This window comes from Neovison vison, chromosome 7, assembly GCF_020171115.1.
Source record: "Neovison vison isolate M4711 chromosome 7, ASM_NN_V1, whole genome shotgun sequence".
NCBI lineage: Eukaryota > Metazoa > Chordata > Mammalia > Carnivora > Mustelidae > Neogale > Neogale vison.
The window spans coordinates 46,358,776-46,647,133 of record NC_058097.1 but is presented as its reverse complement, the minus strand read 5'-3'; the positions used below and the strand labels follow the sequence as shown (position 1 = coordinate 46,647,133).

The following is a 288,358-nucleotide window of genomic DNA, read 5'->3' as shown; positions in this document are numbered from 1 at the left end:
CTCCACAGGTTTTTCTTTAACTCCACACCATGTCAGAAGAAGGAAAAGTAGGATCTGGTTCTAGCTGGTGACATCAACTCCCACTTTCATCTTAGGAAACATCATGAACTGTGTCAGTGGACACTTGGTGACTGTGGTATTTATTACAGTGACAGCTGACCTTCAGAGATGTGGCCATAGAATTCTCTGAGGAGGAGTGGGGACGCCTGACCCACACTCAGTGGCAACAGTACAGAGATGTGATGTTGGAGAACTATGGACACCTCCTCTTCTTGGGTGAGGAAGACTCCTTCCAGATTTCCCAAACCCCACTCAGGGTTTTATTCCTTCCCGTGAAGACTGTCTTTTCGGAGATTTCTCTTGGAATGACTAGAATTCAGATCCAGGCAGAAAGAGAAATAAGTAGATGGAGAGAACAATCTTCATGGTGTTTCCTACTCAGCCTTAGCTTCTCCTTCCTCAAGGAAACATTGTTGCTTGTGTAAATGAGTGGCAGTTCTCAACCTTTAGTGACATAAATGGTGCTGCTCACATCTTAAACCGAAATTTCCCCTTCTTATTATCATGTCTACTTCTTGGAAGTGTAGTTCAGGATGTGAACGTTGGAAATTCCTCCTGTGTGTTCTTTTTTTTTTTTGAAGACCATTTACTTATTTGACAGAGAAAGATGATAAGTAGGCAGAGAGGCAGGCAGAGAGAGAGGGGGAAGCAGAGTCCCCATCAAGCAGAGAGCTTGATGTAAGGCTCGATCACAGGACCCTGAGATTATGATCTAAGCCAAAGGCTGAGGCCTATCCCCCTGAGCCACCCAGGTGCCCCACCTCCTGTGTGTTCTAAAGGGACTGTTGGAGAACCCTTTTGGGAAACCATTTTCTAGGATTGTACAATATCATCTCTTCTCTACTGAACACTAGACTCATGGAAAGTAGAATTGTCAGCAATAGTCAATTTTTTAAAAAGATTTTATATATTTATTTGACAGACAGAGATTACAAGTAAGCAGAGAAACAGTCAGAGAGAGGAGGAAGCAGGCTCCCTGCTGAGCAGAGAGCCTGATGTGGGGCTCAATTCCAGGACCCTGGGATCCTGACCTGAGCCAAATGTGGAGGCTTTAACCCACTGAGCCACCCAGGCACCCAAGCAATAGTCATTTTCAATTTTCCTCATAAACAGTCTCCTTCTGTCAAAGCTAGACCTGATTATATATTTGGAGCAAGAGAAGCAGCTCTGGGATGTGAAGAGAAAGGAGACCAGAGGCTTCCATCCAGCTAGGTGGGAGTGAATGAGGCAGATGACAGAGGGGAGGTCTAAGTCTGAAGGAGGAAGGTAGGCCTTACACAGTGGTTTGAGTAGCTCTCCTTGAATGAAAATCAGTTGGAGACTTGCCTAGTTTAATGTCTCTCTCTTTCTAAGAGGAATGTCTGCTATCCAACATTATCAAGCTCTTGCATTCTCTGGGGATTCTCCTTCAGCTCCAGTGATGGTCCATCACATCCATAGGGAGAGCGAGGAGACTCTCCTTTGAAGGGGAGGGCCCCCTAATCTGAGAGCTTTCTATTGTTGTGAGGGCCCTGGGGAAGGCATCCTATTTCTGAGGACCTGTCCACTATGGCCTTTGTCAGTTCTGGTTTTCATAATGGGACAAGTAGGTCAGGGTAGTTGTATGCACACTGAGGTTTGGTGGGGAAATTCCTGAACACTGGAGACCTATTTTTAGTGTTCTCTGGCTTATGCTTTCTAATGTTATGGAGGCGTTAGTCTTAGTCTTACAAAATTGAGTTTTGGTAACTTCATCATATAACAAAGCACTGCCCTAAAGTGAGAAATTGTACTGCTTTATTTCCCTCCAAATCGTTTTTTTTTTTTCTGTCTCTTTTTCTCTTTCTTTCTTTATTTCTTTTTTTTTTTTCCATATAGAAATTTCTGCTCTATGAGTTCCATTCCTCAGTGGTGAAATACTGTAATGTCTCCATTTGTTTACTAGAATTCTGACATAACAATTGTTCCTGGGGAGATAACACATTTAGAACTTGAACTTGTAGCCTTTAAGAAATTGTCATTTATTACCTTATTTTTTTAAATAATTGCATCATTGTATGATTCTTCTATGAACTTCTTATGACTTTGTCATGTGTGTTTTCACTTTCTAATTAGTTTTATATGAGATTTATCTTTGAATTTTTTTACATCAAATGTCCTGATACGACATGGGCATGTGCTTTGTAAGATGTGAGTTAGACAATTAGTAATATTCCCATATAGTTTGTTTAAAATTTTTATTTGTTCAAGGCAGAGAGAGAGAGAAAGAAAATGAGTACAGAACAGAAGGTCAAAAGGAGAGGGAGATGTCCAGTCCCTGCTGAGCAGGGAGCCCAGTGCGGGGCTGGATCCCAGAACCCTGAGATCATGACCTTAACTGAAGGAAGATGCTTAACTGACTGAGCCCCCAGGTACCCTAAACCTCCATCTTTGAAAAATCCTTGTGTTCAGTAATGCAGTGTTCCTTCAGGGAAATTAATCATGAGCATTTTCTTCTACTTTCCTCAGAATGCATCAGAATTTAACCCCAAATATTAATTTCATATACAGAGTCTCTCAGCATATTTTCAACATCTATGATGTTTATTTATTCAGAAATGAAGATGTTGTTTGTTTTCTCTGTCGTAACGGAATGGACTATAGGGTTACATTCTGTGGAGGAGAGTGAATATATTAATACCATAATACACCTCTTTCAAGCTTTTTAAGTGTTCATAAAATTTTCATTTATAGTTCTTTATGATTTATTTTATTTTATTTATTTATTTTTAAAGATTTCATTCATTCATTTGACTGACAGAGATCGCAAGTAGACAGAGAGGCAGGGAGAGACAGAGAGGGGAAAGCAGGCTCCCCATCGAGCAGAGAGCCTGATGCGGAGCTTGATCCCGGGACACTGGGATCATGACCTGAGCTGAAGACAGAGTCTTCAACCCACTGAGCCACCCAGGTGCCCCTGTATGATTGATTTTAATGAGAATTCTTTACGATATTATAGTCCATGAAGACATGCCAATCAATTGCTTGTTTTTCATGAGCACGTGGATACAGTTCAAAATTATCGTAATACAGAAGTTTTCCTTTTCTGTCATACATCAGAGTTTTATTTAGAATTTCGTGGGTTGATTTTTCTCTTATTCTGGTTTAGTAATTTCCTAAGAATGTGCTTCCTTGTCTGGCTCATTCCACGACATTAGCTTGGTGTAGGTTTTATCTGTTCAGGTTGTTAAAGGAAGAGAATTTTCAGCTCAGTATATTTCAGTATATTTCAAGACCATGTGAGGAGAACTCAAAAAATAATAAGCTTTATGCTTTTTGCTGGTAAATTCTGTGTGTTTTTGTCTTGTGTTTGTATGTCGCACATATATACTGTGTCACCCCTATTTTTTGTCTCCTTGGTGAGCGGTCAGTGAATGTTGTTCCATGTCTAGGTGAGTTGTCATCCACATAGAATTAATTTCATCATGTATGTGTGGGTGAATGTTTATTCTCTGCATGACAGAAAGATTCTTTTGAATTCAGAGGAATTTTCAAACATTTTATACTTCTGTATATACTTCTGTTTTGGTATGAAGTATAAAAGATATACTTTATCTAATTAATTGTAGGATTAATACTCATGATATGTCTTGGTACCTTTGTCATTGAGTTATGCGTCTTCTGTGAGTATTTTCATTGTGGCTACCTTAGAGATTCATTAAAACAACTTAGCTGTAAAATGAACCTTCTAATTTTGTTTTTATTTTTTAAAGATGTTATTTATCTATTTAACAGAGAGAGAGATCACAAATAGGCAGAGAAGTAGGCAGGGAGAGAGGGAGAAGCAGGCTCCCCACTGAGCAGAGAGCCTGAGGTGGGGTTAGATCCCAGTACCCTGAGATCCTGAACTGAACCAAAGGCAGAAGCTCAGCTGACTAAGCCACGCAGGCTCCTCTAAAACAAACCTTTTAAAACTCAGTGTCAATTATATAGAAAACTCTTCTTCCTGTCTCTACCCTGTACCCCCTCCCAACTTTGTTAATGGTATCAGAAATTCTTTTATGTTGGATCCTTTATTACCCACAAATGTGATTTTTGTTCTTCTTTTTTTTTTTTTTTCGAAAGTAGAAATAAATGTGACTGGTATCTCATTGCAACACAGCACGTTTGTGTAATTGTCTACATATTTAAGTTCAGCAGAGAGCTCTGTGTTCTCATGTGGTTGCAGTTTCTGGGTAGAATCCTTTTACTTCATCTAGAAAGAATTCCCATTAATGGTTCTTTAGGACAGATCTACTGGTAAGCTCAGAGGGGTTTTTACTTAAGAATGTCTTCGTTTCTGCCTCTGTGGAAAAGAATTTTGCTCGGTAAAGTATTGTTGGTGGCTATTTTTCAGTCTTCGAGTACCTGATTGCGTTATGCCAGCCCCCATTGCTGTTCTGACTGCTGAGAATCCTCCTCGTGATTTTCTAGGAGCTCTTGCACAAGATGAAATGGATTTGCCATTGTGTTTCTTTTTATTTTTATTTTTTTTTATTTTAAAGATTTTATTTATTTATTTGACAGAGAGAGATTACAAGTAGCCAGAGAGGCAGGCAGAGAGAGAGAGGAGGAAGCAGGCTCCCTGCTGAGCAGAGAGCCCGATGCGGGACTCGATCCCAGGACCCTGAGATCATGACCTGAGCCGAAGGCAGCGGCTTAACCCACTGAGCCACCCAGGCGCCCTGTTTCTTTTTAGATTTATTTACTCGTTTATTTATTTATTTATTTATTTATTTATTTGACAGAGAGAGAGATCACAAGTCTGCAAAGAGGCAGGTAGGGAGGGGGAAGCAGGCTCCCTGCTGAGCAGAGAGCCTGACATGGGGCTCAAACCAAGGACCCTGAGATCATGAGCCACAGGCAGAAGCCCAACCCTCTGAGTCTCCCAGACACCCCAGCAGTTGATATCAGATAGAGTTGCCTAGGGGTGCCTGGGTGGCACAGTTGGTTAAAGTCTCTACCTTCAGCTCAGGTCATGATCTCAGGGTCCTGAGATCAAGCCCAGCATCAGGTTCTCTACTCAGCAGGGAGCCTGCTTCCCTGTCTCTGCCTGTTGTGCCTGCTGCTCTGCATACTTGTGATCTCTCTCTCTCTGTCAAGTAAATAAACAAACAAACAAACAAACAAAAAACTTGCCTACCTAGAACAGACACATGAAAAAATGTTCATCATCATTAACCATCAGGGAGATTCAAAATTAAAACCACACTGGGGGGTGCCTGGGTGGCTCAGTGGGTTAAGCCTCTGCCTTCGGCTCAGGTCATGATCTCAGGGTCCTGGGATCGAGCCCCACATTGGGCTCTCTGCTCAGCAGGAAGCCTGCTTCCTCCTCTCTCTCTCTGCCTGCCTCTCTGCCTACTTGTGATCACTCTCTGTCAAGTAAATAAATAAAAACTTAAAAAAAAAAAAAAACACATTGGGATACTACCTTACACCAGTTAGAATGTCCAAAATTAACAAGACAGGAAACACCAAGTGTTGGAGAGGATTTGGAGAAAGGGGAAACTTCTTACACTATTGGTGGAATTGCAAGTTGGTGGAGGCACGTTGGAAAACAGTGTGGAGATTCCTTATGAAATTAAAAATAGAGTACACTAGGACCCTGCAATTGCACTCTTGGGTATTACCCCAAAGATACAGATGTAGTGAAAAAAAGGGCCATCTGTACCCCAATGTTCATAGCAGCCATGGCCACAGTCATCAAAGTGTGCAAAGAGCCAAGATGCCCTTTATTTATTTATTTATTTATTTATTTAAAAGATTTTATTTATTTATTTGACAGAGAGAGATCACAAGTAGGCAGAGAGGCAGGCAGAGAGAGAGGAGGAAGCAGGCTCCCCGCTGAGCAGAGAGCCCAATGCGGGGCTCGATCCCAGGACCCTGGGATCATGACCTGAGCCGAAAGCAGAGGCTTTAACCCACTGAGCCACCCAGGCACCCCCAAGATGCCCTTTAAAACACAAAAGGATAGGGGCGCCTGGGTGGCTCAGTGGGTTAAAGCCTCTGCCTTCAGCTCAGGTCATGATCCCAGGGTCCTGGGATCAAGCCCCACAAGCAGAGCAGAGAGCCTGCTTACTCCTCTCTCTCTCTCTGCCTGCCTCTCTGCCTGCTTGTGATCTCTGGCTGTCAAAAAAATAAATAAAATCTTTAAAAAAAAAAAACAAACATGAAAGGATAAAGAGATGTGGTCCATTTATACAATGGAGTATTATGCCTCCATCAGAAAGGATGAGTTTTGTATCAACATGGTCAGGACTGGAGGAGATTATGCTGAGTAAACTAAGTCAAGCAGAGAGAGTCAATGATCATACGATTTCACTTACTTGTGGAGCATAAGGAATAACACGGAGGACATTGCATGATGCAGAGGAGAAGTTAGTTGGGGGGCATCAGAAGGGGAGATGAAGCATAAGAGGCTGTGGTTTCTGAGGAACAAACTGAGGGTTTTGGAGGCGGTGGGTGGGAGGTTGGGTGAGCCTGCTGGCCGGTATTATGGAGGGCAGGTATTGCATGGAGCACTGAGTGTGGTGCAAAAACTATGAATCTTGGAACACTGAAAAAATAAATAATGAAAATAAAAAAGTAAAAGTTGACTACCTGGAGGGACAAATCATTCTTTGATAAATATTTCATCTTTCCTTTCTCTGAATATAATTTTCTCCTTGGAAATTCTAAATCCTACCTCCTCCTCCTTAAAGTCACCGTGACACAGAAGCATAACCTTCTTTTTGCCCCCTTATGTTTTTATTGTTCCCATAATTAAGAACTTAATTGTTTTCTCTTGTGAAATTGCCTGACATCATTGAGAACAGTGCAGGAAACACAAATTTTCCTCTCCTCACATTCATTGGGTTGTGTGAACTGACCTCCGTGCTTCAGATCCACCAGAACACAATGTGCAAACAGAGCTGGGGATCAAGGGCAGCTGGAGCTTCATTGCTTCACCTGCAAAGAGGACCTCATCGGGTTGGGGCTGTGAAACCTGCAGACCACCCAGAGGAAGGGGCCATGTGTATGTAGGGAGATGCTGAATAATGGCCGATTTCCAGAGAAATTGTGTCTGTGCCACCAGCCCTGTTCATCATGCTGTCAGGGTGGAACCAGGTTCCTGAAACAAAGGGCTGAGAAGTGAGAGGAAGAGGTCTGCGGAGAAGAGAAAAGTTAATTATTTGCAAATGGGAGTCTCACTGGAGCATTAATTACTTTTTGCTTTGTTCAACCTGAGGCCTTCCAAGTGGTTTCCATTTCAGTCACCAAGACAGCTGTTGTAAGAAGACTGCATACGTTACAGTGAGAAACCACTCACTATTTTCTGGAATGGCTAAGAGAAAGAAAAAGGATAACATCCAATTTTCCTGAGAAAGCTGAGAATTAGAATTCTCGTATATCCCCGATGGGAGGGTAAAAAGAACATGCAGTATGGAAAACTGTGTGGCAGATCCTTATGGACAGAAACACCTACTGAAGGGGAATATTTTGTCACCAAAATATCTTTTTGGCCTGAGCATTGTTTTTGTTTGGTTATTTTGAATCAAAGGCAGATAAAGGAAGAGCTCTGAAATCCCGTGTTTACTTTGAATGAGACTTCTGCATTTATAAGGGAAACTTCTGTCTGTCAGGTGTCCCCCTCTGTGTAGCAGAAAGAGGGAGAGGGTGTCAGTCTCCAGAATCTCTGATGGTGGAGAAGGCAGGGCTTGAACTCTGCTCCCAGCCCCAGCCTTGGTTCCCCTGTTGGCCTGGTCACCTCCCCAGTTCCCTCCCAGCAGGGTCACCTTGTGGAGTTTCAGAAAGGATCTACTCTGCTGACCTCCCCCTCAGATTCTGTCAGTTGGTTTGGGTGAAAACAACACTGTTGTGTTAATTAAGGGCTCCAGGAGATTCTTAGCAAGGCCAGGGGGAGCCCAAGGGCTTTTGGTGGTTTTCTGAGAGTGGATTTTCAGCTTTGGTCCAGGAGAGGTGACAGGGTCTCTGCTCCATGAGTCTGGGAGGGTCAGGTCCCTGCAGCCCAAGGTTCCGATGCTGATGCTGAAGTTGTGAGTGGCGGTGGCAGGGGACCCCTCCCTCCCCACAAAGCAGGTGAGGAAAATGCAGGGATGGGTGTCCTCATGGGAGATCACAGTTTCTGAGCAGCTCCAGACACAAAGGACTAGGAAATTGGGCCTTTTCTGCATCTCCAAGTCCTGCCCGCAGGCGAGCGGTGTGAGAAGGGCCTCGGTTGTTGGATATCAGGGCATTTTCTGGTTGTTGGATATCAGGGCATTTTCTCCGATGCAGCTGTGATTTCCCACAGATCCCTCGTGAGGACGAAATCTGGAGGTGGAGGTGAAGGCAGAAATGGCCGGTTCTCAGGTGAGCCTGGTGTCCCTGTGGAACCGTGTCCTCTGTTTCTCCACAGACCCGCGCGTTTTTAAGCTGCAGATGTGGATGCCTTGAATCCGGGTGCTTCTCACATCTGCGTTCACCTGTTTTTAAGACCTGGTCAGAAGTGATACTCATGGTTAGGTCTTAGCATAAAGAGTGCTTCTCTATGTCCCAGAGCTTTCTGTCCTGTCCCCAACCTGGCTTCGATAGGGCATCAGCCATTGTCACTTTGAATTAAAGTCCCTCGAGGAGTAACAATATTCCATTGGTGGCAGATCCGGGGGGGGCGGGAATGTGGTGAGTCCGAGATTCCTGTGGCTGATGAGATCTGGTCCCGGGATATTAGGGAGGGAAATCATTTCTCATTCGGTCTTTCTGGATTCTTGGTCAGCTGTGTGCAGCCGGGGAGTAAGGAAATGCAGACATAAATTTGATGGCTATGAGTCCAGAACAATTTGGAAAGTTCTCGTTCTAAAACGTGTGTGTGTGTGTGTCCATCTTTAGCAGGTGAAAGAGATATTGTCCTTAAAGTCCATGAGAGGAGGGTGCCTGGGGGTCTCAGTCGACTAAGCTTGGACTGTTGGTTGAAGCTCAGGTCTGGGACTCAGGGTCCTGGACTGGTATCCTTGCTTCTGGCTCTCTGCTCGGGGGGAGTCTGCTTGATATTCTCTTTCTCCCTCTTCTGCCAGTCTCCATCTCCTCTAAAGTATAAATAAATCTTGGGGACCAGGGTGGTTCAGTTGGTTAAGAGTCTGCTTTCTGCCTCCAGCTCAGGTCCTGAATTCAAGGACCTGGGATCCAGCCCCACAATGGGCTCCAAATTGGCCGGCATCCTCCTCTCCCACTGCTGCCCTGCCTCTTTGTGCTCTTTCTCTCTCGCTCTCTTTGAACGAAATACAATCTTTTAAATAAATTGTATTTATTTGTAGGAAAAGAGTGAAAGTATAAGTAGGGTGAACAGTGGGCAGAGATAGAAGGCTCCCTTCTGAGCAAGGAAACCCCCACCCCAATGTGAGACATTCTTGATCCAAAGGCTAATGCCCGACTTACTGAGCCACCCAGGCATTCCAATAAATAAAATCTTTAAAAAGAAGATTTTATAAATATTTAAGAGTTAAAATTAAAGAAGGACTAAACTAGCTATTTCTAGCACAGGGACACTGTGCTATCTCAGTGTAGTGTCTCTGTCAGTCGCCTGGGGCGCCAGAGGAGGGTCCATGATTGGTTGGAAGCCCATCCCGCAGCACTGTCAGAATTCCTCTGAGGCAGGACAAGGGCTGGAGAGGTTAATTGAGTACCTAAAAGACCAGCAGGCAGAAGGGCACAGGAGAGCTTGTCTGCAAGGAACAGTGAGTAGGGATATTTCTTAAAAGGGAGTTATGGGGAACATGTGGAACCTTCCCGGTTTTGGTCATCGTACTTGGTTTCAGTAGCCCATTGATTTTTTAGGGCCTTGGGAATTTTGAGGTGGGTCCCCCGCTGGGCCTGTCTGGACTCAGCCAAGGGGACACTGGGGCCCTTCCTCCACTCCTTTGCTCAAGCCTCCTTGCCTAAAAGCAGCCTCTACAGATCCTATAGTGATTGAATTGAGTATGTATATCCAGTGTATTTCCAAAATTAGGTTTATATTCTGAATTCCTGTTTTCAGTCTACAGAAAAGCACCAGCCTCAGTGGTGGTGTGTCCTTTGATGTGCATTAGGTGCTGAAAGCAACTTGTTTCCATTCAGCTGATGTGAACTTCTTTTATTGGCTTGGTGCTGTCAGCCAGATCCTCCCCTTTTAATGTTCCTATTTTCCTTCCTGTCATTTGTAAGAAAAATAGGATACTGAGGAATATGCAGAAACTATCCTATTTGAGGTGTAAACTTCACTCATCTCAGTTTCTCTTACTTGTAGGTTTCTCTTCCTTTCTTCTTTCTTTCTTTATTTTTATTTTTATTTTTTTGTTTTAACATTTTCTCAGTTGAGAGAGAGAGAGAGCACATGAGTGAGGAAAGGGGAAGAGGGAGAAGCAGATTCTTCACTGAGTGGGGAGCCCAACTCAGGGCTCCATCCCAGGAGTCTGGGATCATGACCTGAGCTGAAGGCAGACCCTTAACCAACTGAACTATCCAGGGACCCCTTGCTTAGGCTTATGGATGAGAACAAAGTCAAAAGATGTGTGGATAAAATTAAATTTCCATCAACTTCCAGTCTGGTTCTCTCTCTCTCTTTTTTTTTTTTTTATCTTTAAATATATATATATATATATATATTTTAAAAGATTTTATTTATTTATTTGACAGAGAGAGATCACAAGCAGGCAGAGAGGCAGGCAGAGAGAGAGGAGGAAGCAGGCTCCCTGCTGAGCAGAAAGCCTGATGCGGGGCTCGATCCCAGGACCCTGAGATCATGACCTGAGCCAAAGGCAGCGGCTTAACCACTGAGCCACCCAGGCGCCCCTATTTATTTATTTGACAGAGAGATCACAATTAGGCAAAACAGCAGACAGAGAGGGAAAGCAGGCTCCCTGCTGAGCAGAGAGTCTGATGTGGGGGGTCCTGATTCCAGAACGCAGTCATCATGTCCTGAGCTGAAGGCAGAGGCTTAACCTACTGAGTCACCCAGGCGCCCCTCCAGTCTGTTGATAAATACCTGAGAAAGACAGAGTAGGACATTTCTCAGGGAGCTTTCAACTGCCTCAAGGCTAATGTTTTGTTGGATGCAAAAAGCAGCCTTAACTTGACACTACCAGACCTCCAGGACCTTGTAATTCCTCTTTAACACATGAAAATTGCTTTGGAAACTTCCTTGAACTCTATTACCCAAATGTAGCTTGGCCATCATCCTTCAAGCTTGTGGCCCACTGATAGATATCTGGAGGGTCTCCTGACTAAAGTGTTACTGAACAGTGAGTGGCCTCATCAAAACACCAGCTGGGAGGTCCTGAGGACCTCGATCCCAGGTCCTTGATTTCAGGTCCTCGATCCCCCAGGTCCTCCATCCCAGGACCCTGAGATCATGACCCAAGCTGAAGGAAGAGGCTTATCCACCTGAGTCACCCAGGAGCCCCAGCTACTGTGTGTTCTAAAATGACTGTTGGGGAATAGCTTTGGGGAAACCATTTTCTAAGATTGTACAATATCATCTCTTCTCTACTGAACACAAGACTCATAGAAAGTTAGAATTGGCAGAAATAGTTATTTTTCCCTTTCCTCATAAACAGGTCTCCTTATATCAAAGGAAGACCTAATTATATATTAGGAGCAAGAGAAGCAGCTCTGAGATGTGAAAAGAAAAGAGACCGGAGGCTTCCTTCCAGGTAGGTGGGAAAGAATGAGGCAGATGACAGAGGGGAGGTCCAAGTCTGAAGGAGGAAGGTATACCTTAAGCAGTGGTTTGAGTAGCTCTCCTTGAATGAAAATCAGTTTGAGAATTGCCTAGTTTTATGTCTCTCTCTTTCTAAGAGGAATGTCTGCTCTCCAACATTATGAAACTCTTGCATTCTCTAGGGATTCTCCTTCAGCTCCAGTGATGGTCCATCACATCTATAGGGAAAGCCAGGAGACTCTTCTTTGAGGGGGAGGGCCCCCCTAATCTGGGAGCTTTCTATTGTTGTGAGGGCCCTGGAGAGGGCATCCTATTTCTGAGGACCTGTCCGCTATGGCCTTTGTCAATTCTGGTTTTCATTATGGGACAAGTAGGTCAGGGTAGTTGTATGCACACTGGGGTTTGGTGGGGAAATTCCCGAAACACTGGAGACAGATTTCTAATGTTCACTGGCTTATGCTTTCTAATGTGATGGAGGCGTTAGTCTTAGTCTTACAAAATTGAGTTTTAGTAATCTCATCAAATAAGAAAGCACTACACTAAAATGAGAAAATATACTGCTTTATTTCCCTTCAAATGGTCTTTTTTCTTTTTCTTTTTCTTTCTTTCTTTTTCCATGTAGAAATTTCTGCTCTATGAGTTCCATTCCCAGGTGGTGAAATACTGTAATGTCTCTATTTGTTTACTAAATTCTGACATAACAAATGCTATTGGGAAATTAGCACATTTATAACTTGAACTTGTAGCCTATAATAAATTGTCATTTATTACCTTATTTTTAAAAAATTGCATCATTGTATGATTCTTCTATGAACTTCTTATGACTTTGTCATGTGTGTTTTCACTTTCTAATTAGTTTTATATGAGATTTATCTTTGAATTTTTTACATCAAATGTCCTGATACGACATGGGCATGTGCTTTATAAGTGAGTTAGACAATTAGTAATATCCCCATATAGTTTGCTTAAAATTTTTATTTGTTTGAGACAGAGAGAGAGAGAGAAAGAGAGAGAGAAAATGAGTCTGGAGGGGAAGGACAAAAGGAGAGGGAGATGCCAAGTCCCTGCTGAGCAGAGAGCCCAGTGGGGGGATGGATCCCAGAACCCTGAGATCATGGCCTGAACTGAAGGAAGATGCTTTAACTGACTGAGTCCCCAGGTACCCTAAACCTCCATGTTTGAAACCCTTGTGTCCAGTAATGCAATGTTGCTTCATGGGAAATTAATCATGAACTTTTTCTTCTACTTTCCTCAGAATGTTTTAGAATTTAAACCCAAATATTAATTTCATATACAGAGTCTCTCCACATATTTTCAACATCTGTTATCTTTATTCATTCAGAAATGAAGATGTTTGTTTCCTCTGTCTTAATGGAATGGACTATAGTGTTTCATTTTGTGGAGGAGAACGAATATATTAATAACAATACATGTCTTTCAACCTTTTTAAGTGTTCATAAAATTTTCATTTACAGCTCTTTATGATTGATTATAATGAGAATTCTTTATGATATTATAGTCCATGAAGATATACCAATCAATTGCTTGTTCTCATGGGTACGTGGACACAGTTCAAAATTCTGGTGATATACAAGTTTTCCTTTTCTGTCATACATCAGTGTTTTATTTATAATTTCATGGGTTGAGTTTTCTCTTATTCTGATTTGGTAATTTCCTAAGAATGTGCTTCCTTGTCTGGCTCATTCCATGACATTAGCTAGGTGTCGGTTGGGTTTTATCTGTGCAGGTTGTTACAGGAAAAGAATTTTCAGCTCTGTATATTGCAGCATATTTTCAAGACTCTGTGAGTATAACTCAAAGCAGAATGAGGTTTATGCTTTTTACCGGTAAATTATGTGTGTTTTTGTCTTTAGTATGTATGTCGCACATATATACTATGTCACCCCTACTTTTTGTCTCCTTGGTGAGTGGTCAGTGAATGTTGTACCATGTCTAGGTGAGTTGTCATCCACATAGAATTAATTTCATCATGTATTTATGGGTGAATTTTTATTCTCTGCACAAGAGAAAGACTTTTTTGAATTCAGAGTAATTTTCAAACATTTTTTTTAAAAGATTTTATTTATTTATTTGACAGAGATCACAAGTGGGCAGAGAGGCAGGCAGAGACAGAGGAGGAAGCAGGCTCCCCACTGAGCAGAGAACCCGATGTGGGGCTCGATCCCAGGACTCCGGGATCATGACCCGAGTGAAGGCAGAGGCTTAACCCGCTGAGCCGCCTTACTTCTGTATCATGTTTTGGTATGAAATACAAAAGATATACTTTATCTAATTAATTGTAGGATTAATACCCATGATAGGGGCACCTGGGTGGCTCAGTGGATTAAGGCCTCTGTCTTTGGCTCAGGTCATGATCCCAGTGTCCTGGAATCATGCCCCACGTCGGGCTCTCTGCTCAGCGGGAAGCCTGCTTCCTCCTCTCTCTGCCTGCCTCTCTGAGTACTTGTAATCTCCATCTGTCAAATAAATAAATAAATAAAATATTAAAAAAAAATACCCATGATATGTCTTGGTACCTTTGTCATTGAGTTATGCATCTTCTATGAGTATTTTCATTGTGCTTACCTTAGAGATTTATTAAAACAACTTAGCTATAAGACGAATCTTTTATTTTTGTTTTTATTTTTTAAGGATTTTATTTATTTATCTGACACAGAGAGAGATCACAAGTAGGCAGAGAGGTAGGCAGGGAGAGAGGGAGAAGCAGGCTCCCCGCTGAGCAGAGAGCCTGGGGTGGGGTTAGATCCCAGTACCCTGAGATCCTGAACTGAACCAAAGACAGAGGCTCAGCTGACTGAGCCACCCAGGCACCCCTAAAACAAACCTTTTAAAACTCAGTGTCAATTATATAGAAAATTCTTCTTCCTGTCTCTACCCCTGCACCCCCTCCCAACTTTGTTACCGACATCACAAATTCTTTTATTTTGGATCCTTTATTACCCACAAATGTGATTTTTATTTTTATTTTTTTTTTCAAAAGCAAACTCTGTAGCAGAAATAAATGTGACTGGTATCTTATTGCAACACAGCACATTTGTATAATTGTCTACATATTTATGTTCAGCAGAGAGCTCTGTGTTCTTATGTGGTTGCAGTTTCTGGGTAGAATCCTTTTATTTCATCTAGAAAGTCTTCCTTTAATGGTTCTTGTAGGACAGATCTATTGGCAAGCTTAGAGGGGTTTTTACTTGGGAATGTCTTCTTTTCTGCTCCATGGAAAAGAATTTTGCTAGGTAAAGTATTGTTGGTGGCTATTTTTCAATCTTTGAGTACCTGAGTATGTTATGTCAGGCCCCACTGCTTTTTGGACTGCTGAGAATCCTCCTAGTGATCTTCTAGAAGCTCTTGCACAAGATGAAGTGGATTTTGTTTCTTTCTAGATTTATTTGTTTGTTTATTTATTTGACAGAATTCAAAAGTAGGCAAAGAGGCAGGTAGAGAGGGAAAAGCAGGCTCCCTGCTAAGCAGAGAGCTAGATGTGGGACTTGACCCCAGGGCCCTGAGATCATGACCTGATCTGAAGGCAGGGGCCTAACTCACTGAGCCACCCAGTTGCCCCTCTCATTGTGTTTCAAAAATCTCTCTTCATCTGTAGTGTTGGGTGGGTTAATTACAACATTTCATGAGTCATCCCATTCTTTGTATGTGGTCTACCTTATATACCATAGTTCCATAAGGAAGTAATTTGAAGAAATAAAATATGAATGTAATCATAATGAATAGACATTTGCTGTAGTGCACTGGATTTATCAAGCAGACTTCTCTGTGCGTAAGTGGACCATTATTGATGAAAAGCACATTATCCAATGGTTAACAGTATTAGGAGACCTGAAAGGATTCAGGGGCAGATGGATCTCTAGAGAGGGACAGTTATTTTCAGTGTGATTCGTTTTTTCTTTTGACTCTATTAGTACATGTAGATGGGTGTCCAAAGAAAGCCAGAGTAGCAGAAGATTCATGAGATAAAGCAGCCTTTTATCTTTTGTTTATACTGCTTTTGATATACTGCTTTGGTATCAGGGTACTGCTGACCTCACAGAATGGTTTTGAGTGTATTTCTCTATTTCAGTATGTATAAATTTCTTTTTAATTGCTAAGATTTTGATAAGGATTATTAGGAATGATTTTTGTAAATGTTAGTTTCTTTTTCTTGTCCTGAACCATGGCTCACCATCTAATGCCCAGGGGTTCTATCTAACAATCGCTAATTGAATAAAGTCACTACAAATATAATGATGAGCCATAGCTACACAATTCTCAAGGACTATAGATGAAATTTTATCCTGTATTTTTCTCCTGTTGTTTTGTAAGCATAGAGAACACAAGCAGAGTTTTAGGGTTTTGATCTGCACAGAATGCAGTGTGTCATATTAAGCTAAAGATAAATTTTGCAGTTCCAGAACTAAATAGGAAGAAGCATGTCTACATACATATGTGTGTGTACCTATACCTTCAGAAGGAAAAGGAATCTTGGTTCAAACCAGGTCATTTCCAAGTTCGAAAAGTGATGATTTCCTAGCAAGCAAAGAGATTCTAGATTCATAATAGAAATAGTTTTCTTCTCTGTATTGTATTGAATTTATGCTTACCACATCTGGTGTATCTTAGTTTGAGAATCTCCCCATGTGAATCGTCTCTTACATAACTGGGTTTTACTCCTGTAGGATCTACTGTTTTCCTTATCCTGTGCTGACCTGTTGCTTACCTACCTTGATAGAGATTTTAACTAGAGTTTCCATGGAATGACATGGTATTCAAAATTTAATTTAAATGTGAGAGTAATTCTCCAGGGGGCATTATAAATTTCATGTAGTTAAATTGATAGACATCACTCCTTCCTTTGCAATTGGAGAAGTAAGATTTCTTTAGTTATTCTTCTTTTAACTTCTAGGAAATGACATCATCCATGTTGGTCACTTCAGTGTCAGCATGTGATTAGGTAGAAACGTGCAGACATCATGAATCATGGTATTTGTTTTTCTTTGTTATTTTTTTTTAACACTTACTTAAAGGAAACAAAGATGGAACATGTCTGGGTGCTGAGTAGTTGTTCTAACTTAAACAGAACACAGTGCTCTGTTAGGAGTGATGGAGCAGCCCAACAGAAGAGATGAAACAGATCTTGATTGAAACATTGGCCTGAATTCTTCATCCAGGGAGAGGACCCCTGTCCAAGGCTACATTACTGACTCTGAATCTAGGAGGAAAAATTGTACTTCCTTTCTTCCCAAATCCTGTCCAGTTCTTCTGTCTCATCTCTATTTCAGTGATGGAAGCATCACAGGTGACTTGCCCTCCTGTGTTCTGGAAACCTCTTTGTCACTGCACTCCCCCTCCCACCTAAGCCAGGCAGGCCCCTGCCTAGCCTTAGGAGTAGCTTGGAGTTTTGTGATCCCGTTGTAAGTGGTTGGTAATAGGATTAAATGAGGCCATATGTGCTGTTTTAAATACAATGTTGTCACCACTACACTGGAAGAAAAGCAAAAAATCATCACTTGGCCACAGGATTAATTTAGGCATTTGGCACTAGAAGTTGTGAGGACAGATAAAATATGATGTTGTGACAGTTTTGGAGGAAAGTAAGTGCTATGGAAATGAAATACGGTGAACTCTTGAAATGTGAACAAAAACCTGGCAGAGAGGTCCCTTTGGTCACTGCAAGGCCTTGGGAAGCTACTTGTGATGAGTGAATGGGACAGAGATGCATTCCTGGGAAATGTGGCTGTCTGGGATGTCCGATGCTTTTCTCATGATGTAATGTATTCCCTGCTGGTCCTGAGGACCAGTTGTTATTGGATGCCAGAGATAATTGTACTCTCTGAGGCCCAGATGCATGGAGTGTGTGGAGAGGGAGTATTAGTTGATTTAAACATGGTGGGCATATCTTAAAGATGTCCCATGACAGAGTAGATGTTGAAGATGAAGAAGGCTGCCAGACACTACCAGTGAGAACCAGCCAAGTGTGTGTTGTGGTTCCACAAAGCATTGGTATCCTAGGAATATAAACGAACATAGGTCTGATTCAGGGTAGATGGGTGACTTGCAAGCATGATGACCTGTGGTTGGCAGGGCCCTCCCTCACTTCCACTCAGCCCTGGAATGAATCTATCCTGTTCTCTGATCCATGTGCAAGGCACTGATTCTTTGAGAAGTCAGTCACCAATTACCAGATGATTTCTGTTTCAAACAGTTTTCCCAACATTCGGGGTAGCTGTCCCTATGTTGTTTCAGAGCCCATGCTGTCCCTACACCCCTCTTGACCTGAGTGAAAAGAGGATTCGTATGAGTTGTAGAGACAGGTAACATTCAAGCTGGGTAGCATGGTACGCTCATATTGAACATGGGATCAGTTGAAGGATAATAGATTTTTCAGGTGCTGTTCTGCTGTGGTAAGCAATACCATGAAAGCCTGTTGTGTACATGCAGAAAAGAAGGTGAATATTTGGATATTTACATATCCAGTGTGTCGGTACATGCTCAGGTCTTCTGAAATAGCCCAGATAACCTCGAGTATAAACTGATTTTTACATGTCTTCTTTCTGGGATTGTCCACCCCAGGCCATAGTGCTTATACTTGAATTTTCTTTGCCCCAGGATAACTGCCCAGCACCATAGAGCAATCCATGTTTCTTGCAGCAAAGGAGACAGTGTAAATCTGATAGGACATAGGGAATTTGATTTGAACCATTTCTGTTCCCATTCAGGGAAACCATCCTTCCCAAGACACCACTCTCTATATGCCATTGACCAGAACTGTCACAAGGGCCAGTCTATGTGGAAACACATAACTGTAGCAGAGGTGCACGTGGAAGATGTTTGTGAATGTCTCTTCTTTGAATTCTTTCACAGTGTCTGGTGCAAAGGTGATGACACTTTGCCCTGAAATTGACTAGCTGTTTCAAAGAAGCCCTAAAATTGAGAGTGTTCTTAATTTTAGTGCATGCGGATTTTCTGCTACATGCATTGGCATGCTGATGAAGAATGGCTTAAGCCTGCAATTGTTTCTGATCATCCAATAAAAATAGTCAAATACAGATTTATTGTGAGAATGCTATATTCAGTACTATATAACCCGTAACATGTGTTAATGCCTTTCATGCATTTCTTAACTTAAAAAAGTATTTACTTAAGTTCCAGATCAGTTTAAAATAAGGAAAAGATGTATTCATTTATTTTACAGAAAGTTCAGGTGAGAGGCAGGGGCAGGGCAGAGGGAGAGAGAGAGAGAATCTCAAAGTGATTCCCTAGTGAGCTTGAAGCCTGACACAGGGTTGGATCTCAGGACCCTGAGACTGAGATCATGACCTGATCTGAAGTGAAGATTTGGAAGTTTAACCCACTAAGCACCCAGGAGCCCCATTTTTTTTTTAAGCATCATTTAATGTAGAGCACACTAGAGAGTAGAGTGAAGGCAGAGAGAGAGGGAATCCTGAAGCAGACTCGCTGCTGAGTGGAGAGCTGATGACGTGTTCAAACCCAGGACCCTGACATTATGAACGGAGCTGTAACGAAGAGTGGCCACTTAACCAACTGAGCCACCCCAGAATCCCTGTTCCCATTCACCTAAATTTGGATTGCTTTCATTCAGGAACATGAACTAAAGTGTATCTGGGGTGATCTCAGCAAGCTGAAGGAGGAGGGAGAGAAGAGAGAGATGGAAGAGGAGGAAGCCAAGATAGATTCTGTTAGAGTCAGATTTATTAACGAATGAAGGAAATGTGTGTTGTGTATGTTGTGTCTATGTGTGTGTGTCCCAACACGAACATGACCACAAGCAGGGAGGGATTCTGAGAGTGACCTCTGTGGGGATAACTCAGGATATAATTGTGACTTAGTTCCTGCAGTGGTTGTCAAGTTTTGTCTGGGTCAGAATCACTGGGAACACTTGTAAATTTGCATCCCTGTGCCCAGCCTTACATTACCATGTCAGTAGCTCTGGGGTGCAGCCCCCCACCTTTCCTTTTTTTCCCAGTCTCAGGTGGCTGTCTAGGGACTACACCTTGAGAGCCTACATCTGGGTACACATTCATAGTGGGGTTCCTCAGGAAAGGTAGTAGCCCGTGGGTAATGTAGTGAGATAATCAGATGTGTCGTCTTGGTTCTCCAGGTGTGAACCTGGACTCCTGTGTGTTGGGCCTTTCCTGTATTGCACCTTGGATGCCTGACCTTTCTTTCTAGTACTGAGGAGTCAACCAGGAAAGCACTCAGGCTACATATGTGTGGTGTGCACTGGAATGTTGATTTTGAAGTGTCTATTCATGGAAGCTGTTCTGTGTGAGGACGGGTGGGTGAACCATTGAGTGTCAAGGAGGAAAGAGAATCCAAACCCGGGCCACCTTGTAGAAGGGCCTCCTTCTCCTTTGTCCCGTGTGCCTCATGTTCCTATGTTGGGCAGCCAGATTCAAACCCTGACTCTACCAATAGTGAGAGGCTCACTATACCTTTCTTTATCTACATCATTTCTTTCAAAATCAATAAATGAAAAAACAAATCATTTCTTTCAGTACAAGGAGAATAGTATTAGCCCTAACCCATAGAATCCAGAGCATTGAATACATTAAGAGCAGATTCAGTAACCGTGGGACATACGTTGTATGCAGAGGAACGTGTCAGATGCTAGTGGATATTTTGGATTTTCTTTTTAATGATTAAAAAGGAGCCCAAAAGTCATGTTTCATACTGAATCCTCTGTGAATGGGAATAGTGCACCATGTAAAAAGAAAAAATACCCTGTATGCATTTGAAACTTGCAAATATCTGTCTGATACCAATTTTCATTGGAATCCTGTGGAATTTCTCACTCTTGTATCTGTGCCTTCTCCTTTTCTGAAATGGCAGGATGGCAAATTTGAGTGGTTTTATTCTCTATCATCTGAATGTAGCCAACTGTTCGTCATCCCTTCTAGAGGAATCCCATGGAACTCAGCAGCCTCTGGTGTAAAACACGTGCGATGATTTTGGATATAAACTTATTTTCTATGAGCACAGAGGGTAGACATCTGTCCATGGACACGTGTGGACTCCTGAGTGCCTTCAAAACCTATGCTGGCAACTCCATGATCACCTCCATGATCAGAGGTGATGCTGAACATGTGGCAGGATTGAAGGCCATTCTCTGTTGCTGGGCAGGACCATAGGCTGAGCTCTGAGGCTGCCCTGGTTCATTGAGGAGACTCCCTGCTCATGCAGAGCAAGATGTTATGTTCAGTGCTTGGTCCATGCTCCTGGCTTGGTTTTCTCCCCAGAGGCCTGTTGGAGAGGCTCTGAGGTTGTCTAGGGTCTCTGTCTAGGGCTTCTAGTGGCAGAGGAATGGAGGCTAGGGTCAGCCATGGGAAGTGACTTAGAACCTGCATAGCTACCCAGACAAGTAACAGAGAATGTTCTAGTTCAAAGCATTGGCTGGACACCCAAGTCAGTCACAGGTGCTGACAATTCCCCTTAGCCAGGTCGGTTCATCTACACAAGAGAATAGGCAATCATTGGACATTGTCTGTAATGGAGTCCCACCCACACTGACAGCTTTTGGGTAAAAGACTTCTGCCATGATGCTGGATGAACACTTTTTTATTAGATTCACAGAGTGGCCAGGGATGTGTCCCTGGTGGCACAGTGTGCATTTTGGGTATCTTCCAGAGCTTTGCGATTGGTCTTATGGCCGATGGTTGGCAGATCTTAAAGTCAAACCTTCCAGGTACATTGACTTTGGGATCTACCCTGCATGTGACTGTACAGCAGTGCCAGGTGAGCAGCAAAAGATCATGAAGGAAAATGTATCTGTACTGTGGTGGATATCTGAGCCAAATCATACATGTGCCTTATACAGTATTGTCACTCTTCCTTGAAGTCATGTGGTGACCTCATGATCTGCCTGAGCATTTCTTTTATTGACATTATAGTTATAATGGTCATTCCACTTATATTTGTGTATAAAAAATCTTGGTAGAATAGTGATAGCATCTTGACCTTGGGTCGAGGACAGATGAGTTTATTGTACAGGAAAACAGATGGTCTCTTCTCATGGATAAGAATCAGGCATATATGCTAGATGTTCCTTGAAGATACTGGGGTTTCCTATGCTCAGAGTCTCAACACAAACCCACCCCATGTGCAGTGTGTCTCTGTATGAGTTGGGGGTGGACGGCTGGCCAGCGGAATTAGTGTGATGAGGATGTTTATGATGTTTGCTGTGTCATGAGCCATAAGACACTTGGACTTTGACCTGAGAACCTTTTGCCTTCTGCCAGTATTGGAAAAGTGTTACAGACCAACAGGTTACAGTATAGAATGTGTGTCATCTTGGAATTTTTATATTTTTTGAGCTTATCCATGGACTTTATTCAAAACAAAATAGACATTCAAGTCTGTTTCTTATTTGTTCATTTACGTTGTTGTTTTGGTTGTACACATAAGTGAATATGTACAGTATTTGTATGTCACTTAGTTCACATCAAATAATACCTTCTGGGTCAAACCACATTATCACAAATTACAAGACACAATGAAAAAAGCTGAAAGAGACACAAATACAATGAATAGCCTGAATGCTACCAGTTTGGAATGGAGAAGGATGATGGGCAACATGAGGAAGTGGAAATGGGAAGTGCAGGCTTCCATGGAGTATAAACAATATAGGGAAGTCCTCCAATGGTTTTCCCATAGCATTTTATGGTGCCAGATATTAGCTACTTTGGTGAGTATAGTAGCACCTATAGAGTTGTTGAATCCACATGTTGTACACCTAATGTAATGGAATATTGTAAAGTATATATTAATAGAAAGGAAATCAAGATGGGTACCAAGAAGCATATACCTATGTAGATTAATGTCTTAAGAAGTTGCAGGTAAAAAAAAAAAAAAAAAAAAGAAGAAGCTGCAGGTAAAGAAAACTAAACCTACTCTTCTAAAGAAGATAATCCTAAGTATTCATAGTAGAATGAAGTCCTAGGAAAGCAAACTGATCTGTATCACAGTGGAGATCAACGTTCCTTAATATAGAAGGTAAGGGACAGGGAAAGAGAAGCATGTGCCCAGCAGAGCAAAGAAGGGAACTGGAAGACCAAGAAGAACCTGTGGTCCTCACAGGCAGCTGAGGAAGAGCAGCCCAGGGCATACATGAAGAACAGTCATTTCTGTGAGAGCTTCTTAACTCCATTTCCTTGAATTTGGTCTCTCTCCTCTCACCACTGAGGAGCATCAGGAAGGAAGGCTTTTCTTTGGAAGTGGATACTTTGGGGAAGACCAGAAAGTGCAACCAGCTTGTATAACTCTGCTCATTTTAGGCAAAGTCAGTTTTCAGAAGGCAGCCTAGGTTCAAAGAAGTGATCCTGTAGCCTGAAGCCATGGGTATTAGTAAAAATGCAGGGGAACCTTGAAATTGATAAAGGCCACGGATGCAGTGGGGTCTAAGCTACAAAATCCAGTGTTGCAGCCAGAAGCAGATTGCACCTGCATTTCTTGTGAAGGAGGGAGCTATTTCCATGAATATGGTGGCATGGAAAATTGAAAAAGGAAAAATAAGAGAAGGTGCAGAGAAGAGTGATTGGGTTAAGTTTGTTATGCAGGGTTGGCTTGAATGAAGAGTGAAGGGAAGCGAAGGACTCCATACTCACCTGTAAGGAACCTTTATTTTATTTTTTTTTAAAGATTTTATTTATTTATTTGACAGAAAGAGATCACAGTAGGCAGAGAGGCAGGCAGAGAGAGGGGAAGGGAAGCAGGCCCCTGCTGAGCAGAGAGCCTGATGTGGGACTCGATCCCAGGACCCTGAGATCATGACCTGAGCCGAAGGCAGAGGCTTAACCCACTGAGCCACCCAGGCGCCCTGTAAGGAACCTTTAAAAGTATCGTGATTCAGTCCTGAAATTTTGAGCGGAGCATGCATTGTCGATCAGTGGCACATTTGTGAAAAGTAGAAACTCAGACCCCACACAAACATTCAAATCAGACTATAAATTATAACAGGATCTTCAGTTCATTGTCATTCACATTAACATTGGTGACGTGCACATCTATTTCAGCCAGACTCTTCCATTATTCTATTGATGTCATGTCTGTAAGACATTAGTTTGATAACTGTGCCTTGTTTTAGGCCTTAAATCAGGATATATGCTCTTCATTTCCTAGGTTATTTTTGGTATGGGTTATCCCTTGACTTCCACATAACAAGAGGATGGATTTTGATCTTGGTGCAAAAATGACATTGGAGTTTTGGTAGAGATTGCATTTTCTGTAGATTGCTTCAAGATTTATTGTGTTTCAAGTATTCCAGTGAAGGAACATGGATGAGTTTTCTAGTTATTCATTTTTTGAATCCAGCACAGTATATTACACTTTTCATTGTTTCTGGTTTGACCTCTACCATTATGTTAAATTGGAAGCATTTTGGGGGGAGAAGGGCTTTGCTATAAATGTATGATGTCTCAGTTTGGGGAATTTTTCTTTGTTGTGTAGAAACAAAGCTAATTTTTATGTGTTGGTTTGTGTACCAGCTTTATAAAATCCATATGAGCTTTAACAGGATTAAAACAATAAGGATTCACAGGAGAAGCAACAGCAGTGGAGCAGGAGGATCCTAGACTCATGTGTCCTGTCATAAGCACCATTAGGTAACTGTCAGGTCTTCCTAAATGTCTCCAGACATTGGGCTGAGGAGTGACAGGTCAGACTCCCATGTGAAGGGAGAGAAGAGACCACATTGACGATGGCAGATAGTGTGGTGATCTGGTTTAGGGAGGAGAGGAGTATAGCATTGTGGAGGGCAGGGAGCCCAGGCTCTGCAGTAGGTTTCATGACAGAGGAGCACTGAGGGAATGCCTAAAGAGGTTTTCCCAAAACCATTGGCTTGGAAAGGGAGAAGGGCTGAATTTTCTGAGTTCTTGGAACCAGCACATCTTAAAGCCTGGAGGTTTAATGGTCAGGAGGTTTGGATGGGATAGAACCAGGAGGGCACGGGGGTGCTCCCGGACAGAAGGCTGGGAAACAACCTGGGGGCTCACAGCATGGAAACAGTCATCTGAAGAACACCTGGGGTGCACAGTAGGGAGAGTATTCAGTAGTCTAGAAATACATTTCTGAGAGGAAACATTCAGTGAGTTGTGGCTTCCAAAACATCAGAGCCCTCTTCCGTCCTGTAGCATAAAGCAGAGCCCCACTCAGTGAGGACACTGGCTGTCTACCTTGCTTGCACCAGGCCCCACCCCTGCGTTCTGAGTAGGCTTCCCTTCTCAGTGAGGCTTGCCTCAGGCTCAGCAAGGTCAGCCCCTGCCCACATCAGTCTCCTGAGCAGAGAGTTCTGCTCGGCTGCAGTCCTGGTGGAATTGATGTCAGGTCTCCTTTCACAATCAGAGCAGAGCTGACCTAGTTCAAACTGGCCACATTCAGGCCAGGGACAAAACACTGCCCATAGCAGGCAAGGAAAGCCCCCTGCAGACCATTGGTCTGAAGGATACAACAGGTCACATCACTGACTTTTCTAATGGACAGAGGAAAGTAGAGAGTTAGACAAATGGCAAGATGAAAGAATTTCTCCCAGGAAAACCAGCAGATAAGACCAAGGCCAGAGATCCAGTGGAAACAGTAGTAAGGAGCTTGATGGAGAATTTAAGGTCACAATCATAAAGATACTCAAGGAGTTGAGAAAGCAATTATGAGAACTTCACCACAGAGATGAGAGTTAAAAAAAAAAAATTGGGTGCTTGGTTGTTCACTTCAGTAAGTACTGACTCCTTATTTCTGCTCAGATCTTGATCTCAGGGTCCTGGGATGCAGGCTCAAGTCACACTGTGTATTCAGTGTGATACCTGCATGTGATTCCCTCTCTCTGTAGCTCCCACCTGAAATCTTGTGATTCCCCCCCTCAAATATATGTCTTTTTAAAAACCAAACATAGATGAACAATGCAGTAAGTGAGATTAGAAACAGGTTTGATGTAGAGGGCAGGCTGGAAGAAGCAGAAGAATGACTTTGTCATATAAAAGACAAATGAAGTAATACTGAATCTGAACAAGAGAGGGAGAAGAATCATGCAACACAGGATTGCATTTAGGGAACTCATTGACCCCATCAGTTGTAGTAAAATTCCTAGGTCTTGGGCTTTTTTGTCTGTGCTGCTTGAGTATTGATTCCAAATTCGATTTTCATCCTTACTGATCTCATGAGATGTCCCATTTTTTTGGTTCATGGTTAGGAAATCAGTCTTAATAACTTGTCCAATGTTAGGAATTCTCTGTTTTGTTTTGTTTTTGTTTTTTACATAAATTTCCCCAGTTGGGGGTGCTGGGTAGCTTAGTGGGTTAAAGCCTCTGCCTTCAGGTCAGGTCATGATTCCAGGGTCAAGCTCTGCATTGGGCTCTCTGCTCCATGGGGAGGTTGCTTCTCCCTTTCTCTCTGCCTGCCTCTCTGCCTACTTGTGATCTCTGTCTGTCAAATAAATAAGTTAAATCTTAAAAAAGCAAATTTCCCTATTTGTTATTATATAATGGTTTGTGGAGTTAAAGCATTGCCAGTTTTGTTTTATTGATTGAAACGGGTATTACTTTCTGTGTTCCGTTAGTGCTAATCTTCTACTTGGTTTATTTCAGACTTTTCTTTTTTTTCATTCCTCTAGTAAGTTTCATCCTAGTCTCTTCCTTTTTTAGTTTTTCTGGTGGAAATTAAACATTTTTCTTAAATCTGTATTGTATTGTATAACATGAAAAACTTGGGAAATGGGAAGTCTAGTAGGGAAAAACTGGCAGAAATAAACAATACAAACAATGACCAAAAACAGTAAAAAAATTAAAATGATGGGGTTGGGTCAAGATGGCGGAGAAGTTACAGGCTGAGACTACTTCAGCTAGCAGGAGATCAGCTAGAGAGCTTATCTAAAGATTGCAATCACCTGCAAATCCATCGGCAGATCGAAGAGAAGAAGAACAGCAATTCTAGAAACAGAAAAACAACCACTTTCTGAAAGGTAGGACTGGCGGAGAAGTAAATCCAAAGCGACGGGAAGATAGACCCCGGGGGGAGGGGCCGGCTCCCGGCAAGCGGCGGAGCAACGGAGCACATAATCGGGACTTTTAAAAGTCTGTGCCACTGAGGGACATCGCTCCAGAGGCTAAACCGGGGTGAAGCCCATGCGGGGTCGGCGTGGCCTTGGGTCTCGCAGGGTCACAGAAGGATCGGGGGTGTCTGAGTGTCGCAGAGCTTGCGGATATTGGAACGGGAAAGCCAGCTACAGATACAGAGCCGACAGTAAGCTCGCAGCTCAGTGTTGCCTTGAGCCACTCACGGGCTCGGTGAGCTCAGAGCGCGGCCGGAGGTTGGGCAGACGGGAGTTACTAGGAGCTGTTCGCTGAGGGCACACTGGGGAGCAGGCCCCGGGCTTTCAGCTCCTCCGGGCCGGAGACCAGGAGGCCGCCATTTGTGTTCCCGTCCTCTGGAACTCTACGGAAAGCGCTCAGGGAACAAAAGCTCCTGAAAGCAAAGCCAAGCGGATCACTCAGCCCGGCCCCTGGTAAGGGCGGTGTAATTCCGCCTGGGGCAAAGACACTTGAGAATCACTACAACAGGCCCCTCCCCCAGAAGATCAACAGGAAATCCAGGCAAGACCAAGTTCACCTACCAAGGAGTGCAGTTTCAATACCAAGGAGAGCAGCAGAATTCCAGAGGAGAAAACAAACCACGGAACTCATGGCTTTCTCCCTGTGATTTTTTAGTCTTGCAGTTAATTTAATTTTTTTTCTTTTTCATTTTTTTTCTCTTTTTCTGCTAAAATTTTTTTTAAACTTTTACCCTTTTCTTTTTTAACGTTTTTAACTAGTTTATATAATATATATACATATATTTTCTTTTTTTACTTTTTTTATCCTTTTTTTAATCCTTTTTTTTTTCTTTTTTTCTTTCTTTCTTTTTGAACCTCTTTTTATTCTCAAATCAGAAGAGACCGCAATCAGAAGAGATTGGGAGATCCCAATCAGAAGAGATCCCAATCAGAGGAGATCCCTCACCCAATCGTGAGGGGGGATTTCTCCCCCCTCACGATTTGGGATCTCTTCTGATTGGGTAAAAACATATTTTCCTGGGATTGTTGCCACCCTTTTAGTATATTACTTGCTTCTTCATATACTCTTAGCTGGACAAAATGACAAGGCGGAAAAATTCACAACAAAAAAAAGAACAAGAGGCAGTACCGAAGGCTAGGGACCTAATCAATACAGACATTGGTAATATGTCAGATCTAGAGTTCAAAATGACAATTCTCAAGGTTCTAGCTGGGCTTGAAAAAAGCATGGAAGATATTAGAGAAACCCTCTCCAGAGACATAAAAGCCCTTTCTGGAGAAATAAAAGAACTAAAATCTAACCAAGTTGAAATCAAAAAAGCTATTAATGAGGTGCAATCAAAAATGGAGGCTCTCACTGCTAGGATAAATGAGGCAGAAGAAAGAATTAGTGATATAGAAGACCAAATGACAGAGAATAAAGAAGCTGAGCAAAAGAGGGACAAACAGCTACTGGACCATGAGGGGAGAATTCGAGAGTTAAGTGACACCATAAGACGAAACAACATTAGAAAAATTGGGATTCCAGAAGAAGAAGAAAGAGAGAGGGGAGCAGAAGGTATACTGGAGAGAATTATTGGGGAGAATTTCCCCAATATGGCAAAGGGAACGAGCATCAAAATTCAGGAGGTTCAGAGAACGCCCCTCAAAATCAATAAGAATAGGCCCACACCCCGTCACCTAATAGTAAAATTTACAAGCCTTAGTGACAAAGAGCAAATCCTGAAAGCAGCCCGAGAAAAGAAGTCTGTAACATACAATGGTAAAAGTATTAGATTGGCAGCTGACTTATCCACAGAGACCTGGCAGGCCAGAAAGAGCTGGCATGATATTTTCAGAGCACTAAACGAGAAAAACATGCAGCCAAGAATACTATATCCAGCGAGGCTATCATTGAAAATAGAAGGAGAGATAAAAAGCTTCCAGGACAAACAAAAACTGAAAGAATTTGCAAACACCAAACCAGCTCTACAGGAAATACTGAAAGGGGTCCTCTAAGCAAAGAGAGAGCCTACAAGTGGTAGATCAGAAAGGAACAGAGACAATATACAGTAATAGTCACCTTACAGGCAATACAATGGCACTAAAATCATATCTCTCAATAGTTACCCTGAATGTTAATGGGCTAAATGCCCCAATCAAAAGACACAGGGTATCAGAATGGATAAAAAAACAAAACCCATCTATATGTTGCCTCCAAGAAACTCATTTTAAGCCCGAAGACACCTCCAGATTTAAAGTGAGGGGGTGGAAAAGAATTTACCATGTTAATGGACATCAGAAAAAAGCAGGAGTGGCAATTCTTATATCAGATCAATTAGATTTTAAGCCAAAGACTATAATAAGAGATGAGGAAGGACACTATATCATACTCAAAGGGTCTGTCCAACAAGATCTAACAATTTTAAATATCTATGCCCCCAACGTGGGAGCAGCCAACTATATAAACCAATTAATAACAAAATCAAAGAAACACATCAACAATAATACAATAATAGTAGGGGACTTTAACACTCCCCTCACTGAAATGGACAGATCATCCAAGCAAAAGATCAACAGGGAAATAAAGGCCTTAAATGATACACTGGATGAGATGGACATCACAGATATATTCAGAACATTTCATCCCAAAGCAACAGAATACACATTCTTCTCTAGTGCACATGGAACATTCTCCAGAATAGATCACATCCTCGGTCCTAAATCAGGACTCAACCGGTATCAAAAGATTGGGATCATTCCCTGCATATTTTCAGACCACTATGCTCTGAAGCTAGAACTCAACCACAAGAGGAAGTTTGGAAACAACCCAAATACATGGAGACTAAACAGCATGCTTCTAAAGAATGAATGGGTCAACCGGGAAATTAAAAAAGAATTGAAAAAATTCATGGAAACAAATGATAATGAAAATACAACGGTTCAAAATCTGTGCAACACAACAAAGGCAGTCCTGAGAGGAAAATATATAGCGGTACAAGCTTTTCTCAAGAAACAAGAAAGGTCTCAGGTACACAACCTAACCCTACACCTAAAGGAGCTGGAGAAAGAACAAGAAAGAAACCCTAAGCCCAGCAGGAGAAGAGAAATCATAAAGATCAGAGCAGAAATCAATGAAATAGAAACCAAAAAAACAATAGAACAAATCAACGAAACTAGGAGCTGGTTCTTTGAAAGAATTAATAAAATTGATAAACCCCTGGCCAGACTTATCAAAAAGAAAAGAGAAAGGACCCAAATAAATAAAATCATGAATGAAAGGGGAGAGATCACAACTAACACCAAAGAAATACAAACTATTATAAGAACATACTATGAGCAACTCTACACCAACAAATTTGACAATCTGGAAGAAATGGATGCATTCCTAGAAACATATAAACTACCAAAATTGAACCAGGAAGAAATAGAAAGCCTGAACAGACCCATAACCAGTAAGGAGATTGAAACAGTCATTAAAAATCTCCAAAAAAACAAAAGCCCAGGGCCAGACGGCTTCCCCGGTGAATTCTACCAAACATTTAAAGAAGAACTAATTCCTATTCTCCTGAAACTGTTCCAAAAAATAGAAATGGAAGGAAAACTTCCAAACTCATTTTATGAGGCCAACATCACCTTGATCCCAAAACCAGACAAGGATCCCATCAAAAAAGAGAGCTATAGACCAATATCCTTGATGAACACAATGCGAAAATTCTCACCAAAATACTAGCCAATAGGATTCAACAGTACATTAAAAGGATTATTCACCACGACCAAGTGGGATTTATCCCAGGGCTGCAAGGTTGGTTCAACATCCGCAAATCAATCAATGTGATACAACACATCAATAAAAGAAAGAACAAGAACCATATGATACTCTCAATAGATGCTGAAAAAGCATTTGACAAAGTACAGCATCCCTTCCTGATCAAAACCCTTCAAAGTGTAGGGATAGACGGCACATACCTCAATATCATCAAAGCCATCTATGAAAAACCCACCGCAAATATCATTCTCAATGGAGAAAAACTGAAAGCTTTTCCACTAAGGTCAGGAACACGGCAGGGATGTCCATTATCACCACTGCTATTCAACATAGTACTAGAAGTCCTAGCCTCAGCAATCAGACAACAAAAGGAAATTAAAGGCATCCAAATCGGCAAAGAAGAAGTCAAATTATCACTCTTCGCAGATGATATGATACTCTATGTGGAAAACCCAAAAGACTCCACTCCAAAACTGCTAGAACTTGTATAGGAATTCAGTAAAGTGTCAGGATATAAGATCAATGCACAGAAATCAGTTGCATTTCTCTACACCAACAACAAGACAGAAGAAAGAGAAATTAAGGAGTCACTCCCATTTACAATTGCACTCCAAACCATAAGATACCTAGGAATAAACCTAACCAAAGAGGCACAGAATCTATACTCAGAAAACTATAAAGTACTCATGAAAGAAATTGAGGAAGACACAAAGAAATGTAAAAATGTTCCATGCTCCTGGATTGGAAGGATAAATATTGTGAAAATGTCTATGCTACCTAAAGCAATCTACATATTTAATGCAATTCCTATCAAAGTACCATCCATCTTTTTCAAAGAAATGGAACAAATAATTCTAAAATTTATATGGAACCAGAAAAGACCTCGAATAGCCAAAGGGATATTGACAAAGAAAGCCAAAGTTGGTGGCATCACAATTCCAGACTTCAAGCTCTATTACAAAGCTGTCATCATCGAGACAGCATGGTACTGGCACAAAAACAGACATATAGATCAATGGAACAGAATAGAGAGCCCAGAAATAGACCCTCAACTCTATGGTCAACTAATCGTCAACAAAGCAGGAAAGAATGTCCAATGGAATAAAGACAGCCTCTTCAATAAATGGTGTTGGAAAAATTGGACAGCCACGTGCAGAAAAATGAAACTGGACCATTTCCTTACACCACACACAAAAATAAACTCAAAATGGACGAAGGACCTCAATGTGAGAAAGGAATCCATCAAAATCCTTGAGGAGAACACAGGCAGCAACCTCTTCGACCTCAGCCGCAGCAACATCTTCCTAGGAACATCGCCAAAAGCAAGGGAAGCAAAGGCAAAAATGAACTGTTGGGATTTCATCAAGATCAAAAGCTTTTGCACAGCAAAGGAAACAGTTAACAAAATCAAAAGACAACTGACAGAATGGGAGAAGATATTTGCAAACAACATATCAGATAAAGGACTAGTGTCCAAAATCTATAAAGAACTTAACAAACTCAACACCCAAAGAACAAATAATCCAATCAAGAAATGGGCAGAGGACATGAACAGACGTTTCTGCAAAGAAGACATCCAGATGGCCAACAGACACATGAAAAAGTGCTCCATATCACTCGGCATCAGGGAAATACAAATCAAAACCACAATGAGATATCACCTCACACCAGTCAGAATGGCTAAAATCAACAAGTCAGGAAATGACAGATGCTGGCGAGGATGCGGAGAAAGGGGAACCCTCCTACACTGTTGGTGGGAATGCAAGCTGGTGCAACCACTCTGGAAAACAGCATGGAGGTTCCTCAAAATGTTGAAAATAGAACTGCTCTATGACCCGGCAATTGCACTACTGGGTATTTACCCTAAAGATACAAACACAGTGATCCAAAGGGGCACGTGCACCCGAATGTTTATAGCTCAATGTCCACAATAGCCAAACTATGGAAAGAACCTAGATGTCCATCAACAGATGAATGGATAAAGAAGAAGTGGTATATATACACAATGGAATACTATGCAGCCATCAAAAGAAACGAAATCTTGCCATTTGCGACAACATGGATGGAATTAGAGCGTATCATGCTTAGCGAAATAAGTAAGCGGAGAAAGACAACTATCATATGATCTCCCTGATATGAGGAAGTAGTGATGCAACATGGGGGCTTAAGTGGGTAGGAGAAGAATCCATGAAACAAGATGGGATAGGGAGGGAGACAAACCATAAGTGACTCTTAATCTCACGAAACAAACTGTGGGTTGCTGGGGGGAGGGGGGTTGGGAGAAGGGGGGTAAGGATATGGACATTGGGGAGGGTATGTGCTTTTGGGTAAATTGGAAGGGGTGGTGAACCATGAGAGACTATGGACTCTGAAAAACAATCTGGGGGGAGTGAAGTGGCGGGGGGGTGGGAGGTTGGGGTACCAGGTGGTGGGTATTATAGAGGGCACGGCTTGCATGGAGCACTGGGTGTGGTGAAAAAATAATGAATACTGTTTTTCTGAAAATAAATAAATTGGAAAAAAAATTAAAATGATGATCTTTAGGGATTTCAGTAATCATGTTTCATGTGAACAATGGGTTTTACTGTTTCTTTTTCTGTTTAGATGCCTTTACTCTAGTTTTGGTTGTATAATTGTTCTGAATAGAGAATCTAGTACTATGCTCAAAGGTAGTGGCAGGCTCACTTCATTACCTGCTGATCATAGAGGAGAAGCTTGCAAACTGTCCCTGCTGAACAAGTTTCAGCCTTTCATGCATTTGTGGCATTCATTAGGTTGGGGTTTCCTTCTGTCTCTCCTTTGAGTATTTTTATCATGACATGGTGTTTGGTATGACCATAGTTGAATTCTGTCTCCCTTAATATGATCATGTCACTTTTGCCCTTCGTTCTGTTAATGTGGAGTCTTGAATTTATGGTTTTCCATATGTTGAAGTGCCCTTAATTCCAGGTCCGTTTCCCACTTGATCATCTTGTAAAAAGGGAAAATGTGCTTTTGATTCAGTTTCCTCTATTTTATTGTGGACTTTGAGTGAATATGTGTCACAGGTAGAGTTTTGCAAACTTCGTTCTTTGTAGTGTCTTCATCTGGCTTGCATGAGCTGGGAAAGCTGGTGCCACAGAGAGAGTGTTCTGCTAGTTTCTCTGATCATCTCTCCTTGGAAATGTTTGAGGAGATTTGCAGTCCTTTCTCCTTTGGTGTCTGTTTGAATATCCAGTGAACTCATCTGGCACACAGTTTTTTTTGTTGGGCTTTTAAATTTTATTCCCCTTTCATTTGGCTTCATGTTTGCAGATCAGCTGAGAATTTTTTTCTACTTTTCTGAGTGATGGAGTCTAAATTGGTTATACCTTTTTTGAAATGTATACTTGTCTTTTATTAATGATTGTGGACACTGATTATCCATTGTTGGCTCTTATAATTACTTTTATTCCTATAGTCAGTTACACTGTGTCTGCTTTCACTTCTTCACCTGTCATTTTAGTTGGTCTTTTTTGTGTTATTCTTAATTTAGTTAATGGGCTGTCAGTGTTGTTGATCTTTTCTACAAACAACTCTTCCTGTGCTTGATATGTTTCTATTTTTACTGTACCCTATTTGGTTCAGTTCAGTTTTCTGTTTCTATATCCTCTATTCTTCTGCTAACTTTGAGCTCATGTGACTCTTTTCTTGATTGTTAGAGATACAGGAAAGTGATTTGTGCTACACCATGACCATACCACAAAATTCTCTATTAGGCCATGTGCTCAGTACATTGTGTGCCAGCCAGTTGTGTGTCCATGGAGAAATGAAGTCCTGATGACTCCTTCTCAGCCATCTTTCTGACATTGTCTGATTGACTTGATGCTTCTGTATTAGAAGTCATTGGTATATTCTTCTGAATGTAGTAATTAAATGGTTTTACTCTTATTTGGTATCTTTCAGCTGTATCTTCATATGACACTCATATTTTCCTGCTAACGTGGAGCATAGAAGGTTCTTTCCAGAATGTATCAATGCACAAATACAAACATAGTGCTGTTGAGATTTTACACTTAAGCACAGACTGGGACAATGATGGGGAGAGAGAAGGGCATCAAAGAAATTCTGGGCGATACACACAAACCAAGGCAATTTCCCTTAATGAGAATCTCATGCCCCAAATGGTGAAGGATATAAACCGCTGTGGAAAATCTTCCTTTTCAAGTCAACTGTTTCTGCAGAGCAGTGGGTCTCTGTCAGCCCAAGCTCCAATCAGATATTCAAACATAGCTATTTGTGGACAAATCATTTGGAACATCTGGAAAGTAGCCTAGTCCATGCTGAGAATAATGATTTGAGCCATTTGGAAGATAGGACTAGCCTGACCTAATATCAGAGATTTAGAAATGAACAAAGTGCTCAGTGGGATCCATTTGAGAGGGGTTTCACTGAGGAGTCAACCCTCCAGAATGACCAGAGGCTTTCCACTGGAGACATAATTGCTCAATGTACTAAATCTCAGAAAACATTGAACCAAGGCTCCAGTGTTCACTGATGTGTCAGGGCTAGGTTTGCAGAGAGCCATTATGAATGTGATAAATGTGGGGAAGACTTTCATCCAAGCTCTAACCTCAGTATAGTCCCTTCAGGAGACAGTCTTCATAAAAATAATGAATGTGGGAAAACTTGTAACCAGTCCTCCAGTGTTGGTGATCATCAGAGAATTCATGAGGGAAAAAGCCCATTCAAATCCAGTAAACCAGGGACCATGTTTAGTCAGTCATCAAGCCTAAACATCAATGAGATAGTCCTTCATGGAGAGGAAACTTACCTCTTTAAGGAATGTGGTAAATCCTTTGACTGCCACTCAACACTATCTCAACATCAGCGAATGCATACTGGAGAAAAAGTATACAAATGTGAAGAAGGTGGTCAAACCTCTAAGAACTGTTCATCAATAAATGGTCATTTGCAGATCTATTCTGGAGAGAAACCTTACAAATCTCAAGAATGTGGCAAGGCTTTTAATGATCACTCAAGTCTTAATAGAGATAAATGAATTCATATTGCAGGGAAAAATTACAACTGTAATGAATGTGCCAAAGCCTTTAAATCATTCTCAGAACTTACTCAACAACACAGAATTCATTGTGGAAAAAACCCTTACCAGTGTCAAGAATATGGCAAGGCCTTTAAACACCCTTCACACCTGGGCACCTGGGTGGCTCAGTGGGTTAAACACCCTTCACACGTTACTCAACATCACAGAATTCATACTGGAGAGAAACCTTACCAATGTCAAGAATGTGAGAAGGATTTTAATATGCACTCTCACCTCACTCAACATTGCAAAATTCATAGTACAGAGAAACCCTATAAATACCAAGAATGTGGCAAGTCCTTTAATTTGAGCTCAGGGCTTACTGAACATCAGGGAATTCATAAGGCCAAAAAAACTTATGAATGTCAAGAATGTGGCAAGGCCTTTTGTGACAGGTCAACCCTTACTCAACATCATAGAATTCACACTGGCGAGAAACCTCACCAATGTCAAGAATGTGACAATACCTTAAAGGACAGCTCAACTCTTATTGAACATTACAGTATTCATACTGGAGAGACACCTTACCAATGTCAGAAATGTGGCAGGAGCTTTAACCAGAGCTCAAGCCTTATTCAACATCACAGAATTCATACTGGAGAGAAACCTTACCAATGTCAAGAATGTGGCAAGACCTTAAAGGAGAGCTCAACTTCTATTGAACATCACAGAATTCTTACTGGAGAGAAACCTTACCAATGTCAAGAATGTGGCAAGGCCTTTAACTGCCTTTCACACCTTACTCGACATCACAGAATTCATACTGGAGTGAAACCTTACTGACATCAGGAATGTGGCAAGGCCTTTAATGTACACTCACACCTCAGTCAACATAGCAGAACCCATAGCAGAATGAAACACTGTAAATACCAAGAATGTGGCAAGGCTGTTAACTGGTGCTCGAGGATTACTCAAAATCAGGGAATTCATAATGGAAAGAAATCTTACCAATGTCAAGAATGTGGCAAGGCCTTTAACCACAGCTCAGACCTTACTCGACATCACAGAATTCATACTGCAGAGAAACCTTACCAATGTCAATAATGTGGCAAGGCCTTTATCCACAGCTCAACCCTTATATGACATCACAGAATTCATACTGGAGAGAAACCTTACCAATGTAATGAATGTGGCAAGAGCTTTAACCAGAGCTCAGGCCTTATTCGACATCACAGAACTCATAGTGGAGAGAAACCTTAACAAGTCATGAATGTGGCAAGGCCTTTAAGGACAGCTTAGCCCTGATTCAGCATCACAGGATTCATCCTGGAGAGAAACCTTACCAACATCAAGAATGGTGTTAGGCCTTTACAGGCACTCCATCCTCATTAAACATCATAATATCCATATTAGATAGAAAGCTCACCAGTGTACAGAATGTAGTAAGAGGGGCACCTGTATGGCCCAGTCGGTTAGGGCGCTCCCTTAGGCTCAGGTTATGATCCCAGGGTCCTGGGATTGAGCTCTGCATCGGGCTCCCTGCTCAGCAGGCAGCATGCTTTTCCCTCTCCCACTGCCTGACCCTCCTCACCACTTGTGCTCTCTCTCCATCTTTCTGTCAAATAAGTAAATAAAATCTTTAAGAAAGAAATAAAAAAAGAATGTGAGAAAAATTAGTTAAGGAGTGCTTATCCATTCATGCCTATGAGAGAATTCATATTGGATGATAACTTCAAAAATACAACCAGTGTGGCAAGGCCTTTGTCCAGCATGCACACCTTCTAAACAGAGAATTCATACTGGAAAGACACCGGATGAATAAAGTGGCCAAAACTCTAGCAGACACACAACCCTTACTGCATGTCACAGAATTCACCTGGCAGAGAAAATTACAGATGTAATGAATGTGAGAGAGTGCCTAAGGACTGCTCCCTCCTTACTCCATATGAGAGATTTTAAAAAGGAGAGTAAGTGTAAAAATACTAAGAATGGGTCTGACCTCTCAGTGGGACTCCCAACTTTCTAAACATCTTGTTTTCATACAGGAATGAAAGTGTGAAATGTAAAGAATGTGGCCAAGCCTGTAACTGGAATTCAGTGCTTACTCAATATCTCAAAATGCATAGTAGATTCAAACCCTTGGAACATCGTGAATATGCAAAGATTTTCATTTTCTTATACATTGGAGCACACACCAGGGGGTGCATTAAGGAAAGTCAATAGAAAATTAGCAATGTTTAGAAAACTATTTAATTGAACATCAGATGCCAATGAATGTTAAAGAAATCAAGCCAATGAAATACATTATTCACTCTATTCAAACATTACTCTCTATGAAAATAGTGATTATAAGGAAAAATCAAATTTAAACACTTAGAAAATGTATGTGGTATTCTGTTTCAACAGATTTAGTGGATTGACTTTTTCATATATATGAGGATTTCAGTATTTTTAAATTTTTTACATTAACCCTATTTGAGATTTGTGACTAACAGTATTAATGTATTTCCTCTGAAATCACTCCAGAAAATTCCTCCTTTCCTTGTGATTGTGTAAGACCACGTGGTTGATCATTGCTACATCAAAGATATTAGATGTCCTCCTCCATTAAGTGGGACTCATGCATACCTAATTTTCCATGGAAGATGACTGTATGAAATAAAACATGAAGTACATCTCAGTGGAGATGGTTCTTACGGTTATAACATTGATGTAAGATCCACGGAATAGGTGTTCGGAGCACACACTTCTGCTTGTATTGAAACTAAAGAACTTTCTCAATATTAGAAATATGAGGCTTTCCTGATAGTTCTTTAAGGAAAAAAAGGTAGCCGTTCAGTAAACTATGAATGCATCTTCCTAATTGCAATCATTAGAGAGTATGACTTGATGTGGTTAAATGAGGAAACCCTGACAGATGACTGCAGGAGGGTAGCTAACTCTTCTTTACAATGCCATACCATTGAACATACACATTTCTGAGGAATGTACCTCAGCCCTGAAATTTTTGGAAATAGGTACTCCATATCCTTCTGAAAACACTTGAATGCTTTTGCACATGTGTGTTCTGTATTTTGAATGGAGACAAGAGAGTGGATTTGAAATGCATAACTTAGTGTTTGTGTGAACTTGATATATTTTCATTAATAAAACCTAGTGTGTTTTAACATCTAGGTATGGTGTGTCATGAATGATGTGTTATCCTACGTCTAGTGTTCATTTATCTCATTAAAGATTATAGGGAGCTAATTGAATCAATCACCTATATGATACTGGAGTAAAACAATATACCTAGGAATCCGTTTTCTCTGAAGATTTAAGTTGTCTGAAGGTTTAAGGGATATGTAATTATTTTTCCCTTAGTCTATGCTGTGATTTTCTCCTCTTTGTGAATACAATGATATTAACCATGGGCGTATTACCGAGGTATGTAACATAGAGGTATTGGTATTTTAGCTCACACACTCCATGATACTGCTACTTGGCATCGATTTTGTAGTCAAAAATTGTGTAGCCAACATTTTTGAAAGTCCTTGCACTGACAGGAGCCATTCTCAAGAGGACATTCCCCAGTCACCACACTGCAGAGTGTCAAGTGCAAGTGTCATTGTCAAGTGGAACATCTCATATGACATCTGCACTCCGTTCGTATGAGCCACCATCTCTCTTTCTCCCAATGCTTTCCCTCCCATGTCCCTTAGAGAAGACTCCCCCTCCTCCAGAGCTTCCCTAAATCTGTTTTAGTGGAAATGCATATTCTGGACTTAGACTTGGGACTCTCTAGCATGGCACCATGGATGCAAATGAAAGCCTATGCCCCATGTCCTACACTGAGTGGTATCTTGATGTGTCTATGAGGTACACATGCGCATATGACCATGCTATGTGTCTATGAGGTACACATGCACATATGACCATCCTATGTGTGTCATAGATATCCCATAAGAAAGAGAAATCTATCCCAATAGGAGTGATGTGGTAGCCCAGGGAAGAGACAGAAAATATTCAAGATGAAGAATTAGCATGTAGAGTATAAGAAGTGTCCATAGTTTCCCAAGGGACTCCCTAGATGTAGAAAAATAACTTCTACTTGTTTATGACCTACCTATCTCCAGATCTCCAGTTGTATTCACGCTCATTTTTCTTTCCAGCTACATAGGCACCACAACCATTCTTTTTTGCCTGTGTGTCCTCAGAAAATGCTTCATTGAGATTAGACAGATGGAAACCTGATGGGTATTAAGACATTTAGCATGGGGATGTGGGATGTGAATCTAAGTAAAATTTGAGGAAGGCACCATCCTTCAAGAGAAAGGCAAGACCTATTAAAAGGAAATATGAGGAACTCTTTCCCATGTGGGGAGTGACCCAGAGGTGACTCCCTTTAGTCACTGCAAAGACAAGGATCTCTTGCTGGTGTCATCTGATGAATACATGTAATGGGGGGAATGAACTGGCTAATGTGGGTTTCTCAGGAGTAGGGAAGTCCTGCTTTATCCTAATGATTTGATTGATCTACTGTGTCTTCCTGAGGACTAATGCTGCTGGATGTCAGTGATAACACTACTTTCCCTGCCTAGATCCGTGACAAGGGATGGAGGATGGTATTGGATGATGCAATCAGGTGGGCAGCTTTAAGATGTCACAGGGTAGAATAGATGTTTAAGATGAAGAAGCCTTCTGGACAGAGGAATAGGCAGGATCTGCAAGACACATGTTGTGGTTGCTCCCAAGTCCTTGTTTCCCAGGGAGATCACCCCAGTCAAGGTCAGATCCAGTGTGGTTGGGTGATCTTCAAAGAATTTGCTTCCCTGCTGTGCAGGACTTTCCTCCCTTTTCTCAGCACCATAATGAGTGTAGTTCTGTATTTTGGGTCTTTGCATGGCATGGATTTGTTGGTGAAGCAGTTCAACAGTGAGAGGCAGTGAGTATATGTGCTTGAGACAGTCCAGCCCAAGTGTTCATTGATTCCTCAATGAATAAAGAAGAAAGATAGAAATCTAAAGGCATATTTATAACCCTAAAAGGGATGAAATCTTGCCATTTGCCACAACATGGATAGAGCTAGGGTGTATTCTTCCAAGTGAAATAATTCAGAGAAAGACAAGTATTGTATCATTTCACTCATGTTTGGAATTCAGAAAACAAAACAAGTGAGCAATGGGAAAGAAAAGAGAAAGGGAGAGGCAATGCATGAAATAAACTTTTTTAAAACAATTTTATTATATTTACAGAGAGACAGTGAGAGAGGCAACGAAAGGAGTGGGAGTGGAGAGGGAGAAGTAGGCTCTCTGTTGACCATGGAGCAGGATTTGAGGCTTGATCCTGGAACCCTACAATCAGGACATGAGCTGAAGACAGATGCTCAATGATTGAGCCACCCAGGCATACCAAGAAACAAATTCTTAACTTGAGAAAACAACCTGATGGTTGCCAGAGTGGACGTGGGTTAGTGGATGCATTAAGTAAATGATGGGGATTAAGGACTGCCCCTGTGATAGGCATAGAATGTTATATGGAATTGTATAATCACTGTTGTACACCTAAATCAAATATTACTTCATATGTTAACTAAGCGGAATATAAGGAAGAATCTTAAAAGTATCTTTTTTTTTAAATATTTTTTGTTTATTTATTTGACAGACAGAGATCACAAGTAGTCAGAGAGGCAGGCAGAGAGAGAGAGGGGAGGAAGCAGGCCCCCCGCCAAACAGAGAGCCCGATGCGGGGCTCAATCCCAGAACCCTGGGACCATGACCTGAGCCGAAGGCAGAGGCTTTAACCCACTGAGCCACCCAGGTGCCCCTCTTAAAAGTATCTTATGGTTTGAACATTTAAGAAATTTTTTTGTTTTATATTGCCTGACTTGTAGCTGTTGCCCAAAATATACCTTTGCACACAAATAGAAATACTTATTTTTCTCCCTTCCTCATTCTTCCCAAGTTCAGAAAGTTTTGGTGACTATTCTTAATTTTTATGCCATTATATATTTTAGCTCTGAATGAATATGCTAATTAGAGTGATCTTACTATATTTCACGTCACGGTTTTCTCTGTAGTTATTCTGCCTAAATTCGAAGTGCTCGGTATGTTAAGTGGCTGATTCTTCTACACTTCCCCTGATGGAACACCTAAATTATTGGTGTCCTGAATGGGAATCCCTTTGGGATGGCTGCTGGATGCTGAAGCTGAATCTGCCGCTGTCTACTGAGTGGAACTAATGTCGTTTTGTGTTTGGATTCATTCAGAATCTTACTGCAAGAATGCATCATTTCAATGGGTTACATTGTGAAGGATTTAAAATTTTAGGGGTGCCTGGGTGGCTCAGTGGGTTAGGCCTCTGCCTTCAGCTCATGATCTCAGGATCCTGGGATTGAGCCCCGCATCAGGCTCTCTGCTCAGCGGGGAGCCCGCTTCCCCTTCCCCAACCGTGCCTGCCTCTCTGCCTACTTGTGATCTCTCTCTCTGTCAAATAAATAAATAAAATCTTAATTTTTTTTTTAATTTTAAAAGGCAGTTTCTTCTGTGCCATAGACTTGCAATTTGTGCTTCTCCTGACTCTAAAGTGCGTTGTGTCACGGCTAGCGTGACAAATCGACCAGGACCGTGAGGGTAAGAGGATGGTGAAAAGAAATTAAGAGACAAAGAGATGGGGGCAGGAGGAGCACCAATGTCCAATAGTGCCAATTTTATTCAAGGCTGTGAGGCATTCTACAGCTAACAGAAACAATCATAAGAAAAGTATCTATTTTTAGCTGATTACTAAAGAGTTTGCAACAAGCACAGAAAATCCTTCAAGCTTTCCCATTATCTATTTCCTAAACATCAATAGCAGATCTTCTAGCACCAGATGTGCTGACTTCAAGGCCACTCAAGACCTAGTTTGTGTAAGCACAGCACAGTCTTACAGTGGTGTAGTCTATAGCTTGTGCAAGGACAGCAAGGACCAGTCAAGAATTTCTGACCCCGACCAAATCATCTCCATCTGACTAACAAACATGTGGGAAGTCACGTAAGTGAGCGCCCAACACATAGCAGAGACCCTTTCCCAGAGCTACTCGACTTTATCGACCTAAGCCTTTTGTTTGGCTATTCAGCCTTTAAAGGAGGCACAAGTCAGGGCCTGGTTTGGTTCTCATCTCAAGCCTTACCGTGTCCTCCCACATCTCCCCCTTTTTTGCTTTAAGATCAATAAAATGCATCTTAGCTTGTATATTAAGGTGTTGCTGTTTTGCACGGACTGATAAAATGTACCACAGTATTAACAGTGTTATCAGGAGCCCAAAGATTGCAATGGAAATCCAAAATGAATGACGTAGTAGATGCCAGGATTAAATCCCTGCAATCCTTCAAGGAACTGGGAAATAACATTAGCAGGGTTATCCATATCAAATTGAGAATGACTGATGACTGTTATATGTCTCTGCAGATCCAAGAGATCCAAACTTACATTACTATGGTACCAAACTCCCTGTAAATGATGTTTTACCATATCCCAGGAATAATTTTGTGCCTGTAGGGAAGTTACACAAATATGTTGAAACCCTCCATGGCACATTAAAGACATTTGGGTCCTAAGAATAGACAGCTGTGATCCCAGAAATTCCACAGCTTCTAACCCATCAAGGAGGCTTAAAATATTTTGGTCTATATGGTCTTGGGTGGCTAAAGCATAAGAAACATTTTGAGCTAATGAATTAACGTGTTTAGCAGTATGAACGCTTTGTGATAAGGCAACAGAAGAGATATTAGCAGTAGCAATTAAGGCTACCATGGCAGAGATGCCTGCTATTAGTAATCCTAAAAAACGTTTAGTTCTATGCACTTGAGCTTGTAATTCTAAGGCTAACTGATATCCATAATTAGCATACCAAGGTCCTTCCACATCTATGGGTAAGAGTACATAAGGGGGTTGCATGACTAGAAATACCATTACCGGTCCTGTGCCTCTAGTAGGTAAAGTAACAGGTACACAGTTTGTTAATATACAGTCTTCACAATGAACATTATACATAACATGTTGTCCCTGAATTCCCCAATAAGAATGGGGCATCACAGTTCCTGATCCCACCACCAATTCAAATGGCCTAGGGACAAAGGCCTTTGTAGAGAAGTTAAACCAAATGACCTGAGCAAAACTGTTTTCTCCAATCACAACAGCTGTTTGTCCCATAGCAGCCGTAAGCTTCCACAGTTCAGCATGATACATTCCTTCAGTAGCAAAAAATCCTCCGGGAAGGGAGATGTTATGAAAATATATTCTGGGGGTGCCTGGGTGGCTCAGTGGGTTAAGCTGCTGCCTTCGGCTCAGGTCATGATCTCAGGGTCCTGGGATCGAGTCCTGTGTTGGGCTCTCTGCTCAGCAGGGAGCCTGCTTCCCTCTCTCTCTCTCTCTGCCTGCCTCTCCATCTATTTGTGATTTCTCTCTGTCAAATAAATAAATAAAATCTTTAAAAAAAAAAAAGAAAGAAAATATATTCTGGACATTCGACGATCAGGAGGGCATGTAAGATGCATCTCATGTTGATCTCGATCAGATTTAGACCAGTCAGTAATCAAAAAGCTTGGCACTCCATTTGGAGAGATAACCTGTGGCTTTTCTCAAATACATTCTTTCCAAATGGGTCCTGGAAGAGAGAAATTAAAGATCTCAGGACAGAGGGGGTGCCCTGGAGGGCGCGTGCCTAATTTAGGGAAGTCAGATACATCATCTTCTGTGACTTCATATATATCCCATTTTTCTAATTGCTGAATCATGGAGCCAGTATGATCAGCCTTTCTCATAAAGGACACAATATGGGGGGGTCTGTTTAACCAACATGCACCACTAAATAATGGTTTGTCATTAGTGGGAATTTGAAAGCATATGGGCACTTGAGCAGCTGTTCCTGTCCAGTTGATATAATGTTCTGCATCTTCAGTTCCTTCAGCATTGATATCTATGAAGTGATCGTAACATTAGTGTGGACTCTGGGAGTAGGGTTGTCCCAAGTCACAGGCTGCACAGTTGGCAGATCAGGCAAATAAGCCCAATATTGAGTAGCTTGAGCCACAAGCAAGTTAACTAAAGCTAATAAAGCATACAGGACAGCCAAGATAGCCTCATTTGGCTGAGCCTGCTTAGTCAGGTCTATAGCCTGATTAATGAGATCCCTCATCTGTCCCGCTCAAAGAGGGGGCAGACATCTCCTTTGTCTCCTCTGATTTCATCAGTTCAAGGCCAGCGTAGCAATTCTCCATCGTAGAGGCGAGGAGTCGGCACCATCTTTCTGGGAGCCACCGCGGGATATCCTCATCCTGTGGGAAGATACAAACAAACCTTCGCCCTTTACCAAGAACTGGATCCAGGCCACGCCATATGCCTGAAACTGGGTCTTTCCATCGGGCATAAGGAAGCGGGGAAAAATCAGGATACCAGAAACGCTCAGCAGCCGTGCGGCCAATGTCATCAACGTTTAAAAAATTTAAAACATAGGGACGCCTGGGTGGCTCAGTTGGTTAAGCAGCTGCCTTCGGCTCAGGTCATGATCCCAGCGTCCTGGGATCGAGTCCCACATCGGGCTCCTTGCTCGGCAGGGAGCCTGCTTCTCCCTCTGCCTCTGCCTGCCTCTCTGTCTGCCTGTGCTCGCTCTCTCTCCCTCTCTCTCTGACAAATAAATAAAGAAAATCTTTAAAAAAAAAATTTAAAACATAAAGTGTTAAATTTAGATGCATATGAGGAGAATATTTCACTTTTCCCTTTGGTATCTCCCCCTCTTTTAATTTTTTGAGATAAGATTTTAAAGTGCTATTAGCACGTTCAATAATGGCTTGTCCCTGAGAATTATAAGGAATGCCCATGGTGTGTTTGATTTGAAAAGTGAGTCAACATTGAGCAAATGCTTGTGATGCATATGCAGCTCCATTGTCGGTTTTGATGGCCTTAGGTGTGCCCATCTGAGAGAAAGCTGAAAAGAGATGATTTTGAACATCGGTGAATGCTTCCCCAGAATGGGTGTTGGCACAAAGACACCCAGAGAATATATCAATAGAAACATGAATATATTTGAGTCGCCCGAATGGGGGAAAAATAGTTACATCCATTTGCCATAAATGATTGGGCATTAAGCCTCTTGGATTAACTGCATATGTAATTTGAGGATGATGAATAGGGCAGGCAGGACATCGCTTAACAATCTGTCTTGCCTCTTCTCGAGTTATATGGAACTGTCATCGTAGTGCAGCAGCGTTTTGATGAAAAGAGGCGTAAATTTTTTCAGCTTTTTGTAAATTAGTAATGGACAACAAATAAACATGTGTGATTGAGTCTGCAATAGCATTGCCCTTAGCTAAAGGGCCTGGTAAGTTAGTGTGGGCTCGTATGTGGGATATAATAGTAGGATTTCTTCTAGTTCTTAAAAGCTGTTGAATACCTGTAAATAAATGATACAATTCTTCATCATTAGTAAGAATATAAGCATGAGATAGAAAAGGAGCAGCACGAGCTACATAATGACTATCTGTATAAAGGTTGCATGGTTCAGGAAACATTTGTAAAGCTATTTGTACAGCTTTTAGCTCAGCTCGCTGAATGGATTTGGTGGGGTAATAGTTTTGATAGGTTGTATCAGAAAAAGGGGAATCTTTATAAATGCCTATATGACCAGTTTTATCTGCATCAACAAAAATGCTTATAGCGTTTGCTAACGGTTCAGTAACAATGGCTTCAGTATTAAATACAGGTGTAGTAGATCAGAATTGAAGCAGTTTATCTGCTGGCAGATGGTATTTAATTTGTCCAGGAAAACAGGATAAGGCTATCTGCCAACTGAGGTTATTACTAAACAATGTTTGTACCTTGTCAGCACTTAACATTGGCAATAAAAGGAAATCAGGCTCTTTGCCAGTAATATGAATGATGCGTTGGTGGCTTCTGGATATTAATAAGGATAAAAGTTCAACATATTCATTAATAACATGTAATTGATGCAAAGCTAGGTGTATTCATTCCAGAGGTCCTTGAGGTTGCCAAATAACTGCTGTAGGCAGTGATGAAGGCATAAGCATTATTAAATAAATTGGTAAGGTTGGGTCATACTGATTAACATGAGCTTGGGACAATTTATCGTTTACAAGTTGTAAAGCCCTTTTTGCTTCTTCAGAAAGTACCTGTGCAGACAGTGGTGCACTATTTTCCTTCAGGGTGTCAAAAGGGATTTTAGGGGCGCCTGGGTGGCTCAGTGGGCTAAAGCCTCTGCCTTCGGCTCAGGTCATGATCCCAGGGTCCTGGGATCAAGCCCCACATTGGGCTCTCTGCTCAGCGGGGAGCCTACTTCCTCCTCTCTCTCTGCCTGCCTCTTAACCTACTTGTGATCTCTGCCTGTCAAATAAATAAATAAATCTTTTAAAAAGGGGGGGGTAATTCATTTGCCATGATGTGCAGAAAGGGTCTTATCCAATTAATATTTCCCATAAGTTTTTGATAATCATTTAAGGTTTTTAATGGCTGTGTTAGAATAGTTTTTTTTGAGGTCGAATTTTTTTATTGTCTATGATAAAACCTAGGTATTCAAATGGCGCCATCTTCTGCACTTTCTCTGGAACTACTACCAGATTATATTGTAGTTGCGCAATGAGAAATGAAAAGGCCTTTTGTAGGAGTTCCTCAGATTCTGGCGCCAAAAGGATATCGTCCATGTAATGAATACAGTACGCTGCAGACTCAAAGCATGCATGAAAATGAGTTCTGGCTCGTGCTACAAATTCTTGGCATAAGGTAGGACTATTAGCCATACCTTGAGGCAATACTCTCCATTGAAACCTTTTAGCAGGCTCCCTATGATTTATACTAGGAATAGAAAAAGCAAATCTTTCACAATCTTGTGGAGCTAATGGTATAGTGAAAAAGCAATCTTTTAAATCCAATATAATCATTTTATATTGTAAAGGAATGGCTGAGAGAGACAGAAGACCAGGTTGAAGGGCTCCCATCTGTTTCATAGTAGCATTAACAGCTCTTAAATCTTGTAATAATCTCCATTTTCCTGATTTCTTTTTTATGACAAAAATAGGAGTATCCCATGGACTATGTGACTCTGTTAAATGACCCAAAAGCAGCTGTTCATTTGTTAAAATTGCTGCTGCCTCTAACTTTTCCTTAGGCAAGGGCCACTGATCCACCCATACAGGGTCATTATGTTTCCGTACAATAGGCAGTGCATAGGGGTTCTTCAGTGGCCCTTAGGAAAACTCACCAGTCTTGCCCTAGAGGTTTGAACATTAATCGAGACAGGAAGGGGATTTCCTTGCAAATTTTTCCCCAATCCTTACCTGGGTTATATCCCATTTTTTGCATCAAAGCCATCACCACAGTGGATTGTTGGGGTATAGAAATAGGGGCCATATTAAGGACAACACCCATATCAGTCAAAACATCTCTTCCCCATAAACTGAAATCTGTGTCTAAAACAAAAGGCTGAAAAGTTCCTTCATGGCCTTCTGATGTGGACCAATTTAAAAACAGGAAATTGGGCCTGTCCCACTCCCTTAATTGGGACGTCTGAGTCAGTCAAGGGCCAATTATGAGGCCAATATTGTTTAGCAATAACTGAGATATCTGCTCCAGTATCAATAAGCCCTATGAAAGTATGACCCTGTATCATTAAAGTCATATAAGGCTTGTCAGAGGAAATCAATTGAGTCCAGCAAATGTCCGTTGAACCAAAGCCTTTAGTACCTCTTCTACCTTTAATAGCAGGATTATTTATCTCAGTTCGAGGCATAATAATCAACTATGCAATAGGCATATGGGACTGTAACTGTAAAATTCCTTCTTTTAAGGTGACTATAATCTTGATTTCTCCCATATAATCTTCATCTATGACTCCAGGATGAACAATCAAACCTTTCATGGTCCAGCTAGATCTTCCTAATAATAGACCCCAAGTTCCTTTAGGCAAGGGTCCCCATACCCCTGTAGTAATTGCCTTAGGGGGCTCACCTGCCTCCATATAAACAGGAGTATCGGGCCAAATCTAGTCCTGCGCTGGAGGGGGTACCGCGGTGTAACTTGTCGATGCCAGGGAGGTCAGAGGTGTTTGCTCTGATGCAAGCGACTGTGGAATCATGGCTGCTATTGTTTGTTGGGGTTGCAGCAAGCCCCGCTTCAAGTTTCCTGGAATTTTTTTTTTTTTTAAAGATTTTATTTATTTATTTGACAGAGAGAGATCACAAGTAGGCAGAGAGGCAGGCAGAGAGAGAAGGAAGCAGGCTCCCTGCTGAGCAGAGAGCCCGATGCGGGACTCGATCCCAGGACCCCGAGATCACGACCCGAGCCGAAGGCAGCGGCTTAACCCACTGAGCCACCCAGGCGCCCCAAGTTTCCTGGAATTATATTGCCAAATTTATCTCGTCGAGAACGGCATTCATTAGCCCAGTGAAATCCTCTCTGACACTTAGGACATAAGGAAGAAGGAAGGGATTTCTTTCCCATAGTTGTGGTGGCCCCTGTTAATTGTGGACATTGAACCTTAAAATGTCCTGGCTGGCCACATTGAAAGCATAATCACTTTTGTTTAATTTTTCCCCTCATCATCTGCTTTTGCTTCTCTTGTGGAGTGACTCCCTTTAAGGCAGCCGCTAAAGTGACTCCTTGAATATAGGAAGAGCCAATTTCAGCACATAAACGAATGTAATCTTTTAAGGTTCCTGTCTTTTTCCAAGGGCGGATGGCTGCTTGGCAGGTGGCATTAGCATTTTCAAAAGCTAACTGTTGGACTATTATAGTACCTACCTCACCGTCAATAACTATTCTTCCTACTGCTTTAAGTAACCTTGCCACAAAATCTTGATAAGTTTCATCAGGTCCCTGTCTGATTTTTGATAGTTCCTCAGTGCGTACTCCTGATGAAGGCAGCTGTTTCCAGGCTTTTAAAGCACACTGAGAAATCTGTTGATAGGCTATTTCAGAGTAATCAATCTGCATTTGTATTTCTTTTTTTTTTTTTTTTAAAGATTTTATTTATTTATTTGACAGACAGAGATCACAAGTAGGCAGAGAGGCAGGCAGAGAGAGAGAGAGGAGGAAGCAGGCTCCCTGCTGAGCAGAGAGCCTGATGTGGGACTCGATCCTGGGACCCCGAGATCATGACCTGAGCTGAAGGCCGCGGCTTAACCCACTGAGCCACCCAGGCGCCCTGCATTTGTATTTCTGCATATTCCCCGTTCCCTGATAACATTTCAGAAGAAATAGGAATGTTGGTGTGGCGATTACATACAGTCATCTCATCTGCCCTTTCGAAAAATTCAGTCTTCCAAAGGAGATAATTTCCTCCAGAAAGACAGGCCTGAGCTATAACCTTCCAATCTCCTGGGCAGAGAGCCTCTAATCCTACACTATCCAATAGGGATAGTGTATATGGAGTCGTAGGCCCATATTGTGAGGTGGCCATCTTAATCTCTTTTAATACCTTAAAATTAACACTATTATATGCCCTCTGACCATCAGCAAGTTGTGTCACCTGATAAGCTGAAAAGGCAGAGGTATCTTCACCAGCTTGCTGGGATTGTTGTAAAGATTGTTGGAGTGGAGTTATTTATCAAAGGCCTGGCTCCTTCAGGAAGTTGGTTAGAATATATATCTGGATAGTTATTAAGAGGAAACATGCTCTTAGGCATAGGTTCACCATCTTTATAAGGTAGCCCCGATTGCGGATGTTGCATAAGAGGGAAGCCACTTATGAAACCTCCTTCTCTCTTTTGAAGTTCAAATGAATCATAGGTTGAGTTTGCATATGATTAGCCACTAAGGTTTGTATACCTGTAGGAATTGCTTGTACTAAATTTTTCTCCTTAGGTCCCCTATCATATAAGCTACCCTGGGACATTGAGCGCAGAGGACCAGGAGGTGTCAAATTAAAGAAAACATTTGGTTCATCTTCATCTCCATCAGTCTGAGGTGGAGGTAGTAGCATCCTAACTGAAGATGCTTCCTGTCTTTTTATTTGTTGTGAGACAGGGCAAGATCCTGTTACACTCTCTCTAAGTTCCTGAGAGGATAAAAGAATAGGATCTTCAGAAAGCTTGTAGGGGTCTTCTTGACCCTTTGCCACCACATCATAAGTACACTCTTGGGAGGCAATGGACACTAATTCAAAAGAATGTTGAGGATCTAGTGCCTCTTGAATTTCTTCCCATATACTCATAGTTCCTTCAGGGCAGGTAGAGGGGCCTTGGAGTTTAAGCTGATTTTTAATTTCTTGCCCTAACTTTTGCCATGCATCTAAATTTACAGTTCCTTCCTTTGGGAACCATGAACATAACACTGACACAGTGTCAAAGAACTACAGCAAGGTTTGTTTAGTAACTTTTGACCCCTGCTTTTTCATTAGGGCCTGCAATGCTGTCAAAAAGAAAGTTTATTCCACTGATTGACCTTGCCCCATGTTATTCTACTCTTGTTGTGGCCCTGAAAAACCGGGCTCCTCTTACCTGAATTTGGTAACTACTTACCTATAAGTGCGCACCTCCTGAATGTTCTCAGGTCCCTGTTTGGGTGCCACTTGTCGTGGCCGGTGCAACAAATTGACCAGGACCGTGACGGTAAGAGGATGGTGAAAAGAAATTAAGAGACAGATGGGGGCAAGAGGAGCACCAAGGAGGATGTCCAATAGTGCCAATTTTATTCAAGGCTGTGAGGCATTATATAACTAACAGAAACAATCATAAGAAAAGTATCTATTTTTAGCTGATTACTAAAGAGTTTGCAACAAGCACAGAAAATCCTTCAAGCTTTCCCATTATCTATTTCCTAAATATCAATAGCAGATCTTCTAGCGCCAGATGTACTGACTTCAAGGCCACTCAAGACCTAGTTGGTGTAAGCACAGCACAGTCTTACAGTGGTGTAGTCTACAGCTTGTGAAAGGACAGCAAGGACCAGCCAAGAATTTCTGACCCGGGCCAAATCGTCTCCATCTGACTAGCAAATGTGTGGGAAGTCACATAGGCGAGCACCCAACACGTAGCACAGACCCTTTCTCAGTGCTACTTGACTTTATCAACCTAAGCCTTTTGTTTGGCTATTCAGCCTTTAAAGGAAGCACAAGTCAGGGCCTGGTTTGGTTCTCATCTCAAGCCTTACCAGGGCCTCCCACAGCGTTGTGGCCATGCAATATTACAAAAGAAAATTACCTTCCTTTTAGTAGATTCATAACTGAATTCCTAGTGATTTTTTTAAAAGATTTTATTTATTTATTTGACAGAGAAAAATCACAAGTAGATGGAGAGGCAGGCAGAGAGAGAGAGAGAGAGAGGGAAGCAGGCTCCCTGCTGAGCAGAGAGCCCGATGCGGGACTCGATCCCAGGACCCTGAGATCATGACCTGAGCCGAAGGCAGCGACTCAACCCACTGAGCCACCCAGGCGCCCCTGATTTTTTTTTTTTAAATGGGAAATCTATAGGGCTGCAAGTTGGGAGATAATTCAGAAACACCTATTCCCATTGCTAGTCAGAAAACAACTGCTGCTACCCAAGCACAGAAGGAGAACTGCAAAGCCTCTCAGATTGTGTGACCTATTATAACCAGAAGATGCCTAGTCCTCACCAAACTGAGTTTATGGTGAAACTCAAACCAAGTAACAATACATTTCCCTGGTGTCATCACTTGCCATGTTATTTACCAAGAGAGGTCTGCCCAATCAGGTGCCTTGTTTCTCCCACTGCAAACTGAAAGCACGGTATTCAAGAGTCAGTTCACTTTTTCCTTCCTACTGTTCTTTTTTTTTTTTTTTTTTTTAAGATTTTATTTATTTATTTATTTGGCAGACAGAGATCACAAGTAGGGAGAGAGGCAGGCAGAGAGAGAAGAGAGGAAGCAGGCTCCTCACTGAGCAGAGAGCCCCCTTGGGGCTCAATTCTAGGACCCTGGGATCATGACCTGAGCCAAAGGCAGAGGCTTTAACCCACTGAGCCATCCAGGCGTCCCCTAGTGTTCTTTTTTTTTTTTTTTTTTTTAATTTTATTCATTTATTTGACAGACAGAGATCACAGGTAGGCAGAGAGGCAGGCAGAGAGAGAGGAAGGGAAGCAGGTTTCCTGCCCAGCAGAGAGCCCGATGTGGGGCTTGATCCCAGGACCCTGAGATCATGCCTGAGCTGAAGGCAGAGGCTTTAACCCACTGAGCCACCCAGGTGCCCCGTCCCCTAGTGTTCTTAATGCTAACTTTTTGACATACACAGTCCTTGTACAGTAACTTTTTAATTTTTTCTTTTTGGTTTATGACAACTTAATTCTAGGATTTATTTTGTACTCTTAACATAGAACAATTGTTTTCTAAGAATTCTTATGAGATGGGGTGCCTGGGTAGCTCAGTCGTTAAGTGTCTGCCTTCAGCTAAGGTCATGATCCCAGGGTCCTGGGATCAAGCCCTGCATTGGGCTCCCTGCTCTGTGGGAAGACTGCTTCTCCTTCTCCCACTCCCCCTGCTCGTGTTACATCTCTTGCTTTGTCTCTCTCTGTCAAATAAATAAATAAAATCTTTAGAAAAAAATTCTTTTGAGAGAGAGAGTACACTTGTTACTGGTAGTGTTGGGGGAGGGGAGTGGCAAAGAGAGAATTTTAAGTACCCTCCACACTGGGGACAGAGCCAATCCCGGGGTTCCATCTAACCCTGAGATCCTGACCTCAGCCCCATCAAGAGTCAGCTGCCTATCCAACTTAGCCACTCAGGGTTTCCATCTTTTTAAATAATTTATTTTGATTCCAATTAGTTAACATAACATGTTTTCAGTTTCAGATGTCAAATATAGTGATTCCACAGTTCTGTACCTCCCCCAGTACTCACCAGGTGTATGTTCCCCTTAAGTTTTGAAATGGAGTCTCGCTGAAGCATGAATGCAGCCATGTGATTTTTTTTTTTTTTAGATTTTATTTATTATTTGACAGAAATGAGAAGTAGGCAGAGAAGCAGGCAGAAAGAGGGGGAAGAAGGCTCCCTGCTGAGCAGAGAGCCCAATTTGGGGCTTGATCCCAGAACCCCCAGATCATGACCTGAGCCGAAAGTGGAGGCTTAACCCACTGAGCCACCCAGGCTCCCCTAGCCATGTTGATTGTTGTTCCACTTGGTTCTATTATGTGGTTTCCCATTTCAGTCACGAGGACCACTATAGAAAGACCACTTCATCTTTTACAGTGAGACACCATTCAGTATTTCCTGGAATGGCTAAAAGAAAAAGGATAACACCAATTTTCAGTGAGAATGTTGAGGAATTAGAATTCTCATATCCCTGATGGGAGTGTAAAAAGGACATTCACTTCAGAATGTGTGGCAGTTACTTATGAAAAGAAACACTTACCGACTGAAGGGGAACAATTTGTCACCCTAAAATGTGTGTGGCATAAGCATTATTTTAGGCTGGTTATTTTAAGTAAAAGGCAGATAAAGGAAAGGCTCTGAAATCCTGTGTTTACTTTTGGAAGACTTTTGCATTTGTAAGGAAAAGCTCTGCCTGTAAGGTGTCTCTGTGTAGCAGAAAGAGGGAGAATGTGTCTCCAGAAACTCTGATCAGTGAAGGCATGGATCTTCATCTGTCACCACCACAGCCTTGGTTAATGTGCTTGGCCTGGTCACCTCCCCAATTACTTCCCAATAGGATCACGTGTGGAGTTTCAAAAAGGATCTTCTCTGTTGGCCTCCCCCTCAGATTCTGTTGGTCAGTTTGGGTGGAAACAATCCTGTTACATTAATTAAGGGCTCCAGGTGATTCTCAGTGAGGCCAGAGGTAAGCATGAGGCTTCAGGTTATTTTATGAGAGCGAGAGCAGGCTTTGGCTCATGGAGAGGCAACATGGTCTCTGCTATGTGAGGCTGGGAGGGTCAGGTCCATGCAGCACATGGTGCCTATGCGCTCTCTGTCTCTCTGGGCATTTTGGGAGGGGAACCCCCCTGGAATTAGAGAAGGAAAATTCAGGGACTGGTGTTCAAGTAGGAACTCCAAGTTTCTGAACAGTTCCTGACACAAAGCACTAGGATGTTGGGTCTATCTGCATTTCAGGGTCTTGTCTTCAGGCGAGCAGTTTACAGGTGAAGAGTTTGTATTGGTGGCTTGAGGGGCATTTTTTCCTGATGGAGCTGTGACTTCTCTACAAATCCCTTATGAGAAAAAAAATCTACAGGATGAAGTGAAAGAAATGGCCAGTTCTCAGGTAAGCCTGGCATCCCAAGTCAGAAGTCTAGTCATGTTTTTCTCCTGAAGTTCCTTGCATTTAGAAATTGCAAATGTTGGGGCACCTGGGTGGCTCAGTGGGCTAAAGCCTCTGCTTTTGGCTCAGGTCATGATCCCAGAGTCCTGGGATAGAGCCCCACATTGGGCTCTCTGCTCCGCAGAGAACCTGCTTCCTCCTCTCTCCCTGCCTGCCTCTCTGCCTGCTTGTAATCTCTGTCTGTCAAATAAATAAATAAATAACCTTAAAAAAAAAAAAAAAAGAAATTGCAAATGTTGATTGCTCTAGTTCTGAAGTTTCTGGTGCATGCGTTCTTGAATGAAGTATTCATTTTCTGAAGTGATACCATAGGCTAGGTCTTTAGAACACTACTCCCCTATATCCCAGATAGCCCCTCTCTCCCCTACCTCCTTTCTCTGTCTTTTTTCCAACCTGGCTCCAGTAGGCCATCAGCAGTTGTCACTTTGAATTAAAGTCCTGCAAGTATTGAAAATATTCCCTTGGTGGCATATCCAGAGGGGAAGGTGTGTGGTGTCTAAGATTCCCATTGCTGATGAGGTCTGGCCCTGGTTTATCAGGGAGGGAAAACATTTCTCATTTAGGGTCTGTCTGGATGCTTTACCAGGTCTGTGTAGCCCAGGAGTAAGAAAATGCACAAGTGAAATGATGGATATAGGGTCCAGAATAACTTCGAAGTTTCTCAGATTAAAGAAGTTGGGGGAGGAGATTGTTGAGTCTTCCCCTTTAGAATGTGAAAAAGATGGGAAGCCTGGGTGGATCAGTCAGTTAAGCCGCTGCCTTTAGCTCAGATCATGAGCGCAGGGTGCTGGGATCGAGTCCCCCATAGGGCTCCTTGCTCAGCAGGGAGTCTGCTTCTCTCTCTGCCTCTGCCTGCCACTCCGCCTGCTTGTGTGCTCTCTCTCTCTCTCTCTAACCAATAAATAAATAAAATATTTTTTAAAAAAGAATATGAAAAAGATGTTCTAGGTAGAATACACTAGAGGTTTGCCTGGGTGGCTCAGTCAGTCACGCACTGGACTGTTGATTTCAGTTCAGGTCATGATCTCCAGATCCTAGAATGAGACCCGCTTCTGGTTCCCTGCTCAGTGGGGAGTCTCTTTGAGATTCTCTCCCTCTACTTCTGGCCCTCCCCTCCTCCTTCTAAAATATAAATCTTTAAATAAAAATAGACATTTAAATTAAAAAAAAATACAGTAGGTATTACAGCACATGGAAACTGTGGTGTCTAAATGTGGTATCTCTGAGAATCAGATGGGGACCCCAAATGTGGGTCCATGAATGGGTGGAAGCCAGTCAAGTGGGCCCTGAGAAGAATTCACCTGAGGCAGAACAAAGGTATTAGAAGTTTACTGAATACACTGCAAGAGAGCAGCAGGCAGGACAGCAGAGGAGAGGCTGTCTGTAAGGAGACAGTGGTGGGGGCTGTGTTTAAAGGGGGAAGGTGAGGGTTATGGGAGCTTATCCAATTTTCCCTTTTCTGGTCACTGTACCCCATCTTCAGTAGCTCGGTGGTTGGTCAGGGCTCATGGTTACTTTGAGGTGGGTCCCCTAATGGGCCTGTCTGTATTCAGCCATAAGGGTGCTGGGGGCCCTTTCTCCATTCCTTTGATCAAGTCTTCTTACCTAAAAGCAGCCTCAATAGAAACTATAGAAACTATAGGTGATTTAACTTCATTTGTATCCACTGTATTTTCATAATTAGGTTTCTAGTCTGCATTACTGTTCTCAGACCAGAAGAAAACACCAGTGATACAGCGTGTCCTTTGGTGTGTCTTGGGCACTGAGATCAATTTGTTGGCATACACCTAATGTTAACTGCTTTTATTGGCTTGTTGCTCTTTGCTAGATTCCTTCCCTATAGTGTTCATATTCCCCGTCTTACATTCGTACAGACAGTAGGTGTACAGAGCGATATGCAGAAACCATCACATTTCAGATGGAAACTTCTTTCTCCTGAGTTTCTTTTGCTTGGAGTCTTTCTTTCTTTTCACTCTACCCTTATATTTTATCAAAATGGCAAATACCATAAATTAACTCAGCTGTTGACTTGAATTACAAAAATAACATGCTTCAATGAAAATAAGAAACTTTCTACAAATCTCTGACCGTAATAAATTGCAATGTATAATGTATATAGGAGTCCTACAGAGCAACAAACTCATGTGAAACAAAAATATTTTAATACCTTTAAAATCCAAATTTTTCTTTAAAATCATTCATGAAAAAGCATCTCAAGTCAGAATAAAGCCTCAGTCAAGCATTAGGAAGCTACATTACAGCTATTTAATGTACAAAGAGCCCTCTTTCTCCAGTCACTTCCATCTAATGTCTGTTTCCAGAATCATAAAGACTTAAGCTTCTCTCCACCCCATGCCACCATTTCTTCAGACCCTGAAAACTGAATTTGTTGAACACCAGAAATATGACATTGTATAAACGTTACATTTAGTTGTTGACCCTCTGTAAGTTCTGCACTTAGTCCATCTGTAGCTATGACTCTTGCACCAACTCCTTTCTCTCCTTTCATAGCCTCTCTGAATTTCTGAAAGGATAATTTTAAGAAGTTCAACATAACTGTCACAGCCTGAGGTCAGCATGGCAAGAAGAATATCTTCTCCCTTGATTGTCCTCTGTTTCTCTTGATGGCATCTTTCATTTGCTTCAGATGTTACAAAGCTGATGAGCTCACTTACTCATTCTTGAACACAGTCCTCGGCATTTTACAATCTTTCCCCTTTGAGGTATGACATTTTTCATTATCCTTGCTACATTTGCAGTTGGAAGATAGATATTGTGTTCTCTGAAACTGTCTTTTGAACCATTTGTGTCTTCAGGATCATTCATGCTGTGCTCATTGTCATCATGAGGCTGAATCACATAGTGGCTTCCTCCCATGTAGTGTGCAGCTGTGCCTAGTAGAGAAGCATCTGTCCTAGCGCTATCACCATTGGTTGTCATGAAATACTGTGAGAACCGTGTTGTCAGTGGTGTTCAGAAACACCTTCCTAAAAAGGGGTCTGGGGGCACCTGGGTGGCTCAGTGGGTTAAAGCCTCTGCTTTCAGCTCAGGTCATGATCACAGGGTCCTGGGGTAGAGCCCTACATTGGGCTCTCTGCTCAGCAAGGAGCCTGCTTCCCCCTCTCTCTCTGCCTGGCTCTCTGCCTACTTGTAATCTCTGTATGTCAAATAAATAAATAATCTTTTTAAAAAATTTTTTTTAATTAAATAAATAAATAAAAAGGGGTCTGATCATTACCTAACTTCAACCTTTGAGGCAAGTCCAGGGACCACAAGCCGCCAGATGGCTGCATTCTTTACGTATAAACCAGACTGCGGGGAGACCAAATATACTCCTTCCTCCCGGGCACCTCCGTTCCTACCCAGGCAGGTTCGCAGGCTGGCCCTAGCCCCACCACCCCCGTGGGCTGACTGTCAGTCCTACCCGGGTGCGCTGCTGCCCACCGTGGCGAGCTGCGGCCCACCGTGGCGTGCATCACCCTACTCCTTGACCAGCATGCAACACCTGTCGGGCATCTACCCACCCAGGGTACTGGGGCAAAGATACCCGGCCCTGCTATGCCCTTGCTAGCTGTTGGGAGCCCCCACACCCCCACCCTGACTCTGTGCACCAGCCTTGCTAAGGGCCCCGGGTTTGGAATGGGGTCTAGGCCAGGGTCTCCCACCCAGCTCACCGCACAAAATGGAGCCGGCTGGGGTGCCACTGAGAGGAGGTCTGACGGTGCCCTCGGGAGCTCCCTCCTCAGCCTTGGGCCAGGAGCTCCTCTGAGTAAGAGGCAGCCTTACCTGCCTCCAGCAGCACAAAGCTGCCTGCAGCCAGAGCAACCTGCCTCCATTCTGGCCCTGGCCCAGGGCCGGGTAGGGGGGCTGGGCAGGTGGGCGAAGGAGAAAGGCCATCGGCACTGGCCATGGCAGCGCTGGGGACAGGCACAAGCTGTTGTGTTTCTTTTTTTGTTTTGTTTTGTTTTGTTTTCTTTTTTATTTTTTAGAAGATTTTATGTATTTATTTGACAGAGATCACAAGTAGGCAGAGAGGCAGGCAGAGAGAGGGGAGGAAGCAGGCTCCCCACTGAGCAGAGAGCTCGATGTGGGGCTTGATCCCAGGACCCTGGGATCATGACCTGAGCTGAAGGCAGATGCTTTAACCCACTGAGTCACCCAGGCGCCCCATTTTTTTTTTCCTTTTTTAAAGATTATATTTGCTGGGGCACCTTGGTGGCTCTCTGGGTTAGTTATCTGCCTTTGGCTCAGGTCAGGATCCCACGGTCCTGGGATGGAGCTCTGCATCTGGCTCTCTGCATAGCAGGGAGTGTGCTTCTGCCTCTCCCTCTCCCCCTGCTTGTGTTCCCTCTCTTGCTGTCTCTCCCTCTGTCAGTAATAATAACATAACTTTAAAAATAACTTTAAAAAGGTGACATTTATTATTTGATAAAGATAGCAAATGAGCAGTGGTGGAGGGTGACCAGGGAGGTAGATATGGGGGTCAATCCCAGAACCCTGGGATCACAATTTTACCTGAAGGCAGACAGTTAACTGAGCCACCCAGATGCACCTTTCTTGTATTCTCTGAGGAAAAGAACAAAATTAAAGAAGTGTAGATAAGGGGCGCCTGGGTGGCTCAGTGGGTTAAAGCCTCTGCCTTCGGCTCAGGTCATGATCCCAGGGTTCTGGGATCGAGCCCCGCGTCAGGCTCTCTGCTCCGCGGGGAACCTGCTTTCTCCCCTCTCTCTCTCTGCCTGCCTCTCTGCCTACTTGTGATTTCTCTCTGTCAAATAAATGAAATCTTTAAAAAAAAAGAAGTGTAGATAAAATTAAATTTCCTTTTACTTGTAGCCCATTGATAAATTCTTGAAACAGACACAGTGTGCCATTCCTCAAGGAGTTCACAATGGGAGCAATGTTGTTTTGTTGGAGACAAAAAGTAACCTTAGCTTGACATGAGCCAGACTTCTAGAATCCTGTAAGTCCTCTTTAACATAGGATGATCCCTTTGAAAATTGTCTTTATCTGTACCCCCTAAATGTATGTTGGCAGTCATCCCCCAAGCATATAGCCCACTGATAGATATCTGAATGGTCTATGACTAAGGTTTTACAAGATAGTCATATGGGACCTCATCATGACACTACCTTCAAGGTCTTGGAAACCTTGCTTCCAAATTCATTAGAGACTTCTGTTGCTCTCTCTACCCCCTCCCACACTGAACATACATCATCATTCACTGCTCACAAACCCAGTATAGTTCTTTCTACCCACAGGTCCTCTCCCCATATTTAATAAAACCACTTTTTTGCACCAAAGACATCTCTGTCACGTCCAGCATGACAAATCAACCAGGAACGTGAGGGTAAGAGGATGGTGAAAAGAAATTAAGAGACAAAGAGATGGGGGCAGGAGGAGCACCAAGGAGGATGTCCAATAGTGCCAATTTTATTCAAGGCTGTGAGGCATTCTACAGCTAACAGAAACAATCATAAGAAAAGTATCTAATTTTAGCTGATTACTAAAGAGTTTGCAACAAGCACAGAAAATCCTTCAAGCTTTCCCATTATCTATTTCCTAAATATCAATAGCAGATCTTCTAGCGCCAGAGGTACTGACTTCAAGGCCACTCAAGACCTAGTTTGTGTAAGCACAGCACAGTCTTACAGTGGTGTAGTCTATAGCCCGTGCAAGGACAGCAAGGACCAGCCAAGAATTTCTGACCCGGGCCAAGTCATTTCCATCTGACTAGCAAACGTGTGGGAAGTCATGTAGGAGGACAAACAACACATAGCACAGACCCTTTCTCAGTGCTCCTCGACTTTATTGACCTAAGCCTTTTGTTTGGCTATTCAGCCTTTAAAGGAAGCACAAGTCAGGGCCTGGTTTGGTTCTCTTCTCAAGCCTTACCGTGGCCTCCCACACATCTCAATTATTTCTTCATCATTCACTCCTGAACCCCAACATTCCACATCAAAAAAAAATCTCAAGAATTCTTTCTTGGGGTGCCTGGGTGGCTCAGTGGGTTAAGCCGCTGCCTTCGGTTCAGGTCATGATCTCAGGGTCCTGGGATCGAGTCCCGCATCGGGTTCTCTGCTCAGCAGGGAGCCTGCTTCCTCCTCTCTCTCTCTCTGCCTGCCTCTCTGCCTATTTGTGATCTCTCTCTGTCAAATAAATAAATAAAATCTTAAAAAAAAAAAAAAAGAATTCTTTCTTGACCATTGGCTCCTGTCCCACATCCCTGTTTGCACTAAACAGGGAGAGTTCTCACCTTTGTGTAGTTGATATATTTGACTTCCGGGGGTGGAGGTTCTTAGGCAGTCAGCCCTCTGTCCCATTGATTTTTCTTTTTCTCCACACTAATGTCAAGAACATACACTTCTTCTTCTTCTTCTTTTTAATAACAATTTTTTTTTAAGATTTATTTATTTGATGGAGAGAGAGAGAGAGATCACAAGTAGGCAGAGAGGCAGGCAGAGAGAGAGGGAGAAGCAGGCTCCCTGCTGAGCAGAGCCTGATGTGGGGCTCAATCCCAGGACCCTGAGATCATGACTTTAGTGGGAGGCAGAGGCTTAACCCACAGAGCCACCCAGGCGCCCCTGGACATACACTTCTGCTTAGTTCTTTGTGTTTTCAGAAAAAGAGAACAATCATGTAATTAACATTTTTTAAAAGATTTATTTATTTATTTGACAGACAGAGATCCCAAGTAGGCAGAGAGGCAGGCAGAGAGAGAGGGAATCAGGATCCCCGCTGAGCAGAGAGTCGGATTCAGGGCTCCATCCCAGGACCCTGAGATCATGACCTGAACTAAAAGCAGAGGCTCAACCCACTGAGCTAACCAGGTATCCCCATAATTAACATTTTGAGGGTCTTAAAATCCTGAAATATAATAGAGCACAAATGATCATTGAAACAAAACTTTTCAATGAAATACCATGTTGAGGAATCATGGATTAAAATGGCCAAAAACTGGGCACCTGGGTGGTTCAGTGGGTTAAAGCCTCTGCCTTCAGCTCAGGTCATGGTCCCAGGGTGCTGAGATCAAGCCCCACATCTGGGCTCTCTGCTTGGCAGGGAGCCTGCTTCCCCCCACCTCTTTCTCTGCCTGCCTCTCTGCCTACTTCGGATCTCTGTCTGTCAAATAAAGTCTTTTTAATAAAGAAAGAAATAAACAAGTAAAATGGCCAAGAAATAATTCTTGAAAGCCTGTATGATAAAACTTAGGAAGTTCATTTGAGTAGCCTAGGATCCATGGGCAGAAAGAGCTGCAGCTTGGCTGCATGAAGTTCATGGTTCTATGCTAAGTCTTGGTGAAGAGGGGGCTGTTCAGGGTGTATAAGATCATAAGTGTTTCTTTGAATTTGTATTTGTACAACTACTTTTGCAAGGTTTCTCAGACATTTATTCACTTTGATGTTAACTCTAGGTGAGATGTATAGGCAGTCACGAATCCATTGAGAATGTAACAGTTTGCCCTTATTTGATGGTTCTAAAACTACGGAGACTATAGGTCAGCCTTCTGGGCTGCAGGTGAACACATTTTGCTTCTAGCCCTCTACCTTGTAGACTTAGAAATAAGAGTTGTTTATTTTCTGTCATTCTATGTGTTTATGTTGGTAATGTGAATAAAAGAAAAATAACCATCCACAAAGATATTTATGAGTATCGTGTCATTGAAAATGTTGCATAATAGTCACCATGGCCATTTTCTACTCTATTACTTTTAATGTGTATTATAACTACTTTCTAAATATATAGATGTGGGGCGCCTGAGTGGCTTGGCAGATGGTTATCTGCCTTTGGCTCATGTCATGATCCCAGGGTCCTGGGATCGAGCCCCACATTGGGCTCCCTGCTCAGCGGGAAGCCTGCTTCTCCTTCTCCCACTCCTCCTGCTTATGCTCCCTCTCTTGCTCTGCCTTCCTCTGTCAAATAAATAAATAAATTTTTTTTTTTACAAAGTATGGATGTGTGCATGAAAAGTAAATAGGTAGGTCAATTGGGTGCCTGGGTGGGTCAGTTAAATAAATGACATCAGCCCAGGTCATAATCCTGGAGTCCAAGGATCGAGTCCCAAATATGGCTCCCTGCTTTTGGGGGCATCTGCTTCTAAGCCAGAACTAGTTGTCCTGGTATAATCGAACTAACATGAGTTCACTGATTGGTGAGTCACAGAAAGTGTACTTGGTAGGGGTTGTCACACCAAAAAAAAAAAAAACAAAACAAAAAAAAAACCCCTGCAATTTGCAGCAAATAAGGAGGTAACAGTAAATAACTTCCAAAGTAGAGATTTACAGAACAAGGGAGACTGGTTTCTTTTTATTTGTGGTTAGGGTAGATATTTAGAAAGTGGGCCCTTGTCATATTCCATAGAGCTGGGCATAAGGGGGCACAGGTGCCTCAAGAAAACACTTCTCTACATGCTTTGCATTTTACCTAAATGAGTTTGTGCTCCTTCTTGGGTGGAGATTTTAAACTATAATGAGATAAAGGGAACTAAGTAACTTCCTCTTCCATCTTAGGGACCATCGTGAACTGTGTCAATGGCCACTTGGTGACCATGGTATTTATTGCAGGGACAGCTCACATTCAGAGATGTGGCCATAGAATTCTCTCAGGAGGAGTGCAGATGCCTGAACCATACTCGGCAGGAACTGTACAGGGATGTGATGTTGGAGAACTGCGGACACCTCCTCTTCTTGGGTGAGGAAGAGTCCTTCCAGATTTCCCACATCCCACTCAGGGTTTTGTTCCTTCCTGTGAAGACTGTCTCTTTGGAGATTTCTCTTTGAATGAGTGGAATTCAGATCCAGGCAGAAAGAGAAATAAGTAGGCGTTTTACATGTAGAGAAGAAACTTCATAGTGTGTCCTTTTCAGATTTACCTTCCCTTCCTTAAGGGAACATCATCACTTCTGTAGATGAGTGTCAGTTCTAAATACTGAGGGGCATAAAATAGGTACTTTCCACATCTTCTACTTCAATTTCTACTCTTTATTATTGTATTTCATAATTGGAAGGTCAGGATGTGAACTTTGGAAACCCCTCCTTCATATTGTAAAGGGGCTGTTTCTCAGCAGCATTTGGGAAAACATGTTCTTGATTTCGCAGTGTCCTCTCTTCTCTCCTGAGCACAGTCATAGTTGAAAGTTAGAATCTCCTGCAGTATTCCTTTCCTTTCTTTTCTTTTCTTTCATTCTTTAAGAAAGAGAGAAAGCACAAGGGGGTGGGGAGGGTCAGAGGGAGATGCAGACTCCCTGCAGAGCAGAACTCAATCTGGAACTACAGGATCATGACATGAGCTGAAGGCAGTAGCTCAACCAACCCAGCCACCCAGGGGCCCCACCTTTCCTTTTTTTTCTAATAAATGGGTCTCATTGTGTCAAAGCCAGACTTGGTCTCCTTTTTGGAACCAAAGAGGGAGCCTAGGGATGTGATGAGAAAGGATACTGTATCCCTCCATCCAGGTAGGTAGGAATGAATGAGGCAGGTGACAGAGGGGAGGTCCAAATGCAAAGGAAGATGATAGACCTTAAACTGTGGTTCGAGTAGCTGTCTGAATAGAAATTAGTTTAGTAGTGTGGTGTTATTTCTCTCTTTCTTATGGAGGGGCAGATGCCATCCAACATTCTTGGTCTCTCATTCTCTAAGGATTCTCCTTCGGTGCCAGTCATAGTCCATCACATTCACAGGGAGGACCTCCATAATCTGAGAGCTTTTCCATTGCTTTGGGAGCCCTGCAGAAATCTCCATATTTCTGAGGAACTCTGTTTAGCCGTTAGCAAGCTGTGTTTTCCCTCCTCTGAGAAATGTGTCAGGCCATGGTTTAGTTTAGTGCAGAAAGTTAGTTAATTAGTTTAGTTAGTTTAGCTTAGTTTAGTTTAATGCAGAAATCCAGAACAGTGGAGACAGATAGCACATGTTTTCTGGTTTATGCTTTCCAATGTTATGGAGGCTATAATCTGAACTCTACAAAACTGAGACTCAGTAACTTTATCAGATAACAAAGCACTTCCCTGAAATGAGAAAATCTAATGCTTTCTTTCCCTTTCAGAAGTTTCTTTGGGCGCCTGGGTGGCTCAGTGGTTGGGTGTCTGCCTTTGGCTTAGGTCATGATCCCAGAGTCCTGGGATCAAGCCCCACATCAAGCTCCCTGCTCCTCTGTGGGAGGCTAGCTTCTCCCTCTCCTACTCCCCCTGCTTGTGTTCCCTCTCTCACTATCTCTCTCTCTGTCAATAAATAAGGTCTTTTTTAAAAAGTTGTTTTTTTTTAAATATTAACTAATATAGCAATTTCCACTCTGTTCCATTCCTCAGTGTTGAAATAACATAGAATTCCTACCTAAATGAATGCCACGGGGGACCTAGAACATTTGGATCTCACAAGTTGTAGCCTTTAATAAAGTCTCAACTGCTACCTTATTAAAAATTGCATCAGTTCATAATTCTGTCTTGCATGAAGCTCCTGTGACTTTTTCCTATGGGTTTTCATTTTCTAAATAGTTGTATATAAGAGTCCTAATTTTTTTTTTTAGATCGAAAGCTCTGATAGGACATAGGCATGTGCTTTATAAGAAGCGAGGTAATTAGTAAAATCTCCATATTTAAGGAAAAAGTCTTGTTCATAAATTTTTTACTTCACTAAAAATTAAACAAGTACTTTTCTCAGAATGTATCTGAATTTCATCCAAAATATTTATGTTTTATGAAGTTGTCAGGTTATTTTACACATTGTTGGTGTTCATTTAGAAATGAACAGATTAAGGTGTCTGGGGGACTCAGTTAATTAAGCATCTGCCTTCACTTCCTGTCATGATCTAAGGTTTCTGGGATTGAGCCCCAGATCTGAATCCCGCTCAGCGGGGAGTCTACTTCTCCTACTCCCTCTGTGTGCCCCCCCCCCAGCTTGTGGGCTCTGTCAAAAAAGTAAAGTATTTTAAAAAATAGAAATGAAAGGATTTAATTTGCTTGGTTCTAAGAAAAAAAAAGAATGAGTTATATCTTACATTCAGATAAAAGAAGGAATATATTAATAACATGATACATTTTTTGCAAGTCTTTTGAGTGCTTATTTGTAAAATTATCATTGGACTTTTTTTTGTGAATTTTAATGAACTTAAAATTTGTCAGTGATGGCCTGTCAGTAATTCAAATGCTTGTTTTTCTTGCATACACAGTCATAGTTTAAAATTATGTTTATATGGTAGTTTTCTTACTAAATAATTCACGTTTTTAAATGTAGAAATTTGGGTTCAATTTGGTCTTACGCTGGCTTTGCAGTTCCATAATCATGCACTTCCTTTTGTCTGGGATTCTCCAGAACATTAGTTACTTCTGGTTTCCTTATTAACTGTGTGTCTTGATATAGGATAACAATTTTTAAGTCTACATTTGAAGACAATGTGTGTTTACTCAAATATAAATCCACTTTTTGCCCTTTTCCAAGAACATTTTGTATTTGTCTGTATCAATATCACCCATACATACTTTGTGACTCATCTTGTGTATTTCTTTCACAGGTTAGTGGTCAGTATATACTGTATCATGCCCACATGAGTTGTCATAATAGAAATAATTTCATCATCTATTTACTGGTGGATTTTTATTCTCCTTTCATGAAAGACACTTTTGAAAAGTAATTCTGAAACACTTCCTAGGGTACCTGGGTGGCTCAGTGGGTTAAAGCCTCTGCCTTCGGCTAGGGTCATGATCCCAGGGTTCTGGGATTGAGCTCCACGGGAAGTCGGCTTCCTCCCCTCTCTCTGCCTGCCTCTCTGCCTACTTGTGATCTCTGTCTGTCAATTAAATAAATAAAATCTTAAAAAAAAACAACAACACACTTCCTACCTGTGTCTCAAGTTCAGGTATACTTTATCCTTACTTGCAGTGTTATACCCATAACATGTTTTGGTACCATTCTCCTGGACCTTCGTGTCATCTGTATGTATTTTCATTGTGCTTTGACAGTGAAACTGAAAGGTATAAAAAAACATTTTAAACTGGTAGTCTTGGGGTGTCTGGGAGCTCAGTGGGTTAAAGCCTCTGCCTTTGGCTCAGGTCATGATCACAGTGTCCTGGGATCGAGCCCCACATTGGGCTCTCTGTGAATCAGAAAGCCTTCTTCCCCTCCTCTCTCTGTGCCTGCCTCTCTGCCTACTTGTGATGTCTGTCAAATAAATAAGTAAGAAAAATCTTAAAAAAATAAACTGATAGTCTCAACTGCATCCAAAATTATTCTACTCATCTCCATTCCTGCACACACCTTGTCTCTGATATCACAAATTCTTTTTTTTTTTTAAGATTTTATTTATTTATTTGACAGAGAGACATCACAAGTAGGCAGAGAGGCAGGCAGAGAGAGAGAGAGGGAAGCTGGCTCCCTGCTGAGCAGAGAGCCCAATGCGGGACTCAATCCCAGAACCCTGACATCATGACCTGAGCCGAAGGCAGCGTCTTAACCCACTGAGCCACCCAGGCGCCCCACAAATTCTATCTTTTGTGTTGTGTGCTTTATTACCTATATTTATGATGTCTTATGCTTTGATTTTTAAAATATTTTGAGGTAGGAATAAAAGCAACCTGTGTTACCTTATTACAACACTGGGTTTTTATAATTTTGGAAATATTTATATTATTTATATTATATATATAGTATATATTATCTATATTATAATATATATTATTATTTATATTATGTTGTCTTGTGGTTTTAGTTTCTGATTAGAATCCTTTTATTTCAACTAGAAGTGCTTCCTTTAATATTTCTTGTAGGACAGGACTACTGGTAAACATACAGGGGTTTCTATGTGGGAAAGTCTTCATTTCTACCTTCATGGAAAATAATTTTCCCCGATACAGTATTCTTGGTGGATATTTTGATCTTTCAGTGCTTGAATGCACTGTCCCATACAGTTCTTCCTACCAGGTCTACTGAGAATCCCACTACTTATAGGAGCTCTCTTGTATAAGAAGAATGGCTTTTTTCATATTGTCTCAAAATTCTCTTTTCACCTTCGATTTTTTTCATAGGCTAATTACAAGGCGTCACTGTGTTGACATTTATCCCACTTTGAATTTCCTGAGCTTGCTGAATTTGTTCTTTCCACATACATGAGAAGCACAAGCCCTTAGAACTTCATGTAAGCCCTCTGCCCCCTTTCACTCTCCTTTCCTTTTTGGGGCCCCTTAATGTAGCCATGGGACCACTTTCTGGTGTCCCATGAGTTCCTACACTATCCTATTCCACATTTTTCTTTGGTCCTCTCAGCAGGTAATTTAAAACAAGGGGTCTTTACAAAACAAAAAACAGAACAAAACAATGGATCTTAAAGTTGAATCTTTCTTCCACTTGCTCAAGTCTGTGGGTGAGCCGCTGGGGTGTTTTTCACTTCAGGAATTGTACTCTTCAAATCCCAGTTTCTGGTTGGTTGGTTGGTTGGTTGTTATAGTTTCTGTGTCTGGATTTACCTTTTGTCCCTGTATAGTTTTCCTGTTAACATTACTTACCCATCTATTTTTCTTCTTTCTCCACAAGCAGCTTTACCATGGTTTTTCGACTTCTTTCTCAAGCAATAAGTAGTTATTAATTAATGTATTATTTTTTAAAGATTTTATTTATTTGACAGAGAGGGAACACAAACTGGAAGTGGGAGAGGGAGAAGCAGGCTGAGCAGGGAGCCTGATGCATGACTCAATCCCAGGACCCTGGAATCATGACCTGAGATGAAGGCAGATGCTTAATGAGTCACCCAGGCACCCCCCTCTTTTTTAAGATTTTATTTATTTGACAGAGACAGCGAGAAAGGGAACACAAGCAGAGGGAAAGGAAGAGAAGCAGTTATTAATTAATTAAGAGCCAGTATTGGACATTTGTTTCATTCATATGGTTAGAACACATTTTTTTTTAAAGATTTTATTTATATATTTGACAGAGAGAGATCACAAGTAGGCAGAGAGACAGGCAGAGAGAGAGGAAGGGAAGCAGGATCCCCGCTGAGCAGAGAGCCCAATGCGGGACTCGATCCCAGGACCCTGAGATCATGACCTGAGCCGAAGGCAGCGGCTTAACCCACTGAGCCACCCAGGCGCCCTAGAACACATTTTTCTGGTTCTTTGAATGCCTTATTATCTTCTGTTGACATTTGGGAATTTTAAAAAAGCAGCCTCTGGGCCCAGGATTATGGACTTGCTTTGTACAGATGAACAGAAATAATAGCAGTTTGGGGACTGCTCTTACATGTTCTAGGCATTTGTCATGTCTGAAAATGTGTGATTTCCCAGTTTTCAAAATGTAGTTACCTTTTCAGAGTCTGCGATACCTTCCTCTCTTGTCTTCATCTCTGTAGTCTCTCCATTGGTTGAACAAATGCTCACCTTTTGGCTGGGCAGCCACCACAGTGCATCTAGAAGGTGCTGCCATTCCTTGCTCCTTCCATGTCAGGCATGACTGAAACATGTCCACAGGCAGCAGCAAAGTAGTGAGAGCACTGAACACACAGGTCACTCATTTGTTTCTCTCCTGAGGAGAGGTGAGAGTGTTCTCACAGTGTTGCCATGGAGTGTCTGGGAGGGTGAGTCACCATCGTGGGCAAGCGTCACAAACTTTGTCACCCTGATGTGTGTATATGTATAAACACATATATGCATATGTATATAATATGTGTGTATGTATATATGATATAGCTCATTAAATATTCACATAAATATATACATACATATATGTGTATATATACATATATGTATACATGCAGACGTGTGTGTGTGTGTACACACAAACACCACATCTTTATCCATTTATCTGTTGATTGACATCTGGTTTTTTGGTTTTGTTGACTGTTTCCTTTACTGTACAAAAGGTTTTTTATCTTGCTGAAGTCCTAACATTTTTGCTTTGGTTTCCTTTGCTTTTGGAGACATGTCTAGCAAGAAGTTGTTGCGGCCAAGGTCACAGAGGTTGCTGTCTGTGTTCTCCTCTAGGATTTTGATGGACTTTTGTCTCATGATTAGATCTTTGATCCATTTTGAATTTATCTTTCTGTATGCTGTAAGATAATGGCCCTGTTTCATTCTTCTAGATGTGGCTGTACAACTTTCCCAGCACCATTTTTTTTAGGAGATTGTCCTATTTCCACTAGATACTGTTTACTGCTTTGTTGAAGATTCATTGACCTGAGTCCAGGGACCATTTCTGGGCTCTCTATTCTGTTCGATCTATGTGTCTGTTTTTGTGCCAGTACCATATTGTCTTGATGTTACAGCTTCGTGATACAATTTGAAGTCAGGAATTTTGATGCTTCCAGAATTGCATGTCCTTTTCATCATTACTGAGGATATTTGGGGTCTTTTTGATTCCATAGAAATGTTAGGATTGTTTGTTCCAGTTTGGTGAGAAATGCTGATGATATTTCGATAGGGATTGCATTGAATGTACAGACTGCTTTGGGTAGCATAGATATTTTAGTGTGTGTATCCTCAATTTCTTTCCTAAGTGTTCTTTAGCTTTTCAGAGTACAGATCTTTTCCCTCTTTTTGGTTTATTTTCCCTTCTTTTAGGTTTATTCCCAGGTATCTTACAGTTTTCAGTGCAATTATAAATGAGATGGATTCCTTGATTTCTCTTTTTTTGCCTTATTGTTAGTGTATAGCAGTGCAACTGATTTATGTGCATTGATCTTATATCTAGCAACTCTGCTGAATACTATATCATTTCTAGCATTTTTTTATAAAGATTTTATTTATTTGACAGAGAGACACAGCAAGACAGGGAACACAAGTGGGGGAGTGCAAAAGAAAGAAGCAGGCTTCCCACTGAACTGGGAGCCTGATGTGGGGCTCTATCCCAGCACCCCGGGATCATGACCTGAGCCGAAGGCAGATGTTTAACTACTAAGCCACCCAGGTGTCCCACTTCTAGCAAGTTATGAGTGGAGTCTTTTGCAGTTTTTACATAGAATATCATGTTGTCTGTGAAGAGTGAGAGTTTAACTACTTCTTTGCTGATTGGGATACATTTTATTTTTTATTGTCCGATTGCAGAGTTTAGGACTTCTAGGACTATGCTGAACATCAGTGATGAGAGTGGACATCACTGCCATGTTCCTGACCCTAGGGGAAAGGCTCCCAATTTTTCCCACATTGAGAATGATATTAGCTGTGGGTTTTTCATATATGTCCTTTATGATGTTGAGGTATGTTCCTTTTATCCCTACACTGCAGAGAGCATTCTGTCAAGAAAAGATGCTGGTTTTGTCACATACTTTTTCTTTACCAATTGAGAGGATCATATGGTTCTTGTCCTTTATTAATGTGATGAATCACATTGATTGATTTGTGGATGTTGAACCACCCTTACAACCCAGAATAAATCCTACTTGGTCCTAATGAATAATTCTTTTATTTAAAAAAGATTTTAATTTATTTATTTGACAGAGAGAAAGAGATCACAGAGAGGCAGGCAGATGGAGGGGGTAAGCAGGCTCCCCACTAAGCAAAGAGCCTGATGTGGGGCTCGATCCCAGGACCCTGAGATCACGACATGAGCCTAAGTCAGAGTCTTAACCCACTGAGCCATACAGGCACACCGTGAATAATCTTTTTAACGTATTTTAACAATACGTTGTTAGTATCTTGATGGGAGTTTTTTTTTTTTTTTTAAAGATTATTTATTTATTTGACAGAGATCATAAGTAGGCAGAGAGGCAGGCAGAGAGAGAGAGGAGGAAGCAGGCTCCCTGCTGAGCAGAGAGCCCGATGTGGGACTCAATCCCAGGACCCTGAGATCATGACCTGGGTCAAAGGCAGAGGCATAACCCACTGAGCCACCCAGGCGCCCTTGGTGAGAGTTTTTGCATCCATGTTCATCAGGGATATTGATTTGTAATTCTCCTTTTTGGTGGGGTCTTTTTCTGGTTTTGGAATCAGGGTAGTGTCATAGAAAGAGCTTGTAAGTTTTCCTTCCACATCTACTTTTTAAAACAGCTTCAGAAGAATGGGTATTAATTCTCCTTGAATTGTTTGATAGAATTCCACTGTGAAGCCATCCAGCCCTGGACTCTTTTTTGTTGGGAGATTGTTGACTACTGCTTCAACTTCTTTGCTGGTTATGGGTCTATCTGGGTTTCTATTTCTTCCTGCTTCAGTTTTGATAGGTAGAGTTTTCGAGGAATACATCCATTTTTCTTCTAGATTTCTTAATTTGTTCGTATATTATTACTCACAATATTATTTTATTATTGTTGCTATTTCTTCAGTGTTGGTTATGAGCTCTCATTTTTCATTCATGATTTTATTTGGGTCCTCTGCTCTTTCTCCTTAGTCTCCTAGGGGTTTATCAAGTTTTTCAGACAGTAATTCCTTCAAAGATACAGTTCTTAGATTTGTTGATCTGTTCTACTGTGGGTCTGTTTTTTATTTCTATTTTATTGATTTGTGCTCAGATCTTTATTGTTTCTCTTCTTCTGCTGGCTTTAGGCTTTATTTGCTGGTCATTGTTGTTTTTCCAGTTCCTTTAGATGGAAGGTTAGATTACGTATTTGAGATTTGTCTTTTTCTTGAGAAAGGCCTGTATTGCTCTATACTTCCCTCTTAGGTCTGCCCTTGGTGAATCCCACATGTCCTACTTGGTCCTAATGAATAATGAATTATTCCTTTCATTTTCATTGGTTTCCATGTATTTTTAAAAATTCTTCTTTAATTTACTGGTTAACCCATTCATTCTTTAGTAGGATTTTTCTTAACCTCCATTTATTTATTTTCCTTGCAAATTTTCTCATCACTGAGTTCAATTTTAAAGCACTGTGGCCTGGAGCACCTGGGTGGCTCAGTGGGTTAAAACCTCTGCCTTTGGCTTAGGTCATGATCTCAGGGTCCTGGGATTGAGCCCCACATGGGGCTCTCTGCTCAGTGGGGAGACTGCTTTCCCCGTTCTCTCTCTGCCTGCCTCTCTGCCTACTTGTGATCTCTGTCAAATAAATAAAATCTAAAAAAATAAAAAATAAAGCAAATAAAAAATAAAGCAATGTGGCCTGAAAAATGCAGAGAATAATCCCATTTTTTCTGTACCATTCAAGACCCTATTTTTGACACAGTATGTGAACTATTCTGGAGAATGTCCATGTGTACACAAGAAGAATGTGTATTCTGTTGCCGAGTAGATATCATACCTCGGGAAAAAAATCAGTCCTCTATTAGTAGTGATGATGCCTCCCAAGGTAAGAGATGAAACATGTCTAAGCCGAATCACTGGCATGAAGTCTTCATTGGAGAGTGGCCTGTCCAAGGCTACACTATTGACTCTGAATCTAGAAAGATAAGTTTTACTTGTTTTCTTCTTTTTTAAGATTTTATTTATTTATTTGACAGAGAGTGAAATCACAAGTAGGCAGAGAGGCAGGCAGAGAGAGAGGCTACACACTGAGCAGAGAGCCCAATGCAGGGCTCAATCCCAGGACCCTGAGATCATAACCCGAGTCAAGGGCAGAGGCTTAACCCACTGAACCACCCAGGTGGCCAAATTTTACTTGTTTTCCTTCTGAATCCTTTCATGTCTTTTGTCTCTTCATCTCCATTCCAATGATGTAGGTATCAAAACTGATCTTTATTCCTGTGTTCTGGAAAGCCCACTGTCACTGCTCTCCCCCTCCCATCTAAACCTTGCAGGCCCTTGCAGGTCCTTAGGAGTAGCTTGGATTTTCCACTTCAATGGTAAAAGGTTAGTAGCAGGATTATTTGAGGCCATAACTGAGATTTAAATACAATGTTGTCACCACTTCATTGGAAGCATAGGAAAATGCCATCAATGGGAACAGGATTAATTTAGGCACTTCGCACTTTGAGAGTTGGGAGGAGTGATAAAACATGATGACACAGCTTGAGAGAAAGTTAAATCCTATAAAAATAAAATATAGAGAACTCTTGAAATGTGAGGAATTTCTTTGGTCACTGCAGGGCCTTAGGGAGCTACTCATGATGAGCACATGTGACAGAGATGTGTTCTTGGGAATTGTGTTTTTCTGGGAAGTCAGGTGTTTTTCTCGTGATTGAGAATTCCCTGGTGCTCCTGAGGACCAGTTGCTGTTGGATGACAGAGATAACTGTACTTTTCCAGGCTCAGATTCATGGAGTGATGTGTGTGTGGGGGGGGATATTGGAGGATTTAAGTATTGAAGATATCACATGACTGAGTAGATGCAGAAGATGAAGAAAGGCTTCTGGGTGCAACTAGTTAGAACCAGCATGGTGTGTGTTGTAGTTCCACAGAGCATTGGTATCCCAGGAATATAACCCCAACACAGATCTCTTCTAGTATAGATGGGTGACCTTCCAAGGAAGCTGACCTTCCAAGGAAGCTAACCAGAGGTTGGCAGGAGCTTCCACTCAGCCCCATGATGAGTCTAGTCCAGTGCTCTGGGCTATGTGCAAGGCATTGATTGAGAAGCAGGTCACCTGTCACCATAGGGACCATTTCTGCTTTAAACAGCCTACCCAGTTTTGGGGCTAGCTGTCCCTAGGTTGTTTCACAATCCATGCTGTCTCTCTACTCCTCCTGGCCTGAGAGAAAAGATGACTTGGTTAGCATCTTACAGTCATATTTAACATTGTATCAATTGAAGATAATTCATTTTTCAGTACCTTTGTTTTGTGGTCAGCTATATAATGAAAAGGTTGTGTACATATAGAAAAGATAATGTATGTTTTATGTTATGTATACAGTGAGTAGGTAGACACTCAGGTCTTATAAAATATGCTAGATACCCTCAGGTATCCTGATTTTTCCATTTCTACTCTCTGGTATTGTCCACCCCCAGGCATTGTGATTATATTCACAACCCTTGGATCCTGACTTCAGTTGAAACTTAGAGTTGGATGGTGAACCAACAGAGCACACAGGAACCCCACTTTATTTTTTTAATAAAGATTTATTATCTATCTATTTATTTATTTATTTATTTGACAGAGATCACAAGTAGGTAGAGAGGCAGGCAGAGGGGGAGGGGGAAGCAGGCTCCCCACTGAAGCAGAGAGCCTGATGCAGGTCTCAATCCCAGAACTCTGGGATCATAATCTGAGCCGAGAGCAGAGACTTTAACCCACTGAGCCACCCAGGTGCACCAAAGGTTTATTTATTTTAGAGCAGAGAAAGTGAGTAGGTACAAAAATAATCCTGAAGCATACTACTGGCTGAGCTGAAAGCCCTATTTGGAGCTTGACCCCAGAACCCTGAGATGATGACCTTAGCTGAAACCAAGTGTCTGCTTAACCAATAGAGCCACCCAGGCACCTCTGTTCTAATTAACATAAATTTGGATTGCTTTCATTCAGGAATGTGAACTGAAGTGTATTTGGGGTGATCTCAGCAAGCTCAAGGAGGGTAGAGAGAAGAGAGAGATGGAAGAGGAGAAAGCCAAGACAGACTTTGTTAGAGTCAGATGCACTTAGGAATAAAGAAAAGGTGTGTTGTGTATGTCACATTTGTGTGTCACAATGGTAAAATGGCCACAAGCATAGCAGGCTTCTAAGAGTGACTTCCACTGTGTGGATAACTCAGGATTGACCTGTGACTTAGTTCCTGCAGAGGTTGTTGAATTTAGCCTGAGTCAGAATCACTTGGAGGATCTGTAAATCTTGGATTGTTGTGCCTACCCCCATATTCCCATGTCAGTAGTCCTGAGGTACAACCCCCCTCCCCCAACTTGCCTTTCTTACATAATCCCTAATGCCTGTCTAAGGAAGATGTTGAGAACCAATGTCTGGGGACACATTTATAGTTGTGTTCTTCAGGCAAGGTAGTAGCTATACAAAATGTTGTCAGATACACAGGTGTATAGTCTTGCTTCTCCAGGTGTGAAAGTGAACTCATTCCTGGGAATTTCCTGTGTGTTGACCTCAGACACCTGATTTCTGTCTCTGGTTCTCAGTAGTCAGCCAGAAAGCCACTCGGGCTATGTGTGTGTCATGTAGCCTGGAATTTTCAGTTTGAAGTCTCAGTTCATGGAAGTTCTGTGTGAAGACATCTGGGTGAGCCACTGAGTGTCAAAGAGGAAAGAGAATCCAAACACAGGTCACGTTCTGGAAGGGCATTTGACCTGGGTTTCCCATGTTGATTTTTAGGGTATCCATATTTAAACACTGACTCTACCAATATTGAGAGGCTCACTAAACCTTCATTAAATTCCTTCTGTCCATAAAAGGACAATAATATTAGTATAAACACATAGAATCAAAAGAACATTAAATACATTACAGTAGATAAAGCATTAGTAATTGTCAGACATACACTGTACATTTTATGTAGAGGAATGTGCCAGATACTAGTGATTATTTTGGATTTTATTTTTCCTGAAAAGATAGTCCACAGGTCATGTTTCATGGTGAGTCCTCTCTATTTGAATGTGAATATTGAGCCTTGGAAAACAAATACCTGTGTGCATTTCATTATTGAAATGATCTGTCTGGTCCAGTTTTTCATCTGACTTCTGCCGAATTTCTCTTGTACGTGTACCTCTTCCTTTACTGAAATGGAATGAAGGCAAGTTTGAGAGGTTTTATTCTCAGTCATCTGAAAGTAGCCAACTATTTTGTCATTTCTTCTAGAGATATCTTAGGGACATGGCAAATTCTGATTTAAAACATTTGTCATCTTTTTTTTTTCTTTTTTTAAAGATTCTGTTTTATTTATTAGAGCAAGCACCAGCATCGTGGGGGGTAGGGGCAAAGGGAGAGGGAGAAACAGACTCCCTACTGAGCAGAGAGCCCAATGCGGGGCTCAGTCCCAGGACCATAGGATCATGACCTGACCCAAAGGCAGATACTAACCACTGAGATGCCCAGATCCCCCACAATCATCTTGGATGTAATTTCATATTCTAAGATTACAGACTGCCACATATATGTCCATTGACACTGTGGTCGCCCATGTGTTTTCCAAAACTATGCTGCGAGCTCTGTGGTTTAGGTGGGGCCAGAGGTGATATTCATATTTGTCAGGACTAAAGAACATTCTCTGCTGTGGGCAGTACCATCAGCTAGCCTCTGAGACTGCCTAGATTTACTGTTCAGCTTCCCTTGTCAGGCAGTCAGATGTTATACTCAACACTTGAAAAGGGTTTTCTCCCTCCCTTTCCCCCTCCTTCCCCCTTCTCTTTGCTTAGCCAACACCCCCTTCTCCCACTCCCTTAAACATTCCTCCTATGTTGTAAAAAGTGATAAGATACTACAAGGAATGTTAAAAGGTCAGTCTACATGCAAATAAGGGATTGTAGTCTGACCAATGCCGATGGTCAGTCTACATGCTAATAAGGGATTGTGGTCTGGCCAATGCCGATGGTCAGTCTACATGCTAATGAAGGATTGAAATCTAGCCAATACTGTCTGTTTCCCTTTTGTTAACGACCAATGAAAGTAACTTCCCACTATGTAAATGAAGGATGCTGAGCGAACCAATCAGGGGTATTCCCGCGCGCCAAGTATGCCTTTACATTTGAACTAGCCAATCTACAAACACCAAGTATGCCTTTACATTCAAACCAGCCAATGAAAACTTTGTAACCATGCTTCTGCTTCTGTACGTATGCTTTCGCTTCCCCAAACCCCATAAAAAGGCCCTGAACAAAGGGCTGGCGCGCGAGTCCTCCTAAGACTTGACCGCCCGCAGGTACCTGTGTCTACTCAATAAACCTCGTGCTGTTTGCATCTGATCAGTGGACTCGGCTTGGTTTTTGGTTCCGGGGGTCTCCTCCTGAGAAGGGGTCCATTCCGGGGTGCTTGGAGCCCCGGGGGGATCTTTCACACTAAGGAAACAGTGCTGGCTTGGCTCTCCCTTTGTTTTGGGAGAAATTCGCTGTCTTCTCTGGGCTGACATGGACTGCCTATTCCCCCTGGTTTGTGGGAAAACATGGTGATGGCTCCTCTGTTGGATTTGATGACCTCTAGAACCAGGGACCCTTGCTCTGTCTTCTGGCAGCACTTTGCCTCTTCTGTCTCCTCCTGTCCTTCTTCCTGTTTCTGTACCACCTGGGGTGAGACCTGAAGAACTTCTGAATAACCATCCTCAGTGACTTCTGCACCATTGGCTTCTCCTACCCTCCTTCTCAAGGAGCCAAAAGAGCACCCCTGGACTTAATACCTCCCACTCCAGATTTCCCCAGTGGTCTCAGATAAAAATTGAAAATGGGGTGGGCCCAGGTGGAACACAGTTCAGTATTTAAGTTTAAAAAAAAGAAAAAAAAAAAACTAAAACAAACAAAAAACTAAACCAAGTTTGTTGGTTTAATTAAGATACACCTGTCTTATAAGTTATCAGCAGTAAACATGAAACTTTTATTCTGTGGAGGTTTACTGAAGGTCAGATAAGCCATGTTCTCTCTGTTGCAGTTTGTTAGCAATAAACACACGTAATGGTTAATCTTGTCTTGTCTCAAAGTTTTCATAGGAAATTGTTAAGATAGCTTTCACCAAAGTTTTTGGTAACCTGAAACTTCAAACTTTTGCTTGGATGATAAATGGGATTGAATTCATTGGACATCTTGGTCTTTTCAAATAGGATAAAGTGCTAAAGCCTTGAGGACTGGACATAGGTTTGTGCTTTTGGTTACTTACTGGAAAAACTGGAGGATATTTGAGTCTGTGGGTAAACATGCTTCATGCTTAACTGATTCACAGATTTGCTCTCTAAAGAATTCTGGTGTGACAGTTGGTTACTACTTAGTTGTCACTGGAGACTAAGGTTTCTAGGAGTTCAAAAGTTGCTAAGTATAACTAAAACTGATGGAAATAAGGGAAGACACACTTTATGTAGAAAAGTAGGAGATATGTACGAAAGATAAAAGGAATGGGAATACATTTTTTTGAAGACTAAAAAGGTAATTTTGTCTGAAATAAGGTGGTTATTTGGGGAAAAATTGGCTTGGGACAAAATCTGAATGTAGAAGAAAGTTGTAATATATTTGTGGTGATATGGGAAAAACTGTAGTCTAAGATGGCTGACCAAATTAACAACAGAATTCCATTTCCTGTCTCAAAGTCCTTCAGGCTTCTTCCCTACCTTCTCTCACACACGTGTCAAAAGTACCAAGTATGCAGAAGTAGAAGGGTATAAATTCCCCCTCCCTGCTCATGCTCGGAGCTCAGACCTTTGGCAAACACTGTCCTCTGAGCCTGCCCATGTTAAATAAACCTCCCATCCTAAAAGGTCTCCAAGTGCCATTTGGTTCTTTCATCAGAACTCAGTTCAGGTTCTGTAACAGGGAAGGGAAATCTTTAAAGAGGAATTTGGGGTATGTTCAAGATAGATGAATTTTTTAAAAAATGATTTTTAAAGTACAGTGGTATAAGATTGAAATTCTTTGTTCAAAAGGCAAAATTTTCTTGAATTGTTGGTCTGCTCTTGCTTAAATAAATAAATATATATATATATATAAGGTTTTTTCTCTTTTATCTTTGATAATCCCTAATTTCTTTGATGATCCCTAATTCTATTTAGGGATCCCTAATTCTATTTTGATGATCCCTAATTCTATTTAGGCATGTACTTTAAAACTTAAAGGTTTTAACAAATTTCCCAAGAATTAAATTGTAAATGAAGTCTAACTCAGTAGGTCTTTCTGTTTGGCATGTGAAGTTACTCTGGAAGCACTGATAAACAAATGATGAGCCTTCGGTTGCATTTGGATAAATGCTGTAATTATTCTAGAGAGGATATGCAATTCCCAAAGTTTTAATGTTTTAATATAAAATCATCACTTAATATCTGATTATTGAAGTGTTCTGTGAAGTGTTACAGAAATAACCCGATTTCCTTGCTAGCTCTATGGTAAATTCTCATCTCATCAGATCTTGAACCATGTCGATTCTGAGTTTTTCTCTTTTCTAATTGTTCCTATTTTCTTGCAAAATGAGTTTCATCTTCAAGAAAAGATTCATAAAGAGGACTTTAGGACAAATACAGATATTCAATATCTTTAAGATTAAAACTGAAATGGGTAAGAATTGCCAGAACTAACTAGAACTGCATTCATGATGAAGTTTTAGAATATAAGTGAGGTTCAGTGGTGTAGAGTCTAGAGCTGATGACCAAGAAGGAATTCTTGAGACATCTTTGGTGCAAAATGGTGGTTTATTAAAGCACAGGGACAGGACCCATGGGCTGGAAGAGCTGCTGTTGCCCCCAGGTTGGGAGGAGGGGCCCTTACATACTTGCAAGTTATGAGGGGGTCAGGGAGAATGTCAGTGTCTAAGGAATTTTGAAAACAAGGTTTCCAGGATCTTGAGGGGCTAGCTGTTGTTGGGAAAAGGTCATGTTTTACCATCTAATAGAATCTTACTCACAAGACATTTCAGAAGTATATCGGTGGGCCATATGCTTGGGGTTGATTGCCACTGTGTATCTTGGAGGGTTTAGAGATAAAGGAAGTTTCCAAAGGAATTTTTATATGTTAAAGTAGACTTATAGGATCCTGGTTGGGGTTGGGGGAGGGGTCAGATTAGGATTGCCTTTTGCCCTTTGCAAAGTATTAAGGTGGAGGCAGTTGAGTCCCTAGAAGAATGTCACTCTGCCTGTTTCAAGGACTTGTCAGTGGGCTCTAGGTGGTAAGGAAATTAAATTTAATAACTCTTTTTCTTTCTTTCTGTTTCCCACTGAAAAGGGTTTTCTCCCTCCCTTTCCCCCTCCTTCCCCCTTCTCTTTGCTTAGCCAACACCCCCTTCTCCCACTCCCTTAAACATTCCTCCCATGTTGTAAAAAGTGATAAGATACTACAAGGAATGTTGAAAGGTCAGTCTACATGCAAATAAGGGATTGTAGTCTGACCAATGCCGATGGTCAGTCTACATGCTAATAAGGGATTGTGGTCTGGCCAATGCCGATGGTCAGTCTACATGCTAATAAGGGATTGTAGTCTGGCCAATGCCGATGGTCAGTCTACATGCTAATGAAGGATTGAAATCTAGCCAATACTGTCTGTTTCCCTTTTGTTAACGACCAATGAAAGTAACTTCCTACTATGTAAATGAAGGATGCTGAGCGAACCAATCAGGGGTATTCCCGCGCGCCAAGTATGCCTTTACATTCAAACCAGCCAATGAAAACTTTGTAACCATGCTTCCGCTTCTGTACGTATGCTTTCGCTTCCCCAAACCCCATAAAAAGGCCCTGAACTAAGGGCTGGTGCGCGAGTCCTCCTAAGACTTGACCGCCCGCAGGTACCTGTGTCTACTCAATAAACCTCGTGCTGTTTGCATCTGACCAGTGGACTCGGCTCGGTTTTTGGGTCTGGGGGTCTCCTCCTGAGAAGGGGTCCATTCCGGGGTGCTTGGAGCCCCGGGGGGATCTTTCACCACATCCTTCAGACTAAACAAGAATAGTAACATGGGACTAAATGAACTAAAAGATTATAGTTTTGTAAACTCTTGGTTGAAACATAGCTGGTACTCTAAAATTTACTCTTTCAAACTAAGAAAACATTTTCTTAATGATGAGGGAACAGAAGGCAAGCTGAGGTCAAAGCAGAAAATGACACCCACAACTCCCCCCACCCTGCCCATGGGGTATATGTGATATTCCTCACACACTCCTGGCTGCCCTAAAGCTAAGGAAAAAAAAAAAATAGTTAAGCTTACAGAGTTCACAGTCCTGCAAGACATGAGTCTCCCTTGGTTCACAAATGTCTTTGCAATTTACAAGAACAAAGCATTTCTATTAATAACCTAGCTTCCAGAAGGAAATGTAGATACAATTAAATGTCCTTATAATCTGCAGTGCACTGACAGATACTTGAAGGTAGACAGAGTGTAACATTCCTCCAGGAAGTTTCCAACTATCTTCTTGTTAATGTCTTACTGAAAAGGGGTAAACAACCTTAACTGGGGCAAGGCCTCTGGTATCCTGTGAGCCTTCTTTAGCATATGAAAGTTCTTTCCAAAACCTCCCTTTTTCCTTACCTCCCCCAACCCCATAGTAAAGAATCAGCCACCCTTCACAAGATCTGCTTCAGAAGAACTGCTGCTTCTGCCCATGTCCTGTCCCTATGCTTTAATAAACCATTTGACACCAACGATGTCTCAAGAATTCTTTCTTGGTCATCGTTGGCTCTGGACTCCACCCCACTGAACCTTACCTGTATTCCAAAAGCACATCATTAATGATGAGGGAGCAGGAGGCTGGCTGAGGACGGAGCAGGGGCTGGCACCTTGCACCCCCTCTCCACCCGCTCCCCTCAGTAATACATGTCACATTCCTCAGGCACCCCTGACTATCCTAGAAGGAAAACAAATAGTTAACTTGCAGAGACCACAGTCCAGGAGTCTCCCTTGGTTTGCAAATGTCCTTGAGATTTACAACAAAGAAGTTACCTTATCGATAGCCCAATTTCCAAAGACACATAACTCAGTTCCTCAAGCCCTAACGTCACCTTCCCCCCCATAAAAAACCGAAGGAGGAGGCAGAGGTAGAAGGAAAAATAAATAAAGTTAAATTTCTTCTAATAAATCTCATTAACAAGGACGCCCCAAGGTATATAACATGCCTACCCTCACAACCCCGGGCAGCAGCTCTTCCTGCCCACGGGTCCTGTCCCCGTGCTTTAATAAACCACCATTTTGCACCAAAGATGTCTCAAGAATTCTTTCTTGGTCATCAGCTCTGGACCTCAGCCCACCGAACCTCACCTAGGTTCTAGAACTTCATCATTAAGACATCAGTGATATATAGAAAGAATAATACAAACTGAAGCAGTTAACTTTTCTCTCTACCTAAACCTTCTGAAATTACAAAGGTCTCAGTAAGTATTCTTGCTTCCATGGCAATCTTAGTCATTTCCAGAAGTTCAGTAAGAATCTCTTCTCCTTGTAACAGGACACCATTGGAAATGTTGGTTATTTTACCAAGGCTTTGACAGGAATGTCATATTTGAGAAAGACATGCATAGACTCAGATATGACCAGACAGCTTTAAGGAACTAAGGTTGACTCTATGAACCCTGGAGCCATAAATTCCCTTGGAAAAGTTGAGCTGATAACCCTGCATACAGAGTTCCCATCAGTCTCACCAAGTAAGTAAAGAATGTCACTTCCTGGCAGGTACAGGAAACTTTGCAGACCTTCTGATGAGAAAGTCACTCAGATCTGAGGTTCTGCACACATGTCGATGGTAAGTACTGGGCGTGGCTTCTGGCCAGAAGAGTCTGCTAAAAGTTCCACCTAGAGGTTCCTTGGAAAAACTTACTGCAAAGCAATTTTTTAAAAAAAATCTCTATTTATGATCATTATTCTTGCTGAGCTTTTGTAAATTATTAGGCAAAGTTTGTTAAAATTGGACTTGTTTTGCAAACAGATTAGTCTTGATTTGGCTATCTCTGGAAATGAGGGTAATTTGTTGGAGGCTACCGCATGGTTGGAGTCGAGGACCAAACCAGGCCCTGACTTGTGTCTCCTTCAAAGTCCGGACACCTTGACAAGGTTAAGGATGGGAAAGTTGAGTGCACTGAGAAAGGGTCTGTGCTATGTGTCATGCGCTCAACTACGTGACTTCCCACACACTCTCCCTACAGTAGGGAACAATGTGGCCAGGGTCCTAAATTCTTAGTTAATCCTTGTTGTTCTGTACCTCCCATAACCCACTCCCTGGTTGATTGTCTTGCTAATGGCTTTAGCCGAAACTACCTGGCATCACAAGGTTTGCTTGTAGTAAATGTAAACTTGTTATAGAAACTTGTGGTCATCTGACTATGTACTGATGTAATGCTCCTTCTATTCTGGTCTTCATTATAAATGCTTGTAAGATGTGGAATAAAATTGGCACTGTTGGACATCATCTTCAGTATCCCTCCTGCCCCCATCTCTTTGTCTCTTTTTTTCATCATCCTCTTAGCCCTCACGGTTACCCTGGTCGATTCCTCGTGCTGGCTGCGACAGTAATTTTAGAGAGAAAAATTATGTTTCAGTAACCCACCTTTGTGGATGTTACATCCTAGTTTGGATTGTCCTTAAATGTTTGCCTAGGCTAGACAACTTGAGGTAAACTTAAGAGAAATAGCTTTTCTCTTTCTACACAATAGCTCACACATAATCTTCATGCTTTTTGTTCTGTGGAAATAACACCAGGACTCCATGGGCATATGAGTATTTTAAAAACTGGAAAATGGGATGAATTCCCCAACAAATGTAGAACTCAGCTAGCATCTTGACCAATTTTGTTAGGCTGGGATGACAAAATCCCTCCTTAAATCCTTCCTTAAAAGCCAGCATTTAATCCATGGAGCGGTGTAACTATGGACTTAAGTAGTGTCATCCATTATCTCCCATTTTTATGACTGGATAATGTACTTGGGGATGCCCTTATCTCTTAAAAGTTTTTTCCCACTTGCCAGCGATTCCTTGTAATTACAATATTGTGAAGGCTGGACCTCAAACAAAAAGGGCTTCTTAATGGTTTCATCCCTCATAGTCATATTTATCTTAGAAGCCACCCCTGTTGAGGTACAGTTGCTAACAAACAGCCAAGCATATAATAGCCCTCTTGGTAGAAGGAGCCTCAAAGCTCACTATGGGACAATCCCTGACTGTAAGAACTTCAAAGCCAAAAGTCACCAGTGGATGATGGGAAACTGACTTATTAAATACCAGGTAATGCTATACATATGCCTAAAATAATACTTAAACCTGTCAAACTTAAAGCCCAGCTACCCTTATGACTAGACCTGACCATTGTAACTTCTATAGAGCATAACTGTTCAGAAGTTACTGATCTTGTTTATTTTTGTCATCCAGATATAAAAGATGCCTCTATTAAAAATGCAAATGACAGCTGATTTACCAAAGGCAGCAGTTTCATGGAAAAGGGGGTAAGAAAACCTGGGTATGCTAGTCAGTCTTAACTTAGAATGTTGAGGACAAAGCTCTGTCAGCAAATTTGTGTCCCCCAAAAGCGAAGTTAATAATACCCACCTGTGCTTTACAAATAGCAAAAGCCTTAAAAATTAATATTTACATTGGCTCCGAATATGCCTTCCTAGTCCTCTATACCCATGCAGCAATTTGAAGAAAAGGGGGATTATTATCAAGTTACAACTCCCCAATCAAATATGGACCTGAAATTATTACCCAGATTCACAGGATGGCCCTTCAAAAGCAAGTAGCCTTTGATAATCCTGACTGCACTTAAAGGAGGACCAGTATCAAATGGCTGATTCCTGGCTGGGACCAAATGTCTATGTGACTCTAACTTGTGACCATGGCTTCCCTCAGGCTGGATAGGCTGCTGTACTCTGGGTTTTGGCCAATGCATGGACACATTATTAAAACCATTACCAACCCAGCCAACCTTCCAAATTTAAAACATTGATGGTCATGTTCTGTGTCTCCTTGGTATGACCATCCAGACTTGTTCCCTCTTTGAGACTGGAGAATGTTTTGTGTATGGAAGCTCTTAATAAGGACATGGTCAAAGGGGTGCCTGGGTGGCTTAGTGGGTTAAACCTCTGCCTTCAGCTCAGGTCATGATCTCAGGGTCCTGGGATCGAGCCCCGCATCAGGCTCTCTGCTTAGCAGGGAGCCTGCTTCCCCCTCTCTCTCTGCCTGCCTCTCTGCCTACTTGTGATCTCTCTCTATCTCTCTCTCTCTCTTTCTCTCTCTGCTAAATAAATAAATAAAATATTAAAGGTCAATGCCCTAAATGATACTTAAATAACATTTATCTATTAAATACTAAAGTAATACAAATATGTAAAGCAGTTTTACAAAATAAAATGCATTACATGTTTTAACTGTACAAAGAAGAACTTGTGATATCATAAAAATAATGCTGTGCATACATTCCAGACTCCACCCCAAAACTGCTAGAACTTATACAGGAATTGAGGATTGTGTCAGGACATAAAAGCAATACAAAGAAATCAGCTGCATTTCTATACACCAACAGCAAGATAGATGAAAGAGAAATTAAGGAGTTGATCCCATTTACAGTTGCACCCCAAACCATAAGATACCTAGGAATAAACCTAACCGAAGAGGCAAAGAATCTGTACTCAGAAAACTATAGAGTACTCATGAAAGAAACCGAGGAAAACACAAAGAAATGGAAAAACATTCCATGCTCATGGATTGGAAGAACAAATACTGTGAAAATGTCTATGCTACCTAGAGCCATCTACACATTTAATGCAATCCTTATTAAAATGTCATCAACTTTTTTCCAAAGCAATGGAACAAATAATCCTAAAATTTATATGGAACCAAAAAAAACCCTGAATAGCTTGAGAAATGTTGAAAAAAAACAAAGTTGGCAGCATCACAACTCCAGACTTTAAGCTCTATTACAAATCTGGAATCATCAGAACAGTATGGTACTGGCACAAAAAGAGACACATAGATCAATGGAACGGAATAGAGATCCCAGAAATGGACTCTCAATTCTATGGTGGACTAATCTTCAACAAAACAGGAAAGAATGTCCAATGGAAAAAAGACGGTCTCTTCAACAAACGGTGTTGGGAAAATTGTACAGCCACATGCAGAAGAATGAAACTGGACCATTTCCTTACACCATACACACACAAAAAAAACCCTCAAAATGTGTAATAGACCTCAATGTGAGATAGGAATCAATCAAAATCCTTGAGGAGAACACAGTCAGCAACCTCTTCAACCTCAGCTGCAGCAATTTCTTAGAAACATCGCCAAAGGCAAGGGGAACAAGGGCAAAAATGAACTACTGGGACTTCATCAAGATCAAAAGCTTTTGCACACCAAAGGAAACAGTCAACAAAACCAAAAGACAGCTGACAGAATGGGAGAAGATATTTGCAAATGACATATCAGATAAAGGGCTAATATCCAAAATCTATAAAGAACTTATCAAACTCAACACCCAAAGAATATATAATCCAATCAAGAAATGGGCAGAAGACAGGAACAGACATTTCTGCAAAGAAGACATCCAAATGGCCAACAGGCACATGAAAAAGTGTTCAACATCACTTGGCATCAGGGAAATACAAATCAAAATCACAGGGAGATACCACCTCACACCAGTCAGAATGGCTAAAATTAACTAGTCAGAATGGCTAAAATTAACAAGTCAGGAAACAACAGATGTTGGTAAGGATGTGGAGAAAGGGGAACCCTCCTACATTGTTGGTAGGAATGCAAGCTGGTGCTGCCACTCTGGAAAACAGTACAGAGGTTCCTCAAAAAGTTGAAAATAGAGCTACCCTACAACCCAGCAATCGCACTACTAGATATTTACCCTAAAGAATCAAATGTAGTGATCCGAAGGGGCACGAATACCCAAATGTTTGTAGCAGCAATGTCCACAATAGCCAAACTGTGGAAGGAGCTGAGCTGTCCATCGACATATGAATGGATAAAGATGTGGGGTGTGTGTTGTTGGGGGTGTACAATGGGAATACTATGCAGCCATTTAAAAAAAAAAAAACAGAAATCTTGCCATTTGCAATGTTGTGGATGGACCTAGAGAGTATTATGCTAAGTGAAATAAGTCAATCAGAGAAAGCCAATTATCATATGATCTCTCTGATATGAGGACTTTGGTGGGGGGGCATGTTGTGAGGGGTAGGAAGGGAAAGATGGGACTGGGGAGGAAGACAAACCATTAGAGACTCTTAATTTCAAGAAACAAACAGGGTTTCTAGGGACCAGGGTCAGGGGAGAAATAGGGCGGCTGGGTGGTAGATATTGGGAGGTATGTGCTATGGTGAGTGCTCTGAATTGTGTAGGACTGATGAGTCACAGACCTGTACCCCTGAAGCAAATAATTCATTACATGTTATTTTTTTAAAAAGATCACACAATTTGTCATTTGTAGTGAGTTACACTACATATTTTTGACATGTAAATATAGAGTAATTATACTTGTTTCCTTTTGCTAAAAATTAAAAAGAAAAGCAATAAAGGAGAGAACACTTGTGACATTGTACAGAATAAAATGGAGACTTACAGGTCCATGACTAATTTAGAACTTTTATTTGCAAAGGCCAGGATCTCCAGTAAATAAAGGTTAGAGCTTTCATTGTCTGGGGGAATCCAGCAGAGAAACCCTGAATCAAGTCAACAAATTGAACATCAGATGTAACAAGACAAACTGGTATCGATGGCATGAAGCATGTAGAAAGAATTACCACTGCCATGATACTGTTTACCAAAAAAACCCAACAAATTGCAATGATTCCAATTGTGAAAATAAAGTATTTTTATGAAATTAAGACAGATTGCTCCCGTGTCCTATAATATTAAATGTATTTCAAAAAGTAAGTCTTTTTTTTTTTTAAGATTTTGTTTATTTTTTTGACACAGAGATCACAAGTAGGCAGAGAGGCAGGCAGACAGAGAGCTGGAAGCAGGCTCCCTGTTGAACAGAGAGCCTGATGCGGGGCTTGGTTCCAGGACCCTGGGATCATGACCTGAGCCAAAGGCAGAAGCTTAACCCACTAAGCCACCCAGGTGCACAAGTAAATCTTTCTTTGAAGCAAGCTAGAAAGCAAGGCTGTCCCCAAACTTTGGCTTGTTCTGAGCCTAATAACTATGGGGCTTATTTATGTTCATCTAGTTTCCATAGACTCGGGCCACACCCAGACAGGACCTCAGTGGTATGTGTTGGGCTGGCAGGAAGGGCTACTAAAGATGGTGAAAAGTTCCCGCCACAGAACCTGAGCTCGGACAGGAGAACAAAGGCCCAAGCAGGAATCTGAGACCCCCGCCCCGGGCTCCTGTGGACCAATGGGATCCCGATGAGCGGGCGAGATATCCAAATAAGGGAAACTTCCAAAAGACCCCTGAGCTTCCTTCAAGACCCCTTAAAAGCCCCCTCCTCCCTGCCTTGGGCGCGACTTCCGCCACTCTGCTTTCCAGAGTCGCGGAACCTCGCCCAAGGGTGCCCACCTCCTCCCGGTGCAACTTTCTCGGCTCCCCTTCTCCTGAGCCCTGAAACTTTGCTGGAGAGCATTTTTAATAAATCTTGCACCCACTTTGCCTGGTGTTGTGTTTATCTCGCTGGAAAAAACTTTACATTTGGTGCCGAAACCCGGGAAGGAGATTGAGCCCCCACACAGTGGGGAGGCTCTCTCCTTTCCCTGGCTGAACCGGACCTGCCTTTCCGAACGCCACTTCTGAAGCTGTGGTGAGTTTCCCCTGATTCCGCGCCTCCTTCCGGAAAGCTCTGCCCTAATCGCGGCCGCGTCAGGGCGACCCCGCCGGTCACCAGGTTACCTCCGTGACTCCGAGAGGCTAGGAGACGTCCTAACCTCTATGGCAGTCGACACAGTTTTTCCACAACCCAGTGGTGGACGAGGGGACGCCTTCCTCCAACCCTCGGGTTGCCCGGCAACGAATCGTGGGGACCTCCCAATCCAAATTCGACCCTAAAACATCCCGGGGGTGTTTTAGGCCTGCTGGCCAATCTTAAAACCCTGGAACTGGACCAGGACCTGTGAAAACGACGTTACTGTACTGTCGCTTGGCCACAATACCGATTAGACAATCAGTCCCAATGGCCTCCGGAAGGCACGTTTAACTATCAGATTTTCATGGACCTAAATAACCTCGGCAGACACCAAGGCAAATAGGTCAAGGTCCCTTATGTCCAGGTTTTCTGGACTCTGCACTCTCGCCCCTTCCTCTGCTCTCACTGCTCCACCTCTCAGGTCCTCTTGGCCCGCTCCCCTCCCCCTCCCCTGCCACCCACTGCTCCCAAAGACTCAGACCTCTCCTCCCTGTCTCCTCTCTCTGAACCCCCAGAGAGCTTCACCCACCCACCAACAAGAGGGGCCCCTGGTTCCTCCTCCTCCTCCTCCTTACCGCGATCCCTTACCCCAAGGTTCCTTAAGTTCAGGATTTCTGAACCGGCGCCCTCGTCTACCCCCTCCCCCTCTCCTTCCCCACTCCTTTCGGAACTCTTGACAAATTTATCTGCAGTAAATGGGAAACTCCAATCAAAGTTTACTGAAGGTCAAATAGACTCTTGTTATTTGTTAAAATCTGCTAGCAAAGAGATGCCTAGAACTGATGGTTAATTGTGTGTCTCGGAGTTTTAATGTGTAATTCTTAAGGTAGCTTTCAAAGTCTTTGGTAACCTTTAACAGAATGGGATAAAATACCAGAGCGCTGGTTGCCGGAACAAGGTTTACGCTTTTGAAATCTGTTGGTAAACATCTTTTGTGCTTAATTGAATTCTGTTGTAACAGCCCTGGGGCTACTGTTTGAGCTAGATCCTTTCATAAAGAATGGGAGGGGAGACTGATCACCTCCCATTAGCTAGAGATACCCAAAGAGGAGGGTGTCCAATCTGTTTGAATCTGAAGAGTGCCTGACTGCGTGAATGTGTCTGTATGGCTCCATCCGCACTAGGGCTCAAAAGCCCCCCCCCCTCCAGTTAGTCTGCCCCCTAAGGGAGTTGTGGGAGTTGAAGAAGTTGTTCTAGTTCATGCGCCCTTCTCTCTACAAGACCTTTCCCAAATTGAGAAACGTTTGGGCTCCTTTTCGGCCAATCCTGATAACTATATTAAAGAATTCCAATATCTGGCCCAAGCCTATGACCTCACCTGGCATGATTTACATGTGGTCCAGACCACCACCCTCACCACAGAGGAGAGGGAAGGCATCCAGGCTGCTGCCCGGGAACACACGGATCAGGTCCAGCTCACTGATGCTGCCATGCCAGTTGGAGCCCAGGCAGTCCCAGCTGTAGAACCAGGCTGGCATTATCAGGATGGCCAAGATGGCCACTGGCGCCAAGACCGCATGGTCCAATGTCTCATAGCCGGCATGCGGGCAGCCTCTAATAAGGCCGTTAATTAGGACAAGATTAAGGAGATTGTCCAGGCCCCTGATGAAAACCCCGCTATGTTTCTTAACCGATTGACTGAGGCCTTAACCCAGTACACTCGCTTGGACCCTGCCTCTCCTGCAGGGGACACGGTACTGGCTACTCATTTTATCTCTCAATCGGCGCCGGATATACGGAGAAAGTTAAAGAAGGCTGAGGAGGGCCCTCAGACCCCCATTTCTGACTTGGTGAAAATGGCATTTAAGATTTTTAATTCCCGTGAGGAGGCGGCTGAGTTTAAACGACAAGCCAGACTCCAGCAAAAGATTCAGTTGCAGACCCAAGCCTTGGTAGCAGCCCTGCGGCCAGCTGGCTCCGGGAGCCAGCAGAGAGGGGCAACCAACCGCACCCCCCCCCGGGGGGCCTGTTTCGAATGCGGGGCCGAGGGACATTGGGCTCGCCAGTGCCCCAATCCAAAGCCGCCAACTCAACCTTGCCCTCAATGCCATTTGATGGGCCACTGGCAATCCGACTGCCCTAACCTCGGGGTATCTTCGGCGCCTCAACGTGGGGGACCCCCCGAGACAGTAAGTCCGGCCTTTCAACTGCTTGGATTGGAGGATGACTGACGAAGCCCAGACTCGGCCACCCCTCTCACCCAGGCCAAGCCCAGGGTTATGCTCCAGGTAGTGGGTAAGTCCATCTCCTTTTTGCTGGACATGGGGGCTACCTACTCTGTTCTGCCTTCCTACTCGGTACTTACTCGAACCTCACCAATTACTGTTATGGGGATTGATGGGACCTCCTCCAATCCTAGGGTGACCCTTCCCCTTACCTGTAGCCTGGATGGGTTCCCCTTCCCCCACTCGTGTCTATGATTCCTTCCTGCCCGGTCCCTCTACTGGGTAGGGACAATTCTCCAGAAACTAAGGGCAACTATCTGCTTCTCCCCTTCCTCCCCTCTATCCACCTCAACCTGTCTCATCCTACACCTCTCCACTCCTCGACCCTCACTCCAGATGACCTACCTACTGTAGATCCTCAGGTGTGGGACATCTCAGAGCCCATCATTGCTTCCCACCTTACCCCGGTTAAAGTACAGCTTAAGGATAACTCTAAGTTTCCCTCTTGAGCTCAGTTTCCTATTTCCTTAGCCCACCGCCGGGGCCTGAAACCTATCACAGAACGGCTTTAACGTCAGGGACTCCTGATCCCCATCATTTCCCCCTGTAACACCCCATCCTCCCAGTATGCAAGCCCTCAGGGGCTTATCGACTGGTACCAGACCTTAGGCTTATCAACGAGGCCGTGCCCCTACACCCTATTGTCTTGCATTCCCCAAACACCTCTCACTTTACTGTACTGGATCTAAAAGACGCCTTTTTCACTATCCCCCTGCACCCTGATTCTTATTTTCTCTTTGCCTTCACCTGGGAGGATCCCAACAGGCACGCTTCTGGACAACTAACTTGGACTGTTCTACCCCAGGGGTTCAGGGACAGCCCTCACATTTTCGGCCAGGCTTTGACTACAGACTTAGAGCAGTGAGTCCTTAAGACCAGTACTCTACTACAATATGTGAATGACCTCCTCCTCTGTAGCCCCTCCCTCTTGGTCTCCCAAGACGACACCTCCACCCTACTTAACTTTCTGGGGGGGGGGGCAAGGGATATCAAGTCACCCCCTCTATCAAATCATGGTCTACTCTCCGCCGACTCACAGACCTTAGCCACCGATCCCTGGCCCATCTGACTCCTCCTCGTCTCCAGCTATTCCATCTGCTATTCCTAGAAAACTCGCATCTCTCTCTCTCTCTACCTCCCCTCTGCTTAAACCCTGCAACTTTACTGCCTACACCCTTACCAGATAAGGGGTGGATTTACATTCAGGACAGGATTGCCCTGCTAGGCAATCTGGCTCACACCCTAATTACTAACATCCACCTATCCCTCCATATTGGCCCAAAGGCTCTCCACCAATTTCTTCAGCCATTGTTCTACCATCCTTCCTTATCTAAAATAATTGAAGTTGTTCACAGGGCTTGCAAAACCTGTTCCACTGTGAATTCACAAGGAGGAATCCGCAGACCAGGGCCTAACCATCAGCTCCGAGGTCATCAGCCAGGGGAAGACTGGCAACTGGACTTCACTCACATGCCTCGCCATAAAACCTACCGCCACCTATTAACCTTGGTTGATACATTCACAGGCTGGATGGAACCAGCGGACGTGGTGGCTCCAATACTCATCGAGCACATCATCCCGAGGTTCGGATTGCCCCAGACCCTCCAGTTGGACAACGGACCCGCCTTCATCTCCAGTGTAACCCAACAGGTAGCTGAGAGCCTCAACATAACCTGGAAACTTCACATCCCATACCACCCACAGTCATCGGTAAGGTAGAAAAGGCCAACAGGCTGCTCAAAGCCCAACTCACCAAACCTACCCTAGAAACCCTTTCTTTCCTGGCCTACACTTCTGCTTAGGGCTCTTACCAGACTCCTGGCTACGCCCTGCGGGCCTTCCGGCTTAAGCCCATTTGAATTACTACACGGCCGGCCCTTTCTTATAAATCATAGCTTTCCGGCCATTTCCCCACCTCTTTTATCCTATCTACCTTACCTCACTCTACATTGTAGGGATACCCCTCCCTATTGACTGGCCACTCCCCAACTTCAGGGCCACAAATAATACGGTCCATATTGGCCCTATCGGGGAATCATACCTATTATTAATGTGTCCTCCCCCCTTACCACAGCAGCTGCCATACCAATAACTCCTCCTTTCTGTACTGTACTCCCTCGGGAATATTTCTCTCGTGCCCTCAGGGAACCTATCGCTGCCTGACCACTAATGACTCCCTGGGCTGTATATTCATTCTACTATCTTCTTCTACCACCATCTACTCTGAATCCCAGTTGCTATCCATCCTATTCCCCAAACACCGTGCAGGAAGGGCTGCCTTCCTCCCATTCATAACGGCAGGAGTAGCCACAAGGGTGGCAACTGGAACAGCGGGGATAGGGACTTCCATAGACTTTCTTGACGAACTCTCCCAAGCCCTGAATGATGACACGGAACGGGTTGCTGACTCCCTCACAGTCCTACAGATGCAAATCACCAGCCTGGCAGCCTTAGCTCTACAGAACAGACGGGCCTTAGACCTTCTGACCGCCGAAAAAGGGGGGACCTGCCTATTCTTAAATGAAGAATGTTGTTACTTTGTTAACCAATCAGGTATAGTTCCCTCCAGGATCAAAGAACTCAGGGATCGGATCCAAGCACGGCAGCGAGACACGTCCTCCTGGGGCCTGGACCCCTACAACTGGGTAACCTGGCTCCTCCCTCTGGCGGGACCTGTATGCATAATCCTCCTCCTAATCTCAGTTGCTCCCTGTCTTTTCCGATACTTGCAGGGCAGCTTACAAGAACTTGCCCGAGTGTTTCTCAATCAACTCCTCCTCCAGCCCTACTCTGGCCTGCGCACTTCCGACTACCCCTATGACGACGCCCCCTGTCAGCAGGAAGTAGCCAGAACCCAGTCGATGCCCCTGACACCATTATATTAAGCAAAAGGTCAGAATGTTGGGCTGGCAGGAAGGGCTACTAAAGATGGCGAAAAGTTCCCACCACAGAACCTGAGCTCGGACAGGAACACAAAGGCCCAAGCTGGAATCTGAGACCCCCGCCCCGGGCTCCTGTGGACCAATGGGATCCCGATGAGCAGGCGAGATATCCAAATAAGGGAAACTTCCAAAAGACCCCTGAGCTTCCTTCAAGACCCCTTAAAAGCCCCCTCCTCCCTGCCTTGGGCGCGACTTCCGCCACTCTGCTTTCCAGAGTCGCGGAACCTCGCCCGAGGGTGCCCACCTCCTCCCGGTGCAACTTTCTTGGCTCCCCTTCTCCTGAGCCCTGAAACTTCGCTGGAGAGCGTTTTTAATAAATCTTGCACCCACTTTGCCTGGTGTTGTGTTTATCTCGCCGGAAAAAACTTTACAGTATGTATTCTCTTTCACTGGGATCCTGAAATCTGACCCACCTCCAGTAAGAATCTTGGGTTTTAACTCATCCCCATATTAATTTGTCACGAAGTGAATATTTTCAGTAGTTCCAGATCATGAGTTCCTGGTAGGAATTCTTGCTGCATAGAAAACCTTGTTGGAGAGAATAGAGAGACAGCCCTGGAATGTAAGAGAGAAATATCCTAAAGGGCTGACTTCGACTATCATTAAAAGAATAAACAGTAGTGGAAAATACATTTGGCAGGCAGTTTCACCAGAGCTAGAGAAGTAAATGTGTATAAATTCTAAATACATGACATTTTAGTAAAAAATGAGAACACTGCCTTGAGCTAAGTCAAAAGATTTGAGAAGCAGCGAACTGAGAAGCAGCCATTTCTTCCTCTCCCTTCTGTTACAGGTTTCTTTCTCGGGTGAGATAATATAGAGAAATCTCACCTTTAAGCCTTTTAAGTCCTTGGCACAGCCTCTTCACCCACTATCATCAGCTCAGAGGCAGAAGGATCTCGAACTGCACAAAAGGCCACCTCTCCTTTGTCAGAGGAAGGATTCAGAAAAAAGGAGCTGCTAAGTGGACACTTGCAAGTGTGTTTCTCCTTCCGGGCTTCAGATGTCCTCACCTCTCCCAGACAGCCACAAATCCTGCCACAGCACGGGGAGCCTGGGCTCCACTGACCTGCCCCTTCCAACTGCAGACAGAACGGACTGTTACTGTCTCTTCACCAGAAATCCAGACTCAGCTCTCACAGATATACTTTTGAATCCTCGTGCTTCCCCCTGGTCTCCCTGAGAATCACCTGGAGCACGTAGTTAACGCGGCACTGACGCTCTCCCCCTGACCCATAGACGGACTCTGGCAGAGCGCACAGGTGATGGTGGTTCTCAAAACACACAGTTGTCGCCCTCGACCCGCAAGGACGACAAGAAGCCCTGGTTCTGGTGTATCTTCTCTCTCTTTATTTCCGCAAGTCTACACACTTGTATACGTTTACATGACCAATCAGCGAGCAGGGTGACCAATAAGGGGCCAAACAATGGGGAGAGCCAATGAGAGTCCTGTTACTATGCTGATTAAATTTGAAACAGCCAATGACTAAGTCCTCCTTTAGGCGGGCTTCACCAGAAAGCTCGTTGTTCACTTGCAGCGTATTTTGCTGGCAGTGAGCCAAGCGCCATCATGTAATGGTGGGGAGTTTCCCAGCTGGAGGCAGTCCCCGACACACAGTGGGATCTTTACCATAAACCCAGGCTGATAAGCAATGATGTGCTTTCATGTTTCAATGGGCATAGAAATCACCTGGTGTTCCAGGTTCCACAGAAGAGATGGTTATTCTGCAGGTTTGGAATGGGGTCTGGGAACTGGCACCTTTCACAAGTTCCTCGTTAGTGCTGATGCTGCCCCTGGGGTCCCATGTTTAGTGGCTACACTGGAGAATGCAGGCAGAGCACACCTGAGCCCCACACACCCACCATCTTATGTCAACAGAAACATTTCCTGCTGAGTTCTTGGGGAAAATTTACTATTTACTTTTCACTGTTGTGAGTTTACTGTTGGTCCCAGCAAAGATCACTGTCACCACCCTGAAGGACCATGAGCTTTCACAGCACTTTAAAGTTTATAGAAATAAGACTAGTAAATGTACTAACATCTGAGCAAGTCTCTATTTGGAAAACAATGTGTATACATTGATTACTGCAATGCTGACTGAACACTGATTTTGTGTTCATAAGGGTGATGGTGCGACATGTTGGCAACTGCCCATATATGATGCGATTTCAACCCCCATAAAATCCTGCAAGCTGGGCACTAGGTGACCTGTAATAATCATGAAGATGTAGATACTGGGCCCCACCTATCTGCCTCATCTTTTCCCCTATTGATTAAAAGAAATGCGGGCACCTGGGTGGCTCAGCGGGTTAAAGCCTCTGCCTTCGGCTCAGGTAATGATCTCAGGGTCCTGGGCTCGAGCCCCACATCAGGCTCTTTGCTCTGTGGGGAGCCTGCTTCTTCCTCTCTCTCTGCCTCCCTCTCTGCCTACTTGTGATCTCTCTCTCTCTGTGTGTGTCAAATAAATAAATAAAATCTTTAAAAAAAAAAAGTTTGTATTCTGTATGAGTGAATTATGGATGAATGTAAAAATACAGAAAGGCAGAGAAGTTCAGGGAGTTTTCATTGTTGCATTTACATGTTTTTAAGAGGAAAGAAAAATATTTTATACGTAAATGAGTTTTCATGTACCATGTATACTCTCTTCATCAATATATGATTGTTTTAATTCCTCCACAATAGTGTAAACTTCTTTTTTTATAAAGATTTTATTTTTACTCATTTGTCAGAAAAAGAGAGCTTAAGCAGGGGGAATGGTGGACAGAGGGAGAAATAGGCTTTCTGCTGAGCAGGGAACCCAGTGTGGGACTTGGGATCATAACCTGAGCTGAAGGCAGACACTTAACCAACTGAGCCACCTCGGCATCCCTGGTGCTACAAATTTCTATTTTTTTTTCTCAATTTTATTTATTCTAACAAATAGGAAGAGTCGTCTCCCTGGCTTCTAAGAGTAGTGACTAAAGAAAATCATATAAATATATTATTTATGATATATATCAAAATACATATCAAATGTATAAAAATGTAGACATATATACATATCAAATATATACATTCAAGATACATATAAAAATAATATATAATATTAATCTCTGTATCTATCTATACAAAACTCGGCTTAGAAGAAGGATATCCTTCCATTTGGACAATGGGGGTGAGCATGGAGGATATTTCTCTAAGTGGAATAAGCCACACAAAATGGCAAATACTGCATTATCTCAATTATATCTGAAATCTAATGAAACTGAACTCCTAAAAGAAGAGTAGAAATGTGATGCCAAGAGGTAGCTGATGGCGAAGTGGGAGGTGTTGGTCAAAAAGTACAAAATTTCACTTATGCAAGATGAGTAAGTTCTGGGATCTGAGCTACAGCATGGTAACTACAGACAATTCTGTGTCTCTTAATATTTGAAATTTGCTAAGGGAGTATATCTTAGATGTTCTTACAAAAATTAAAACATCAAAAGTGAAAAATTTCTAACACTTTGAGGTGATGGACATGTTCATTAGCTGGGTTGTTTTAGCCATGTCATCATGTATACATATATTTCTATTTTGTTACTTGATTAACTACTCAATCTTCAGGAATGAAAAACAGGATTCTGAGTGAAAGACTTGTGAAGCACGGGACTTAATAATAAAAACAGAAATGAAGGCACTAAGATACATAGTCCTTTGCTCCCATTTTTCTGATTCCCAGTTTTGGGAATTGTGAGCACCAGCCCTGGAGAGATGAAAGGTCCTGGGAAGGGAGGAGCTCCCAGAGCCAGAGAGACAAGGACCCAGACTCAGAAGAGGGTGTATCTGGCTTGACGTAGGGAGGGAGTAGGCTGTAGGCCCTTATTTCCCTGCCTCAGGGATATTTCCAGCTCTGTCATTCCTAAGCCTATCCAAAGAAGATTAACACACAGAATTCGTATTATTTAAATCTATTTGGTCTCTTTACATTCTACATTATAAAAGAAAAGAAAAAGCAACTTAACATGAACAGAATTTTCTGGGACAATTATATTAGAAAGTTTTCTTAAGAAGAATGTCAAATCAATGCTACTGTTACTGCTAATAAAAACTCTCTGGTCCATGGGTGACCCATCAGGGGTAACACCAGAACACGCACAACACAGACAAGGAACTGGCCCAACTGAAACAAAGTTCCATGTAGACCACTCTTCCTCCTCACACTGACTCCACAATCCCGAATTCAACAATGTACCCAATTACCCTAACCTAAAAATTCCTGTATGATGTGGATCATGACTTTTTATCTGTTTTTCTAATGATAGGATGCTATGGAAATAAACAGTTTCTGTTTTCATCTCTACACTTGCTCAGTGTTCTTTACCATAGTGTGAGGAACCCAGAGGGACTCCCACCTGGGTACCATGAAGAAGATTCCTTCTATGGAGGGATAAGAGGACCCTGGATGATTCATTCCTCTTTCTTGGAGATGAAAGCAGATTCAGATTCTGATGCCAACCTAACCCCAGTCTATAGAGGCCATCCCTATGTATTCCAAAGAGTCCCTGATCCTGAAGAGTGTGTCCCCAGTGAGACTGCCCCCATAGGGATCCAGGGAGCAGAAACCTTGGGCTGAGTCTGGGCCATCAGGTAGAGAGCACAGACCTGTCCTGGTGGAGCAGTGTTCTCTGATGCAGGTGTAAATTTTCCCATGTCTGAGCAGGGCTCTCTGCAGTAAGTAGCCTGTACTTTAGTTAACATAGGTTACAGGTAGCTGTAGTTGTGGTCATGATTTTAGAACTGTTGTGGATCTTAACTTTGCACTGTTAAAGAATCTACCCCCCCTCCTGAGGTTGCACTGAGGCAGAACCTAATGTGGCAGATTTTAATGCCTATGCTTGTTGCCATGTAAACATTCTGCTCTGACCACCAGGTGCACCAGTTTCTTGAAGGACCATCAGACTTGTTAATCACCTCTGTGGAACTTTCTTCATAACCCAACCTCCAGGTAAATGGTAGGCAAATATAACATCTCATATTGAAAGTTATATATTCAAAGAAATTTTGAGTATCTCTGCATTCTTTCAAAGAAACTACTTCATCATTGATTGGACTCTGACCTTATCTCCTGGGACCCTCAATATAACATAATTGTATGGATAATTAGGTAATAATTATAAAAGGATTCATTCTATGGCTATAATTATTTCTTACTATGATAGATTATCCCATTCACAATTTTACCTACAATGTGACTGTCTTGTCATTGTATATGACACTCTTTGAGGCATGAATATATAAATGACTTACATGGAGAAAAACAGACTACATTTTGCTCATGAGATGAGGAAGTTTTATGATTTCTCCAGGATACAGAGAAGGACCTAGATACACAGTGGTCATCACTCAACAGAGTAAAGTTCTGGCAGGTTGGAAACATGCATTGATTAAGACCCAGTTGTTCATTTCTCTCCACGTGGTTTAATAAAAACAGAGAAAATATAATAAAATGGCATAAAAATACAATAAAATGGCAGAGAGAATATAAAAATTTACAAAGGTGTGCCCCAGGATAAGAATGTTTGGGGTCACAGCTGTTATCTCAGGGGAGAATCTAGGCATGATATTTCCTATGAAGGTGTTGGCCCCTCAGCTTGTGCATGAACAGAATGAAAACCATGAATGAGTCCTACACACAAACCATAATGAGTCCTACACACAAAACGGTTGAGATCCATCTGAATGCTGTGTAGAGTAAGTCTATGTGTTCCTCACAATGTAGGGTAGAACAGGATCCAAAGCCTAATAATGCTTGTGATGTATTTGATCTTCTTGTCCTATACATACAAAGGAACTACAATATTGACCAGCTGAGGTAGAATTCAGCAGAGGATATTGGAGCAGCCAATGGAACGTGGAACCTGTCCTTAATGCTTTGCCTACCTGGACTGATGGTGATGGCCTGGAAGATATTCAAGAGGTCAGAGTTGCCAGTGGGCAATCTCTGGACACTCTGTGAAACTAGAAAATGATGGAGAAGATGTTTTAAAACAAAAGCTGCCAAGGTGTCTGGGATTCCACGAGAAGGATGACCAACACTTTCATACATCCAAATGACTGAGAAATACCTCTCCAACTTGTCATGGTTCCAGTGCAGTTAAGGAAAATGATGACATAAGAGCTAGAACAATAGGTTTCCAGGGAAAATCTGGATCAAGAAGTTTATTCCTAACTGTCATTTTCCAGGGTTCAATATTTACATTCAAAACTAGAGAAATCAGCATGGAAACATGAATTGTGGTACTCCTTTTCCATGAAAAATTTAATCTACAATATTCACCAAAGTCTAAAGTAATTATATAGTGTTTACAATGTATGGTCAACAGTTACCAATGCTTTTAAGGTTCATGAGTTTATGCTTTTGGACTAATATTATTCCATTTTTACTGATGTCATAATGAAATACATATATGTTTGTCTCTGACCCCAGTTTTGGTACAAGGCTCCTAACACTTGTAAATTCCTAAGTGATAACAGCAATAGGAGTAACCCTTACTCAGGGAAGTGGCTCTGGGTGGGCTCCTGATTGGGAGTTGGCCACCAGAAAGACCAAACCATAACCAGAAGGTTGGAACATTCAGCTTCATCTCCCCACCCCCCTTACTCCAGAGAAGGGAGAACAGATGCAAATGGAGTTATGACTGGCCATTCCCAAGAGCTCACCTGTTCACCTGTATTATAGATATGTTACTTACAGTAACCTCATGACAGCGTTCTCGTCAGTGAGATGAAGAGAGAAGCACCTGAAAGAGGTTGGCCTTCCCTGAATGAGAAAGGAGTTATTCTAAAATAAATTCACTGAATCCTGTCAGACTTACACTGCCTCTGTGATGCCGGGAACGTGGTTTGATGGCTGAGGGTGGGGCAAGCATGTCTGGCCATGAGAGAAGTGTGAGCTGCTGGTGGACAACAGCAGAGGGAAGAAATAAACCAACCAGACTACACCACAGTGTGTATGAGCCTTTTTATCAGACATGAGCATTCCCTACTCAATATGCATGGAATACACAACATATGTCTTCTTTTCTAGAAGCACACATCTGCCTTTTCAGGGTACGGCGGACCACAAAGTAACAACCACCCCAATTGCAGCTTTATACTTCACTTGGATCAGGGTTACATGTGATCATGACCTGCCACCCAACTTCATGGTATCAGTTTCCACAACTGACAGGAGTCCTCTTTCTTGCTCCCCACAGGATGGGCAGAAACGTAGGATGGGCTGTGAATGAACATTTACCTTAAAAGCAGGTGGACTTTTTGGGGCAGAAATGCTCACTGCCTCTGACTGGTGAGCTGCCCCCCAACTAATCAGTGCCCCTCACACAGATCGCAAGGAATAACACTTCTCACGGGGCTCAAACAGGACAGAGTTTCCTGCCGGCTGTGCATCGGCTTCACTGGAATGTTGTCCAGCGTTGGGTTAGATACCTAAGATTCTAGTGCTTGTGGACACTCAGCACACATCTTTCTGATTGTGCCTATGTCCAGAAGGGTGGATGTCTACTATGCCATGTGACATTTGAAAGCAGTGTGTCCACAATGTTTGAGTCTCCAGCAACCCCTCTCCATCCCCTGCCATGGATTTTGGACTGAAAAGAACAGTAATCTTGGTCATCCCACAGCATCTGTCCTCAGTACCACACAGGAATTTGTGAAATCATGAAGACAAGATCTAACTTCTCCGAAACCCACCACATTTCTCAAGCCTTCATCTCTGTCATATTCGTTCATTACAAGTAGCTTCCTAAGCCCTTGCAGTGACTAAAAGACACTCCATGCCATTTCTTTCCCCACACTTTAAAAGTTTTCTGTATTTGCTTTCAGTAGGTCTTATCTTTCTCTGTAAGGATACCATCCAATGTTTTATCTGCCTTCATAACTCTCACTGGCAAGTGCCTGAATTAAACCTGTGGCCCACTGGCACCTCTTTCCTCCTACCTCAATGAAGTGATGACAATGTTGTATTTAAGTCTTGAATATGGCTTCCAGTGATCTGCTTAAAGATAATTTCTCATTGCTCAAAAAATTCTAAATTACTCATGAGAACCTTTAAGAGTAACTGATGTGGAAATGGGGTAGCTTTGATGCTTATGTTGCTGGCAATGTCAATGAGGAGACATTGTTCTTCTTCATAGAAGAACTGAAGATGATTTGGAAAGAAAACAAATAGAATTTACCTTCCTAAGTTCAGAGTCAGTAGTGCAGCCCAGGATAGGTATCCTGTCTCCACAAGCAGAATTTATGCCAATACATCAGTCTGGGTATTTTTCATCTCTTACCTGGGTCAATAACATTACTTCTAATGGAATACTGTTATCTTCCTAAGTATAGAAAAGCTATTAGATGGGCGCCTGGGTGGCTCAGTGGGTTAAGCCGCTGCCTTTGGCTCAGGTCATGATCTCAGGGTCCTGGGATCGAGTCCCGCATCGGGCTCTCTGCTCGGCAGGGAGCCTGCTTCCCTCTCTCTCTCTCTGCCTGCCTCTCCATCTACTTGTGATTTCTCTCTGTCAAATAAATAAATAAAATCTTTAAAAAAAAAAAAAAAGAAAGAAAAGCTATTAGAGACTCTGCACTGTCTCGTGTTTTTCACTTCAAAGAAATATCAAGACAACCCATGACTCATGAAATCTTCATGTTTCTACTTTATTAAATTGTCACAGTAATGTGAACAACTTGGATGATATCAAGTATCAAAAATGAAGGAAAGAGAGGGACAAGTTAAATGGCAGAGGAGTAGGGGATGGTAAGTTTGTAGGTCCCTGGCATTCAGTTAGTTATCATTCTGAATGCCTGCAAAATCAATTGGAGATCTGAGAACAGAAATGCTAATTCTACAAATAGAAAAGAAACCACTTCTTGGAAGATAGGAAGTACAGAGACTTGAGTCAGGGGCCATATATGAGAGGACAGTGTGAGGGGAGGGAGTCAGCTTAAGAAGACTACTGGTAAGTATTAAAAGCAGTGGAGTGTGGTATCAGAACTTTCAAAAGTCTCCTCTGGTGGGGACACCCTTGGCTTAAAGGTGCTCAGATGACAGAGCAGGGTGGAATCGCTGGTGGGACAGTGGGGTCTCAGGATCCCTGGGGTCACAAGAAGAATGGGGATGCCTGAGTGAGGCAGAGTTCACAGGCATCAGAGCAGAGAAGCTGGCTGAAAACAGCACTGCTTTTTATTCTCGGTGTTGCCATTAACTGGGACCTGCTGCACTGTTGCACTCCTGCTCTCCCCTCTGGGGCCCAGCAAAAGGCCAAAGGGTAGTGAGACCTTCCCCCCTCCTCCAGGAGGAAGAGCACAGGTCCACATCACAGGAGTCTGTACAATTTGGCAACTTGAAACTCAGTCGCATGCCTGAGATGAAAACACTGGGTCATGGGCTGCATGAACACAGAGTTCAGATGGAAACCAGGGAGACAAAAGTGCTTTTCTGTGAGGGATCTCTGAAAATTTGGGGGTAGGGTGAGCAATGTTTCAGCCTTGGGGTTAGAGAGCAGGGGGCCACCATTTTCAACCCCTCCAAGCACTGCTGAAAGCCTTCAGGGAGAAAACAGTGCCACATAGTGGAATCTGGAATGACTTACACTGAGCATGTACTCCTGAAAGGGAGGTATAATTCCACTAGGAAAAAGGCCTCTGAGAATCAGGGTGCAACAGGACCCTCCCTGAGAAGATCAGTGGGAACAAACAGCTAGCACCAAGTTTACCAGTCATAGGCAACTGCAAACCTTCAGCTGTTGGGAAAACAGTATATAGCATTAACAGTTTTTTTATTCTTCTATAGTCTTGCAGTTTTTTTTTTAATTGTTTTTTCAATTCTCTTTTTATTTTAAATATAGGTTATATATATGTATTTTTTTGTATTTTTTATTTTTAGTTTCCATTCATTGTATCTTATATATATATGATGTGATATATAGATACACACATTTTATATTATAAATATATATTTATAATATATAGATATACATAGATACAATACAGATATATATTTATATTATGTTATATATACATATATAATATATAAAATCTATATTATGTATATAATATATAGTTTATATATATAATATAAAGTTTTATATATATATACATATATATATAAAATATAAAGCTTTATTTCCTATTTTGGGATCTAGTTTCTTTTAACAAGCAGAACAAAATACACCTACAATCTAGAATTTTGGTCTGTTCTGTTTAGTTTCTGGTTCGATTTTTTATTTTCTTTAGTTTTTGTTTTCCTCTGATTTGTTTTGTTATTTTTTTTCTGTTGTTGTTGTTAATATTATTGTCTTTTCTCCCTCTTTTTTCTATTCTTTCCTGGACATAATGATGAGATGGAGAAATTCACCACAAAAGTAAGAACAGGAGTTAGTACTCACTGTCACAGATTTAATCAATATGGATAGAAGTAAGATGTCTGAACTGGAAATTATAACAATGATTATAAAGATACTTGCTGGGCCTGAGAAGAACATAGGCAACACTAGAGAAGCCCCTACTATAGAAATAAAAGAACTAAAATCCAATCAGGTTGAAACTTAAAGGGCTATTAGTGAGATGCAGTAAAAAATGAAGTCTCTAACAGTGAAGATAAATGAAGCAGAAGAGAGAGTCAGTGATATAGAAGACAAAATTATGGAAAATGAAGAAGGTGGAAATAAGAAAGATAACTACTATATCACAAAGTAAGACTGAGAAATCAGCAATTCAATAAAGTAAAATAAAATCCAGATAATAGCAGTCCCAGAAGATGAAGAGTAGGTAGAATGTTTACTTGAACCAATTATAGCTGAGAATCTCCCTAATCTGGGGAAGGAAACAGGCATTCAAGTCTAGGAGGCACAGAGAAGCCCCCTCAAAATCAATAAAAATAGGCCAACACCTCGATATTAATAGTGAAGCTTGCAAATTTCAGAGATAAAGAGAAAATCCTGAAAGCAACTCAGAACAAGAGGTCTTTCCAAGGGTAGGAACATAAGACTGGCAGCAGACAGGCCCACAGAGACCAGGCAGACTGGAGAGGACTGGCATGATATAGTCAATGTGCTAAATGGGAAAAATATACAGACAAGAATATTTTATCTAGCAAGGTGGTCATTCAGAATAGAAGGAAAGATAGTTTCCAGGATAAATATATATATGTATGTATGTATGTGTGTGTGTGTGTGTGTGTGTGGTTTTTTTGAATACTAAACCAGCTCTGCAAGAAATATCAAAGGGGATCCTTTGAGTGAAGACAGAGTCCAGAAGTAATAAAGACCAGAAAGGAACAGAGATAATTTACAGAAACATTAACTTTATAGGTAATACAACAGCACTAAATTCATATCTTTCAATAATTACTCTGAATGTGAATGGACCAAATGATTCAATCAAAAGGCACAAGATATCAGATTGAATGAAAAAACAAGACACATTGATATGCTGCTTAGAAAAGACTCATCTCAGGGGTACCTGGGTGGCTCAGTGGTTCAGCCTCTGCCTTCGGCTCAGGTCATGATCTCAAGGTCCTGTGACTGAGTCCTGCATTGGGCTCTCTGCTTGGCAGGGAGCCCGCTTTCCTCTCTCTCTCTGCCTGCCTCTCTGCCTACTTGTAATCTCTATCTCTCTGTTAAATAAATAAATAAATACATCTTTAAAAAAAAAAAAGACTCATATTAGAGCCTCAGACACCTCCAGATTGAAAGTGAGGGGGTAGGGAAACATTTATCATGTCAATGAATATCAAGAAAGCTGGAGTAACAATCCTTTTATCAGACAAACTGGATTTTATACCAGAAACTGTAATAGGAGATGAAGGACACTGTATCATAATAAAAGGGTCTATCCAGCAAGAAAATCTAACAATTATAAATATTTACTTCCCTAAGTTCGGAACAGACAATTGTACAAAACAATTAATAACAAAATTAAAGAAACATTGATAACAATAATTGTAAGGAACATTAACACCCCACTAACAGCAATGGGCAGATCATCTAAGCAGATCAACAAGGAAACAAGGGCTTTGAATAAAACACTGAATGAGATGGACTTCACAGATATATTTAGAGCATTCCATCCTAAAACAGAATACACACCTGGATGGCCTCATCATGGAATTCTATCAAACATTTCAAGAAAAAATAGTATCCATTCTTCTCAAGTTGTTTCAAAAAATAGAAATGGGGGGGTTCCTGGGGGGCTCCATGGGTAAAGCCCCTGCCTTTGGTGCAGGTCATGATCTCAGGGTCCTGGGATCAAACCCCACATCATGATCTCTGCTCAGCAAGGAGCCTGCTTCCCCCTCTCTCTGCCTGCCTCTCTGCCTACTTGTGCTCTCTCTCTCTCTCTGTCAAATAAATAAATAATGTTTTTAAAAAAATAGAAATGGAAGGAAAACTTCCAAACCCATTCTATGAGGCCAGCACTACCTTGATCCCAAAATCAAGTAAAGACCTCTCTAAAAAGGATAATTACAGGCCAATATCCCTGATGAACATGGATGCAAAAATTATCACCAAAATACTAGTATATAGGATCCAACAGTATATTAAAAGGATTATTCACCACAACCAAGTGGGAATTATTCCTGGGCTACAATGATGGGTCAACATCAGCAAATCAATCATGATAAACTACATTAATAAAAGAAAGGACAAGAACCATATGATCCTCTCAATAGATGTAGAAAAAGCTATGGACAAAATACAGCACCTTTCCTGAGAAAAACTCTCTGCAGTGTAGGGATAAAAGGAACATCCTTCAATATCATAAAAGCCATATATGAGAAACCCACAGCAAATATCATCTTCAGTGGGGAAAAACTGAGAGCTTTTCCCCCAAGGTCAGGAACACTACAGGAATGTCCATTCTTACCACTATATTGTTCAATATAGTACTGGAAGTCCTAGACTCAATAATCAGACAATAAAAAGAAAAGGCATCTTTTACATAGGCAAAAAAGAAGGGAAACTCTCACTCTTCTCAGATGACATCATACTTTGCGTAAAAAACGCAAAAACTCTGGGGCGGGCAGAACTAATAAAGGAATTCAGCAAAGTTGCAGGATACAAAATCAATGCACCTAAGTCTGCTGCATTTCTATACACTAAGAATGAGGCAGGAGAGAAATCAAGGAGTCAATTCCATTTACAATTGCACCAAAAAACACAAGATACCTGGGAATAAACTTGACCATAGAGGTAAAAAAAATTACACGTATGGAAGAGATTGAGAAGCTCAAAAAAATGGAAAAACATTCCGTGCTCATGGATTGGAAGTACAAATATTGTTAAAATGTCGATGCTATCCAAAGCAATATACACATTCAGGACAATTCATATCAAAATACCATTAGCATTTTCCATAGAGCTGAAACATATGGAGTTCTTAGAGAATATATTGTAAGCCCTAAGGGGTGACTGTGGAAGCAACTAAAACATCAGTGGCATTCCTGTTATTGGGCTATTGAACACAATGGCCCAGTAGGAACAGGATCCCATCATCCCTTGAGCAGGGCATAGATTAAGAGCTACGGAAGAAAATAACCCTCAACCCCCCTTCCTGCACCTGGTGATTGCTAACACAAACATCCTGCTCCTCCCTTATCTCATAATTTCCTCCCTGCCCACTTGCATAAAGGGGAGGGTGCAGGCCTGTTTGACATCTTTGTACTCCTTTCCCATGCTTTGATACCTCTGCCCTTGCTCTTCTGATAGAAAAAATTTGCCGCTTCCAGCCGGCGAGGAAAGAAAAATTAGGCACAAACACATCAGCTGCAAGACACATGGATCACATGGATTGGGAGCAGGGGACAACAGTAAAGGACTGCTGCCACGAGCAACTCCACAGTCTCACTTTTATTGGATAGAAACAATAGCCACCAGAAGGACCAATGAAGGTCAAATGTTAGTCACTTCTTGGGGACAATCAAGGAGGAGAATAAAGTTTATAGTTAACCAAGCACATTCAAAGGACTCATCTAACTAACAACGGGTGCTTCTGGGAAGAGAAAGGAGTGATAACGGAAGAGGGAAGCAGGTGGTTTTCGTTCCAACCTAAGCTGACCTGGTGTTCCTGGGTGCTTGGCTTCCCTGAAGCAGGCGGCGTTCCACCCTGGACAGGCTGGGCCTCCCGGCTGCCCAGCTTCTGTGAAGGAGCGGCCTTCTGCCCTGAGCGAGCGGGGCATCCCCAGCTGCCCAGCTTCACGGTCGTATATCGTCCTTCTCCCCAAAGACCTGTTGCCAATATATGTATTTCTTAAGGCCATATCTAAATGTACTTGGCAACTAGTAAAATCTTCCAGGGGTTACAGTTTAAGTAACAAATAGTTCCGAGGGGCAGCAGCAAAAATTAATAATAGAAGTGCCTGGGTGGCTCGGCGGGTTAAACCCTTAGCCTTCGTTTGGCTTGGGTTATGATCCCAGGATCCTGGGATGGAGCCCCGCATCAGGCTCTTTGCTCAGCAGGGAATCTGCTTCCTCCTCCCTCTCCCTCCACCTGCCTCTATGCTTACTTGTGATCTCTGTAAAATTAATTAATTAATTATTTAATTAAATCTTAAAAAAAACTAATAATAAATAAAAGCTATATGCAGAATTCAGATCTGCTACTCGCCCTTGCAAAGGCAGCCCTGCATTGTGACTCAGATTAGTGTCTGAGAACTTTATTTCAGTGTTTGAAAACAGGGAAAAAACAATCCTAAAATTTGTATGGAGGCAGAAAAGACCTTGAATAGACAAAGTAATGTTGGAAAAAAAAAACCAAAGCTGGAAGCATCACAATTCCCGACTTCAAGCTCTCTTGCAAAGCTACAATCATTGAGACAATATGGTACTAGCACAAAACAGACACATGGATCAACAGAACAGGACAGAGAACTCAGAAATGGACTTTCAACTCTATAGCAACTGATCTTCATCAGAGCAGGAAAGAATAGAAAATGGAAAAAAGATGTCTCTTCAACAAATGGCCTTGGATATATGGAAGAGCTACATGTAGAAGAATTAAACTGGACCAATTTCTTATACTTTTTTTAAATTTTTTTATAAACATATATTTTTATCCCCAGGGGTACAGGTCTGTGAATCGCCAGGTTTACACACTTCACAGCACTCACCAAAGCACATACCCTCCCCAATGTCCATAACCTCACCCCCCTTCTCCCAACCCCCCTCCCCCCAGCAACCCTCAGTTTGTTTTGTGAGATTAAGAGTCACTTATGGTTTGTCTCCCTCCCAATCCCATCTTGTCTCATTTATTCTTCTCCTACCCACTTAAGCCCCCATGTTGCATCACCACTTCCTCATATCAGGGAGATCATATGATAGTTGTCTTTCTCCGCTTGACTTATTTCACTAAGCATGATACACTCTAGTTCCATCCATGTTGTTGCAAATGGCAAGATTTCATTTCTTTTGATGGCTGCATAGTATTCCATTGTGTATATATACCACTTCTTCTTTATCCATTCATCTGTTGATGGACATCTAGGTTCTTTCCATAGTTTGGCTATTGTGGACATTGCTGCTATAAACATTCGGGTGCACGTGCCCCTTTGGATCACTACGTTTGTATCTTTAGGGTAAATACCCAGTAGTGCAATTGCCGGGTCATAGGGCAGTTCTATTTTCAACATTTTGAGCAACCTCCATGCTGTTTTCCAGAGTGGTTGCACCAGCTTGCATTCCCACCAACAGTGTAGGAGGGTTCCCCTTTCTCCACATCCTCGCCAGCATCTGTCATTTCCTGACTTGTTGATTTTAGCCATTCTGGCTGGTGTGAGGTGATATCTCATTGTGGTTTTGATTTGTATTTCCCTGATGCCGAGTGATATGGAGCACTTTTTCATGTGTCTGTAGGACATCTGGATGTCTTCTTTGCAGAAATGTCTGTTCATGTCCTCTGCCCATTTCTTGATTGGATTATTTGTTCTTTGGGTGTTGAGTTTGCTAAGTTCTTTATAGATTTTGGACACTAGTCCTTTATCTGATATGTCGTTTGCAAATATCTTCTCCCATTCTGTCAGTTGTCTTTTGATTTTGTTAACTGTTTCCTTTGCTGTGCAAAAGCTTTTGATCTTGATGAAATCCCAATAGTTCATTTTTGCCCTTGCTTCCCTTGCCTTTGGCGTTGTTCCTAGGAAGATGTTGCTGCGGCTGAGGTCGAAGAGGTTGCTGCCTGTGTTCTCCTCAAGGATTTTGATGGATTCCTTTCTCACATTGAGGTCCTTCATCCATTTTGAGTCTATTTTCGTGTGTGGTGTAAGGAAATGGTCCAATTTCATTTTTCTGCATGTGGCTGTCCAATTTTCCCAACACCATTTATTGAAGAGGCTATCTTTTTTCCATTGGACATTCTTTCCCGCTTTGTTGACGATTAGTTGACCATAGAGTTGAGGGTCTATTTCTGGGCTCTCTATTCTGTTCCATTGATCTATGTGTCTGTTTTTGTGCCAGTACCATGCTGTCTTGATGATGACAGCTTTGTAATAGAGCTTGAAGTCCGGAATTGTGATGCCACCAACTTTGGCTTTCTTTTTCAATATCCCTTTGGCTATTCGAGGTCTTTTCTGGTTCCATATAAATTTTAGAATTATTTGTTCCATTTCTTTGAAAAAGATGGATGGTACTTTGATAGGAATTGCATTAAATATGTAGATTGCTTTAGGTAGCATAGACATTTTCACAATATTTATTCTTCCAATCCAGGAGCATGGAACATTTTTCCATTTCTTTGTGTCTTCCTCAATTTCTTTCATGAGTACTTTATAGTTTTCTGAGTATAGATTCTTAGCCTCTTTGGTTAGGTTTATTCCTAGGTATCTTATGGTCTGGGGTGCAATTGTAAATGGGATTGATTCCTTAATTTCTCTTTCTTCTGTCTTGTTGTTGGTGTAAAGAAATGCAACTGATTTCTGAGCATTGATTTTATATCCTGACATTTTACTGAATTCCTATACAAGTTCTAGCAGTTTTGGAGTGGAGTCTTTTGGGTTTTCCACAGATAGTATCATATCATCTGCGAAGAGTGATAATTTGACTTCTTCTTTGCTGATTTGGATGCCTTTAATTTCCTTTTGTTGTCTGATTGCTGAGGCTAGGACTTCTAGTACTATGTTGAATAGCAGTGGTGATAATGAACATCCCTGCCGTGTTCCTGACCTTAGCAGAAAAGCTTTCAGTTTTTCTCCATTGAGAATGATATTTGCGGTGGGTTTTTCATAGATGGCTTTGATGATATTGAGGCATGTGCCCTCTATCCCTACACTTTGAAGAGTTTTGATCAGGAAGGGATGCTGTACTTTGTCAAATGCTTTTTCAGCATCTATTGAGAGTATCATATGGTTCTTGTTCTTTCTTTTATTGATGTGTTGTATCACATTGACTGATTTGGGGATGTTGAACCAACCTTGCAGCCCTGGAATAAATCCCTCTTGGTCATGGTGAATAATCCTTTTTTTTTTTTTTAAAGATTTTTTTTTTTATGTATTTATTTGACAGAGAGAAATCACAAGTAGATGGAGAGGCAGGCAGAGAGAGAGAGGGAAGCAGGCTCCCTGCTGAGCAGAGAGCCTGATGTGGGACTCGATCCCAGGACCCTGAGACCATGACCTGAGCGGAAGGCAGCAGCTTAACCCACTGAGCCACCCAGGCACCCCAATAATCCTTTTAATGTACTGTTGAATCCTATTGGCTAGTATTTTGATGAGAACTTTTGCATCTGTGTTCATCAAGGATATTGGTCTTTTTTGATGGGATCCTTGTCTGGTTTTGGGATCAAGGTGATGTTGGCCTCATAAAATGAGTTTGGAAGTTTTCCTTCCATTTCTATTTTTTGGAACAGTTTCAGGAGAATAGGAATTAGTTCTTCTTTAAATGTTTGGTAGAATTCCCCCAGGAAGCCGTCTGGCCCTGGGCTTTTGTTTGTTTGGAGATTTTTTTTTTTAAAGATTTTATTTATTTAGTTGACAGACAGAGATCACAAGTAGGCAGAGAGGCAGGCAGAGAGAGAGGAGGAAGCAGGCTCCCCGCTGAGCAGAGAGCCCGATGCGAGACTCGATCCCAGGACCCTGAGATCATGACCTGAGCCGAAGGCAGTGGCCTAACCCACCGAGCCACCCAGGCGCCCCTGTTTGGAGATTTTTAATGAGTGTTTCAATCTCCTTACTGGTTATGGGTCTGTTCAGGCTTTCTATTTCTTCCTGGTTCAGTTGTGGTAGTTTATATGTTTCTAGGAATGCATCCATTTCTTCCAGATTGTCAAATTTGTTGGCGTAGAGTTGCTCATAGTATGTTCTTATAATAGTTTGTATTTCTTTGGTGTTAGTTGTGATCTCTCCTCTTTCATTCATGATTTTATTTATTTGGGTCCTTTCTCTTTTCTTTTTGATAAGTCTGGCCAGGGGTTTATCAATTTTATTGATAAACACCTGGCCAATTTCTTATACTTTTATACAAAAAAATAAACTCAAAATGGATGAAAGACCTAAATATAAGGCAGGAATCCATCAAAATCCTAGAGAAGAACATGGGCAGTAACTTCTTTAACCTCAGCTACCACAACTTCTTGCTAGCCATATCTCCAAAGGAAAGAGAAACAAAAGCAAAAAATGAACTATTGGGACTTCATCAAGATGAAAAGCTTTTTCAGAGCAAAGGAAATAGTCAACAAAACTAAAAGGCCACCTACAGAATAGGAGAAGATATTTACAAATGTCTTATCAGTTGAAGGGCTAGTATCCAAAATCTGTAAAGAACTTCTCAAACTCATCACCCAAAAACCAAATATCCCAGTCAAGAAATGGGCAGAAAATATGAACAGACATTTCTCCAAAGAAGACATACAAATGGCCATCACACACATGAAAAAATGCTTAACATCCCTCGGCATCAGGAAAATACAAATCAAAACTACAATGAGATACCATCTCACACCAATCAGAATGGCTAAAATTAACAAGTCAGGAAACCACAGATGTTGGCGAGGATGCAGAGAAAGGGTAACACTCCTACACTGTCGGTGGGAATGCAAGCTGGTGCAGCCACTCTGGAAAACAGTATGGAGGTTCCTCAAAAAGTTGAAAATAGAGCTACCCTATGACCCAGCAATTGTACTGCTAGGTATTTATCTAAAGGATACAAGCAGTGATTCGAAGGGGCACACGCACCCCAATGTGTATAGCAGCAATGTTCATAAGAGCCAAACTATGGAAAGAACACGGGTGTCTGATCAGTAGATGAATGGATAAAGAATATGTGGTATATATATATAACTATATATACATACATATTACTTGGCCATCAAAAAGAATGAAATCTTTGCATTTGCAACAATGTGGATGGAACTAGAGGGTATTATGCTAGGGAAAATAAGTCATTAAGACAAATACCATATGATTTCACTCATATGTGGACTTTAAGAAACAAAACAGATGAACAGAGGGGAATAGAAGGAAAAAAATAGATGAAAATAGAGAGGGAGGCAAAACAGAAAAGACTCTCATGTTTGTTGGTTTTTTTTTTCAAGATTTATTTATTTAAGAGACAGAGAGAGAGAGAGCGAGCATACGCCAAGAGGAAAGGCAGAGGGAGAAGAAGACTTCCCACCTCGGAGTGAGCCAGATGTGGGGCTTGATCCCAGGACCCTGAGATCATGTCCTGAGCCGCAGTCAGACACCCTGAGCCACCCAGGTGTCCCCAGAGAAAGTAATTCTAACAGTCAATGGAACGAAAAGGCAACCTGAAAAATGAATGAAAAGTTTTTGCTGAGCCTCTAGGCATTAAGTATTTAACATCTAGAATATAGAAAGAACTTTTGCAGTGACAACCAAACAGCAAACAGCATTATTAAGAACTGGAGAAAGTTTTCAGTAGGCACAGTACAAAGAAGATATACAAATGGACTAACATATGAAAGATGCTCAAAATCACTACTCATTAGAGAAACACAAATCCAACAGTGAGTCATCACCTCACACCTGTTCAGATTCTACTATGAAACAAGAAAAAAAAAACCTACATGTGTCAGAAGGATGAGACACTGGAACCATTATGCACTGCTAGAGGAAATGCAAATGGAACAATCACTGTGGAAAATGGAAAGGAGTTTCCTCAATACTTTTTAAATCATATTATTATATGACTAAGCCATCCCACTTGACAGTATATAACCAAAAGAATTCAAAGTAGGATCTGCAAGAGATATTTGCACAAGCAGATTCACAGTAGTGTTATTCAAAAAACCAATAAGTGACAGCAACAGAAATGTTTCTGAACACATAAAGAAAACGTAGCATATATGTTTACCAGAATAATTCAGCTTTGAAAAGATAGACACATCTTGTTGCCTTATACAATGTGGTTAAACGGGATGGTGTTTTGTTAAGTGAAATAAAGGAGTCACAGAAACAGATACACTATGATTTCACTTAAGTGACTGACTGATGTCACGAACAGCATGAGGAAGGAAGAAGGAAGGAAGGAAGGAAACAGGGAAGGAGAAACAGAGAATGCCATGGGCTTAGAATAGAGAAAAATGTCAAAGTGGCCACTTAATAAGCATTAAGTTTCAGTTTTGCAGGATGAGAAAACTCCAGAGATTGGCTTTCCAATCATGTAAATACCTTTAACACTTTAGTTAAAAATGACTAAAATGGAAAAAAATGGTTAAATGGTAAATTTCATGGCATATATATATTTTTAAGATTTTATTTATTTTTTAGAAAGAGAGGGAGTGTGAATGGCAGAAGAGCAGAGGGAGAGGGACAAATAGATTCCATGCTGAGCACTCAGTGGGACGTGGGGCTCAGTTCCACAAGCCGGAGATCATGAACTGAGCCCAAACCAAGAGTCAGACACTTAACCGACTCAGCCATCCAAGCATCCCTCATGGCATATAATTTTGATGACACTTAAGAATAAATTAGGACCCCTAAAACTGATACAGAGATAGGAGATTTTAAAAATTACCTTCAGTTGAAAAGGTATTTCTCTCTCAAAGAGAATATGAATTCATCCACAAATAGAGGATGACATTAATTCCATATCACAGCCCACCCAGGATCAACAGTATAAAACAATCACGGACAACTAACCAAGATAAGGAAGTCTAAGTCATGAACCAACAGTGTATGGGTAATATTTATACAAATATGCACATAATTTTATTGGCAATGGACATATGGCTGATTCATATTTAAACTAAACCCTACACTGTCTTCCAAGTCCTGAGTTGAAAATGGTTATCTAAAACTATAAAACACAGGGACGCCTGGGTGACTCAGTTGGTTAAGTGGCTGCCTTTGGCTCAGGTCATGATTGCAGTGTCCTGGGATTGAGTCCCACATCGGGCTCCTTGCTCGGCAGGGAGCCTGCTTCTCCCTCTACCTCTGCCTGCCTCTCTATCTGCCTGTGGTCACGCTCTCTCTCTCTCTCTAACAAATAAGTAAATAAAATCTTTAAAAATAATAAAACTATAAAACACAGATTAAAAAAACAAAACACAATTCATTAATGCTGTGGGAACTATCATTAAAAATGAAGTGTTTTTTATTGAGTTGTAAAACAAGAATAAGAGGGGCACCTGGGTGACTCAGTGGGTTAAGTCTCTGCCTTCGGCTCAGGTCATGATCTCAGGGTCCTGGGATCGAGCCCCACATCGGGCTCTCTGCTCAGCGGGGAGTCTGCTTCCCCCTCTCTGTCTGCCTACTTGGGATCTCTATCTTGCTGTCAAATAAATAAATAAAATAAAAAAGGAAATTTTCACTGAAAAAATTTTGAAACAAATATTCCATCATAAAAGGATCCTTCCATATAGTTATCATTTTAAACAGATTGGACACTGAGAAAAAGCACACATTTAAAGCACTAGCATATGTTATATGGCACAAATTGCTCAGAAAATTATGGTCAGTTATTAAAATGCTCTAATAAAATTTTTATGGATAAGCATTTAAATAACATTAGAGGGTTTTTTAAAAAGATTTTATTTATTTATCTGACAGAGAGACACAGTGAGAGAGAGGGAACGCAAGCTGGGGGGGTGGGGGGAGAGGAAGGAGCAGGCTCCCGGCTGAGCAGAGAGCCTAATGTGGGACTCAATCCCAGGACCCTGAGTTCATGACCTGAGCCAAAGGCAGATGATCAACGACTGAGCCACCCAGGTGCCCCACATTAGAGAATTTTTAAAGAGAGTCTCAGGGGCATCCAGTCAGTTAAGTGCCTGACTTTTGGTTTCAGTTCAGGTTGGGATCTCAGGGTCCTGAGACTGGGCCCCATGTCCAGCTCTGTACTCAGTGAACTGTCCACTTAAGACTCTCTCTTCCCCTCCCTCTGCCCTTCCACCCTACCCACCCCTGTTCTCACTCTAAATAAATAAGTACATCTTTTTTTTTTTTTTCTTTCACTACACAATAATTTATTACGACACAGCTTCAGAGCAAGCCTATGTACAAGCACACACTCCTGACTACCCCAACTAGGGGACCCTTTTCTTCTCCCTTGCCTTTCGGACCTCTTCTATCAAATCTTTCAGATACTGGATCTCCTTGGCGAAAGACTCTGCCTGCTCTTTCAGAGCCTCATTCTTCCTTTCCAGCTCTTTGCACTCACCAGTGAGGGCCTCCTGCTCTGCCCTCTTCTTCTGGCGGTACCTAGTGGCTGCTGTCTTCTTCTGCTCCATTTTTTTCAGCTTCTTATCTAGTTTCTCAACCTTTACTTTTGCTGCTGTCTTTTCTGGAGGAGGATCATAGGGTTTGGGGCAGGCAGAACCACAGAGGAAACCTGGAGGCAGCAAGCTCCTATTTGGAGAGCCCCTGAAGGTAGAGGGGCTATGCTGTGGGGACCCCAGATAGGACTCAGGACTCATACAGATGCCGCTATCATTATCTGAGGGGGGCATCCTCCTCCTTGATGCACTGAGGGATCATGGTAATGTAAGCAGTAGAGTCTGACTTTCTATCTCCTTCAGAAATACCCACTTCACTGCCCAGCTCTAAACTAAAGGAATGATCTGGAGTGGAGGACAGCGCCCCTGGGGAAAGAGGAAGTGGTTGCAGGAAGGTAAAGGGGGCAATCTGGTCTGTTTTGGGTAAACTTTCTGGAAGATGGCCAACTGGGTTCACCGTCTGGGGGGGGCTCCTTATTTGTCTCCTGGACTAAGGGGTCGAAGAGATCACACGTGTCATCCAACGTGGCCAAAAGCTCATCTGGCATGGTTTCCAGGTCATCTATACTGAACAGAGAATCAAAATCAAACTCCTTCAGATCCATTTTCTCCACCATCCAAACTGTCCCGGAGAAGGCATCCTCCTTGCCGTTGTCTGAGGCACTGACCAACCCATCCACAGCCAGCCATTCGGTGGAGCTCGCCTTAGCCTTGTCGCTGGAGAACCCATGAGGTTTGAAGTGCTTGGCCACCTCCAGGTTGTCGTCTAAGAGACCTAGGCCTTCCTCAGCCCCCAAACCCGACTGGTCGACGGGGACATCAAGTCCCCCACCAACACCTTGCTGCTCAGGAAACTCATCTGGCCATGTCGCGGAACTTTACTGGAATCGAGGAATGTGCTTAATTCGAAGAGGTCTTTGTCGGTTACAGCAACGCTGCTGCTGAATGCCGTAAGAAGTGCCATGGCTTAAGCCGCTGGGGGGTGCCGCTGCAGAGCCTGGTGCTGCTGCCCCACTGCAAAGGTCAATGCTGCCGCAGGCACTGCTGCCTTTCTAATACGCCATGGCAGCCGTGGACCCTGCAGGGATTGGAGGAGGGAAGGCGTGCACTTGCGGAAAAGATCTACATAGGAGGGCGGGAGAAAAAGAAAATGCATAAGTACATCTTTTTTTTTTTTTTTTTTTAAGATTTTATTTATTTATTTGACAGAGAGAGATCACAAGTAGGCAGAGAGGCAGGCAGAGAGAGAGGAGGAAGCAGGCTCCCTGCTGAGCAGAGAGCCTGATGCGGGTACTCGATCCCAGGACCCTGTGATCATGACCTGAGCCAAAGGCAGCGGCTTAACCCACTGAACCACCCAGGCGCCCACATAAGTACATCTTTTAAAAAGAGTTCCACTTTAAAACAGAATGCCAAGGTTGTATTCACCCTTCAGAAGCAACAACAACAAACATTTCTGAATAAAGAAAGACCATGATTGTTGTAAAATATCCTGAATATCACTGCTGTGTAAAATACACATTTGGGCATTAATTATACTGCAATTCACTTACATTTTGAGAACATTATTTCAGGTAGCACTTCCCAAATCCCAAGGTGTAGTCTCCTGCTTGACCTTCACGCCTCACCTGTGTCACCTGCTTTACTCCTTCCCACCCACTGGAGTGTAAGACGCTTTCTCTCCAGATCCCAGGGCTCTTTGACTCCAGAATCTGGCTTAGATAGAGTGAGACTCATTTATTTTAAAAATAGGAATATGCATTTTGTTGGATTTTCTTTTTTAAAGATTTTTATGTAGGGACGCCTGCGTGGCTCAGTTGGTTAAGCAGCTGCCTTCGGCTCAGGTCATGATCTCGGTGTCCTGGGATCGAGTCCCGCATCGGGCTCCTTGCTCAGCGGGGAGCCTGCTTCTCCCTCTGCCTCTGCCTGCCTCTCTGCCTGTGCTTGCTCTCTCTCCCTCTCTCTCTGACAAATAAATAGATAAAATCTTAAAAAAAAAAATCTCTCTAAAGATTTTTATGTATTATATTTGACACAGAGAGAGAGAGAGAGAGATATCACAAGTAGGCAAAGAGGCAGGCAGAGAGAGTGGGGAAGGAAGCGGGGCTTGATCCCAGGACCCTGAGATCAGGACCTGAGCCAAAGGCAGAGGCTTGACCCACTGAGCCACCCAGTCACCCCCGTTGGATTATTTTTCAACGCAGCATTATCCTCAGTAGAGAAGAGAGGACATTATAGAATTCTAGAAAACAGTTTCCCAAAATACTCTTTTAAAAAAAAAAAAAAAAGATTTAATTTATTTATTTGACAGATGGAGATCACAAGTAGGCAGAGAGGCAGGCAGAGAGAGAGAAGAGAGAGAAGGCTGAACAGACAGCCCAATGTGGGGCTCAATCCCAGGACTCTGGGATCATGACCTGAGCCAAAGGCAGAGGCTTTAACCCACTGAGCCACCCACGTGCCCCCCAAAATACTCTTATTTGGCAAGTTCGAAGGGAATGATTTTATGACAATTATAGGTGCTACTACACTATGAGGAATGGCAACAACAATCCTTTTTAAACACTAGTCATTAGAGAGCATTATAACAATCTGTATAAGTTAATACAAACAAAAACACACACCGAAATAACTTATGAGACCAAACATATTTTTTCTTTTATGAGAGTACTTTGCCAAACATCCAGTAAATGCAAGAAACCAGGTTTGGTTTTTTTTTAAGAGATTTTATTTATTTGACAGAAATAGAGAGATCACAAGTAGGCAGAGATGCAGACCGAGAGGGAGAAGCAGGCTTCCCACTGAGCAGAGAGCTCGATGTGTGGCTCAATCCCAGGACCCTGAGATTATGACCTGAGCCAAAGGCAGAGACTTAACTCACTGAGCCACCCAGGTGCCCCCCCAGTCCCACTTTAATATGAGTCCCCTAATGCTGGTGCTGTGGCTTTCAATTATAGAACTAAGCTCGGGCTACCTAGATGATGACATGACTGAGGACAGTCAATGCCACCAGCTGCAGGCTGTAAGGATGCTGGGGGCACCCACCACCCACCACGTACATGCCAGGATTACCAGCAGCCCTCTTGGTCCAATGGACTTGATGCATGTGCTACAGCACACCCAAAACTCTGTCAACATGAGGGTTTATTCTACATGTCTGGTAGCCCAATGGATTGATGACCTAACTGTTATGCAGCCCTACACACCATGACTATAGGGTAGACCTACCCTGTCTCCTTCACGGTCTCTCCCCACTCCTATCCAGGAGGTCCCTACCTGAGCTCCTACTTTTGCTCTACCTACAGCCATTCCCAACCCAGAACAGGTAACACCAAGCCCATGGTCCCCCGTTCTTGTACTTTGGTACACTCTAGCATACCAAGACAATGTTGTAACCTGAGGGAGATCACTCTTTGTCACAGTAAAGGAAAGAAACTCATGACAGGAAGCATTAAGCCCAGGCTAGCTACACTGGGGCTATAGGGATCCAAGATGCCCTGAGGAAAATGGTCCAACCTGCTGGTAAGCTGACCCTTATCAATCCCTACTAAGGTTTCCTCCCAATGGAGGGCCTCTCACTTTAGACCCTCAAGCATGTGATGTGATAGAAGAGGTCCACCATTTACTCAACACAACCAACCCTCGGTAGGAGTTCTATCTGACACCCAATGTCTCCAAACCCACACACAGTTGCCCTTCACTTGATGGGCACATGTCCACCACATCATGGTGCACTGCAGAACCTGGCACTCTTTTCACATGTGGAAGATATATCCATCAATGTTTACCAGCTAACCAGAGAGGGCCATGTCCATGGATGCTTCCTACTCCACAGGTAGATATAGTCCCCCAAAATCAATCCCTCTTCATTCCCTTGTTAGCATACACATGGTCCAAGAGGGCCATCCAAACCATCCCACTTTTGGTTGGATTAGGCATAATGATAGCTGTGGGCATAAGGATAGGAGGAATGGCCTCATCCTATCATTACAAGAAGCTGTCAGAAAATCTTGCAGAAGATATGGAGCAGGTGGCTAAGTCTGTGATTACCATATAAGATCAGATTTACTCCTTAGAAGCAGGGATACTACAGAATCAAAGGGGCTTAGACCTGCTCACTGCCAAAAAGGGGGGAACTCTGCCTCTTCCCAAAAGAGGAATGTTGTTTCTACATGAACCAGTCAGGGTTAGTCAGAGACATGATCCAATGACTACAAGATCAGATTGCACACAGGAGACAAGAATTAGCAAATCCTTGGGGCAATTGTTATGATGTATGGGGCTGGGCTGTGTGGCTCTTTCCTTTAGCCAGCCCTCTCCGCATGCTCCTGTTGGTACTCCTGTTCAGTCCATGTATTATTAATCTTATCACCCTATTCATCAGCTCTCAGTTGGAATCAATTAAATTGCAATTATTGGTAACTCAATACAGGTCTCTAGATCAACAAAAATCCAATGGAAATTATTGATGCCCATTCTAAGTTTAAAAAGTCATTGAAAGGGGGGGATGAAAAGGAAAATCAGCCAGAGCAAGTTCACACAGGGTAGCCCCAGTCCAGCAGACCCCAGTAGATAGAGCAAGAGATAACTAGAAGTCCCACTAAGGAGCACGAGATAACCAGCTGTTTCTGCTTCTGTAAACAGACTTCCCACCACAAGTCCCCTCCACTGCCATAAGAGCCTAGAGCAACCTCCCACTCCCCCAGTTTAAATGTACCTCCCAGAAACTAGCATAGCCCTTAGAACCTGACCCCCTATACCCCCTGATAAAAACTCTGTAATCCCACTACGTAGGGCCCAGAGCTTTGAGCACTAGATCATCTGGGTCCACCAGCATAAAATAAATTCAAGTTCTCCTACTACTCTGAGTGTCTCTTGGTCTCTTGCCAATCTGATTATTTTCTGCGACAATACAGACATATCACAAATATCACCTGCCCGAGACTTTGCACAGTTGGTCTCAACCTACAAATATATATGTAAGCAAAAATAACATTAAAAGCATTTGTTCTGTTTTAAAGGTATAAAAAATAGAATTAAACTGCAATGAACAACAACAGAAAGGCTTAAAAGGACTGTGCATATCAAAAACTTAGCTTTAAGAAAACTGTGAAGGAAAATGTGAAATGACTCCTGAATATGGTGCTTTCATGGGACGCCTGGGTGGCTCAGTTGGTTAAGCAGCTGCCTTCAGCTCAGGTCATGATCCCAGCGTCCTGGGATCGAGTCCCACATCGGGCTCCTTGCTTGGCAGGGAGCCTGCTTCTCCCTCTGCCTCTGCCTGCCACTCTGTCTGCCTGTGCTCGCTCTCTCTCCCTCTCTCTCTCTGATGAATAAATAAAATCTTTAAAAAAAAATATGGTGCTTTCATTTTGCAGTGGGAGAAGTAAGGCTTCTGGCTGGGAAGATCTCTCTTGGTAAATAACTTAGTATATGATAACAGCAGAGAAATTTCTTTTTGTGTGGTTGGAGTTTGATCATAAACTCATTTTGGTGAGGACTGGTCCTCTACTAGTTATAGTAGGCTATGGAATCTGAGAGGCTTGGTGGTTTTTGTTGTTGATGAGTGTGTGTGCGTGTGTGTGAGTGTGTGTGTGTGTTTAACAGAGAGAGACAGACAGAGAGACAGATGGGGGGGTTGGGTAGGGGAAGAGGGAGAGAGAAACTTAAGCAGGCTCCATGCCCAGCATGAACTCTACCAGGAGTCAGTCACAGGACCCTGAAAACACAACAAGCCACCCAAGTGTCCCTGTTTAAATTGTTTTTTAGCTAGCCATGAGAAACTGTTTCTGATCTAGCTCCCCACTTATAACCCAATAGGCTGCACGTTACAAAATTAGCTCCAGTTCAGTTATGACTTGACTAAAGGACGATGACTTCGTCTTGTAATACCGCATGGCCACAATATGCCTTATGGTCAGGAGAAGCACAGATTGCAGGCCCAGATACATCTGCCTCTTAGAAATTTAAAATTCTTCACAATGCAGCCCATTTAAAGGCTTGATGCATTCTGTAGAGGAGATTCTGAATAAATCCAAAGACAAAGGACCTTAGCTCTTCTCAGTAGAACCTGGCAGAGTCACCTTCAGCACCCAGTAGCCATTGCCCGGGGATGACATTCACAATACAAATAATTTAGATGCTCCATCCGGGGAAGCATAGAAAACTCACCCACTTAGCACACTGAGTGCTCTGAACTTATGACTCCAGAGAAAACCAGCACAAAATATAATCAACCATCTCCAGTGACACCAGAAGGAGCAAGAGGACTCTAATCAGCACATTCAGTCACAGCTAACTCCCCTGAGGTAGTGCTGAGCATTTCAACCCACGAGGATGGAAAGTAATCATCACACCATGAAAAAAGTGATAGAGAAACATCTTCCAACAATCTGGTATGATTCATGTTCAATACACATCGATGACCTGTTTCCAAGTGTCTAAATGAAATGAAAACGATACTAAGGATGATTTTAATGCTCAAGTGGCCTAAATGAGAAACATTGGAAATACATAATTTGTATAATTAGGCACCTACCATGCGAGAGAAAACTATTAATGTAAACAAACTAAGTGGGACACATATTTTGACTGGGACTGAGAAGCATTAAGGAACCACTGACAAAATAGCAACCACGCGGGAAACAACAAAGGAACCTTCTGAGATAGTGACAACAGCAGAGGTCAAAAATCTCAACTCCTGCAGAAGTATTTCCTACTATTCCACCTTCTTCACATAATTTTTTTTTAAGATTATATTTATTTATTTGACAGAGAGAGAGAGAGCAAGGAAGAGAGAGAGAGAGAGAGAACAAGGGAAGAGAGAGCACAAGGAAGCAGAGCAGCAGGCAGAGGGAGAGGGGGAAGCAGGCTCCCCACTGAGCAGAGAGCCGGATGCAGAACTCGATCCCAGGACCCTAAGATCATGACCTGAGCTGAAGGCAGAGGCTTAACCCACTGAGCCACCCAGGCATCCCTCTTTATATACCTTAAATAGGATGTCAGGAAATGAGGCATTAAAATCAAATCCTCTGTCAGAGAACAGGAATTCTTGTCACCTCAAAGATCCTTCTAGCTAGACTAAGAATCACAATGGCATGAGCAGACTAACAAGAAAAAATCATATTAAATCAGTGTACATATAGGGAATCTGCAGAGACTTGGAAATTCCAGAGACTGTCAAGCAAGATGAGGTACAAATGTCATCCTGAACTAAGACAAACGGGTCAGAGCCTGGAGCTTCTGAGGAAAGGAAAACCCTTCACAGGGTGATAAGAAGAGCACATATTTGGTAACTGGATATTTGTCCTACCTTACAGTTGGGTCATGGAGATAAACTTGGTCTCTGTGACTAACCTTTGTTCTGAGAAAGAGCCCCAATTTAGATTCCATTGTGTGGTTAAGGGAGCAGGGAAAGGCTTTTTTGAGGCTGCAGGTTCTCAAGTGCCTTGAACTCAAGTTATCTCCAGGACAAAGCGGCACATTCAGGCACTGGGGGGATGGACCGGCTGTCTAGAAGCCCTTCAGTTCCCTACCTGAAACTTCCTTATGAGTTTCATACATTAAAATTTTACCTGATAAATTGTTTCCTGTCACTGATCCAGCATTTTAGGCCTGACAATAAATAGGTCAGTAGAGTCAAAGTCATTTCAGGGGGCAGTGATGCAGGTGTATTTTCAAAGTTAGCCCTGTGGCACAAGCAATGTAATTAATGAAGTATTTACACTTAAGAGCAAATGTTAAGCCAGTTTCTGTCTTCTAAGGGTAGCAGTTGACCAGACATCTGGTCAGATGTCAGACTTGAAGTATCCTGAGATAGAGGACAGGTAGTGACCACCGAATAGATCTTCCTGGTTTATAGTTCAAATACATCTGGCAATGTTTGCAGTGGCCCATGGAGCCACAGCCCTAAGATTGTCTCTACATGAATATAAGGGTGATTTTGTTCCATCAAGTCATTTATATTAAGTTTCCAGAGCTTCAGGGAAAAGGACAGTTTTAGTTCTCACATAATTCCATATCAGAATGGGTGGGAGAAAAATAAAAATATTAGTTTAGTGATTTGTAGCCAGACATTGGAGAACCCTAGAAGAAATCAAGATCTAGTTCATTGTATATGAAAACTATTAAAACATTTTATCCACAGGGGCACCTGGGTGGCTCGGGGGTTAAACCTCTGCCTTTGGCTCAGGTCCTGGTCTCATGGTCCTGGGATCAAGCCCCACATTGGGCTCTCTGCTCAAGAGGGAGCCTGCTTCCCACCCCGCCTCTCTGCCTACTTATGATCTCTGTCTGTCAAATAAATAAAATCTTAAAAAAAACCCACATTTTTCTCTATAATCACCTGCATTTTTACCAGACATAGAAAAAAACACCAATTTCATCACAAAATAACTCTAGTTCAAGAAAGAAAAGTCGGCCTGATTATTTACATAATTCCACCAAGAACAGAGATTTGATTTACAGACTCTTTAAAACCAGCTTTGCTGACTGTTTCATAATGAATTTCTAGGCTGAACTTTTAATAGCCTCTCCATGCCAGAGGGAAGCCAAATACTTGCCACCAGACATTGCCTGTGATTCCTACAGAGGTGGGTGAACTCCTTTCTTCTTGAGGTCACCCAAATATACCTAGGTTCCTGTACCTGTTAGGAAATGCTCTTTTTTTATTTTAAAATATTTTACTTATTTATTTGATGGAGAGAGAGATCACAAGTAGGCAGAGAGGCAGACAGAGAGAGGGGGATGCAGGATCCCTGCTGAGCAGAGAGCCTGACCTGGGGCTTGATCCCAGGACCCTGAGACAATGACCTGAGCTGAAGGCAGAAGCTTGACCCACTGAGCCACCCAAGCACCCCAGAAAATGCTCTTCTTTACTGACATATTATGGCTGCTGGGAACTCTGTAAACAAGGTATCAGGCTGTTATTTCCAAGGAGGCGTTAATGGCTCCATAAAGTCAATCTTAGTCCCTTAGAGCTGTCCGTCATATGTGGATCTATGCAGCTCTTTCTCCACTATGACCTTCCAGTCCAAGCTTTTGTTATATAACCTGTGTTTGTCATCATGTCTTGTCATAAGCAGAAGTTTCCTACTGAAATTATGCAAATACATAGGTTGGCCCAAAAAAAAAAAAAAATATATATATATATATATATATATATATATATATATATGAATGAATGGTCACCGAGAGTTTCTGAATTTGGGAGGAATCAGAAAAGAAGAAAAGATAAGATTCCAGTTTCTTTCTAAAGGAGTATTTTTGGGCCATGCTACAAGTCAGTCTACCTAACACAAAAAGTTTTCTAAATCTGTAAAAACAAAACATTTTTCAAGGTTTTTGTATATATTCCAGTTAGTTAACATGGAAGGTAGCATTTGGTTCAGCAGTACCACAGCGGTTGTACACTTCCATACAATGCCCCATGTGCATCACAAGTGCCCCCCATAAACCACATCGCCCACTTAATGCGCGTACCTACCCAGCTCCTCTCATTTTGCCCATCATCTTTCTCCATTCCACTCTGGTAACCAGCAGGTTATTCATGGTCTTTATGGGTCTCCTTCTGCTTTTTTCATTGTTTCTTGATATTTGTGACAGTGTGGATAGACCCAGAAGATATCATGCTATTTTAAATAAGTCAGAAAAAGGCAAATACCATATGAATTCACATATATATATATATATATATATAATCAAATCTAAAAACAAGTGAATAAGAGTAGAAACAGAACCATAAATATCTATTTTTTTAATAAAAAATTGACAATCTCAAGGACTATAAAAATTCCAAGATTATACACATTTTAAAATGTAACGAGTTGGCCACTCACAATTTTCCAAACCCAGCAGAAGACAGGAAGCTCCTTAAGCAATTAAAAATATAACTACCCTATGACCCTGCAATTGCACTACTGGGTATTTACCCCAGAGATGCAGATGTAGTGAAAAGAAGGGCCATCAGTGCCCAAATGTTTATAGCAGCAATGGCCACAGTCGCCAAACTGTGGAGACAACCAAGATGCCCTTCAACAGATGGATGGATAAGGAAGACGTGGTCCATATACACTATGGAGTCTTATGCCTTCATCAGAAAGGATGAATACCCAACTTTTGTAGCAACATGGATGGGACTGGAAGAGATTATGCTGAGTAAAGTAAGTCCAGCAGAGAGATTCAATTATCATATGGTTTCACTTACTTGTTGAGCATAAGGAATAACACGGAGGACATTGGGAGATGGAGAGGAGAAGGGAGTTGGGGGAAATCGGAGGGGGAGATGAGCCATGAGAGACTGTGGACTCAGAAACAAACAGAGGGTTTTGGCAGGGGGTCGGGGAGGAGGGATGGGTGAGTCTGGTGGTGGGTATTAAGGAGGGCAGGTATTGCATGGAGCACTGGGTATGGTGCATAAACAATGAATCTGGGAACACTAAAAATAAATAAATAAATAGGGGCACCTGGGTGGCTCCATGGGTTAAAGCCTCTGCCATTGGATCAGGTCATGATCCCGGGGTCCTGGGATCAAGCCCCATATCAGGCTCTCTGCTCAGCAAGGAGCCTGCTTCCCCCTCTCTCTCTGCCTGCCTCTCTGCTTACTTGTGATCTCTGTTTGTCAAATAAAGAAATAAAATCTTTTATAAATAAATAGATTAAAAAAAAAAAAGACAGGAAGCTCCTAGCAAAGTACAAGGTATGTTATGGCTCATGACACAGCAAAAACCATTAACTTCTCCATCACACTAATCTCACTTGTTAACTCTGCCACCTACAACTGATACAGGCAGATGCTGCACATGCCGTGGTTTTTTGTCACATCTGTAGACCATGAGCATAGGGAACCCCAAAAGCTTAAAGGTATATATTGCATATCTACCCAATCTACTGTCATGGAAAGAGGCATCCATTGGTTTTCCTGAAATATATTGGGAGTGGAACTCTTCCAGAAAGGCTACTGGTGAAGTTTTTTATTTTAATTCTTATTTTTATTTAGGGACTTATTTATATTTTAGAGAGAGGAGAGGATGGGCAGGGGAAAGGGGGAAAGCATCTCATAGTTTCACCTCTGAGTGCAGAGCCAGAAATGGGGCTCCATTCTAGGACCCTGAGATGACAACCAGATCAGAAATCAAGAGTCCAAAACTTAACCAACTGAGTCACCCAGATGCCTATCATATATTTTTTTAATATTTTATTTATTTATTTGACAGAGAGAGAGAGGATCACAAGTAGACAGAGAAGCAGACAGAGAGAGGGGGGAAGCAGGCTTCCTGCTGAGCAGAGAGCCCAATGCGGGGCTCGATCCCAGGACCCTGAGATCATGACCCAAGCCGAAGGCAGAGGATTAACCCACTGAGCCACCCATGTGCCCCAAGATGCCTATCATATTTTTTATAATATTTTATTTATTTATTTGATATATATAGAGAGAGACAGTGAAAGAGGAACAGAAGCTGGGGGAGTGGGAGAGGGAGAAGGAGGCCTCCCACTGAGTAGGGAGCCTGACGCACGTGGGGCTCCATCCCAGGACCCTGGGATCTTGACCTGAGCTGAAGGCAGAGGCTTTAACCCACTGAACCACCCAGGAGCCCCCCCCTATCATATTTTAAGTAGAACATCTTTTTCACATTCTCAAGAACAAGACTCACACTGACACCTATTTGCAGTCCAAAAACATTGCCAGTTATTCTGGACCTCATATCCATCATGGGTATTTGTGTGTTTTTTTCCTTCTGGGCTAGAGAGAGCTGGTAAAGTATCCAGGTGGGACCTAGATGACGTTTTCCTTCACCGAGATACCAGGAACAGACCTTGACAGCAATAGGAAACCTGGACTCACCACCTTCCCCTGCAGATCTGTCACTGAGGAGTATTTTCAACACTCACAGGACTTTAATTCAGTGACAAACACTGATGGCCCTACTGGAAGCCTGGTTGGAGACATGGGAGAGAAGGATCTGGGATATAGGCGAGAAGTGTTCTAAAGACCTAGCCCTGAGTGTCATTTCTGGAAAAGTTTTATAAATAGGTGAAAACATGATGCAGAAACTTCAAAACTAGAGGAATCAACATTTGCAACTTTTTTTTTTTTTAAGATTCATTTATGTGACAAAGAGAGAGACAGGGAGAGAGGGAACATAGCTGGGAGAGTGAGAGAGGGAGAAGCAGGCTTCCCACTGAGGAGGGGGCCCGACATGTGGCTCCATCCCAGGACCCTGGGATCAGGACCCAAGCCAAAGGCAGCTGCCTAACAACTGAGCCACCCAGGCACCCAACATTTGCCATTTCTTTTTTAAGTCTTTTATTTTTAAGGTTTTATTTATTTATTTGACAGAAATCACAAGTAGGCAGAAAGGCAGACTGAGAGAGAGGAGAAAGCAGGCTCCCCACAGAGCAGAGAGCCCGATGCGGGGCTCGATCCCAGGACCCTGAGATCATGACCTGAGCCGAAGGCAGCGGCTTAACCCACTGAGCCACCCAGGCGCCCCACATTTACAATTTCTAATGCAAGGAATTTCAGGAGAAAAACATGATATGACTTACCCAATAAAAGCAGAAATAACATTTCTTTTTTCCCCTCATCCTCTAGATTTCTTTCTCACAAGGTATTTGTGGAGAAATCACGAGAATATCATGAAAAAAAAAATGCCCTTAAAGATACCAACAGAGCCTCTTCACGTATAAACTGCTCACCTGAAGACCGAACCATGAAATGCAGAGAAGTCCTAGCTTCCTCGTCCATTTTGTCAGTAGCTCCTACTTGAAGACCAATCCCTGACTTTTCCTTCCCTGCTCTCAGGGAGCCTCCCCTTCCACAGATGGCCACAAATTCTGCTATAGCATAGGAACTAACTGTGTGCTGCATGGACATGACCCACCCCGACTCTTGTAGGAGAGTCCCTCGGACCTCTCCTTGAGCCAAAGCCTGCTCTCAACTCTCAAAAAATAACAGGAAGCCCTCGTGCTTAACTCAGGATCACCTGGCCTCATTGAGTATCACCTGGAGACCGCAATTAACAAAACACTGGTTTTTTTCCACCCAAACCAATTGATAGAACCGGAGAGGGAGGGCGCAGGTGATAATCATCTTTCAAACTTCACACCTGAGCCTATGGGAAAGCATTTGGAGAGGTGACCAAGCACAGAACAGGAACCAAGTTGATGACTGTGAGCTCATTTAGTTCCATGCCTTCCCCACTGAGCAGATATTTTAGGGTGACAAAATGCTACTCTTTGGTAGATAAATATTTATTTTCATAAGTACCACACAGTTTTGCAAAGTCAATCCACTTTTTACCCTCTCATCAGCAATATGAGAATTCTTATTCATCCACATTCTCACTGAAATTTGGTGTTTTATCTTTTTTCTTTATTTTACCCATTCTAGAAAATGTGGACTGGCTTCTCACCATAAAATATGAAGTTGTCTTCCTACGCTTGTCCTGACTGAACTAGAACCACTTCAAATCATCAAGTTGAACAAAAATCAAAATGGCAGGGTGCCTGGGTGGCTCGGTTGGTTAAAGCCTCTGCCTTCGGCTCAGGTCATGATCCCAGAGTCCTGGGATTGAGCCCCACATCCGGATCCCAGCTCCATGGGGAGTCTGCTTCTCCCTCTGAACTTCTCCCCTCTCATGCTGTCTCCCTCTCAAATAAATAAATAAAATCTTAAAGACCTGAATGGCTTGGATTAGCCATTCTCAATTTAAAAAACAAAAACAAAAATGGCTGCATTCCTGCTTCAGCAAGATTCCATTTCAAACTAAATAAGCTTTTTTCTCTCTTCTATAAACCTCCCTTCCTACCTTCTGAGCCTATTGTTTCAGGAATCTGATTCCACCCTGACAACATGATGAACAGGGCTGACAGCACAGACACACAATTTCCTTTGGAAATCGGCCATAATCCCATATTTCCCTACAAACTCCCAGCCCCTTCCTCTGGGTGGGCTGCAGGTTTGAAGGCCCTGATCTGGGTGGGCTGCAGGTTTGAAGGCCCTGACCTGCTGAGGCCTCCTTGGCTGGCAAAGCAATGAAGCTACTGTTCCTCTTTATCTACAACTCTGTGTTCATGTATTTTGGGTCTGAAGCACAGAGGTCAGTTTATTTTTTTTTTTCATCCAATAAATAAACATATAGTGTATTACTAGCTTCAGTGGTCAAGTTTAGTAATTCATCAGTTATATACAACACTAAGTGCTGGTAACATCATGTGCCCTTCTTATTGCCCATCACACAATTACCCCATCCTCCACCCACCTCCCTTCCAGGCAACCCTCAGTTTGTTTCCTAGAGTTATGAGTATCTTATGATTTGTCTTACCTGATTTTCTCTTATTTTATTTTTCCCTCCCCTTCCCTATGACCCTGTTTTGTTTCTTAAATTCCACATTTGAGTGAAATCACATGATAATTATCTTTCTCTGATGGACTTATTTTGCTTAGCATAATACCCTGTAGTTCCAGCCACATCATTGCAAATGGCAAGGTTTCATTTTTGACGGGTGAGTAATATTCCTATATATATAATTTTATATATATATATATATATAATGTCTTCTTTATCCATCCATCTGTTACTAGACATCTGGACTCTTTCCATATTTTGGCTATTGGGGACATTACTCCTGGAAACACTGGGACGCAGGAGCCCCTTTGGTTCACTATGACTGTATTCTTTGGGTAAACACAGGATAGTGCAATTGCTGGGGCATTGGGTAGCTCTATTTTTACTTTTTGAGTATCCTCCATACAGTTTTCTAGAGTGACTGCTGCACCAGTTTGCATTCCCACCAACCAGGGTAAGAGGGTCCCATATCTCCTCATCCTTGCCAACATCTGTTGTTTCCTGACTTGTTAGTTTTACACATTCTGACTGGTGTGAGGTGGCATCTCACTGTGCTTTTGATTTGTACTTCCCTGATACTGGGTGATGTTGAGCATTTTTTCATTTTTCTGTGGGCCATTTGTATGTCTTCTTTGGAAAGAGCTCTTTGTGTTTTTTGAACTTTTCTTTTTTTAAAGATTTTATTTATTTGTCAGAGAGAGAGAAGGAGAGAGAGCGAGCACAGACAGACAGAATGGCAGGCAGAGGGAGAAGCAGGCTCCCTGCCGAGCAAGGAGCCCAATGTGGGACTCGATCCCAGGATGCTGGGATCATGACCTGAGCCCAAGGTAGCTGATTAACCAACTGAGCCACCCACGCATCCCTGTCCTTTTCTTGATTGTATTATTTGTTCTTTGGGTGTTGACTGTGATAGGTAGAGATTTTGCCTACTAGTCCTTTATCTGATAGGACATTTTGCAAATATCTTCTCCCAGTCCCTCAGCTGTCTTTTGGTTTTGTTGACTGTAAAGATTTTTACCTTGATAAATTTCCAATAGTTCATTTTTACCTTTGTTTCCCCTCCCTTGGAGTTGTGTCTAGACAGAAATCGCTCTCGCTGAGGTCACAGAGGCTGTGTTCTCCTCTAGGATCTAGGATTTTGATGGATTCCTGTCTCACATTTAGGTCTTTCATTCATTTTGAGTTTATTTCTGTGTATGGTCTAAGAAAATGGTCTAGTTTCATTCTTCTGCATGTGGCTATCCAATTTTCTAAAACCATTTCTGTAGAGACTGTCTTCCATTGGATATTTTTTTCTGCTTTATCAAAGATTAGTTGACCATAGAGTTGAGGGTTCATTTCTGGGTTCTCTATTCTGTTCCATGGATCTGCATGTCTGTTTTTGTGCCAGTACAATGCTGTCTTGGTGATTATAGCTTTATAATAGAGCTTGAAGGCCAGAATTGTGATGCCACCAAGTTTGGTTTTCTTTTTCAACATTCCTTTGGCTATTTGGGGTCTTTTCTGGTTCCATAAAAATTTTAGCATTATTTGTTCCAGCTCTGAGGAAAAAGTTGATAGCATTTTCATAGGGATAGGATTGAATATGTAGATTGCTCTATGTAGCGTAGACATTGTAACAATATTTGTTCTTCCAATCCATGGGTATGGACAATTGTTCCATTTCTTCGTGGCTTTCTCAATTTCTTTCATGAGTGTCCTATAGTTTTCTCAGTACAGGCCCTTCACCTCTTTGGTTAGGTTTATTTCTAGGTATTTTAAGGATTTCAGTGCTATTGTAAATGGCATAGATTCCTTAATTTCTCTTTCTTCTGTCTCATTGTTAGTGTATGGAAATGCAACTCATTTCTGCAATGATTTTATATCCTGCCACTTTCTTTACTTCCTGATTCAATTCTAGCAATTTTTGGGTGGAGTCTCTTGGGTTTTCTATTCTTTGAAGATTTAATTTATTTATTTGACAGAGATAGCAAGAGCAGGAACACAAGCAGGGGGAGTGAGAGTGGGAGAACAAGGCTTTCCACTTAGCAGAGAGCCCCATGCAGGGCTCGATCCCAGGACCCCAGGATCAAGACCCAAGCTGAAGGTACACACTTAATGACTGAGCCACCCAGGTGCCCCTCTTTTGGGCTTTCTACATAGAATATTATGTCATCAGCAAAGAGTGAGAGTTTGATATCTTTTTTGCCAATTTAGATGCCTTTCCTTTTTTTTTTTTTTTTTGTGGTCTGATTGCTGAGGCTGGGACTTCTAATACTATGTTGAATAGCAGTGGTGATAGTGGACATCCCTGCTGTGTTCCTGACCTTGGAGGAAAGCTCTGTTTTTCATCATTGAGCATGATATTTGCTGTGGGATTTTCATATGTGGCTTTTATGACATTGAGATACTTTCCCTCTATCCCCACACTGCAAAGTGTTTATCAAGAAAGGATCCTATATTTTGTCAAATGCTTTTTCTTTTCTTTCTTTTTTTTTTTTTTTATAAATATATATTTTTATCCCCAGGGATACAGGTCTGTGAATCGCCAGGTTTACACAGTTCACAGCACTCACCAAAGCACATACCCTCCCCAATGTCCATAACCCCACCCCCTTCTCCCAACCCCCCTCCCCCCAGCAACCCTCAGTTTGTTTTGTGAGATTAAGAGTCATTTATGGTTTGTCTCCCTCCTAATCCCATCTTGTCTCATTTATTCTTCTCCTACCTACTTAAGCCCCAATGTTGCATCGCCACTTCCTCATATCAGGGAGATCATATGATAGTTGTTTTTCTCCGCTTGACTTATTTAACTGAGCATGATACGCTCTAGTTCCATCCATGTTGTCGCAAATGGCAAGATTTCCTTTCTTTTGATGGCTGCATAGTATTCCATTGTGTATATATACCACTTCTTCTTTATCCATTCATCTGTTGATGGACATCTAGGTTCTTTCCATAGTTTGGCTATTGTGGACATTGCTGCTATAAACATTCGGGTGCACGTGCCCCTTTGGATCACTACGTTTGTATCTTTAGGGTAAATACCCAGTAGTGCAATTGCCGGGTCATAGGGCAGTTCTATTTTCAACATTTTGAGCAACCTCCATGCTGTTTTCCAGAGTGGTTGCACCAGCTTGCATTCCCACCAACAGTGTAGGAGGGTTCCCCTTTCTCCGCATCCTCGCCAGCATCTGTCATATCCTGACCTGTTGATTTTAGCCATTCTGACTGGTGTGAGGTGATATCTCATTGTGGTTTTGATTTGTATTTCCCTGATGCCGAGTGATATGGAGCACTTTTTCATGTGTCTGTAGGACATCTGGATGTCTTCTTTGCAGAAATGTCTGTTCATGTCCTCTGCCCATTTCTTGATTGGATTATTTGTTCTTTGGGTGTTGAGTTTGCTAAGTTCTTTATAGATTTTGGACACTAGTCCTTTATCTGATATGTCGTTTGCAACTATCTTCTCCCATTCTGTCAGTTGTCTTTTGATTTTGTTAACTGTTTCCTTTGCTGTGCAAAAGCTTTTGATCTTGATGAAATCCCAATAGTTCATTTTTGCCCTTGCTTCCCTTGCCTTTGGCGTTGTTCCTAGGAAGATGTTGCTGCGGCTGAGGTCGAAGAGGTTGCTGCCTGTGTTCTCCTCAAGGATTTTGATGGATTCCTTTCTCACATTGAGGTCCTTCATCCATTTTGAGTCTATTTTCATGTGTGGTGTAAGGAAATGGTCCAATTTCATTTTTCTGCATGTGGCTGTCCAATTTTCCCAACACCATTTATTGAAGAGGCTATCTTTTTTCCATTAGACATTCTTTCCCGCTTTGTCGACGATTAGTTGACCATAGAGTTGAGGGTCTATTTCTGGGCTCTCTATTCTGTTCCATTGATCTATGTGTCTGTTTTTGTGCCAGTACCATGCTGTCTTGATGATGACAGCTTTGTAATAGAGCTTGAAGTCCGGAATTGTGATGCCACCAACTTTGGCTTTCTTTTTCAATATCCCTTTGGCTATTCGAGGTCTTTTCTGGTTCCATATAAATTTTAGGATTATTTGTTCCATTTCTTTGAAAAAGATGGATGGTACTTTGATAGAAATTGCATTAAATGTGTAGATTGCTTTAGGTAGCATAGACATTTTCACAATATTTATTCTTCCAATCCAGGAGCATGGAACATTTTTCCATTTCTTTGTGTCTTCCTCAATTTCTTTCATGAGTACTTTATAGTTTTCTGAGTATAGATTCTTAGCCTCTTTGGTTAGGTTTATTCCTAGGTATCTTATGGTCTGGGGTGCAATTGTAAATGGGATTGACTCCTTAATTTCTCTTTCTTCTGTCTTGCTGTTGGTGTAGAGAAATGCAACTGATTTCTGTGCATTGATTTTATATCCTGACACTTTACTGAATTCCTGTACAAGTTCTAGCAGTTTTGGAGTGGAGTCTTTTGGGTTTTCCACAGATAGTATCATATCATCTGCGAAGAGTGATAATTTGACTTCTTCTTTGCCGATTTGGATGCCTTTAATTTCCTTTTGTTTTCTGATTGCTGAGGCTAGGACTTCTAGTACTATGTTGAATAGCAGTGGTGATAATGGACATCCCTGCCGTGTTCCTGACCTTAGCGGAAAAGCTTTCAGTTTTTCTCCATTGAGAATGATATTTGCGGTGGGTTTTTCATAGATGGCTTTGATGATATTGAGGTATGTGCCCTCTATCCCTACACTTTGAAGAGTTTTGATCAGGAAGGGATGCTGTACTTTGTCAAATGCTTTTTCAGCATCTATTAAGAGTATCATATGGTTCTTGTTCTTTCTTTTATTGATGTGTTGTATCACATTGACTGATTTGCGGATGTTGAACCAACCTTGCAGCCCTGGGATAAATCCCACTTGGTCGTGGTGAATAATCCTTTTAATGTACTGTTGAATCCTATTGGCTAGTATTTTGGTGAGAATTTTCGCATCTGTGTTCATCAAGGATATTGGTCTATAGCTCTCTTTTTTGATGGGATCCTTGTCTGGTTTTGGGATCAAGGTGATGTTGGCCTCATAAAATGAGTTTGGAAGTTTTCCTTCCATTTCTATTTTTTGGAACAGTTTCAGGAGAATAGGAATTAGTTCTTCTTTAAATGTTTGGTAGAATTCCCCCGGGAAGCCGTCTGGCCCTGAGCTTTTGTTTGTTTGGAGATTTTTAATGACTGTTTCAATCTCCTTACTGGTTATGGGTCTGTTCAGGCTTTCTATTTCTTCCTGGTTCAGTTGTGGTAGTTTATATGTTTCTAGGAATGCATCCATTTCTTCCATATTGTCAAATTTGTTGGCGTAGAGTTGTTCATAGTATGTTCTTATAATTGTTTGTATTTCTTTGGTGTTAGTTGTAATCTCTCCTCTTTCATTCATGATTTTATTTATTTGGGTCCTTTCTCTTTTCTTTTTGATAAGTCTGGCCAGGGGTTTATCAATTTTATTAATTCTTCAAAGAACCAGCTCCTAGTTTCGTTGATTTGTTCTATTTTTTTTTTTTTTTTTTTTGGTTTCTATTTCATTGATTTCTGCTCTGATCTTTATGATTTCTCTTCTCCTGCTGGGCTTAGGGTTTCTTTCTTGTTCTTTTTCCAGCTCCTTTAGGTGTAGGGTTAGGTTGTGTACCTGAGACCTTTTTTGTTTCTTGAGAAAGGCTTGTACCGCTATATATTTTCCTCTCAGGACTGCCTTTGTTGCGTCCCACAGATTTTGCACCGTTGTGTTTTCATTATCATTTGTTTCCATGATTTTTTTCAATTCTTCTTTAATTTCCCGGTTGACCCATTCATTCTTTAGAAGGATGCTGTTTAGTCTCCATGTATTTGGGTTCTTTCCAAACTTCCTCTTGTGGTTGAGTTCTAGCTTCAGAGCATTGTGGTCTGAAAATATGCAGGGAATGATCCCAATCTTTTGATACCGGTTGAGTCCTGATTTAGGACCGAGGATGTGATCTATTCTGGAGAATGTTCCATGTGCACTAGAGAAGAATGTATATTCTGTTGCATTGGGATGAAATGTTCTGAATATATCTGTGATGTCCATCTGGTCCAGTGTGTCGTTTAAGGCCCTATTTCCTTGCTGATCTTTTGCTTGGATGATCTGTACATTTCAGTGAGGGGAGTGTTAAAGTCCCCTACTATTATTGTATTATTGTTGATGTGTTTCTTTGATTTTGTTATTAATTGGTTTATATAGTTGGCTGCTTCCATGTTGGGGGCATAGATATTTAAAATTGTTAGATCTTCTTGTTGGATAGACCCTTTGAGTATGATATAGCGTCCTTCCTCATCTCTTATTATAGTCTTTGGCTTAAAATCTAATTGATCTGATATAAGGATTGCCACTCCTGCTTTCTTCTGATGTCCATTAGCATGGTAAATTCTTTTCCATGCCCTCACTTTAAATCTGGAGTTGTCTTCGGGCTTAAAATGAGTTTCTTGGAGGCAACATATAGATGGGTTTTGTTTTTTTATCCATTCTGATACCCTGTGTCTTTTGATTGGGGCATTTAGCCCATTAACGTTCAGGGTAACTATTGAGAAATATGAATTTAGTGCCATTGTATTGCCTGTAAGGTGGCTGTTACTGTATATTGTTTCTGTTCCTTTCTGATCTACCACTTCTAGGCTCTCTCTTTGCTTAGAGGACCCCTTTCAATATTTCCTGTAGAGCTGGTTTGGTGTTTGCAAATTCTTTCAGTTTTTGTTTGTCCTGGAAGCTTTTAATCTCTCCTTCTATTTTCAATGATAGCCTAGCTGGATATAGTATTCTTGGATGCATGTTTTTCTAATTTAGTGCTCTGAAAATATCATGCCAGCTCTTTCTGGCCTGCCAGGTCTCTGTGGATAAGTCAGCTGCCAATCTAATATTTTTACCATTGTATGTTACAGACTTCTTTTCCCGGGCTGCTTTCAGGATTTTCTCTTTGTCACTAAGACTTGTAAATTTTACTATTACGTGATGTGGTGTGGGCCTATTCTTATTGATTTTGAGGGGCGTTCTCTGAACCTCCTGAATTTTGATGCTCGTTCCCTTTGCCATATTGGGGAAATTCTCCCCAATAATTCTCTCCAGTATACCTTCTGCTCCCCTCTCTCTTTCTTCTTCTTCTGGAATCCCAATTATTCTAATGTTGTTTCGTCTTATGGTGTCACTTATCTCTCGAATTCTGCCCTCGTGGTCCAGTAGCTGTTTGTCCCTCTTTTGCTCAGCTGCTTTATTCTCTGTCATTTGGTCTTCTAGATCGCTAATTCTTTCTTCTGCCTCATTTTTCCTAGCAGTGAGAGCCTCCATTTTTGATTGCACCTCATTAATAGCTTTTTTGATTTCCACTTGGTTAGATTTTAGTTCTTTTATTTCTCCAGAAAGGGCTTTTATATCTCCCGAGAGGGTTTCTCTAATATCTTCCATGCCTTTTTCAAGCCCGGCTAGAACCTTGAGAATTGTCATTTTGAATTCTAGATCTGACATATTGGCAATGTCTGTATTGATTAGGTCCCTAGCCTTCGGTACTGCCTCTTGTTCTTTTTTTTTGTGGTGAATTTTTCCGCCTTGTCATTTTGTCCAGATAAGAGTATATGAAGGAGCAAGTAAAATACTAAAAGAGTGGCAACAACCCCAGGAAAATATACTTTAACCAAATCAGAAGAGATCCCAAATCGTGAGGGGAGAGAAAGGGGATAAAAAGAGGTTCAAAAAAAAGAGAGGAAAAAAAAAGAAAAAAAAGGAATTAAAAAAAAGAAAACGAAGAAAGAAAAGTATGAAAAAGAAAACATATATATCTTAGACAAACTAGTTTTAAAAAGTTGAAAATGAAAAGGGTAAAAGTTAAAAAAAATTTTTTTAAATTTAAAAAAATTTTAAAAATTTAGCAAAAGTAGAGAAAAAAATGAAAAAGAAAAAAATTACTTTAACTGCAAAACTAAAAAATCACAGGGAGAAAGCCATGAGTTCCGTGCTTTGCTTTCTCCTCCTCTGGAATTCTGCTGCTCTCCTTGGTATTGAAACCGCACTCCTTGGTAGGTGAACTTGGTCTTGGCTGGATTTCTTGTTGATCTTCTGGGGGAGGGGCCTGTTGTAGTGATTCTCAAGTGTCTTTGCCCCAGGCGGAATTACACCGCCCTTACCAGGAGCCAGGCTGAGTAATCCGCTGGGGTTTGATTTCAGGAGCTTTTGTTCCCTGAGCGCTTTCCGTAGAGTTCCGGAGGACGGGAATACAAATGGCGGCCTCCTGGTCTCCGGCCCGGAGGAGCCGAGAGCCCGGGGCCTCACTCCTCAGTGCGCCCTCAGAGAACAGCGCCCAGTGATTCCCGTCTGCCTGACCACCGGCCACGCTCCAAGCTCACCGAGCCTGCGACTGGTTCAAGGTAACACCGAGCTGCGAGCTTACTGTCGGCTCTGTCTCTGCAGCCGGCTTTCTTGCTCCAATACCCGCAAGCTCTGCAACACTCAGACACCCCCGATCCTTCTGTGACCCTGCGGGACCTGAGGCCACGCCGACCCCGCGTGGGCTTCGCCCCGGTTTAGCCTCTGGAGCGATGTCCCTCAGCGGAACAGACTTTTAAAAAGTCCCGATTTTGTGCTCCGCTGCTCCGCCGCTTGCCGGGAGCCGACCCCTCCCCCCGGGGTTTATCTTTCCGTCGCTTTGGATTCACTTCTCCGCCAGTCCTACCTTTCAGAAAGTGATTGTTTTTCTGTTTCCAGAATTGCTGTTCTTCTTCTCTTCGATCTGCCGATGGATTTGCAAGTGTTTGCAATCTTTAGATAAGCTCTCTAGCTGATCTCCTGCTAGCTGAAGTAGTCTCAGCCTGCTACTTCTCCGCCATCTTGACTCCTCTCCTCAAATGCTTTTTCTGCATCAATTAAGTGGATCATATGGTTCTTATCCTTTCTTTTATTAATGTGGTATATCACACTGATGGGATATTGAACCATCTTTGCAGCCCAGGAATTAATCCCACTTGGTGATGGTAAATAAAACTTTTAATGTATTGGTGGATCATAGTGGGTAGTGTATTCATGAGAATTTTGCATCTATGTTCATCAGAGATATTGATCTGTAATTCTCATTTTTAGTGGGGTCTTTGTCTGACTTGGGGATTAAGGTAGTATTGCTGGCTTCATAGAATGAGTTTGTAAGTTTTCCTTTTATTGCTATTTTTTTAAACAGGTTCAGAAGAAAACAAATTAATTCTTCTTGAAATGTTTGGTAAAATTCCACTGGGAGGTCCTCTAGTCCTGGATTTCTGTTTGTTGGGAGATTTTAGATTACTGCTTCAATTTCTTTGCCAGTTATGGTGTTCTGCTTCTTCCTGTTCAGTTTTTTTTTTTTTTTTTTAGATTTTATTTATTTATTTCACAGATCACAAGTAAGCAAAGAGACAGGCAGAGAAAGAGGAGGAAGCAGGCTTCCCACTGAGCAGAGATCCAGACCTGGGGACCCTGGGATCATGACCTGAGCGGAAGGCAGAGGCTTTAACCCACTGAGCCACCCAGGCACCCTTCCTCTTCAGTTTTGATAGGTTATGTGATTCTAGGATGCAACACATTTCTCCCAGATTGCCTAATTTGTTGACATATATTGTTCATAATATGTTCTTATATTTGTTCAGTTTGGGTTGTGATCTCCCCTCTTTAATTTATGATTTTATTTGGGTCCTTTATCTTTTCTTTTTGCTCTTCAATTTTCTTTTTGAAAAGTCTGGCCTGGAGTTTATAGACCTTAGTAAATCTTTCAAAGAACCAACTCCTATTTTCATTAATCTGTTCTACTCTTCTTTTGCTTTCTGTTTCATTGATTTCTGCTCTAATCTTTATTATTTCTCTTCTCCTGCTGGATTTGAGGTTTATTTGCTATTCTTTCTCCAGCTCCTTAGGTGTAAGATTAGGCTGTTTTCTTGGGAATATCTTGCATTACTAACTATTTCCCTCTTAACATTGCCTTTGCTACAACCCAAAGGTTCTGAATTGTTTTGTTTTGTTTTTTTAATTTTCATTTGTGTCATGATTTTTTAAAAAAGTATTTCTTTAATTTCCTGGTTAGCCTATTCATTCTTTAGTAGGATGCTCTTTAACCTCCATGTCTTTGTGTTTCTTCCAAGTTTTCTCTTGTGATTGACTTCAAGTTTTAAAGCCTCTGAAAATATGCCTGGAATAATTCCAGTATTTTGGTACCAGGTGAGACTGATTTTGACACAGTGTGTGATCTATACTGTAGAATGTTCCATGCAAACACAAGAAGAATGTGTATTCTGTTGCTTTAGGATGAAATGCTCTGAATATATCTGTGAAGTCCATCTGGTCCAGTGTGTCATTTAAAGCCCTCCTTTCCTTGTTGATCTTCTGCTTAGAGCATCTGCCCATTGTTGTGAGTGCAGTGTTGAAATCCACTACTATTATTATTTTATTATCCAAGTGTTTCTTTTATTTTGTTATTAATTGGTTTATACAATTGGCTGCTTCCAAGTTAGGGGCATAAATATTTACAGCTGTTGGGTCTTCTTATGGGATAGAACCTTTTATTATGATATAGTGTCCTGCTTCACCTCTTACTAGTCTTTGGTTTAAATCTAGTTTGATATAAGGATTGCTACTCCAGCTTTCTTTCAATGTCCCTTAGAATGATAAATGGTTCTCCACCCCCCCCCACTTTCAATCTGGAGGTGTGTTTGGCTCTCATATGAGTCTCTTCTAAGCAGCATATTGATGAGTCTTGTTTTGTTTTGAATTAAATTGACTACCCTGTGTCTTCTAATTGGAACTTTTTAGTCCCTTTACACTCAGAGTGATTATTGAAAAATAGGAATTTAGCACCATCATATTACCTATAAAGTTACTCTTTTGTAAAATGTCTCTTTTTTTTTTAAAAGATTTTATTTATTTGTCAGAGAGAGAGAGGGGGAGAGAGAGCGAGCACAGGCAGACAGAATGGCAGACAGAGGCAGAGGGAGAAGCAGGCTCCCTGCCGAGCAAGGAGCCCGATGTGGGACTCGATCCCAGGACGCTGGGATCATGACCTGAGCCGAAGGCAGCTGCTTAACCAACTGAGCCACCCAGGCGTCCCTCTCTGTTTCTTTTGAGTGTTTCTTCTTTTGGACTCTCTCTTTGCTCAGAGGATCCCCTTAATATTTCTTGCAGGCCTGGTTTAGTCATCACAAATTCCTGTGGTTTTTGTTCTGCCTGCAAGCTCTTTATCTCTCCTATTCCTAATGTCAGACTTGCTGTATAAAGTATTCTTAGCTGCATACTTTTCTCATTTAGTACATTGACTCTATCATGCCAGTCTTTTCTCGCCTGCCAGATCTCTGTGGTTAGGTATACTGCCAGCCTTCTCTTTTTACCCTGGTAGTTTACTGACCTCTTGTCCTGAGCTGTTTTCTGGATTTTCTCTTTATCTCTGATTCTCACAAGTTTCACTATTCTATGTCAACCTTGTTGATTTTGCAGGGGGTTTCTCTGTGTCTCCTGGACTTGAATGTCTATTTCCTTCCCGAGGTTAGGTAAGTTCTTAGCTATAATTTGCTCAAATAAACCTTCTCCCCCCCCCACCCCGCCTCTTCCTCTAGGATCCCAATTATACTAACTCGTTTTACTTTGTGGTATCACTGATCTCTTGAATCCTCACTTTGTGATCCAATAGCTGTTTATCTTTTTCTCAGCTTACTTATTCTCCATCTTGTCTTCTATGTCACTGATGCTCCCTTCTACCTCACTTACCATAGCAGTTAGAGCCTTCTTCCTAAATTGCATCTCAGTAATAGCCTTTTAGATTTCAACTTGATTAGATTTTGGTTATTTCTCCAGTTAGGAATTTTCTAGTGTCTTTTTGCTTTTTTGAAGCCCAGCTAATATCTTTATAGTTGTTGATTTGAATCCTAGTTCTGTGTACTTATATCCATATTGATTAAATCCATGGTAGTGAGTAGTGTCCCTTATTATCTCTTTTGGAATGAGTTTCTCCATCTTGTCATTACATCCAGAAAACAATAGATGAATGAGGGAAAAAAATACAAAAACAGCAACAATGACACCAGAAAAAATATACACTAATCTGAAAAACAACAACAACAAAAAAAGGTGGGGGGGTTGTGGAGAGAAAATAAAATCAAACAAAAATTAGAATAGAAGACAACTTGATCCAGAAAACTAGATCCTGGGTTTATTTTGGTTGGCTTGGTAAAAGAAAATCCAAAATAAGAAATAAGAAAAGAATCCCAAAATAGGAAAGAAAAACACATATATACACAAAAATAAAATTGAATACAATGAGAGGAAACCAAAAATGAATATATATATATATATATATATATAATTTTTTTTTTCATCTTTGGTTAGTGAGTTAAGCCTCTGCCTTTGGCTCAGGTCATGATCTCAGGGTACTGGGATCAAGCCCCACATTGGGCTTTCTGCTCAGCAGGGAGCCTTCTTCCCCCTCTCTCTCTGCCTGCTCTCTGCCTACTTGTGATCTCTCTCTGTGTCAAATAAATAAATAAAATCTTTTAAAAAATCAACTTGTAGAAATGTAGAAATACTTCCTAGTATTCTACCTTGTTTTTACACTTTAAAAAGTAATATACCAAGAACTGAGGCCTTAGAATCAAACCGTGTCAGCGAACAAGAATTCTTGTCCCCTTAAAAATCCATTTAGGCTGGGGCACTTGGGTGGCTCAGTGGGTTAGGCCTCTGCCTTCGGCTCGGGTCATGATCTCAGGGTCCTGGGATTGAGCTCCATGTCGGGCACTCTGCTCAGCAGGGAGCCTGCTTCCTCCTCTCTCTCTCTCTCTGCCTGCCTCTCTGCCTGCTTGTGATCTCTGTCAAATAAATTAAAAAAAAAAAAAAGATCCATTTAGGCTGGACTAAGAATCTGTCAGGAACAGATAAAGAGGAGAAAATCAAATTAAATTAGTGTACATACAGAGAATCCACATAGACGTGGAAATTGTAGAGACTGTCAGGCCAGATGAGTTGCAAGTGTGGGCACCTGGGTAGCTCTATTGGTTAAGCCACTGCCTTCAGCTCATGTAATGATCCAGAGTCCCAGGATGGAGTCTCACATCAGTCTCCAGCTCCACGAGGAGTCTGCTTCTCTATCTGACCTTCTCCCCTCTCATGCTCTGTCTCACTCTCTCTATGAAATAAATAAATAAATAAAATCCTTAAAAAAAAATAAAAAAGAGTTACAAGTGTGATCCTGAACTAAGGCAAAAGAACCAGGGCCTGGAGTTTCAGAGCACAGAAAAACACTTTTACAGGCTGATAAGAGCACATAGTTTGTAATGAGATATTTGTCCTACCTTAAGGATCAGTTCTTGAGACAAACTTTTTTCTGCTAATAAACCTAATGCTGGGGAAGACCCCCAATAATTCTGTTGGGTGCCTAAGGGAGGGAGAAAATGTTTTCTTGAGCCTGGAGGTTTTCAAGTACCTTGAAGTCAAATAATCCATAGACCAAGGTGGCACATTCAGGGATTGGGAGGACAGAGAGGCTGTCCTGACTCCCTTCAGTTCCCCCATCTGAAACTTCCTTGGGAGTTTCACATATTAAAAGTTGAACATATAGATTGTTTCCTATCAATGATCCAGCATCTTATGCCTGACAATAGGTCAGTTGAGTCAAAGTCATTTCAGGAGGCAAGGACACAGGTGTATTTTCAAATGTACCCTATGGTACAAGTAATGTAATAAAAGGAGGCTTTTATATGAAAACAAAAGAACTATGATTGATGATTGGATCAAAAGTTAGGGAGTGCCTGGGTGGCTCAGTCAATTAAGCACCTACCTTTGGCTCACATTATGATCCCAGGGTCCTGGGATCAAGCCCTGAGTTGGGCTCCTTACTCAGTGGGGAGCCTGCTTCTCTCTCTGCTTGTGCACTCTGTGTCAAATAAATAAATAAACTCTTAAAAAAAAAAAAAAAGGTGAGGCCAGATTCTGACTTCTAAGGGTAGCCTGTTGAGCAGACATCTGGGTGTCAGACTTGAACTATCTTCATATAGACTGAGGGCAGGTAGCGACCATCAGATGGATCTTCCTGGTTTACAGTTCAAATGCATCTGGTAATGTGTTTAGTGGCCCATGGAGGCACAGCCCTAAGGCTGTTTCTACATGAGCTATTAGGACCATTTTGTTACATCAAGTCCTTTATAATAAGTCTACAGAGCTTCAGGAAAAAAAGGCAGTTTTCATTCTCAAATGATTAAAGTTATAAACTTGACAGAAAGATCAAAATACTTGGGGATTAGGACCCTGGCATTGGATGACACTAGAAAAAAAAATCAGATCTATTGCACTTTATAATGAATAGTATTAGAATCTACACACATGTATTACTGAGACATATTTTTCTCTATAATCACTCTCATTGTTACCAAAAAACACAACCAAATGAACACAAATTTTATTGGAAAATAAGGCTAGTTCAAGAAAGTAAACTTGGCCTGGTTATTTATGTAAGTGCCCCAAGAACAGAGGTTTGACTTACAGACTTTAAGAGCAGCTTTGCTGAATGTTGCATATTGAATCTCCAGATGGAACTTTTTTTTTCAAAGATTTATTTGACACACACACACAGAGCACAAGCAGGGGGAGTGCAGGCAGAGAAAAAGGGAGAAGCACGCTCCCCGCCAAGCAAGGAGTCCTCTGTGGGTCTCAATCCCAGGGCCCTGGGACCTGAGCTGAAGGCAGATGCTTAACTGACCGAGCCACCCAGGCACCCCTAGACAGAACTCTTAACAGCATCTCTGGGCCAAAAGACAAGCCAAATCCTTGCCACCAGACATTGCGTGGAACACCTATGGATTTGGGTGAACTCCTCTCTTGGAGTCCCTCAAATAGCTCTAGGTTCCTGCAGCTGATAGGGAAATGATCTCCTTGACTCACACAGTAAGCCTGCTGGGAACTCTGTCAGGAAGATCTCAGGATGTTCTTTCTAAGGGGGCTTCATTTGTTTCATAAAGTGAATCTTAATCCCTTATAGTTCTTGAGTCATGTCTGAGTCTACACAGCTCTTCCCAGCTAGGACATCCTATGGAAAGCTTTGGTGATATAACCAGGGTTTCTTAAATTGTTTGTTGTAGTATTTTATTTGTTTGGGAAAGAGAGAAAGAGTAAGCATCAGCAGGGAAGGGGCAACTCCCCAGTAAGTAGGGAGATGGGCAATGGGCTGAATCTCAGGATGCTGGGATCATGACCTGAACCGAAGGCAGATGCCTAACCCACTGAGCCACTAGGAACTCCTAAAAACAGTGTTGGTCAGTGTGTCTTGTCATAAGCAGAACAATTGCTTATTGAAATTATGCAAATATATACATGTTGGCTGAAAAATATAAAAATAGCCGGGGCACCTGGGTGGCTCAGTGGGTTAGGGCCTCTGCCTTCCGCTCAGGTTATGATCTCAGGGTCCTGGGATGGAGCCCTGCATTGGGCTTTCTGCCCCACAGAGAGCCTGCTTCCTCCTCTCTCTCTGCCTGCCTCCCTGCCTCTGATCTCTGATCTCTGTCCATCAAATAAATAAATTAAATCTTTAAAAATATATATAAATATAAATATACATAAATAAGAAGAGTCAAAAGTTTGATAGCATCAGCAAGGGAGAAAGGAAAAATGTTTCAATTTCTTTCCAAAAGTACATTTTGGTGACCTAAGACACAAAGTTTCTCCCATCTTAAAAAGCATTTTTTAATGGTTTTTCTTTACATTCCTGCTAGTTAACATACAAGGCAATATTCCTTTCAGGAGTACAAGAGTGTACAATTCCATACGACACCCAGTGCGCCTTGCAGATGCACTCCTTATCCCATCGCTTATTTAACGCATCCGCCTTCCCACCTCTGTTCTGGCAACCACTAGCCTGCTCACTATAGTTAAGAGTCTGTTTCTTACTTTGTCTCTCCCTTTCTTGTTCTCATTCTCATTGCTCACTTGTTTTGTTTGTTGGAATCTACGCAGGAGTGAAATCATTCCGTATCTGTCTTTCTTTGACTTATTTTACTTAGCATAATACTCTCTAGTTCACCCATGTTGTGGCAAATGGCAGGGTTACATTCCTTTGTAGAGGGATTAATATCCCATGTTGAACTGTTCCTCCAACAAATCCATGTCATGGACATGATGAGGGACCAGAAGGCAAGCTGAGGACAAAGCAGAAGCTGACACCTTCAACCCCCACCCCCCAACGTGGGATGCATGTGACATTCCTCAGGGGCTCCTGGCTGAAGGAAAAAACAAATAGTTAACTTATGGAGATCACAATCCTGCAATACATGGGTGTCCCTCTGTTCTACAAATGTCCTAGAAATTTACAAAAACAAAGCACTTCTATCAATTACCAAGCTTCCAGAAGGGAATGTACATTCATTTAAGTGACCTTAGAGTCTACAGCCCATTGACAGATGCTTGAAGAGGGCAAAATGTAATGTTCCTCCAGAAAACTCCCAACTGTCTTCACGGTAATGCCTTACTAAGAGGGAAAAACAACCTTAACTTGACAATGGCAAGGCCTCCAATATCCTATGAGTTCTCAACATATGAAAATCATTTTGAAAACTCCCTTATTCCTCATCTTTCCCCAACCCCATAGTATAAAATCAGCCACCCCTCATGACCCTGGTGGCAGCAACTCTTTCTGCCCTCCTCCTCTCCCCATGCTTTAATAAAACAACATTTTGCACCAAAGATGCCTCAACAATTTTTTCTTGGTCATCGGCTTGACTCCACCCCACCAAAGCTCACCTACATTCCAAAACTACAACAGATAGAGCCAGAGCGGGGGAGGGTATTGAACATGGCACCGAGTACAGACAGGAAGTTCCCACAATGCACTGCAGCGGCTTCCCTGAAAGGTCCCCCATCAACAGTGGCTCAAATCTTGATTGGGCTTTTATACCTGGAAGAGCAGTGCTTGGGTTCTACCATAGCACACACCTTGCTGATCCTGCCTATCTCACTGTCCAGAAGGCTCCTTCATCGTCAACAGCTACTCTACCACGTGACTTTTGAAAGCTATGCCCACATGAGCGCATCACCAATACCCCTCTTTATCCAGTGCTACCAAATTAGGTTTGGGCAATTTCGATAAATATGATCCGACAGCATCTGATCATCAGTAACAAATAGGAATTCAGTTAAATCATGATGATAAAGTAGGACTTCCCTACTCCTCAGAAACCCACCACATTTGCCAATTCCTTTCTCCCATTACATGTATTCATCACATGACACCACCAAGAGCTGCCTGTGCCTTTACAGTGACTGAAGAGAGCCACCTCCGGGCCCCTACCCACAGTAGATGCAATTTTTACATTTTCTTTTAATAGGGCTTATGCTTCTAAGGATGGTAATTTCTTCAAGTTCTACATAGATTCACATGCCACATCCCAGTGTTTAATGTCTGAATTAATACCCATTGGCCTTCCAGCTCTCTAATCTCAAGTGTTTAGTGAAGACACTCCTGCACAACCCAGGCAAAAAAAAAAAATGTTTGTGATGCCTATTAGCTGGGGGAAAAAAATGAGCAAAAATACAGCTATAAATCTGGAGATAACTAGGAAATAAAACAAATAGAAATTCTTTTTCTAAATCCATGGAGTCCATTGTGCAAATTGAGACATTTGCAGTCTACATGCTCACTTTTTTATTTTATGTATTTTTGATCTGTGACCTGGGCTACAGTCTCACTCCATTTGGGAGGTTTCTCCTACTTCTGGGTTATCAGTGACCTATGTGGCATGGTTACGTGGGCACGTGATATAAAACCAACACCCCCACCAATAAATGGAGAACATACCTTTATTATGGGTCATGGTGGAATGCTTGAGAGTCCCACTTCACGTCCACATTTAGCCATTCAAACAAATGCCAGCTTGGGTAAGCTCTGTGGGCATCTTCTCTAGGAGAACACAGGATGGGAAATGCTTGGGAAAAGGGACAGAGGATTGCCCACAGAGGTGGATCTGATTGTCATGTCTCAAGTAACATTACCTTGTGACTCTACAGAGTGTTATCTAGGTGATTAGAGAACAGAAGGCAAGCTGAGGATGAAGCAGGAACTGACACCCCATGAACCCCCACCCCCCATGGGATATATGGGACATTCCTCAGGCACTCCTGGCTGCCCTAAAGGAGAAACAAATAATTACCTTGTAGAAATCACAATACTGCAAGACTTGAGTATTCCTCAGTTTAAAAATGTCCTAGTGATTTACAAGGAAGAAGCTTTCTTTTATCTATAGCTGAACTTCCAGCAGCCCATATCTCAGATTCCTGAAGCTCTAACATCACCCTCTTCTCCTTAATATTGAGGGAGGTTGAGGCAGAAGGAAATGTAAATAAAATTGAATTTCTTTTAAACCTGCAGCCTACTAAAAAGGACGGGGTTGTATAGGAGGAATATCCCAACTATCTTACCGTTAATGCTTTACGAGAGGGGTAAACAACCTTGACAACAGGAAGGCCCCCAGGATCCCCTGAATCCTCTTTAATATATGAATGTTCTTTCTCAAAACCTCCCTTTGTCCTACCTCCCCCAAGCCCATAGTATAGAAAGAAATCAGCCATGCCTCACAACCCCAGGGGAGTAGCGCTTTCTGCCCAAGAGTCCTGTCCCCATACTTTAACAAACCACCATCTTGCACCAAAGACATCTCAAGAATTCTTTCTTGGTCATAGGCTCCAGACTCCACCCCACAGAACCTCTCCTATATTCTAAAACCACATCATAGGGAACACACTAGTGAGCAGGGCAGGTGTCTACTCAAGGTCCCTGCAAAAGTGCTAAGTACACAAAGTGGATGGCAAGTAGCAGCACCACAGAGCAGGTGAGCTAAAATGTCAACAACACCCCCCCACAAAACCTGTAATATATCGGTAATATCACAGTTAGCACAAGGAGGAGAAAATGATACTCTAGATAAACTAGGCGGGGAAATCACCCATCATTTCAACCTTAAGGTCACTGAGAGAATGGGTTCATAAGAATATTATTCCCTTCCATTACCAAATAGGTGGCAGATAACACCAGTTGTGTACAACTTTCAGTAAAATAATATGGGGGCCGCCCAGGTGGCTCAGTCGTTAAGCATCTGCCTTCAGCTCAAGTCGTGGCCCCAGTCCTGGGATCTACCCCTGCATCAGGCTCCCTGCTCAGCGGAGAACCTCTTTCTCCCTCTCTCTCTCTCCCCCTGCTTGTGTTCCCTGTCAAATAAAATCTTTAAAAAAAAAATGAGATAGGTTCAGCTGGGTGGGAGGATAACACACCAAGCATCACAAATTCATGTTAACATATTAAAAACCATTATGTTCGATTAATTGAAGTACATTAAATTCACACATAGACTATGTTATGCATTTCAAATCCACTGTTACAGTTGTTCAAAATACGCAATACAAGCGTTAACCCCCATAGCTGATATCATGATGTGGAAGTGACTTCCTTAATTTCCAGTGCTACTAACAGTCCCAACAGATGTGTATGTCCAGCTATATGGCATGGTAGGGAAGAGTTAGATAACCTCTTTCTGTTATCGGGGAGGATTTCTTCATTTCAATCACATCCACTCCTATTCTCTAAAGATCACTATTACGAAGATACATCAGTAGTTAGCTGGTGCGCCACCTTTTTTTCCTTAAAGAGCAATCAGGAAAACCTTGTATGTCTAATATTCAGGAAGTTCTTTAGTTTTAGTAAATGGAGAAAAATGTTGTTCTGAACACCTATTTCATGGCAACTTACATCAATGCTATAACCCTAAGCAGTATCTCCATTTAGATTTTTTTCGTTCATGTTTTGTATTACACAGTTCTCATCTTCCAAAGAAAATCTGGGATGCGTGAGTCCCCCCAAGTGCAACAGGGTATCGAATGCCATTGATGGAGCAAAAATCAGGCTCATAGTTTCATGCACCCAATACAAGTAAGTCAATCTCCAGAAGTGATTTGAGAATAAAGTACATTAATATTTGTTGGTCTGAAACCTCAAAAAGGCTCAATATAACAAAAAGCACATTGAAACTAATTGTACCCTTGTAAAAACTCCCCCACTGAATCTTTCCAACGTAACAGCATATGCATTTTCCAAGTGTAACTTGATCTTTTTCCTTGGACTAACGAGTACTGTCTGAATAGAGGGATTGATACACTCCTTTTACGTGGTATCTGTGACATTTATTGACATTAGATGTTCAATCAGAGAGTTTTCTAATTATTTGTAGGATTCAATTTACCTTCTTTAGCACTTTCTATGTTTGCAAACGTGTATATTAAAATGAGGGTCTTTCCACAATCATGTTTCTAGGGTTTGAACCAAGTGTTCATTTTGGGACACTGAGTATAGATTGAATTCCAGTTAAAGGTCTCACCACATTCATCACATTTTACCATGTTGCTCCCATAGAACTACGATGTTGTGAGTGTCAGGGAGAGAGAGGATGGACTTCTATAGATGTGTATAGATATTCTCCAGTTATATCGGATGCAAGGTCTGTGATGTAAGGGTTTTACAGTCCTTACTCCTAGTCTTTACATTTTTTAAAGTTTCTTGCCAGTATGACTTCTATGATGTTTGCTAAGGTGTGAGTGCTGGTTAAAGGCCTTGCCACATTCTTTGCATTTGTAAGGTTTCTCTCCAGTATGAGTTCTGTGATGCTTAAGAAGGTTTGAGTGCAATGAAAAGGCCTTGCCACATTCCCTACATTTGTAAGGTTTTTCTCCAGTATGATTTCTGTGATGTACAGTAAGTGATGAGCTCTGATGAAAGGCCTTGCCACATTCTTGACATTTGTAAGGTCTCTCTCCAGTATGAGTTCTGAGATGATTACAAAGGGTTGAGTGACACTTAAAGGCCTTGTCACATTCTTGACATATGTAAGGCTTCTCTCCAGTATGAATTCTGTGATGTCGAGTAAGGTATGCCTGCTGGTTAAAGGACCTACCACATTCCTTACATTTGTAAGGTTTTTCTCCAGTATGAATTCTGTGATGTTGAGTAAGTGTTGAGTGAATTTTAAAAACATTGCCACACTCTACATTTGTAGAGTTTCTTTCCAGTATGGATTTGCCTATGTTTCTGTAGGGATGAGCAGTACTTAAAGGTTTTACCACATTCTTCACATTTGTATGATTTCAGTTCAGTATTCATTTGCTGATGCTGAGATCGGGTTGAGTGCCAGTCAAAGACTTTACCACATCCCTTAAAAATGGGTGTTTTCTCTCCACTAGGGATCGTCTTCTTTCTACTTAGTCTTGATGACTGACTAAATGTGGGACCACGTTTAGCATATCTGAATGGGTTTTTGGCCTCGTGAATTCTCTGATGATCACCAATATTGGAGGACTGCTGAGGACCATTCTCACACTGACTGGATTCATCAGGATTTTCTCCCAAATGGATACTCTCACGTGTAATAAGGTTAGATCTCTGATGAAAGACTTCCCCACATTTATAACATTCATATTGGTTCTCTGAAAACTGAGTCCTCATACGTCTCTGAACACTGCAGCCCTGGTTAAGTGTTTTCTCAGATTCAGGGCACTGAGCAATGCTGTCTCCATTGGAAGGGCTCTGGTCATTCTGGAGGGTCGACTCCTCAGTGAAGCCTCTCTCGTATGGCTCCCACTTAGCACTTTGTTCTTCATTATTCAATCTCTGATTTTCAGAAGTATCTGATGGAAACGTCAATCCAATCCCATTATGAAAATGGTTCCAATCATTGTTTTCAGCATGGACTAGATAACTTTCCAGATTGTCCAAACTGTCTTTCCACAAAGAGCTATGTTGGAATACTTGAATGGAGCTTCTGCTGACAGAAACACACTGCTTTCTGGAAGCAGCTGACTTAAAAAGAGAGGTTTTCCACGATGTTTTATATCCTTCACTATTCGGGTCATTTTAAGTCTTATTAGATGCTTTTGCCTCAGATGGGCTCTGTCCTTCATGGTATCTCTGATGCCCTTCCCTCTTCCTATCACCATTCTGGTCTGTCATTAAGTATACATTTTCTAGAGCACTATTTTTGTATCTACTCATTGTCACTTTTTGGAAAGAAGCTTCTATGCTCAGCTTTTGCAGAAAGTTCTGGGTGTCATGTGAAGATATGACTGAAAGATATCAAATAAGAGAAAAGTAAACTCATTGCACTTACTACTTTCAGATGAATATACTGATGATTTGTAACATACAAGCTTCAAGTCAATCAGAGAGTGTCAGAAAGATGGCTGGAAGGAATCATCAGAATTTCCTTCCTCCATGGACACCTTACCTTTGAACACAACATACTGACCACATACCCTAATAGATAATTCTGTGATACTGTCATGTTCTAGCACAAATCCCTTTCTGCATCTCAAATAATCTGGAAAAGTGCCACATAAGTGTAAAATTAGAAGGATGGTTATTTAAACACAAAACTGAAATGAACCAAATAGAAAAAAATCCAACATACTCAATAGATAAAGATTGCAAGCTTCTCCTCTATGATCAGAAATGAAATAATGAAGTAAACCTACCACTGTCTTTCAACATGGTACTGGACATTCTAGTCAGAACAACTAGGGAAGAAAAAACACATAAAAAGAATTCAAACTGAAAAAAGAAAGTGTAACATTATCTGTGTTCACAGATGACATGATCTATAAACGACCCTAAAGAATCCTAATTTAATTTTTCCGTGCTATTTTTCTATTGTTTGTATTGTTTATTTCTGCTAAACATTGTCTACAACACTTTCCACTTTCCATTTTCCAATTCCTTTTTATGCAATACATAGCTGATTTAAAAAAGAAAAAGAAAAAGAGCTGAAAGGGTGCTTGGGTGGCTTGGTGGGTTAAGCCTCTGCCTCCAGCTCAGGTCATGATCTCAGGGTCCTGGGATCAAGTCACACATTGAGCTCTCTGCTTGGCAGGGAGCCTGCTTCCTCCTCTCCTCTCTCTACCTGCCTCTCTACCTACTTGTGATCTCTGTCTGTCAAATAAATAAATAAAATCTTTAAAAAAAAGACAAACAAAACTTTCCATGAGAAACAAAGACAGGAAAAAACTTAGATGAAATTTAGTAGTACAAAGAAGTAACAAAGATAAATCTGAAATAAATAAAAGAGAGACCAGAATAGTAATAGAACAATGAATGTAATGCCCAGTTTACCTAAAATACTAAAACTGGCTGTGATTTAACTTAGTCAGCATTTATATACTACCAAATCAGATAACTTAGCAATAAAAACAATAACAACAATAGATAATTCCTAAAATTGCACAAGTCACTAAGACTGAATTATTTACCCTCTACCAAATAAATGGGAACTCTTCTTACACCAGAAAGAGGAATTTAAGTTATATTTGGAAACAAAACTCTCCCAGCACAGAAAAGCCCAAGACCTAGGAATGTTACAACATTTAATGCAGTCACTGATTTCCCTAAATCAAATATTCTCTCTTTTGCTCAGATTGTTTTCCTTTTTTGTGTCCTTGAAATCAGAAAGTCCTTCCTCTGTTTCCTCCAGCTGGCTGTTTATTGCATCAACCCTCTTTTCAATCTCATTTATTGCATTGTTAATCTCACTAATTTTTTTTAAAAAATTTATTTATTTGAGAGAGAAACAGAGAGAGAGAAAGAGCATGAGTGGGAGCTACAGAGAGAGGGGGAGAATATCAAGTAGACAGCACACTGAATGTTGACACTGATGGGGCTGGATCCTAGGATACTGAAATCACTACCTAAGCTTAAACAAAGAATCAGATACAATTGAGACACCCCTATGCTCCATTTTTTTTTAATCTTTTAACTTTTGTCTCTGTGGTAAAGTTCTCAGCACTTTTTTCTCAAACCTGTGAGTATCTCTATGATTGTTGCCTTTAATTCTCCATGGCGTATGTTACTGATAACTGCTTCCCTTTGGTCTCTGACCATGGCCATATTTTTTGTTTCTTTTGGGATAAATTCTTCCATCATGGCATTTTTTCTAAGTCTGCCTTCCTCTCTGTGTTAGAAAAGCCAGTGATGTGTCCTGCTACATCCTTCTAGTCAGTAGTCTGCAGAGGCTCTCCTTGCCTTCTATAGACAGAATTTGCTCCCTGCTCTGAATGTGGTCAGTTTTACCTAGGTGAGCTCTGGTCTGCTTCTGAAATGAGACCTAAAATCATCTCCACCAGAACGGAGGTTGTGCAGAACTCTCTCCTCAGGAAATGTGGTGTGGGCAGGGGCCCACCTTTCTTGGCCTGAGGTAAGCTAGACTGAGATGGTCAGTCCAACCAGAGCACAGGGGCCTGGGACTTAGGAAGCAAGCCAGACAGCCAATGTCCTCACTGACGAGGACACTGGGACACTGCTCTGAGATTATGCCACAAGGCAGGAGATGGAAATGGTGTCATCTAACTCCTATGTTCTTAGACACATAACCCACTGAATGTTTCCTCACAGGGAAACACTCCTAGACTAGTGAATACTCTTCCCACTGTGTCCCCCAGTCATTCCTCTGATCACTGTTTGCAGGTTGTCTGTACCCAGGTTGCTTGCCTTCCTTCTCTCCAGGAGTAGCACAGCACCTTCTTGGCTCTATCCCAGCCAAGCCTGCTGACCTTTAAAACTCTAGGCTTTAAGACCTGCTAGTTCCAACAACTCATGAAATTCAACCCACTTGTTTTCCAAGCCAGGGGCTTTGGAGAAACATTCTCCTTTTGCATTCCCTCTGTCATGCCACTTTCCCCACAACCAGAGATCCCTGCCTTCCATAGCACTGTAATTCTTCTCTCCCTCAACCATGTCTCCAAACTTTCTGCCTTCTATGATGTGGCGTCTTCTCTCCTGTAACTTGGGGAGTATGATCTGTCAGTCTTCATCGCCATTTCTGGAGTACTGAGGGTGATTTGGTACTAATCTAATTGTGTTCCTGAGATGTGATGTGTCTAGCGCCCCCTATTCAAAGGCCATTTTCCTCTCCTGGGAATCCTTTTTGCTAGAAACCTGTGAAAAGGGGTGCCTGGGTGGCTCAGTGGGTTAAAGCCTCTGCCTTTGGCTCAGGTCATAATCCCAGGGTCCTGGGATTGAGCACCACATAAGGCTCTCTGCTCAGTAGGGAGCCTGCTTCCCCACCTCTGTCTGCCTGCCTCTCTGCCTACTTGTGATCTCTGTCTGTCAAATAAATAAATGAAATCTTTAAAACAATAAAAAGAAACCTGTGAAAACTAAAAAAAAATTACAACACTGGAGAATACAAACCCAACACATGAAAAATTTGTTGTTTCTACATAAAAAAAGAATTCCAAAAGTTAAGACATAATACATTTAGAGGAACATCCCCCCAAATAAAATGCTTATATTCAACATAACAATATCAAATCTGGAACAATGAAAGCTATGAATAGTGTGCAGGAATTGAAACAAGAAATAAGTGGAAACATATCAATGTTCTTTCACTCAAATACTTAAGACTATTGACCTATCAATAAAACTTCAACTGACCTGCAGGTTTAATGTACTCTCTCTCAAATTCCCAATGCTATTTTTGCAGAAAGAACAAAATGCACCCTAACTTTACATGGATGTCACAGGATAACACATACCCAGAATAATCTGGAAAATGAACAGCACACATCGTGATTTAAGGCATACTGTAAAGTCACAGTTATCAAAATAATATACTACAGACATAAAGATAAGCATAGAATAAGGGAAGAGTGTAGATGATCTAGACATATATTTCTCCAGTGTTACTGTGTTTGACAATCAACTGAGGCCTTGTTAAAATTCATATTCTGATTTTGATTTCTGGGTTGGGTCTAAGTTTCTATATTTCTCACAAGTGTGCAACTGATGCCCATATTTTCAATTCTACAGTTCTAAATTCCATAAGTGAATGAATGAATAAATGATGGATGGATGAATGAATGAATGAATGAATAAAATAAAAATAAAATAAAAATCATGGGTGGGACTGCATCAGTGGCTCAGTTGGGTAAGCGTCTATTTTGGCTCAGGTCATGATCTCAGTGTTTTGGGACTGAGCCCCACAGCAGGCTTTGTGCCTCTCTAGAGATACATGAAGAATGGAGAGAAATCAAAGGAGTAGTTAGGTCTAAGATCATGGCAATGGGAATCCATCACAAGAAATGAGTTGTGTAAGGAAATGAAAAGAAAGTACAGTACAACATTTTCAGAATACATTTCAATATGTTAGTAATGTTATGGGGGGAAAAAAAGAATAGAAAACCTCAGTAACCACAGAAACCATATAGCACATTGATTTTTTTTTTAAGATTTTATTTATTTATTTGACAGAGATCACAAGTAGGCAGAGAGGCAGGCAGAGAGAGAGAGGAGGAAGCAGGCTCCCTGCTGAGCAGAGAGCCCGATGTGGGACTCGATCCCAGGACACTGGGATCATGACCTGAGCCGAAGGCAGCGGCCTAACCCACTGAGCCACCCAGGCACCCTAGCACATTGATTTTTAATATACTTCCGATTGAATTTGTAAAATTAATGAGGCATTTAGAGAAACACAAATCATTCTCTCTCTCTGTTCTTGGTATAAGAAAAAAATTCTAAAACCAATAAAACAAAAAAAGACTAACCATGAAGGATAAAATGATGAATTAGATTCCAAAAATATTAAGAATTTCTTTGCATCACAATCTTAAGAGATAGAAATAGAAGTAGAATGATAGAGGAGAAAAAGGACTCATTCTCATAATATATGCAGAACTACAAAGACTAAAGAAAAAGATACCATAACAGAAAAAAAGGGGCATAGTATGTAAGACACTTTGACAAAGAGATTATCCATAGGTTAATACCCAACTTCATACTAGTAGAGAGTAACAACACAACAAAAAAGCAAATAAAACCACAACTTGGTAACATCACTTGCTAACCAGAAGCCCGACACCAAAATCACATAAGCTACCAAGTTTTAGAAAACACGAGATAAGCCAGAAATCCTAGGAATCACTGCTGGTGTGTGTGAACAATGGTGCGAGTTTTGGTGGGAAGGGTTTGGTAGTATCTATTAAAGCTGAACATATCTAGCCATAAGTACCCGGATTCCAGTCCCACATCAAACAGCCAGCAGATATGTGTACATGTTCCGCTGAAAGACAAATCACAGGTTTTACACATCAGTACTAGTCATGACAGTCCTGCACCGAGAACCATCCTCCCTCCTGTTAACAACAGAATGGGGCAACTGGTATCCACACAACAAAACGGGATTGCTCCACTCTAATGAATGATGCACAGTAACATGCAGGAAAACCAACCAACTCACAAATACTGAGAAAGAAAAAAAAGCCGAATACAAGAGTCCCCATTGCCTGATGATATTTTTACAGAGTAAAAAAGGGAGCACCACAATCTCTTCCCTTAGATGCTGAAATGGTGCTGAGATTAGGGGGAAAGTTACTGAGACCTCAACGGGGATTCAGAGGACAATATTGTGTTTCATGACCTCAAAAGTTTATACAGATGATGGGACGCCTGGGTGGCGCAGTTGGTTGGACGACTGCCTTCGGCTCAGGGCGTGATCCTGGAGTCCCGGGATCGAGTCCCACATCAGGCTCCCAGCTCCATGGGGAGTCTGCTTCGCTCTCTGACCTTCTCCTCGCTCATGCTCTCTCTCACACTCTCTCTCTCTCAAATAAATAAATAAATAAAAAATCTTTAAAAAAAAAAAAAAAGTTTATACAGATGAGATCAGTCTGTGAAATTCCATGAAGCTGTTCATTTGTGATCTGTACACGTGATGTCATTTTTTTTTAAGATTTTATTTATTTATTTGACAGACAGAGATCACAAACAAGCAGAGAGGTGGGCAGAGAGAGGGGGACAAGCAGAGAACCCAATGTGGGCCTTGATTCCAGGACCCCAAGACCATGACCTGGGCTGAAGGCAGAGGCTTAACCAACTAAGCCAACCAGGTGCCCCAATAAATCATTTTTTTAAAATTAAATTAAAAATAGAAACAAAAGCCGCATCATCAAAAACATAGATGTAAGTATGAACAATATACATATACTGACAAACTGAAATTAAAGTAGGAAGGAATTTCACACTGTGACTAGATTTCAAATGCATGCTTTAATTTCTACCTAAAGCAGTATGTTACTGGAAAAAGAATGGTCACAGAGAAAGAATGAACTGTAATTATTTCTTAAAATATGAACACACGGAAACACAAGAAACAAAGAGTTAAAAAAATATAGATAAAGTCTAAGGAGAAACATAAAACAACTCAGTAAATGCAAACCCAACCTCCACTGGAATACTGAACATAAATAAAAGAAACATTAAAGGTAACAGTAAACCCTGCTTGAATATATTTCACTGGAGTTTTCCTGGACCTGTAACTAGAACAGGAAGATAAAATCAAAAAACAAAACAGAACAAAAAAAAATATTCCACGTGGTGACAACCAATCAAATAACCAGCATCACAATATATTGTATAGAGTAATCTTCACCATGAAAGGAGTTTATCCCTGTTACTATTAGTTTAATCTTTCAATATCAAATGTTACACTATGTAAATATTCTACTTCATGGATGACAAACATTTGTGTGCATATTTATACACAGAAACATAAAAATATACACACATAAACACTGGCATATAGAGAAATACGTTTAGCTTGAAACACAAAACCATCCATCGCAGAGGGATGACGGCATCAAACTAGCACCTGTCTGCATCAGACCTCCATGGCAACTCTCAGTACTCAGGGGTGAGGCCAAAGCAGCCCCTGAATCCCAGAGACCAAGAGGGTCCTTACAAAAGTAAGAGGAGTGATTTCACTTTGATCACAAGGTACCTCCCTAGGACCAGCAGAGCCCTACCATGAAGGACCAAAACAAACTACAATTGCTCCACCAAGAACAACCCCCCATGGGCATCCAGCATAGCCCAAATGGCAGGCCCCTTTCTGGGTGGCCCGCTGAGATCTCACCTCATGGGGAACCCTGGGAGGAATCTGGTGCTGGACCAGAGGACCACAGACATGGGTAAGGGGGCCAGGGCTATAGCCACTAGTGATCAAGGGCACCTCGGGCTCAGTCAGTTAAGTGTCTGCCTTCATTTGGCTCAGGTCATGATCCCGGGGTCCTGGGATGGAGCCCTGCCTCAGGCTCCCTGCTCAGCAGGAAGCCTGCTTCTCCCTCTCCCTCTGCTTAGCTCCTCCCACCTGTGGACCCTCTGACAAATAAATAAATTAAACCTTAAAAAAATAAAAAGGTGGGCGCCTGGGTGGCTCACTGGGTTAAGCAGCTGCCTTCGGCTCAGGTAAAGATCTCAGGGTCCTGAGATCGAGTCCTGCATCGGGCTCTCTGCTCAGCAGGGAGCCTGCTTCCCTCTCTCTCTCTCTCTCTCTGCCTGCCTCTCTGCCTACGTGTGATCTCTCTCTGTCAAATAAAAATAAATAAATAAATAAAAAGGTGATCAGATCTTGGAAGACTGCCAGACTAGACCGTGTCCCGTCCTGCAGTCACACTGAGAGACCCCAGGGACCCTGCTCATGTGCAGGGCCAGATGGTCAAGGTTTGTCACCAGCTAGGCTTGTGTTTGGTCACCGCCAACACACTGCACTAGAGCATTAAGGACATTCTATCCCTCTGTCTGGGCAGGCCTGCAAGCAGGCAGTCACTTTCCACTGCTGACCATAGCTTCCGCTGCTACCATACCAGGATGCCTGAACATAGGCCCTGGGCGAGCACAGAGCCCATTTCATATGGCTACTGAGAAGAGCAGCGAGCCAGTAGCATGGCCCAAGTGTGGAACATAAGCTGTCTCTGCAGGATGAACAGTGAACTGTGGTGGTCTCAGAGCCCAGCCTACTGAACTCTTTCTGCAACAGAGAATGGGCTTCAGTCCTGCCAATGTCTGTACGTAACCTGGGGATCCACCGAACAGGGACTTGCCAGCGCTGGCTTGGAAAACTCTCAGGGGCCCACAGTTGCCAATGGGTACATGTCTGACCCTCTGGGAACGCATAAAATAACATTAGAAACCAAATTACTGCAAATGGGGTGCCTGGGTGGCTCAGTGGGTTAAGCCGCTGCCTTCGGCTCAGGTCATGATCCCAGGGTCCTGGGATCAAGTCCCACATCGGGCTCTCTGCTGAGCGGAGAGCCTGCTTTCCTCTCTCTCTCTCTGCCTGCCTCTCTGCCTACTTGTGATCTCTGTCTGTCAAATAAAAAAAAAAAAAATCTTCAAATTCCTGCAAATGTTTAAACTAGAAGTTGCCATGGTCCCTGGGATACCTCTAGAATGAATGACAAACAGTTGGCTACGTTCAGATGACTGAGACTAAAACCTCTCAAATGTGCCTTCATTCCATTCCAGTAAAGGAAAAGGTACAGATATCAGCCTGAGCAATTCCGCAGGATTCCAGGACCAGACAGACCACTGCAGTTTTCACACGCATGCAGGCTACTCAGCTTTCTTCCGAAGTTCAAAAGCTACATTCAAATGGAGAGCATTCCACATGGAACAGGACTGCTGGGCTACCTTTCTCATGAAAAAGAAAATCCAGAATATTCACTGAAGTCTCACATATTCCTATGCATAATACCTACAATGTATGTCCCATGGTTACTGATGCTTTATCTATATTTTTAAAATATTTTATTTATTTATTTGATAACAGAGAGAGAGATCACAAGTAAGCAGAGAGGCAGGCAGGGAGCGGGGCGGGAACCAGGCCCCCTGCTCGGTAGAGAGCCCAATGCAAGGCTTGATCCCAGGACCCTGAGATCATGACCTGAGCTGAAGGCACAGGCTTACCCCACTGAACCACCCAAACGCCAGATGCTTCATCTATTTTAATGTATTTAATATCCTTAATTCTGTGTTAGTGCTAAAGTTATTGTCCTTTTGCTGGCAGAAATGGTTCAGATACAAGAAGGTTGAGTGACTATCTCAATATTGGTAGACTCAGGGTTTGACCCTGGATACCCTGCATATCAACACGAGGCACCCTGGTCCAATGCTCTTCCAGAAGGTGACCTGTGCTTGCATTCTTTTTCATCTTTCACACTCAGTGGCTGAACCAGAAGCCCTCACATGGAACAGGTTCTGTGAACTGGGACTTCAAAATGAAAATTCCAGCTCAAACCACACACATGTAGCCTGAGTGGCTTTCCGGTTGACTACTTAAGAATCAGACACAGTTGTCAAAGGTCAAAACACAGGGAAGGCCCAGCACACACAGGAATCCACTTTCACACCTGGAGAACCAGATTATGGACCTGTCCCCTGACTACATTTTGCATAGGCTAATACCCTTCCTGAGGAAGTGAGCTCTAAATGTGTCCCCAGACACTGGTTCTCAGCATCTGTTCCCTAGACAGGGGCCTGAGAATGCCTAAGGAAAGAAATTCAGGAGTTACACCCCAGAATTATTGATATGGTAATACAGGGATAGGCAAAGCAATCCAAGATTTCCAACTGTCCTGGTGATTCTGATGCAGGCAAAATCTGATTACCTCTGAAGGAAATGTCATGGGTCCTCCCAGAGTTGTCCACAGATAAGTCACTCTTAGAATCCCTCTATGCTTGTGATCATGCTACTGTTGTGACATACACTTAGACAACTCACACACAACATACACAACACACACTTTCTTTTTTCATAAATTAATCTGACTCTAACGAAGTCTATCTTGGCTTCCTTCTTTTCTATCCCTGCTTTCTCTCAATACTCTCCTTGAGCTTTCTGGGATCACCCCAAACACACCTCTGGTCCCATTCTTGTATAAAGGCAATATAATTAAAGTGAAGGGGCACTTATGTAAATATTTTATCAACTAAGTTATGAAATGCACACGAGACATCGATACATGTCATGTATTATATTGGGATGGCATACAGCATTTTCACTGTCAATCTGTAGATGAGGATTTTTACCATTAGACCATAAATAATTTCAGGCTTCAGGAGCTCATTAGCATTCAATTTGCATGCAGCATAAAATCTCTGAGCATTAAGATTAAGGATACTCTAAACGTTAGCATCTTTTTAAAAAACAGTTTCAGTGCAAAGCGTGACTCCTTTCTCTCAGATGCTGTGAACCAGTTCACAGAACAAGAGCCATTTGCAAACATCTCTATGTCCACCTGTGCTACACTTCCACATTTCTACTTAGACTGGCTCCTATGACAGAGTTCTGGTCCACGGCATGGTGGGAGTAGGCCTTGGGGAGGATGGACTTCCCTGAATGAACACGAAAAGGCATCAATTCAAATTTCTTTCTTTCTTTTTTTTTTTTTTTAAAGATTTTATTTATTTATTTGACAGGCAGAGATTACAAGTAGGCTGAGAGGCAGGCAGAGAGAGAGAAGGAGGAAGCAGGCTCCCCGCTGAGCAGAGAGCCCGATGCAGGGCTCGATCCCAGGACCCTGGGATCATGACCTGAGCCGAAGGCAGAGGCTTTAACCCACTGAGCCACCCAGGAGCCCCTCAATTCAAATTTCTTAAGTGAAACCAGACTTACACTGTCTCCTTTGCTGCCTTCAACATGGACTGATGGCTGGTGTTGGGGGGGGGGCAGGTATCTTGGGGCCATGAGAGAGCTAGTATGAACAAAATGCCTAGGGAGGACCATATCGCAGAGAAGAAATAAAAGATGAGAGTGCATTCTAGTGTGTCAGCCATTCTATCAGGCCTGAGCACCTATCTACTCACTGTGTACATAACACAAAATACACATCTTCTTTTCTATGCATACACATCAGTCTTTTCTTTTTTTTTAATTTCTTTCAACTTTTAAAAAGATTTTATTTATGTATTTGACAGAAAGAGAGATCACAAGTAGGTAGAGAGGAAGGCAGAGAGAGAGGGGGATGCAGGCTCCCTGCTGAGCAGGGAGCCCGATGTGGGGCTCCATCCCAGGACCCTGAGATCATAACCTGAGCTGAAGGCAGAGGCTTAACCCACTGAGCCACCCAGGTGCCCTGAAGTCTCTACATTTTCACCTAATCAAACTGTTACAGTGAAGTGAGCAAGCTGGATGATGTCATTTCCAAGAAAGGAAAAGAATAGCAACTCAAGAAATCTTACTTCTCTAATCACAAAGGAAAGAGTGAATGTTATCAATTAAACTACATGGAATGTAATGTGTTCCCTGGAGAATTCCTCCCATGTGCACATTAAATTCTGAACACCAAGTCATTTCATGCAAACTGTTCTTAAAATCCTTGAGATTTTAAGATTATGCAGATTGGAAGAAGAGAAGAAGAGTGGATCCTGCACAAGTTAACACCCAGGTACACAAGATAGGATTTACATGCAGAGAGTCTCAAACCAAGATACTCGAGATTTAGGAACTGTAAGTTCCGTACTATTTCTAACATGAATATACAATAGTTTTGCTTGCTAGGCAATCATCAATTTTGAAACCTGGAAATGTGCTCCTCAGAACCAATATTCCTTTTCCTTCTGAAGACACAGGTGCGATACACACACATATGTGCTTCCTCCTAGTTGGTGCTGTTACTCGAAAATCTATCTTTAGGGAGCCTGGGTGGCTCAGTAGGTTAATCCTCTGCTTTTGACTCGGGTGGTGATCTCAGGGTCTTGGGATCCAGCCCTGCGTCGGGCTCTCTGTTCAGCGGGGAGACTGCTTCCCTCTCTCTCTCTGCCTGCCTCTCTCCCTACTTGTGATCTCTCTCTCATGGTCAAATAAATAAATAAAATCTTTTAAAAAACTACTTTCTGTTCAAGAAAGTGTTTCTCTCATGCAAGGAAAATATAAATTCACCAATAGATGATGAAATGAATTCTATTATTATGACAACTCCACAGACATGATACAACATACACTGACCACTGAACAACGAAGTACACAAGAGGAATAACATAGTATATATATGTAATATTGATACAGACCAACGCATACATAATTTTATTGGCAAAGGGCCTAAAAGTGATTTAGATTTGAGGTAAATTCACATTGTCTTTAAAACTATTGAGTTAAAAATTGTCACCCTATAATAAAACACACAGGTAAAAAGGAAACCCAAATGACTTTGTGATATGGGAAGTCCAAGACAAAAAGAAGCACATGATTATGGAATTGCAAAACCAGAGTAAGTCCAAATTTAATCCAAAACATTTTACATAAAAAAGGATGAGTTATTTAAAAGGAAAACCACCGTGTAACTGTATTTTTTTTTTTAATTTACTTGACAGACAGAGATCACAAGTAGGCAGAGAGGCAATCAGAGCCTGATGCGGCGCTCAATCCCAGGACCCTGAGATCATGACCCGAGCCGAAGACAGTGGCATTAACCCACTGAGCCACCCAGGTGCCCCCGTGTAACTGTATTTTTTAATTTATTTTTTTTAAAGATTTTATTTATTTATTTGACAGAGAGAGATTACAAGTAGGCAGAGAGGCAGGCAGAGAGAGAAAGGAGGAAGAAGGCTCCATGCTGAGCAGAGAGCCCAATGCGGAACTTGATCCCAGGACCCTGAGATCATGACCTGAGCCGAAGGCAGCAGCTTAACCCACTGAGCCACCCAGGCGCCCCTGTATTTTTAAACTGTGACTGTGACCCCATAAAAAACAAGCACTGGAATTATTGGCACGTCTTCGTGGACAGTCAAATTGCAATGAATAGTCATTAATATCAACCAGAAAAACTTCTAATGAAAAATTTTACTAATAAGGACTTATAAGACATTAAAAATGTATCATGTTATTAACAGAGTCCTCTTTTGATGCAGAATATATAATTCATTCTGTAGAACAGCAAGCAAAATCCTTTCATTTCTAGATGAACAATACCACCAACACTCTAAAATATGTTGACAAAGACTTTACGTAAGTATTTGGATTAATTCACGTATATTCTGAGGAGAGCAGAACAAAAATCTAATGACTGACCTTCCCTGATGTAAAGCTACATTTATAAACAGAAGTTTTTCTTAAACATGGGGACTGTACTAATTATCTACCTCACTTCTTATAAAGTACATGCCCATGTTCTATCAGGATTTGGGATCTAAAGAAACATTAGAAATTAATCTCGGGGCACCTGGGTGGCTCAGTGGGTTAAGCCTCTGCCTATGGCTCAGGTCATGATTTCAGGGTTGTGGGATTGAGCCCTACATTGGGCTCTCTGCTAGGTGGGGACCCTGCTTCCTCCTCTCTCTCTCTGCCTACTTGTGATCTCTGTCTGCCAAATAAATAAATAAAGTCTTAAAAAAAAAAGAAATGAATCTCAATTACAACTAATTAAAAAATAAAAACAAACATGGCAAAGTCACAATAACTTTATATAAAATGAAATTATGAAATGATGCAATTATTAATAAATAAGGAAACAACTGAGACTGTATTATAGGCTACAAATCTTGAGTTCCAAATGTTCTAGCCCCCCCCCCGTGGCATTATTTAGGTATGAATTCTAGGAAACAAACAGATACATTACATAACTTCACCACTGAGGAATGGAATACAGAGTGGAAAAATTTCTACTATTAGAGCATACAAAACTTACCTGGCAGGGGAGATACCATGATCAAGTTCATTTGAAATAAAACCAACTTTTGAAGGGGAGTAAAGGATTAGACCTTGTCATTTCAGGGAGGTACTTTTTGATCTGATAATGCTACTGAGTCTCAATTTTGTATAATTCAGATTAAAGCCTCCATAACATTGGAAAGCATAAATCAGAAAACATGGGATCTCTGTCTCCAGTGCTTCCAGCATTTCTGCACCAAATCCCATTATGCCCACCACTACCCTCACATGCATCTCACAGGAGGCAAAATAGAACTTACAAAGGGCTCAACACTAAGGTTTTTATAAATAAGTTGACTACCCTGGGTTCCTCATGGCAATGGAGAAGCTCTCAGGTCATGGAGGCCCTCTCACTCCCAGGGCAGTTGCCTGGGCCTCACTGTGCATGCGGTGGACCAGCACTTGAGCTGAAGGAGAATCCCTAGAGAATGCAACAGCCTGATAATCTTGGATAGCAGATGTCCCTCAGTGACAGGGAGACCAACACCACCAGGCTTCCCAAACTAATCTCCATTCAAGGAAATTGACTCAAACCACACTTTAATCCTCCTCCACATTTCGATGTCACCTCTGTCACCCACTTCATTCATTCCCACCTACCTGGATGGATGACTACTGTCTCCTTTCTTATCACATCCCAGAGCTGCTTCTTTTGTTCTAAAAAGGAGACAAAGTCTGGCTTGGATGTAATGAGGCCTGTTTTTTATAAAAAAAGAAAGTGAGTATCGCTGGAGAATCTTTCAATCACAGTTGTGCGCAGAAGAGAAGAGAGGAAACTGCAGAATTTTAGAAAAACATTTCCCACATCCTGTTGTTCAACAGCCCGTTTAGAACACACAGGAGGTACTTCCAACGTTAACGTCCTGACCTCCACTTCCAGGTACCACCTATACAACAGTGGGTGGAAACTGGAGTAGAAGATGTGGGCAGCACCATTTTATGCCACTCAGTGTTTAGAATGACCAGGAATCTACAGAAGTGATGAAGAAGGGGAAGCTAGAACTGAAAAGGACACATCATGAAGATTTCTCTCTCCATCTACAAATCCCAATGTATTTCCCTTTTTGCCTGGATCTGAATTCCACTCACACAGGAATCTTCCAAGACACAGTCTTCACAGGAAGGAACAAAACTCAGAGAGGGGTTTGGAAATCTGGAAGGACTTATTCTTACCCAAGAAGACGAGGTGTCCATAATTCTCTAACATCACATCCCTGTACAGTTGCCGCTGAGTGTGGGTCAGGCATCCCCACTCCTCCTAAGAGAATTCCATGGCCACATCCCTGAAGGTCAGCTGTCCCTGCAATAAATACCACAGTCACCAAGTGGCCACTAAAAGAGTTCACGATGGTCCCAAAAATGATAGGAGTTTATGTCACCAGCCAGACCCAAGACCTGACCTTCTCTGGTTACCTGTTTGAACCCTCTAACCTCTGTCCCATATTTTACTTAACCCTCGTGTTTCCACCTTATCTTTTACCTCATTCAAAACCCCCCAACTCCTGCAAAACAAACGGAAACTATCCAACAAAAGTATGAACTGTCCTGAGGAAGAGCTTAGGCGGCCCAGTTTGAGCTTAACCCCAGACTCACACCTAAGCAGATGCACCAAGAAGTAAACCATGCAGTAATCTATACAGTTCCATTTATTTTAGTATTAAAATCTCCACCCAAAAAGGAACTCAAAGATTATATACATAACATACAGAGTATGTACAGAAGTGGTTTGTGTTTTTTATTTTTTTTATTTTTATTTTTTTTTAGATTTTATTTATTTATTTGAGAGAGAGAGACAGTGAGAGAGAGCATGAGCGAGGAGAAGGTCAGAGAGCAAAGCAGACTCCCCATGGAGCTGGGAGCCCGATGTGGGACTCGATCCCGGGACTCTAGGATCATGACCTGAGCCGAAGGCAGTCGTCCAACCAACTGAGCCACCCAGGCGTCCCATGTTTTTTATTTTTCTTTAAGATTTTATTTATTTGACAGAGACAGACACCGAGAGAGGGAACACAGGCAGGGGGAGTGGGAGAGGGAGAAGCAGGCTCCCCATGGAGCAGGGAGCCCAATGTGGGGATCAATCCCAGGACCCTGGGATCTTGACCTGAGATGAAGGCAGATGCTTAATGACTGAGCCCCTCAGGGGCCTGAGAAGTTTTTTCTTGAGACTCTTGTGTCATCTTTTGCCCAGCTCTACACAGGACCAGACTCCATTTCCTGAACATCCACCCTAACCCCAAGTAACAGGAAATCCTTTCCCTTGCTCTGCTCTGTCACTGTCTTATTTGGAACTTATCCCTTATGAGGCACACCGCCTTTTTTTTTTTTTTTTGGCAAATCAATTTTCCAATGTGTGACCACAATCACCCCATCCCTGTTTACTTTCTGTGACTCACCAAGAAGTGAACCCATGTTAGTCCCATTTTATTAGGACAACTTGCTCTGCCTTCAGAAGATATTAACCCAGTAACAGGCACTAATGTATTCTCTGGCTTTGAGGTAAGAGGATGACACAGGATCCACAAAATCAGTATAAATACTGTGTGTTCATCCAAAATAACCTGTTAAACAGAGGCATCAACACAGGCATACACATTTTTTATACCGTGTTAACATCATACAGTGTAAGTAGTGTCTGCTTCTTAGGTGGGATATTTTAGTGGGTTACAAATGTACTTATTAAATTCTAAGAGGGCAGGGGAGATCTTACATACATGCAAATTCTGTTCTGGAGGACTGGGTTGGAATGCGAGTCTGCATGTCTAAGAGAGCAATAGCCCAACTGCCAAGGGATACATTTTGGAATAACAAAGAGGTAGAACTCCAAGGAGGAATTCTTGGAGGACATGGAACAGAAATGTGTGTTTGTTTGTTTGTTTAAACTGTTTTGTTTTGTTTTTTAATTTGAGAGAAACAGAGAGAGACAGCACACTCACACAAGAAAGAACAAGGCTAGGGGGGAGAACAGAGGGCCGGTAGCAAAGGGAGAGGGATAAGCAGACTCCCACCTGATCAGGGAACCCAACACAGGGCTCCATCCCAGGACTCGTGGCACCATGACCCAAGCCAAAGTCGGACAGTTCACCAACTGAGCCACCCAAGCATGCCTGAGTGGGTTTTATACCAATTATAGATTCTACTGGCAAAGCAAGAAAGACAACAACAATCTTTTCTCACCATTTCCTAGTTTCTAGAGAGCTCCTAACACTTGTTCATAAATTAAGGGGAAATGGGTAATAACCATCTCAGAGAATAAATAAATTATTCTATTTTTATAGGAATATTTTGTCAAACATCTAGTGACATGGAAAGGATCAAGTTTTCACCAAGATGTTCTGACCTAGAGTCACTCTAAAATGACAGAGAGGTCATTATGCAGAGAGACCCTAAAGCAGTGTTCATAGCAGGGGTCAAACCTGAGCAGAACAAGGGAAACAAGAACTGATTCACCCAGCACTGATCTGCCATTGTACATTCAAGGACACACCCAGAGATTTAGAAAGTGGTTACACCCAAAGGAAAAGTGACAGAATAGAAACTTGTCATGACGACTAATTTAAGAAACATTTTCAATGATACAATACATAAATCTTTTTGCCCATGATGATTTTTGTCTTTTATTCACAATGTCAACACAAACACACAGAATGACAGAAAGGGAACAGCTCTTATTTCTGAGTCTACTAGGATGAGGGCTAGAAGCAAAAAATGTTCACCTGGAGCCCAGAAGGCTGACCTATGGTCTCTATAGTCTCTATGGATGGTTCCAGAACCATCACATAAGGGCAAACTGCTGCATTCGGGTTAGATCTCGTGACTGCCTGTACATCACAGCTACAATTAATATACAGAACTCATTAGCAACAGAGAAATCTTGCAAAAGTAATACAAGTACACATTCGAAGAAACAGCGATGATCTTACACTCCCTGCACACCCCCACGAACACTAACCAGAGAACCACCAGGTTCATCACCACCTGGCCAGAAATCAAGAGCACAATGCTTAACCCACCGAGTCACCCAGGTATCCTTGTTTTTCACATTTTAAGGAGCAAGACTCACTCCCTGGGATTACCCTGTGAATTCTCTGAGTGATTCTGGAACTCCTATCCATCCTGTTTATTTCTGCATTTTCTTTTTTTTTTTTTTTTAAAGATTTTATTTATTTATTTGACAGAGAGAAATTACAAGTAGATGGAGAGGCAGGCAGAGAGAGAGAAAGGGAAGCAGGCCCCCTGCTGAGCAGAGAGCCCAATGCGGGACTCATCCCAGGACCCTGAGATCATGACCTGAGCCGAAGGCAGCGGCTTAACCCACTGACCACCCAGGTGCCCCCAGAACTGCTTTTAACATCGCCAATGGAGACTCTTCACCTGAAAATGGCTCAGCTACCGGCAGGATCCTAAAATGCAGAAAAGGCCCAAATTCCTAGCCTTTGTGTCAGGAGCTATTCAGAAACCCTGAGCTCCTGCTGGAAGAGCAATCCCTGCCTTTTTTTTTTTTTTTTTTTTCCCTCTGCTTTCAGGGACGTCTCCCCTCCCACAGACGCCCACAAATTCGGCTTCAGTGTAGGAACCCTGTTCTCCACGGACCTAACACTACAGACTCACGGAGCAAAGACCCTTTTACCCCTCCAAGAGCCAAAGACCACTCTCCACTCATAAAACAAGCCAAAGCCCTCGTGCTCACCACCGGCCTCACTGAGAATCACCTGGAGCCCGTAATTAACACAACAATGTTGTCTCCACCCAAACCGACAAACAGACTGAGAGGGAGGCCAGCAGATAGGATCCTTTTAAATCTTCCAACCTGAACCTTAGGGAAGCATCTGGGAGGACACCATGCAAAGCAGGGGAACCAAGGCTGGGGCTGGGAGCCCAGATCCAGCCCTGCCTGCTCCACCACCCGAGTTTCTGGAGACTGCCTCCTTCTCCCTCTATCTGCTACTAGAGGGAGACACCTGACAGACTAAACTTTCCCATATAAATGCAAATGTCTCTTTCAAAGTAAACACAGGATTTCAGAGCTTTTCCTTTATCCACTGTTTCTTTAAAATACCAGTCTAAAATAATCTTTAGACCAAGGAAACACATTTTAGGGTGACAAATTGCTCCCCTTCCATAGGTAAATATTTCCATAACTACCTTTCACACAATTTTCCGAAGTGAATGTATGTTTTTACCCTCCAATCAGCAATATGAGAATTCTTTTTTTTTTTTTTTTTTACATGACAGATTCCAAGTAGGCAGAGCAGCAGGCAGAGAGAGAGAGAGGAGGAAGCAGGCTCCCCACTGAGCAGAGAGCCTGATGCAGGGCTCAATCCCAGAATCCTGGGATCATGACCTGAGCTGAAGGCAGAGGCTTCACCCACTGAGCCACCCAGGCGCCCCCAATATGAGAATTCTAATTCTCAGCATTCTCACTGAAATTTGGGGATATACTTTTTATTTTACTCATTCTAGAAAATATTGAGTGCTTTCTCAACTGTAAAATAGGAAAAGGTCTTACTACCGTTGTCCTGGTGCGTGAAAAGGAAACCACTTAAAAACATCAAGTGGAACAAATATCCAAACGGCTGCATCAATGTTTCAGCGAACTCCAGTACAAGTTAAGCAACTTTCTTTCCCTCTCTTCTGTAAACCTCCCCTCTTCTCATCTCATCCCCTCATTTCAGGAACCTGGTTCCACCCTGACAGCATGGTCAACGTGGCTGGCAGCACAGACACAATTCCTCTGGAAATCGGCCATTATCCAGCATCTCCCTACAAAACCTTGGCCCCTTCCTCTGGGTGGGCTGCAGTTTTCATGGCCCCAACCTGCTGAGGCCTCCTTGGCTGGCAAAGTAATGAAGTTCCAGCTGCTCTCAATCCCCAGCTCTGTCTGCACGTTCTGTTCTGGGGCTTGTTAGGTTGCCCCCAAAATGGGTCCGTGATTAAAGGAATGAGAATGATATAAAGCGAAGGTCAAGCAAAGCTTTATTCCACACCAAGCATCAAGAATCAGACTGAACGTTTGGGGACGCACCTCTTACAAGAGAGGCAACCTTTCTGTTGCACGGACTAGCTTTTAAGGGCAAAGGCCATGCGGTTGGGCCTGGCCATGCACAGGTGTCCAATCAAACTGTAACACAGAGAAAGCTGCACAGTCATGCTAGGTGACCAATTGAATGACAATTTACACTAGTAGACATTTGAACTAGCCTATCACCTTGGTCAGAATTGGTGCCCAAAAGGTGCCCAAAGGGCAGGGCCCATACTCCTTGGTAACTAGGAAGACAGTACACATCTCCCCTCTGATCGGATGTCTCCACCTGGCCTGACGCACCCTTGTATTTGAGCTTTGTTACCTGGGGCTGGTTTCCAGGACTTGTTTTTAAGTAAGTCCCCTGGGGGAAGGGGAGCAGGGACAGTTTAAGGGTTAAACAACAAGGTTATTGTTTAACCTTAATGGAAGGCTCTTGCTAAATAGTTCCTTACAGGCTGAAGTGTGGAGGTCAGTTCATACAACAGAATGAATGTGAGGAGAGGAAAATTTGTTTTCCTCACTCCATTCTCCATTCCTTGGTTTGCTGAATACTTAAAATGAGGTAGGACAGATTCATGAGAAGAAAAAAAAAATTCTGGGGAACCTGGGTGGCTCAGTGAGTTAAAGCCTCTGCCTTCGGCTCAGGTCATGATCCCAGCGTCCTGGGATCGAGCCCCGCATTGGGCTCTCTGCTCTGCAGAAAGCCTGCTTCCTCCTCTCTCTGCCTGCCTCCCTGCCTGCTTGTGATCTCTCTCTCTGTCAAATAAGTAAATAAAATCTTTAAAAAAAAAAAAGAAAAAAAGAAAGAAAAAAAAATTTCTTAATTATGAGAGCCTGAAAGACATGAGGCTCAAAGATAGACAATGGAAGCTTGCATGCCACCATGACTTAAAAAAAGGAGGGAGGCCATGAGAGACTATGGACTCTGAAAAACAATCTGAGGGGTTTGAAGTGGCGGGGGGTGTGGGAGGTTGGGGTACCAGGTGGTGGGTATTATAGAGGGCACAGCTTGCATGGAGCACTGGGTGTGGTGAAAAAATAATGAATACTGTTTTTCTGAAAATAAATAAATTGGAGGAAAAAAAAAAGGAGGGAGGGATTTAGAATTGCAAACATGGTTCATAAACTCACAGGAGAATGTAAAGATGAAACAGACTTTGAATAATGCTTTGCCCCTCCAGGTAGACAACTCTTGAGGATGTAAAAAGTTAATCTTTGGTGTCAGCAGTCTTTCTGATCAAGGTCCTCCATCTAATCAATTCTTGGTATATATCACAGACAAAGAAGGTAATTTGTACCTCCCATTTCTGCATACTTGGTACTTTTGGCACCTTTGAGAAGCAGGGCAGAGAGGAGAACCAGGAAGAGCCCGGGGGCAGAAGTTGGGACTCTGTAGCTCCCTAGGTCAGCCATCTTGGAACACAGGTTTTCCTTATCACTACAGGACAGTTTTCTTCCTCAGTTTACACATGTCCTAGTGATTTACAAGGAAGAAGCTTTCTTATCCTATCTATAGCCTAACTTCCAGAGACCCATTAACTCAGTTTCCTGAGGCCCTAACATCACCCTACCCTCCATAAAATTGAGGGAGGCTGAGGCAAAAGGAAAGGTATGTAAAATTAAATTTCTTTTAAACCTGAAACCAAATCACAAGGATGTGTGATAGAAGAATACAATAGTCCTCCAGGAAGTTTGTGACTGTCTTCATATCCGTAGCTCACTGGAGGGAAAAACAGCCTTTGCTTGACAATAACCAGGTCCCCATTCTCTCTAGAGTCTTCTTTTGCATATGACAGTCCTTCTGGACACTCTGTTTGTCCTCAACTCCCCAGCTCCCAATTATATAATCAGTGACACATCAGGAAAATGAGCAGCTTTTTCTGCCTAGGGGTCTTGTCCCAGTGCTTTAAGAAACCACCGATTTACACCAAAGACATCACAAGAATTCTTTCCTGGTCATCAGTTCCAGATTCCAGCCCCTGGAACCTCACCTATATTCCAAAACCCCGTCAAGCTCCATATTGTTTATTGGTGGATGGACAGAGTCATGAGAGCCTATAAGAACATAGCAACCAGGTGGGAGGTTGGGGTACCAGTTGGTGGGTATTATAGAGGGCACAGCTTGCATGGAGCACTGGGTGTGGTGAAAAAATAATGGAGCACTGGGTGTGGTGAAAAAATAATGAATACTGTTTTTCTGAAAATAAATAAATTGGAAAAAAAAAAAGAACATAGCAACCAGCTCTTAGCAGCACTTGCTAGATCCTTATCATAACTATGCAGGCTGTAAGTCAGCCTTCTGGGCTGAAAGTGAGTGTTTTGTTTCTATGTCTCATCTTTTCACCAAGTAACAATTTTCTGTCCTTAAGTTACTTTTTTGTAGCTCCAAGTTTTCTTTAGATTCTACTTCATTCGCACATAGTATTAGTTTCAGCAGGAGAATTTCTATTCTCCACTTATATATAACATCAATCGGTCATCCTGGTGTGCTACTTAACCCATCACCCATTGCATCCACCCCTCCAACCCATTCCTATCCAACCACCCTTAGGTTGTTCTCGACAGTTAGGAGTCTGTTCTGTGGGGGCACCCAGGGGGCTCAGTCACTGATCATCTGCCTTCAGCTCAGGTCATTATCCCAGGGTCCTGGGATCAAGCCCCACATTGGGCTTCCTGCTCAGTGGCAAGGTTACTGCTCCCTCTCCCTTTGCTTGTGTTCCCTGTCAAATAAAATCTGCTTTTTAAAAAGATTTTATTTATTTATTTATTTATTTGACAGGGAGAGATCACAAGTAGGCAGGGAGGCAGGCAGAGAGAGAAGGGGAAGGAAAAGCGAAATCCTTCACAAATATGGTGACTTCAGTTTGCAGTGTAGAGAAATAAGGCATCTCACTGGGAAGATCTCACTGTAAAAAACATGGCATGTGATGAAACCAAAGAAATTTGTTACTTACTTGAATTGTATCATAACCCTATTTTGGTGAGGACTAGTCCTCTTCTGGTTATAAGTCACGGACTCTGAGAGGGTGTGTGATCCTGCTTCTGTTTGTGTACCTGAAGTTGTTTTTTGGCCAATAATGGAAATCAGTGCTTCTAATCTTCATCCCAAATTGCAACACTTGGACTGGACTGGTTCAGGCAGAAATGCTCACTGCCTCTCACTGCTGAACTGCTACTCCAACAAATCTGTGCAATGCAAAGAGGCAGAGCCTAGAACTACACTTACTTCCATGCTGAGGAAAGGGAGGAAGGTACTGCACAGCAGTGAAATAGCTTCCTGGAAGGATCAACCAACCACACTGGATCTGACCTTGACTGGGGTGATCTACACAGGAAATGTGGGAGCAACCACAGCACATGCCTTGCTGATCTGGCCTATTCCACTGTCCAGAAGGCTTCTTCATCTCAAACATCTATTCTACTATGTGACATCTTAAAGCTGCCCACATGATTGCATCATCCAACACCCTCCTCCATCCCTTGTCACGGATCTAGGCAGGGATAGTACTGCAATCACTGACATCCAACAGTACTAATCCTCAGGAAGACACAGGAGGTCGATCAAATCATAAGGATAAAGCAGGACCTCCCCACTCCTGAAAAACCCACATTTACCATTTCCTTTCCCCATTACATGTATTCATCAGATGACACCAGCAAGAGCTGCCTGAGCCTTTGCAGTGACTCAAGGGAGCCACCTCTGGGTCTCTCCCCACAGGAAAGAGTTCCTCACATTTCCTTTCAATAGGTCTTGTCTTTCTCTTGAAGGATGGTGCCTTCCTCAAATTTTACTTAGATTCACATCCCACATCATTCATGTTGGAACTAATACCCATTGGCTTTCCATCTGTCTAATCTCAATGAAGCATTTTCTGAGGACACAATCTCTATAGCACAGGCAAAAAAGAATGGTTGTGGTGCCTACATAGCTGAAAATAAAAATGAGGGCAAATACAACTGGAGATCTGGAGATAACTTCTACATCTAGGAAGTCACTTGGGAAACTCGGGACACTTCTCCTCCTCTACATGTTAATTCTTCATCTTAAATATTTTCTGTCTCTTCCCTGGGCTACCACATCACTCCTATTGGGATAGATTTCTCTTTCTTATGGGGTATCTATGACACACATAGCATGGTCATATGCGCATGTGTACCTCATAGACACATCAAAATACCACTCAGTGTAGGACATGGGGCACATGCTTTCATTTGGGTCCACGGTGTAGTGCTAAAGACTCCTAAGTCTTAAGTCCAGAATATGCCATTCCGACTAAAAAAGATTTAAGGAAGGCCTGAGGGAGGGGGAGTCTTCTCTGTGGATCATGGGAGAGAAGACATTGCAAGAAATAGAGATGGGGGCACCTGGGCGGTTCAGTGGGTTAAAGCCTTCAACTCAGGTCATGATCCCAGGGTCCTGGAGTGGAGCCCCGCATTGGGCTCTCTGCTCAGCAGGGAGCCTGCTTCCCTTCCTCTCTCTCTGCCTCCCTCACTGCCTACTTGTGATCTCTGTCAAATAAATAAGTAAAATCTTAAAAAAAAAATCTTAAAAAAGAAAATAAAGAAAGAGAGATGCTGGCTCACAAGGATGGAGTGCTGATCTCATATGAGATGTTCCACTAACTTGTCACTCTGCAGCATGCTGACTGGGGAATGCACTCGTGATAAGGGTACCTGTCAGTGCAAGGCCCCTGCAAAACTGCTAGCTACACAAAATCAATGCCATGTAGCAGCATCATGGAGTATGTGAGCTAAAACACCAACAATACCTCTACACTACATGCCTCAGTAATACACCCACAGTACCATCATCGTATTCAGAAAGAGGAGAAAATCATAGTATAGACTAGGGGAAAAACAATCACATATCCCTTAAACCTTCAGAGCACTGGGAAAACGGGTTCCTAAGTAAATTGTTTTACTCCAGTACCAAACAGGTGATTGATTCCATCATTTCCTGCAACCTTCAATGACATAGATTAACACTGTAGGTAGAATAACACCTCATTCATGACACACCCATATCGATACATGAAAAACCACTAGGTTTTATTAATGAAAATATATTAAGTTCACACATAACACGAAGTTATGCATTTCAAATCCAGTCTATCGTCACTGTTTGAAATACAGAATAAACCTGTGCAAAACGGTCTGAGTGTTGTCGGAAGGATGTGGAGTACCTATTTCCCAAAATTCCAGGACTGAGGTACATTCCTAAGAAATGAGTATGTTCAGTGGTATGGAACTGTAGGGAAGAGTTAGCTAACCTCCTTCAGTCTTCTGTCAGGATTTCCTCATTTAACCACGTCAAGTCATACTCTCTAACGATTGTGCTTACAAAGAAGCATTGCTAGTGTACTGCCTGCCACCTCCTTTTTCTTAAAGAACAATTAGTAAAACCTTCTATTTCTAATATTGAGGAAGTTCTTTACTTTAAAACATGGAGCAGTATGTGTTCTGAACACCTCCTTCATGGTAACATACATCAATGTTGTAACCATAAGCATCTCCACGGAGATTTTCCTTGTATGTTGTATATTATACGGTCCTACATCTTCCATGGAAAATTAGGCATGTGTGTGTCCCACTTAATGTAGCAGAGATCTAGTATCTTTGATGGGGCAGCAATCAGCCACATGGTCTTCCAGACTCAGTAGGGATAAAGGGATTCTCAGTAGAGATTTCAGAGTAAAATAAAATTGTTTGTCACAAGTCTCAAATAAGGTAATGTAAAAAAATGTTAAAAAATATATTGAGGGACGCCTGGGTGGCTCAGTTGGTTAAGCAGCTGCCTTCAGCTCAGGTCATGATCCCGGCGTCCTGGGATCGAGTCCCACATCAGGCTCCTTGCTCAGCAGGGAGCCTGCTTCTCTCTCTGCCTCTGCCTGCCTCTCTGGCTACTTGTGCTCACTCTCGCTCCTCTCTCTCTCTGACAAATAAATAAATAAAATCTTAAAAAAAAATATATATATATATATATATGTTGAAATTAAACACACGTAAAAGCCTCTCTACGAAATCTGTTGAGACAGAATAGTATATACATTTTCTAAATGTTTGATTTTTCCTTATAATAACTATTACAAGGAAAATAACTGTCATTATAGTTATTGGCCTGGTTCCACCCTGACAACACAGTGAACAGGGCAGGGAGCCCAGACACCATTCCTGCAAAAACTGGTGAGATTCTCTATTGCTCTACAAACCCCAGCCCCTTCCTCTGGGCATGCAGCAGGTTTGCCGGCCCTACCTGCTGGGGCCTCCTTTGCTGGCGAAGTGATGAAGCTGCTGCTCCTCTTGATCCCCAGCTCCATGTTCACTTTAGATTTGGGGTCTGGAGCGTGGAAATCAGGTCATTCAGCAGAAGTGAATTTAGGAGAGGAAAACTTGTTTTTCTTGCTCCATTCTGAGTTCTTTGGCCTGTTAATAATGAAAATGATGTAAGACAGTTTAAGGAGATTTAAAAAAATCTTAATTATGGGAAACTGAAGGACATGAGGCTCAGAGACAGGTGACTGGAGCTTCTGTGCCACTGTGACAGTACGAGGAGGGAGGAGGTAGAATTTCAAACAGGGGACACATATTCACAGGAAATAGGAAATGCATGACCAACAATGGTTTGCTAATCTGTTGGGGCAACTTTTCATGATCTTTAAAGTTAAATTCTGGTATCATCTCTCTGTAGAAAAGACATTACAGCTCAAAAACTAGTGCCAAGAAAGAATTCTTAATCCATCTCTGGTGCAAAAATGAGGTTTTACTAAAGTCAGAAGACAGGACCTGTGGGCAGAAAGAGCTGCCCTGCGGTCATGAGAAATGGCTCATTATATACTTTCATGTGGCAAGGTGGTTACAGATAGCTTAAGCCTCCCAGACATTTTGGAAACAGGGTTTCCAACACCTTGAGGGAGCTAGCTGTGGTTAGGAAAGCTTCTTTATTACTGCTTAGTAAAATCTCAGTCATGAGACCCAACAGATTCATATCCGTGGGCCATAAGCTTGGAGGATGATGGTAAACATGTATTTTGTGGGGCAGAGATAACAGAAGCTCCCAAAGGAGTTTTTATATGTTAAAGGAGACTTGCAGGATCCTGGGATTGGGCTAAAATTGCCTATTGCCCTTGGTAAAATATTAAGCTGGAAGTTGAGTCCCTGGAGAAAGGCCACTCTGCCTGTTTCAAGGACTTGTCAGTGGGCTGTTGATTTTAAGGAGGTGTAATAAATTTTCTTCTGCCTTTGTTACCAACATTATTCCCCACCCCCAGAACAGTTTCTACCCTTAAATTATCACAAACTTGGCCTACATAAGTTCAGCAAGAATAATGACTCATCATAAAGATCTTTTAGAATCTGCTTTGCTGGAACTTCTTAGAAGGAATCTCTAGGGTGAACTCTTAGTAGCTTCTCCAGACCAGAAGTCAAGTCAAGTACTTGCTATCAGACGTGCCTGCAGGCCCTGTAGAGATGTGAGCAGATCCCTCTTCACAAGCTCCCCAATATATCCTGAGGTCTCTGCACCTGCCAGGAAGTGACAATCTATACTGTGACAAGAAGTGACAGTATCTATCCTGGTGAGGCTGCTGGGAAATCTGAAAGCAAGGAATCAGGACAGCATTTCCAAGGGGCTTTAGGGCTCCAGGGTTTGTAAGTCGACCTCGGTTCTTTAGAATCATTCAGTCCTACCTGAGTCTATACATGTCTCACAAATAAGACACTCCAATCAAAGCCTTGGTAAAATAACCAGTGTTTCCAGTGGTTTCCCCTTAGGAGAACACATTGTATTGAACTTAAGCAAATGACTGTGACTGCCATGGAAGAAAGAATACTTACTGAGACTTTTTGAGTATCAGAGGGTTCCGGTGGAGAGAAAAGTTAAATGTTTCCTTTTGTTCACAAGTCAATGCTTTATCACATTCTTTTTAAGTCACAGATATCTTTAGAGAAAGTTTCCTTAATATGGAAGAGCAAACATTAGAGAACCAGTGATGTGTCAAGAGGCACAAAACTATCATCATCTTTTTAGTTCATGTAGTCCCATGTTAATTCCTGTTTAATTTGAATGCAGTTTTTTTAGTTAGTTCTGGAAATTCTTACCCATTTCAGCTGTGACTTTACAGATACTGAATACCTGTATTTTTCCTAAAAGTCCTTTATATGAACCTCCTTGTAGATGAAACATTCTGCAAGATAATAACAACAATTAGAAAGGACAAGAACTTAGAAATGGACACTGTTAATGATTTGGTAAGAGTTCATTATGAAAATTAACAAGGAAATGTCCCTTCTGTGACACAGAACACTTCAATAATCAGAGTATCAAGCGATGATGACATTGTAACAGAGGTAACACACCAAGCAAACAAGACTAGTTAGTCAACAAGATTTCGTTTAGGTAAATCTTAGAGGAGTTTGTAAAACCTTAGAAAGTTTTCAAGCCCTGGCCTCAATAGGATTAGGCATCCTTAAAGACCTGATAAAGGCAAAACAGAGAAAATAGTTTTTCCAGGCAGGGAAAGAGAAAAACAACTGTTCACATTTTCTTTTTTTTTTTTAAGTTCTTATTTATTTATTTGACAGACAGAGGTCACAGGTAGGCAGAGAGGCAGGCAGAAAGAGGAAGGGAAGCAGGCTCCCTGCTGAGCAGAGAGCCAAATGCGGGGCTCGATCCCAGGACTCTGGGATCAACCTGAGCTGAAGGCAGAGGCTTTAACCCACTGAGCCACCCAGGCGCCCCACTGTTCATATTTTTTTTAGAAGAGTAGACCAACAGGGGCACCTGGGTAACTCAGTGGGTTAAAGCTCGGGTCATGATCCCGGGGTCCTGGAATCGAGTCCCGTGTGGGGCTCTCTGCTCAGTAGGGAGCCTGCTTCCCCCTCTCTCTCTGCCTGCCTCTCTGCCTACTTGTGATCTGTCAAAGAAATAAATAAAATCTTTAAAAAAAAAAAAAAAAGAGGGGCGCCTGGGTGGCTCAGTGGGTTAAGCCGCTGCCTTCGGCTCAGGTCATGATCTCAGGGTCCTGGGATCAAGTCCCGCATCGGGCTCTCTGCTCAGCAAGGATCCTGCTTCCCTCTCTCTCTCTCTCTGCCTGCATCTCCGTCTACTTGTGATCTCTCTCTGCCAAATAAATAAAAATAAAATCTTTAAAAAAAAAAAGAGCAGACCAACAATTCAAGAAATTTTTGACTTTTTAACTTAAGGAAAACACACTTTATTAATGCATTTTAAAATCCAGCATTTCAGTGTTAGTCTGTCCTGACCACACCTAAAATTCCTTTCCAAAGATTTCCCTTCAAAACGTTCTACAATTTTCCTTTGAATTCAGATTTTCCCCAGGCCCCTTTTTCCAAAGAACCAGTCTCACTTAGGACAAAAGTACCAGGGTGCCTGGGTGGCTCAGTAGGTTAAGCCTCTGCCTCTGGCTCAGATCATGGTCTCGGAGTTCTGGAATTGACTCAGGCTCCCTCAGGGAGTCTGCTTTCCCCCTCTCCCCCTGCCTGCTTCTCTGCCTACTTGTGATCTCTCTGTCAAATAAATAAATAAAATATTTTTTTAAAAAGGACAAGAGTACCTTCTTTTTTACCTTCAAGAAAAATGTATTCCCATTCCTTGATCTTCCTTGTACATAGAGTTGCTTTTCTTATTTCTATTAGTCTTAATTACATTTAGCAGCATTTAACTCTTCAAAACCTTAGTCTCCAGCAAAGACTAAGGAGTAATCAACTGTGAACTGTTACACCAGAACTCTTTGGATGGTAAACTTATGAATCAGTTAAGCACAAAAAATGTTTACTGACAGATTGTCAAATATTGTTTTTCCTTTGCAGTAAGAAGTCAAAAGCACAGGGGCACCTGGGTGGCTGTCTTTAAGAGTCTGCCTTTGGCTCTGGTTGTGATCCCAGGGTCCTAGGATGGAACACAAATTGGGCTCTCTGCTTGCTGGGATGTCTGCGGCTCCCTCTCCAACTCTCCCAACCCCCACCCCACTTGTGTTCCCTCTCTTGCTGTGTCTGTGTGTATCAAGTAAGGCTTTAAAAGAAAAAAAAGTCAAAAGCACAGACCTACATACAGTAATCAATGCTTTAGTATTTTATCTCCTTTGAAATAAAGTAGATGTCCAATGAATTCAATCCCATTTATCATCCAAGCAAAACTTTAAAGTTTCAGGTTACTGAAGACTTTGAAAGCTTTCTTAACAATGGCCCATGAAAACTTTGCAACAGACAAGGTTAACCATCATTTCAAGTCATCCTTTTGCTAGCAAACTGCAACAGAGTATGTATAGCATGAGCTTATTTGACCTTCAGCAAAACCCAATAGGATAAAAGTTTCACATTTAATGCCAATAACCTTAAAGACATGTCTATCTTAATTAAACCAACAAAGTACCTCCCCATTGCTGATTTTTACCTGGAACACTGGTGGGAAATCTGTACCGGGCAGTGCCAAGTCCACGGGGTGGTCTTCTTTGCTCCTCACAAGGAGGAGAAGGAGGAGGAGGAGGAGCCAATGGTGCTGGAGGCAAGGAGGCCAGTAGAGGAGCCAGTAATTCAGGTTCCACCCAAGATGGTGCAGAAATGGGAGGAGGAGGAGGGGAAGTGCTCTCAGAAAGCAGACACAGGGTTTCCAGTTCTCAACATCATCCACTTGGCCAGAGGATCAAGAGCCGTGCATTTTCCACCAACAAGGGGAATTAGGCAGTCCATGACAGGCCAAAGATGACAGGGAATCTCCCCAAAATAAAGGGCATTTCAGCAGCTGCTTGGGAATGCCATTAAGATGTCCCATGCTGAGGGAGACCTACCACAGCTGGCTCCAGTCAGAGCCATTAAAATGGGTAATGAGTAAGGGAGAAGCCCCCACATCTATTAGGAGGAGGAACAGTGAGAGAGAGAGTCAGAGTCCCCTTTGTCCATGATGGCCCCTTTCCTCCCATAACCTGGGTTTATTTGGAGGAGGCCTACTGAGATAATTACCATCTAGTAGGTCAGGGGATAGTTTACTGATCTCCTTATGACCAAACATGTTCTGAAAGAGCCCTTTAGGTTCATGTCCTGATTTAGAGCCCTGAAAGCCTGGGATGGGCCAGAGTACTTACATTTATTTTCCCAGTTTCCTGCAAAGAGATCTAACTGATAGATCTTACTAAGGCCATGCATACCTTTCTTAAATTTTGCAACCCACATGGTTTCCAGTGGCTTAAAAGTATCCCATGGGAGAGTCCTTAGGGACTAACACCATGCTCCTAGAAAAGTAGAGAAGGGCCCTTAACAAAATCCCCTGACTCCCAGGTGGTGTCCCACGCAGGATATGTCAGAGTGTCCATGTGTCAAAAGCAATGCAAGGTGTCCCTCAAAAATCACAATTGATTACCATTCTGCCTTACCACAGAGTCATTCCAGCCATAAAAGTCTAGGTAGGAGGGATACAGGGGTCCCTGACCTACGCCATCACATCCTAGGCTACAGGTGGGTGTCTGGTGAGTGGACACCTGCTGAATGGATGGAAATACCATGCCTTGCTGCTCATGCCCCAAAGGCTGCATTATTGCCCTTGTGATTTTCAATCCATGGAAAACACTAGAAAATTTTTACAATGGGAAATTACCTAATTTTGCAATTTAAGTAGTTAGTAGAGGACATAAACAGAAAACAGTAAAGACAGAAATCCACCATGATCTAAGAGACATTCAAACACATGTAGTCTTTACAGTCAACTTTCCTAGGAAATGGTCACCGGTTGGGCTTTAATTCAATCTGGGACTGGTTTTGATGGAGTTTTGGAATGTAGGTGAGAATTGGTGGGGTGAGGTCTGGAGCCTATGGGCAAGAATTCTTGAAAGATTTTTGGTGAAAAATGATGGTCTTATTAAACCCAGGTGGTGGTGGGGGAGGGGCAGGGCAAGACCCAAAGGCAAAAGGAACCCATGCACTTGGAGTTGAGATAAGGGAAAGGGAGGTAGGTTTTCAAAAGAACTTTCACATGCTAAAGAGGACCTACAAAATACTCTGGGCTCTGCCATTGTCAAGTTAAGGTTGTCTTTCCATCTACTTAAGTATTAACATTAAAAGAGTTGGGAGTTTCCCTCTGAAAGTTATGGATAAGAATGCTTTTTCTTGTAAATCACTAAAATATTTGTAATCTGAAGGAAACTTAGGGGTCTGGTGGACTGTAATCTGTGTTAAATTAGCCATTTGTTTTTCCCTCTGTCAGCTTTAGGGCAGTCATGAGTGGCTGAGGAATATCACTACCCCACCTGGGACTGGGGGTTTAGAGGAGTTACAGGGGGGTCAGCGTGTGCTTTGCTCCCAGTTTGCCTTCTGCTCATCAACAGAAGAGAATAATTTCCTACTCACAATAGAAGGAAATATTTTCCATTTGCAGCCATGGAATAAACCTATAGGACATTTCTTTAACTTATAGAGAAGTCGAGCATTGACCCCTCTGGCCAGCTGAGTAGACTATAAGTTTCAGCGTGCACCTTTATCCTGTCTGACTGATGAACTAGACTCTTTTGTAAACCTATAGATGATGCATTGTTTCCTAGAAAGACTGGTTATCAAACCTTATTGCAGGTTTGATAACCAACCTCCCCCAGGCCACCCACACACAACCTCCAGGCACATCCATAATGTCAGTAGAAGGCACCAGTGAGTCTGCAGCCTATCCAGAAGTGTTACAGACCATCCTGTTCCCCTCCTACTTTTTCACTGCACTCAACTTTCCTTTAAAATCTGCAGGCCTGTAGGAGCCTTTGGAGTTGCTTTTTGGACATGTGCCTGTCTTTTTCCAAGTGGCTGGCCTCCTGAATGAAGCTAATATTCCTTTTCTCTTATTTTTTCTTTTCTTTTATGATTTTGTTTATTTATTTGACAGAGAGAGAGGAAACACAAGCAGGGGGAGTGGGAGAGGGAGAAGCAGGTTTCCTTCCTAGCAGGGAGCCCAATGTGGGGCTCATCCCCAGGACCCTGGGATTATGACCTGAGCCAAAGGCAGACACTCAGTGACTGGACAACCCAGGCACCCCTAATGTTCCTTTTCAATCAAAATCCATGTCTTGGGGCTCCTGGGTGGCTCAGTGGGTTAAGCCTCTGCCTTCAACTAGGTTCATGAGAAGGAGCCCCGAATTGGGCTCTCTGCTCAGCAGGGAGCCTGTTGCCCTCCCCACCCTGCCTGCCTCTCCACCTACTTGTGATCTCTGTCAAATAAATTTTTAAAAAAATCTTAAAAAAAAAACAAACAAAAAACAACACACATCTCATGCCTTGTGCACTGGCTTTTCAAAGGAATAGCAATCAAATAGCTTTTTTTTTTTTTTTTTTTAAATTGTAGGATCCTTCACAATGGTAAGAAAGAATTCTTGTCATGTCTTATGGTGCAACTTAGTAAGTTTATTGAAGTAGCACATGGATAGGACTCATGCTGAGAATGAGCTACACTTTCCTTTTTATTTATTTTGAAGATTTTATTTATTTGAGAGTGGGCAGAGGGAAGGTGGGTGTGGGGAAGGGGTTAAGGAGTGCACCTGTCCTGATGAGCTCTGGATGATGTATGGAATTGTGGAATGACTATATACTACACAAGAAACTAAGAAAACATTCCAGCAGTACAATAGCAGCTGTGCAATTCCATACAAAACCTGGTGGTCATCACAGTTGTACTCCTTAATGTCTGTACATAATTTAATGCATCTGCTTACCCACCCGCACTCTGGCTTCCATCAGCTTGCTCTCTACAAGAGTCTGTTTCTTTTACTGCCTCTCCTTTTCTTTTTTTCTTTCTCACTGAACACTTTTTTGTTGGTTGAAATCTACCTATGAGTGATGTCATACAGCATTTGTCTTTCTCTGGCTTATTTCACATAGCAATATACTCTCTAGTTCCATTCATGTTGTTGCAAGTGGCAAGATTTCATTCATTCCCATGCTAATATCCCATTGTACATACATACCAAACGTTATTTATTCATTCAGTAGTCCAAATGGGTTGGACTGTTTGAAGCAGAAATGCTCATTGTGTCTCACCGCTGAACTACTTCTCTAGCAAAGAACAACCATGGACAGAGCCAGAACCTGAGCCCGTACTCACCAAGGTACTGACTAGGGAGGAAGGCCCCACACAGCAGTGCAGCTGCTTCCCTGAAAGGTCACTGATGTACAATGGATCAAATCTTGACTGGGGTTTTATCCTTGAGAGAGTAGTGCTTGGGTTCATCCACAGGACGTGCCTTGCTGATCTTGCCTATCCCACTGTCCAGAAGGAAACCCCACCTCCAACAGCTACTCTACCATCTGACATTGTAAAGTTATGCCCAATTGACTGCACCATCCAATAGGCCTCCCTTTCCATTCATTGCCACTGCAGGCCTGGGTGATCACAGTCATCATTGTCTTCTATGGCCACCTGGTTCTCAGTTACACACAGGAATGTAATGAAATCATGAGAATAAAGTAGGACTTCCCTACTCCTCAGAAACGTATTTGGCAATTCTTTTTTCTATAACATGTATCATCAGATGAGAAAAGCAACAGCTGCCTTTGCCTTTGCAGTGACTAAAGGGAGCCAACTCCAGTTCCCTCCTCACACAGGAAGGAGTTCTTCATGTTTAATAGGTCTTACCTCTCTCTCACCAAATTTTACTTAGATTCACATCCCATCTCCTAGGGCTAAATATCTGAATTAATATCCAGTGGCCATCCATCTCTCTAATCTCAATTAACTCTTTGGAGGACACTCTAACCACAACTTGGGGAAAAAAAAGAATGGTTCTGATGCCTATGCGGCTGGAAAGTAAAATGAAGAAAAATACAAATGCAAATCAGGAGGTAACTAGGAAATAAAGCAATCAGAAATTATTTTTCTAAATCCACAGCCAGGACTGTCATATGAGCATGTGAACTTCACAGACACATCAAAGGAACACCCCCACATAGGAAGCAGGGAACACAGTTTTTTAGAGCCCACAATTCAGTGCTTTAGAGTCCAAGGATTAACTCCAGATTAGGCCACTGAAGCTAAAACAGGTCCAGGTCAGCTCTGTGGCAGTCTTCTCTAAGGGACACAGGAAGGGAAAGCATTGGGAAAAAGGAGAGAGGGTTCCTCACAAGGGTGGCTTGGGGTTGTTGTATCAGAAGTTACATTACCTTGTGATTCTGCAGAGTGTTGTCTGGGAAACATGCTAGTGGAAGGATGGGTGTCTGTTCATGGACCCTACCATACTACTGGCTACACAAAGTGAATGCTAAGTAGCAGTATCATGGAGTGCATGACCTAAAATGTCAACAATACCTCTACAAAATCTGTAATACATCCATAATAATATCACAGTCAGCACAAAGAGGAGAAAAGAGGACAATAGATAAAGTACAGGGGATATCACTCACTTTTTTTTTTTTAAGATTTTATTTATTTGACAGACAGAAATCACAGGTAGGCAGAGAGGCACAAGGGGGAGCCTGATGCAGGGCTGGATCCCAGGACCTTGGGATCACGACCTGGGCCAAAGGAAGAGGCTTTAACCCACTGAGCCACCCAGGCCCCTGAAGAAGACAGTTTTCTAACTTAAACTGAAACCTTGCCTTGGCCTCTTGGGCCAACTTGATAGTCCTTAAATTTCTGTGTGCACCTTTCCATGAATGATGGACTAAACCCTTCTTTGTACATCTAAACATCACACATTGTTTCCAAGGACTGGTAATCCCACCTTCTGGCACAAACACCACTGGGGACCCATACGCAAGCTCCAAGCACATCTGTAATGTTCGTAGGAGGCACAGTAAGTCCACAGGCGATCATGAACTGTGTCAGACTGCCCTGCTTCCCTTCTATTGATTCACTATCCTCAAGCTCCTTTAAAACTCTGAAGGCCTGGCAAAATCCTTGGAGTTGATTTTTGAACATGAGTCTTTCTCTTTCCAAATGGCTCATCTCCTTAATAATGCAGATATTTCATTCCCATCAAAACTCGTGCCCTATGCATTGGCTTTTCAAGGGAATGGCAGCCAGCTTGGGTTTCTGGATAACAAAATTGTCGGATCCTTCAGCACAGTGATCAGGAAGAACTTCTATGATGATTTATGGTGCAATATAGTAAGTTTATTGATGTAGCACATAGTTGGGACTTCTGCTCAGAAAGAGCTACACTTTTTTTCCCTTTTTTAAATATTTGATTTGAGAGAGAGAGAGGCATTCATGGTGGGGCATAGTGATGTGCAGAGGAAGAGAGAGAAACTAACTCACCACTGGGTAGGGAGTCCACTGCAGAGGTGTGCTGGGAACTTGACATCATGACCTGAGCCAAAGTGAGACCCTTAACTGACTGATCCCCCAGACCCCCTAAAAGCTACACTGTTCATGTTTGAAGGAGGTGGTTGTATGCTTAGCACTGAAGGGGGTGGGCTCTTGCAGACAGTAATAGAGTATAAATGTTTCCACCAGATTCTTTATACTGTTTAAAATATTATTATTTTTTAATTATTTACCTGACAGAGACAGACACAGTGAGAGGGGGAACACAAGCTGGGGGGAGGGGGATAGGGAGAAGCAGGTTTCCAGCTGAGCAGAGGGCCCAATGCAGTGCTAATGACCTGAGCCTAAGGCAGACACTTAATGACAGAGCCACTTACGTGCCCCTAGAACTACACACATTATGGCACTGAGGAAAGGGAGGTAGGTCCCACACAGCAGCTTCCCTGAAGGATCACCCAACCACACTGGATCTGACCTTGACTGGGGTTACCTACCTGGGAAATGAGGGAGCAACCACAGCACATGCCTTGCTGTTCCGACCTAATCCACTGCCCAGAAGGCTTCTTCATCTCAAACATCTATTCTACTGTGTGACACCTTAAAGTTGCCCACATGATTGTATCATCCAAACCCTCCTCCATCCCTTGTCACAGATCTAGGCGGGAAACAGTAATCACTGACATTCAACAGCATTATTCCCAGGTAGACACAGGAGATCAATCAAATAGTCAAGATAAACCAGGACCTCCCTACTCCTGAGAAATGCACACTTGCCATTTCTTGTCCCCATTACATGTATTCATGTGCCTTTGCAGTGACTAAAAGGAGCCACCTCCAGGTCCCTCCCCACATAGGAAAGAGTTCCTCACATTTCCTTTTAATAGGTATTATCTTTTTCTCTAAGGATGGTGCCTTCCTCAAATTTTACTCAGATTTACATCCCACATCCCCGTGCTTAATGTCTTAATATCCACCAGCTTTCCATCTGTCTAATCTTAATGAAGCATTTTCTGAAGACACTGTCTCCACAGGCAAAAGAGAACAGTTGTGGTTCCTATGTAGAGAGGAAGAAAAATGAGGGCAAATACAGCTGGAGATCTGGAGAAAAGTAGGTCATAAAACAAACAGTTCTTTTTCCACAACTAGGGAGTCACTTGGGCAACTCAGGACAGTTGTCCTCCTCTACATGCTAATTTTTCATCTTAAATATTTTCTGTCTCTCCTGGCTACCACATGACTCCTATTGGGATAGATTTCTCTTTCTTGTGGGGTATCTATGACACACATAACATGGTTATACGTGCATGTGTACTTCATGAACACATCAAAACACCGCTCAATGTAGGGTGCAGGGCACGTGCTTTCATTTGGGGCCATGGTGCAGTGCTATAGAGTCCCAAGTCTAAATCTAGAATATGCCATTCAGACTAAAACAGATTTAGGGAAGGCCTGGGGGAGGGGGATCTTCTCTATGACACACAGGAGGGAAAGCATTGGAAGAAAGGAGAGATTGTGGCTCACAAGGTCGGAGTGCAGATGTCGTATCACACGTCCTACTAACTTGTGACCCTGCAGCGTGCTGACTGGGGAATGCACTACTAAGAAGGGCTCCTGTCAGTGCAAGGCCCCTGCAAAACTACTGGCTACACAAAATCCATGCCCAGTAGCAGCATCATGGAGTACGTGAGCTAAAACGTCAACATCTCTATGTTACATACCTCGGTAATACAGCCACAGTAATATCATCGTATTCACAAAGAGGAGAAAATCACAGCATAGACTAGAAGAAAACATAATCACATACCCCTTAAACCTTCAGACCACTGGGAAAATGGATTCCTAGGTATATTTTTTTACTCCAATATCAAACAGGTGATTGACTCGATCAGCACCCTACAACCCTCAATGAGACAGATGAACACTAGACATAGGATAACACATAATCCATGACACACTCATATCCGTATGTTAATAAAGTGTCTTATTAATGAAAACATACTATGTTCTAGAGTCATACTCTCTAATAATTGCACTTAGGAAGATACATTGGTAGTTTACTGGACAATAACCTCTTTTTCCTTAAAAAACAATCAGGAAAACCTTGTATTTCTAATATTGAGGAAGTTCTTTAGTTTCAATACCTGCAGAAGTGTGTGCTCTGAAACACCTATTCCATGGAATCTTACACCAGTGTTACATATGTTATATAACATATGTTGTATATCATACGGTCATCTTCCATGGAAAACTAAGTATGCATGCATCCCACTTAATGGAGCAGGACATCTAATATCTTTGATGTAGCAACAATCAACCACGTGGTCTTATACACCCATGAGGAACAGAGGAATTTTCGGGAGTGATTTCAGAGGAAACAGATTAATATTGTTAGTCACAAATCTCAAATGTGGTCAATGTAAGAATGAAAAAATACTGAAATCCCTTATTTGTATGTACATGTCCACCCTCTAAATCTGTTCAACAGAATACCACATACATTTTCTAAGTGTTTAAGTTTGATTTTTCCTTATAATCACTATGTTCACACAGAGTAATGTATTGAGTAGAGTGATTAATATATTCCACTGGCTTGATTTCTCTTACATATATTGGCATTTGCTGTTCAAATAATTAGTTTTCTAAACAATGCTAACTTTCAATTAACTTTCCTTAATGCTCTCTCTGGTGTTTGCTCCAATGTATACTGAAATGAAGGTCTTCCCACATTCACTATGTTGCAAGGGTTTGAATCTAGTATGCATTTTGAGATACTGAGGAAGGACTGAATTCCAGTTAAGTGCTTGGCTACATCCTTTACATTTCACACTTTTACTCCTATAAGATAAGTATAATTTTAATAAGTTCAGTGATCCAGTGAGAGGTCAGACACATTTTTTTTAATTTTATTTATTCATTGGAGAGAGAGAGACAGTGAGAAAGAGCAAGAGGGGGAGAAAGTCAGCAGGAGAAGCAGACTCCCCGTGGAGCTGGGGGCCCAATGCAGGACTTGATCCCAGAACTCCAGGATCATGGCCTGAGCCAAAGGCAACCACTCAACCACTGAGCCACCCAGGTGCCCCACAGACACATTCTTAGTATTTGTACACTAACTCTTCTATATATAATCTCTGATATGGAGTGAGGAGGGAACAGTCCTTGGGCATTTTCTCACATACATCCATAATTTTCTCTCCAGTACGAATTCTGTGATGTCCAGTTATAGTCGTTTGCAACTAGAGGGTTTATTCATCCGTTGTCATTCCAGCATGAATTCTCTATTTAGTAAATGCATGCATGCTTGGACAAAGGCCTTGTCACATTTGTTATATTTGCAAGGTTATTGTCCAAAATGAATTCTCTGATGTGCATGCATGGGTAAGCACTCCTTAACTGATTTTTCTCACATTCTTTTTTCTTTTTCTTTTTTTAAAAGATTTTATTTATTTATTTGACAGACAGAGATCACAAGTAGGCAGAGAGGCGGGCAGAAAGAGAGAGGAGGAAGCAGGCTCCCCGCTGCACAGACAGCCTGACGTGGGGCTCGATCCCAGGACCCTGGGATCATGACCTGAGCCAAAGGCAGAGGCTTTAATCCACTGAGCCACCCAGGTGCCCCATAGTGATTTTACTTTTATTTGGTATTTTTCAGCTGTAACTTCACATGACACCCAGAGTTTCCTGCTAAAGCAGAGCATAGAAGATTCTTTCCAGAAAGTATCAGTGCACAGATACAAACATAGTACTGTTGAGATTTTACACTTACATACAGACTGGGACAGTGATGGGGATAGTGACGAGCATCAAAGAAATCCTGGATGATACACCCAAACTAAAGCCGTGGTCCTTAATGAGAATCTCCGTGCCCCAAATGGTGAAGGATATAAAACGATGTGGAAAACCTCCCTTTTTAAGTCAACTGTCTGCAGAGCAGTGTGTTTCCGTCAGCACAAACTCCAATCAAATATTCAAATATAGCTATTTGTGGACAGACCATTTGGAACATCTGGAAAGTAACCTAGTCCATGCTGAGAATAATTATTTGAGCCATTTGGAAGATAGGATTGGCCTGAAGCACAAAGTGCTCAGTGGGATGCATATGAGAGGGACTTCACTGAGGAGTCAACCCTCCAGAATGACCAGAGGCTTTTCAATGGAGACATAATTGCTCAATGCACTGAATCTGAGAAAACATTGAACCAGGGCTCCAGTGTTCACTGTTGTGTCAGGGCTAGGTTTGCAGAGAACCGTTATGAATGTGATAAATGTGGGGAAGGCTTTCATCCAAGTTCTAACCTCAGTATACATAATGGTCACCATTTGGGAGATGGTCCTCATAAATATAATGAATGTGGGAAAACTCTTAACCAGTCCTCCAGTGTTGCTGATCATCAGAGAATTCATGAGGGGAAAACACCTATTCATATCTAATAAAGCAGGGACCATGTTTAGCAGTCATCAAGCCTAAATATTAATAAGATAATTCCTAGGGGAAAGGAAGCTTACACTTGGAAGGAATGTGGTAAATCCTTAGACTGCCACTCAACACTATCTCAACGTCAGCAAATGCATACTGGAGAAAAAATACACAAATGTGAAGAAGGTGGTAAAACCTTTAAGGACTGTCCATCAATAAATGGACATAGACAAACCTATACTGGAGAGGAATGTTACCAATGTCAAGAATGTGGTAAGACCTTTAACTGCACTTCACAGCTTATTCAACATCACAAAATTCATACTGGAGAGAAGCCTTACCAATGTCAAGAATGTCACAAGGCCTTTATTTACAGCTCAAGGCTTATGCAATATAACAGAATTCATACTAGAAAGAAACCTTAACAATATCAATACTGTGGCAAGGCCTTTTACCAGAGTTCACATCTTAATGAACATCACAGAATTCATACTGGAGAGAAACCTTACCAATGTCAAGAATGTGGTAAGGGCATTAACAACAGCTCAGAACTTAGTCAACATTACAGAATTCATACTGGAGAGAAACTTTACCAATGTCATGAATGTGGCAAGGCCTTTAACCACAACTCAAGCCTTCCTCAACATCACAGAATTCATACTGGAGAGAAACCTTACCAATGTCAAGAACGTAGCAAGGCCTTTAACAACAGCTCAACCCTTATTCAGCATTAGAGTATTCATACTGGAGAGAAACCTTTCCAGTGTCAAGAATGTGGCAAGAGGTTTAATGTGAGCTCAGTGCTTACTTGGCATCATAGAATTCATACTGGAGAGAAACCTTACCCAATGTATAGAATGTGGGAAGGCCTTTAATCAGAGGTCAAGTCTACTGAACATCACAGAATTCATACCAGAGAGAAACCTTATCAATGTCAAAAATGTGGCAAGGCCTTTAACCATAGTTCAACGCTTACTCAACACTGCAGAATTCATACTGGAGAGAAACCTTACCAAAGTCAAGAATGTGGCCCTCAGACCTTCTTTGACATCACAGAATTCATGCTGGAGAGAAATTGTACAAATACTAAGAATGTGGCAAGGCCTTTACAGGCACTCAATCCTCACTAAACATCAGAAAAATCATACTAGATAGATAACTTACCAGTGTACAGAATGTGAGAAAGGGGGCACCTGGGTGGCTCAGTTGGATAGGTGGCTGCCTTAGACCCTGCTCCTGATCCCAGGTTCCCAGGTTCCCAGGTTTGAGTGCCACAGGAAGCCTGCTTCTCCCTTTCCCTCTGCCTGCCCCTCCTCCCTACTTGTGCTCTCTCTCCATCTCTGTCAAGTAAATAAATACAATCTGTTTTTTTAATTTTTTTTTAAGATTTTATTCATTTATTTGACAGACAGAGATCACAAGTAGGCAGAGAGGCAGGCAGAGAGAGAGAGAGGAGGAAGCAGACTCCCCACCAAGCAGCGAGCCCGATGTGGGACTCGATCCCAGGACCCCGAGATCATGACCTGAGCTGAAGGCAGTGGCTTAACCCACTGAGCCACCCAGGCTCCCCAATAAATACAATCTTAAAAAAGAAAAAAGAGGGGTACCTGGGTGACTCAGTGGGTTAAAGCCTCTGCCTTTGGCTCAGGTCATGATCCCAGAGTCCTGGGATTGAGCCCCACGTCAGGCTGTCTGCTCAGCGGGGAGCCTGCTTCCTCCTCTCTCTCATGGGCTGTCAATGTTGTTAATCTTTTCTAACAAACAACTCTTCCTGTGGTTGATATGTTACTATTTTTACTGTATTCTCATTGATTCATTTCAGTTTCCTGTTTCAATATTGGTCATTCTGCTAATTTTGAGCTCATTTGACCCTTTTCCTGATGGTTAGAGATACAGGAAATTGATTTGTGCTACACCATGACCATACCACAGAATTCTCTATTAGACTCTGTGCTCAGTACATTGTGTGCCATGTTGTGTGTCCATGGAGAAATAAAGTCCTGATGACTCCTTCTTAGCCATCTTACTGACATTGTCTGATTCACTTGATGCTTCTATTTAAGAAGTCTTCAGTATATTCTTCTGAATGTAGTAAGTACAGTGATCTTACTTTTTTTTAAAGATTTTATTTATTTGACAGATAGATCACAAGAAGGCAGAGAGGCAGGCAGAGAGAGAGGAGGAAGCAGGCTCCCTGCTGAGTAGAGATTCCCCATGCCTGAGTGGCTCAGTGGGTTAAGTGGTTTTCTGTATGTTGGAGTGCCCTTAATTCCTGATCCATTTTGGGCTCTCTGCTAGGCAGGGAGCCTGCTTCCCCCTCTCTCTGTCTGGCTGCCTCTCTGCCTGCTTGTGATCTCTCTCTCTGTCAAATAAATAAATAAAAATATTTTTTTAAAAATGCACATATGGCCTCACAGGATCCTGTTATCAACCATTTACAGTGGCATTAGAAAACTCCAAGCTACTCCTAAGGCTAGGCAAGACCCTGCCTGGCTTAAGTGGGAGGGGGAGTACAGTGTCAATGAGGTTTCCAGAATACCAGAGGGAAAGTCAGCTGTGATACCTCCATCACTGGAGTGGAGATGAGACAGAAGAACTGGAGAGGATTTGGGAAGAAAGAAAGTACAATTTTTCTTTCTAGATTCAGAGTCAATAGTATAGGCTTGGACAGGGGTCCTCTCCCCAAATGAAGAAATCAGGCCAGTGTTTCACCCTGGACCTATTTCATCTCTTCGCTGGGCTGATCCATCACTCCTAATAGAAGATGGTGTTCTGGGGCACCTGGGTGGCTCAGCGGGTTAAATCCTCTGCCTTCGGCTCAGGTCATGATCCCGGGGTCCTGGGATCAAGCCCCACATTGGGCTCTCTGCTCAGCGGGGAGCCTGCTTCCTCCTCTCTCTCTGCCTGCCTCTCTGCCTCCTTGTGAGCTCTGTCTGTCAAATAAATAAATAAAATTTAAAAAAAAAAAGAAGAAGAAGATGGTGTTCTTTTTTTTTTTTAAGATTTTATTTATTTACCCGACACTCAGAGATCACAAGTAGACAGAGAGGCAGGCAGAGAGAGAGAAGGAAGGAGGCTCCCCACTGAGCAGAAAGCACAATGTGGGGCTCGATCCCAGGACCCTGGGATCATGACCTGAGCCAAAGGCAGAGGCTTTAACCCACTGAGCCACTCAGGCGCCCCAAGACTGTGTTCTTTTTAAGTTAGAACATCTACTCAGCTCCAGCCCTATCCCATCTTTCTTTTCTTCAAATAAACCTCAAAACAAAACACCTGTGACTTATGAAATCTCCATATTTTTACCTAATCAAATGTTTATGTTAAAGTGACCAACTTGGATGATGTCTCTTCCCAGAAGGGGAAAGAATAACTTAAAGAACTCTTACTTCTCCAATTGCAAAGGAAGGAGTGATGTGTATCAATTCAACTACATGGAATTTATAATGCTCCCTGAAGAATTACTCTCACATTTAAATTAAATTTTGAATACCATGTCATTCCACGGAAACTCTTGTTAAAATCTCTATCAAGGTAGGTAAGCAACAGGCCAACACAGGAATAAGGAAAACAGAGTAGATCCTACAGGAGTAAAACCCAGTTATGTAAGAGATGATTCGCATGGGGAGATTCTCAAACTAAGATACACGAGATACAGGAAGCATAAATTCAATACAATACAGAGAAAACTATTTCTATTATGAATCTAGAATTTCTTTGCTTGCTAGGAAATCATCACTTTTCAAACTTGGAAATGACCTGGTTTGAACCAAGATTCCTTTTTCTTCTGAAGATATAGGTACACACACATATGTATGTACATGTGCTTCTTCCTACTTAGTTCTGGGACTTCAAAATCTGTCTTTAGCTTAATATGACACATTGCATTCTGTGCAGATCAAAACCCTAAAACTCTGCTTGTATTCTCCATGCTCACAAAATAACAGGAGAAACATACAGGGTAAAATTTTATCAATAGTCCTTGAGAATTGTATAGCTATGGCTTATCATTATATTTATAGTGACTTTGTTCAATTAGCGATCGTTTGGTAGAACCCGTGGGCATTAGATTGTGAGCCATGGTTCAGGACAAGAAAAAGAATCTAAAATTTAGGGGCGCCTGGGTGGCTTACTGGGTTCAAGCCTCTGCCATCGGCTCAGGTCATAATCCCAGGGTCCTGGGATCAAGCCCCACATCGGGCTCTCTGCTCAGCAAAGAGCCTGCTTCCCTTCCTCTCCCTCTGCTGGCCTCTCTGCCTACTTGTGATCCCGGTCTCCCTGTCAAAGAAATAAATAAAATATTTTTAAAAAGAAAAAAGAAACTAACATTTACAAAAATCAATCACGACAACCTTTACCAAAATCTTAGCAATAAAAAAATCTTATACTTTTAAAATAGAGAAATAGAGAAATACACTCAAAACCATTCTGTGACATCAGCAGTACCCTGATATCAAATTTTATTTACCCTGATAAACAAAAGATAAAAGGCTAGTTTATCTGATGAAACTTCTGCTACTTGAGCTTTCTCTGGACACCCATCTACATGTACCAAATAGAGTCAAAAGAAAAAAAGAATCACACTGAAAATACTGATCCCTCTCTAGAGATCCATCTGCTCCTGAATCCTTTCAGGTCTACTAACAAACAGAGTCAACCACTGAATAACAAGCTTTTCATCAGTAACAGTCCACTTACACAGACAAGTTTATCTTTTTTTTTTTTTTTAAGATTTTATTTATTTATTTGAGAGAGAGAGCAAGCATGAGAGGAGAGAGGTCAGCAGGAGAAGCAGACTCCCTGCCGAGCAGGGAGCCCGATGTGGGACTCAATCCTGGGACTCCAGGATCATGACCTGAGCCAAAGACAGTCGCTCAACCAACTGAGTCACACAGGCGCCCCCAGACAAGTTTATCTTGATAAACCCAGTGTACTACAGTGAATGTCTTTTCCCTATGATTGCCTTAATGTTTCATTTCCTCAAATTACTTCCTTATAAAACTATGGTATATACAGCAGACCACATACAAAGATAGGGAGGACTGATGACATGTTGTAGTTAATCCATCAAAGACCACAAATGAAAATGGACTTCTGAAGCAGCATGGCAAATGCAGTTCACCTTGTGCAAGAGCTCCTAGAAGAGCATAGTGGGATTCCCAGCAGTCCCAACAAGAATGGGGCTGGCATAATGTACTCAGCTACTGAAAGATCGAAAAATACCACCAAGAATACTTTACAGGGCAAAATTCTTTTCCACAGATGTAGAAATAAAGACATTCCCAAGTAAAGACCGCTCTATGTTTACCAGTAGACCTGTCCTACAAGAATCATTAAAGAACGCTCTCTCAATGAAATAAAAGGATTCTACCCAGTAACTGCAACCAGACAAGGACACAAAGCTCTCTGCTGAACATAAATATGCAGACAATTACACCAACCTGCAGTGTTGTAATGAGATACCAGTCACGTTTATTTGTGTTACAGAGCTTTGTTTTCAAAAAAGTATAAAAATCAAGGCACCTGGGTGGCTCAGTGGGTTAAGCCTCTGCCTTTGGCTCATGTCATGATCTCAGGGTCCTGGGATCCAGCTGCATATCAGGCTCTCTGCTTAGCGGGGAGCCTGCTTTCCTCCCTCTCTCTCTGCCTGCCTCTCTGCCTACTTGTGATCTCTGTCTTTCAAATAAACAAATAAAATCTTTTTTTAAAAAGTATAAAAATCATTAATATAGGTCATAAAGTACACAACATATAAAAATGTGTGGTACTGGTAACAAAGTGGATGCTGGGGTAGAGACAGGACAAAGAGTCTTCTATGTACCTGACACAGAGGTTGAAATGGTTTGTTTTACAACATTGTTGTTTTAAAAAATCTCTAACGTAACCACAAGGAAAATACTCCCAAAAGACACAAAAGGCAATGAGAAAGGTACTAAGGCATATCATGGGTATTTATTTTACAATTACAGATAAAATATATCTTTCATATTTCACACCAAAGTGTGATAACAGAAGTATAAAATGTTTGAAAATTACTTTGAATTGAAAGGGGTCTTTCTCTCATGCAGAGAGAATAAAAATTCACCCACAAATACATGGGGAAATGAATTCTATGTTGACGACAACTCACCTAGACATGGTACAACATTCACTGACCACTCACCAAGGAGACAAAAAGTAGGGTCACACAGTATGTATATGTTACATATAAACACAAGACAAAGACACACAAAATTTACCAGCAAAAAAAATGAAGGTCATGGGGCACCTGGGTGGTTCAGTGGGTTAATCCTCTCCCTTCGGCTCAGGTCATGATCTCAGGGTCCTGGGATAGAGCCCCACATGGGACTCTCTGCTCAGTGGGAAGCCTGCTTCTCCCTCTCTCTCTGCCTGCTTCTCTGCCTACTTGTGATCTGTCAAAGAAATAAATAAATCTTTAGAAAAAAAAAAAAGAATGAAGGTCATTCCTTTTTGAGGCATAGTTCGATGGTCTTGAAATACACTGAGCTGAAAATTCTCTTCCTATAACAACAAAGATAAAACCGAATTTACACCTAGCTAATGTTGTGGAATGAGCCAGACACAAGCAGCACATTATTAGGATATTACCAAACCAGAATAAGACAAAACTCAACCCACAAAATTCTAAATAAAACATTGACGTATGGGGCGCCTGGGTGGCTCAGTGGGTTAGGCCGCTGCCTTCGGCTCAGGTCATGATCTCAGGGTCCTGGGATCGAGTCCCGCATTGGGCTCTCTGCTCAGCGGTGAGCCTGCTTCCTCCTCTCTCTCTCTCTCTGCCTGCTTGTGATCTCTCTCTGTCAAATAAATAAATAAAATCTTTAAAAAAAAATTGACGTATGACAGAAAAGGAAAACTTCCATATAACCATGATTTAAAACTGTGTCCACGTACCCATGAAAAACAAGCATTTGATTGGCATGTCTTCAAAGACTATAACATCGTAAAAAATTCTCATTAAAATAAATCATAAAAAGCTATAAGTGAAAAATTTTTGAAAACTTAAGGTTGAAAGAAATGTATTATGTTATTAATATATTCTTCCTTCTGCACTGAATGTAAACTTGTAATTCAATGCTGTGAGACAGAAGAAACAAATATCTTCATTTCTCAGTAAATAAACACTGTGGAAGTTGAAAAATATGCTGAGAGACACTGTATATGAAATCAATATTTGGGGTTAAATTCTGATACGTTCTGAGGAAAGTAGAAGAAAAAGCACATGATTAATTTCCCAGAAATGACATAGCATTACTGAAAAGAAGATTTTCCAAATATGGGCATTTGGGGTACATGTGGGGCTCAATTAGTTAAGCAGCTTGGTTCAGTTCAGGTCATGAGCTCAGGGTCTTGGATCCAGGGCTCCCTGCTCAGCAGAGACTTTGTTTCTCCCTCTTCTTTTGCCATTTCCCTACTCATTTTTTCTCTCTGTCTCTAAAACAAATAAAAAATTTCTTGTCTAACTCACTACATAAAAAGCACATGCACATGTTATACCAGGACATTTGATGTACAAAATATAGAACTAAATCACATAATCAGAAAGTGAAAACAGGGACTCCTGGGTGGCTCAGTTGGTTAAGCAGCTGCCTTCGGCTCAGGTCATGATCCCGGTGTCCTGGGATCCAGTCCCACATCGGGCTCCTTGCTCGGCAGGGAGCCTGCTTCTCCCTCTGCCTCTACCTGCCATTCTGTCTGCCTGTGTTCGCTCTTTCTCCCTCTCTGACAAATAAATAAGCAAAATCTTAAAAAAAAAAGAAAAAAGAAAAAAAGAAAGTGAAAACACACATGACAAAGTCACAAGAAGTTCACAGAAGACAGAATCATGATGCAATTATTAAATGAGGCAATAAATGAGACCTTATTAAAGGCTACAAGTTCAAATTCTAAATATGCTAGTTCCCCAACAGCATTTGTTATGTAGAAATTTTAGGAAACAAAGAAAGACATTACACTGTTTCACTGCTGAGGAACCAAACTCAAAGAGTGGAAATATCTATATGTTAAGAAAAAAAGAAAGAGTAAGACAAAATAACATCTGAAGGGAAATAAAGCTGTACATTTTCTCAATTTAGGACAGTGCTTTGTTAACTGATGAAGTTACTGAATCTCAGTTTTGTAGGCCTAAGATTAAAGCCTCTGTAGAGTCTTAGAAAGTATTGAATGTATTAAATATTAAGTATTAGAAAGTATAAGCCAGAGAACATGAGAAATCTGTCTCCAGTGTTCTGGAATTTCTGCGCCAAATCCTCTGACTACTTGTCTCATGATGAAAACCAGAATTTACAAAGACTTTAACGTAGAGGTCTTCAGAAATACGATGACTTCCCCAGGGTCCCCATAGCAATGGAGGGAGATTAAGGAGGCCTCCGCCTCCAATTATACATAGATTATATGCTGGATCATCACTGGAGTTGAAGGAGAATCCCTAGAGAATGCAAGAGCTTGATAATGTTGGAGAGCAGATGTCCCTCTGGGAGAAAGAGAGAGACAATAACCTGGGCATGTTTCCAACTGACATTCATTCAAGGAGAGCTACTGGAACCACAGCTTAAGGTTGACGTTCCTCCTTCACACTTGAACCTCCCCTCTGTCATCTGCCTCATTCATTCCCACCTACCTGGATGGAAGCCTCCAGTCTCCTTTCTCTTCACATCCCAGAGCTGTTTCTCTTGCTCCAAAACCATGATTAGGTGTGGCGTTAACAGAAGGAGACCTGTTTATGAGGAAGAAGGAAAATGACTATTGCTGCTGATTCTAACTTCCCATGAGTCTTGGGTTCAGTAGAGAAGATATTGGACAATTCTAGAAAGTGGTTTTCCAAAAGCTGTTGCCCAACAGTCCCCTTAACACACTGTAGGCATTTCCAATGTTCACATCCTGATCTCCACTTTTAAGTAGCAAACATGAAAATTAGAAGGGGAAGTTTCAGTCTCAGATGTGAGCAGCACCATTCTATGTCACTTAATGTTGAGAACTGCCACTCATCTTCACAAGCCATGATGTTACCTTGAGGAAGGAGAAGCTGAGGCTGAAAAGGAAACATCATGAAGATTTGTCTCTCCATCCACAAACCCCTACTATTTTCCCTTTCTGCCTGCATCTGAAATCCAGTCATTCCAAGAGAAATCTCCCAAGAGGCAGTCTTCACAGGAAGCAACAAAACCCTGTGTGACATTTTGAAAACCTGGAAGGAGTCTTCCTCACCCAAGAAATGGAGGAGTTTATAGTTCTCTAACATCATGTCCCTGTACAGTTGCCACTGAGGGCGGGTCAGGTGTCCCCAGTCCTCCTCAGAGAATTCTATGGCCACATAACTGAGGGTCAGCAGTCCCTGAAATAAATACCACAGTCACCAAGTGGCCACTGACAAAGTGTGCCCCTAAGATGGTCCCTAAGATGAAGAGGAAGTTAGTGTCACCACCTAGAACCAGACCTGACCTTTTCATCTCCATGATAAAAGTGTGGGAAAAAAGAAAAACCTATGGAGCAGGGGGCTGCCTGGTTGAGAACTTACACTCCTTTCACTTCCAGAAGTCAACTCTATTGACTACACAGAGGTGACAGCCCTCCTTGTCCAGTGCAAAGTGTTGGGATATGGGAGAAGAGCCAATGGTCAGCAATTCTAGACATGTTTTGATGCGAAATATTGGGGTTCTGGAGTGAATGATGAAGAAAGGATTGTTGAGATACCCGTGGTACAAACACTGTGGTCCTAATGCAAGGGGAGAGGAACATGAGCAGTGACTGGTTCTATGCTTTCAGGTGGGGAGGGGGTGAGGGATAGCAGGAGACTCTAAGGAATTTGAAGCACATTTCCAGGACCCTCAGGGCCTCCCAGCTGGTGTTTTGATGAGGCCACTCACTGTTTAGTTAACACTTTAGTCAGGAGACCCTCCAAATATCTATCAGTGGGCCCCAAGCTTGAAGGATGGTTCCCAAGTTACATTTGGGGAATAGAGTTCAAGAAGTTTCCAAGGCGATTTTCATCTGCTAGGGAGGAATTACAAGATCCTGGAGGTCTGGCTAGTGTCAAACTAAGGCTGGTTTTTACATCCAACAAAATATTAACCTTGAGGCAGTTGTGACTACCCTGAGGAATGTCCTACTCTGCCTTTTTCAGGTATTTATCAACAGACTGGAAGTTGAAGGAAATTTAATTTTATCCACACATCTTTTGACTTTGTTCTCCTCATCAGAAACTACAAGCAAGGGGGACCCAGACAGTTCAGTTGGTTAAGGGTCTGCCTTCAGCTCAAGTCATGATCCCAGACTCCTGGGATGGAGCCCTGAGTTGGGCTCCCCACTCAGTGGGGAATCTGCTTCTCCCTCTTTCCCTTTCCTCACTCATGTGCTCCCTCTGTCTCTCCACTGAGAAAATGTGTAAAGGAAAGAAAGGAAGAAGGAAGGAAGGAAAGTATGAAAGAAAGAAACGACAAGCAAGAGAAAGGCAGAAGAAAGAAGTTGACACCTGAAATGTGATAGTTCCTGCATTCCTTACAAATGACAGGAGGGAAAATAGGAACATGACAACGGAGGATCTGGCAGACAGCACCAAGCCAGTAAGAGAAGTTCCCATCTGCTGAATGGAAACAAATGTTGTAAACACCTGATGCAAATCAAAGTGTGGAGGCTGAGAAAATTAAGGCGATCCCATCTTCAATTTAGCTGATGTGGGAAACAGGGGCAGAAGAAAATCATTAAAATTCTTTACCCACTGGGGCACCTGGGTGGCTCAGTGGGTTGAGCCTCTGCCTTCGGCTCGGGTCATGATCTCAGGGTCCTGGGATCGAGTCCCACATCGGGCTCTCTGCTCAGCAGGGAGCCTGCTTCTCTCTCTCTCTCTCTGCCAGCCTCTCTGCTTACCTGTGATCTCTCTCTGTCAAGTAAATAAATTAAATTAAAAAAAAAAATTCTTTACCTACTGACAATCCCTTGAGACAGACAGAGTGGCTCTCCCCTGGGGACTTAACTGCCCTCACTTTGAGATTTTGCTTAGGACAATCCTAGCCTGACCAACCTCCTACCCCAACAGGTCAGACCAGGATCCTGTAAGTCTACTTTAACAATTCCTTTATCTCTAAACCTCCAAGATAGTGTCAAGAATCATTCCCGAGAGGGTGCCTGGGTGGCTCAGTAAGTTAAAGCCTCTGCCTTCCGCTCAGGTCATGAACCCAGGGTCCTGGGATTGAGCCCCGCATCGGGCTCTCTGCTCAGCCAGGAGCCTGCTTCCTCCTCTCTCTCTGTCTGCCTTTCTGCCTACTTCTGATCTCTGTCTGCCAAATAAATTTTTTAAAAATCTTAAAAAAAAAATCATTCCCAAGTATATGGCCCACTGATATACATCTAAAGGGTCTCACAAGAAGATTTTTATTATTGGTAATAAATAACTTTTCTCCCAACAATAGGTAGCCCCCTCAAGGTCCTGGAGACCTTACTTCCAAAAATCTTTAGAGACTTACATCATCCATAATCCCCTTTGTCCTCACTTACCACTGAGTCCACCCCTACTCTGCCTTTAAAAACTCTGACTGTAGGATCACCTGGGTGGCTCAGTGGATTAAGCCTCTGCCTTCAGCTCACGTCATAATCTCAGGGTCCTGGGATGGAGCCCTACATCAGGGTCTCTGCTAAGCAGGGAGCTTGCTTCCCCCCTCTCTCTCTCTGCCTGCCTCTCTACCTACTTGTGATCACTCTCTCTCTCTCTCTGTCAGGTAAATAAATAAAACCTTTAAAAACAACAACAACAACAACTCTGACTGTAATCTGGTTTGGGGTCCAAGTCCCTACTCCACTCCACCGGGTATACTTGGGCCCAAACTTCAGCTTGGCAAATAAACCCTCGTGTGATTGCATCAGTGCTTGGCTCCTTGGTGGCCTCTCAGACATGAAAACTCGGGCATAACGAAAGGACACATCATCACTGGTATTTCCATTGGACTGAAAACAGGATTTCAGAATATAAATCTAATTTTGTAAATATAGTAGATATACATAAACAATTCAATCACTATGCAATCTGTAGAGGCTGCTTTTAGGCAAGGAGGCTTGAGCAAAGGAGTGGAGGAAGAGCCCCGGTGTTCCCTTGGCTGAGTAGAGACAGGCCCAACAGGGGACCCACCTCAAAATTCCCAAGACCCTAAGGAACCAATGGGCTTCTGACAACCAGGTACAGTGAGCAGAAAGGAACAAGTTCCGGGTTCCCCAGAACTCCTCACCTTCCTTCCCCCAATAAGAAACCCCCACACACGACACATTGCAGAGAAGCTCTCCTGTGCCCTCCTGCCTGCTGATCTCTTAGTTATTCAGGAAACTTCCACCACCTTTGTACTGCCTCAGGGAATTCCAGCAGCGCTGCTGGACAGGCTTCCAATCATGGACCCATGTCTGGGACCCCAAGTGAGTGACAGAGACACTACACTGAGATGGCAGAGCATCCCTGTGCTAGTAATAGCTAGTTTACACCTTTCTTTTCTTTTAATTTTTAAGATTTTTTTTAAAGATTTTATTTATTTATTTGACAGAGATTACAAGTAGGCAGAGAGGCAGGCAGAGAGAGAGAGAGAGAGAGGAGGAAGCAGGCTCTCTGCTCAGCAGAGAGCCTGATGCGGGACTCGATCCCAGGACCCTGAGATCATGACCTGAGCTGAAGGCAGCAGCTTAACCCACTGAGCCACCCAGGTGCCCCAAGATTTATTTTTATTTTCATCTTCTTTTAAGATTATATTTATAGGGGCACCTGGGTGGCTCAGTCAGTGGGCATCAGCCTTCTGCTCAGGCCAAGACACAAGGTCCTGGGACCACTTCCTACATGGGGGGCGGAGGAGTATGAGGTGGGGGTGAGGTGGGTGGGGGTGTGTCTTTGCTCAGCAGGTAGCCTTCTCTCTGTCCATAGCACATACTTGTGCTATCACTCTTTTCCTTATAATAAAGAAAATCCTTTTTTTTTTTTAAGATTTCATTCATTTATTCGACACAGAGAGATCACCAGTAGGCAGAAAGGCAGTCAGAGAGAGAGGAGGGAGGAGGGAGCCCAATGCGAGGCTCAATCCCAACACCCTGGGATCATGACCTGAGCCGAAGGCAGAGGCTTTAACCCTCAGCCACCCAGGCACCCCAATAAAGAAAATTCTTTACAAAGACTGTATTTATTTCAAAGAGAGCCAAGTGAGAGAGCACAAGCAGGCAGAACAGGAGAGGAAGAGGGAGAAGCAGGATCCCTGCCCACCTGGGAGCCCGATGTGGGGTTGGACCCCAGCACCCTGAGATCATGACCTGAGCTGGAGGCAGAGGCTTAACCCACTGAGCCACCCAGGTGCCACAACAAATAAAATTTTGAAAAAATTATTGTAGTTATTTCAGAGAGAGTGAGAGAGAGACTACAAATGGGCATAAAAGCAGAGGAGTGGAAGAAGCAAGATCCCTGCCCACCTGGGAGCCCAGTGTGGGGCTGGATCTCAGGTCCCCAGGATCACGACCTGAGCTAGGGGCAGAAAGCAGACTCTTAACCAATGGAACCACCTTTGGTCCCCAAGATTGATTTATATTTTAGAGGAGATGGAGACTGGCCGGAGAGGGAGAAAGAGAATGTCAAGCAGACTCCCATCTGGGCACAGAGCCAGAAGCAGGGATACTTGTCCAGGACATTGAGATCCTGACCTGAGCTCAACCAACAGTCCAAGCTTAGTCAAAAAGACCCCCAGGCACCCTCCTCTAGTGGATTTTAAGTAGAAAATCTCCTTCACGTGCTAAAGATAAAGACACACACACACCCTTTCTTAGAATGAGAAGTTTCCAAGTTTTTCTGGACTCATACCCACCGAGCTTATATCTGCATTTCCTTACTCCCAGGCTGCACACAACTGATCGAGAATCTAAACGAACCTGAATCAGAAATTATTTCCCTCCCTGACATCCCAGGACCAGACCTCATCAGCCACAAGAATCTCGGACTCAACACCTTCCACCCTGTATCTGCCAACAACGGAATATTGCCACTCTTTGCAGGACTTTAATTCAAAGTGACAACAGCTGATGCCCTATCGAAGCCAGCTTGGGGACACAGGAAAAGAAGGCTCTGGGACATAGAGAAGCATTCTAAAGACCTAACCATGAGTATCACTTCTGACCAGAACTTAAAAATAGGTAAAGGCAGAAGCAAGAAGCACCCAGATTCGAGGCATCCACATCTTCAGCTTTTAAACGCGAGAGTCTGTGGAGAAACAGAGGACACGGCTCCGCGGGGACACCAGGCTCACCTGAGAACCGGCTATTTCTACCTTCATCTCCCTTCTAGATTTCGTCCTCACGAGGGATCTGGAGGGAAATCACAGCTGCACCAGGAGAAAATGTCCTAAAATCCAGCAACAGAGCTCCTTGTCCTCACACCGCTCGGCAATGATCAGGACGTGGAGATGCAGAAAATGCCCAACTTTCCAGTCCTTTGTGTCCGGAGCAGCTCAGAAACTGCGAGCTCCCATGAAAACACCCATCCCTGCATTTTCCTCACCTGCTTTGTGGGGAGGGATGGGTCCCCTGCCACCGCCACTCACAACTTCAGCGTCAGCATTGGAACCGCGGGCTGCAGGGACTTGACCCTCCCAGACTACACAACAGAATGAATGTGAGGAGAGGAAAATTTGCTTATCCTGCACTGTTCTCAATGATGTCAGGCAGTTTCACAAGAGAAAACAATTAAGTTATTAAGTATGGGACAAGACATGAGGCTCAAAGAGAAGGTGAGGCTTCTGTGTCACGGTGACTTAAGGAGGAGGAGGTAGGATTTAGAATTTCCAAAGAGGGGATTATATTCACAGCAGAAAAAAAAAGATGAAATATTTATCAAAGAATGGTTTGTCCCTCCAGGTAGTCAACTATTTTTTTTTTCTTTTCGTAATTTATTTTTTCAGTGTTCCAAGATTCATTGTTTATGCACCACACCCAGTGCTCCATGCAATACCTGCCCTCCTTAATACCCACCACCAGGCTCACCCAACCCCCCACCCCCACCCCTCCAAAACCCTCAGTTTATCAAAAACCACAGTCTCTCATGCTTCATCTCCCCATCCAGTTTCCCCAAACTCACTTCTCCTCTACATCACCCAATGTCCTCTGTGTTATTCCTTATGCTCCACAAATAAGTGAAATCGTATAATTGACTCTCTCTGCTTGACTCAGTTCACTCAGCATAATCTCCTCCATCCTGACCATGTTGATACAAAAGTTGGTTATCCATCCTTTCTAATGGAGGCATAATACTCCATTGTATATATGCACCACATCTTTTTTATCCATTCATGTGTTGAAGGGTATCTTGGCTCTTTGTGCACTTTGGTGACTGCAGTCATGACTTCTATGAACATTGGGGTACAGATGGCCATTCTTTTCACTACATCTGTATCTTTGGGATAAATACCCAAGAGTGCAATTGCAGAGTCATAGGAAAGCTCTATTTTTAATTTCTCAAGGAATCTCCACTGTTTTCCAACATGGCTACACCAACTTGCATTCCCACCAATACTGTAATTTCTCCACATCCTCTCTAACATTTGGTGTTAATTTTGGCCATTCTAACTGGTGTAAGGTGGTATCCCAATGTGGTTTTGATTTGAATCTCCCTGATGGTTAATGATGATGAACATTTTTTCATGTGTCTGTTCCAGAGAGGCAAGTCTTTTTGTCTTTTTGTTTATTTTTAAATTTTATTTATTTGACAGAGAGAGAGAGAGAGAGAGAGATCACAAGTATGCAGAGCAGCAGGCACAGCAGGCAGAGAGGGAGGGAGAAACAACCTCACTGTTGAGCAGAGTGCCTGATGCTGGGCTTATCTCAGGACCCTGGAATCATGACCGGAGCTGAAGGCAGAGGCTACAACCCACTGAGCCACCTGGGTGCCCCTCGGCAATCTTTCTGATATTAACTGCTGGGATGGCTGGGAGGCTCAGAGGGTTGGGCTTCTGCCTTTGGTTCATGATCTCAGGGTCCTGGGTTTGAGCCCCAAGTCAGGCTCTCTTCTCTACAGGGAGCCTGCTTTTCCTTCTCACTCTGCCTACTAGTGATCTCTCGGTTTCTGTCATATTAAAAAAAAAAAAAAAAAAACTCTAAGAAATATATATATATATATATATATATATATATATATAAAGATTTTATTTATTTGACAGACAGAGATCACAACTAGGCAGAGAGGCAGGCAGAGAGAGAGAGGAAAGCAAGCTCCCTGCTGAGCAGAGAGCCCAATGCATGCTTGATCCAGGACCCTGGGATCATGACCTGAGCTGAAGGCAGAGGCTTTAACCCACTGAGCCACCCAGGCACCCCATCTAAGAAATACATTTCATTTGAGAGAATGAGAGAGGCACTTGTGGTACTGGGTGGTGATGGGCAGAGGAGAGAGAGAAATCAACTCACCACTGAGCAGGCAGCCCAATTCAGGGCTCATGACCTGAGCCTAAGGCAGACATTTAATGACTGAGCCACCCAGAGACCCCTCGTACTACATTCATGATGGCACTGAAGAAAGGGAGGAAGGTCCAGCACAGCAGTGAAGCAGTTTCCCTGAAGGATCTCCCAACCACACTGGAACTGACCTTGACTGGAGTTACCTGGCAAACAAGGGAGCAACCACAGCACATGCCCAGCTGATCCAGCCTATTCCACTGTCCAGAAGGCTTCTTCATCTCAAACATCTATTCTACCACATGACATCTTAAAGCTGCCCACATGACTGCATCATCCAACACCCTCCTCCATCCCTTGTCATGGATCTAGGCAGGGAAGTACAGTCATCAATGACAGCCAACAGCATTAATCCTCAGGAAGACACAGCAGGTCAATCTCATATCATCAGGAAAAAGCAGACCTTCCCTACTCCTGAGAAACCCATATTAGTCATCTCTTCTCCCCATGACATGTATTCATCAATTGACACCAACAAGAACTGCCTGTGTCTTTGCGGTGACTAAAGGGAGCCACCTCCGGGTCCCTCCCCACGTGGGAAAGAGTTCCTCACATTTCCTTTTAATAGGTCTTATCTTTATCTTGAAAGATGGTACCTTCCTCATATTTTACTTAGATTCAATTCCCACATCCCCGTGCTATATATGTCTTAATACCCATTGGCTTTCCATCTGTCTAATCTCAATTAAAGGTCTTCTGAAGACACGCTCTCCACAACACAGGCAAAAGAGAACAGCTGTGGTTCCTACGTAGGGAAGAAAAAAATGAGGGTGAATACAACTGGAGATCTGGAGATAAGTAAGTCATAAAACAAGTACAAGTTATTTTTCTACATCTAGGAAGTCACTTGGGAAACTCAGCACAGTTGTCCTACCCTACATGCTAAGCCCTCATCTTAAATATTTTTTGTCTCTTCCCTAGGCTACCACATCACTCCAATTGCGAAAGATTTCTCTTTCTTATGGGGTATCTATGACATACATAGGATGGTCAGATGTGCATGTGTACTTCACAGACATATGAAAACAACACTCAATGCAGGATGTGGGGCACATACTTTCATGTGGGGCCATGGTACATTGCTACAGAGTCCCAAGTCTATGTCTAGAATATGCCATTCTGAATAAAACAGATTTAGGGAAGCTCTGGGGGAGGGGGAATCTTCTCTATGGGACATGGGAAGGAAGGCATTGGAAGAAAGGAGTGATGGTGGCTGACAATGAGAGAGTACAGATGTTGTATGAGACGTTCCACTAACTTGTCACCCTACAGTGTGCTGACTAGGGAATGCACTAGTGAGAAGGGCTCCTGTAGGTACAAGGCCCCGACAACACTACTGGCTACACAAAACCAATGCCAAGTAGCAGTATCATGGAGTACATGAGCTAAAACACCAACAATACCTCTGTGTCACAAAGCTTGGTAATACACATACAGTAATATCATCCTATTCACAAAGAGGAGAAAATCATAGCATGGACTGGGGAAAAATAATCACATATCCCTTAAACCTTCAGAGCAGTGGGAAAATGGTGTCCTAGGTATATTGTTTTACTCCACTACCAAACAGGTGATGGATCCGATCAGCTTCTATAACCCACAATGAAACAGATGAACACTAGACGTAGAATAACACATCATTCATGACATACCCATATCCATATGTTAAAAAACAGTGTTTTATCGGGGCACCTGGGTGCCTTAGTGGGTTAAAGCCTGTGCCTTCGGCTCTCCTCATGATCGCAGGGTCTTGGGATCCAACCCCACATTGAGCACTCTGCTCCACAGAGAGCCTGCCTCTCTGCCTACCTGTGATCCCTTTCTGTCAACAAAATAAATAAAATCTTTTCAAGAAAAACCACCACTGTTTTATTAATAAAAATATATTAGCATCATACATACACTGAGTAATGCGTATCAAATCCACTCTATTGTCTCCATTCGAAATACAGAACAGACACGTGCAAAAGCATTCAAGTGTTGTCAGAAGGATGTGGTAGTACCTATTTCCCAAAATTTCAGGATTGAGGTACATTTTGCAGAAATGTGTATGTACAATGGTATGGCATTGTAGGGAAGAGTTAGCTACCCTCCTGCAGTCATCTGTCATAATTTCCTCATTTAATCATATCAAGTCATACTCTCTAGCGATTGCACTTAGGAAGATACATTCATAGTTTCCTGCACGGTTATCTTTTTCCTTAAAGAACAATTAGGAAAACCTCCTACATCTAATACTGAGGAAGTTCTTTAGTTTCAATACATGCAGAAGTGTGTGCTCTTAACACCCATCCCATGGAATCTTACATCAGTGTTATAACCATAAGCACCATCTCCACTGAGATGTACTTCGTATGTTGTATATCATACGGTCATCTGCCATGGAAAATTAGGTACACATGAGCCCCACGTAATGGAGCAGGACATCTAATATCTTTGATGTAGCAACAATCATCCCCGTGTTCTTACACACCCACAAGAACAGAGCAATTTTCCAGACTGATTTCAGAGGAAATACATTAATATTGTTAGTCACAAATCACATATAGGATTAATGTAAAAATTTTAAAATACTGAAATCCTTATATATATGAAAAAGTCCATCCCCTAAATCTGTTCAACAGACTACCATATACATTTTCTAAGTGTTCCAGTCTGATTTCTCCTTATAATCACTATTTTCATGCAGGGTAATGTCTGAGTAGGGTGAATAATGTATTCCATTGGCTTGATTTCTGTAACATTCATTGGCATCTGATGTTCAATTCAATAGTTTTCAAAACATTGCTAAATTTCAATGGACTTTCCTTAATGCACTCTCTGGAGTGTGTTCCAATGTATACTAAAATGAAGGCCTCTCCATACTCACATTGTTCCAAGGGTTTGAATCTACTATGCATTTGACATATTGAGTAAGCACTGAATTCCAGTTGGCCACATTCTTTACATTTCACATTTTCATTCCTATATGAAAAGAACGATGTTAAGAACGTTGGGAATCCCACTGAGAGGTCAGACACATTCTTAGCATTTGTACACTCACTCTCCTATTTAAAATATCTCATACGCAGTGAGGAGGGAGCAGTCCTTAAGCACTCTCACATTCATTACATCCGTAATTTTCTCTGCAGTATGAATTCCGTGACGTGCAGTAAGGGTTGTGTACCTGCTAGAGATTTGGCCGCATTATTCATCCAGTGTCTTTCTAGTATGAATTCTCAGTTTAGAAGGCGTGCATATTGGACAAAGGCCTTGCCACACTGGTTGTATTTGGGAGGTTATAGTCTAATATGAATTCTCTTGTAGGCATGAATCACTGAGCACTCTTTAACCAATTTTGCTGACGTTCTTTTTTTCTTTCATTCTTCAAGATTTTATTTTATTTGATAGAGAGATGAAGAGAGAGCACAAGTAGAGAGAAGGGTCAGGCAGGGGGAGAGGGAGAAGCAGGGTGCCCGCTGAGCTGGGAGCCTGATGCAGAGCTGAATCCCGGGACCCTGGATCATGACCTGAGCCGCATAACCACCTGAGCCACCCAAGTGCCCCACTCTTACATTCTATACACTGATAAGCCATCTATCCTGTATGAATATTATGATGTTTAGTGAGGACCAAGTGCCTGTAAAGGCCTAACAACATTTTTGACGTTGATAAGGTTTCTCTCCAGTATGAATTTTGTGATGTCGAGTAAGGTTTGAGCTGTGTATAAAGGCCTTGCTACATTCCTCACATTGGTAAGGTTTCTCTACAGTATGAAGTCTGTAATGTTTAGCAAGGACTGAGCTGTGGTTAAAGGCCTTGCCACATTCCTGACATTGGTACAGTTTCTCTCCAGTATGAGTTCTGTGATGTTGAGTAAGGGTTGACCTGTCACAAAAGGCCTTGCCACATTCTTGACATTGGTAAGGTTTCTCTCCACTATGAGTTTTGTGATGCCGAGAACGATTTGACCTCCAAGTAAAGGCCTTGCCACATTCTTGACATTGGTAAGGTTTCTCTCCAGTGTGAGTTCTGTGATGTTGAGTAAGGGTTGACCTGTCACAAAAGGCTTTTCCACATTCTTGACATTGGTAAGGTTTCTCTTCACTATGAATTCTGCGATGCTGAATAAGGAAGGGCTGGGCACTGATTAAAGGTCTTTCCACATTCATGACATTGGTAAGGTTTCTCTCTATTATTAATTCTGTGGTGTCTATTAAGACCTGAGTGATTGTTAAAATCCTTGTCATATTCTGGACATTTGTAGGGTTTCTCTCCAGAATAGATCTGCGAATGTCCATTTTTTGATGAATAGTCATTAAATGTTTGAACACCTTCTTCACATTTGTGTATTTTTACTCCAGTATGCATTTGCTGGATGTTGAGATAGTATTGAATGGCAGTCAAAGGATTACCACATTCCTTAAAAATGTAAGTTTCCTTTCCCAAAGGGATTATCTCATTGATGTTTAGGCTTGATGACTGACTAAACATGGTCCCTGGTTTATTAAATGTGAATGGGCTTTTTCCCTCATGAATTTTCTGATGATCACCAACAATGGAGGACTGATTACAAGCTTTCCAACATTCATTGTATTTATGAGGACTGTCTCCCAAATGGTGACCATCATGTATACTGAGGTTAGAGCTTGGATGAAAGCCTTCCCCACATTTATCACATTCATAATGGCTCTCTGCAAACCTAGCCCTGACACATCTGTGAACCCTGGAGCCCTGGTTCAATGTTTTCTCAGATTCAGTGCACTGAGCAATTCTGTCTCCAGTGAAAAGCCTCTGGTCATTCTGGCGGGTTGACTCGTCACTGAAGCGCCTCTCATATGGCTCCCACTGAGGACTTTGTTCTTCATTTCTCAATCTCTGACTTAAGGTCAGGTCATTCCTATTTTCTAAATGGCTCAAATCATTACTTTCAGCATGGACTAGGTTACTTTCCAGATCTGCCAAATGGTATGTCCAAAAATCGCTATGATTGAGTATTTGATTGGAGCTTTTGCTGACAGAAACACACTGTTCTGCAGAAACAGTTGACTTAAAAATGGAGGTTTTCTGCAGCAGTTTATATCCTTCACCACTTGGGGCAGTGACATTCTTATTAAGGGCAATTGCCTTGGTTTGGGTGTATCGTCCAGAATTTTTTTGATGCCCTTCACTCTCTCCATCATTGTCCCAGTCTGTGTGTAAGTGTAAAATCTCAACAGCACTATCTTTGTAACTGTGCATTGATCCATTCTGTAAAGAACCTTCTATGCTCCACTTCAGCAGGAAATTCTTGGTGTCATGTGAAGATACAGCTGAAAGATACCATATAAAAGTAAAACCATTGCACTTACTATAATCAGAAGAATATACTGAAGACTTCTAATGCAGAAGCATCAAGTCAAACAGCCAATGTCAGAAAGATGGCTGACAAGGAGTCATCAGGACCTCATTTCTCCATAGATACATAACATGGCACACAACATATTGACCATATATCCTAATACATAATTCTGTGATATGGTCATGATGTAGCAGAAATCACTTTCATGTATCTCTAACAATCAGAAAAAGTATCATATGACCTCAAAATTAGCAGAAAAATGGAGGATATGGAAACAGAAAACTGAACTGAATCAAATGGAGTACAGTAAAAATAGGAACATATCAAGCACAGGAAGAGTTGTTTGGTGGAAAAGATCAACAACACTGGCAGCTGATTAAATAAATGAAGAATAACAGAAAAAAGACTATAAAGATTAAGTGAAGAAGTGAAAGCAGACACAGTATAACTGACTGCAGAAATAAAAGTAATTATAAGAGGCAACAGTGGATAATCAGTGCCCACAAATTGATACTAAAAGACAAGTACAAATTTCAGAAAAGGTGTAACAAATTTAGACTGGATCACACAGGAAAATAGAAAACATCTCAACAGATCTACAACTAGGAAGCCGAATGAAAGAGGAATAGATGAAAAAAATCCAACAAACAAAAATTGTGTGCCAGATGAGTTCACTGGATATTCAAACAGACACTGAAGGAGAAATGACTGCAAATCTCCTCAAACATTTCCAAGGTGTGAAGATCAGAGAAACTAGTAGAACACTCTCTCTGTGGCACCAGCATTCCCAGCTCATGCAAGCCAGATGAAGACACTAGAAATCACAAAGTTTGCAAAATTCTACCTGTGAGGCATATTCACTCAAAGTCCCCAATAAAAGAGAGTAAACTGAATCAAACGCACATTTTCCCTTTTTACAAGATGATCCAGTGGGAAATGGACCTAGAATTAAGGGCTCTCCAACATATATAAAACCATAAATTCAAGACTCCATATTAACAGAATGAAGGTGAAAAATGACATGATCACATTAAGGGAGACAGAATACAAATATGGGCATACAGGACAATGTGTCAAAAGCACTCAAAGTAGAGAAGGAAGGAAACCCCAACCTAATGAATGCCACAGATGTATGAAAAGATGAAACCTATTCAGTAGGGACTGTCTGCAACATTCTCCTCTATCATCAGCAGGTAATGAAATGACCCCACCACTGCCTTTGAGTAGAGTACTAAACACTCTAGTCAGAACAATTATGCAACCAAAAATAGACTAAAGGAATCTAAACTGAAAAAGAAACAGTAAAACTCCTTGTTCACACCTGACATGATTACAGAAATGCCTAGAAATGCCTAAAAATCATCATTTTAATTTTTTTTTACTGCTTTTGGTCATTGTTTGTATTGTTTATTTCTGCCAGTTTTTCCCGGCTAGACTTTCCATTTCCCATGTTGTTCATGTTGTACAATACAGAGCTAAGAAAATTCTTGGAATAAACAACTTAATTTCCACCAAGGAACTAAAAAAGGAAGAGACTAGGATGAAATTTAGTAGAGGAATGAAATAAAGATAAGTCTTAAGTAAAAGGTTAACATTAATGGAACACAGAGAGTAATGCCCCTTTCAATCAATAAAACAAAACTGGCAATGCTTTAATTCCATAAACCATTACATAATAATAAATAGGGAAATTTGTTTTTGTTTTAATTTAATTTATTTACTTCACAGACAGAGATCACAAGTAGGCATAGAGGCAGGCAGAGAGAAAGGGAGAAGCAGGCTCCCCACTGAGCACAGAGCCCAATGTTGGGCTCAATCCCAGGACCCTGGAATCATGACCTGAGCTGAAGGAAGAGGCTTTAACCCACTGAGCTACCCAGCACCCCCAAATAGGGAAATTTATGAAAAAAACAAACAAAAACAAAACAAAGCAGGGAATTCCTAAAATTAGACAAGTTATTAAGACTGATTTCCTAACCATGAACCAAAAAATCAGACTCAATCACTATAGTTTCAAAGATTCCTAAAAGGGGGGCAGAGCATACAGGTGACTATGGAGTCCTTTGCTTCCCTTCACTCTTCATTCAAGCCAACCCTACTCCTGCATAGCAAACTTAACCCAATCACTCTTCTCTTATTTTTCCTTTTTCAATTTTCCATGCTCCCATATTCATGGAAACAGCTCCCTCCTTCACAAGAAATGCAGGTGCAATCTGCTTCTGGCTGCAATGCTGCATTTTGTAGCTTGGAGCCCACTGAATCCATGGCCTTTATCAATTTCAATTTTTCCTTGCATTTTTACTAGTACCCATTTTCCCTGCATTTTTACTAGTACCCATGTCTTCAGGCTACAGGATCACTTCTTTGAACCTAGACTTAGTTCTGAAAACTGACTTTGCCTAAAATGAACACAGTTATACAACCTGGTTGCACTTTCTGGTCTTCCCCAAAGAATCCACTTCCAAAGAAAAGCCTTCCTGATGCCCCTCAGTGGTGAAATGAAAGAGACCAAATTCAAGGAAATGGGAGTTAAGAATCTCTCAGAGAAATGACTGTTCTTTCATGTACGAAATGGGCTGCTCTTCTTGGGTGCCCTGTGAAGACCACAGGCTCTTCTTTGTCTTGCAGTTCCCTTCTTTGCTCTGGTAGGCACATGCTTCTCTTTCCCTGTCCCTTCCTTTCTACATTAAGGAACATTGATATCCACTGTGATACAGATCAGTTTGCTTTCCTAGGACTTTATCCTACTATGAATACTTAGGATTAGCTTCTTTGGAAGAGTAGGGTTAGTTTTCTTTACCTGCAACTTCTTAAGACACTAATCTACATATGTATATACTTCTTGGTATCTACCTGGATTTCCTTTCTATTAATATATACTTTACAATGTCCCATTACATTAGGTGTACAACATGCGGATTCAACAACTCTATAGGTGCTGCTATACTCACCAATAGTAGCTAATATCTGGCACCATAAAATGCTATGGAAAAACCACTGGAGGACTTCCCTGTATTCTTTTCACCCCATGGAAGCCTGTACTTCCCATTCCCACTTCCTCATGTTGCCCATCATCCTTCTCCATTCCACACTGGTAACATTCATGCTATTCATCGTATTTGTGTCTCTTTTTGCTCTTTTCATTCTGTCTTGTCATTTCTGATAATGTGGTTTGACCCAGAAGGTGTTATGCGATGTGAACTAAGTGACATACAAATACTATACGTATTCACTTATGGGTACAACCAAAACAACAACTTAAATAAACAAACAAGAAACAGACCTATGAATGTCTATTTTGTTTCGAATAAAGTCCACAGATAATCTTAATAAATATAAAAATTCCAAGATGACACACATTCTATACTGTAACCCATTGGTCTGTAACAGTGTTTCAATACGGGCAGAAGACAAGAGGTTCCCAGGTCAAAGTCCAAGTGTCTTATGGCTCATGACACAGCAAACATCATAAACGTCTTCATCACACTAATTCCTCTGGCCAGCCGCCCACCCCCAACTCATACAGGGACACACTGCACATGCGGTGGGTTTGTGTTGGAGACTCCGAGCATAGGAAACCTCAGTATCTTCAAGGAACATCTAGCATATATGCCCGATCCTTGGCCATGAAAATAGACTATCTGTTTTCCTGTACAATCAACTCACCTGTCCTCAACCCAAGATCAAGATGCTATCACTATACTACCAAGCTTTCTTATACACAAATATGAGTGGAATGACCATTATAACTAAAACGGCAATCAAGGAAATGCTCACACAGATCACTAGAACACCACATGAATTCAAGGAATAGTGACAATACTGTAGAAGGCATTTGTATGATTTGGCTCAGATATCCACCACAGTACAGATACATTTCCCTTCATGATCTTTTGCTGCTCACCTGGCACTGCTATACAGTCACATGCAGGGTAGATCCCAAAGTCAATGTACCTGGAAGGTTTGACTTTTAAGATCTTCCAACCATTGGCCACAAGGCCAACTGCAAAGGTCTGGAAGATACCCAAGATGCACACCATACCACCAAAGACACATCCCTGGCCACTCTGTGAACTTAAGAAAGTAGCATTCATCCAAAGTCATGGTAGAAATATTTCACCCAATAGCTGTCAGTGTAGGTGGGACTCCATTACACACAATGTCCACTGATTGCCTATTCTCCTGTATAGATGAACCTACCTGGCTAAGGAGAACTGTCAGCACCTGTAACTGACTTGGGTGTACAGCCAATGCTCTGAACTAGAACATTCTCTGTTCTCTGTCTGGGTAGCTATGCACGTTCTAAGTCACTTCCCATGGCTGATGCTAGCGTCCATTCCTGCGCCACTAGAAGACTCAAAGAAACCCTAGACAACCTCAGAAGCTTCTCTTACAGGCTTCTGGGGAGAAAACCAAGCCATAAGCACTGACCAAGCACTGAGCTCAGATCACCCCTGATACACTTTAGTTCACGTTCCTGATTGAAAGCAATCCAAATTTAGGTGAATGGGAACAAGGGCTCTGGGGTGACTCAGTTGGTTAAGTGGCCACTCTTCATTACAGCTAAGTTCATGTCAGGGTCCTGGGTTCGATCACGTCATCAGCTCTCCACTCAGCAGTGAGTCTGCTTCAGGATTCTCTCTCTCTGTGTCTTCACTCTACTTACTAGTGTGCTCTAAAATGAATGATGCTTAAAAAAAAAAGTGGGGCTCCTGGGTGCTTAGTGGGTTAAACTTCCAACTCTTCATTTCAGATCAGGTCATGATCATAGTCTCAGGGTTCTGAGATCGAGCCCTGTGTCAGGCTGCAAGCTCACCAGAGAGTCACTCGGAGATTCTCTCTCCCTCTCCCTCCCCTGTCTCTCACCTGAGCCTTCTGTAAAATAAATAAATATGTGTTTTCTTTATTTTAAACTGATCTGGAACTTATGTAAACACTTTTCTAAGTTAAGAAACACATGAAAGACATTAATACATGTTATGGATTATATAGTGCTAAATATATCATTCTCACGATGAATCTGTATTTGACTATTTTTATTGGACAATTGGAAACAAGTACAGGCTTAAGCAGTCTTCATCAGGACGCCAATGCATGCAGCAGAAGATCCGCATGCACTAAGATTAAGGACACTCTCAATTTTAGGTCTTCTTTGAAACAGCTAGTCAGTAGTCAGTTTCAGGGCAAAGTGTCATCACCTTTGTGCCAGACACTGTGAAAGAATTCAAACAAGAGACATTCACAAACATCTTCCACGTGCACCTCTGCTACAGTTATGTTTCAACACAGACCGGCCCTTGTAACAGTTCTGGTCAATAGCGTAGAGAGACTGGTGCCTTGGGGAGGATGGTTTCCCTGAATGGGAACGGAAACAGTTCAAATCAAATCCCTATGTCTTGTCAGGTTTACACCATCTCCTTTGCTGCAAGAAACATGGATTGCTCTCTGGTGCTGGGCAGTTATCCTGGGGCCAAGAAAATTCAAGTATAAGCACTATGGACGGGGGTGGACAATCCCAGAAAGACGACATGTAAAAATCAGATTATGCTCGAGGTTATCTGGGCTATTTCAGAAGACCTGAGCATGTACCAACACACTAGATCTGTAAATATGCAAATAGCCACCTTCTTTTCTGCATTTCATGACAGGCTTTCATGGTATTGCTGACCACAGCAGAACAGCTACTGAAAAATCTATTATCCTTCAACTGATCCCATGTTCAATATGAGTGTACCATGCTACGCAACTTGAATGTTACCTGTCTCTACAACTCATACAAATCCTCTTTTCACTGAGGTCAAGAGGGGTGTAGGGACAACGTGAGCTCTGAAACAACATAGGGACAGCTACCCCAAATGTTGGGAAGGCTGTTTGAAACAGAAATCGTCACTGCTGGAAACTGGTGACTGACTTCTCTATGAATCAGTTCCTTGCACATAGATCAGAGAACAGGACAGATCAGAGAACATCCCAGGGCTGAGTGGAAGTGAGGGAGTGCCCTGCCAACCACAGGTCATCATACTTGCAAGGTCACCCATCTATCCTGGATGAGACCTATGTTGGGTTATATTCCTGGGATACCAATGCTTTCTGGAAGCGCAACACACACATTGCTGGTTCTCACTGGTAGTGTCCGGCAGCCTTTTTGTCTTCAAAATCTACTGTCATGTGACATCTTTAAGCTATGCCCACCATATTTAATCAATCAATACCCTCTCTCCATACACTCCATGCATCTGGGCCTCGGAGAGTACAGTTATCTCTGTCATCCAATAGGAACTGGTCCTCAGGAGCAGCAGGGAATACATTATATCATGAGAAAAACATCGGATGTCTCAGCCAGCCACATTTCTTAGGAACACATATCTGTCCCATTTGCTCATCATGAATAGCTTCCTAAGTCCTTGCAGTGATCAAAAGGACCTCTCTACCACATCTTTGTTCACGTTTCAAGACTTTGCCATTATTTCATTTCCATAGCACTTACCTTCCTCTCAAACTGTCACAACATCATGTTTTATCTGTCCTCACAACTTCCAGTGCCAAATGCCTAAACTAATCCTGTGGCCCAGTGATGGATTTTTACTTCTCTTCCAGTGCAGTGGTGACAACATTGTATTTAAAATGCACATAGGCCTCATGTAATCCTGTTATCAACCATTTACAATGGCAGTAGAAAACTCCAAGCTACTCCTAAGGCTAGGAAAGGGCCTGCCTCGCTTAGGTGGGAGAGGGAGTGCAGTGACAACGAGGTTTCCAGAACACAGGAGGGAAAGTCAGCTGTGATGCCTCCAGCACCAAAATAAAGATGAGACAGAAGAACTGGACAGGATTTGGGAAGAAAGGAAGTACAATTTTTCTTTCTAGATTCAGAGTCAGTAGTGTAGCCTTGGACAGGGGTCCTCTCCCCAGATGGAGAATTCAGGTCAATGTTTCAGCCTAGATCTGGTTCATCTCTTCTGTTGGGCTGCTCCATCACTCCTAACAGAACACTGTATTCTGTTTAAGTTTGAACAACTACTCAGCACGCAGCCCTGTCCCATCTCTGTTTCCTTGAAATAAATGTAAAAAAATAAAAATAAAAATAAAAACCAAAAACAAATACCATGATTCATGAAGGCTCCACATTATTACCTAATAAGTGCTGACACTGAAGTGACCAACATGGATAACATCACTTCCTAGAAGGGAAAAGAGTAACAACTAAGGAACTCTTACTTCTCCAATCGCAAAGGAAGGAGTGATGTCTCAATTTAACTAAAGGAATTTATAATGCCCCCTGGAGAATTACACTCACATTTATTTATTTTTTTTTAAGATTTTATTTATTTATTTGACAGACAGAGACCACAAGTAGGCAGAGAGGCAGGAAGAGAGAGCGAGAGGAGGAAGCAGGCTCCCAGCAGAGAAGAGAGCCCAATGTGGGGCTTGATCCCAGGACCCTAGGATCATCACCTGAGCTGAAGGCAGAGGCTTTAACCCACTGAGCCACCCAGGCACCCTTACTCTCACATTTAAATTAAATTTTGAATACCATGTCATTCCATGGAAACTCTTGTTAAAATCTCTATCAAGGTAGGTAAGCAACAGGACAACACAGGAATAAAGAAAACAGAGTCTATCCTACAGGAGTAAAACCCAGTTATGTAAGAGATGATTCACATGGAGAGATTTTCAAACTAAGATGTATGAGATGTAGGAAGCATAAAGTCAATACAATACAGAGAAAACTATTTCTATTATGAATCTAGAATCTCTTTACTTGCTAGGAAATCATCGTTTTCAAACTTGGAAATGACCTGGTTTGAACCAAGGTTCCTTTTCCTTCTAAAGATATGTACACATATGTATGTACACATGCTTCTTCCTACTTAGTTCTGGGACTTCAAAATCTATCTTTAGCTTATATGACACATCGCATTATGTGTAGATCAAAACCCTAAAACTCTCCTTGTGTTTTCTATGCTCACAAAACAACAGGAGAAACATACAATGTAAAATTTGATCAATAGTCCTTGAGAATTGTGTAGCTGTGGCTTCTCATTTTATCTGTAGTGACTTTGTTCAATTAGCGATCAGTAGGTAGAACCCCTGGGTGTTAGATGGTGAGCCATGGCTCAGGACAAGAAAAAGAAACTAACATTTACAAAAACCATTCATGACAGTCCTTATCAAAATCGTAGCAATAAAGAAAATCTTGTAATTCTGAAATAGAGAAATACACTCAAAACCATTCTGTGAGGTCAGCAGTACCCTGATATCAAAGCAGTATAAACAAAATATAAAAGGCTAGTTTATCTGATGAAACTTCTGCTACTCTGGCTTTCTTTGGAAACCCATCTACATATACAAAATAGAGTCAAAAGAAAAACCAAATCACACTAAAAATAACTGTCTCTCTTTAGAGGTCCATCTGCCCCTGAATCCTGTAAAGTCTACTAACAAATACAGTCAATCACTGAATAACGTGCTTTTCATCAATAACGGTCCACTTATGCACAGAGAAGTTTGCTTGATATAAATCCAGTGCACTACAGTAAATGTCTTTTCATTATGATTGCCTTCATATTTAATTTCTTCAAATTAGTTCCTTATAAAACTATGGTATATACAGCAGACCTCATACAAAGAATGGGACAACTCATGACATGTTGTAATTTACCCATCAAACACCACAGATGGAGAGAGACTTCTGAAACACAATGACAGGGGCACCGGGGTGGCTCAGTGAGTTAAGCCCCCACCTTTGGCTCAGGTCATGATCTCAGGGTCCTGGGATGGGGCCCCATACAGCCCTCTGCTCAGCAGGGAGCCTGCTTTCCCTCCCTACCTGCCTCTCTGCCTACTTGTAATCTCTGTCAAATAAATAAATAAATGAATAAACAAACAAATAAATCTAACAAGAAACACAATGGCAAATCCACTTTATCTTGTGCAAGAGCTCCTAGAAAATCACTAGTACGATTCTCAGCAGCCCAAACAGGAATGGGCCCAGCATAACGTACTCAGGTACTCAAAGACTGAAAAATAGCCAACAATACTTTACCTAGAAAGATTCTTTTCCACAGAGGCAGAAACGAAGACATTCCCAAGTAAAAACTGCTCTAAGCTTACCAGTAGATCTGTCCTACAAGAACCATTAAAGGAAGTCTTTCTAGATGAAATAAAAGGATTCTACCCAGAAACTGCAACCACACGAGAATACAGAGCTCTCCGCTGAATGTAAATATGGAGACAATTACACAAACCTGTTGTAATGAGATACCAGTTACATTTATTTCTGCTACAGAGCTTTGTTTTGGGGGAAAAAAAAAGAATAAAAATAAGAAATGTAGGTCATGAAGTACACAACATAAAAGAATTTGTGATGTCGGTAACAAAGTTGGAAGGGGGTGCAGGGTTGGAGACAGGAAGAAGAGTTTTCTATGTAATTGACACTGAGTTTTTTGTTTTTTGTTTTTTTTAAGATTTTTTATTTATTTATTTGACAGAGAGAGATCACAGTAGACAGAGAGGCAGGCAGAGAGAGAGGAAGGGAAGCAGGCACCCTGCTGAGCAGAGAGCCCGATGCGGGGACTCGATCCCAGGACACTGAGATCATGACCTGAGCCGAAGGCAGCGGCTAAACCCACTGAGCCACCCAGGCGCCCCGACACTGAGTTTTAAAAGGATTGTTTCAGGACGCCTGGGTGGCTCAGTCAGCTGAGCCTCTGCCTTCGGTTCAGTTTAGCATCTCAGGGACTGGGACTGAGACCCACCCCCGGCTCCCTCCTTAGTGGGGAGCCTGCTTCCCCCTCTCTCCCTGCCTCTCTCTCTGCCTAGTTGTGATCTCTCTCTGTGTCAAATAAATAAATAAAATCTTTAAAAAATAAAAATTAAAGGTTCATTTTACAGCTAAGTTGTTTTAACAAATCCCGAAGGTAACCACAATGAAAATACTCAAAGACACAGAACTCAATGACAAAGGTACCAAAACATATTATGAGTATTAAGCCTACAATTAATTAGATAAAGTTTATCTTTTGTATTTCACACCAAAATATGATACAGAAGTATAAAATGTTTGAAAATTCCTCTGAATTAAAAAAGTATTTCTCTCATGCAGACAATAAACATTCACCCACATATACATGATGAAATTAATTCTATGTGGATGACAACTCACCTGGACATGGAACAACATTCACTGACTGCTCACCAAGGAGACAGAAAGTAGGGGTGACACAGAATGTATGTGCGACATACACACGCAAGACAAAAACACACAGAATTTACCAGGAAAAAGCATAAAGCTCATTCTTTTTTGAGTTATACTCACATAGTTTTGAAATATGCTGAAATATACTGAGCTGAAAATTCTCTTCCTCTAACAACCTGCACAGATAAAACCCAACCCATACCTAGCTACTGCCATGGAATGAGCCAGACAAGGAAGCACATGCTTGGAAAATTACTAAACCAGAGTAAGAGAAAACTCAACCTATGAAATTATAAATAAAACACTGATGTATGACAGAAAAGGAAAACTTCTATATTACCATAATTTTGAACTCTGTCCACATACCCATGAAAAACAAGCGTGTCTCATGGACTATAGTATCGTAAAGAATTCTCATTAAAATCAATCATAAAGAGCTGTAAATGAGAATATTATGAACACTTAAAAAGCTTGAAAGAGGGGTGCCCTGGGTGGCTCAGTGGGTTAAGCCTCTGCCTTCGGCTCGGGTCATGATCCCGGAGTCCTGGGATCGAGCCCCACATCGGGCTCTCTGCTCAGCAGGGAGCCTGCTTCTCCCTCTCTCTCTCTGCCTGCTGCTCTGCCTACTTGTGATCTCTGTCTGTCAAATAAATAAATAAAATCTTTAAAAAAAAAAAAAAGCTTGAAAGACATGTATTATGGTATTAATATATTCATTCTCCTCCACAGAATGTAACCCTATAGTCCATTCCATTATGACAGAGGAAACAAATAACATCTTCATTTCTGAAAAAATAAACATCATAGATGTTGAAATATGCTGAGAGACACTGTATATGAAATTAGTATTTGGGGTTAAATTCTGATGCATTCTGGGAAAGTAGAAGAAAAAGCTAGTGATTAATTTCCTATGAAGCAACATTGCATTACTGAACACCAGGGTTTCAAACATGGAGGTTTAGGGTACCTGGGGGCTCACTCAAATAAGCATCTTCTGTCAGTTCAGGTCATGATCTCAGGGATCTGGGATCCAGCCCCACACTGGGCTCCCTGCTCAGCAGGGACTTGGCATCTCCCTCTCCTTTTGCCCTTCCCCTCCGTACTCATTTTCTCCCTTTCTTTCTCTCTCTCTACCTTGAACAAATAAAATTTTTAAACAAACTATATGGGAATATTACTAATTGTCTAACTCACTTCTTATAACGCACATGCCCATGTCTTATCAGGACATTTGATGCAAAAAAATCAAAGATAAATCTCATATAAAACTAATTAGAAAGTGAAAACACATATGACAAAGTCAAAAGAAGTTCACAGAAGAATCAAACAATGATGCAATTATTAAAAAATAAGGTAATAAATGAGAATTTCTTAAAGTTAAAGTTAAAGTTCTAAATGTGCTAGTTCCCCAATAGCATTTGTTATGTTGGAATTCTTATAAACAAATAGACACATTACAGTATTTCACCACTGAGGAATGGAACTCATAGAGCAGAAATTTCTATATGGGAAAAAAAAAGAAAGAAAACAAAAAAAAAGACCATCTGAAGGGAAATAAAGCAGTACATTTTCTCATTTTAGGGCAGTGTTTTGTTATCCTATGAAGTTACTGAAACTGAATTTTGTAAGACTAAGATTAAAGCCTCCATACATTAGAAAGCATAAGCCAGAAAACATTAAAAATAGGTCTCCAGTGTTCCGGTAATTTCCCCACCAAACCCCAGTGTGCATACAACTACCCTGACCTACTTGTCCCATAATGAAAACCAGAATTGACAAAGGCCATGGTGTACAGGTCCTCAGAAATAGGATGACTTCTCCAAGGCCCTCACAACAATAGAAATCTCTCAGATTAGAGGGGCCCTCCCCCTCAAAAGAGAGTCTCCTGGCTCTCCCTATGGATGTGAAGGACCATCACTACAGCTGAAGGAGAATCCCTAGAGAATACAAGAACTTGATGATGTTGGAGAGCAGATAGTTTCTCTTGAAAGAGAGAGACATTAAACCAGGAAAGTCTCCCACTGACATTCATTCAAGGAGAGCTACTCGAACCACTGATTATGGTCCACCCTCCTCCTTCAGACTTGGACCTCCCCTCTGTCATCTGCCTCATTCATTCCCACCTACCTGGATGGAAGCCTCTGGTCTCCTTTCTCTTCACATCCCAGAGCTGCTTCTCTTGCTCCAAAACCATGATCAGGTGTGGCGTTGACAGAAGGAGACCTGTTTATGAGGAAAAAGGAAAATGACTATTGGGGCCAATTCTAACTGTCCATCAGGCTTGTGTTCAGGAGAGAAGATACGATATTGTACAATCTTAGAAAATGGCTTCCCAAAAGCTGTTTCAGCTCAGTATATTTCAGCATATTTCAGTCCCTTTAGAAAACACAGGAGGTGAGGCACCTGGGGGGCTCAGGATGATAAGCCTCCTCCTCCGGCTTAGGTCCTGATCTCAGGGTCCTGGGATCAAGTCCCACATCAAGCTCTCTGCTTGGCAGGGAGCCTGCTTCCCTCTCTCTCTGCCTGCTTCTCTGCCTACCTGTCATCCTTCTCTGTCAAATAAGTAAATAAAGACTTCAAAAAAAAAAAAAATACACAAGAGGAATTTCCACTGTTCACATCCCAACCTATACTTCTAAGTAGTAGACATGATAATCAGAAGGGGAAATTTCAGTTTAAGATGTGAGCAGCACCATTCTATGTCACTAAAGGTTGAGAACTGCCACTCATCTACACAGGCAATGATGTTTCCTTGAGGAAGGAGAAGCTAAGGCTGAGAAAAAATCATGAAGATTTTTCTCTCCATCTACAAAGCCCTACTTATTTCCCTTTCTGCCTGGATCTGAATTCTAGTCATTCCAAGAGAAATCTCTGAAAAGACAGTCTTCATAGGAAGGAATAAAACCCTGAGTGGGGTTTGGGAAATCTGGAAGATGTCTTCCTCACCCAAGGAAGAGGAGGTGTCCATAGTTCTCCAACATCACATCCAGGTACAGTTGCCACTGACTGTGGGTCAGGCGTCCCCATTCCTCCTCAGAGAATTCTATGGCCACATCGCTGAAGGTCAGCAGTCCCTGTAATAAATACCACAGTCACCAAGTGGCCACTGATACAGTTCACGATGTTTCCTATGATGAAAGTAGGAGTTAATGTCATTAGGAGAACCAGATCTGACCTTTCCTTCTCCCTGAGATGGGTGTGAAGTTAAAGAAAAACCAATGGGGCAAGGGGCTGCTTGGTCAAGAACTTTCACTCCTTTTACTCCCAGAAGTCAACTCTATCCACTACACAGAGGTCACAGCCCTCCTTGTTCAGTGCAAAGTGTTGGGATGTGGGAGAGAAGCCGAAGGTCAAGAAACTCTAGACATGTTTTGATGTGAAATATTGGGGTTCTAGAGTGAATGATGAAGAAAGATTGTTGAGATACCCGTGGTACAAACACTGTGGTCTTAACACAAGGAGAGAGGAACGTGAACAGTGACTGGTTCTATGCTTTCAGGTGGGGAGGGGGTGAGGGACAGCAGGAGGCTCTAAGGAATTTGGAAGCAAGTTTCCAAGACCCTCAGGACCTCCCAGCTGGTGTTTTGATGAGGCCACTCACTGTTTAGTAACACTTTAGTCAGGAGATCCTCCAGATAGCTATCAGTGGGCCCCAAACTTGAAGGATGGTGCCTGAGCTACACTTGGGGAATAGAATTCAAGTTTCTGAAGCAATTTTCATATGTTAAAGAGGAATTACAGGATCCTGGAGGTCTACTGTTAGGCTAAGGCTGCTTTTTGCATCCAACAAAACATTAACCTTGAGGCAGTTGTGAGTTCCCTGAGGAATGTCCTACTCTGCCTTTCTCAGATATTTATCAACAGACTGGAAGTTGAAGGACAATTCATTTTATCCACACCTCTTTGGCTTTGTTCTCCTCAGAAACTACAAGCAAGGGGGACCCAGATAGTTCAGCTGGTTAAGGGTCTGCCTTCAGCTCAGGTCATGATCTCAAACTCCTGGGATAGAGCCCTGAGTTGAACTCCCACTCAGTGGAAATCTGCTTCTCCCTCTTTCCCTTTCATTACTCTCAAGCACTCTCTCAGCTGAATAAATGTTTAAAAGAAAGAAAGAAGGAAGGAAAGAAAAGAAATGAACCTACAAGCAAGAGAAATGCAGAAGAAAGAAGTTTACACCTGAAATGTGATAGTTCCTGCATATTCCTCAGTATCCCATGTTCCTTACAAATGACAGGAGAGAAAATAGGAACATTTCAGGGAGGATCTGGCAGACAGCACCAAGCCAATAAAAGAAGTTCCCATCAGCTGAATGGAAACAAATGTTATCAGTACCTAATGCACATCAAGGGACACAACATCACTGGGGTTTCCACTGGACGGAAAACGGGATTTCAGAGTATCAATCTGATTTTGGAAATACAGTAGATATACCTAAACAACTGAATCACTATACGATCTGTAGAGGCTGCTTTTAGGCAAGCAGGCTTGAGCAAAGGAGTGAAGGGAGGGCCCCAGTGACCACTAGGCTGAGTCCAGACAGGCCCAGCAGGGGACCCACCTCAAAACTAGCAAGACCCTAAGGAACCAATGGGCTTCTGACAACCAGGTACAGTGAGCAGAAAGGAGCAAATCCCACAGGTTCCCCGGAACTCCTCACCTTCCTTCTCCCGAAAAGCAACCCCCACACACTGCCCCTTGCAGACAAGCTCTCCTGTGCCCTCCTGCCTGCTGATCTCTTAGGTCTTCAGGGAACTTCCACCACCTTTGTCCTGCCCCAGGGGAATTCGGCAGTGCTGCTGGACAGACTTCCAGCCAATCGTGGACACTCATCTGGGGCCCCAAACGACAGAGAGAGACATTACACTGAGACAGCACAGCATCCCTGTGCTAGAAATTAGCTAGTTTACTCCTTTCTTTTCTTTTAATTTTTTAAGATTTCTTTTTATTTTCATTTTCTTTAAAGATTATATTTATAGGGGCGCCTGGGTGGCTCAGGTGGTTAAAGCCTCTGCCTTTGGCTGAGGTAGTGATCCCAGAGTCCTGGGATGGAACCCTGCATGGGGCTATCTGCTCAACAGGGAGCCTTCTTCCTCCACTCTCTCTGCTTGCTTCTCTGCCTACTTGTGATCTCCATCTGTCAAATAAATAAATAAAATCTTTACTTAAAAAAAATGATTCTATTTATAGGGGCAACTGGGTGGCTCAGTCAGTGGGCATCAGCCTTCTACTCAGGCCAAGACACAAGGTCCTGGGATTGCCTCCTAAATTGAGGCCGAGGAGGAGGGTCTTTACTCAGCGGGGAGCCTTCTACTCTGCCCATAACACAACATATTTGTGCTCTCACTCTTTTTCTTACAAATAAATAAAACTTTTTACAAAGATTGTATTTATTTCAAAGAGAGCAAGTGAGAGAGTACATGCAGGCAGAACAGGAGAAGGAGAGGGAGAAGCAGGATCCCTGCCCACCTGGGAGCCTCATGTGGGGCTGGATCTCAGGTCCCCAAGATCACGACCTGAGCTGAAGGCAGAAAGCAGACTTAACCAACTGAAACACCCTTGATTCCCAAGATTGATTTATATTTTAGAGGAGATGGGGAAAGGCAGGAGAAGGAGAGAATCTTTAAGTGGACTCCCCTCTGGGCACAGAGCCAGAAGCGGGGATGCCAGTCCAGGATCCTGGGATCCCAACCTGAGCTGCAATCAACAGTCCAACCTTAGTTGACTGAGCCCCCGGGCACCCTCCTCTCATGGGCATTAAGTAGAATATCTCTTTCTCGTGCTAAAGATGAAAATACTCACACCCCCTTTCTTCGAGTGAGAAGTTTCCAAGTTTTTCTGGACTCATACTCATCGAGTTTATATCTGCATTTCCTTACTCCCCTGCTGCACACAGCTGATCGAGAATCCAGAGGAACCCAAATGAGAAATGATTTCCCTCCCTGACATCCCAGGACCAGACCTCATCAGCCACAGGCATCTCGGACTCGACACCTTCCCCTCTAGATCTGCCACCAATGGAATATTGTCACTCCTCGTGGGATATTGTCAAAGTGACAATGACTGATGCCCTATCGAAGCCAGCTTGGGGACACAGGACAGAAGGCTCTTGGACATAGAGAAGCATTCTTAAGATCTAACCGTGAGTATCACTTCTGACCAGTTCTTAAAAACAGGTGAACGCAGAAGCCAGAAGCACCCAGAGTCGAGGCATCCACATATGTACCTTCAAAACACGAGGGTCTGTGGAGAAACAGAGGACACGGCTCTGCGGGGACACCAGGCTCACCTGACAACCGGCCATTTCTGCCTTTGCCTCCACCTCTAGATTTTGTCCTCATGAGGGATCTGGGGGGAAATCACAGCTGCATCAGGAGAAAATGCCCTGAAATCCAGCAACAGAGCTCCTTCTCCTCACCACTCACCCGCGGGCAGGACTCAGAGATGCAGAAAAGGCCCAACTTCCCAGTCCGTTGTGTCTGGAGCTACTCAGAAACTGTGAGCTCCCATGAGGACACCCATCCCTGCATTTTCCTCACCTGCTTTGTGGGGAGGGAGGGGTCCCCTGCCACCGCCACTCACAACCTCAGCGTCAGCATCGAAACTGCGGGCAGCAGGGACCTGCCCCTCCCAGACTCACAGAGCAGAGACCCCGTCACCTCTCCAGGACCAAAGCAGCAAATCCACTCTCAGAAAACCAACAAAAGCCCTCAGGCTTCTCCCTGGCCTCACTGAGAATCTCCTGGCGCCCTTAATTAACACAACAGTGTTGTTTTCGCCCAAACCAACTGACAGAATCTGAAGGGGAGGCCCGTAGAGAAGATTCCTGAAACTCCACAGGTTACCCTGCTGGGAAGGAACTGGGGAGGTGACTAGGCCAAGCAGGGGGAACCAAGGCTGAGGCTGGGAGCAGAGTTGAGCCCTGCCTTCCCACCATCAGAGTTTCTGGAGACTGACACCTTCTCCCTCTTTCTGCTACACAGAGGGGGACCACTGACAAGACTGAACGTTCCTGTATAAATGCAAATGTCCCTTTCAAAGTAACACAGGATTTCAGAATTTTTCCTTTATCTTCCTTTGATTCAAAATAACCAGCCAAAAATAATGCTTAGGCCAAAGATATGTATTTTTGAGTGACAGATAGTCCCCTTCACTAAGTGTTTCTGTTCATAAGGACCTGCCACCTAGTTTTCCATACTGCATGTTTTTTTTACCCTCCCATCAGTGATATATGAGAATTCTAATTCTCAGCATTCTCAGAAAAATTGGATTTTATCCTTTTTCTTTATTTTAGCCATTCCAGAAAACACTGAGTGTTTTCTCACTGTAAAGTACGCAGTCTTCTTACAACCTTTGTCTTGCTGACTGTAATAAAAACCATTTGGAAAGCATTAGGTTGAACAAAGAAAAAAGCAACTAATGCTTCAGTGAGACTCCATTTCCAAATAAGTAACCTTTCTCTTCTCCACAAACTTCTTCTCCTCACTTCTCAGCCCTTTGTTTCAGAAACCCGGTTCCACCCTGACAACATGATTAACAGGGCTGGCAGCACAGATAAAATTCCTCTGGAATTCGGACATAATCCAGGATTTTCCTACAAACCCCAGCCCCTTCCTCTGGGTGGGCTGCAGGTTTCACGCTCCGACCTGCTGAGGCCTCCTTGGCTGGCAAAGCAATGAAGCTCCCGCTGCCCTTGATCCCCAGCTCTGTCTGCATGTTCTGTTCCAGGTCTGAAGCATGGAGGTCAGTTCACACAACAGAATGAATGTGAGGAGAGGAAAGGTTGTTTTTCCTGTGCTGTTCTCAATGATGTCAGACATTTTCACAAGAAAAAACAAGTTCTTAAGAATGGGCATCAGAAAGACATGAGGCTCAAAGAAAAGGTGAGGCTTCTGTGTCACGGTGACTTAAGGAGGAGGAGGTGGGATTTAGAATTTCCAAGGATGGGATTATATTCAGAGGAAAAAGGAAAGACTAAATATTTCTGAAACAATGTTTGTCCCTCCAGGTGGGCCACTTTTATTTTTTTGTAATTTATTTTTTCACTTTTCAAAGATTCATTGTTTATGCACCACACCCAGTACTCCATGCAATACATGCCCTCCTTAATACCCACCACAGGCTCACCCAACTTCCCACCCACCCCCTCCAAAACCCTGTTTGTTTCTCAGAAACCAGTCTCTCATGCTTCATCTCCCCTTCTGATGCCCCCCGAATAACTTCTCCTCTGCATCATGCAATGTCCTCCGTGTTATTCCTTATGCTCCACAAATAAGTGAAATCGTATGATAACTGACTCTCTCTGCTTGTGACTTAGTTCACTCAGGATAATCTCCTCCAGTCCTGATCATGTTGATACAAAAGTTGGGTATTTGTCCTTTCTGATAGAGGCATAATACACCATTGTATATATGGACCATGTATACACCACTATGTATATATATACCACATCCTCTTTGTCCAATAATGAGTTGAAGGGCATCTTGGCTCTTTGAGCACGTTGGTGACTGTAGCCATGGCTGCTATACACACTGGGGTAAAGATGGCCTTTTTTTCCCTATGTCTGTATCTTTGGGGTAAAGACCCAGGAGTGCAATTGCAGGGTCATAGTTAAGTTCTATTTTTAATTTCTCAAGGAATCTCCACACTGTTTTCCAACGTGGCTGCACCAACTTACCTTCCCACCAATAGTGTAAAAGGGTTCCCCTTTCTCCACAACCTCTGAAACATTTGATGTTTTCTGTCTTGTTAATTTTGGCCATTCTAACTGGTGTAAGGTGGTATCCCAATGTGGTTTTGATTTGAATCTCCCTGATGGTTAATGATAATAAACATTTTTTCATGTGTCTGTTCAGGGTAGGCAAGTCTTTTTTTTTTTTTTTTTTTCTTTTAAGATTTTGTTTAGGGGAGCCTGGGTGGCTCAGTGGGTTAAGCCGCTGCCTTCGGCTCAGGTCATGATCTCGGGGTCCTGGGATCGAGTCCGGCTTCGGGCTCTCTGCTCAGCGGGGAGCCTGCTTTCCTCTCTCTCTCTCTCTGCCTGCCTCTCCATCTACTTGTGATCTCTGTCAAATAAATAAAGTCTTAAAAAAAAAAAGATTTTGTTCAATTATATGACAGAGAGACAGAGATCACTAGTATGCAGAGCAGTAGGCAAGAGAGGCAGAGGCAGGAGGGAGGGAGGGGAAGCAGGCTCCCTGCTGAGCAGAGAACCCCATGATGGGCTTGATCTCAGGACCCCGGGATCATGACCTGAGTCGAAGGCAGAGGCTTTAACCCACTGAGTCACCCGGGTGCCCCTAGGCAACTCTATCTGATATCAACTGCTGGGGTGCCTGGGAGACTCAGAGGGTTGGGTTTCTGCCTTTGGCTCATGATCTCAGGGTCCTGAGATCGAGCCCCAAGTCAGGCTCTCTGCTCAACAGGGAGCAAGCTTTCCCTTCTCAATCTGCCTACTAGTGAACTCAATCTCTCTATCAAATAAATAAATAAAATCTCTAAGAAATATATTTTATTTGAGAGAATGAGAGAGGCACTTGTGATGCTGGGTGGTGATGGGCAGAGGAGAAAAACCAACTCACCATTGAGCAGGGAGCCCAGTGCATGGTTCATGACCTGAGCCTAAGACAGACACTTAATGACTGAGCCACCCAAACGCACCTAGGACTACATTCATGATGGCACTGAAGAAGGGAGGAAGGTTCAGCACAGCAGTGAAGTAGCTTCCCTGAAGGATCTCCCAACCATACTGGACCTCACCTTGACTGGGGTTACCTACCTGGGAAATGGGGTTACCTACCTGAGAAATGAGGGAGCAATCACAGCACATGCCCAGCTGTTCCAGCCTATTCTATCCAGAAGGCTTCTTCATCTCAAACATCTATTCTACCATGTGACATCTTAAAGCTGCCCACATGACTGCATCATCTAACACCTTTCTCCATCCCTTGTCATGGATCTAAGCAGGGAAGTACAGTCATCACTGACAGCCAACAGCATTAGTCCTCAGGAAGACGCAGGAGGTCGACCAAATCATCAGGGTAAGGCAGAACTTCCCTATTCCTGAGAAACCCACATTAGCGATCTCTTCTATCCATGACATGTATTCATCAATAGACACCATCAAGAGCTGCCTGTGCCTTTGCAGTGACTAAAGGGAGCCACTTCCAGGTCCCTCCCCACACGGGAAAGAGTTCCTCACATTTCCTTTTAATAGGTCTTGTCCTTCTCTCAAAGGATGGTGCCTTCCTCAAATTTCACTTAGATTCAATTCCCACATCCCCATGCTAAATGTCTTAATAGCCATTGGCTTTCCATCTGTCTGATCTCAATTAAGCATCTTCTGAAGACATGCTCTCCACAACAGAGGCAAAAGAGAACGGCTGTGGTTCCTATGTAGCTAGAAAGAAAAATGAGGGCGAATACAACTGGATATCTGGAGATAGGTAGGTCATAAAACTAATAGTTATAGTTGTTCTCCTCTACATGCTAATTCCTCCTCTTAAATATTTTTTATCCCTTCCTGGGCTACTACATCACTCCGATTGGGACAGATTTCTCTTTCTTATGGAGTATCTATGACATACATAGCATGGTCATATGTGCATGTGTACCTCACGGACACATGAAAACCACCCTCAATGAAGGACGTGGGGCACATATTTTCATTTGGGGCCATCAGACAGTACTATGGAGTCCCAAGTCTATGTCCAGAATATGTCATTCTGACTAAAACAGATTTAGGGGAGTGCTGGGGGAGGAGGAGTCTTTTCTATGGGACATGAGGAGGAAGGAATTGGAAGAAAGGAGTGCTGGTGGCTCACTAGGAGAGAGTACAGATGTCATATGAGATGTTCCACTAACTTGTCACCCTACAGCATGCTGACTGGGGAATGCACTAGTGAGAAGGGCTCCTGTCAGTACAAGGCCCTGACAACACTAACACCAAGTAGCAGTATCACGGAGTACATGAGCTAAAACACCAACAATACCTTTATGTCACAAAGCTTGGTAATACACATAATACACAGTAATATCATTCTATTCACAAAGAGGAGAAAATCATAGCATAGACTGAGGAAAAATAATCACATATCCCTTAAACCTTCAGAGCACTGGGAAAATGGTGTCCTAGGTATATTGTTTTCTTCCAGTACCAAACAGGTGATGGATTTGATCAGCTCTGTACAACCAGCAATGAAACAGATGAACACTAGATGTAGAATAGCACATCATTCATGACATACTTATAACCGTATCTTAAAAAACAGTGTTTTAGGGCGCCTGGGTGGCTCAGTGGGTTAAGCCGCTGCCTTCGGCTCAGGTCATGATCCCAGGGTCCTGGGATCGAGTCCCGCATCGGGCTCTCTGCTCAGCAGGGAGCCTGCTTCCTCCTCTCTCTGCCTGCCTCCCTGCCTACTTGTAATCTCTCTCTGTCAAATAAATAAAAAAAAAATCTTAAAAAAAAACAAAAAACAAAACAAACAAACAAACAAAAAAAACCAGTGTTTTATTGAAGCATGTGGGTGGCTCAGTGGGTTAAAGCCTCTGTGTTCAGCTGTGGTCATGATCCCAGGGTCTTGGGATCCAACCCCACATTGAGCTCTCTGCCCACCAGGAGCCTGCTTCCTCTTCTCTCTGGCTCTCTGCCTACTTGTGATCACTTTCTGTCAACAAAATAAATTCTTTTAAGGAAGAAACACCACTGTTTTATTAATGAAAATACATTAATTTCATATACACTGAATAATACTTATCAAATCTACCCTATTGTCTCCATTCGAAATACAGAAAACACACGTGCAAAAGCATTCAAGGGTTGTCAGAAGGATGTGGGAGTACCTATTTCCAAAAATTTCTTGACTGAGGTACATTGCTCATAAATGTGTATGTGTAGTGGTATGGCACTGTAGGGAAGAGTTATCTACCCTCCTGCAGTCATCTGTCAGGATTTCCTCATTTAACCACATCAAGTCATACTCTCTAACAATTGCACTTAGGAAGATATATTTGTAGTTTACTGCACGGCTACCTTTTTTTCCTTAAAGAACAATTAGGAAAACCTCCTATTTCTAATATTGAAGAAGTTCTTTAGTGTCAATAAATGCATAAGTGTGTGCTCTTAACACCCATTCCATGGAATCTTACATCAGTGTTATAACCGTAAGCACCATCTCCACTGAGATGTATTTCATATGTTGTATATCATACGGTCCTCTACCATGGAAAATTAGGTACGATGAGTCCCACTTAATGGAGCAGGACATCTAGTATCTTTGATGTAACAACAATCATCCCTGTGTTCTTACACACCCACAAGAACAGAGCAATTTTCCAGACTGATTTCAGAGGAAATACATTAATATTGTTAGTCACAAATCACATATAGGATTAATGTAAAAATTTTAAAATACTGAAATCCTTATATATATGAAAAAGTCCATCCCCTAAATCTGTTCAACAGACTACCATATACATTTTCTAAGTGTTCCAGTCTGATTTCTCCTTATAATCACTATTTTCATGCAGGGTAATGTCTGAGTAGGGTGAATAATGTATTCCATTGGCTTGATTTCTGTAACATTCATTGGCATCTGATGTTCAATTCAATAGTTTTCAAAACATTGCTAAATTTCAATGGACTTTCCTTAATGCACTCTCTGGTGTGTGTTCCAGTGTATACTAAAATGAAGGCCTCTCCACATTCATGATGTTCCAAGGGTTTCAATCTAGTAAGCATTTTGACATATTGAGTAAGCACTGAATACTAGTTGGCCACATTCTTTACATTTCACACTTTGATTCCTATATGAAAACAATGATGTTAATTTAAGAAGTTGGGAGTCCCACTGAGAGGTCAGACACATTCCTAGCATTTGTAGACTTATTTTCCTATTTCAAATCTCTCATATGGAGTGAGGAAGGAGCAGTCCTTAGGCACTCTTTCACATTCATTACATCCGTAATTTTCTCTGCAGGGTGAATTCTGTGATGTGCACTAAGGGTTGTGTGCTTGCTGGAGGCTTGGCCACATTATTCATCCGGTGTCTTTCCAGTATGAATTCTCAGTTTAGAAGGCGTGCATGCTGGAGAAAGGCCTTGCCGCGCTGGTTCTATTTGTGAGGTTACTGTCTAATATGAATTTTCTCGTAGGCATGAATCGGTGAGCACTCTTTAACCAATTTTGCTCACATTCTCTTTTTCTTTCATTCTTCAAGATTTTATTTATTTATTTGACAGAGAGATGGAAAGAGATCACAAGTAGAGAGGAGGGTCAGGCAGGGGGAGAGGGAGAAACACGCTGGCCACTGAGCAGGGAGCCTGATGCAGAGCTGAATCCCGGGACGCTGGGATCATGACCTGAGCTGAAGGGAGCCACATAACTGCCTGAGCCACCCAGGTGCCCGTGTTCTTACATTCTATACACTGGTAAGCCTTCTATCTAGTATGAATATTATGATGTTTAGTGAGGACTGAGTGCATGTAAAGGCCTAACAACATTCTTTCTTTTTTTTTTAAGGTTTTATTTATTTATTTGAGAGAGAATGAGTGAGAGAGAGCATCAGAGTGAGGAGTGGATTGAGAAGATCATCAGAGGGAGAAGCAGACTCTCCAAGGACCTGGGAGCTGGATGTGGGACTCGATCCAGGAAGTCCAAGATCATGACCTGTGCCAAAGGAAGTCACTCAACAAACTGACCCACCAGGAGCCCCACCTAACAACATTCTTGACGTTGCTAAGGTTTCTCTCCAGGATGAATTCTCTGATGCTCAGTAACACTTGACCTCCAGTTAAAGGCCTTGCCACATTCATGACATTCACCAGGTTTCTCTCCAGTATGAATTCTGTGATGTGGAGTAAGGGTTAAGCTGTGTATAAAGGCCTTCCTACATTCTTGACATCGGTTAGGTTTCTCTCCAGTATGAATTGTGTAATGTTGAGTAAGGCCTGAGCTGTGTCTAAAGGCCTTGCCACAGTCTTGATATTGGTAAGATGTCTTTCTATTACAAATTCAATGCTGACTAAGCCTTAGGCACCAGTTAGAGGCCTTGACACATTTTTGGATTATTTATAGGGTTATGCTCTAGTATGAGTTCTGCTATGTCGACTAAGGTGTGAGTTCACCTTAAATGTCTTGCCACATTCCTGACATTGGTAAGGTTTCTCTCTAGTGTGAGTTCTGTGATGTTGAGTAAGGGCTGACCTGTAACAAAAGGTCTTGCCACATTCTTGATATTGGTAAGGTTTCTTCCCAGTATGAATTCTATGACGTTGAGAAAGGTGTGAAAGGCAGTTAAAGGCCTTGCCACATATTTTACATTGGTAAGGTTTCTCTCCAGTATGAGTTCTGCAATGTTCAATCAGAGTTGTGCTGTCCTTAAAGGGCTTACCACATTCTTCACATTGGTAAGATTTTTCTCCACAATGAATTCTCTTATGCTTAGCAAGACCTGACCTCCAGTTAAAGGCCTTGCCACATTCTTGACATTGGTAAGGTTTCTCTGCATTATGAATATTGTGATGTTGACAAAGATGTGACCTCCACTTGAAGGCCTTGCCACATTCTTGACATTGGTAAGGTTTCTCTTCACTATGAGTTTTCTGATGCCGAGAAAGATTCGACCTCCAGGTAAAGGCCTTGCCACATTCTTGACATTGGTACGGTTTTTCTCCACTATGAATTCTGTGATGTTCAGTAAGGGTTGACCTGTCACTAAAGCCCTTGCCACATTCTTGACATCGGTAAGGTTTTTGTCCAGTATGAATTCTGCGATGCTTAGTAAGTTGTGAAGGGACAGCATAGGCCTTACCACATTCTTGACACTGGTAAGGTTTCTTTCCAGTATGAATTCTATGATGTTCAGAAAGGTATGAAAGGCAGTTAAAGGCCTTGTCACATTTTTGACATTGGTAAGGTTTCTCGCCACTATGACTTCTGTGATGTTTAATAAGGGATGAACTCTGGTTAAAGCTCTTGCCACATTCTTGACATTGGTAAGGTTTCTCTCCAGTATGAATTCTGTGATGTTTAGTAAGGGATGACCTCTGGTTAAAGCTCTTGCCACATTCTTGACATTGGTAAGGTTTCTCTCCAGTATGAATTCTGTGATGTCGAGTAAGGGTTGAGCTGTGATAAAAGCTCTTGCCACACTGTTGACACTGGTAAGGTTTATCTCCACTATGAATTCTCTGATGTTGAATAAGTTTTGAGCATGATGTAAAGGCTTTGGCACATTCATTACACTTGTAATTTTCCCCTGCAATATGAATTTGGTGAGGTCTATAGAGACTTGAGTGATTGTTAAAAGCCTTGCCATATTCTTGACATTTGCAGGGTTTCTCTCCAGAATAGATCTGCAAATGTCCATTTTCTGATGAACAGTCCTTAAAGGTTTGACCACCTTCTTCACATTTGTGTATTTTTTCTCCAGTATGCATTCGCTGATGTTGAGATAGTGCTGAGTGGCAGTCAAAGGATTTACCGCATTCCTTAAAAATGTAAGTTTCCTCTCCCTGAGGGATTATCTCATTGATGTTTAGGCTTGCTGACTGACTAAACATGGTCCCTGGTTTATTAGATGTGAATGGGCTTTTTCCCTCATGAATTCTCTGATGATCAGCAACACTGGAGGACTGGTTACGAGCTGTCCCACATTCATTATCCTTGTGAGGACTGTCTCCCAAATGGTGACCATTATGTATACTGAGGTTAGAGCTTGGATGAAAGCCTTCCCCACATTTATCACATTCATGATGGTTCTCTGCAAACCTAGCCCTGACACATCTGTGAACCCTGAAGCCCTGGTTCAATGTTTTCTCAGATTCAGTGCATTGAGCAATTCTGTCTCCAGTGAAAAGCCTCTGGTCATACTGTAGGGTCGACTCCTCAGTGAAGTCCCTCTCATATGGATCCCACTGAGGACTTTGTTCTTCATTTCTAAAACTCTGATCTAAGGTCAGACCAATCCTATTTTCCAAATGACTCAAATCATTACTCTCGCAATGGACTAGGTTACTTTCCAGATGTTCCAAGTAGTCTGTCCACAAATCGCTATGATTGACTATCTGACTGGAGCTTGTGCTGACAGAAACACACTGTTCTGCAGAAACAGTTGACTTAAAAATGGAGGTTTTCTGCAGCGGTTTATATCCTTCACCATTTGGGACAGTGACATTCTCATTAAGGGCAATTGCCTTGGTTTGGGTGTATCGTCCAGGAATTCTTTGAGGCCCTTCACTCTCCCCATGATTGTCCCAGTCTGTGCACAAGTATAAAATCTCAACAGCACTATCTTTGTATCTGTGCGTTGACCCGTTCTGGAAAGAACCTTCTATGCTCCACTGTAGCAGGAAACTCTGGGTCTCATGTGAAGATAGAGCTGAAAGATACCAAATAAATGTAAAACCACTGCACTTACTACATTCAGAAGAATATACTGAAGAATTCTAATACAGAAGCATCAAGTCACTCAGACAATGTCAGAAAGATGGCTGACCAGGAGTCATCAGGACCTCACCTCCCCATGAAAATGTAACACGGTACAGAACATACTGACCATATATCCTAACAGATAATTCTGTGATGTGGTCAGTGTAGCAGAAATCCCTTTCCTGTATCTCTAACAATCACCTAAGCCTGCATGGCTTAGGTGGGTGGGGGAGTGCAGTGACAAAGAGGTTTCCAGAACACAGGAGGAAAGTCAGCTGTAATGCCTCCACCCCTGAAATAGAGATGAGACAGAAGAAGAGGACAGAATTTGGGAAGAAAGGGAGTACAATTTTTCTTTCTAGATTCAGAGTCAGTAGTGTAGCCTTGGACAGGGGTCCTCTCCCCAGATGAAGAATTCAGGCCAATGTTTCAGCCTAGATCTGTTTCATCTCTTCCATTGGGCTGCTCCATCACTCCTAACAGAAGACTGTGTTCTGTTTAAGTTAGAACATCTACTCAGCACCCAGCCCTGTCCCATCTTTGTTTCCTTCAAGTAAGTGTTTAAAAAAATAAAAAATCAGGATTCATGAAATCTCCATGTTTTTACCTAATCAAATGCTGACACCGAAGTGACCAACATGGATGACATCACTTCCTAGAAGGGAAAAGAAGAATAACTAAGGAACTCTTCTCCAATCGCAAAGGCAGGAGTGAAGACTATCAATTTAACTACATGGAATTTATAATGCTCCCTGGAGAATTACTCTCACATTTAAATTAAATTTAGAATACATTGTCAGTCCATAGAAACTCTTGTTAAAATCTCTATCAAGGTAGCTAAGCACTGGTCGACAGAGGAATAAGGAAAACAGAGTAGATCCTACAGGAGTAAAACCCTGTAAGAGACGATTCACATGGGGAGATTCTCAAACTAAGATACACAAGATATAGGAAGCATAAATTCAATACAATACAAAGAAGAAAACTATTTCTATTATGAAGCTAGAATCTCTTTGCTTGTAGGAAATCATCACTTTTCAAACTTGGAAGTAACCTGGTTTGAGCCAAGATTCCTTTTCCTTCTGAAGATATAGGTACACACACATATGTATGTACATGTGCTTCTTCCTACTTAGTTCTGGGACTTCAAAATCTGTCTTTAGCTTAATATGAGATATTGCATTCTGTGCAGATCAAAACCCTAAAACTCTGCTTGTGTTCTCTATCCTCACAAAACAACAGGAAAAATATACAGGGTAAAATTTGATCAATAGTCCTTGAGAATTGTGTAGCTGTGGCTTATTATTACATTTGTAGTGACTTTGTTCAATTAGCGATCGTTGGGGAGAACCCCTGAGCATTAGATGGTGAGCCATGGTTCAGGACAAGAGAAAGAAATTAACATTTACAAACTCATTCCTGACAATCATTATCAAAATCTTAGCAATAAAAAAAATCTTATAATTTTGAGATGGAGAAATACACTCAAAACCATTTTGTGAGATCAGCAGTACCCTGATATCAAAGCAGTATAAACAAAAGATAAAAGGCTAGTTTATCTGATGAAACTTCTGCTACTCTGGCTGTCTTTGGACCCCCATATACATGTACAAAATAGAGTCAAAAGGAAAATGAATCACACTGAAAATAATTGACCCTCTCTAGAGATCTACCTGCCACGAAATCCTTTCAGATCTGCTAACAAATACAGTTAACCATTGAATAATGTGATTTCATCAATAACGGTCGAGTTAAACACAGAGACGTTTGCTTGATAAATCCAGTGCACTACAGTAAATGTCTTTTCATTATGATTGCCTTCATATTTAACTTCTTCAAATTACTTCCTTATAAAACTATGGTATATACAACTGAGCACATACAAAGAATGGGACAACTCATGACATGTTGTAATTAACCCACCCAACACCACAGATGAAGAGAGACTATTGAAACACAATGACAGGGGAACCTGGCTGGCTCAGTGGGTTAAGCCCCTGCCTTTGGCTCAGGTCATGATCTCAGGGTCCTGGGATTGAGCCCTTCCATCCAGCTCTCTGCTCAGCAGGGAGCCTGCTTCTCCCTCTCTACCTCCTCTTTGCCTACTTGTGACCTCTCACTGTCAAATAAATAAATAAATGAATAAACAAACAAATAAATAAAATTAAAAAGAAACGCAATGGCAAACCCACTTCATTTTGAAAAAAGCTTCTAGAAAATCACTAGGAGGATTCTCAGCAGCCCAAACAGTAATGGGGCCAGGCATAACGTACTCAGGTACTCAAAGATTGAAAAACAGCCACCAACAATACTTTATCGAGCAAAATTCTTTTCCACAGAGGCAGAAACGAAGATATTCCCAAGTAAAAACCCCTCTAAGCTTACCAGTGGATCTGTCCTACAAGAACCATTAAAGGAAGTCTTTCTAGATGACATAAAAGGATTCTACCCAGAAACTACAACCACATGAGAACACAGAGCTCTCCGCTGAACATAAATATGTAGACAATTACACAAACGTGCTGTGTGTTGCAATGAGATACTAGTCACATTTATTTCTGCTACAGAGTTTTGTTTTGAAAAATAAAAATCACAAATGTGGATAATAAAGGATCCAACATAAAAGAATTTGTGACGTCGTTAACAAAGTCGGGAGGGTGCACAGGGGTGGAGACAGGAAGAAGAGTTTTCTATATAATTGACACTGAGTTTTAAAAGGTTTGTTTTAGGGGCGCCTGGGTGGCTCAGTCAGTTGAGCCTCTGCCTTCGGTTCAGTTTAGGATCTCACGGTCCTGGGATGGAGACCCACCCTGGGCTATCTGCTCAGTGGGGAGCCTGCTTCTCCCTCTCTTCCTGCCTATCTCTCTGCCTACTTGTGATCTCTCTGTCAAATAAATAAATAAAATCTTTAAAAAATAACAAAATTAAAAGGTTCATTTTCAGTTAAGTTGTTTTAATGAATCTCTAAGGTTACCGCAATGAAAATACTCATAAAAGATGCATAACTCAATGACAAAGGTACCAAGACATATCATGGATATTAATCCTACAATTAATTAGATAAAGTGTATCTTCTGTATTTCATGCCAAAACAGAAGTATATACAGAAGTATAAAATGTTGAAAATTACTCTGAATTCAAAAAAGTATTTCTCTCATGCAGAGTATAAAAATTCACCCACAATGGCGGGGGGGGTGGGAGGTTGGGGTACCAGGTGGTGGGTATTATAGAGGGCACGGCTTGCATGGAGCACTGGGTGTGGTGAAAAAATAATGAATACTGTTTTTCTGAAAATAAATAAATTGGAAAAAAATTCACGCACAAATACATGGTAAAATTGATTCTATGTGGATGACAACTCACCTAGACATGGCACGACGTTCACTGACCACTCACCAAGGAGACAAAAAGTAGGGGTGACACAGTATATATGTGTGACATACAAACACAAGACAAAAACACACAGAATTTTCCAGCAAAAAGCATAAAGCTCATTTTTTTAAAGATTTTATTTATTTATTTGACAGAGAGATCACAAGTAGGCAGAGAGGCAGGCAGAGAGAGAGGAGGAAGCAGGCTCCCCGCTGAGCAGAGAGCCCGATACGGGACTCGATCCCAGGACCCTGAGATCATGACCTGAGCCGAAGACAGCGGCTTAACCCACTGAGCCACCCAGGCGCCCCAGCTCATTCTTTTTTGAGATATACTCACGTGGTATTGAAATATGCTAAAATATACTGACCTGAAAATTCTCTTCCTCTAACAACCTGCACAGATAAAACCCAACTGATACCTAGCTAATATTATAGAATGAGCCAGACAAGGAAGCACATTCTTAGGAAATTACCAAACCAAAATAAGAGAAAACTCAACCCACTAATTTCTAAATAAAACACTGATGTATAAGAGAAAAGGAAAACTTCTGTTACCATAATTTTTAACTGTGTCCACATACCCATGAAAAACAAGCAACTGAGTGGCATGTCTTCATGGACTATAATATTGTGAAGAATTCTCATGAAAGTCAATCATAAAGAGCTATAAATGAGAATTTTATGAACACTTTAAAAGCTTGAAAGACGTGTTTTATGGTATTAATATATTCGTTCTCCTCCACAGAATGTAACCCTATAGTCCATTCAGTTAAGACAGAGAAACAAACAACATCTTCATTTCTGAAAAAATAAACATCATAGATGTTGAAATATGCTGAGAGACACTGTATATGAAATTAATATTTGGGGCTAAATTCTGATGCATTCTGAGGAAAGTAGAAGAAAAAGCTCATGATTAATTTCCCATGAAGCAACATTGCATTACTGAACACAAGGATTTTTCAAACATGGAAGTTTAGGGTACCTGGGGGGGTCAGTCAGTTAAGCATCTTCCTTCAGTTCAGGTCATGATCTCAGGGTTCTGGGATCCAGCCCCACACTGGGCACCCTGCTCAGCAGGGACTTGGCATCTCCCTCTCCTTTTGCCCTTCCCCTCTGTACTCATTTTCTCTTTCTCTCTCTCTCTCTCTGTCTCAAACAAATAAAAATTTTAAATTAACTATATGGAAATATTATTAATTGTCTAAGTCACTTCTTATAAAGCACATGCCCATGTCGTATCAGGACATTTGATGTAAAAAATTCAAAGATAAATCTCATATAAAACTAATTAGAAAGGGAAAACACACATGACAACATTACAAGAAGTTCATAGAAGAATCATACAATGATGCAATTATTAAAAAATAATGTAATAAATGAGAATGTCTTAAAGGCTACAAGTTCAAGTTCTAAATGTACTAGTTCCCCAATATCATTTTTTATGTCAGAATTCTAGTAAACAAATAGAGACATTACAGTATTTCACCACTTAGGAATATAACTCATAGAGCATAAATTTCTATATGTAAAAAAAAGAAAGAAAGAAAAAGAAAAAAGACCAGTTGAAGGGAAATAAAGCAGTATATTTTCTCATTTTAGGGCAGTGCTTTGTTATCCTATGAAGGTACTGAAACTGAATTTTGTAAGACTAAGATTAAAGCCTCCATACCTTAGAAAGCATAAGCCAGAAAACATTAAAAATCTGTCTCCAGTGTTCCGGGAATTTCCCCACCAAACCCCAGTGTGCATACAACTACTCTGACCTACTTGTGCCATAATGAAAACCAGAATGTACAAAGGCCATAGCATACAGGTCCTCAGAAATAGGATGCCTTCCCCAGAGCCCTCACAACAATAGAAAGTTCTCAGATTAGGGGGGCCCTCCCCCTCAAAGGAGAGTCTCCTGACTCTCCCTATGAACATGATGAACCATCACTGGGGCTGAAGGAGAATCCCAAGAGAAATATAAGAACTTGATAATGTTGGAGAGCAGATGTCCCTCTGCGAGAGAGAAAAAAAGGTAACTGGGCAAGTCTCCAACTAATCTTCATTCAAGGAGAGCTACTCAAACCACTGCATAAGGTCTACCTTCCTCCTTCAGACTTGGACCTCCCCTCTGTTATCTGCCTCATTCATTCCTACCCCCTGGATGGAAGCCTCTGGTCTCCTTTCTCTTCATATCCCAGAGCTGCTTCTCTTGCTCCAAATATATAATCAGGTCTGGCTTTGACAGAAGGAGTCCTGTTTATGAGGGAAAAGGAAAACGACTATTGCTGCCAATTCTAACTTTCCATCAGTCTTGTGTTCAGGAGAGAAGAGACGATATTGTACAATCCTAGAAAATGGTTTCCCAAAAGCTCTTCCCCAACAGTCCCTTCAGAACATGCAGGAGGCGGGGTACCTGGGTGGTTCAGGGGGATAAGCCTCTTCCTTCAGCTCAGGTCATGATCTTAGGTTCCTGTGACCTAGCCCCACATCAGGCTCTCTGCTTGTCAGGGAGCCTGCTTCCCCCTCTCTCTGCCTTTCTCTCTGCCTACTTATCACCTTTCTCTGTCAAATACATAAACAAAGTCTTAAAAAAAAAAAAAAAAAGAACTCACAGGAGGAATTTCCAAAGTTCACATCCTGACCTACACTTCCAAGTAGTAAACATGATAATCAGATGGAGAAATGTCGGTTTAAGATGTGAGCAGCACCATTCTATGTCACTAAAGGTTGAGAACTGCCACTCATCTACATAGGCAATGATGTTTCCTTGAGGAAGGAGAAGCTAAGGCTGAGAAGGAAACACCATGAAGACTATTCTCTCCATCTACTTATTTCCCTTTCTGCCTGGATCTGAATTCTAGTCATTCCAAGAGAAATCTCCGAAAAGACAGTCTTTATGGGAAGGAATAAAACCCTGAGTGGGGTTTGGGAAATCTGGAAGGAGTTTTCCTCACCCAAGAAGAGGAGGTGTCCGTAGTTCTCCAACATCACATTCCTGTACAGTTGCTGCTGAGTGTGGGTCAGACATCCCCACTCCTCCTCAGAGAATTCTATGGCCACATCCTTGAAGGTCAGCTGTCCCTGCAATAAATACCACAGTCACAAAGTGGCCACTGACACAGTTCATGATGTTTCCTAAGATAAAAGTTGGCGTTAATGTCACCAGCTAGAACCAAATCCGACCTTTCCTTCTCCCTGACATGGGTGTGGATTTAAAGAAGATCCTATGAGGGCCCCTGGGTGGCTAAGTGGGTTAAAGCCTCTGGCTTTGGCTCAGTTCATGATCCCAGGGTCCTGGGATTGAGTACCACATCGGACTCTCTGCTCAGCGGGGAGCCTGCTTCTCCTCTCTCTCTGCCTACTTGTGATTTCTGTTGTCAAATAAATAAATAATAATAATAATAATCTTAAAAGAAGAAGAAGAAGAAGAAGAAGAACCTATGGAGCAGGAGGCTGCTTGGTTGAGAACTTTCACTCCTTTCACTCCCAGAAGTCAACTCTATCCACTACACAGAGGTCACAGCCCTCCTGAGCCAGCGCAAAGTGTTGGGATGTGGGAGAGGAACCAATGGTCAAGATATTCTAGACATGTTTCTGATGTGGAATATTGGGGTTCTGGAGTGAATGATGAAGAAAGGATTGTTGAGATACCCATGGTACAACAACTGTGGTTCTAACGCAAGGAGAAAGGAATGTGAGCAGTGAGTTCACCCAAACTGACAGGTATTGCAGGCATGTCTGATGGCAACACGCGGCTTGGCTTCTGTCCCGGAGAAGCTATTAAAAGTTCAACCTAGGGGCGCCTGGGTGGCTCAGGGGGTTAAATCCTCTGCCTTGGCTCAGGTCATGATCCTAGGGTCCTGGGATCGAGCCCCACATCGGGCTCTCTGCTCAGCAGGGAGCCTGCTTCCTCCTCTCTCTCTCTGCCTGCCTCTCAGCCTACTTGTGATCTCTGTCAAATAAATAAATAAAATATTAAAAAAAAAAGTTCAACCTAGAGATTCCTTGTAAGAAGTTCCAGCAAAGCAGATTCTAAAAGATCTATATGATCACTCACTGTTCTTACTGAGCTTATGTAAATAATTAGGCCAGGTTTGTTAAAACTGGACTGTTTTTCAAGTAAATTAGTCCCGATATGGCTATCTCTGGAAATGAGGGTTATTTTAGAGAGGAAAAAAAATTTTTAATAACACACCTTTATGGATGTTAAATTCTAGATTTGATTGTCTTTAAATGTTTGTTACCTAAGCCAGACAACTTGAGGTAAACTTCAGAGAAGTTGCACAATAGCTCAATTACATGATCTTGCCTAATATTCTGAAGGGATAATAACAGAACCCATTGGGAACATAGCTTAAATATTTAAACAAATGGAAAAATGAAATTGATTCCCCAGCAATTGTATAACTTAACTATCACCTTGTGTTTGGCTGGAATAATGAAATTGCCTGAAAGCCAGCATACCGCACTCAATAGCATTAACTATGGACTTGTGGAGATAATGGATGACCCCACTTTATGATTGGATTGGATGATGCATGGGGGACTCCCCTTATCTCTTGACAAGTTTTCTCCCACTTGCCGATGATCCTCTGTAATCAGGATATCATTAAGGCTGGACCACTCAAAGGGCTTCTTATTTCATCCCTTATTCATATTTATCCTAGAAGCCATCTCTGAGGTGCTCTTGCAAACAGATGCTTTAGCAAAGCCTAGAACAGCCCTCCTCATAAAAAGAGCCTCAAAGCTCACTATGGGACAGTCCCTGACTGTAATGACTTCACATCAGATCCAGATTTGTCTTCAAAGCCAAAGGCCACCAGTGAATGATGGGGGCTGACTTATTAAATACTGGGCTACACTTACAGATATGCCAGAAATAATACTTAAAACTTGTCAAACTTTAAACCTAGTTACCTGTATGCCTGAACCTGACCATTGTGCTTCTTGCTCTATGGAGCAAAAACTGTTCAGAGGTTATTGATCTTGCTTACTCTGTGGCCAGATTTAAGATGTCCCTATTAAAAATACAAATGACAGTTGGTTTACTGATGACAATACTTTTCATAAAAAGAGTAAGAAAAGCTAAGTATGCCATAGTGCTCACTAGCACTTTGCAATTGCCAAAGCCTTACAAATAAACATTAATACTGACTCCAAATATGCCTTCCTGGTACTACATGCCCATGGAGCTATTTGGAAGGAAAGGGGATTGCTGTCAAGCCATAACTCCCCAATCAAATATGGGCCTAAGTTACAAAACCCTCCTTATCGCTATACTGAGGATGGCATATATCAAATCTGGGATACATATTTGTAGCTCACACCCACTATTGCACAGCTCATTCAAAAGCCAGTTTAATGCCAGGAACACACCTCCATTCTTAGAATGGGAACTTTCCAAGTTTTTCTGGACTCATACCCACCAAGTTTCTGTCCACATTTCCTTGCTCCCCAGCTGCACACAGCTGATCGAGAATCCAGACAAGCCAGAATGAGAAATGATTTCCCTCCCTGACATCCCAGGAGACCTCATCAGCCACAGGAATTTCAGACTCGACACCTTCCCCTCCGGATCTTCCACCAACAGAATATTGTCACTCCTCGCGGGACTTTAATTCAAAGTGACAACAGCTGATGCCCTATCGAAGCCAGCTTGGGGACACAGGACAGAAGGCTCTGGGACATAGAGAAGGATTCTAAAGTCCTAACCATGAGTATAACTTCTGACCAGATCTTAAAAAGAGGTGAACGCAGAAGCCAGAAGCACCCGGACTCGAGGCATCCGCATCTGTAGCTTCTAAACACGAGGGTCTGTGGAGAAACAGAGGACACGGCTCCGCGGAGACACCAGGCTCACCTGACAACCGGCCATTTCTGCCTTCGCCTCCACCTCTAGATTTCGTCCTCACGAGGGATCTGGGGGGAAATCACAGCTGCATCAGGAGAAAATGCCCTGAAATCCAGAAACAGAGCTCCTTGCCCTCACACTGCTCGCCCTCGGCAGTACTTGGAGATGCAGAAAAGGCCCAACTTCCCAGTCCTTTGGGTCTGGAGCAGCTCAGAAACTGTGAGTTCCCGTGAGGACACCCATCCCTGCATTTTCCTTACCTGTTTTGTGGGAAGGGAGGGGTCCCCTGCCACCGCCACTCACAACCTCAGCATCAGCATCGGAACCATGAGCTGCATGGACCCGACCCTCCCAGACTCACGGAGCAGATACCCTGTCCCCTCTCCAGGACCAAAGCAGCAAATCCACTCTCAGAAAACCACCAAAAGCCCTCAGCCTCCCCCCTGGCCTCACTGAGAATCTCCTGGCGCCCTTAATTAACACAACAGTGTTGTTTTCGCCCAAACCAACTGACAGAATCTGAGGGGGAGGCCCGCAGAGAAGATCCTTCCGGAAACTCCACAGGTGAGCCTGCTGGGAAGGAACTGGGAAGGTGACCAGGCCAAGCCGGCGAACCTAGGCAGGGGCTGGGAGCAGAGTTCGGCCCTGCCTTCACCATCAGAGTTTTGGGAGACTAACACCTTCTCCCTCTTTTTGCTACACAGAGGGAGACCCCTCACAGACTAAACTTTCCAGTATAAATGCATATATCTCTTTCAAAGTAAACACAGGATTTCAGAGCTCTTCCTTTATTTGCCTTTGATTCAAAATAACCAGCCAAAAAAAAAAAAAAATGCACAGGCCAAAAAGACATATTTTAGGGTGACAAAATATTCCCCTTCAGTGTTTCTGTTCATAAGGATCTGCCACATAGTTTTCCACACTGCATGTTCTTTTTACCCTCCCATCAGCGATGTACGAGAATTCTAATTCTCAGCATTCTCAGGAAAATTGGATGTTATCCTTTTTCTTTATTTTAGCCATTTCAGAAAACACTGAGTGGTTTCTCAGTGTAAAGTATGCAGTCTTCTGACAACAACTATCTTGGTGACTGAAATGAAAACCACTTGAAAAACATCAAGTTGAACAAAGGATAAAGCAATTAATGCTTCATTGGGACTTCATTTCCAAAAAAGTAACCTTTCTCTTCCCCACAGACCTCTTCTCACTTCTCAGCCCTTTGTTTCAGGAAGCTGATTCCACCCTGACAGCATGATGAACAGGGCTGGTGGCACAGACAAATTCCTCTGGAAATCGGCCATTATCTAGCATCTCCCAGCAAACCCTTGGCCTATTTCCCCAAGTGGGCTGCAGGTTTGAGGGCCCCAACCTGCTGAGGCCTCCTTGGCTGGCAAAGCAATGAAGCTAATGCTGCCCTTGATCCCCAGCTCTGTCTGCATGTTCTGTTCCAGGTCTGAAGCATGGAAGTCAGTTCACACAACAGAATGAATGTGAGGAGAGGAAGGTTTGTTTTTCCTGCGCTGTTCTCAATTCTTCGTCTGGTCTAAGACTTAAAATGATGTAAGGCATTTTTAGTAGAGAAAAAAGTTCTTAATTATGGGAATGAGAAAGACATGAGGCTCAAGGAGAGGAGTGTTATGCCCCAATAATGGGTCTGAGGTTAAAGGAGTGAGACTGATATAAAGCAAAGGTCAAGCAAAGATTTCTTTTGTGCCAAGCATCAAGAATCTAACCGAATGTTCGGGGCCGCACCTCTTACAAGAGAGAGCGACACTTTTCCTTTCACAGACTAGCTTTTAAGGACAAAGGCCATGTGGTTGGGCCTGGCCATGCACAGGTGGCCAATGAGATTGTCACACACACAGGAAACTCCACAGTGATGCTAGGACCTATTGAATTACGATTTACCCTAGTAGACTTTTGAACCAGTCTATTACCTTGGTCAGAATTCGTGCCTGAAATGCACCCAAAGGGCGTTCCAGATGCTATGGTAGCTAGGGAAACAGTATGCAAACCCTCTCTGATAGGTCATCTCCACCTGGCCCGACCCACCCTTGTGTCTGGGCTTTGTCACCTGGAGCTGGTTTCCGGGACTTGTTTTTAAGTAAATCCCCTGGGGGAAGGGGAGCAGGGACAGGTTAACTTTAATGAAAGCCTCTTGCTAAATAGGTCCTTGCAAGGTGATTGACGCTTCTGTGTCATAGTGACTTAAGAAGGAGGGGTGCCTGAGTGGCTCAGAGGGTTGGGCCTCTGCCTTTGGCTCAGGTCATGATCTCAGGGTCCTGGGATAGAGCCCCGCATCAGGCTCTCTGCTCAGCGGGGAGCCTGCTTTCTCCCACCCCCACCCCCCGCTCCCCACTGCCTCCCCACCACCTCTCTGCCTGCTTGTGTTCTCTCTCTCTGTCAAATAAATGAATGAAATCTTAAAAAAAAAAAAAAAAAGAAGAAGGAGGAGGTAGGATTTCAAAATTTCCAAAGAGGGGATTATATTCAGAGGAGAAAGGAAAGATGAAATATTTATCAAACAATGGTTGGTCCTCCAGGTAGGCAACTCTTCTTCTTCTTCTTTTTTTTTTTTTTCAATTTTATTTTTTTCCAATATTCCAACATTGTTTATGCACCACACCCAGTGCTCCATGCAATATATGCCCTTCCTAATACCCACCACTAAGCTCACCCAACCCCCCCACCCTATGCCCTCCATAACCCTCAGTTTCTTTCTCAAAGTCAACAGTCTCTCTTGCTTCATCCCTCACCTCAGATTTCCCCAACACACTTCTCTCCTTCTCCTAATGTCCTCCGTGTTACTCCTTATGCTCCAAAAGTAAGTGAAACCATATGATAATTGACTCTCTCTGCTTGACTTATTTCACTCAGCATAATCTCTTTTAGTCCCATCCATGTTGATACAAAAGTTGGGTATTCATCCTTTCTGATGAAGGCATAATTCTCCATTGTATATATGGACCAAAGCTTCTTTATCCATTCGGGTGTTGAAAGTCATCTTGACTCTTTCACACTTTAGTGATTGTGGCCATTACTGCTATGAACATTGGGGTACCAATGGCCCTTCTTTTCACTACATCTGTATCTTTGGGGTAAATACCCAGAAATTCAATTGCAGGGTCCTAGGGTAACTCTATTTTTAATTTCTTAAGGAATCTCCACACTGTTTTCCAATATGACTGCACCAACTTGCATTCCCACCAACAGAGTAAGAGGGTCCCCCTTTCTCCACATCCTCTCCAAAACTTCTTTCCTGTCTTGTAATTTTGGCCATTCTAACTGGTGTAAGGTGGTATTTCCTTTTTTTTTTTCTTCTTTAAAGATTTTATTTATTTATTTGACAGAGAGAGAGAGATCAAAAGTGGGCAGAGAGGCAGGCAGAGAGAGAGAGGGAAGCAGGCTCCCTGCTGAGGGCTCTATCCAAGTACCCTGAGGTCATGACCTGAGCCAGAGGCAGAGGCTTTAACCCACTGAGCCACCCAGGCACCCCGTAAGGTGGTATTTCAATATGGTTTTGATTTGAATCTCCCTGATGGCTAATGATGTTGGACATTCTTTCATGTATCTGTTATAGGTAGGCAACTATTTGTGATATAAACTATTACTCTCTGGTATCCATGTAGTAAACAATGTTATGGTTTGATACCCATGGCAAGGAAAAAATTCTCGAGATGTCTATGGTGCAAAAGGTGATTTTGTGAAAGCAGGTGGACAGGACCCAGGGGAAGAAAGACCGCACTCTGTCATGAGGTGTGGCCCATTATATACTTTCAAGTTGGAGGGGGGTTTGGGATAGCACAAGTATCTAAGGAATTTTGGAAGCAAGGTATCCAGAACCTTGAGGGGGCTATCAGTTCTTGGGAAAAGGTCATTTATTACCAACCACAAATCCTTACTCATGGGACCCTTCTGATTTTTATCCGTGGGCCATCTGCTTGGAGGATGTTTACCAATAGGCAGCTAGAGTGTTTGAGAGAAAAGGGAAGTTTCCAAAGGAAATATTTTATGTTAAAGTAGACTGACAGGATCCTGGTGGGGGTTGGGGAATTCAGGTCAGGATTGTCTTTTACCATTAGCAAACTATTAACATCATGACTGTGGAGTCCTTGGAGGAATGTCACTCTGCCTGTTTCTTTTTTTTTTTTTTAATTATTTATTTATTTGACAGAGATCACAAGTAGGCAGAGAGGCAGGCAGAGAGAGAGAGGAGAGGAGGAGGAAGCAGGGTCCCTGCTAAGCAGAGAACCCGATGCGGGGCTCGATCCTGGAACCCTGGGATCATGACCTGAGGTGAAGGCAGAGGCTTTAACCCACTGAGCCACCCAGGCACCCCCACTCTGCCTGTTTCAAGGATATGTCAATGACCTGTAGGTATAAGGATATTAGTATGTTTTCTTCTGCCTTTGTTTCCCACATCATGATCCGCTCTCTTCCTAATAAAGTTCCTCCATCTAATTGATTCTTGAATACACACACACACACACACACACACACACAACTCGGCATCACAGCAGAAGGTGATAATGCCATTTGTATCACAGGACAAACCTTGAAGACAGGTTTCTAACTTTTTTTTAAGATTTTATTTATTTATTTGACAGAAAGAGATCACAAGTAGGCAGAGAGGCAGGCAGAGAGGAGAAGGGAAGTAGGCTCCCCGCTGGGCAGAGAGCCTACTGTGGAGCTGGATCCCAGGACCCTGGGATCATGACCTGAGCCAAGTCAGTGGCTTTAACCCACTGAGCCACCCAGGAGCCCCAAGACAGGTTTCTAACTTAAATTGAAACCCTCGCTTGGCCTTTTGGGCCAACTTAAAAGCCTTTAAGTTTCTGCATGTGTACTTTTCCTTGAATGGAGTAAACCCTTCTCTGTACATCTATATATCACACATTGTCTCTAAGAAGGACTGGTAATCCCACCCTCTGACACAACCACGCCTGGGGACACATACACATCCTGTAAGCACCTCTGTAATGTCCGTAGGAGGCACAGTGAGCGCACAGGCCATCAAGAACTGTGTCAGACTGTCCTGTTCCCTCATCCTGATTCACTGTCCTCAAGCTCCTTCTAAACTCTGAAGGCGCGGTAAATTCCTTGGAGTTGATTTTTGATCATAAGTCTTTCTTCTTTCCAATTGGCTCGCCTCCTGAATAATGCTGATATTCCATTCCAATCAAAACTCATGCCCTATGCATTGGTTTTTCAAAGGAATGTCAGCCAGCTTGGGTTTCTGGATAACAAAATTGTTGGATCCTTCAGCACAGTGGTCAGAAGAACTTCTGTGATGTTTTATGGTGCAACTTAATAAGTTTATTGAAGTAGCATGTGGGTGGTACTTGTGCTCAGAAAGAGCTACACTTTTTTTTCTTTGAGAGAGATGCCCTCCTGGTGGTGGGTGCTGATGGGCAGAGGAAGAGAGATGAAACCAACTTACCACTGGGCAGGGAGCCCACTGCAGGGCTATGTGCTGGGAACCTCACATCATGACCTGAGCCAAAGTGAGGCCCTTAACCGACTCACCCCCAGAGCCCCTAAGAGCTATACTTTTAATGTCTGAAGGAGGTGGTTGCATGCTTAGGGCTTAAGGGGGTGGGCCTTGCAGACAGAAGTAGATTATAAATGATTCTACCAGTTTCCTTATATTTTTTAAAATATTATTTTTTTCCCTTTTCTAATTTTTTTATTAACAGATAATGTATTATTAGCCCTAGAGGTACAGGTCTGTGAATCACCAGGTTTACACACTTCATAGCACATACCTTCCCCAATGTCCATAACCCCACCACCCTCTCCTGGCATTCCCCCGGCAACCCTCAGTTTGTTTTGTGAAATTAAGAGACTCTTATGGTTGGGCACCTGGGTGGCTCATGGGTTAAGCCGCTGCCTTCGGCTCAGATCATGATCCCAGGGTCCTGGGATCGAGTCCTGCATCGGGCTCTCTGCTCAGCAGGGAGCCTGCTTCCCTCTCTCTCTCTGCCTGCCTCTCCATCTACTTGTGATCTCTCTCTATAAAATAAATAAATAAAATCTTAAAAAAAAAAAAAAGAGCCTCTTATGGTTTGTCTCCCTCCTGATCCCATCTTGTTTCATTTATTCTTTTCCTACCCCCCAATAAAAATATTATTCTTTTAGGATTGTATTTATTTGAAAGAGACAGACACAGTGAGAGAGGGAACACAAGCAGCAGCAGAAGGATAGGGAGAAGTAGGCTTCCCTCTGAACATGAAACCCGATGCAGAGCTCATGACCTGAGCCTAAGGCAGACACTTAATAACTGAGCCACCCAGGTACCCCTACAATGACACCCATTATGGTGCTGAGGAAAGGGAGGAGGGTCCCGCACAGTAGGAAGGAGCTTCCCTGAAGGATCACCCAAACACAGTGGACCTTATTACCTTCACTGGGGTTATGTACCTGGGAAACAGGCCTTAGGAACAACCATAGCACATGCCTTGCTGATCTGACCTATTCTACTGCCCAGAAGGCTTCTTTGTCTCAAACATCTATTCAACCACATGACATCTTAAAGCTGCCCACATGATTGCATCCTCCAACACCTCCTCCATCCCTTGTCACAGATCTAGCCAAAGGAAGTACAGTAATCACTGACATCCAAAAGCATTAGTCCTCAGGAAGACACAGGAGGTCAATCAAATCATCAAGATAAAACAGGACTTCCCTAGCCAGAGAAAGCCATATTTGGCAAAAATGGCTTTTGTTTCCCCATTACATGTATTCATCAAATGACACCAGCAAGAGCTACCTGTGCCTTTACAGTGACTAAAGGGAGCCACCTCCTATTCCCTCCCCACACTGTAAAGAGTTCCTCACATTTCCTATTAATAGGTCTTGTCATTCTTTATAAGGGTGGTGACTTCCTCAAATTTTACTGAGATTCACATCCCACATCATCATGCTAAATGTCTGAATATCCATTGGTTTCCATCTATGTAATCTCAATGAAGCATTATCTGAGGACACTGTCTCTGTAGCACTGGCAAAAAAGAATGCCTGTGGTGCCTATGTAGATGGAAAGAAAAATGAGGGGGAATACAACTGGAGATCTAGAGATAAGTAGGATCTAAAACAAGTAGAAGTTATTTTTCTACATCTAGGGAGTCACTTGGGAAACTTAGCAACTCTTCTACATGCTAATTCTTCATCTTAAATATTTTCTGTCTCTTCCCTGGGCTACAACACCACTCCTAATAGGATTTCTCTTTCTTAAGAGGTATCTATGACACACATAGCATGGTCATATGTACATGTGTACTTCATAGACACATCAAAACAACACTCAGTGTAGAATATGGGGCACATGATTTCATTTGGGGCCATGATGCAGAGCTATAGAGTCCCAAGTCTAAGTGCAGAATATGCCATTCTGACTAAAACAGATTTAGGAAGTCCTGGGGGAGGGGTAGTGTTCTCTGAGGGACATGGGAGGGAAAGCATTAAGAGGAAGGAGAGATGGTGGGTCATAAGGACAGAGTACAAATATCCTATCAGATCTTCCACTAACTTGTGACCCTGCAGCATGTTGAGAAGGGCTCCTGTCAGTGTAAGGCCCTGACAAAACTACTAGCTACACAAAATCAATACCAAGTAACAGCATTATGGAGTATGTGAGCTAAAACACCAACAATATCTCTATGTTACATACCTCAGTAATATACCCACTGTAATATTATCGTATTCACAAAGAGGAGATAATCATAGCATAGACTAGGGGTTAAACAGTCACATATCTCTGAAAACTTCAGACCACTGGAAAAATGGATTACTAGGTATATTGTTTTACTCCAGTGCCAAACAGGTGATTGATTCCATCATTATCCTGCAACCTTCAATGAGAGAGATTAACACTGGAGGTAGGATAACACATCATTCATGACACACCCATATCCATATGTTAAAACACACTAGGTTTTACTAATGAAAATATATTAAGTTCACACATACACTGTTATGCATTTCAAATCCAGTCTATCATCACCATTCAAAATAGAGAATGCACATGTGCAGAAGCATTCGTGTGTTGTCGGAAGGATGTGGGAGTCCCTATTTCCAAAAATTTCAGGACTGAGATACATTCCTAAGAAATGTGCATGTTCAATGCTATGGCACTGTAGGGAAGGCTTAGCTACTCTGCTTCTCATCTGTCAGGACTTCCTCATTTAACCACATCAAGTCATACTATGAATCGATGGTGCTTACAAAGACGCCTCGGTAGTGTACTGCTTGCCACCTCCTTTTTCTTAAAGAACAATTAGTAAAACCTTGCATTTCTAATATTGAGGAAGTTCTTTAGTTTAAAACATGGAGTAGTATGTGTCCTGAACACCTACTTCATGGTAACTTATATCACTGTTGTGACCATAAGCATCTCCACAGAGATTTTCCTTGTATGTTTTATATTATACGATCCTACATCTTCCATAGAAAATTAAGCACGCGTGCATCCACTTAATGTAGCAGGGCATCTGGTATCTTTGATGGAGCAACAATCAGCCACATGCTCTTCCATATTCAGCAGGAGTAAAGGGATTCTCAGGAGAGATTTCAGAGCAAAATACATGAATATTGTTAGTCACCAAAGTCACATAGGGTCAATGTAAAACATAAAAATATTGAAATCCCTTATACATATGTAAAAGTCCATTCACTAAATCTGTTGAAGCAGAATACCATATACATGTTCTAAATGTTTGAATTTTCCTTGTAATCATTATTTTCATACAGAGTAATGTCTGAATAGAGTGAATAAAGTATTCCTTTTACTTGATTTATGTTACATTTATTGGAATTTAATGTGCAATTAAATAGTCTTCTAAATATTTATGTCATTCGAGTTACTTTCCTGAATGCACTCTCTGGTGCATAATATCCAGTGTATATTAAAATGAACATCTACCCACATTATGTTACAAGGGTTTGAAACCCGTATGCATTTTGTGAGACTGAGTAAGGATTGAATTCCAAAAAAGTCGTGTTCATTTTTTTTACATTTTACAGTTTTGCTCCTATATGGTAACTAGGATGTTAAGTAAGTTGAGAGTTCCTTTGAGAGGTCAGACATGCTCTCTCTGTGTACAGTTACTCTCCTATATAAAATCGGATATGCAGTAAGGGAGGAGCAGTCCTTGGGCATTTTCTCATATACATTACATTTGCAGGGTTTTCTCCAGTATGAATTTTCTCGTGTCCAGTGAGGGTTGTTTGTATGTTAAAAGCTTTGCCACAGGGGCACCTGGGTGGCTCAGTGGGTTAAAGCCTCTGCCTTTGGCTAAGGTCATGATCCCAGAGAGCAAGCATCCTGCTCTCTGCTCAGTGGGGAGCCTTCTTCCCCTTCTCTCTCTGCCTGCCTCTCTGTCTTGTGATTTCTGCCTACTTGTGATTTCTGTCTGTCAAATGAATGAATAAAATCTTTAAAAAAAAGAAGCTCTGAAATAAATTAAAAAAAATAAAATAAAAATAAAAAAATTAAAATTAAAATTAAAAAAAGAAGCTCTGCTACATTAAATTCACTTGTCAGATTTCTTTCCATTATGAATTCTATGTTTAGTAAGGTATGTGCCTACTGGACAAAGGCCTTGCCACATTCTTGACATTTGTAAGATTTCTCTCCAGTGTGAATTTGGTGAAGTTTATTAAGTGATGAGAGCCATGTAAAGGCCTTCCCACAGTCTTTACATTGGTAAGGTTTCTCTCCAGTATGAATTATTTGATGTTTAATAAGCTCTGAGGGTGACATAAAGGCCTTTACCCATTCTTGACATTTGTAAGGTTTTTCTCCGGTATGAATTACATGATGTTGGGTAAGCACTGAGCTCTGTTTAAAGGACTTGCCACATTCTTGACATCGGTAAGTTTTCTCTCTACTGTGAATTCTATGATGATGAGTAAGGGATGAAGCCTGGATAAAAGCCATACCACATTCTTGACATTGGTAATGTTTCTCTCCACTATGAGTTTGGTGATGTTGAGTGAGGTCTGAAGACTGGTTAAAGGTCTTACCACATACTTGATATTGTAAAGTGTTCCCTCCTGTATGAATTATGGGATGTCGAGTAAGGTTTTAGGGCCACCTAAAGGCCTTGACACATTCTTGACATTTATAAGGTTTCTCTCCAGTATGAATTATCTGATGTTGGATCAGCCCTGAGCTCTGTTTAAAGGCCTTCCCCACATTCTTCACATTGGTAAGGTTTCTCTCCAGTATGAATTCTACGATGTTGTGTAGGCTTTGAGCTGTGGTTAAGTGACTTTCCAAATTCTTGACATTGGTAAAATTTCCCTCCAGTACAGATTTGCTTATATCCATTTATTGATGACCAGTCCTTAAAAGTTTAACCACCTTCTTCATATTTCATTTTTTCTCCAGTATGCATTTGCTAATCTTGAGATAGTATTGAGTGGCAGTCCAAGGATTTACCACATTCCTTAAAAATGTGTCATTTCCTCTAGGGATTATCTTATTGATATTTAGGCTTGATGACTGACTAATCATGGTCCCTGGTTTACTACATCTGAATGGGTTTTTTTCCCTCGTGAATTCTCTGATGATCACCAACACTGGAGGACTGCTTACGAGCTTTCCAGCATTCATTATATTTATGAAGACTGTCTTCCAAATGCTGTCCATTAAGTATACGGAGGTTAGAACTTGGATGAAAGCCTTCCCCACATTTATCACATTCATAATGGTTCTCTGCAAACCTAGCCCTGACACACTGGTGAACACTGGAACTCTGGTTCAATGTTTTCTCAGATTCAGTGCACTGAGCAAGTCTGTCTCCAGTGAAAAGCCTCTGCTCATTCTGGAGGGTTGACTCCTCAGTGAAGTCCCTCTCAAATGGATCCCACTGAACACTTTGCTCTTTATTTCTAAATCTCTGATGATCAGAAACATCTGGCTGAAAGGTCAAGCCAACCCTATCTTCCAAATGGCTCAAATCATTATTCTCATCATGGACTAGGTTACTTTTCAGATGTTGCAAATGGTCTGTCCACAAATAGCTATGTTTGAATATCTGGTTGGAGCTTGTGCTGACAGAAACATACTGCTCTGCCGAAACAGTTCACTTAAAAAGCGAGGTTTTCCACAGTAGTTTATATCCTTCACCATTTGGGGCAGTGAGATTCTCATTAAGGGCAATTGCCTTGGTTTGGGTGTATCATCCAGGATTTTGTTGAGGCCCTTCACTGTCCCCATCATTGCCCCAGTCTGTGCATAAGTGTAAAATCTCAACAGCACTATGTTTGTGTCTGTGCATTGGTCCGTTCTGGAAAGAACCTTCTATGCTGCACTTTTGGGGGAAACTCTGCATGTCAGATGAGGATATAGCTGAAAGATTTCAAATAAAATAAAATCATTGCACTTACTACATTCAAAAGAATATACCCTTGAATGCTAATATAGAAGCATCAAGTCAATCAGGCAATGTCAGAAAGATGGCTGAGAAGGACTCATCAGGACCTCATTTCTCCATGGAAACGTAACATGGCACACAACATGCTGACCATATATCCTAATATATAATTCTGCGGTATGGTCACACATATTTGCTATCTCAAAATTCAATTTCCTTTATCTCTAACCATCAGGAAAAGGGTCGCAAGAGTGCAAAATTAGCAGAATGATGGAAACTGAAACAGAAAACTGAAATGAACCAAACAGAGTACCAAAAAAATAGAAATATATCAACCATGAGAAGAATCATTTGTCAGAAAAGATCAACATCATTGACAACCCATGAACTAAATTAAGAATAATAGAGAAAAGACTGACTAAAATGAGAGGTGAAGAAGTAAAGGTAAATACAGTATAAATGACTGTAAGAATAAAAGTACTTATAAAGGCAACAGTGGGTAATCAGTGCCCACCAATTCATACTAAAAGATGAGTATGAATTTCAAAAAAAAAGTATAACCAATTTAGACTCCATCATTCAAAAAAATTAATAAATAACTGATCTATAAGCACAAAGCAGAATGAAGGATGAATAAAAGAAAAAACTCCCAATAAACAAAAATTGTGTGCCAGATGAATTCAGTTTATGTAAAGACAGACACTGAAGAAGAAAGGACTGCAAATCTCCTCAAACATTTCCAAGGAGTGACGATCAGGGAAACTAGCAGAACACTCTGTCTGTGGCACCAGCATTACCAGCTCATGCAAACTAGACAAAGACACTACAAATGACGAAGTTTGCAAAACTCTACCTGTGAGAAATAGTCCCTCAAAGTCCACAATAAATAGCAATCTGAATCAACAGCACATTTTCCCTTTTTACAAGATCATCAAGTAGGAAACAGTCCAGGAATTAAGGGCACTCCAACATATAGAAAACCATAACTTGAAGACTCCACATTAACAGAATGAAGATCAAAAATGACATGATCATATTAAGGGAGACAGAATACAAATATGGGCACAGTGGACAACATGTCACATTAAAAACACTCAATGGAGAGAGAGAAGGAAACTCCTCAACCTAATGAAGCCATAGATGTGTGAAAAGCTGAAATCTAATCTATTCAATAGGGAAAGACTGCAAGCTTCTCCTCTGTGATTCTCAGCGGGTCCAACAGGACTGGCGCCAACATCGAGTACTCAGGTACTGCAAGATAAAAAATGGCCACTAAGCATACTTTATCAGGCAAAACTGTTTTCCACAGTGGTAGAAATGAAGACATTCCCAAGTAAAAATGCTCTAAATTTACCAGTAGACCTGTCCTCTGAGACACATAAAAGGAACATGCTCTTGATGAAATGAAAAGAATTCTACACAGAAACTGCAAACTGCAACCACACGAGGACACAAAGCTGTCTTCTAAACATAAATATTTAGATAATTACACAAACCTATAGTGTTGTAAGTGTTGTAATTAGGTATCCTGATGTTTATTTCTGCTACAGAATTTTGTTTCTAAAAAAGTATAAAAATCTTTGATGTAGGTAGTAAGGCACATGACCTAAGACAGATTCTGTGATATCGGTAACAAAGTGGGTGCAGAGTGGAGACGGGATGAAGGGTTTTGTGTGCAATTGACGGTATGAGATTTAAAATCTTAGTTTTACCTCTAAGTTGTTTTAAGCAATCTTCAAGGTAACCACAATGAAAATACTCACAGAAGACACAAAAGTTAATGAGGAAGGTACCAAGGCATATCATGGTATAATACTACAATTAAAGGCAGAATATATCTTTCTTATTTAATACCAAAACACGGTACAGAGCTATAAAATGTTTCAAAACTACTTTCAATTCCAGAAAGTCTTTTCTCTCATGCAGAGAGAATCAAAATTCGCCCACAAATACCTGACGAAATTAATTCTGTGTTGATGACAACTCATCTAGACAGAGTGCAACAGTCACTGACCACTCACCAAGGAAAGAAATTAAGCAGTAGGAATCACAGAGTATGTATGTATGATATCTAAATACATACATATATACACATAACTTTATTGACAAAAAGCATAAAGCTCATTTTTTGAGTTAGGTAATGACTGGGGCTTTATTAAAGGCTACAGGATCTGAGTTCTAGATATTCTAGTTCCCCAATAGCATTATTTATGTGGGAAGGCTAGGAAATAAATAGAGACATTACATTGTTCCACCACTGAGGAATAGAAAACAGAGAGTGGAAGTTTCTGTATTAGTTAATATTTTATTTAAAGATTTTATTTATTTATTTATTTATTTATTTATTTATTTATTTATCAGAGAGAGAGAGAGAGAGAGAGAGAGTGCACAAGCAGGCAGAGTGGCAGGGAGAGGCAGACAGAGAAGTAGGCTCCCTGCTGAGCGAGGAGCCTGATGCGGGACTCAATCCCAAGACCCTGACATCATGATGAGCCAAAGGCAGCAGCTTAACCCACTGAGCCACTGAGGCACCTCTGTATTAATTTTTTTTAAAGATTTTATTTATTTATTTGACAGAGAGAGATCACAAGTAGGCAGAGAGGCAGGCAGAGAGAGAGAGGAGGAAGCAGGATCCCTGCTGAGCACAGAGCCTGATGCGGGGCTCGATCCCAGGACCCTGAGATCATGTCCTGAGCTGAAGGCAGCGGCTTAACCCACTGAGCCACCCAGGCGCCCTTAGTTAATATTTTTAAAAAAGAACTTTTGAAGGGAAATAAAACTACATACTGTCCATTTTTGGAAGGTGCTTTGTTATCTGATGAAGTTCCTGAGTCTCAGTTTTTCTCTTTTTATTTATTAATATGACAGAGATAGACACAGTGAGAGAGGGAACACAAGCAGAGGGAGTGGGAGAGGGAGAAACAGGATCCCACCAAGCAGGGACCTTGATGCAGGGCCCGATCCCAGGACCCTGCATCCTGACCAAAGCTGAAGGCAAATCTCCAACCATCTGACCCACCTGGAGAAGCTCTCCCTCTGCTCTCTCTCCAAGCAGAGTCTCCTGACCCTCCTGGTGGACATGACAGACCATCACTGGAGCTGAAGGAGAATCCCTAGAGAAATCTAAGAGCTTGATAATGTTGGAGAGCAGAGGTCCCTCTGGGAGGAAGAGAAAAAAGAAACTGGGCATGTCTCCAACTAATCTTTATTCAAGAAGAGAGATTCAAACCACAGCTTAAGGTCTACCTTCCTCCATCAGACTTGGACCTCCCCTCTGTCATCTGCATCATTCATTCCCACTTACCTGGATGGAAGCCTACGGTTTCCTTTCTCTTCACATCCCAGAGCTGCTTCTCTTGCTCTTAATCTGTTCTGGCTTTGACACAGTGAGACCTGTTTACAAGGAAAAAGGAAAAGTGACTATTGCTGTGGATTCTAACTTCCCATCAGGCTTGTGTTCAGCAAAGAAGAAAGGACACTGTAGAATTCTAGAAAATGGTTTCCCAAAGCTGTTCCCCAACAGTCCCTTTAGAACACACAGGAGGCATTTCCAGTGTTCACATCCTGACCTCCACTTCCAAGTAGTAGACACGGTAATAAGCAGGGGAAATTTCAGTTTAAGATGTGAGCAGCACCATTCTCTGTCACTAGATGTTGAGCACTGCCACTCAACTACATCAGAGATGATGTTACCTTGAGGAAGGAGAAGCCAAGGCTGAAAAGAAACATCATGAAGATTTTTCTCTCCATCTACAAACCCCTACTTATTTTCCTTTCTGCTTGGATCCGAATTCCAGTCATTCAGAGAGATTCCAGTCAATCTCCCAAGAGGCATTCTTCACAGGAAGGAACAAACCCCTCAGTCAGGTTTGGGAAATATGGAAGGAGACTTCCTCACCCAAGAAGAGGAGGATTCCATAGTTCTCCAACATCACATCCCTGTACAGTTGCCGCTGAGTGTGGGTCAGGTGTCCCCACTCCTCCTGAGAGAATTCCCTGAATGTCAGCAGTTCCTGAAATAAATACCACAGTCATCAAGTGGCCATTGACAGAGTTCATGATGGTCCCTAAGAAGTAAGAGGAAGTTAGTGTCACCATGTAGAACCAGACCTTACCTTTCCTTCTCCCTGACGTGGGTGTGGAGTAAAAGAAAAGCCTATCGGGCAGAGGGCTGCTAGTTGAGAATATTCACTCCTTTCATTCCCAGAAGTCAACTCTATCAACTATACGGAAGTAATGGCCCTCTTTGTCCACTGCAAACTGTCAGCATGCAAGAGAGGAGCCAATAGTCAAGAAAGAATTCTTGACATGTTTCTGATGTGAAATCTTGGGGCATGGGAGTGGATGATGAAGAAATAATTACTAAGATGTCTTTGGTGCAAAAGCTGTGGTCTTCCTGATGATGCACAGACCCCATGGGTCAGAGGCACTGCACTGGGTGTGAGCAGGAACTCAGTCTGCACTAAACTAGTGAGTGGCTCAGGAGCACAGCCATCACTGAGGAAGCTGAAAGCAAGGTTCCCAGTACCTTGAGGGCCCGGCTGGTGTGATGATGAGATCACTTACTACTGTTGAGTGAAACCTTGGACAGAAGACCCTGCAGATCTGTATCAGTGGGGGACATGCATGGAGGATGATGGCCAACATGCATTTGGGGAGAAGAGATAAAAAAAAAGTGATCTCGGTGCCAAGGCACACCCAAGGACACACCATCACTAGTTTTTTTTTTTTTTCTTTTTGTGGTCTGAAAACAAAAATTCAGAATACGAATCTCATGAAAACAGAGGATATATATACAGTTCAATCACCTACAGTCTCTGTAAGGGCTGCTTTGAGGCAAGCGGGCTTGAGCAAAGGCATGGAGAATGGCACCCAATGACCCCCTTGCTGAACCCAGACAGGTCCATCAGGGGTCTCACCTCAAAGGAGTCACAGGCCCGAACTAACCAATGAACTACTGACAACCAGGGACAGTGCCCAGAAGAGGGAAACTTCCCTGAGCCCCCTAACTCCTCACCTTCCCGCACTAAAAAAAGCCCCCACTGCACCCACTGCTCCTTGCACAGAGCTTCTCTCTCCTCTGCCTCCGGCCTCCTGCCTCCTGCAGGATATTCCATGAACTTCGAATAGCATGGTTCTGCCTTAGGTAAACTCTTCAATCCCACATGACTTCCTCCACCCAATCATGGACCCAGGTTTGGGGCCCCCATCTGACTGGCAGAGATACCACATTTAGACAACAGAGTCTCCATGTCCCCTACCGGGGCAGTATAATCTTCATTACAGATTCATTTACACTTTAGTGCAAGGGCCAGGGAGAGGGAGAGGGACAGAATCTCAAGCCAATTCCCAGCTGAGCCTGCAGCCAAAGGAAGAACTCATCCTACGATCATGAGATCAAGGCCCGAGGGGAAATCTACAGTTTTGAGGCTTAACTGACTGAGCCCCCAGGTTCCCCTCGAGTGTATTTTAACTAGTATATTTTACATAAAATACCTACTGTAAGGGTCTATTTAGCCAGAATGATTTCATATCAGTTAAACAGTGATTTTGTTGTTTATGCAGTGGAACTTAAACTGACCCTGCCCCACCTCCCTAGGGGAGCTTACTTAAAAGCAAGTCTGGGAAACCAGTAAAATATGGTAGACCAGTCCCTGATAACAGAGGCCAGATACAAGGATGGGTCAAGTCAGGTGGAGATAACAGAGCCCAAATTCCAGGATGAGTCACGCCAGGTGGAGACAACCAATCAGTGGGAGTGCATACTGTCTCCCTAGCTACCAAGGAGTGTGGGCCATGCCGTTTGGATGCCTTTTTGGGCACCAATTCTGACCAAGGTGATAGGCTAGTTCAAATGTCTATTATAGGGTAAACTGTAATTCAATTGGCCACCTGTGTGTGACCTAGCATGACTATGTGACTTTCTCTGCCTGTTACAATCTCATTGGCCACCTGTGTGTGGCCAGGTTCAACCACATGGCCTTTGCTCTATAAAAGTCTGTGAGGCTGGGAGGGGTCGCTCTCTCTGTAAGAGGCAACCCCGACCGGTCGTTTTGGTTCTTGATGCTTGGCACAAAGTAAAGCTTTGCTTGACCTTTGCTTTGTATCAGTCTTACTCCTTTGAAGACGGACCTATCACTGGGGGACCTATCACTTACTTCACGTTCTAAAGGGCAAGTCTCAAGAAACCGCCTTCCCACACTTTTCTCTCAGAGGACATCTGGAGTTATTCTGGAACCAAATCCATCAAGTTCATTTCTTGATTTTTCTGAGCCCTGAGCTACACAGCACTGAGAAAAGCAAACACATGGGACCTAAAGGAGAAAGGTTTTCCCTCACTGACCTCCCTGGACCAGACCTCAGCAGCAGCAGAATCACAGACACAAGGCTTCCCCCTGTACATTTGTCACTCAGAAACTATTTTCAATGCTTGCAGGACTTTAACTCCCAGTGACAGCTGTTGCTGTCCTATTGTAAGGCACACTGGAGACATGGGAGAGAAGGATCTGGGATACAGAAGAGAAGGGTTCTGAAGACCTGGCCTTGAGTATCATTTCTGGAAATATCTTCAAAATATGTGAAAACAGAAGGGAGAAACATCAGAACTACAGGAACCAACATTTGCAATTTCTAAAAGTGAGGAATTTTAGGAGGAAAACATGACATGGCCTCTCCTGGGACACCAGGCTTACCTGAGAACTGGCCATTTTTTCTTTCACCTCCTCCTCTAGATTTCTTTCACAAGTTGTCTGCAGATAAATCACAGCAGCATCAGGAGAAAACGCCTTTCAGGCCACCAACAGAGTCTGTGCACCTGAAAACTGTTCTGGGACTGGGCTGGATCCTGCAGAAGAACCAAGCGGCCCTGGGAGACAATGGGGATCAGAGTTTATTTAACACCAGTGGGCTCAGAGGAGGGTGACTATTCTCCCAGGGTCTGAGTCCTGGACACAAACAAAGGTGGGAGTTTATACACTTTTACTTCTGCATCTGTGCCACTCTGGTGGCCATGGATGGCAGGAAAGGGGGGGAAACCCGGAATGGGCCTGGGGCCAAGACAGGGATTCCCTGCTAGATGGGTCAGCCTCCCAAGAACATAGATTTCTCTTACCAAAACTGCTTCCCTAGACCAGGACACTGAAACACAGAAAAGGCCCAAACTCCTACTCCATTGTGTCAGGAACTATTCAAATAAGCTCCTACTGCCAGCCAGACTAATCTTTGAATTTTCCTTCTCAGCTTTCAGGGGGCTCCCCTCCCACCGAATGCCCACAAATTGAGCTTCAGCATAGGGACCGTGCGCTGCATGTACCTGACCCTCCCAGACTCACGCAGCAGAGACCACTTTACTTCTCCATGAGCCAAACTCTGCTCTCCACTCCCATTAAACCACTAGAAGCCCTTGTACTTACCTCTGGCCCACTGAGAATCTCTTGCAACCCTTAGTAACACAACAATGTTGTTTCCACCAAATGGATGGGTAGAATCTGAGGGGGAGTGGCAGCAGATAAGATTCTTCTTGAAACTGCACAGGTGATGCTCTTGGAAAGCATCTGGGGAGGAGAGCCCGAGAAGAAGGGAAACCAAGGCTGTGGTTGTGACCACATTTAGATCCACGTCTTCTCCACTGATCAGAGTTTCTTTTTTTTTTTTTTTTTTTTTTTAAGATTTTATTATTTATTTGACAGAGAGAGATCACAAGCAGGCAGAGAGGCAGGCAGAGAGAGAGGAGGAAGCAGGCTCCCCGCTGAGCAGAGAGCCTGATGCGGGCCTCGATCCCAGAACCCTGAGATCATGACCTGAGCCGAAGGCAGCGGCTTAACCCACTGAGCCACCCAGGCGCCCCTGATCAGAGTTTCTGAAGACTGACACCTTCTCCCTCTTTCTGCTACACAGGGGGAGACACCCTTAAAATGAAGTTTTCCCTTATCAATGCAAAGTCTCTCACAAAGGGAATCCTGGGTTTCAGAGCTTTTCTTTTACCCTTTGTTTAAAATACCAGCCTAATATAATCCTTAGGCCAGAGATGTTCAAAATGCTCCCCTTCATTAGGTAAATGTTTATTTTCATATGTAACTCCAAAATAGTATTCCAAACTGAATGTACTTTTTACCATACCATCAGGAATATAGGAGAATTCGGATTCCTCAACATTCCCCACAAAATATGGTGTTTTAGCCTTTTTCATTATTTTACCCATTCTAGAAAAGACCAAATAGTTTCTCACTGGAACATATGAAGTGGTCTTCCTACAGCTATCCTGGTGACTCAAATGGAAAGCACTTCAGAGCATCAAGCTGAACAGAAATGAAAATGGCTGCATTAATACTTCAGGGAGACTCCATTTTAAAATAAATGACACTTGGGGCGCCTGGGTGGCTCAGTGTGTTAAGCTGCTGCCTTCGGCTCAGGTCATGATCTCAGGGTCCTGGGATCAAGTCCCGAGTCGGGCTCTCTGCTCAGCAGGGAGCCTGCTTCCTCCTCTCTCTCTCTCTCTGCCTGCCTCTCTGCCTACTTGTGATCTTTCTCTGTCAAATAAATAAATAAAATCTTTAAAAAAAAATAAAATAAAAATAAAATAAAATAAATGACACTTTCCCTCTTCCCTCCAAACTTCCCCTCTCCACTTCTCAGCCCTTCTTTGTTTCAGGAACCTGGTTCTGCCCTGACAACACGGTGAACAGGGCGGGCAGTGCAGACACAATTCCTGCGGAAACTGATGAGATTCTCTATTTCCCTACAAACCCCAGTCCCTTTCTCCAGGTGCGCTGCAGGTTTGCTGGCCTGACCTGCTGAGGCCTCCTTTGCCAGCGAAGTGATGAAGCTGCTGTTCCTCTTGATCCCCAGCTCCGTGTTCACATTAGATTTGGGGTCTGAAGTGTGGAGATTGGGTCATTCAGCAGAGGTAAATTTAGGAGAGGAAAACTTGGTTTTCTTGCTCCATCTTCATTTTGGCCAGTTATAATTAAAAAGATGTGAGACAATTTAAGGAGATTAAAAAAAAATCTTAATTATGGGAAACTGAAGGACATGAGGCTCAAAGACAGGTGACTGGATCTTCCATGCCACTGTGACAGGAAAAGGAGGGAGGATTTAGAATTTCAAACAGGGGCCATATATTCGCAAGAAATAAGAAATGCATGTCCAACAAAGGTTTGCCAATCCGTTGGGACAACTCTTCATGATCTAAAAAGATAATGTCGGGTGCCTGGGTGGCTCAGTGGGTTGAAGCCTCGGCCTTTGGCTCCGGTCATGATCCTAGGGTCCTAGGATTGAGCCCCACATTGGGCTCTCTGCTCAACGGGGAGCCTGCTTCTCCCTCTCTCTCTGCCTGCCTCTCTGCCTACTTCTGATCTCTGTCTGTCAAATAAATAAATAAAGTCTTTAAAAAAATTAAAATTAAAAAAATTAAAAGTTAATGTCTGGCGTCATCTCTCTTCCCTATAGATGAGGCAGAAAAGGCATTAGGGTTCCAATACTGATGGCCAATAAAGAATTCTTGAGAGACCTTTGGTGTAAAAATGTGGTTTTACTAAAGCTGGCGGACAGGACCTGTGGGCAGAAAGAGTTGCTCTGGGATCATGAGAAGTGACCTATTATACACTTTCATGGGGCGCCTGGGTGGCTCAGTGGGTTAAGGCCTCTGCCTTCCGCTTGGGTCATGATCCCAGGGTCCTGGTATTGAGCCCCGAATCAGGCTTTCTGCTTGGAGCCTGATCAGGGAGCCTGCTTCCTTTCCTCTTGCTCTGCCTGCCTCTCTGTCTACTTGTGATCTGTCTGTCAAATAAATAAATAAATCTTATTATACACTTTCATGTTCTGAGGAGGGTAGGGATAGCTTAAGTCTCCCAGATATTTTGGAAACAAGGTTTCCAACACCTTGAGGGAGCTAGCTATTGTTAGGAAAGGTCATTTATTGCTGTTTAGTAAAATCTCTGGCATGAGACCCTTCAGATGTACAGGGGTGGGTCATAAGTTTGGAGGATGATTGCCAACATGTATTTTGAGGGGTAGAGAAAAAGGACAATTTCAAAGCAGTTTTTATATGTTAAAGGAGATTTACAGGTTCCTGGGGGTTGGGCTAAGATTGCCTATTGCCCTTGGCAAAATGTTAAGCTGGGAGGCAGTTGGATCCCTGGAGGGAGGGCAACTCTGCCTGTATCAAGGATTTGTCAGTGGGCTGTAATTGTGAGGAAATATAATAATCTTTCTTCACCTTCATTTCTCATATCATCCCCCCCCACCAAACAGTTTCTACCCTTAAATCCTGAAGGTTGCTCAGAGTGCAAGTTCTCATCTTTTGTAACTTCTACCTGCTGAATAGATACATAGCGATGTCCCTACCTATGGGTCAACATTGGTCATTTGGGGCTTATACAGACATGACTTATGAAGCAGAAGCAACTGAATCCAAGGGAGACTGCATGTGTGGACATCTTGGATGGAAAGGATCATCTGTGGGCTTGGAGTCATGGCAGGTAAGGCATCTCAGCACCGAGTGGGGAGACTTGGGACAAAACGGCAACACAAAAAGAATCCTAAATAAGGGCCCTCTGATAGCTGACAAAATCTCCTGGACTCCAGGAGTTTCACTAAGCATTGAAGGAAGAAGAGCAATCGTTACATGCCAATCTGAGTATCCACATCTGTTAGAAACGAAATACGTTCGTGGTCATCTAGACTGTGTGCACAGCATTTTGTTTTCAGGATAGCACACGTTCTACCTTGTGCAGCTGTTACAACATCTAACGCCTTTCTAGTCAGAAAAACTGCTTCATGCATTCATGTTACTTAAGTATTTAGTAGAGAAATGCTATTCTGAGAGTCATTTAGGGCTTTGATCATGTACTTAAGAGCTTTCCCGTGTCAAACAACCACCTACAGTCCCAAAGAGGAAAAAAAAATTAAGTGGGCCTACCAATGAGACACAGAATGCGTCCACCAGTTTTAACTTTATAAGTTTAGGGACACCTGGGTGGCTCTGTTGTTAAGCATCTGCCTTCGGCTTGAGTCAATATCTCAAGGTCCTGAGATGGAGCCCCATGTCAGAGATCCCCCTCTCCCACTCCACTACTTGTGTGCTCTCTGTCAAATAAATAAATTAATTAAGGAAACAAAAAATAAAAATAAACTTAGAAGGTTGGCTGGTAGGTCATGGTGTTAATAATGCATCTGTGCATCCAGGCAAACCCCAGAGCACAGTGGCCCCTCCAGCCTGAGGGAAGCCATGGACACAAATTAGAGCCACATAGCCACTGAGTCCCCCTAGCAGACAGCCATCTCATTTGGGGCCTCCTTTTGATGAGGGAGCAGAAGGCTGGCTGAGGACAAAGCAAAAGCTGGCACCTTACCCCCCCCCCAACCTCGGTGACACGTGTGACATCCCTCAGGCACTCCTGGCTGCCCTAAAAGAAAAACAAAGAGTTAACTTGCAGAGATCACAATCCTGCAAGACAGGAGTCTCCCTCTGTTTACTAATGTCCTAGTGATTTACAACAAAGAAGCTATCTTATCAACAGCATAACTTCCAGAGGCAAGTAACTCAGCTCCTAAAGCCCTAGCATCACCCTCCCCTCCATAAAACTGAAGGAGGCTGATGTGGAAGGAAATGTAAATAGAGTTAAATTTCTTCTAAAGCTAAAGCTCATTGACAAGGATGTGTGATAGGAGGAATGTGACATTCCACCAGGAAACGCCCAACTGTCTTCATGTTAGTGCCTCATCAGAGGGAAAAACAGCCTTGGCTTGACAATAACCATGCCTTCAGTATCCTGACAGTCTTCTTTACCATGACAGCCCTTCTGAACACCCCCTTTGTCCTCACCTACCCAACTACTGTGTATATAATCAGCCACTCCTCAGGATCTCAGGGCAGCAGCTCTTCCTGCCCAAGGGACCTGTCCCTGTGCTTTAATAAACCACCATTTTTTACCAAAGATGTCTCAAGAATTCTATCTTGGTCATCGGCTCTGGACCTCACCCCACTGAACCTCACCTATGTTCTAAAACTTCATCACTTTAACTGCAGTCAAGGTATCAAGGGCTCTTCAGTTTTGGGGGGGTCATCTTTTGAATTTGTGTCATAAAAGACAGTCCTCTGTCACTTTGTAGGGATCAAGAGAGTCCAAATCTAGGGACAAATTTTCTTAGCAAAGTTGTTTTTTTTTGTTTTTTCTTTTTTTCTTTTTTTTTTTTTTTCCTTACCTCCGTGGGCTTTCTACACAAATCATCAGCCTGGCATAAACCCAGTATTACCTTCCACTGCTTATTTTTGTGTATAATGATCTTTTCCTTCATTGTCAATGAGACAGTCCTGTGCATTTTTGAATATCCTTGTTCCTCAGCTATGTGAATTTCTCAGTCTGAATAGACTGGTCTTATGGACTTTCTTGGAGTTCAGACTGGTACAAGACTTCAATTTGTTTATTCTGTGCGGCCTTCTTGGCAACATGGTCTACCACACTGTTTCCTTTAGATTCCAAGTTCATGTAATTTGGATGTCCTTTTGAAGTGAACTACAACTACCTCCTTGGGTATGTGTACAGCCTTAAGAAGAGTAGCAATTTCAGCCCATATTTGATTGGGGATTTATGGCTTGATCATAATCCCTTCTTCTTCCAAATTGCTCCATGAGCATGTAGGACTAAGAAAACATATTTGGCGTCAGTATAAATATTAATTTTTAAGGCTTGGCCAATTGCAAAGCACAAGTGAGTACTACAGCACACGCAGTTTTCCTGTTCCCTTTTCCATGAAACTGTTGCCACCAGTAAACTAACTGCTGTCTCAAATTTTGAGAGGGGAATTTCCTAAATCTCATTGACTAGAATAACAAGATCAGTAATCTCTAGTTATGCTCTGTAGAAGTATGATGGTCAGGATCGGACATTAGAGTAGCTAAGTTTAAAGCTTGATAGGTTTTAAGTATATTTCAGGCATATCTATAAGCACAGCCCAGTATTTAATAAGTTGGCCTCCCATCATCTATTGGGGGCTTTTGGTCTCTAAGACACTCTGAACCTGATGTGAAGTCATTCCAGTCAGGCACTGTCCCATTGGGAGTTTTGAGGCTCCTTTTACTAGGAGGGATGTTTATGGTTGACTCAAGTCTCTACTTGTAGTGTTACATCAATATGATGTGGGAAACAGAGGCAGAAGAAAAATTACTAAATTTCCTTATCTACTGACAAGCCCTTAAAACAGGCAGAGTGACATTCCTCTAGGGACTCAACTACCCCCACCTTAAGGCTTTGCTAACAATCCTAGCCTGACCGACCCCTTCCTTCTCCCAACCTGGACCCTGGAAGTCTACTTTAACAATTCCTTTGGAAAATTCATCTCTAAACCCTCCAAGATAGTGTTGACAATCATTCCCAAGCATATGGCCCACAGATATACATCTAAAGGGCCTCACAAAAAGGTTTTATTACTGGTAATAAATAGCCTTTTTCCCAACAATTGCTAGCCCCTCAAGGTCCTGGAAACCTTGCTTCCAAAATTCCTTAGAGACTTGTGTCATCCCTAAACACCCCCCCCAACATGCAAGCATATAATGGACCACTCCTCACAACCCCGGGGCAGCAGCTCTTTCTGCCCACAGGTCCTGCCCCTTTGTTTTAATAAACCACCATTTTGCACCAAAGATGTCTCAAGAATTCTTTCTTGTCCATCAACTCCGAACTCTACGTCATTGAACCTTATCTATATTCTAAGACTTTATCAAATAGAAAAAGCTCCAAAGACAAATATTACTAAGGAACAAAGCATTAAAACCCTCTTTGAGGTCTAGCCTTAAGAATATCCTAATTAAGGGGCGCCTGGGTGGCTAAGTGGGTTGAGCCGCTGCCTTCGGCTCGGGTCATGATCTCAGGGTCCTGGGATCGAGTCCCGCATCGGGCTTTCTGCTCAGCAGGGAGCCTGCTTCCTTCTCTCTCTCTCTCTCTCTGCCTGTCTCTCTGCCTACTTGTGATCTCTCTCTGTCAAATAAATAATAAAATCTTTAAAAAAAAAAAAAGAATATCCTAATTAGGGTGTCTGGGTGGCTCAGTTGGTTAAGCAACTGCCTTTGGCTCAGGTCATGATCCTGGAGTCCCAGGATAGAGTCCCACATCTGGCTCCCTGCTTAGCAGGGAATCTGCTTCTCCCACTGACCTCTCTCCTCTCAAATAAATATTCTCTCTGTCTCAAATAAATAAAATCTTTTAAAAAAAGAATATCCTAATTACATGGAATACATTAACAAGTGGGAGACAACTTGTCTCAAAAGGTAAGGGTATTCCCAAGTACATCATCCCATTGAATCATAGAGAAAGTGGGCTATCCATTATCTCCACAAGTCTTAGTTAATCCCATGGAGTAGGGTACACTCCAGTTTTTAAGGAGTGATTTTGTCCTTCTGAGTCTCACACAGTTGGTCCAAGTCCTAGCTCAGATATGCAATTCTTGGGGGATCTATCCCATTTTTCAGCTGCTCATGGGGTTGTTATCCCCACAGAACAACAAGCAAGAAGGCTGTCTATACACAAACTAGTGTGGCAATCTCTCTGACGTTTACCTCAGGTTGTTTAGCTTAGGCAAAAAACATTCAAAGATAATCAGAATGAGGATTTAACATCTGCAAAGATGTGTTACTGGAACATATTTTTTTCTTGAATATCAACCTTATTCCCAGAGATAGGCAAATCAAGATGAATTCATTTTCAAAACCAGTCCAATTTTCACATGGCCTACATAAGCTCAGTAAGAATAATGACTGATCATACAGATCTTTTAGAATCTGCTTTGCTGAAACTTCTGAGAAGGAATCTCTAGGGTGAACTCTTAGTAGCCTCTCCAAACCAGAAGCCAAGTCAAGTACTTGCCATCAGACGTGCCTGCAGGCCCTGTTGATGTGGGCAGATCCCTCTTCATAAGGTCCCCAATATATCCTGAGGTTCCTGCACCTGCCAGGAAATGCAATTCTTCCTCATTGGGTAAGGCTGCTGGGAAATCTGAAAGCAAGGGGCCTTAGGGCTCCAGGTTTCATAAAGTCAACCTTAGTTCTTTAAAACCATTTATAGTCCTGATTCTATGTAACTCTTTCAAATAGGACACTCCAGTCAAAGCCTTGGTAAAATAACTAGTGTTTCCAATGTAACCAGTGTTTCTCCTAAGGTGTCCCCTTAGGAGAACAGATTCTACAGAACTTATGTAAATGACTGTGATTGCCATGGAAAAAAGAATACTTACCGAGACCTTTTGAATTTCAGAGGGTTCTGGTGGAAAGAAAAGTTAAATGCTTCAGTTTGTTCACAGATCAATCCTTTATCACATTCCATTCTTTTAAGTCACAGATATCTTAAGAGAAAGTTTTCTTAATCTGGAAGAGCAAACATTAGAGACCAGCCATGTGTCAAGAGGCACAAAACTATCATCATCTTTTTAGTTCATGTAGTCCCATGTAACTAATTCTTGTTTAATTTGAATGCAGTTTTTTTAGTTAGTTCTGGAAATTCTTACCCATTTCAGTTTTAACCTTTATAGATAGTGAATACCTGTATTTTTCCTAAAAGTCCTTTATATGAACCTCTTTGCAGATGAAACTTATTTTGCAAGAGAATAACAGCAATTAAAAATGACAAAAATTCAGAAATGGACACTGTTAATGATCTAATAAGAGTTCATTATGATGCAAATCACAAGGAAATTTTGTTCTTTCTGTATCAGAGTATCAATAATCAAAGTATCAAGTGATGGTGACCTTATACCAGAGGTAATATACCTAGCAAGCAAGCCTAATTAGTCAGCAAGACTTTGTTTATTATTTATGTCTTGGGGAAGTTTGTTAAAACCTCAGAATTGTAAGGACCTATTTTATATTTTTACATTTTAGCCAGAGGCTTCCATTGAGGTTAAACAATAACCTTGTTGTTTAACCCTTAAACTGTTCCTGCTCCCCTTCCCCCAGGGGATTTACTTAAAAACAATTCCTGGAAACCAGCCCCAGGTAACAAAGCCCAGATACAAGGGTGGGTCAGGCCAGGTGGAGCCATCCGATCAGTGGGGGGATGCATACTGTCTCCCTAGCTATCAAGGAGTATGGGCCCCACCCTTTGGGAGCCTTTTGCGTGCCAATTCTAACCAAGGTGATAGGCTGGTTCAAATGCCTACTATAGGGTAAGCTGTAATTCAATTGGTCACCTAGTATCACTGCTCAGCTTTCTCTGAGTGTTACAATCTCATTGGCCACCTGTGCCTGACCAGGCCTGACCGCATGGCCTTTGCCCTTAAAAGCTAGTCTGCGAAACAGAGATGGGTTGCCCTTTCTTGTAAGCAGTGCAGCCCCGACTGGTTGGTTTGATTCTCAATGCTTGGCACGAAATAAAGCTTTACTTGACCTTCAGTTTATATCAGTCTCGCTCCTTTAATCACGGACCCATCTTTGGGTTGGCATAACAAGAATGTTTTCAGGGATGCCTGGGTGGCTCTGTTGGTTAAGCCGCTGCCTTCGGCTCAGGTCATGATCCCGGCATCCTGGGATCGAGTCCCACATCGGGTTCCTTGCTCAGCAGGGAGCCTGCTTCTCCCTCTGCCTCTGTAAGGGCCTATTTAGCCAGAGTGAGCCATTTTGCTGTTTATGCAGTAAACTTAGATTGAACATGCCCCTTCCCCCAAGAGGAAAGCGCTTAGAAACAGAACTGGTGAAATATGGCCAAATAGCCCCCAATAACGGAGTCCAGATACAAAGACGTGTCTGGCCAAGTGGAAACGTCCAATCAAGGAAAAGTGCACGTATTACCTCCCTACCTGTCAAGGACGTGTTTGGCGAGGTGGAGACATCCAATTAGGAAAGCACCTCCATAACCACCCAAAAAAGTGGGCCCTGCCTTTTGGGTGCCAATTCTGACCAGAGTGATAGGCTAGTTCAAAAAACTACTATAGGCTGAATTGTAATTCAATTGGCCACCTGTGTGTGGCCAGGCTCAACCAGATGGCCTTTGCTCTATAAAAGTTAGTCTGTGAGGCTGGGAGGGGTCGCCTCTTTGCAAGAGACGGCCCTGGCCAGTCAGTTTGATTCTCAATGCTTGGCGCGAAATAAAGCTTTGCTTGACCTTTGCTTTGTATCAGTCTCGTCCTTCTGTCCACGGACCCTTTCACCTTTGCCTGCCACTCTGTCTGCCTGTGCTCACTCTGACAAATAAATAAATAAAATCTTAAAAAAAAAATAATGTTTCAATCACAGGTCAAAGGAGGATTAGGCATCCTTACAGATAAAGGCAAAACAGAGAAACTGTTTTTTCCAGGAAGGGAAAGAGAAAAACAACTGTTCACATTTTCTCGTCAAGAGCAGACCAAAAATTCAAGAAAATTTTGTCTTTTACCGAAATAAAGGAGACTCTTAGTCTTACACCAATGTACTTTAAAACCCATTCATCTTAGTCTATCCTGACCACATCTAAAATTCCTTTCCAAAGATTTCCCTTCAAAACATTCTACAATTTTCCTTTGCATTCAGATTTTTCCCAGGCCACTTCTCTCCAAAGAAGCAGTCTCATTTAGGACAAAACTACTTTCTTTTACCTTCAACAAAACTGTATTACCATTCCTTGATCTTCCTTATACACACAGAGTTGTTTTTCTTATTTCTATGAATGTTAATGACATTTAGCAGCATTTTGCACTCTTCAAAATCTTAGTCACCAGTGAAGACTAAGTAGTAATCAACTGTGAACTGTTACATCAGAACTCTTTGGATGGCAAATTTATGAATCATTAAGCACAAAGCATGTTTACCCACACATTCAAATATCCTTAGTTCCTTTTCAATAAGAAGTCAAAAGCACAGACCAATATTCAGTAATCAATGCTTTAGTATTTTATCTCATTTGAAATAAAACTAGATGTCCAATGAATTCAATCCCACTTATCATCCAAGCAAAATGTTTCAGGTTACCGAAGACTTTGAAAGTTTTCTTAACAATGTTCCATGAAAACTTTGAGACAGACAGCATTAACCATCATTTCAAGTCAACTTTTTGCTATCAAATCCCAAAAGAGGTAGCATGAGCTTATTTTACCTTCAGCAAATCTCAATAGGATAAAAGTTTCATATTTTATGCCAATAACCTTAAAGACATGTCTATCTTAATTAAACCAACAAAGTACCTCCCCATTGCCAATTTTTACCTGGAACACCGGTGGGGAAATCTTAACAGGCTGTTCCAAGTCCACAGGGTAGTCTTCTTTGCTCCTCACAATGAGTAGGAGGTGGAGGAGAAGTCAATGGTTCTGGAGGCAAGGAGACCAGTAGCGAAGCCAGTAATTCATGCCCCACCCAAGCTGGTGCAGAAATAGGAGGAGGGGGAGAGGAAGTACACCCAGAAAGCAGACAGAGGGTGTCATCCACTTGGCCAGAGGATCAAGCACCATGCTTTTTCCACCAACAAGGGTAATTTGGCAGTCCATGACAGGCCAGAGATGACAGGGAATTTCCCCAGAAACAAAGGGCATTTTAGCAGCTGCTTGGGAATGCCCGTTAAATGTCCCATCCTGAGGGAGACCAAACACAGCTGGCTCCAGTCAGAGCCATTAAAATGGGCAATGAGTGAGGGAGAAGCCCCCACATCTATTAGGAGGAGGAACAGTGAGAGAGAGAGAGTCAGAAGCCCCTTCATCCACAACGGCCTCTTTCCTCCCATAACCTGGGTTTGTTTGGAGGAGGCCTATTTAGATAATTACCATCCAGTAGGTCAGGAGGGAGTTTACTGGTCTGCTTATGTCCAAACACATTCTGCAAGAGGCCTTTAGGTTCATGTCCTGATTTAGAGCCTTGAAGTCCTGGGATGGACCAGGGTACTTACGTCTATTTTCCCAGTTTCCTGCAGAAAAGATCTAACTGATAGGTCCTACTGAAGCCATGCATGCAGTATCTTTCTTAAATTTTACAGCCCACATGGTGTCTTAAAACGTATCCCAAGGTACAGTCCTTTGGGACTTGAAGAAGCCTACTAACGCCATGCTATGTAGTTAAATGTAATTAATTGCATTAATTACATTTGCAGGCAAGGTAATTAAATAAGGCAATTACATGAAAACAAAAGGAGAATGGTGATTCATGATTAGAGCAAATGTTAAGCCAGTTTCTGTCTTCTAAGGGTAGCAGTTGACCAGACATCTGGTCAGATGTCAGACTTGAAGTATCTTGAGATAGAGGACAGGTAGCAACCACTGGACAGATCTTCTTGGTTTATAGTTCAAATGCATCTGCTCTTGTTTTCAGTGGCTCATGGAGCCACAGGCCTAAGACTTAATATGGGAGCTATTAGGACAATTTTATTGCATCAGGTCATTTACGTTAAGTTTGCAGACCTTTGTGGGGAAAAGGCAGTTTTTGCTCTCAATTGATTCCAAGTGTGAAACATGGAAGAAGAAGCAAAATGTTAATCTAGGGATTGGAAGCCAGGCACTAGATGACCCTAGAAGAAATCTGGATTCAGTACATTTTATTATTAATACTATTAAAAATTTTAATCTATATACATGTGTTATTAAAACATATTTTTCTCTGTAATCACCTCATTGTTATGAAACACACCCAAATTAACACTAACATTATTGTAAAGGAAGTCTAGCTCAAGGAAGAAAACTTGGCCTGGTTATTTACATAAGCACACCAAGAACAGAAGTTTGACTTATAGCCTCTTTTTTTTTTTTTTTTAAGATTTTATTTATTTATTTGACAGAGAGAGACCACGAGTAGGCAGAGGGAGAGAGAGAGGGAAGCAGGCTCCCTGCCAAGCAGAGAGCCTGATGCGGGACTCAATCCCAGGACCCTGAGATCATGACCTGAGCAGAAGGCAGCAGATTAACCCACTGAGCCACCCAGGTGCCCCATCTTACAGCCTCTTTAAAACCAGCTTTGCTGACCATTTCATAATGAATCTCTAGACTGAAATTTCGATAGTGCCCCCAGGCCAGAAGCCAAGCCAAATACTTCCCAACAGACATTGCCCAGGAGTCCTATAGATTTGGGTGAGTTCCTCTTATCTTGAGGTCCCCCAAATATCCCTAGGTTCCTGTACCTGTTACAGAATGATCTTCTTAATAACCTGGTAAGTCTGCTGGGCACTCTCTAAGCAAGGTGTCAGGATGATATTTCCAAAGGGGCTTCATTGGCTGCATAAAGGGAATCCTAGTCCCTTTTAGCTGTCTCATCATGTCTGAGTCTATGCAACTCATTCACAGCTATGACACTCCAGTCAAAGCTTTGGTAATATAACCAGTGTTTGTTAAATAATTTTTGTTTAAAAATATTTTTTAAGATTTTATTTATTTATTTGACAGACAGAGATCAGAAGGAGGCAGAGAGAGAGGAAGGGAAGCAGACTCCCTTCCAGGCAGAGAGCCCAATGTAGGGTTCAATCCCAGGACCCTGGGACCATGACCCAAGCTGAAGGCAGAGGCTTTAACCCACTGAGCCACCCAGGTGCCCTGATACTTTTTATTTTATATTTCTTTGAGAGAGAAAGTATGAGCATGAGCAAGGGAAGGGACAGAGGGAAAGTGAGAAGCAACTTCCCCAGAGCAGGGACTTGATGTTGGGCTCCATCCAGGATGCTGGGATCATGACCAGAGGTCAAGGTAGGTGCCTGGTAATGTGCTGAGCCACCCAGGTGCCCCATAGCCAGTGTTTGTTTATGTTTCTTGTCATAAGCAGACATAGTCTTATTGAAATTATGCAAATACATATTTGGCATAAACGTAGAATAGGCACTGAGAGTTTCTGAACTTGAGAGGAATCTGGAAGGGAGGAAAGAGAAATGTTTCAATTTCCTGGGGCAGCAATAATTCCAAAATTATTTTTTCTGCAATGGCTAGGAGTCAATCAATCTAAGACAAAAAGTTTAAGTCTGTAAAAACAAAACATTTCTAAGGCTCTTGTTTACATTTCAATTAGTTAACATATAAGGTAATATTCATTCCAGGAGTACAATAGTGACTATACAATTCCATATAAAACCTGGTTCTTGTCACAATTGTACTCCTTAATCCGTGTAACTAATTTATGAGACTGACGTGCTATCTACTGCGCTAATGAGGCACCTCCTGTAACTAATTTAACTCATCTGCTTATTTACCTGGATGCTGGCTTCCATCAGCTTGCTCTCTATAGGTAAGAGTCTGTTTCTTTCTTTGCGTCTCCCTTTCTTTTTTTTTTTCTTTCTCATTGCACACTTTTTCATTTGTTGAATTCTACCTATGAGTGAAATCATATGGCATTTCTCTTTCTCTGACTGATATCACTTAGCATAATATTCCTTAGCACCATCCACATTGTTGCAAGTGGCAAGATTTCATTCCTTTTTATGCTAATATTCAATTGTACCTACATATCAAATCTTATTTATTCATTCAGTAGTCAGTGACCAATTGAGTTGGACTGTTTGAAGCAGAAATGCTCATTGCCTCTTGCCGCTGAACTGCTCCTCCAGCAAATCAGCACCATGGACAGAGCCAGAACCTGAGCCCATACTCCTCAGGGTACTGACTAGAGAGGAAGGCCCCACACAGCAGTGCAGCTGCTTTCCTGAAAGGTCCCCCCATCTGCAGTGGATCTAACCTTGACAGGGGTTATATTGTTACGGACTGTGGACTGGATCCTGGCCAAAGGACCAAGTGGAACTCAGAGACCTTGGAAGACCAGAGGTTGATTTCACACCGGTGGGCTCAGAAGAGAGTACTCTCTCAAGGTCTGAATCCCGAGCACAAACAAAGGGGGTAATTATACATTTTTACTTTCGTATCTGTGCCACTCTTGCAGCTGTGGCTGGTAGGGCTAGGGGAAAGCCTGGGATGGCCCTGGGACCAGGACTGGGATTCCCCTGCTGGACTGGTCAGCCACTTCAGAACATAGGGTTTCCTTATCAATATACATGGGAAACGAGGATTTGGATGCAACCACAGCACACATCTTGCTAATCCTGCCTATTCCACTATCCAGGAGGATTCTTGCTCCCCACGTTTGTGACATTTTAAAGCTATACCTAAATCTGTTGGGGGCTATGAGGCCTGGTCGAGGGCATCGCCCCACTAGGTTAAGGTTTCAACTGATGCAGGCCTAATTCTGCTGAGGGCTGGATAGCACTGCAGATAAGCATGGTCTGAGAGTCTCTTGCCTTTTCCTCTGATCCCCGTATCTCTCTCAAAGAGTCCCTTGCTAATCTGCCACAAACATTTCTCAGGCTTGTGGGCCAGAGCAACTTCAAGGAGGTAAATTATTCTGTACCCAAGACACTGGAGAACTTTAAATGTGTACCACAGTAGACACTTTCCTCCCTTCCTCCCATCCTCCCTTGATGTTTGTCCAAGGCTTTCGCAAGCCAAGCCACTGAAATACATCCTGCCTCCAGCAAAGGTAATGCCTTCTCGTTCTTACTTCTCTCCTATATACTTAGTTTCTTCAGATAGCTTCCCATTATCCATTTACCTATACCCTGTTTTCCTACAGTTCCTTACTACCTAGTTCATCCCTAAAAGCTTCTCATTTTCCATTAACCTATATCCTGTTTCCTGCAGTTCCTTACTATCTAGTTCATCTCTAAAGCTTCTCATTTTCCTTTTCTTTTAAAAAAAAAGATTTTATTTATTTATTTATTTGACAGACAGAGATCACAAATAGGCAGAGAGGCAGGCAGAGAGAGAGGGGAAGCAGTCTCCCTGTTGAGCAGAAAGCCCAATGCGGGGCTTGATCTCAGGACCCTGAGGCAGAGGCTTTAACCCATTGGGCCACCCAGGTGCCCCTAAAGCTTCTCATTTTCTTTTAACCTATATCCTGTTTTCCTTCAGACTCCAGACCAAAAAGCACATATTTCTGCTACCTCCCATGGCTTTCTGAGGGACTCTTGATTACTCAAGAGGCAAGACCCTGTCCCCCATCCCTGCCACCAGTCTGTAGCCACTATAGCTTGCACTAGAATAACTTGTGCTGAACAAAGAGAAATTATCTGATGAGTGCTTGAGCCCTTTGATGTCCTTTGCACAAATGTAACCCCTACCCCAATTAAACTGCCTATAAAAGAAGCTCTAAAATAAAATAAAATAGATATGCCTGACTACTGACCAGAACTCGCTGTGTGGCTCTCCTATTCCTTTTGCCAACACCGCTCCTCCTTTGAGACACCTGGACCTGCCAAGGCTGGAGCCCAGCATAAATGATTGCATCATCCAAAACGCATCCCATCCAGTGCCACTGATCTAGACCTGGGCCATCATAGTCATCACTGTCATCCAAGAGCATCTGATCCTCAGTTACAGACAAGAATTCAGTTAAATCATAAAGATAAAGTCTTCCCTACTCCTTTAAATCTAACATATTTGGATGCCTGGGTGGCTCAGTGGGTTAAAGCCTCTGCCGTCAGCTCAGGTCATGATCCTGGGGTCCTGGGATTGAACCTCACATTGGGCTCTCTGCTCAGCAGGAAGCCTGCTTCCTCTCTCTCTCTCTCTCTCTCTCTGTGTGTGTGTGTGTGTGTGTGTCTGCCTGCCTCTCTGCCTGCTTGTGATCTCTGTCAAACAAATAAATCAAATCTTTAAAACTAACATATTTGCCAATTCACGTTCCCCATTACATGTATTCACCAGACGACACCACCAAGCCTGTGCTTTGAAATGACTAAAGCGAGCCATATCCAGTTCCTTCCCCACAACAGAGTTTTTCACATTTTCTTTTAATAGGTCTTCCCTTTCTCTCTAAGGATGTTGCCTTCATCGAATCTTACTGAGATTCTACTTATCACATTCAGATGAATATATGAATGTCTTCTAATATACAAACTTCAAGTCAATTAAAGAATGTCAGAAAGATGGCCGAGAAGGAATCATGAGGACTTCATTCCTCCATGGATACAGAAGTTTGCACACAACATACAGACCACATATCCTAATAGATAATTCTGCGGTGTTGTCATCTTGTAGCACACATCATTTTCCTCTATCTCTAATAATCAGCAAAAGTGTCATATGAGAATAAAATTGTGGAAGGATGGATTCTTAAACATAAAACTGAAATGAACTCAATAGAATACTGTAAAAATAGGAACATATCCACAATAGGAAGAGTTGGTTGTCAGAAAAGATCAACAAAATTGACAGCTCATGAACTAAAACAAGAGCAAATAAATGAGAAAAGACCACCTAAAAGGAGAGGTGAAGAAGTAAAAGCAGACACAGTAGAACTAATACCATAGAAATAAAAGTAATTATAAAAGGAGACAATGTATAATCATGTGCCAAGAAAGTGATACCAAAAGACAACAACAAACTTCAAAAAAGGTATAACCATCATGAAGAAATATTTTAAATTTACAACTTATCAACAATTACTAAGCACACTGAAAGAGTAATGAAGAAACTCCCAACAAGGAAAAGTCCTGTGCTAGATGAATTCACTGGAGAATTCAAACAGACACTTGATGAAAAAGGACTTCAAATCTCCTCAAACATTTCCAAGGAGTGAAGATCAGAGAAATCAGCAAAACATGCTCTCTAGGGCACCAGCGTTACCAGGTCATCCGAGCCAGGAGAAGACACTATAGCCAAAGAAGTCTACAAACTACTACCTGTGAGGGATATTCATGCCAAGTCCACAATAAAACACAACAAACTAAGTCAAAAGCAGATTTTACCATTTGGCAACATAATCAAGGAAAAATCTTCCTAGAATTAAAGGTATTCCAGTATGGAAAACTATAAATTGAAGATTCCACAGTAACAGAATGAAGGTCAAAAAAGACATGATCATATTAATTGAGACAGAACACAAGTATGAGCATATTGGACTTATCATGATTAAAAATACTCAATAAAAGTGCCTGGGTGGCTCAGTCATTAAGCGGCTGCCTTCAGCTCAGGTCATGATCCCAGGGTCCTGGAATCAAGCTCAGCAGGAAGCCTGTTTCTCCCTCTCCCACTCCCCTCTGCTTGTGTTTTCTCTCTGGCTGTGTTTCTCTCTATCAAATAGATAAATAAAATCTTTTAAAAAAATAAATTAAAATTTTAAAAAATAAAAACACTCAGTAAGTAGAGATAGAAGAAACCCTCTCAACCTAATAAAAGTCAAATATGTATGAAAAGCTGATTCAATAGTAAAAGACTGCAAGCTTCTCCTCTAAGATCAGAAACAGTGTGATGAAGGGATTACAACAAAGCCTTTGAGCATAGTACCAGATATTCTAGTCAGAACAATTAAGGAAGAAAAAATATATAAAAAGAATCCAAATTGAAAAAAGAAAAAGTAAATTATCTGTGTCCACAGATGATATGATATATAGAAAACCATTAAGAATTCTAACTTCAATTTTTCCTGTTTTGCCATTGTTTGTATTGTTTATTTTGCTAATCTTTTTTTCAACAAGACTTTCCATTTTCAAAAATTTTTATGCTCTACATGGTTGAGTTAAGAAAAAAGTTGGGGGGCACCTGAATGGCTCAGTGAGTTAAAGTCTCTGCCTTCAGCTTAGGTCATGCCCCACATCAGGCTCTCTGCTCAGTGGGGAGCCTGCTTCCCTCTCTCTCTCTCTCTCTCTCTGACTGCCTCTCTCTCTGTGGCCACAGAGGCCACAAGAGTCAGATATGCCTGCTTGTGATCTCTGTCTGTCATATAAATAAATACAATCTTTAAAAAAAAAAAAGAAAAAAGTTGTAATAAACATCTTTCCTACTAAAAGAAGGGAAAAACTGATGTGCCGGGGTGGCTCAATAGGTTTAGCCTCTGCTTTCAGCTCAGGTCATGATCTCAGGTTCCTGGGATTGAGCCCCACATGGGGTGCTGCTCAGCAGGGAGCCTGCTTCCCCCGCCCCCCCGTCTGCCTCTCTGTATCTACTTGGGATCTCTGTCAAACCAATAAAGAAAGTCTTTAAAAATATAAAATAAAATAAGGGAAAAACTACTGAAAATTAGTTTTCCTTTCAGAAAAAACTACTGAAATTTAGTAGAGAAAGAAAATAACAAAAATG

General features: G+C 42.2%; 3 protein-coding genes and 4 pseudogenes across 5 annotated transcripts; 1 reads left to right on the top strand and 6 right to left on the bottom strand.

Moving 5' to 3' along the window:
- The first annotated feature begins 35,272 nt into the window (after positions 1–35,272).
- On the top strand, positions 35,273–36,805 carry LOC122913324 (annotated as a pseudogene).
- A 20,300-nt stretch (positions 36,806–57,105) lies between these two features.
- Positions 57,106–57,722, bottom strand: LOC122913323 (annotated as a pseudogene).
- A 58,809-nt stretch (positions 57,723–116,531) lies between these two features.
- LOC122913321 lies at positions 116,532–151,548 on the bottom strand (annotated as a pseudogene).
- LOC122913320 (zinc finger protein 239-like) lies at positions 151,433–166,666 on the bottom strand. The gene is given in 3 exon segments (XM_044260083.1): positions 151,433–152,188; positions 152,190–152,829; positions 166,648–166,666. Coding segments are annotated over 3 exon segments (1,152 nt in total). The 3' UTR covers positions 151,433–151,695.
- Positions 166,667–167,256: 590 nt separating this feature from the next.
- LOC122913319 lies at positions 167,257–180,392 on the bottom strand (annotated as a pseudogene).
- Positions 180,393–201,961: 21,569 nt separating this feature from the next.
- Positions 201,962–232,050, bottom strand: LOC122911693 (putative zinc finger protein 56). 3 transcript variants are annotated; one of them, XM_044256660.1, is made up of 5 exons: positions 231,886–232,050; positions 231,636–231,694; positions 228,296–228,423; positions 227,477–227,572; positions 201,962–202,089 (listed from the first exon to the last, which is right to left on the bottom strand). In XM_044256660.1, the coding sequence occupies exons 2-5, from the start codon at positions 231,648–231,650 to the stop codon at positions 201,990–201,992; spliced, it is 339 nt and encodes a 112-aa protein (XP_044112595.1). In that variant the 5' UTR covers positions 231,651–231,694; positions 231,886–232,050; the 3' UTR covers positions 201,962–201,989. The 3 variants fall into 3 exon arrangements, with proteins under 3 accessions (XP_044112595.1, XP_044112597.1, XP_044112596.1); XM_044256662.1 differs by lacking the exon at positions 201,962–202,089 and adding an exon at positions 213,961–215,122; XM_044256661.1 differs by lacking the exon at positions 201,962–202,089 and adding an exon at positions 220,217–220,363.
- A 6,993-nt stretch (positions 232,051–239,043) lies between these two features.
- Positions 239,044–256,035, bottom strand: LOC122913318 (zinc finger protein 676-like). Its single transcript, XM_044260082.1, has 4 exons — positions 255,946–256,035; positions 248,092–248,218; positions 239,547–241,722; positions 239,044–239,295 (listed from the first exon to the last, which is right to left on the bottom strand). Exons 1-4 carry the CDS (start codon positions 256,033–256,035, stop codon positions 239,079–239,081), a joined length of 2,610 nt encoding a protein of 869 aa, XP_044116017.1. The 3' UTR covers positions 239,044–239,078.
- Positions 256,036–288,358: the final 32,323 nt, after the last annotated feature.

Bases quoted from the DNA above. Each gene is read 5' to 3' on its own strand.
- LOC122911693 (XM_044256660.1), bottom strand. The intron at 227,573-228,295 runs GTGAGGAAGACA...CCTCATAAACAG, and splicing joins GGACACCTCCTCTTCCTTGG to GTCTCCTTCTGTCAACGCCA. The intron at 202,090-227,476 runs GTAGGTGGGAAT...CCTCATAAACAG, and splicing joins GACCAGAGGCTTCCATCCAG to GTCTCCTTCTGTTAACGCCA.
- LOC122913318 (XM_044260082.1), bottom strand. From the start codon at position 256,035: ATGAGGGAACAGGACAGTCTGACACAGTTCTTGATGGCCTGTGCGCTC. The intron at 248,219-255,945 runs GTATGTGTCCCC...TATTTATTGCAG, and splicing joins CAGAGGTGCTTACAGGATGT to GGACAGCTGACCTTCAAGGA. The intron at 241,723-248,091 runs GTGAGGAAAACT...GGTATCTTTCAG, and splicing joins CGGACACCTCCTCTTCTTGG to CTCTATCTTCACATGAGACC.